This window comes from Lepeophtheirus salmonis, chromosome 8, assembly GCF_016086655.4.
Source record: "Lepeophtheirus salmonis chromosome 8, UVic_Lsal_1.4, whole genome shotgun sequence".
NCBI lineage: Eukaryota > Metazoa > Arthropoda > Copepoda > Siphonostomatoida > Caligidae > Lepeophtheirus > Lepeophtheirus salmonis.
Genome location: NC_052138.2, coordinates 8,246,261 through 8,478,513, shown reverse-complemented (window position 1 = coordinate 8,478,513; position 232,253 = coordinate 8,246,261). Strand labels below are relative to the sequence as shown.

The following is a 232,253-nucleotide window of genomic DNA, read 5'->3' as shown; positions in this document are numbered from 1 at the left end:
ATCTTTTTTATTGAGTATCATTAATTAATGTTCATTTACATACATATAATCTCAGACACATCAAATATGGCGATCAAAGGTTCGGAGTAATATATTTTGTATTGCCGTTATAGTTTAAATACCAAACGAACATAAAATATATATCAATGTATGTACAATAGTTCAATTGAACGCTGAAGTGTTGAGTTGCAACTATAGAATAATATGATATGAAGTTCCAAACTGTTTTTTGTAAAATCCACTGAATTGAGAATCTGAAGTGTTTGAAGAGAAGATTTTCTCATATTACAAAGCTCCTCTTTTCCCTATTTATCTTCATATTCCAATCCCATCTTGTCACCAAGTCATAGATAAAATTATGGTGAAACACATTTATTTGGTCATTTATTGATGACGTCTTATATAAAGAGGAACGGAGACGGGAGGGCAGGAAGGTAATATACCCTACAACGAAAAACCACTAGTAATCTTTTCTTAAAAATAATTTATTACAAAATGCAAGTCCCGAATATTCAGGTAAAATTTCCCTCGGGGAGTTCAAATTCCACACTGAAAAATACCTTATGGTAGGCTTATGCTATAAGTAGAGATGGTACTAATGATTTTAGACCGTTGTTACTAGTGATATGCTGTGACCTGAATTTTACTGTATGATTATTTTCGAATTTCTAAAAAAACCCAAAAAACACTAGACCTATAATCGTTAGTCGCTTGAATCCTCCTTACCTTCTAAACAATACTCTTTTTTACCCTTTCCCTTTCTCTAACTGGATAGAGTATGGGGGTAGATGGAGAGGAATGATTTCTATAATTTAAATTAAAACCTGGTATAAGATATGCAGGGTTGACCATTTCCCAATTTTGTAATTCAAAAATATAAACAAGGCCTTTAGAGTCACATAATTCACCTTTACTTTCCTCATCATTAAAATTCTTAATGACAAATTTATTATTATTATTATTTGTCGAATACATATTAAAATTTTGAAACACTAAATTCATTTAAAGATCTAAATACTTTTTAAACAAACAGTAACAATCATAATCTGTTTATCTAAATAGTAGTTACATCTTGAAATTAATTTATTGCTTAAAAATTTTAATATGTATTTTAAAGTTAATACCCTAATACTGAAACGCTGCAAAAGGAATGTGGATTACCTTTAAGCATAAATTACAAGGAATACACCAAACAAATTTGTAGCTAGTATAGCAATAATCAAATTTGAACAGTTGTTTAATAGAGTCCCCGCCCTCATGCATTTAGAAATATTCATTTATCTAAATTAATACTGACAATTTTGTCGTTATGTCTATTGGTCTGAGGAGGACTTTTGAGTATGTGCTTAATAATTAGTATAATTCCAAGCAATGTCGAGTACTCCCGCTAGGCTTAAAACATTCAAACAAAGATTACTTTTAAAACAAACTGGGATTAAAAGTACACCTTTCACAATAGTCAACAATATTTTGACTATTGTGAAAACATAAATTCTAAATTTAACAGGGAAGGAAGCCAGTCTAGGAAAATTGACATGTTAAAATGGGACTGAAAACGAAAACAGAGAATCCCAAGTTTAGACGAGTTTCGAGGTTTTGATGGGTTACGAGGATTTGAGGAGTTCCGATTAACACTCGGTTTTTTATGCACACAAGTCGAGTTTTTTTTGTCTTTTTTTATTTACTTTATAAAATTCGAGTACCAATTTACGAGTTTTGCTCTTGGCACATCACTAGTTGTTACTATCAGCTGCCAGTTATATGCTTGAGGGAAGGGGGAGGGCGGAATTGAATTAATTTTATAAAGAGAAGAACCTTCAACATTTAAAATAGCATTAGTGCAGTAAAATTATCATCACTATAACTAAATTAATATGTCATATCCTATCGTATATTTATTTTATTATGCATTTTTCAAAGAATTTACATCAAACATAGGTTAGAATGCTTACATCAGAGGGAAAAGCAAATAGCTTGTCAACATATTGAATAATGAACAAAAAAGAAAAACCGTTTTTTCTTTTCTAATTTCTAAACTTAGCACTTTCCTTACAAAAATGTCATCTCTACTTATAATTTGTATCGATGTTTATTTTGTTTACAAGTTGCTACTTTTATTAGCAAATGGTACACATTCCTACTAAATAATGAAATTAGGAGTACCTGTCATAAGGATATTGCCATAATTAAATATTCTTCGAATGGACTATACCTGCAATGCCGGTTTTAGACTGAGATAGGGGCTGTTGGTATTGTGAATGAAAGGCCTCATGTTTTGTCGTTGTTACTTGTACAAACAAATTGTACCAAAAAATTAGATGAATAATCAATTTTGAATGAAGAATTAAGGTACATATTTATGCAATAATTGGTTTTTTATCATTTATTCTCAGACCTGGGAATTTGATCGTATGATCTTTTTTGGAAAATAAATCCTTTAACCAATTTTTTAACTGTTTTACTATTCAAAAAATGTCTTACAAAACAATAAAATATTCACTAATACAAACATTTCTTCATATAGGGGAGGGGATGTACAACCCTTCCAGCCACCCCTGCGCACGCCCCTGATATTAAAGGTGTAATTTTAATCAATCAAAAGAATACGATAGTATTAATTGATAATATTCATAATTCAAATGGCTAATACTAAATAAGATGCTATGCAGGGACGTCCGCAGGATTATATATATATTTATTTTTTTTTTTTTTTTGGGGGCTACCACTAAAAAAGGTCATTCAATGAAAGCTTGTCTTTTATAATAATAATAAGAAGGTTATCAAAAATTTGTTTTTACATTAAAAAAAAAGATTATTTCGTCATTCAAAAAAAAAATAGTATTTTATAAGAGAATGGTCATCCCCAAAAAATTCAACTTTCCCCCAAGAAAAATCCTAGAGAAGATTTTGACTGTCTTGATTGGTGAGAAAAAGAATCAGAGAGTTAGTGAACTGTGGAACAAAAAAAAAGTTGATTGAAGGATTTGTTTATGAGCCTTATAACTTATCAAACTAAATTCGTATGATATATTTCCTCATAAGTATGCAAAAAGAGACGTACTGTGACAAGTCGTAGGCGGTATTCATATATAGAAATAAAATCAAAATAATCCTTCCAAAAATAATAGTATCACCAGTCTACTTGTAAATGCAAAAATAAGTAATCCAAGTTCCTACCATCATTTACCTACGCATTCTTGTCCATAATGTCATTAGATCTAAGGCCAATAGAATAAATTATAATTCATCAGTTTGTGCCTGCCAATACGTTATACGTTGTGTTCAAACTTTCCGTTCTTTGAGGCTAAATAAATATATTATTATATTTTTCAATAAGGAATGCCCAAACTAAAAGTATAAATACTATCCGCTAGGCGGAGTGACAGTTTGTAGCTTGTTGTATAAAAAGCTTCCGAGCATTCTCAGAAGAATTTTGATATCCCCCTCTATGCGAACAACTTAAGTACATGTTATTTTTTAATTTATATTAATAAAGCAAAGTTTGTATGTCCGAATGTATGTATATTTGACAATAAGTCACAAGGTGCACTACATATAATGATCATATATTTTGATCAAATAAAAAACAATGTTATTTTGCAGACTTGTGCATAAAGTGTCAAACTTGTTTTCAGGGTGCACTGCATATATCCCCTAACGTAAATTATACAACATCTTTGACATAAAAAATAATAAGTTAGTCGTATTAATTAAATATTGCGGGCGTGTGCATGTATATCAATTTTTTTTTTGTGATTGGTTTCGTATTCATGTGCATTTTCAGTATGTGTTAAGATTTGAATTAAATATAAATGCTGGTATTTTTAAACGAATTTTGTTTTTATTAGTGAGCGCTTTAAAGACAAAAGTACGTATCAGGCATCCAATCATTTTTTTTCTTCTTTCTAAAACTCTTATTGTTTCTTTCATTCTTGAGTATTGAGAAGTTTCGGGTGAGTGTGCTCATGAAAAGCGGAGAATAACACTGAAGATTTTTTTGGGAGTTATCTTCTATAAAGCAAAATTTGTCTTGTACCGATGCTTTATTACTCTGTCCAGGTACTATAGCTAGTAAATAATATTATCATTCGAGGAGTTGTATTATTTTTCCAAAAGACAGGGTCACTCTCTGTCACTTTGTTTAAAAACGAGAATAAGTAAACAACGCTCATGAACCTTGTCTACTTCTTTAGCGTACTTTGTTTATTTTAAAGGACTTAAGATATACAAAAGACCTTTGGTTCATTTAACTCATTTATTGAGTGAACGAATTCCTATGTATGTACATAAAAAATCCTATAAAGATTCGGATAAGAAAAGCTTGCATTGGAATTTAAAAATCTAAATTATCGCTGTATGATCTTGTCGCCATAAAGTAAAGGATCTTAATATTCATTCATCAATGAAGATTTTTGAATTGATAAGTTCCAAACTATGTACATTGAAAAATAATTCTTTCAATAGCGTGGAAAGGAATCAAATCCTACAATAATAGGTAAAACTCTCAATTCTCTCGCATATTGACCTTTTGATACCCTTGAGTTTGATAAAAATATTCACGAGTTTAGAACAAACAAGCAAGAGCACGTAGGCGAGATATCAGTGGATAATGTCTCTTGTAGATGGTAAAATATGAATTATGATGCCTCAACCATTCCAGAGGAATTTGTCAAATATATAAACTTTTAACACAATAAAAACCCGATTTAAAGATATATGCCAGATAATGATGCTTAAATAATTATAATAGCTGTAGCTCAACCCCAAATGTAGGATTTTTGCGAAAAAAATATTAATGAATAAACCGGGAAAAAATATTTTTAAGTGTTTATTTTCTACAAAAAAGGGTCATTCGATCAAATTTTGCAGCAGAGCTAAAATTTCCCAAATTATTCACCAAAATAATCAAGCCCCCTCCCCCTCCCCCCAAAAAAAATCTTCGGGACGGCCCTGCATAGTGATGTGGAGATAGGTTTCAGACTGGCGTAACCGGGATCATTGATGTTTACAGAGATGTACGATGCTTCACCTAACTCTTATGAACCAGTTTATCAATTATCATCCTTTAAATTCAACAAACCTATTGATACTTTGTAATAGTGAGTACTTTTTATTGTCTATGTGTAATGCATTCGTGTTTTCCTTCCCCCTTGTTCTTCTTCTTCTAGTCTCGTATTTTCTTGTATATATATATATATATTAAAGTACAGTGTTTTATCTAGTATAAATAGTCATGTATTTATTAGAGTAGGTTTGTGTATTATAAAGAATTCACATGTTCCTCTAAATAAGAATTGTCTTATTACTCCACGCCTTTCCTTCTCCTCATTTCTCTCGGTCGTCCTGGATCTCTCCACCTATAAATAGTTTGTGTCTCCTCTTCCTCGTCAAGACACAACACTATGGCGGTGATTCCCAAGCTTTTCTACTAACTCCAAAGCCTCCGTAGAATTTTGTAATATTTTGCGACATATAAAATATGCTCAACCATTTTTTTTTTTAATTACTTATGTCAACGCTCGTGGAGCCCTTGATAAGCAAGTAGTCTGAAGAACAAAAGATCAGAAACATCTTGTTTGGGCATCACTGATCTATATACTATGAGCCAGGAAGTTGTGGGGTAATTGCCCTTGTTCCGCATAATAAAAATTTAGGTAGGTGGGAGATGAGTGATAACTTAATAAGTTATCCGGAGAGGTTATAAAATATGTCCTAGCCAGAGGGAGCGGTTTTTTCTAGTTGGCAATTTGAATAGCCTGTTTTATTTTACAAAGCTTTTGTCCTTATTATTTACTTTTAATAAAATACGAAGAGTAACAATGAGGGTTTGCTCGGAAGTTTTAAGTGTAAGTCTTTGTTGGAGTTGGAGTAGAATTTAAGATCGACGTCATAGTAATTCCAGCCTATATGTCTTTTTTATATACGGAGTGGGATTTGTGTATAAATCCTTCATCTCATAGCTACTCACACCTAATTTAATAAAACGATGTGACGGCTCTTCTCACAAAACCTTCTTCAAATTGACAGGATTTTCGGTTTATTATATTTTTATATACATGAAGAACATCACTGGTTCTCAGTCTAATAAAACTGACTATGATAACTCAGAAGTAGAGTTGACATTTTTGTAAGGAAAAACTAAGTTTAGGAAAAAAGACAAAAACGTTTTTTGCAGCTAAAAGAGATTAGATAAAAGGTTGAGTTATAAATCAAAAAGTGGTTGGCGTCTCAAAAAAACAATTATAAGAATAACTACGTTTTCTAACTTTATCAAAATCAAAAAAGTTATGGGCAATAAATGAAATCAGTGGGAATTAAAATTTTGTTTTTCTAGGTAGAAAAAAATTAACTTACAATGAAGTATTGGATTCGTAAATAGAATAAAGTTTCTCGAAATTTTTCAAGTGATTTGTTTGCATATAAATTTGACACATAAAAATTGATATTAAACTGAAATATATCTCATTTTCTGAATAATTTTTCAATTTTGTATCATTTTTTGTCTCCTTTTTTTCATCAAACGTCAATTTTTAAGAAAAAATGCCACAAAACAATCCATTTTGGATACAAAATTTTAGACTCAAACATTAGAATCTAGTATTTTCAATAAAATATGGTACTTTCAATTTCTGTAACATTTTATTTCATAATTTTTGTAATATTTGCTAAAGTGATACCAAATAGCGCATAATATGCATAAAAATTTTGAGTATAGATGAGAAGTTCATTGTTAATTTTGTCGACAATTGCCGTATCGAAATTCGTAAATAAAATTAGTATAAAACTGTTTTGTACTAATTGGTAAGTTTATAACTCATTTTTTTTTTTTTTTTAAATTCATAACAATTCATTTTCATTTTAGTATATAATTGGGACTGGGCATCGAGCGAGTGTGTGTAAAAAGCGGGAGCGAGACATATGGCACTATTGATTAAAGTTACTGTCTTGGAGGATGGAATATCACATGATTCTACTATAGAAATGAGAATCTTCTTTCAAATTACACTAGAACAGTTAATATAAAAAGTAGTCGAAATTTTCAAATTCAGGAATACCTGATTTGCTTTGTGAAAATCATAAAAAAACTTCAAAATTTCAATATTATAGATTTATTAGTAAATATTAACAAAAGTCGCTAATATGATACGTCATACAATGAGTGGTCAAACTTATTATTATCACTTAACCGTAGCAGTAGATTACTAGTAATTTAAACATTCTGTCTCCAGCCTCTCCAGTTTTATAATGAATTCTGATATCACGGGCTGGCTAAACAATGCACCATCTCCAGAAAACCTTCAGGACGGACTGCAGTTAGATACCTAATCCGGCAAACTATTGCTAGGGCACCAAAAGTGAAAGTCATTTTTACATGTTCCGTACTATACTGATTGCATGTTTTATATTAAATGTAGCAATAAAGGTTTTTTAATTAATTACGAATTGATTCAACAAATTATTAGGAACAAATGTAAATTATAAACATACAAAAATAATGAGACTTTTTTATACAGAAAAAAATATAGTAATTATGAGTAGAAATAAAATACGTCTTTTTCCTAACATACTTCAAATTCTATGTAGAATCCTTATTTTTCGTCATCTAAGTAATTTGTAAAGCTAAGAAAAGAAAAAGTAAATTAATATGTTCAGTATTTAAAACGACTTATACTTATCTTAAATAAATATTGTACTTCAACATGTTGGAATCCATGGAGCATACCCAATTCTTAACCCGAATAAACTGATGTTAGACAAACTATTTGCACGTCATTTGAAGCTAAGACCCCCTTTGACACCATTTATGCTGTTGTTCTTCACGATATTACTATTGTTCTCTAACACCTTATCTCGGAGATTATGAACATTTAGCTATATGCTAATCCTAAATTTGAAGAAGTATTTGTTTAATTAATTTTTGAATGTTTAAATACATCAATAATAACTTACCCAAGTCTTTACACGAAACAGGTGTTTTTTGGCTATCTTGCATATGTGTTGGTGGTAGGGATTTTGGAGGGCGCAAGAAGAAGCTGCGTGATTTGATTATAAGAATTACTGACATAAAGAGGAGAACTTTCTATATATAAAATAGTATTAGTGTATGTGAAATATTATAGTTATATTTAAACATTATATATTTTTCCTTATTATGACTCTTTTTTAATACATCAAAGGTAAGCAAGAATTATTTTTACAGAAAGATTTTGTAAAACCACGACGATCTATTAAAGATTGTACTAAAAAGCATAAAACGCTTTTTTCTTTTGTAATCTTAAAACTGTTAAATTTTATCTACGTTTTGCACATTCTACATATAAACGTGATACGTAAAAAAATCAAGACTAACTTCAAATCTGAAACATGAAATAGTCTTTTTTTAACTCCCTACTCTCACTTTAGCTGTTTAGAGCTCTAGCATGTACTTATAGAGAAATTGAGAGAGTGCATACTGCATCCATAACCATGATTATAAATTCAAATTACAGGGTGTCCACGATAAATTGGAACTACTTTAAACTTCATCCAGATCCATAATGTGGATATTCGGGGTTAAATCATACTAATATAAAAGGTTGCGTGAAAAATACACTATAACTTCTACCACAATTGTTTTGACAACAAACAATAGTCATCATGGAACAAGAAAGGACAGACACCATCCTCGAATTGGCTCGCGCAGGACACAATCCCTCTGCTATCTACAAGCTTCTTAACTACCCCAAGACCATGGTGTACCGGGTCTTCAATGCCTGGGAGGTTGAGGGGAAGGTCTGCCACAAGGCTCACAACATGAGAAGTGACTGAATCCGCACTCCCCGCTTCCTTGAAGGCCTCCGAAAGTCCATCAAGGCTTCGCCGGGGACTTCCTTGTCCAGGTTGGCCAAGAACCGTGGAGTGAGCAAGCAGTTGGTCTCCAAGGCTGTGAATGAGGACCTCGGGTACAGGTCATACCGAATGGCCAAACAACACATCCTCACGGCATCCATGAAGGCCACCAGGCTCACCAACGGTAAGCGTCTCCTCAATGACCTGAAGAGCCATGGAGGAAGAATCATCTTCTTCTCCGACGAGAAGAACTGGACTGTCGACAGAAGTTACAACATCCAGAATGACAGGTTGTGTTCACTACAAAGTTCCCGGCCTCCGTGATGACCATTGGTGTCATCTACAGCACCGTTGAGGTGATGCCTCCTTTCTTCTTCAACCCCAAGGAAAGGGTTAAAGCGATAAGGTACTGCGAAGTCATGGAGGAGTTCGTCATCCCCTGGATGAAGGATACGGCCGCTGGGAGGGAGTTCATATTCCAACAAGACTCAGCACCCGCACATATCGCCATGAGGACCACTAATCTTTTCAACTCCACGACATCACTTTCTGGGATCGCCACACCTGGCCCTCCAACACACCCGACCTCAATCCGTGTGATTACGGTCGGGAGGGGAAGTTGTAGAGAGAGGTGTGCAAGGTCAGCCACAAGAGCATCACGGCCCTGAAGGGCTCCATTACGAGTGAGTGGAATGCTGTCGATTTCGCGTAAGTCATCAGGGCATGCAAATCCTTTAGGGGCAGGATGGAGAAAATGGTGGCTGCTGAGGGAGGACATGATGAATAAATTTATTGTTTAATATCATGTCTAACTTTTTCATATTAACAAATAAACTCCAAATTCCATTTTTATCAAGCAGGTTGAATTTTAAGATAGTTCCAATTTATCGTGGACACCCTGTATATGGAACGCCGTTCTGTGATAAAAAAAGGAACCGACAAATTTACGTCGTCATCATGACAATTTGAAGAATGTGTTGGAAGAGAGCAGCTTAGCTGTCATGCCCTTTCATTAAATTAGCTGTGTGTAACTATGAGATGAAGGAAATGTTGTCCGTCTCTTCTAATACTCGTAAATGAAGTTTAAATGTTTACCATAAATACGAGATATGAACAAAGCATTAGTGAGCGGAACTCAATGATAAAATCACTCAAATTTTCACTCATTTTTATAAATTTGTATTACTTTTCCGTTTCCAGAGACAATATCAAAAAATTTGAAAGTTAAAGAATAATTTTAAAGATTGCTAAAAATAAGACGGTTGAAGTTATATGTGTCTCAAGATAAGCTAGAATTTTTTTTTCTATTCGTATCTGTGGCTCTCTGCTGTGTTCGGTTGAAGAGTTTGCCTTTCATGTAGCTGGCCACTCTAAGAAGACTCCAACATCAGTTCCCTCAGAGAAAACGCCAGCTCCTTTGTTTGTGGAGATTGCGTGGGAAGTTAAATCTTTCTTTGTGTAAATTAATTTTCCTAACTGAAATACGATCTTTTTAATATTTTTATGTAGTAAATTTACATAAGAACTCAAAATCTATGTTTAATCTCAAACTAATTATCAGGCTTAACTGTAGGATATTGCACAAAAGCTCGTAATTATATGTCCTCTAAGACCCCTAAGTTTGTGGTTCCCAAACTTTTTGTACCCAAGGTACACCAAAAGACAAATAAAAGTTATTGACACACCTATTTTAATTAAACGAATTATTCGGGTTATTATGAGTTATTGTAAATATTATATGGTTGCCACAAATAGTACGGTACTCTTGAACTTGCCGCAAGACACACTGTTTGGGAACCACTACACATTGGCACATAATATTACCTGATTTTCATATGGTTATGTTAATTATATCAATTTAATAATTGTTATTAAAAGTAATTTGAATATTTGCCAGAATTTTCGTTAGATCTAATCAAGCATAAAATGTTACCTTCTGATTTATACACTGATGTCCTCAGCTACCGTTGAGAGAGTATTTTTTGAAGGTGGGCAATTATTTAAGGATAGATGTCAGAGTTTAAAAGATGTAAAGTTTGAAAAAAAAAATACTTTTGCTAATGAATCAAATATTTCATTGTTGAATCATTGTAATAATCATTTTATGGATATTTTTTTATTTTAAATATAATTTTAGATCTTAATTATTAGCCTTCTTTCCCTTCATTTTTTGAAATAAATAATGTAAGTAAATTTAATTGCAATCAAAGAGAGTTGTCAAATTCAATACTACTATAAGAGCGAAAAAATGAGCGTCGCTCATTTTAAATTGAGCGGTAGCACGCTCATTGCTTTAAAAACGGTTGGGAGCAAGAGTGCACTCATAAAATTAGTAACTGAGTGAGAGCGAGCTCAGGATTTCTTGAGTGGACTAATCCTCTAGATATGAATGATATGCATATAAGTCAGTATTTTGAAATTTTCCATAACGAATATCCAGGCTTGTGAGCGATCAGGAAAAAAATTGCGGTCTGATCAGAAATTCACTGCGATATAGCAAATTAACGATCAGAGTTATTTGCGATCAGCGATTCGATCAATTTAATTGCAATCATTTTCAAATATACCATTTCTTTAACCCTATAAATAAACCTATACATGTAATTATATCCTTTTAAATTAAATATACGATTTATATACCTTTTTCAAATTTACAATATTTTACTATAATAAAAAGTATATGTATATGTAGAAAAAGAAACTAAAATATAGTTTGTCGGCGAAAAATAAAATATCTACATAAATCGTTTCTCTTCTAGCTCTTTATGGGATATTAACAGGAGCTGCTTCTCTAAGTTGTCGTCTCACAGTCTCTGTCTAGTCCTCCTCAGGCCTTGGAGAACAAACGCTCGCTGATGGCACTACTTCAAAGCACAACATTTAAAACCCTACTTACCACATAGTTCTATTCTTTTAAATATGGTAATTTTAAGTGAATATATTACCATAAACCCTTCTCCCTCTCTTCAGTAATTGCAACCCCAAAAAAATTCATATTCATAAATATCGACCGAAATCAGTTCCTACGGCATATATAAGGATCGAGACCAAGCAAAGACCCAGTGTATTAGACCAAATACCAAGACTTTGATGTGTCGAGACCGAGACGAGACCGAGACAAGACCAAAACCATAAAAAGCAGTCTCATGACAAAGACCGGTCTCGAGAACCACAGCACTCCCACATGCTATGTAATTTTGTACAAATTGATTGGATCTGTTTCTGCGATATAGCAATATAAAGATCCAGACCGATTGCGATACTTTGATATATATGATATGATATGCCAATTGATCGCCCATCCCAAAAAAACTCAGATCAACAAGCCAGTGAATATCCCGTTGATATTACTTGAGAGGATTTGAGATGATTCTATTTTTTGACTTATGTAATGTTAAAATAATACATATATTAGATATAATTAACATATTTATACATTTATTTTTGGTATTCATGACTCTATTTCACCGTATTTAAGGAGTTATCCGAAAACCCCATGTCAGACATTTATTATAACATCATGTAACTACTCCTTCAAAAATCTATACATAAATTCATCTTATAAAATTACTTACTAAAAATCAACTTTTGCAAATTTTTTGCCATGGCATTAACCAGAAATATTTATTGAAGCTTATATGGCTAAGTTTATATGTAAGTTGAAAAAGGTTACTATTTAAGTATTACAATTTTGTTGATTTATAGAACTCATAATTCCTTTCCGATTCGCTATCTAAAGTAGTGTGACTGCTATTAACAACCGTAACATTCATTTATGACTGTGGCCCTCTATCGTTTACCAGATGTACCTTTCAATAATAAAGATAAAAAAGGATGGGGCTAAAGTGTTTGGGGGGGAGGGGGGGGGGATAAACGTGTCAGGGAATGAAATACTAGGTGGTTAAAGGTTGGAGGTTTTCGCTCCGGAGTAAAAGTGCAAAGGGTCGGTGTTTTGTTCTCCATTTTGATAAACACACGAAGTAATAAGTTTCCAAAAGAAGAAGAATACAATTTCTTGTTGATCCATTGTCGTATTACAAGTTACGATTTTGTACAAGTTGAAACAAAAAAAATTACAGCACTTGGGATGAGGATGATGTAATAATTAAATATTCTATTAAAGATCGATACTTAATTCAGTAATTTGTATTTTAATACAAATTACTCAAATATAAGGATTATATGGGACATTATAAAGTTTATATCCCCACAGTTATATTACTCATAAATAAATAATAACCATTTTATTTGAATTGATCAAAATAAATTATAGTATAATATCAATTAATAGTTGGTAATTATACTAACCAATGTTGTCGTTTAATAATGCACTTAAGACAAAGAGATTGCAACTTGTACCCAAATATATATATTAATTCTGAAAACAACAGCCCATAATATGGAGAGACGTCGTGTCGCAATTTTGGAACTTTCCGCGTGGGGAAAAACTCCCGCTGAAATTGCCAAGGTTCTGAACTGCAGCCGCACCACCGTTTACAGCGTGGTAGCCAAAGGGACTCCTGAGGCGACCACAAGATCTAAGTCAACGCCTCGAAGGTCAGACGAAATGGTTGCTGCCGTGAAAAAGTCTATCGAGGACAAGAGAGGCAAAGTCACCGTCAGCGGCCTCTCCAGGGAGTTCAACGTCAGCAGAAGTACCATGGACCGGCTAGTTAAGAAAGATCTTGGACTTAAGGCCTACAAGAGAACCCCTCGTCAAGCTCTCAAGCCTGTAGACAAGGAAAAACGCCTCGCAAGGTCGAAGATTCTTCTCAACAAGCTTAAGAAAGCTGCCTCACTCGCCTGATTGTTCGCCGCTTGACTTCGCAATGTTTGGGCGTTTAAAGGGGATGTTGTCGGGAGTATAATACAAGTCCAAGGACCAGCTGAAGTCTGCCCTCAAGAATGCCTGAGCCAACCTCGACCAGAGCTTCATCGCCAAGTCATGCAACAAGTTCCGGTCCAGGCTGGAGTTGGTAGTGGAGAACATTGGCGGCCATATTGAATAGACATGTGTTTAAGACTCTTCATCTTTCATGTTAAATAAATTAATTCGTCAACCACTTTAAAAATTACAGAATTATTTAACTATTTTTTAAAAATTCAGAGTGTTCAGTTTTAGACGCGCACACATGTATACTAGCAGTAGTACCTGGAGTAATTAGGCGTCGGGTAAAAGACAAATTTTGCTTCAGTAATATATATATAGAAGATAACTACCCAAGAAATAATAAGTCCAACTCTCCATTTTTCATGAGCACACTCACACAAAACTGCTCAATAATTATATCTATTCTCGCCGCAAGAATGAAAAAACAATAATAAGAGATTGAGAAAAAAAATATTTTGTTATGACGGGTGAGTACTTTCATCTTTAGAGCGCTCACTAACAAGAACAAACAAAATTCCTTTCACCATAAATTCGTTTATATCTTATACAAATCTTAAAATCTATATTTATAAAGCAAAAGATGTCTTTCTGTCTGAATATACGAAAACAAGTCACTCGGTGCAATATAAAAAGTACTCCATGATTTTTTAAATAAACATATTTGGATCTAAGAAATAACAATGTAGTCGTATTAATTATAAATTCCAGGCGTGTACATATAGCTAAAGAGGGGATGTGGGTAAAGAAAAAACTAAGTTATAAATAATAAAATAAATATATTCCTATACTTTATATATTATATATATTTAAATTTTCCATGCACTAATACTATTTAAATTTAAAAGATTCTCATCTTACAGAAGTAATTCATTTTCTGCCTCCAAAATCATAAAACAGGGATTTGATATTAAGAAAGTTCTTAATTAAGGTGTACCATATGTATCACACTTGCCTTTTTTCGTGTTCTTAGGGAGAAAACCATATTTACATATAGCATCGAACTTGTATACAGGATACACTGTATATAACGCTAAATGATGTAACTGATATAAATGTTTTTGAAATAAAAAATGATATTGTAGTCGTATTAATGGAATATTGGAGGTGCGTGCATTGAAGATTTCTTGGAAAGTTATCTTATATATATATTATTAAAGCAAAATGTGTCTTTTAGCCGACGCTTAATTACTCTGGGTACTACAAGTTTTTTATTATTATTGGTATCTTATGTATACCATTCATGTATTCATGAGCATTTTCAGAATATGTCAAGATTGGAATGAACTATAAACGCTGGTATGTTAAAATGAATTTTGTTTGTTTTTATTAGAAATTGCTCTAAAGATTAAAAGTACTTATCAGTCATCCCAACTTTTTTTTCCATTCTTCAGGTGAGAATACATATGAATTGATATAAGTATTGAGTATTTTCTTGTGAGTGTGCACATAAAAACGGAGAGTAACACTGAGCAAGGTTAATAGAAATACAAGGTTTACCATCATAACGTGTGTACGACTGATGTTTCAGTTCCACCACGCTTTTAATGTTGACGTCATATTAGATGAGTGGTTGCGTGTTTGGTCAAAATCTGGTTTTTTTCCCCCATTAGTATGTATGAAATATTAAATTGAAAATTCTAGCAATAGTGATGTCATAGACTATTAGTGGTTGCATATTTTGTCAAAATCCGCCTGTCTTGCCCAGCAGTCGGTACACTACATCAGATTGAAAATTCTAGCAAGCCCGATTACATGATGGTCTAACCTTGTATTTCTATTAACCTTGACACTGAAGATTTCTTCGGGAGTTATATTTTATATTATTAAAGCAAACTTTTTTCTTTTAGCTGACGTCTAATACTTCTGACAATACCTGGTACTACCGCAATTATACTGTGTATAAATTATGATATACAGAAACATAAGAGACCATTAACAAATGACAACAGTGCTCCTGTTATAAATGCACACGCATGTAATATTTCATTAAAACGACTAAATTATTATTTCTTATATCAGAAATATTGACATGATATAAAGGGTTCTTCATTAACAGCGCTCACCCTTTTTTTTTTAAATAAAACGAAAACGGTTTGAGATATCGACAATTTCTTTATTTGCCGTTAAAGTACATTCAAGTTAATTTATGAATGAAATTCGATGTTGTTTGAATGACCACCACGTGCACGTTTTACGAAGTCCAATCGTTGAACCCAATTTTCGACTACTTTTCTGCATAAATTGGCTGAAACTGCAGCAATTTCACGTTGAATATTTGTTTTGAGCTCTTCTAACGTCGACGGATTATTGGTGAAGACCAGGGATTTCACGTGACTCAAAAGAAAATAGTCTAAAGGCGTTAAATCGCACGAGCAAGGCGTCCAATTGACTGGTCCATTTCTGGAGATAAGAAGCTCACCAAACTTACTCTTCAATCAATCGATTGTAACATATCGTCCAAGTCCATATCTTTCAATTCAGGCCAAAAAAAAATCGGTTATCATGGCGCGGTAACGATTTCCATTCACAGTAACGTGGCGATTGTCATCGTCGACGAAAAAGTACGGCCCAATGACACCGCCAGCATGCAATCCACACCAAAGAGTAATTTTTTGGGGATGTAATGGCGCCTCATGAATCACGTGTGGGGGTTTCCGGCCCAATAGTGCATATTTTGCTTGTTAACAAAGCCATTGAGCCAAAAATGTGCCTCATCGCTGAAGATGATTTTACGTTGAAAATCAGGATCATTTTCGAATTTTCCTTCAGCCCATTTTACGAATTCCCGACGTTTGAAGTGGTCAAGTGGCTTCACTTCTTGTGTCAACTTGATCTTATACGGGTGTAGGCCAAGATCTTTTCGCAAAATTCGCCACAACGATGTCATAGAGATGCCCAACGATTGCGAACGGCGCGTAAGAGACAAATTTGGGTCATCTTAAATTGATGCGCTTGCGGCAGCCATATTTTTTACACTTCGTGCATTTATTTGTCTCACTGGCACAGGAACATTATTTAGTGTGTATGTGGACTCAAATTTTTTCACCAAACGTTGAATTGTTGATTTTGCAGGTCGATTACGTTGACCATAAATTGGCGTTAACGCTCTTAAAGTATTGATCAAAGACTCACCACTTTTGTAATAAATTTTAATAATTTTATAGCGTTGATCGAGTGTGTGCTCCTTGATAAAACTACAATTATTTCTGAGCACAGCTGTAAAAAAAAGACAATAACAAATATGATGTCGTTTTTGAAACCTATTAACGTAAAATGTGAGCGGTCCTATTGAAAAACCCTTTATATCAGGTATCACTATACCGTGTTGTCCATTGAAATCTGAACACTCACTCATTCAATAATTAATGAAGGTATTCTGATATATTAAAGCATAAACAATTATTTACAAAAAAAAACTGAGCTCCCTAGCTTACGTACAAGTCGAGAAAATGACACTTGAAAGTGATCGACGAATTTCCATTCGCGCACTCCAAGCCGTGGGTGTCTCCAGGACCACCTTCTACGCCTTCAACAAATCCGAAATGTTGAAGAGGAAAAAGGACTCCGTCAAAAAGACCAAAACTGGACCTGGATGACTTAAAGAAAACAGCCCAGGCAAATCCATAAAGGCCCATGCAAGAGATCTCTGGGTTTCACACCAGACTGTTGAGAGAGTAATAAAAAAAGTGGGTGGAAAGGGCCTTGTGTGTGTGGAGAGGCCTCTTTTGATACCAGAAATGAAATAAACCCATCTCATTTTGGGTCCAAGTCGAGGCAAATAGATGCAGTGTCCGTTATCCAAACACCGATGCCCTCAATGTCAATGTCTGCCAGTACTGGAACGCCATAACAAAGAACTACATCTACAGTGGGTGTCAGGCTTTCTGCCATCGCCTGGAAGCCATCATTGCCACTATGGGTGGCTACATTAATGATTAAGAGAGCTCATACACACATCTATTTATCGCATTCATTTTGTTGAAATACTATTGTTAATTAATAAATTATAGCGTATTGAAGTTTAAAATTCAAAGCGTTCGGATTTTAATGAACCACTCGGTATACAGTGCATCCTGTATATTTGTTCAATATTATATGCACACACCTGCAATATTCCATTAATACATATACATTATTACTTCTTTGATCAAAATATGTTTAGGATATACATCATGGAGGTCACCCGGAGTCTTTTCATATATTCATAGATACAGACAAACTTAGCTTCATTAATATAGATGTGAACGATTATAAAAAGAGTTTATTAGATCCTACATCGATTTCTAAATCAAATAATGATTTCTTTGGAGAACCATTAGTTATGGAGAGCACCTTTCGTAAACTTCAAAGAATTAAAATTAATTCTTCCTTCAATAATATGATGAAAGCTTGCATTTCTTCCACAATAGTTGTTTTAGAGAGGCAATATAAAATGTATTTTGAATTAGACATTGATAACTTATGTGATAGATTGAAGGAAGAAATTACGTCGGCAAGGTACCACACCATAGACGCAAAATAACTTATTGGTATGTTTTCACAAATAAAAATAAATCTTTAAGTGCTACTATGGACTATATATCTTGTCGATTAAGAGATTCAAAGAATCGTACCATACATTATTTAGAAAAGATGGATACTCCACTTAGACAAGACATTATAACAAAGAGTGTAAAATTTGCAAGACATTTTAGAAAAAAAATATAAATAGCATAAAAATGTTGGTAAGGAACTACTGAAGAGAAAGATTTTGAAGGAAACATCGAAGGAAGATAGTTTACGGAAACAAATAGAACTAAAATTAAAAAAAGGATGACTGAAACACAGCATATAATTATTTTAAAAATATCCAAGAATGGACTAAAAATGAGGTATAAATATTTTAAAAGAAAAAGTTATAGGAAAAAATGCATGCCATTTATGACTTGTAGATTCAAAACTTGAAACCTTTAATGCCAAAGTGGAAGATTTTAATTAAGAAAAAATGTGTTATAATATTTCATATTGGTCTCAAACTGAAAATTACGACACCGCAGAAGAAAGTGAAATATCAGTGTTTGCTTTAGGAGCTGATGTTCTAGTTGGAGATTTAAAATTTTTTGATTAACTTAACCTTACAATATTTTTATTATTATGATTTGCAGAACGTATATAAATATTTAATAGTTATGCAATAAATTAGTAATTACTTCTTTGTAAATAGAGATTATTACTGAATTAATAATTATTAAACTACATAAATAATATATCAAATTAATATAGATTTCTAAAATTTTAATTTTTCATTAAGTTTACTTATTATTAATAGGTATGCGTCATGTTTATTATGATTTGTGACGTCATTTTCAAATTTGCAGCGCCAACTAGTGTTCAAATAGATGAAACATACACAAGTTGTTCATAAACAATAACGAGAAAAGGTTTTAATTTTTTGCACCGAAAAATTGCATTTACTAGGGATGTATCCCACCAATTATGGTAATTTTGGTATCAATTCAGGGTGTCCTGTATAAGTTGGCCCAGTGGTCAAAAATTTAATCCGTCTTCTCCTTGAATTGCACATACTAAGAAATGGTTTCTTCAGATTGGCGTATTAAATATGATGCACGAAGTTAGTTATTAATATTATCTCACTCAAATTATGGCCTTCTACATTTAGGACTATCGTAGTTTGAATCACAAAACCTACACTTTCCTACATCTAAATTGTACAAGGTTCAATCGTAAAAGAATGAGCATAACACAAATATGACACTCCTCTCATAATTTATAAGCGCCTACAAATTTCAAATTCTCATAAAAGCTAATGCTCTCAATCAATTTTTAATTTTTTTTCACTAATGAATAGAAAAATATTCAAGATTCTTTATGTTTCAAAAAAAATTATCTATTAATTAGAAGGGTCATTTTTTGCCCAAAACTTCGGATGAATTTCAAGATAAAAAAATAGTCCTATTATTTATTAGCGACATAAAACTTCTTAATCTCATAAAAACGAATTCCGTCAATCAATTTATATATTTTTTCACTAATGAATAGATAAATATTCAAGCTTTGTTATGTGTTTTTAAAATTTTTTCTCTGTCAACTGGAAGGGGTGATTTTTTGCCCCAAACTGTCATGCACATCAGCAGTTAATTACAATCTCTATTCATTAGCGACTACAAACTATTTCATGTCATAAAAACTGATGCTCTCAATCAATTTTTATATTTCTATTAAAATTCTATTAATTAGAAGGATCATTATTGGCCCAAAACGTCGAACCCAATTCGGAGATCATTTTAAGTTATTAAATGAAGCTGTATATTGAAACTCTTTCTTGAATTTTTGCAATGCCAATATAGCTTAAACAATCTAGAAAATTATTAGTGTAAATTTTTTATTATGTCTTTAAGAAAAAGTCATCAAATTTATGATTTAAAAGATCTACATATTTATGACGTTTTATACGTCACAAAACTTGTATTCGATCAGCTGTTCGATCTACTTAATTCTTGCGGGAGAAAAAAGATTAGAGCACGTCCTCTTTTTAACATACCTACTCAATGGATTCATTGTGGTATAATAAAAAAAATGACTCATTTTAATGGAATATCCGCAAGCATTTAGAAAGTAATTATTTATTTTCATGTAAAATAATACATAGATAATAGGCATGTCGAAAAATACCCAAAATCAAACCATGTAATTTGATACTCATCTTTTAAAGTGCTCAGCACTGTGTACATAACATAATATTTGTATTAATATAGCTAATATTCAGTTATCATGATTTCTTAGACTTAGTTATAAAAAAAAAAAAAAAAAAAAAGAATGTATTGATTTAAACCAGACGTTCCCAAACTTTTCCAGCTCATAAACCACTTGTCAATTTTTTGTTTTCCATAGATCTTCTAAGGGGCGTTTTCATGTGACGTCACAATTTTTATATCGTCCATTTTGGGGACCTACAAAACAAAGTTTTATAAGAATGAAAAACTTTTTTCATTAATATTAAGGAAAATAGTGAACAATTGGATGTTAAAATGGGACCAACAAATAAAATTATTTTCTATAAAAAAATCCCTCTATTCCCTAGTTTTATTAATATCAGAGTAATATGTATTAAAAATATGTTATTACATAGTTATTCAATCTTATTTCCATTTTGTAGATATAAATTAACTATTATTATGGAAAGAATAAGATATTTTTCTCTAATTATCTTACTTTTCTTATCTGTAATCGATCCAAAATATATATATTTATACAAATCTAGCCATTTTTAGGAATTTTCATTACATATTACTTGGATGTAATTCCTCAAAAACATCCAACCACCTGTAGAACTCCTGGCTCACATCGAAGAAGAAATCACTGATTTTGCCTAATCTGATGTTATGCTTATTCATCCCACCATGAGTATTTTCCAATATGAAAAATCCATCATGTCTAAAGTGTAATGATAATTAATAATTAAGGGAATAACACTTTTTTCATTCGAATTATTTTCGTGTTTGTTTATTTTTCTTTAATCATATATTTATTCAAGGAAGGTAGGTATGAAACCTTCCTAGTATTTATTAATATTACTTATTTTGTCACTGGTTCAAACAAATTAGTCATGCGAGTAATCCGAGTACAAACATTCCCTATACAAATTTTCCGAATGCGAGCTTTCCTAGATCCAAAATTGAATTGTGTCAAACTTTTTAATATTTTTGACAGCTTACACAGTGATGAAAATTTTATATTAAAAAAAAAAAACTAATAAAAAAAGACATTTAAATAATTTTATTTAACGTTATTTATTTTTATGAATGCATATGCAGAATATTAATTCATTATTAGAATTGTGAAGTCAAAATTGTGGTTTGGAGTAATTTTGTGACCTGCTTAAATATTGTAGCCACATAATTTTTATTTTGCTACGTGACCCCTGACGGCTATATACATATATGTTGTGTACAAGTTATAACTTGTATAATAAAATTGTACAAGTTGCAACCAAAAAAATGATTTGACTAATTTTAAATGAATGATTTACAGTTCTCGAGATTAGGGAATATTCCATGAATGATCAATATATTAATCGTACAATTTTTTACTATTTTAATAAAAAATACGAAAATATAAGTACTCGGTGCACGTTATAAAGTTCTAATGCCCACAGTTATATTACTCATAAATACATAATAACCATGTAATTTGAATAGATTAAAATGAAATGATAGTATAAATTAATAATTGGTAATTAGAATAACCAATGTTGTCATTGAATAATGCATTTTAAGACGAATGTCGAATAAATTGAAACTTGTACAATCTGCTTATACAAGTTGTAACTTGTACATCTATCTCAATTATACACGACATTAATATAGATTAATGATTATAGATCGACTTTAGAAAGCAGTGATTTAAACCAAGGACTACTAGAGATCATTACTAATGAACTAGTTTAAATAGCAATAGTAATGATTCATTGAATCATTATTCATTAATCATTACTATTACTCAGCTAGTAGTCCATGTAAAATTTTAACAAAGGAACAAAAAAAAAGAAGGTTGTTTGTTAGTTGAAATAAGGTTGTCTGTTTGTTAAGTTTTAAAGGTTGTTTATTTACAATTATTTTGACCACGGGACTCCTTTGGCTTTGAATGGATATTTTATTTATTAAATTAACTATTGTCAACATTGTTTATTGATCATTGATGGATAAGTGTAGGATGAAAGAAGTGTTTGAAATAAAAAATTAATTATCAATCCAGTGCTCCGAACTAGAATGTCTTTGTCCTCTGATCCTCAGGCTGCTGCTAATGTGCAGCAATGCTTGAAGGATCTCTATAAGCTCGTACAGAATGTGGATGAAGTCAAGTGAGGCCTTGCCGCGCCACTCTGACCTTTTTTTATTTGCTAATTACTTTTGATCTTGTAGGAAAAACGATGAAACGGTTCTGAGTGCCATTAGTTTAACGCATCGTAAAATAGAGAGTGATGAGAAGTTAACAGCCGGGAATCGTAGTAAGCTTCAATCTCTATACGAAAATGGAATCTCGGATGCTGAGAAGGAGGAGGATCTCTTGCGTCAGGCACTTAGTAAAATATATCAAATTCGACAAATACGCAGTGAAATTCGTATCCAAGCCCGTAATTCAGGGAATAAAGAAACGATTCGTCGTGGAGCTCTCATGAAAATGCTGGCCATTTCTGCAGAGACAATTCCGCTCTGGGTTGGTAGAGAAGGAGAAGAGGCGCCTCCGTTATGTGGAGCTATTCCTCCAGAATCCAATTATACAGCCAATCCGGGAGACATGGCTGCAGCTCTCGTACGAAGTCCTGATGGCGATGAAAATTGGATTTTGGCTGAGGTGGTGAGTTTCAACTCCTCTACCGGAAAATACGAGGTGGATGACATTGACGAGGAGCAAAAAGACAGACACTCTCTCTCTCGGCGTAAGGTCATACCACTCCCCACACAGAGAGCTTCTCCTGAAACGAATCCTGAGGCTCTTTATCCACCGGGAACAACAGTTATGGCGATTTATCCCCAGACGACTTGTTTCTATAAAGGGGTTATCAAAGAGCAGCCCTCCGGAGGAGCTGAGGATTACCATGTTCTTTTTGAGGATCCAAGTTACGCAGATGGATACTCCCCGCCCTTGAATGTGGCTCAGAGATACATCATTCAAGTGCCTGAGAAGAAGAAAGGAAAATAATATATATCATCTCTTGTTCAGTTATTTTTTTTTTTGGAATTAATTATAATTCACCACAAATCAAATCAATGAGTACATTTTTTACGAAGTATTTTTATTAAACATTATTATTTTTTTAATCATATCCTATTTCATAGTTGACGAAGAATTAAAGAAATGAAAAAACAAAAAGAAATTGGTTAACAAATCATATCGTAATTGATAAAATTAGAAAAAGTTAAGAGTAATGATAATACTAAGGAAATAGAACACTTCTACATATTTACTTCAATTTATAATTATTCATATTTCTGAGTTTGTTTGAAAGAGTTTACATAAAGATTGAATTCAGGTCTGTTATTAAAATGATAAACAATACCATCTACTAAATGATATATAAATTCTATTATTTATAATATTAATGACTTAAATTTGTGTGATAGTTTCTATAAATGTAAGTATGTATATATCCTCCTCATAAGTGTATAAAACTTGTCTGAATGTATATCTAAATTATAACAGATTAATTCATGTTGTGTATCTTGTTATTCAATAAAGTAAGTAATGTTTATTATTTGTAAAGAAAGGGGGGGGGGGATACCCTGACCTAGTTTGATTTTAACCAACACTTGGTTCGAGAAAAAAAAAAAAAAAAGTATTAATTCTATGTAGCTTCTATAGAAAAAGGAAGTTTATTTGATAAAGACCTAATTAGAGAATTCATTTCAAAAACAAGGACAACAGGAGAAAGAAAGGGAATATAATAAGTCACCCCTCCACCCAGTAAGGTCAATGTCGAACAAAAAGTAATAATATTGCTCCAGATAATTAATTTATACTTGGAAAAATCAACACTGATAATTAATTAGTAAATCAAGAAGAAGGGAGAGGAGGAGGAGAGTAATTGCCGATTGCACCAATAAAAGCGTAATCAATTTTAAATCAAATAAGTAAAACAGAAGGTAACAATAACAATAATACAATGAACAGAAACAACAACACTATTAATTAACCATAACAAAGTAACCAATTCACATCATTATCATATAGAATCAAGATACAGTCTTTCGCTTTTGGACTTTCTTTTTCTTCTTTGCGGCTCCTCGTACTCTTTTCGTAATAGGAGGAGAGTTGACGGGATGGGAAGAGGCTGTAGGGTTATTTGGTTCCACTACCATATTTGGCGAAGGTATAAGGGATTTCTTATTATTTTTCTTGTTTCGAGTCGTTCGAGCTGATGAAGGACGTGTCGGGGAAGTTGGTCGCGAGAGTCCTGCTCCTATAGTTGACGATGATGATGATGAAGATTTCTCCGTTTTCCTTGGCATCTTCGAAGATGACTCAGAAGTTTTTGACTCACTAGATAATTTCTTTGTTCGTGGGGGTGCTGAACGTCTTCGAAGGAGCCTACCATTTGGAGAAGACTCACAATTTTTTACAGAATGTTCTTCAGAAGTTTTGATAAATCGGCGAATGGATTCCTTCACTCCTTTCATAGTTTTACAACTGGAAGTAGCAACGCGACTCCATGGATTGGAGTCAGTGAGATCCAAAACCGCTACTGCAACGGCTTTTCCAGCATCCTCATAGATAGATGGGGTGTACTTTGGTGGTCGATCATAGAAAAGAGATGGAGATCCAGCTCTGGGGGAATTTGGGACGGGTTTGATATCTCTTCCTGTATTGAAATTGGCCTCTAATGTATAGCTGTAGACTAAGCCAGTAGACTTAAAAACTGCAACACGACCACAACCCTCCCTTCCTGCTCCAGTATGTCTATCTTTTAAATACATATTCTTCTCCGTGAAATTGCAGGCTGGAAAGTCAAAATTTGGACAATTAAGGGAGACCAACTTGGGAAGAAGCATAGAGTCAATTTTGGTATCAAGATCTGTAAAATGATTCCCATACATAAATATGCCTCTTTTTGAGGCGTGGCCGTGAATGTCCAAATAAAGAAATAGATTTTGCTCCGGCCCGTCTAGAGTACATTCTAGCTTACGATTGAAGTCCTCATCCATATTTTTCTTAAATGCCTCTGAAAATGTAGTGGTTGAGCGAACATTCGAAGATGAAGCAGAAGTAGTTGGAGATAGAAAAAACGAGGTTTCCTCTTCTTCTACATCAAGTATCTTCCCTCCAGTGGTCGATGACATATTCGCCCCTCCTCCAAAATTATTAAAACTAAAATCTGCAATGGACTCATCACCTTCAGAACACCTAGAGGTCTCAGTCATTTCGTACCACGAGATATCCGACTTTGATGGCATATAAGTAGAAGGAAAAACTTCGGACTTGAGTGGCTCAATAACCTGTGTCTTACTATCTCCATCTGATATTTTCCTAGGATCAGATATTTTACCGAAATGAGCATATAATATAAGTTTTTTCGCAAAAAAAATTGATGGATGCAGCCTTGGGTCCGGGTCTCCATAGACACGGTTTAAATTAATACCACGTGCATCTGTTCGATAATGACCTCTCACAACACCATCAGGATTCAACATTGGAATGATTTTGAACACATATTTCTTCCTCAAAGCCAAAGAGATGGAGTCATTCTCCCTGAGCAACATTTTTAATAGTCCATCCATGATGAAAGAAGATTGCGTTTCCCCCGGATGAACTCGTGCACTAATGAAAACATACTTTTTAGAACGAAACATTTTCGGACTTGAACCAGATGAGAGGGGAATGGACTCTTCTTTGTCAGTTAATCCATTCATGCCTGATATAGTTAAGACATAGATGGGTCTATTCTCGTAAGAGTAAGTTCCTATCGCTTTGTGAAAGTAAATATTAGGAGAGTTTTCGTATTGTAGAGCAAAGCGATTCAGAGTCTTCTCTAATTCTAGAAAGGAGTATGGATATGTAAAGGCAAAATAATGAGTTTTATAGCGATTCTCCCTGGAGAGATTGAAGACAAAACTCATGTAGAATTGATTATCAATGGTTTTATAATAGATATTGGAAAGGCGTTTCCATTGAGTTGTTTCATCATTCTCTTCTTTATCAATGCAGACGACAGGAGAAAAGCCCTGGGAGAATAATTTGGCTTGCTTATTCAGATTTTGGAAGTTAAATCGAAGAGCCCAGTCCTCGGGAGTCTCTTCCTCTTCAGCCTCAAACCCCACTTTCATCCCAAAGTTAAACCAGGTTCGATTCCCATTTTCGAACCGAGTTCCCGCACAATCGGGCCGAGTCCAACATTTAAAGTTTCCTTTTAGATTCGGACCTCGACATTCTTCTTCAGTCTTACGACGGCGCGTCTTGGGGCATGGAGGAGCCACTGGAACATCCTCATTTTCCGAAACACGTTTTTTAAGCTCTGGAAGAACTTCATTCTCTTTCAGAGTTTCTATTCGACCCAGATTACCGGAATCAAAGTTGGAGAAGAAATGGAATCTTCCCAGCTGGAAACTCGGATTCTCTTCCTTGTCCTTGTAGATGCTGGACATCACGACCTGAGTTCAATTGAGCTGTTACCTTGTTCCTTCTTCTGCTTCGCAGCTTCTTCCTCCTCCCACTTGGATCAGTGACAGTATTACAATTATCACGATTTCATCAACGACGAGGAGCAGAGAAAATGTCAGAAGAGAAGGAAAAGGCCATATTTTATATAACGTTATTTTAATATTATTATTATATACCTAGGTAGATTAACAATTTAATTCTGACTCCAAAATTCAATCCTTTCTTCCTTTCTCTCCGCTAGCTCTCTTTTGTCTAATTTAAAGCTTGCAACTTGCAACAGCATAATCTTCTTTTCTTTTCTCCTCTCCCCCAATCAGGCTCTTTCTCTTCCTCAATACGCAATATTCTTAATATCATAGCCTGTCAACAGCACGCTGCTCCCACGTGATCAATGTAATTCACTTGCTCTATTTATTTTCACTCTACGTCACTCAGGATTACATCATTGTTATTATAGGCTAGTACTGGGAGATATAAAATGTTTTTATATTAGTAATCCCAGGCTGTGATTATAATAAAGAGGGATGAAGTACAAAATTGAAATCACACAACCTTTAATAAATAAGTCTTTGACATATATTCGATAATTGGCATGATTTGGAGACAATCCGAGGAAGAAAATGAAGTAGCTTGATATACATTGAGATTATTTTCTAGAACCACAATAAAATAATATCTATAATATAGAAAAAAATCTAAGAACATGATACAGTCTTTATAAACCAATAGATTCACATAGACTGCAAATATTTTTTTTAGTGTCTAACAGAAAAAATCTTAGTGAACTAAAAATAATATATCATCCTGAAGACATAAATAAACAAAACGAACATTTACTTTCAAAAATATTATATAGATATAATTATAATATTAAATAAAATCATTTTTTAGATTTAGACACAATCTATGAATTTAAGATACATGCGACAATTTACTCATTTTTCCAGGATCACTTTGTCCCTTGCTATTCTTATTTTCTTGCACATCAACAAAAGGAGCATAGCCTTTAACTATGAAATTAAAAAAAAAAAATTTTAGCCATTAATTCAATCAATTTAAAAATCATCATATAACTTTACTACACACATAGTAGCACTTAAAAAATAAGATCCGGCCTATATATTTATTTGTCTTCCTCTGTCTTTAATGATAGTGAAGAGAACAAAATTCATAAATTTCAACTAACTATAATACGAGATATTAGAACGAATCAATTACTCAATTTTCATAATCATCTCTTTTGGTTTCCCATTATAGTCTTCCTCCCCAAGAATTACTTTCAAATAAGCTATCATGTATCCTCAATCTTAACTTTATTTGACCACACAATATGATCAAACATTGACACTGGAAGCTTCTTATGATTTTGATCTGCTTAAAAGGTAAGCTGTGGCTCTAAAACTAATATATCTAAAAAACTGTTGAGATGATTGGAGAAGTTAAAAACGAATTTTTGTTCATTTAATAATTCCTATTATTTAGTGCGTCTTGCTTCAGAAGATATCCAATTTGTATTTGTACCTTTTGCAAGATTAAAGATTGTGTTTTAAATGTAAAAATGGAATTATATCTTTTTTAGTTTACTTCTTTTTAATAGGCTATGACATGAAAATTATGTAGTAAGGTTTATTCGAATAATTAATTATTATAAAAAATCATTCTTATGTGAATGAAACTTAGTACAAACACGAACAGAAGTTGATACTTAACTTTTTAAGGACAAATTTATCAGCTCAAATAATTTATGTAAGAAAATTCTTTAATATTAGGTCAATTTTTGATGGGGCAAGAGGCAAAGTAAAACTATACTGCATTGCCCTATGGTACCTTCCTAATTGTCCGTATCGATTGTCGTTGAGTATTTGGGGCTGTTTTTGGTGGAGTATCGATCGAAGAGATCAAGTAGAACTATTAAATCATACTCCACAAAATCCAATAACAACTGCTCAAAAATAATTTTTGGCGGGATTTCAAATATTACCTTAAAATGAAAGAGTTAATTGAGATACAACGTGCTTTTGATATAAAGTTACTATTACGACAAAATATTATTTTTATATAATTGTACAAAGTTCATATGAGTTTACCAATGTAAAGCTATGCTATATTTCTTTCTCTATATAGATAAATGATTTGTCTCCGGTTTTGAGAGACCCCTTTCGTCAGAGAGGCTCAGGCAAAATATAACAAGGTGCTTGAATCTTTGAGTCTTGTGGGACCACTTTTCTATTAAGGTCTTTGCAAACGTAAGTAGTGGATATTTCTACTTAATTAAGTCATTAACGACCTAGGTTTAGGACACCAATACAAAAACATCCTTTTCTCTACTTCTGTAAATACTAAATAATATTAATATATCAGCCTTTTTTAAATCTCGTCCTATATATTCCAAGTCCTATCACACAAACCGTACCTAAAACGGTGTAATAATGTACAATAATCAATATACCTATTATCACAGACTTCACTCTCCTACAAAGATTAAATAGCGAGCTCATTTTTTTAGGAGTTTCTTTTTTAAGTTTTAGAGTTCTCATTCCGAACATAGGTAAGAGTTATTTAAAAATTGGATCTTGTATCAAAATAAACAATTCATGTTAATAAAATTATTACTAAATATTTGTTTAATAACACAAGTGACTTCAGATCCTATCAATACTCAAAACCATTTATTAATGAAATGATGTATCCACATTATAAGCTTTAAGAATTTAAAGCATATTTTTGGATATGAGTGTTGTAAAATTTTAAATTAACTACTATAATTGAAAAGTTATATTTGAAACCATAAAGATTTATTCTTCTCTTATTAGAGAGAATTTCAAGTACGAAAAAGTTTGAGCCAAATCACATTCTTGAGAATTAAATAAAAACACAGAAAATGATAGGTTTTTTTTTAATTTAAGTACTTTATTCTTTTGTCACTATTAAAAGGAGTGCTTGACTCTCCAGATCGAAATCCAAGCAAAAATAAACTTCAGAAAAAAAAAATATTAACCAAAAAATTAACTATGGAGCTCACTTATAATTAACTCGCAAAGTTGAGTAAGGGAAGACCGTTAAAAAAAATATTTGAATTGAATTTGAGTCAAATAAGATACTTTCTAAAGAGTGCACCTAAAGAAAAAGTCTTCAAAAGCTCACCTTCCACTCAGAGGAAGAAGATCCTAAGACCTTGACTGCCTCTTAACAAATGACGATAGCTTAAAATTGAATATTGATTTATTTTTAAAGCTTAATTTGGTATTCTGAAAATTATGATTAAAATTATAAAATATTAAAAAAAGGATAATTTTATCCTTTTTCTATCAAACCCCACAGAGAAAAATAACAACAAAAAAACACAACACAGAACTGATTAGTTCAAAGTTCCAAAAATCGGTCTTGGCTTATATGCTGGTGATGGACAAATATATATAATTTTTGCAAAATATATATTCAACCAGCAAATAAAGTCCTTAAACAAATAATACCATTTTTATCTCATTTGTGGTGAATTGACATTCCATAAGCAGAAAAGACGTTTCACACCATTAATCAAAATATGTTACAAACATTATTTTGGCTTTTGAGATCAGGATAAAAGCTGGCCTCCTCATGTATGTTGGGTGGGTGAATAATGGTTCTCGTCATCTGTCGTTCATCTTATCTATGTCATAGGAGAGCTAGCAAATCATAACACATACTCTTATTTTTGCTTGATAGAAGTAGGAGGTATTAAAAAAATATATTAAAAACACAGTGGTATATCCAAATTTGGAATCTTTTTTATACCAAATCCACACAGTAAAGAAATGCAGTAACTGTTTATCGTAATCCAATTGAAATAATTGATTATCCCAGTGAGGACATGGAAGACGAATATAATGAAGTCAGATAACTCATCAGTGATGAGTATATTAAAAATATACATGATTAACATAATTAAGTATTTCATTTTGATATACCACTATTTTTAGTAGTCCTCTGTATTTAAGAATAATCCCTTCTCAGATATTCATTATTTTATAATATCATGTAAATTATGGATCCTTCAAAAATCGATCCCTAATTTCATTGTATATAGTAACCTACTAAAACACATTATTTACCAGATTTTTGGTCATGGGATTATGTAGAAATAATGCCCAGTGACATTTTTATAATACAGCCCATTATTTTAATTTTCACATCCCTAACAGAGTAAAAAATAGTTGATTATATTACTTGACAAACTCTTGACCCTTTGGCTGGAGTTCAATTCGCACTTTTGATGGCATATATCCACAAATTCCTTCGATTGATGTCTTTTGGAAAATTAAACATTTTCATGGGCGATAAACCTGGAGACTTTTTACTCGAAGTTGACATATTATTGCAATACACTGCACTCTCCGTTACCATTATGAAAAATACATTGCAATTAATAAGTATTGGCTAATTATGATAAATATTTAAATTAAGACAACAAAGAAGTACATAAATTGCCTACAAGACCTTAGGGCAGCTGACACTTTCAAGCCTTTTAGCAAAGAAAAGGGGAAAACATGCACTTCTTCAACGGAGTGTCCACTCTTTCCCTTGAGTCTAAGTATTTATTTTAATTGAAAAATGTTTTTATTTTTGTATTAAATTATTGAATTTTTGATGATTTGATGAAGAGACACATTATGCCACGTGTCTTATTAATAAAGAAAAGATAATCGTGAATTGAAAAAGAAAATAAATTGTGCATATTGACTAAGAACCACCCATTTTTATTTTTTTGCTTAAAACCTTATTAAACTCGACGAGGTTGCGAAATAGATATTGTGCCCCTCCATATATTTAAAGGACATATTGAATCAACCCACGTGGGTTATAAAATATTGTACATAAATAAAGATTTGAAATAAATAAATAAATAATAACAATATAAGAAATCTGAAATCCTCATGGAACTCTTATCGGACCAGGGACTACGGTTAGATGGTCGTAAGTCGGATGAATTACGGAGACTACGATGTCGTTTAGGGGCTTTCTCCTGGTCTGCAGATGGTTCTGCATATTTGGAAATGGGGAATTCTAAAGTTTTAGCTGCAGTATATGGCCCACGGGAGCCGCGTGGTGTGGATAACTCCTCCAAGGAAGAAGCCATTCTAAATGTTCAGTTTTCGAGTGCTGCATTCTCTACAGCAGAGCGGAAGGAGCGACGGCGTGGGGATAAAAGATCCCTCGAAATGGCTGCTCATCTTAAGGAATTAATCATAAAATAATCCTATTGCCTCTTTGGGTTATCTGATATTCTTATTATTTATCACTTTTAATTATTTTCTTAGCTCTTAATTGCAATTTTGTTAATCATTCCTTGACTAGCTCAATGAATTTTTTTTAGTTTCTAAAAAATATGATCCCAAAAGGCAATACTATTCTCACTTCCAATTTTGTCTTCCTACAAAAATAGCAAACTTTTACAGCCTGCATACAAACTGAGCTCTATCCCCGATCTCAAATAGATATATTTGTAGAAGTACTCCAGACAGACTGTGGCCACTATTGTGCCTCCGTGAATGCTGCAACTCTTGCTTTAATTCACGCAGGGATCCCACTTCGAGACTATGTGTGTGCCTGCTCTGCTTCATTGATTAAAGAAACCCCTTTAGTGGATATAAACAAGTTAGAGAGCAGTCTGGGTGGACCTGAACTCATTTTGGCGTCTCTTCCCAAGTCTGGAGAAATTGTACACCTTGAAATGTCTCAGAGATTTCATATGGATCATTTGGATAAAGTTATAGATGAGGCTTTAGAGGGTACAAGGAAGATACGAGACATTCTGGACGCAGCCGTGAGAGAACATTTATCCAAATATGCAAAAATTAATGATAATATATAAAAATGTACTTCCTTTTTGCTCATACTTGAATATAAATTATAATAATAATTAATTAATTATACCTATATAAATATTCAATCGGAGAATTGATCATAAGTTATTTCACCTTTTTGTATTAATTTAATTACGTCACTAATTGTAAGGGTTATGGCTTATAAGTGACTACATATTAAAATAGCTTTTTTTTAAACTATAATTTCCCTGATGTTATATTTGTTGAATTTTTACCCTAAGATCACTTATATGAAGTTAATTACTATACTATATGGATGATCACTATCAACGCAACCTCTGAAGCTCACCTTTTTAGTTAGTTATTCAAAGGATATTATTTATTACTGATGTGATACTTAGGACTTTTAATAAGGGCATTAATTACATGTGTGTGACTCGTGAAAAGTTAAGGAATCAGTTCCTGAATAGCAGCAAGTCCTTGGGAGTCCTTATTTCTTCCTCAAATCATGAGGTGGATAAGTATCTAATTCATTGTCCTCATATGGGATTCAAGGTGTCAAATTTTACTGTGAGACATCAAACGTATTTCATTACTTATAGTGGTAGAGGATATCTTATCCTTAGCGAAGGACTTTAATGAGAAAAGATGAAAAACACCAAACTGATCCCTCATTAATTTGGATGGTCCTTTCTGACCTTAAAATTCAACAAGGAGGGATAAAATAATCTATGTAGCTGGATACATTTCAGGATCATTAGTGCACGAGTTTTCCTAATTTACAACTGCAATGTCAACATATATGATTAAATCTTCGATATCTTAATAAATGATCAAACACGTTTAGATTTTCGACGAAAAGTTATCAGGATAAGCGTATGGAGATATATCATATTCTATGACTATTCATATATAGCCTAATAAAGTTATAGGGATTTCCGGCGGGCTGACGGGTTGGTTTCCCTTTTCATAAATGGAATAAGTCCATCTGAGTAACTTTCCTTATCCCATTCAGTCCAAACCTTACTTTCATCCTTTGGTCATGACTCCAAAACCTTATAAAATGTTACTTTCATATAGAAACTCCTTTCATCATTTCCTTTACTGTTGATCCCATCATTGACTCGGCATAAGCCTCATATCAATATATTTTATGATTCAGAATGTTTTGATTGATTATCTCCTAATGATATAAATTCGACATTTCAACGTTTTAAAATAGTACAGAATTAAAGCTTAAGGAAAAACGAAAAATCCAATGCTGAAGGTTATCAGACTATGGTATTTGTGTGCTTTTTAATTTGAAGTATTGTATTAAGATTATTATTAAATTTCAGATTTAGTGTTTCTGAAATCTTCATCTTAAATAATGGACAGGTCAATTTAAGTTCTTGTTCGAACTTCATATAGTTATTAAAAACTTACTATAACTGTGCTTCATCAATATTTCAAGAAAGTTAGATGTTAATTCAGAATCCCACTACTGTGAAATCTGGTTAAAAACGTTAACATTATATTAATTTAACTATAAATTTACATTTACATAGTCTGTTCTAAATAGTTTCTAGTTATTTGATTTTAAATCGCAAAATATAACCAAATATGGAAATTTGTTTTCAACATAGTGATGATTATTTTTTATACTTATACAATTTTTAAAAGCTGAAATATATTGTTTAAATTTCTTGTTAATTGTGTTTGATACTTTTGTATAATAAAGATGTTTTTTTATAATTGAGTTTTTAATATTATTATATAAAATAATACATAAATTATTACTTTCAATATGTTAATTAAATTTTATTAGACTTGCATAGTTTTTAATTACGAATAAAAATTGTGCATCATTTTCCACCCAAATTCCTTTAAGAACGCAATTCCAATCTCCCTTCAATTCAGATAAAAAAGAAACATTGTCATCATTCATCCAAAAAAAAAAAAAAAAAAAATCAAGACATTTGATCAATTTTATTCATTGTTTTCTTCCTTTGTGCTTCAGCACAAGAAAATTTATTGTTGTTCACGTGTTTTGCGCAATCATGTATTATGAAGATTTCATAGCGAAACTTAACGTTGTTACATATTTTGTGCAAAAATCTTCGTCTTTGAAATGAAGGGAACAAATAGGTTTCTTTTTACTATCAACTGATTTTCATCAAAAAATACTACAAAAAATTATGAGTGAGGTCTTTTAAAATGTATTTAAAAATTATTAGTAATATATGATTCTTAAATCAACTTATTTTAGCAAATAAGTTGATTCCAAGTTCAAAGTTAAATACAAATTAATCATAGATATTATGTCTCTTGAATTTTTGATGTAGTTATTTCAAGTAAATTTAGTTTTTTAAGTACATTTCGATTCTATATTTGTGTTTAATTCTATTTATTACAAAATTAAGAGAAGTATCAAAATAGAATTAATAAGCATGCTAATTTCGAGGAATGATAGTTTTCCATTTTTCTAAAAACTCTCCATTTTTTCTAGGAAATCCATCAAAATAAGCTTCTTTATGCTTTTTAAAATCTTTTCAAGCAACTTTTCCAATTTTACTAGATGGAACTACGCATGTAGACGACATTTATATTCTTCAATAAAAATACTGTTATAAAATTCAGTATAAAGTGAATTTATAAGCTTTATACGGATACTTCTGGTCAGATTTGTACATTATTTTTTAAATCCAAAATATTTCAATATAAGACTTGTAGCTCATTCCCCGTTTAAAAATTACATCTATCGTCATTCAATGTATGTATGAAAGATTTAAAGCGTTTATTTGTCCTTCGTTATTATTAATAGAAAAAGGTAAGCTTCTGAGGTTTCGTTGATTGGCACGTTAATGAATCATATTAAGGGGCTTTCGTGAGGTTAATGTATGTTTAGAGAACTCCCTCATTCTCAAAACCCTACTACAATTATCCACAAAGTCAAAAAAGGAGAGGGGCAGTGGCCTTTATAGACTTTGCAAAAGTCTTTGACTCAGTCTCACATGAGTCATTGTTGAAGGCCAGTGCGAGGTTAGGTCTGCCACCCTTGCTCCTAAAATATTTAAAGAATATCTAAGGTAACGCCTCCGTTACCCTATAGGGTAGGGAGAATATAAAGTTCAAGTCAGGCATCCTGCAAGGGGGTACTGGATTGGTGCCTGGCAGAAATGAATAAAACCCCAATGAGAGGTTTTAAGGCCTATAAACTAGGTAAAGAAACAATAAAATTTCAATCTTCGCGAAGGACGCGGCCTTAGTTGCGGATGACGCTAAAAGCCTCCAGCAAATCTGTCACGTTTTATTGGGTCAATGTAAGGAAGTAGGCCTTAACACAAGTATTTTAGATTTTAAAAGTCTTTTTCATATTTTGACGTAAATTCAAACAGGAACTATAAAAAGTGCGCGTACACTTATATTGGCCATAACTCCAAAACAAATAGCTATTTCATTGATGCAGGCACTAAAATGGTCATAAATGGCCAGAGCGTGACCCCAATGTGAGTAAATGAAACGTATAAATACCTTAAGGTGCATTACTTACCGTTGAAAGTCATATATACTAACATATTTGACCAGTTAAGGAATGGGATAAAAAACCTTAAGGCTATTAAGCTCAATGTTTTCCGCAGATACATAGGTCTAAGGGATCATCTCATCCATAGTCTAAACTGACTCACTCACCTACCCAAGATGCAGGTTTACTGATATAAAGGGGTGTGCCCTCCTGATAAGGGGATCAGTAAGAGAGTGGTTAGGGCTGTCCGACGATACTCCAAAGAGTTTTACCATGCTCGGGTGGAGAATGAAGGGTTGGGGCTGAAAGAGTTTCTTATCTCCAGCCAGACTCTAGCAAATGGTAGAGCTCGGGCGCTACGGGAAAGCAAGGACAAAACCATCATAGAAGTCTGTAGATATAAAATCCCTATGTTGGAGTTAAAGAAGGTACAGATAGGGGGTTATCATGCTCCTCCAGTGACCAGATCTCCGAGTTGTACAGAAAGGCACTTTATTCAAAAGTAGACACAAAGGGCCTAAAGTCAAGTCAGCAAGGACATCAAAACTTCTCTTACTTGCTACACGGCATATGAATGTTTCAGACAAAGAATTTGCCCCTGCTGTGCAAATAATGGCCGGGTCTGTCAGCACTAAAGCAAAGCAGTCCAGATTCAGGGCACTAGAAGTGGCAATAAATGCAACTTATGCCCAGAAAAAGTAAAAACCTGGCTCATATCCTCCAGACATGTCCAAAATTAAACAATGCGGACAGAAAGACACAATAGATGTAGATGTGTTGGGGGAAGAGAAATAACAGTACATTTTAGCACAGTTTTGTAAATAAAATTTTATAGCTAGGGGCGAGAGCCAATTATCTATACATATTTAAACACAAACTTGCCATACGGTATGGGTATGGCCCATACTCAAACGTGGGCTTTAATTTTATTTTAGCCTTACTGAATCTATGTGAATTCTCACTAACGGTCATAGGAACCAACTCACATGTTTTTATTTTTTCAACTAGATAAGTAGTATTTATTTAGTCTAAAAACATCAAGGGTTATATTCTTTTTCAGCCTGTAGCCCACTCCCAATTCATAGAGCGGATACAGTGGGTGAATGGTTAAATTTAATTAATTCATTTAAAAAAATACTTGCTCTAAATTCTATATTTACTAACCCAATATAATTAACCTCTAATTAAATACTGGGTGGCAATTGGTTTAAGGAATGGCAATATGGAAAAGTTTTTAAAATTTTAAACAATGGAGAAATGATACGTTTTCAAACATTCTTCAAGGGCTTAAATCGGATGGCCATCTGACGCTTAATAACATGATGGACAAGTCGGAGCCAATGCCGTTTTAAACTATTATTTTCAATATTAAACTATTCTAAAAATTATTTCTGATTATCCCTTTGATATATTTTACTTTAATGTACATACATTTTTTTTTTTAATTTTACATATATGTACATGTCTCAACTTTTTAAACTTTCGTATATGAATGTAAATATTTGTCCTTGTACAAAATATACAAACGGAGGCAGAGAGCAAATAACTATGGGGAACATGGTCCACAAGGGATCCCTGTTTAGGGAACCAAAAAATGATTAAAAGACCAATATAAGTCCCCGTCCCGAAAAGTACAAAAAAAAATCCAAAACAGAAACCCCCTAGCAGTCGAGGTGTGGCCCATTCCCAACAGAACAGAGTGCCGCGTTTCTGCAAGTTTCAAATCTCTGCCTTCCTTATTTAAATATATTTAATCTGATTGAAGTACAATTGTAAATTTCGAACCGATAATAGAAAAATATAAAAAGGCGGATAAATTGTCATGCGACAAAATGTCTTCGAGGAAAAATTACCAACGAAAAAAATGTACGCGGAAAAAATGCAGTGGTCAAAATGTTAGGTACAAAATTACATAGAGCCTTCAGAAAAAAATTAGAGAGAAGAGACTAGCTCGAAGAACCTAAATCATTGGCTGTCAACTCCACAGTATCAACCTTGTTCTGTGACCTCTATATTTTTTCTACGCAGTCCCTAACCAAAACTATGGCTTTATTAAAGAGATTTTGGAACAAATGACAGCTTTGGAAAATTAATAGATTTACACAGAAGTGATACCAAAGTATGAAAACCTTGGCTGGCATACAAGTTTTACAAAACTGAGGGGAAATGGTCCGGCATAACATGGTTCAAACTGCTTCACTTCATTATACCAGATAGAGCTCAAGAGGAATCGTTGTTTTTTCCTTCTTCTAAATTAGCAAGAACAGCAAAGGGAAACTTGTGACTTCATTGACCTGATTTTCAAACCAATACTACTCAGAGATATATCATGAAGACCTGTTGTAAGCAATATCCCACCTTCAGTATCCCAAAGCAATTAAATGGTTCTCTACTCATTGAAAAAATGAATCATCCATACTCGACGTGCCTCGCTCGAACATCGTAGCTGAGCTAAAGAGCTGTAAAATTGATGGAGGAGTTTCATGCATCTTGCAAAATCCCCAAATTTCTAAAATACAAATTTCTTAATAGTACACTATGACGCAATAAAAAAGTTATATTTACTCATTTTCATGATTCTTTATCTACAGTTGAGAGTTTTGGTCGCTAGTTGTTGTTTCAACGTGAAATGTAAAATTGTCTTAGATGCAGGGATATTTTTTAAAGGTTTGACAAAACTAAAGTCCTTGATTTGCAACTCCACGCTAATACATTTGAGATTATTCCTAGTAAATATCCTACTAAAAAAAATTATATTTTGCCTTTAATGAAAGAAGGAAGGGTGTGTACTTTATAGTATATACCCATTTATAGATCTGTTCAATAATTAATTTTTAATTAAATACGAATTGTATTAATATTTCCTATATGTATATTATAAAGCACTCTGTTTTTTACTTTGTATATATATTATTGTATAATAAAAGGAACGATTGACTAATTTTCTAGAGATGCTGCATTTGATTAGAATAACATAGAAAGGAACCTCCTTTTTACAATCTAAGTGAATCATAACTTCTATGAGAGTACAATATTTACGTTAATTAATTATTTATTTGGCAGTCCTATGCATTCGTCCCACAAGAGTACTTTGTCTCATAAATATAAATCAACCAAGATTGTTTACTTATGTTCAATGACGCCCATATTTCCTACATGAGTGGTATCATTAGGGGGGGGAGGCTTAGCCCCCCAAAATTTTCAACACTATTGCATAATTACTTATATAAATAAGTTTACTTTATATATAAATGATTAAAAAATTTGAGGGGCTTCAAAAACGTTTAGGGAGCTTAAGGCCCCCAAAAAAAAGGATGTAACGGCACCACTGATATACACATACATATATTGTACAGATTGATATAATATAACTCATATATGCCAATAATTTCTTAAGTCTGAGGGGATCTTTTTCGTGAACGTACCGAAATTAAATGAACATATAGTTATTGCTAAATTTTGGCTTGAAGTTTTAACGATCATTTACATATATACAAATATGAGTACGTCAATTTTGAATAAAATTTAAAGAATAGTATTTGGATCTTTTTTAATTTATTTTAAGCCAATTTCAATTAATTCTGGATATATAGCTTCAGTGCTATAACAAGAGGGGCCATTAGGTTAAATAATAGGTTGGGGAAAAAGTAATTTCGTATTTTTCTCTTAATTTCAATGCCTTATAAGAAGTGTTATAATGATCCAATTTAAGCCAAGTATGCTCCATTCTGTTCGATAACTTGTGGCCAACGAGAATCCAAATTCATAACGCCCTTCTCGTAGAAACCCTTTTTATATTGGCCCAAAACTCGGACAACAAATATTCACATACCTCTATTGAGGCCAAATTTGTTACCTCAGGCACGTTAGCTATAGACAAGAACAGGTAGTAGAGCAAAGAAATATTGCAATTTGAAGCTTTTTTCATGAAATTCAAGTCAAATATGGCTTAAAATTACCATATTTTTCGAAAAAACTCCCAATTCACTCGGTGCCAGGTCTGAACTTTAGGGTGGATGCATAAGAACTTCCCATCCGAGGAACTGGAGCTTCTGGCGCATCATCAAAGATGTGTACGGCCTGGCATTGTCTTGTTGTCTATTATTTATTAGCCGCTTCTGTTCAATCATTAGATTCAGACGATGGAATTGTTCACAGTAGAGGGCAGAATTGAGTCGGAAAATAAATCGCTCGAAACACTTTTGTACAACTCGAACTGAAAAAGTATTGGCCCCATATACATCACAAATTATCTTGGTCGCTTTCAACACGTTTTTCCCTTTCAGTATTAAATATGTAAAATATGAATAATTTCTTCCTTGGAGACGCACGATAATTCACGATTGAACCGACCAAGCGCAATACTATCCAAAAAGCGAGTGTAGTATGTACGCATACCTGTACAACGCTTTAATGTATGATCCGATGTGACCAATAATAAACAAGGTATACTTAGTTAGAAAAGGGCGGGAAATATGAAATTACTTTTTCCCCCTACCTAATATATACTTGTATAGTTCTGGTTACGGGGCTGTTGAGCATAATACATATATTTACTCAAAAATCATACCCAGTAGAATCTACGAAAATGTCATACTTTTTATTCAAAAGTGTCGGTAAATTCAACGTCAATTTGAAGGAATCTTTAATAATTTTGGAAATAATACGTAGCCATGACATGTATTGGTTTTAGCAAATCCAAAGGGATCTTAGTTTAAATGGGGTTGATCGAAATGATTAATTAATTACTTCTGAATCAAGCATCCTTTTGGGCATTCAAACAAAAGATTTCATTGCTGAAGGGCCTAAGTTATACTACATAGTGTTTATTAGTGTTATTCTTTTTTCATAGGATTAGCCTCTGACTCCAAGGACAGACTTTGAAAGGTTTTCCTCAATAAATAAATACCTATAGCATATTATATTAATGTATAACAAATATGAGAGCTTTTTTCAAAGGTATTTGTCATGTAAGTTTGAATTATGCCTTCTTCTTTCGACTTGCCTCCATTTCTATAATAAAAGACTAAAAGAAAGCACACTCGACTAATTAAACCCTTAATAATAATAGTGGAACCCTGTTATTTGTCAAGTCGAAATTAGAACAATGCAAATGTGTTTACGCTTAATATGGAGTCTCATTTATATTACGTTGCTGCCATTACAGACTATCATTAGATACTTGACTCATTAAGTAAGTAGGTATATATGAATAATGATCACTTTTGATGATAACTTTCCTTGTTTCTTTACTAGATAATTATAGACTCTAATTAAATCATTAAGAATTATTTTCTTGTATTTTTGTATAACTAGATTTGTGTAACATATACAATTTATTTCATTGAAAAAACTTTTGGTCGTAAATATACTTATATCAATGATGTGTTTACATCAATAATTATATAGGTACATACATCGCATAATAGATTTAAAATCATGGAATTCCTTACAATCGATATAGTAGGTTGTATCTACCCGCATAGTATAACTTATAAGTTATATCTAAGAGACTTGGAGAATTAACAGAGAATTTCTTTCTACTCTTAATAATCTATATAATATTTTTATTAGTCATGAATTATTATCGTTTTGAAAGCACCTCCGACATACCTCACCTTACGGAATCTTTGCATGTATTTGTGTGTACATGTATACGAGAATAAAGCGTACATAGAATGTGAAAAGGGTCTCTCTTTCTCTCCAAAATCGACTTTCCCTCTTGTATAGCGTAAAGGTATCCATGGTTACAATATATATATGTATATATAGATAGATTTTAAATATTAATTCATAATCATAGTAAATAAATACAGAGTTAAATGTAAAGTCAAGAGTGAAAGAGCTACTGGGATCCAAGAGGAGAGAGAGAGTTGTCATTGTGTAAAATGGATAGGAGACAATAATTTATCTCTCTCTCTTTGGTATCATCCATGATGATTGATCCGAACATGCAACGATATTTTCAACGAATCTACGGGGCCAAACCCTCTCCAGAAATAATTAAATCTAGACCTCAGCGGAGGCCCAAAAGACGAACTGTTTTTGTTAACCGACTTTATGAAGACTCTACAAAGAGTCCCTCTATTATCTTTGAGGATACTTTTAGAAGAGAACGAAGAAATAGTTTGGAAAGAGCTCCTCCCCCATCTTCCAGACTCTCCTCTCTGTCAGACTCTCATCGATCATCCGCACTATCTAGGAAAATTGATGATTTTTTGAACTCAGTTGTGATAAAAGAGAAAGAAAAGAGTGATGCACTTCGGGGTTCAACTCGATCCCTTTCTTCGAGTAATCGAAGTAAAAGATCTGTGTCATCACATCGACGCATGGACTATCCTCTTCCAGATCTTTCAAAAGTGAAATCCACTCTTCTGAATTCTAAACACTATCAGGTAGGTTTCTTAATTATTCCAATGTACCTCATAATTCATAAATTATGTAATTCATCCATTATAATACTAAATCCTCAGGGTCCAAGAGGACGACATCCAAGACGATCGGCCTCTTCTGAAAGACTTCACCATATTTCAACATCATCATCTCATCATCAGAATCCACTTCGAATAAATCATGTTCAACATTCAACAGACAATGAATCGAGTCAAGACTCTGCTTATGCTGGTGAAAGCAGTCGACAACACACCCCAACCAGAACACATCATCGACATAGAAGACGCCCTTCTATGGGTTTTTATGAGGGTCACCAAGCTGTGGGTGGGAATTCCTCGAAATTTGAATTATCTACCTATTTGAGATATTTAAATGAAGTCACAACGGATATTTTGGCACAGGGAGCATATTCTCCAAAGAGTTTAAATAAGTAAAGATCAAACAATCGTAGAGTTAGGCGTGCATTATCATACATATCTAGATATATAAAATCAATAGGGATATTTTACATGATTCTGTAAAAAAAAAAAAAAAAAAAAAAAAAATCGATAATTCTCATAGATGTTGCACATAAGAAACTTATGTATCACGAGATCTTAATAATTAATGAAAGTCAATCCTCCTTTTCTGATTCATATACCTATCTCTTTGTGTATACATTGGGAGATATTATGTACATGCATTTAGATTGTATCAATTACATAAATATAACATATGACTTTATATAATGATCTTAACCTTTTTTCCAAAGGATCCTAGAATCACGGTTAGCTCAATACCAAAAAGAAACATCTCGAAGAGAAGCTTTAGAAATGATGGCCAAATTAAAGAAAGATTTAGGAATTACCTCGAACAAAGGACCACCTACACCTCCCGGTCCTCCAATTTGTATTCAAAAGGATAGTGGCAGTTGTAGAGAACGTCTGAGCTCTGCTGGTAGTAGTTGCAGAAGAAAGCGAAGACCAGGACTTTCTTGTCCTTCTTCAAATTCAGGAGCCCCTCTGAATCAACTCTATCGATCTCGTTCTTGTGATGACGTTCTAGACATCTATTCTGATAAAGAACTCTTTAATTTGTTAAAAAAGGATGCAGGACTTGATAAAAAGTTTGCAAACGATGTGATACGAGTTGTACGAGGTCGCTCGGAAGAGAATTTACCTTCATTATCAAGGAGAAGGAAAAGTAAAGATGATAGAAATTTCCTTAAGGAGGGCCTTCAAAAGGAAAATAATGAAGAGGAGCAGGATTTGTATAATGATGATGAGTTCGAAAAGAGCGAATCAAAAAGTGGTAGTAGTGAAGAAGATCCGGAGGAGGTCAAAGAAGAAATAGAGTTTTCTGATGATGGTTCAAATGGTTAATGAACAACCTATGTAATACAAGAGAATGCCAATGTTTATTTTACACATTTTCCTACTAACTATTCGATTAGTTATATAAATTGTATATTTTGTACTCTAGCAAGCTTGAGACTTGATGTAAAATGAAATCCCTTCCCTTTCATCAATCTCACTTTAAATTAGTTGTTATCCCATATTTTCATGAATAAAGCCATGATCATAATATCCATATACTATATTTTTTTTTAAGTTCGTAGCATATATAGGGGAGAGTTGGGATACATGTTGCAAAAAAATCCTTTTTTTTAAACTGTCAAAAGTTTCACAATTTAAAAGATAGTTCAACACCCAGGCAACATGACCTGAGACAAATAATTTCAAACTATGTTTGATGTAGTGTAATAATTAATAGCAATTTATTGGTATTTTCGAAACTAGCCAAAAGTAGGATAAGTTGGACAATGTTCGGAATGACCAAGCTTTGTCTACTGCGATATGGAGGGGTTCAGGGTATCGAAAGATACCTTTTTGGTAGACAATGGCTAACCGGCCTTCGAACCCCAAGCCTTCCTTAAGGTCAACACTCAGTCTAAGAATTTTATGGGACCTCCAAGAGGTCATGAAATGCCTCCAAGGGAAGAATACAGAAGTACATTTCCTTGAGTTATTGCTCATTTAGGTATATTTTTGATTTTGAGACTTTAGATGAAGCAATTCAAATACTCTCAAATTTGGGGTTTAACTTCTTTTCTGATAACTTTTTCTATCTACTCACAGAAGCTAGAACTATGTTTACATAATTGTGCAATTTTAATTAAAAGTAAATCTATATTTAACTTTTTTGAATATGGTTATAAATCACAATTTTTATCTAAAGAACCTTCTTGCTCCTATGTGGGAGACAATCCTCCTTTATGCACTGAGGCTAAACAGGCAATGGATAACAAAGAGGCAGAATTTTTGTTTTCTGGAGCTTTTGAGATAGTTACTGAAAGTGATTAATCTCCTTTCTTCATTTCCGGAATATTCCCTGTTCCTAAGAAGGACAACACTCGATGAAGAGTAACAAGAAATATCAACACCTTAATAAGTTTATTCTAAATTTAAATTAGAATCAGTTGATTCATTAAGATTTTGGCTAAACCAATATTTCCTTTTTTATTTATGCTCTTTAGATCTGTTTGATCCATATAATTTTTTTAAATATTTTGTCCTGACCACCGTCGCTTTTTCAAATTTCGATGGAGAAACAATATTTAGCAATTTAACGATTTATGTTTTGGTCTGACATCAGCTTTGATAATTTTTACTAAGCTTTTGAACCAAGTGATTTCATATCTAAGGTCTCAACTTAAGATAAGTTGTAGTGTCTATTTAGATTACTTAATTTTGCAGGTCAATGCCTTTGTGGATGCCTCACTCTCCTAATGTTTAGCCTCGCTGTTATACACAATCCTTGGTTTCAAGGTCAATTTGAATAAGAGTTATTGGATTCCAAGGACAACACTTATTCATCTAGGGTTTTTATGGGACTATGTGTCCATGACTCTTACTCTTCCCGAGGAGAAAGTGCAAAAGATTCCAGATCTGGCCGCTAAACTCCGCCATAGGAGAAGGTTGTCAGTCCAAGAACTTCAACAAATAACTGCACAAAAGATCTGAGATCTTGCTTCTTAATTCCTCCTAAGGCGATGGTTGTCGGTCCGAGAACTATAACGAATAACTACGCAAAAGATCAGAGATCTTGTTACTAAATTACACTTAAAGACGAGGGTTGTTGGTCCGAGACCTCCAACAAATAACGAGGGTAAATTGGAAGTGTAAGACCGGGATTTCAGTAACCCTACTCTTTCAGAGAAACCTTCAGCTAAATTAATAAAAGGGTAACTTTGATGAACCTTTCAATCTAGAAATTCAAATTTCCTCCGAGAACGAGAAAGATATATTATGGTTGGAAAAACTATGAATAGCCTGTACGCCATTGAGAAGAAATTTAAACCAACGCTGGAAGTTTTTACGGATACCAGGTAATGGCATTTCATAATCATACGGCTCCTTTGAACAGGGTTGGGGGACATGGAATGATCGAGATCTTCATGTTAATGAGCTCGGAATGTGATCTGTAGAAAAGGCGTTATTTCGATTTCATATAACTCACAGATATTAGTTCATGTGGATGATACAACTAATCTTTTTAAAGAAGGGTGATGCGAAGGTGAGACGTCTAAATGATATCGCTGTGAGAACATGGAAACGTTTGATGAAAAGAGGAATTTTGGTAAATTTTGTCTAGATTCCTTTCAAAAGAGAACGCGCAAGCGGCCTTTTTATCAAGGGAGTCTCTTCATACTTGGGAGTTCGGATTGAAGGAAGAAGTATTCAACCAAATAACCTCCCGTTTGTTCCATGCCGAGGAGGATTTCTTCTTGTCAAGAGATTTCCACGTAAAGTCAAATAACGTATATTTGATGAGCAAAGATCAAGCGGAGGTTTAGATGCGTACTCCATCTGGTGGAAGAAGAAGGGTAACTTCTTCCCTCCAGTTCCATTGCTTCCGGGAGTTACAAGCAGATGGGAAAAACAAAATTGCTCCCCCAGCAATTCAGATAACTCTCTAATGAACAGGGACGAAATGGTTCTTACAGTTGCAGGAGGTATCAAGGGAATCACTATGATTGGGGGAAACCAGAAGAATTATTTCGTGCCTAGACACTCAGAACCTCGCAGAATTAGGGATTATGTTAGCATGGTTGATTTGGAGGGACCTTTATTAAATCAAGGTTTCGATTCTAAGGCAATTAATATAATTTTTTCTGATATTCGTTCCTCAACTAAGAGGACTGACACATCGGGATTTTAAACTTTCCTATAAGTTTTATTTAGGAGAGGTTTATTTTCCCTTTAACGTATCAGGGAATGTGGTAATTAATCACTTAGCACCGCATCCCACGTCTTCTAATAGCACCCTTGCAACAAGAAAAACGGCATTATTAAAGAATCAATTAAGGCAGGAGGTGTTATCATCAGATAAGTTGTTCACCAGATAAGGTTCATGCAATTTAAATCTTCCGTTACTTAATATCAAGATACGTGGAATGTTAAAATGATCCTTAACAAATATAGAGGTTCAGGGTGTCTGGATAGTTTTATCATATGAAATACTAATAAAAAAGACCCTTACTTTTAAAGCTTTGGCAAGTATAGCTAGAGCTAGTTATTTAACTTGATTAAGTTCGAGCTATAGATTTTCTATTTTTCTCCCCTTTTTGAATCTAGAAAAATTCAAGTTTAGGCCATATTAGAAGTGGAATTAATTTAACAACTTTTTCTCGAACGAGAGACTCGATCCAGTCAGAGACATCATTAAATATATAAATAAGACTAGAATTAAAAGATAAATTGTTTGTGACTTTGAAGGAAATTGTCACCCCTTTGCTTCTCAGACTTCTAATAAATGGTTAAGAGATCATGCAAATGACAGGTATTAATATTAAAGTTTTTAAAGCTCATAGCTTAAGAGGGATTGTTGTAGCTTTAAAAAGAGCGTATGACAGTTCAGTTGAAGAAGTTATTCAACAAGGTTTTTGGTCTGAGGAATCATGAGCCTTTCATCGGTTTTATAATGTTCATTTAAAGAAAATGGTTAATTTATAATTGATAAAATATTATTTTATTCGTTAGAAAATGGTTAATTTATAATTGATAAAATATTATTTTATTCGTTACAGGGCCGTATTAAGATTCGAAGTTTACGACGTATCGCAAATGGATAATTTGTAAAGGTGATAATAATTGTGTTTTAATTTGTGGTCCTTCTTTCCAACAGGTTTGGAGTCAAACAACTTTGTAGGATTACAAATATATATCTACGCTATGACATAAACTAAGTATTAATGTCATATTTTATTAAAAGCGTAGCTATACATTTTTCAATAATCCCTCCCGCACAAGGTTAATAGAAATACAAGGTTAAACCATCATGTAATCGGGCTTGCTATAATTTTCAATCTGATGTATTGTACCGACTGCTGTCCAAGATAGAACGATTTTGACAAAACACATAACCACTCATAGTCTATGACGTCACTATTGCTCGAATTTTCAATTTGATAGATAGTATCGACTGCTGGGGAAGAAAAACAGATTTTGAGAAAACAAGGAACCACTCCTCTACTATGACGTTAAAATTAAAAGCGTGGTGGAAGTCAAACATCAGTCGTACACAGGTTATGGTATAACCTTGTATTTCTATTAACCTTGCTCCCGCCATCCCTTTTCATAATTGAAGTTACGGCTATCAGCAGAAAGAGGGTGATGTAAGAGAATGAACACATGTCATAGAGGGGTGAGATTCATTGTGACCAGATTCTTATTGTAATGTTTTGGTGTCTGTTTCTAAAATAGCTTGGGTAGAACAAAATTATAAATGTATAGCTACGCTTTTAATACAATATGACATTAATTCAGTATACTTAGTTAATGTCTACTATTTAACTTCTGAGAAAGGAACTTCGTTTCCTACTACATTCGGAGAGTAATATTGAGGATTTGTCGCGGAATTATAATTGTAAGTTCTTGTTAGACTCAGAGTATAATTGAGGATGGACATAAGAATAACTCTTGCCAATGTCCTTGTTTCTTTTCTCCTTTCCCTCCTCCGTTGTCACTGCTGATTGTAGTTGATCTAATGATACGTCATGACAGCTAAGCTGCTCTCCTCCAAAACATTCTTCAAATTATCAAGATTACCATGTTGATCAATAATTGTTGTCTTTACAAAATATTTAACTCTGCAACTAAGTTAAACAGAGGTTATGTTTGTTTGTTAGTCACCAGGATTACAGCAAATGTAACGGATTGATTTTGATCAAACTTGGTACGAAGATTACATATACTAACAGTAAGAGACCATTAAATTTTGAGAAGGGGGTTTTGCACTCTACTGAGTGCCCGTTCTAGTTTCTTTATTGGGTTTCTTATTTAAATAAAATTGTTGATAATATTAATTATTCTATGAATATAATGAATTATAAAACCTCGAGATGAAAAATTGCCAATGACGTTAAAAACTATGTTTTCAAATGAATAAAAAAATTCTTAAATCTGAGTTAATTTAACTATGGGTTTACCAAAATGGGTTCATTCATGACCCCAACATATATTCTGTACAATAATTAACTCCACTAGGTTTGCCCACCCTTGCTCAAGACATTAATAAATTAAAATTATTTAAGAACTCTTCTGCTTTATATAAAACAAAAAATAAAGATGATAAAATTTATTGTCATGTTGGTTTTATGAGCATGAGTATACTAATATCTAGCCATTATATAAAAACTCTTCTTTCACGTGATGAGGAAGTGGTTGCTTTGTTCTGGGTTAGACACCAAACTCACAGTCTAGCAGCCGCCGCTTCCCTGAACATAAAGGAACTCCTTCTAATATCCGAAAATACATCTTCGGTGGGCTTCTAGGGCCTGAGGCAGGTTAAATTCTTCCACTACCACTTCCCTGAGCATCAAAGAAACCCTTTCATATTCAAAATACATCCTGTCTTCAGGTTGTTCAGGTTGTACAGGTGAAGTGCTTAAAAATGTTATTTAAAGGCTGTCATGGCCGTGGAGACCAAAAAATTTGGTGATTTTTGGTGAGCTGGCTTTTCTATATAAAATAAGAGAGTGTGTGAAATATTAGGATTCTGTGACTCGCCTGGGCCGTTAGGGTCATTAGGCCCAACTTTGAGCGGGCCTAGAACGTCCCCTGTGAGTCACAGAACCCTAATATATAACACATTCTCTTATTTTATATAGAAAAGCCAGCTCACCAAAAATTATCAAAATCGGAGATGGTCATTCCGTAAATTGTAAAAAAAGTGGGTACACTTGACGTGGAATGACCCATATATGACCCTAAAATGTATTACAGATATGTTACCACTTATTACATCGTTAATTTCTTGCTGTAGGTAAAACTTAACTGCCAAAATGGAAAGAATAATATATTTTTCTCTAACTATCCTAATTTTTTCGACCTAATCGAAAAAAAAATGAACTAATCTAGAAATGATTAGGGTTTAACAGTAGATATTACTTTGATTTAATTCAAACATAACTGTTTATCGTAGACAAAAAATAATATTCAATGCAGTTGTTTTGTCCTTTTTTAATATTAAAGCCATTTGATAGAGTTTGATCAAGATATATGGGAAATTTATACATTTTTTGTATTAAAATAACAATTTTGAGCCCTTACAATGGCGTCTCCTTGAGGTAATCTATGACGTCAGTAAAAATACACTATAGGCTATTTCATTTCGTAGGTTAAACGCTAAATTGTCGTAATTTGAAAATTATAAATATACATGTCTTCATTGAAGTTTAATGACAATATTTAAAAACAGAAAAATTCAACCAGTATATTCAGATATATAGGATAAAATTTTGACAAAATAGGAGAAGGCCATTATTTATAATTAATGATTGGATTTTACTAGCTCCGACATTTTGCTATAAATTATAATAATAGTACGTAAGTATTTGAGTTACTACAAATTGGCTCATGAAATAATAAATAACTTCGGTCTTCCCTACCTACAAAACAGTAACTAAACCTCTCACATTTAAGCTGAGGCTAACCAGGCTAGCACAGCAAGTTTTGATTTTTCAATGACGTCATTGGATTGCCCCTTCCATAACGTGTTTATGCTCTACGGAATCAATCGACAATCATAAATTAATATGAATAAATTCTAATTTGTATGGTACTTTCAACATCAACTTTCTCATCTGGTTTGTGTAGTGAAAGCGGAATCCTCATTTAAGTCAAAGTTAAGCAACGAGCCTCATTAGATTTAACTTTTTGGTCATCTCTTTCATCCCGAAGTTACGGGGATCGTTCAATGCACTGATTGAATTTTGGTAAAGGTAAATTTGAAATATGAGTCAAAAGGAAAGGAAACGAAGGAGTCGAGATGATGATGATGGCGGCTCTAGAATGGAGGGTTGTGCAAGCAAGAGATCCAGAACTATCCAGAGTACTCCTTCTCTGGATAGAAATCTTGACTACCTCATTCCACTCTTTACTTGCGCTAAAGCCTCCACTGACCTCGACTCCGCCTCTGAGGACATTTATAAATACTATAAGAAGGAAATCCCTTCTGCGGGCGAATACAGGACCAAGTTCCGCATTTGGTCTCAATTAGTGACCACATTCACTTTCAACTCTAAGGATCCAAGGACGCTGGTTATGATATTCGGCTCTTCACTCAACGGTCTAGCGCGTAAAGGAAGTGATTTGGATATTTCTATATACTGTCCTAGTTTTAATAACCAACTCAATCTCCTTTCCACACTTCGTAAGTGGTTGAGAGTGAATTGGGCCAAGGAGAGCGTACGAGATGTTCAACTTATTCCGGCTAAAGTCCCCATTTTAAAGTTTACCAATGTTTCGCATTCTGGAGAACGTACAGAGGTGGATATCAGCTGCAATGACCCCACGGGGATCCGTAATTCCCACCTCCTTTTTTCATACAACAAATTAGACTATCGTGTTAAACCACTCTACTTCGTAATCAAAGCCTGGGCTGCCAATTATGGAATCAATGATGCTAAAGACATGACTCTTTCTAGTTTTACCCTCTTACTCATGCTCATCCACTACCTCCAGATAGGAGTATCCCCACCCGTGCTCCCTGTGATTCAAGATATTGGCCCTTCCTACTATAGAGATAAGTTATCCGTCGTGGATATATTCAATCTACCCTACAAAACTGAGCCAGATGTAAATTTTACCTCAAGCAATTCCATGAGTCTTCGAAAGTTGCTGAAAGAATTCTTTATCTACTATACCGACTGTTTTGACTTTACACGAGACGTCGGCTCTATACGCACAGGAAAAAGACTTGATAGTCGTCAATGCCAAGAATGGGCGCGACATTCCCGCGGTATTCCACGTCAATGGGAAGCCTATGTACTCATGGAAGAACCCTTTAATCGCTCTAATAGTGCCCGCTCTACAGTCAATAGAGAAAAGTTTGATTCTATTTTAGTGGCCCTCAAGGAGGGTTACAGACTATTAGTTAGGGAAAACGCATCATTAGCTAAATTCTTATCCTCGAATTAACATAATATTAGCTGTTATTCTAGTACTTTTATCCAAGTTGTTATGTAACACATTTCATGTTTTAATATAATCATATACATATTTGTTGAAATAATAGTAATTAATTCTTTTGATAACAATATTCCATATTAAACGCATATATTGTAGGTAATTAATATCAAACCGTAATAATATACTTGAGTTTTGTTATTAAACGATTGATAGCGACATGGTCATCATAATTATAATAATACAATTATAGGGATATACAATTTAAGAAAGGAAAAATGGGTAAAAGCATGGAAAGATCGGCTTCAAACAGATGTTGCTTTGATGACAAAATTTTATAAAAAACCATAAGGAAATTTATCTAAGGAAAAAAAAAAAATAATGGGAGGAAGCAGCCTCTAATTGACTTTACATCATTTGACACAAAAACAGGCATTTTAAAAAATATAATATATATTATATAATATAATATGTTTGTATGTGAATACTAGTTACATAAATATGATTAACAGCATTCATAATAATAAATGATCAATGCATCTAAGAGGCAAAAAATTTGTGAAAAAAAGTATTTGAGTCATTTTTTTCCCTTTCTAGCTATCAAAAGTTAACAGGAGTTTGAACACTATCACAAAGAGTAGTAGTAGTAAAAGTAGCAGAATTAACAAAGACAATAATAATATGGCCACCTATCCAAAGGAAAAACGAATCACCCACCCTCGCCTCCTCACGCATTACTAGTTAAAAAGTAATTACAATGTACAACAGCACCCGTTTCTTTAATAATTTTTGACTTTAGAAACGAAGTAATGTCTGATGATGTTTTGGATAATATATTAATTATTATAATCACTTAAAGAGGGACTTGCAAAAGAAAGGCAAGTACATTTACACGTGAAAGGGGGGGAGGGGGCGCTAAGATGATTGATTCTTCGTATTAAAAAAAATATATAATATTTGGAAGTTTATCGTTCAAAGAAGGAAAAAAAAAAGTAGTTTATCATCATGATTACAAATTCTAATTAAATGGGATATGGGTCATCGAACATTTCATATATATTAATATAAGAAGAAGGAACAAATCCTTCAGGCAAGGAATCCATCTGGGTTAAATTGGTCCTTCGTACACGAGTCCACCCATCCCCTTGATCTTGTTCGATAACTAGGAAATCCTCATTCTCTTCCATAGGAATACTCCCTTCACTTGTAACTAGAATATCAAAAACAAAAATTTATAATTATAAGCAACATTAATAGAAATTATATACAACAATAAAGTAGGATGACATCATGTGCCCAGATCAGGGTCGGTTTTAAATTAATAAATGTTTGATTCTTTTTTATTATATTGTGTGTTTAATGATCCAAAAATTATATTTTGGTCTATCTATATTTTAAATTAATTGTATGTTTATGTTCTATTTGAACCTATAAACAAGTCAAATATTTCATGAATTTAAAAAAAATAAAAATCTCCCTTCAGAATGTAAAAAGTGGACATGTTCGGTCAAAAGTGAACGATTGGTCACCCTAAATAAATTAAAAGATTACAAGAGGCAGTACATACCAACAAAGGCATATACGGCTCTACATCTTCCAATGGGTGGAAGTGGCTCCGGATCCAGGAATTCACTATCATCATCATCGTCGTCGTCATCGTCGACACGTGCAGTTGAAGATCCTTGATCGCTGCTAGGTAGGCTCATCGAAGACATACCAGATTCTGGACTGTTCGAGGAACTAAGTAAATAATAAAATTGTTATTAGTAATCGATTTCTAAAGGGGGAATATCGCCCAAATGCCATGCTTATTATAGGTACATTTATGCATATAAGGGGCAGAGTGGGACTAGTTGACGAGAAAATCAGTTCTCGGTATTTTACTATTTTTTATTGGGCCACACCTAAATTACCTAAGTCCCAAGTTGCCCCAACTACCATGTGTTAACATTCCTCCTTGTAAGTCTGTGATTTCAAACACTAATATCTCACTGAATACTAAACCGATTAACTACTAAATTTACCCCAATTAAGTATATTTTCATAAAATTAAAAAGGGCTTAAGAATATATACTTGAATTTTAGAAGAACATTTACAATTTCGGAGTAAACTTTCTCAAGTTGAGAAAGTTTACTCGGAGATTGTAAATTCAAAAAATGTGGCAGAGCTCAGGCTTGGGTCATGTAGATAATACAGCTAATGCAACAATTAAAATACTTATGTGTAGGATATGATGATTTCAATTTTGTCCAAATATGAATGTCTTATTTATTACTAATTTGGGACTAGGATTTTTGTATAAAATACATATTATATTGACTTTTTTTTTTAAATAAAAGAACATTCCCTAAAATAAAATAATTTCCCAAATTTGGTTGGGTAATTACGCCCCATCTCCCTTACTCGTAGAAACTTAAAAATGAGTTGAAATGCGCAAACTAACCCGTTTGTCAACTAGCCTCATTCTTTTCCCTATATTTTACTTGTATATATAGCCCAATCAGACATCTTGTTATTAAATAAGGCAATAAATGAACGCCATATTATTATGTACAAAATAAATACTAATAAATATAATGAGAAATAACTATGTACAATCAACATTTAATAGGTACTATGCTGATTTGAGGGGAAGGATGTTAAGGAGTTTGAATATTGATGAGTCATATTAGGAATGTGAAAATTGTCTAAATCATGGACGACATATCTGCTGACAGGTAAAAGCACAATCAGACTATAAAAACTATAGCTTTTATAGTGTTCTCCTTACTCATTAAAGCGTTTGAATGTTCAAAATAGGGAGGCATAATTAATAAGAGATCTCATATCTTGCAGGTTACCAAAATATGCTTTTATCTAAAGTGCATGCTCAAAAAGATACAATTATCACATTCCTAGTCATAATACTAGTTGTTGAATGTAGGGTGGTTGTGTGTGTGTGTGTGAATGTTTGGTTGAGGAGGAAGAGTCGGATAATTGTACTTAGGAGGAGATAATTGGAATATTTCATCAAGGAATGCATTTTTCCCGTAAAAGATCAAGCACAATTTGCATAATATGATGTAGGGCGTAGGAATATAAGTATTTAAGCAAATCATGCGTAAGCAATTTCAGAATGTAATATAGAATTTCAAAAGACCATCATCATCTTGATCACTTAAAATATATCAAACATAACAATTATTATGATGACAATAAACTTATACTGTACATACAGTCAGTTGACATAAAAAACATTCTTTTACTTTTGATCTACGTTGTAAAAAAATCATCTTGCTTTTTACCCTGAAGTTGCTGTTAGTTTTATGAGACATAATACATTTAGATTTAACTTTAAATGTATGTAGATACTTACAAATAAATATTAATTATTTTATGATCTGTTTGTAGGTGTTTTCTTTGTTCAAATGCTGTATAGAGTACAATGGTTCTGAAACTATTTATACAGTGTGTATATACTATAAAGAAAACATATCAATTCTCCAAGAGTACCACCATGTTTTTTGGAGACTTTATTAAAAATATATGCCGTATACACGAGGTAACTTGTACATAGGAATTGCAACAAACAAATGATAAGAGGAATTTACAGGCTACTTGTAATGAGAATAATACTATAATTTATCAATAGTTTGATAATAATTACTAATTGATTAGACATATTATGTGGAACATTATAAAGTTCAAATGCCAACAGTAATTATAGTACTTGTAAATACATAATAATCTAATAATTTTAATAGATCAAAATGAAATGATAGTATCAATGAATATAATAGGGCATGATCGTTGTTTACTTATTTTAGTTTGTAAACAAAGCAAGGGAGAGTCTTGCGACTAAAGAATAAAACTCTCTGAATGATAATATTATTTAATAGTGCCCGAATAATTTGATAATTATTCTGCTGCAAGTTATGATTCCATTCATGTTACACCAATTTTAAAAGATAAAATAAAGAAAGTATTTGTCACAAACTCCAATGATTAAATGTTGATTAATTAATAGTTAATTCATTTCGTCATAAGAATGCTTCAACAGTTGCCTCAAACCGCAATTAGAACAAAAATCATGACTACTGTCCAATAATGAATGAAATAAATAAATAAATTAGTATGAGAAAAAATGATTCATGAAAAGAATAAGTCAATCAATGATTGAGATTCAATAGACAATACCAATAAATCAATCGTTTATATCGAATGTTTTGGGGCTCTTATGTATCTGGTTAAGTCCTGATTGACACACAGGTTGTCTCTGACCTTATAATTATCTAGATGTGTTAGTCATTGGAGTAATCTAATAGATAATTATATATTATTTTTTTCGGCAAAGTGTTCTAGAACCTAATTTAATAAATAATATTATATAAATATAGGTGTATGCAAGGTTAATAGAAATAGTAACCTTGTGTGTATGTTACTCACTCACATAGAGGGCACTGTGAAAATTATTCTCATGATACACCATTTTTTTTAAATAACCGTAAGCTACAGACCGTCACACCGCGTTACGGATAGTTTATTTCTTTTAGTTTGATCATGCCCTATTGACAATTAAAATGACCGTAAGGCGTTATGAGACCTAAAAATTGTAACTTGTATAAGTAGATGGTACAAGTTACAACTTGTGCACAACATATTTATAAAAGACATGGTATTACTTATTTCTTTGACAACATTAATTTCATCCACATGTCTACCTCCACGTACCCCTAATACTCAAAGAGAACCACCGTTTGAGAACCACTGCTCTAGCTGTACCTACCTACATACATATATAGTCTAAGCCAAGTACAAATGAACTTGTAAGTATTCTTAGTATATGATACCATTACAAATGATATTGTTATTTACTACGCAAGAGATATGATAAAGCTAAGAATGCTTACAAATTCAAAGCTGTGCTTTAATTAACAATAAAAAGAGAGTAGTTGACGACGACAAGGCTCTTAGGGAATACATGAATCAAAAGTAAAAACAACTAGCAAACATGAGTTAATTAAATAAAGCAGATTAAGGCAACTAAAACATAAGGAATATAATATGATTTAAATAATTATCGTATGTATTTATGATATTTAAAAATAAATAAAAGGGAATGACGAGCATTTGAATTAAATATCAATTAGCAATGGGGATGATAAATTTGCAGCTTGATTGATTTCTCTGTTGTTGTTTTTTTTTACCTGATCTTACTACTTTCCTCCTTTTTAGCCAATGGACTCAGGATTCGACAAGTCACTTTCCTGATGGGTTCAGACCTTTAATTTGTAAAGACACAATAGGGGAATTGGTCAAAAATTGTATTATACATTGTACTAATAGTTAAAACAATATAGGTAATGAGTTCTTAGTGCAGCAGGATGTTCAATATTAGTTGAGGTTTCAAACATGAATAATGGATATGTATATAGTTTGTGCAACGGGGTTCAATAGCAGCTTATGAAAACCACACCCAGAACTCATTCAAACAGTCGTGTACACATAATATTGGAATGTTAGTATTAGTTGTTTATGATAGAAAAATAAAGAAACAAATCAAAAAAGAACAAAGCTTAACTAAAAAAAGAATTGGTAATCAAAGTTTTAATAAGTTGCCAATAAGATTAATCCTTTTCAATTAAAGCAACATTGTTTTTTAATGTATTACTCTCAAGACTCATTTATAGAAATTGATATTATTCACAAAGAGAGAGTTTCCCGTGATGGGGGAATAAAATATCCTCAGTCCTTACCCATGTGAATGAAGTGGAGTGGTTAAATTAGAGTTTTTATTATGGTTTTGAGTTGGATTAGTAACGGATGAGTCTGATGCGGAACGACTAAGGGACTCTGTTTCATCCGAAATGGAACTTCGGCGAGGAACAACTCCTCCTGTGGATGTGGGAGTACTTGTGTTGATAGCAGGAGAGCCAAGACTATTATTATTATTACTAGTGTTCGAATTTCGTACAGCAGTGAGTGTAGTTCCCGCTGGGGAGTTTGGGATCCGAGTAATTGTTAATTCATCTAAAAAGGTCTGCAAAAAAATAATATATTAAAATAAATATATATGTGTATAACTAAGGAACTTCATTTATAATAAAATTACTTGATATTTCTTAAGTTCAGCTCGAAGTTTATCTAACCGATGACCGTTTTCAGTTAACTGTCCTTGAATTGACATTGGATCACCAAGGGCTGGATTGCCCTCATATACTTGCTTCATCTTCATGAGTCCATCTCTAGCTGCTGTTTCCTGACAGACCTGAGGATAATAATAATCATATTAATAAAATAAGCATTTTTGATCAGATCCTTTGAAAGCTCAATCATACTTTTGTTGTAATATCATCAATTTTAGCTTGAAGTTTTTTCCTTCTTTGATTCGGTGGATACTCTGAGAAGTCCTCCTTTTCAGATAAATTGTTTAATGAGCCCTAATATGTAATAATAAAAAACAAGTTATTAGAGAATATGTCAAATAGTTGTTTCTTCTAAGAGAGAGAGAGAGCCAAGCCCTAAGCTTACGTAGAAAGAAATAATTAGGCTTGATAACAAAGTCGTAAATATGTCTTCAAATATAAGTGTACATTCTTAAACATGCAAAAAGAAAGAGAGAGAGAAAAGGTTGTCTTTTATTTAAAGCGTGAAGCAAATTCATTATTTGTAGCGTCATAAATAGTCGTCGAGACATACAACAAAACAATTATAATGTAAGCACAATATTACCAAGGTATTATACTGCCCCGTTTTTGGATTAATATTTGTTTTCCCTGCACAAAGACCTTTTCTGCTGGGGTGATAATAAAAAAACTGACTCTGATAAAGTTTGAGACCTCTCAAACCGTTTCAAGCCTCTTGTATTGTCTCAAATATGAACCAAAATTGCACTTGACATATTTTTGGTATTTGCCATTTGGTGTATCAGTTAAAAGTATTGTTCACTCTATTTTTAATAACTTAAGGGGTACCAGATGTTCTCAAGGATTTCCCTATTTTATCAAAGATAATATTCGTTCTTTTTAATCAATAATCATTAATCACTTCCAGTAGTTTTAAATTTTGATATGTTATCTTTGACAGAAGATGGATAATCTCACATCATTGAACACATCTTAAACCTCTTAAATTAATAGAAAAAGGTGCAAAATATTTTTTTTAAATAAATAAATATTAAGAGTACTAGTTTTTTCTCATATCATGATATTTGGGACGATGCAATAGGTTTAAAAATCCCTTTTTTTTTTAAAGTGAAAATGGCCTGAGAGGTCTCAAATTTTGCCAGTCAGATTCTTTATTGTCCCCAACAAAGTATATTTTTATACCGTGAAAATAAATTTTAATCCAAATAGGGGACAGACTATTGTACAATATATACATACTCTGAGAAAACAAGATACCAAACAAAATAATAAAATAATATAATCAGAAAAAACAACCATGATGTAACCTTTGATCTGGATATTTTATTGTATGTATATATAAAAAGAGATTAGGTACATGATGAAGTAATATATTTAGTAGCGTAGAATTTCATGCAAATGAATTGATGAGTCTAATAGCACACCTTTTAGAAAAAAACAAATGATATATGTACTATATATTATATAATTGCCTGGACTAGTCATTTTAACGATATAACAACTTGATTCAAGTCATCAAAGGGGCTTACAGTAAGGGAGTGTATATAGGTTGTAAATTTAGTTATGACAAACGTATTTAAATGATTTTTTAAAGTATTGTAATCCAAAAGTTTTGTTAATAATAAGTTCATTCTCCAACTATTGATCTGCGTGAACAAAAAAAAATCAAAATCAAATAACTCAACGCGTTTTGTGTATACCAAACAAAACCCGTAATCAGATCTCAGCCATACTCTGCGCATCAATGCTACAATAAGCAAGCCCTTGGTCTGTCCATACTGCTAAAAACCACCAATAAATTTTAGAATGAAAATGCTTTTTATTGACATCCATCCTCGTCTGAATCCAACGCCCTTAATTACTGCACATTGAGACTAGGTCCTATACTAAACGTGCATCAAGTTTGAATGTTCTTAAAAAGGACGAAAGATGAGATGTTTAGTAGTAAATGTTTAAGATATAATGGTAAAAATGTTTCATTTATCTAAAGTGAGCCATAATTAAATTTATACCTGGTATATTGTGCATACCTATATAAGATTTATGTAGAATGTCCAACAAGACAAAATATTGTGTAGGGTTGTAAATTTTAAGTACTTTTAGCATGTGAGGTGTGTTTTTTTTTTGTTATTTGCAACCTGGACAGTGTTTTGTATTTTTTAAAGCTGTTATAATTATGCTTTGAGTCTTGAAGAGAAAAGTTTTAAGTATAACCACGAGTGTGTGTACTGATGAATGACTGAGAGTAACGCTCATGATTTTAGTGGGATAATAAGCAGTGAATTTTATTTTCCTTAGCTGTTATAATAATTATTTAAGTACTGAGAATTCAATTTATTTTTCTACTAAAGTTGTCTCAACTCAATTATATTCTATTACTTGATTAAAATATTAGTATGAGCTCATAAAAGATGATTTGTAGTGGAGTTATTATTGTAAGTCCCTGTTGGGCTCAAAGTAGAATTGAGGATCGACATTGGAGTAATTCTTGCCTATGTCCTCCTCGCCCCTCGCTGCAACTGTTTGTAGCTGATCTAATCAAACGTTATGACAGCTAAGCTCGCAGATAAGTATAGCTAAATTGCTTGAGGGGGCTAGTGTCACGTAAGATCACGTTAAATGCTGTATCCCCGCCCCCCATTATATAATTATACTTATGTATATTTTTTCTTAAATCAAGACACAGAAAAAAATCAGCAGATAGGTGCAGTCACATTTAAATGTTTCATTCTTGTGAAGTAATATTTTACTGATGGAATTGTGTGTGTCTTTTGGACCTTAGAAACTCTTATATTGTTGTTCTTACACTAAAATGTAGGATACACTTACAATCATGCAAAGGAGGGATTCAAAAAGTCAAATTTAACTCCCAGGCATGAAAATCAATTCATTTCATGGGTGGAGGATCCCATTCAAGAGGGAATACCCTCTTATATTCATATGGCGCTATTTTAGGCAAGACATTTCATTGCATCAAATGTATCCCTCATTCAGTCATTTATTTTGAAGAAACAGCGACAGGATTCGGGATCCCTGTCTAAGTTTTCATACGACTTAAGTAACAACACAAGTGGATATCTAGTTATTTTTAATCAATATCTACACTGATTCCATCGGAATCATACCATCGAAGCCTCTAACCACACCATTTAAAAAATATCATGTTTAGCAGGATTTATTGAATAACTCCTCTGTATGACTACACCACTGAAGAATCCCATTCTCATTTCAAGTTTAAATTAAGATAGAGGAGTCGACTAAGCTTTCCGGTCTTCGTATGAGTAATACATTACTTCTGTCACTCTATAAATTATCTATAGCTAAGCTGTTGTCATCCGAAACATTCATCAAATTGTCAGGGTTACCATGCTGATTTTCGGTTTAAAAAACAAAAACATACACAAAATGATAGCGATTAGTATCATTGCTAATAAGTGTAAGTCCTTGTTGGACTCCGAGAAGAATTGAGAATCGACAAAGGAATAATTTCAGCCTATGTTCTTGGTCAATACGAAATGGGATTTGTGTTTATTTCCATTATCTCATATCGCAGCTAATGTAATCAGACGTCATGACAACATAGCCGCTCTCCTCTCAAACATTCTTCAAACTGTCGGGGTGACCAGTTAATTTTTATTTGTACATACCAAAAATGCTTAGGATTTACAACCCTGAGTTTTTTTGTTAGGAACATGCAATTATTTTTTCTAAATATTAAGATGTGAAGAAGAAATTTCACAGCCAAGCAATTATAAAAAGAAGAGAAAAGCGATTTTTGTTTTTGAAGTTTATTTACTTACATGTGAAATAAGAAGAAGGAATTGGAATTCAAAAGATAATTTGGAAAATGAGGTTTGTTGGGATGGGTAAAATATGTATGAAGAGATAGGAGGGAAAAACAAGTGGGAAATAGCGGAATTAGAGTGAATATCATTAAGAGATAGTTCCCCAAATATTATTGGTGATGAAATGAGTTGTATAATGAGAAAAAGAAAGAGATAAAAAAGAGACAAAAAGAACCTCTAAAGATCAAACTGTTATGAATAATATGCAATGACAAAATATAAAACCAAAAGTGTTTAAAGACAATTATAGTAATAACAATAATAATAATCTGAATTCCTTCGTACCTTATTATTTGTAAAAAGTCCTAAAATACCAGAGCGTTTTTTGACACGACCACCCGTAATTGTACCCAGGATGGTTCTTTTCTCTGACTGATTTTGAATGGACGTATTGGATCCGTTGACAGATGAACTATCATGAGAATTATTATGTGAGGAAGAAGATGTGGAGGAGTTGGAGCTCAAATCCTCAAAGGGATGATCTCCCGGAGGTGAAAATCCGGATTTATAGCGCTCTATCACAAGACAAGAGTCTTCTTTTTCATTAATGGAGTCTGCACATTTCAACATTTCCTCTAGGCACTGAGAAATGATGGGAATCACATCTTGCTCCGTATGAACGGTTTTATTAATAAAATTCTGAATGCACTTGATCCGTCTCTCGTCTAAATCTTGAAGATTTTGAAACACGGCTGGGAGTAACTGATTGTAATATTTGTTCTGTAATTATAAATGATTAAGAAAATTAATAAGTGAGTACATATAAATATATATATATATAATGTATAAAAGTCGCAACCCAAAAATTAGAAGAATAATTTTAAATGAAGGACTTTAATTATTTAGGAATTGGGATGAGGATAATGCAATAATTGAATATTCCATTGATGATCGAAATGGTGTAATTTTTGGCTATTTTAATACAAATTACTTAAATATAAATATTATGCGGCACATTATATAGTTCAAATACCCACAGTTATATTGCTCATAAAAACATAATAACCATGTAATTTTAATAGATCAAAATGAAATGATAGACTCAATCAATAATTGTTAGTTGACCAATGTTGTAATTAAATAATTTTTTTTACGACGAAGAAATTGGAATTTGTACAATGTGGTTACAGAGTGAGGAATCAAAGTTCAGAATCCTCTTCGAGGCAGTTTAGGCTCATTTATAAAAGTCTGAAAATTTTGTACTTCGAAAGAACTGACAAAAAGCTAGAATTTGATATTGGTTTTATTTTTGCTACCATCAAAAAGTGTCGGAGCAACAAGCAAAATGGCAGAGGGTATGCGATCTCCTCCACGCACAAGTCGATCTCCAACAAGAAGATCTTCACAGTGGACGCTGTTCTGAACAGGAAAAATAGTCACTTCTTGGCTAATTCAAGAACTCAGGCCGAGGGGAACTTTCAGGACAAAACTTACTTGAAGGTTATTCGTTTTCTGCAATTGATTTGCATACTCATTCTTGGCCTCTTCACACTGTTGATTCTTTGTGGTGGCGGCAATGCGATGCTTCTCAACCTCTGCTCTTGATAGAGTCAAATCATTGTCAATCTTCCGATACGTTTCTAATGCCCGCTCTGAGGCACCAAAAGCCTTTTCATACTTTTCTTTTGTCTTGGCCAAGAGAGCAAGGGAGGACTGAAGCTGAGCACCAATACGAGCTCCTTCCACCAAATACTAAAAATAAATAAAAATAATTCAAGGTAAAGAATACTTTGTTAATATGTCGGGGAGGCACGGGGTACATAGACCTGGAATGAATACTTAATAGGACACCAAAAGTTAGTGGGGCAAATTAATTTTTCTAAAATTTTCTAAAAAAATCAATTGCCTAGGGGTGCTAAAAAATATTCTGAGGGGAGGTCCATAAATTTATTTTATAAATAAAATCCAAAATTATTTGTAATGTGATCCCCAGTGCATTGTCAAGGGCTCCGCGAGAGATTACATAAATAATAAATGAATCATTTGGTTGATCATAAATGTTGTAAAGTTTGGGAATCACAGGCGTAGGGATACTAAAATCTATATATGACCTCACTGTGAAAGTCGTGCCACTGCCCTCATTCAATATTATATTTAATTACCTTTCTTCTATCATCCTTGAGTTGCTTGACTAGTGTGATGAGCTCTTGAGCCACTGAAGAACTCAGATTCTCAGCAATAAGTTCATGTTGTCCTGCCTGGTCTCCCAATTCATTGAGTAGTTTCTTATAAGCTTTGGTACATGTAAATCTAGAGGGATGGAAATAAGTACTTATTAGTTAGATAATGATAACAAATTAACAAGTAGCTACGGAGCAGGTGTAGTAGGAACACTATCAAATGAACCAACCACAGTCAATAGTGGTTTTACTAATATATTATAATATAATAGCAAAACCACATCGTCTATTCTGACGGGGTTAACGATCATATTATTTAGAAATGCAATATATATATAAAATTGGATAACCATAAGAAAGAAAGAAAAATATTAAGAGTTCTACTTTTTCTAAGCGTGGTTAAGTCGCATACCATGATCTATGGTTTCTTTTAAATAATAATAATTGAGAAAATTTATGTATACAGGAAATAAACTAAAATGACTTTAATGCTAATTTCAGGGGCGCAGGATTATATATATATTGTATATATTTATTTATTATTTTTTTCTTTGTGTGTGTGTCTTGGTTTTTGGAATTTTCTTTAAAAAAGTTGAAATTAATTTTTTTTGGAAAAAAACTTCTAAAATGAAATTTCCAATAATACATTTTTTTGATAAAAGTTTCAAATATTAATTGCAAGTTCTTAAAGCCATTTGATAAAGTTTCATAAATATTTATTGGAAATTTGTCCATTTTATGTAGTTCAACTATGAACTTTGAGCTCCCACAAAAGTGTCTTCCTCAATTATGATGCAATGCACGTCAGTAAATTTGCTCTATAATAGTTTGTAATTAAAATGATGAATACGTTGTAATAAAATTTGATAGTTTAAGACACATAAATTTCAATTTTTAGAACCTGCTTCTGATAACAAGTAACAAATTCTACAATAGATTTTGTATAAAAAGAAACTAATTCCTCCTCAGAGTGAGTGAAAGTAGATTTAATCATCGTTAAATGTATAAAAAATAATATTAAGTGGGTTCCTATCAGTAGAAAAACCTTCAAATGACCAGCCCCCTCCTTTGTACCCCCGCCCCTTATTCTTTTTAATAAAGATAAATATATCATCAAAAGTATGTTAGGAAAGCGTGTGTCTAGAGGATATATTATGTACTTTTCAAATAAAAAAAGTATATATATATTTTAAAGAAATGATAGAAAATAACGAACCCTGACAGACTCATGTCTCATGGAGAGACGACACAAAGGAATGAAGTTATTTTTAATATATTAATTAAATCAATATATATATATATACTCGTATGTACAGATTGACATTCCCCATCATCCCAATAGGTGAACCAAGGACTAAATAACGCATACATACAAACTAAGGTTGGTCTACATACTCCTATATCGGTCTGAGAACGTTATAATAATTGTTCAATCTAACTAATTCCACCATTTAAAGAATTTTGGTTAAGATCAGGCACATTTTACAATCGTTCTTGATCGGTCGCATTTAAAAATACGGTCTAGACAGATTTTTAACATGAATTGTGGATATGTTTTCAAATTTTAAATATTGTAGAGTTACATTATACGAAGTCTTAAAACAATGCAAACATTAATTATGTTTGAAAAATTCATCTGACTACTTTAATTAAATTTTACAGGAGACCCTAAAGCGTTTTTGAAGTTTGCCACCCATATTCAATAAGCGATAAAGGATTATGAAAGGGTGGTTTCATGACTAGAATTTTGTGCTTTGTCAATGGACTAACTTGTAATTCAAAGTTATATAAATATAAATGACCTTTTAGAGTAGATGACGTTGTAGGATTATCAATTAGTTCAGGAGGCTCAAAAAGAGCTCTTAGAGATGTAAAACATCTAAGTAAGCAGAGGCATTCTTTAAAAGACTAAATATTACTTTTTAGATTCAAAGTTATTTACATGTTATTCACACAAGAAATAATAGCCTACCCAAATTTCCCAACACACAAATTACTTCCCTTTGATTGGATTAGTTGGTTCTAATACCTGAGGAAATGTATTTTTGCCAAGCCAAGGTTCTAGAATATACTATCTAAGTCATTATTATGATATTACAGCTAATTAAGAAGATTAATAAGTCAAATCTGTGTTATATTCCTTAGATATATTGTTTTTCCGGACAATCATTTAGACCAGGGATTATGAACAAGTCCGCGAGTAAATTTCATAGGGCCCGTAAAAATTATTTAATAACAATAATAAAATGAAAAAGCTAAAAAAATGACAAAATAATTTGATCAAATATTTTAAAACCTAGATAATTGCGATGGTGTATTTAAAATAGTTAAGTACCCATTTTCATAACTTCCTAATGCCGTATGGAACAGGCAGGTTAATCAATTATTTAAATAAAATAAATGTTGTTGGATTACAACTCGAGTTGTTTGACCTGCAATCAAATGATGAATTGAAGAATGAGTTCAAATCACCATCTACAAGAAAAATCCTGTATTGGGTTGCCAACAGGATTTGAGCTTCTGAAACAATTGGTTCCTCGTGTTTGTGGAATATTAAGAGGAACATAGTTGTGCGAGTCTGTTTCCTCTTCAATGAATGTGGTGGAAAATAAATATCCTATTAAACTCACTCATGATTACATAGGATCAAATAATGAGGATTGCCACAACGAGTCTGGATTCTCAGGATTCACAAGCAAATTAAAAATCTTTAGTATTAAAATATATGTATATGAATAAAGATATTCAAACATATTTTATCATGTTTATATGATTTACTGCCCAATTAAAATTAAAGCAAATGTTTCATTAGTGTGGCCCGCGAGATGATCTCTTAATCTCATTATGACTAACACCTACAAAATGTTGAGAACCCCTGATTTTGAAATTATATTTCATGTTTTTCTCCAAAATCCAATTATTTTTACTGCAAAATATTTATTCAAAATGATTAACCTCCCAAGAGTATCTAATTCTTTTCCAGTCAAGAAGCTGTGTCAAATTAAAATACGAAATTGTTTTTGATCCATTGTTTGGAAGTTACAAAAGTAGACTATCACAAAGCACAATGACTCACAAACTATACAATAAATATAAATTGTGATGAAATTTTAACGGCTGTCGTTTTTTATTAGTTGGTACTAACTATAAATGAGGCAAATTAAAAAAAACAAAAACATTCTATTTGTGAAGCCCGGGACTTTTCAACCCCTCTGTTAACAAACTGTCTTTGGGCCTTTTTCTAAATATAGGTCCAAATACATTTATGTAAAAATATATTTTTAAGACCGAAAAGAATCGGTCTCGGACCGAGTATCAACACTAATATGTCCCTATGAGCTTCGCTATGCTATGTATACAAACACATGTTCTACTAGTCAAACCCTTTCAACTATAGCGGAAATAGTCTTATCGTATTTAAATAAATACACATAAAAGTGAAAACAGACTTTAATCCCAATCATTAAATTGTCTTCTTCCTCAGTGCCTTTAATTACAGAAGAAAAAAAAGGAAAAACTAAAGAGTAAAGATACTCCGTGATTACTTCTTCGTTGTATTCTTGTGCAAAAGAAAAGAGAGAGAGGGAGAGGGGGAGAATGAATTAGAGAATTAAAACCAATCAAGGCATGTTGATTACGTTATGTATATAAAAATGTAAATTGTCAAAAAATTCATTTCGTGATCTACAGAGTTAAAAAGAGTTGCGTCATGGTTATTTTCTTTTATTATATTATAATAAATAAATATTATGTCTTGAGGTAAGGAGGGGGGGGTGAAAATGCAAAATGAATTCATTTTAATTAATTTTGTTGTGAAGATATATGTATAGAAATTGGTTCACTGTAAAATAACTGTGGTAAAAAGGTTGCAGACAAAATAGTGTTGCACTGTAAAATCGTCGTGTACATAATCATGCACATGTAGGTATTATCATCGTGATGCTATTTAATTGCAACAACGCAATATGATGGTGCGCAATTTAATTGCAAATATATCATATTCGGAAAATCAAACTATTGAATGATTTAAATAAATCCACCGCAGATGCTTCATTGAACCTTTCTAATATATCAAAAGCCATTCCAACCCTCAGATTGTACATGGTGGGCTTCAACCACCACCACCACCGGCGCGTTTATAAACATCAAGGACCACTTCTAATATACTATAATACACTCCGGCCCAAGGGTTTTGCAATACACAACGATTTTACGACAACTACTTTGCTACAATCTTTTTACCGGACACCACAAATAAGATCATAGTTTCCATTATTTGTCCGGGAATTCACGTGACGTTAACATCAGCAATTTTGGGGCGCCTTAACAAATAAGTTTTAAAACAATGAAACCCTTTTTTCATTAATATTAAGAAACATTTGGACGTCCAAATGGGGCCAACAACCAAAAGGACTTACCTTACTATTTATCAAAAATATATCCCTCTAATACCTTGTTTTATTTTATATATTTTTATGACCCTAAAGTGTATAAAAATATGTTACTACATGACAATTCCATCTCATGTCTGTGTTGTAGATAAAAATTAACCATTATAATGGAAAAAATTAGATATTTTTCCCTAATTATCACACTTTTCTCGTCCCTAATCGATCCATTAAAAAAAAGGTATAAATTTAGACATTTTATAAGGATTTTTTGTTTGATTTAATGCAAATATCACTGTTTATAATTGGCATTAAGTAGCCTTCAATCTAATTGCTTAATTTTTTTATGATCATAAACCCATTTAATGGAGTTTAGTCAAGATGTATTGTTCATTTTATATAGTAAAAGTATCAAATTTGAGCCCCAAAGATGGCGTCTCTTTTAATGATGATGCAATTTATGACGTCCGTGAAAACGCTCAATACTACATCTTCTAATAAAGCGTCTTCACTCACATCACAAAATTCCATCCTAATTGAGGAGGCTCAGTGTTGATATATTCCCATTTAATCTTGAATAAACTTTATCAAATGATTTTAATGACGAAAAAAGACTAAAGACCAGTATTGAATACAACTAGATGCTATTTTAATTAAATCAAATTAATAGGTACTGAAAATCCCTATGAAACGACCTAATTTTGTTTTGGAACGATTAAAGTAGGATAATCATAGGACTAAAATATCTTATTCTTGCAAAAGTGACAGTTTATGTATGGTCTACAATATGTGAATCATAATATTTGACCTTCCTTAAAAAAAGGCGATGAAGAAAAGTCCTAATATTCATGCAAACAACGCCTACGTCTCTGATATATGCATAATAAAGCTAGACGTTTGAGAGATAGATTGATACTTGTGTTATGTCGGTCCATATTTATGACTACGGTCCGGCCCAGTCCAGTCCTTACAGAAAGTAAAATCGATCTCTCGGACGTCAATGCCGGTGTTTTTCCTTCTTTTAAATTATTCCGTTATATCATTGAATAAATAATATAACTAACTAATAATAAAATATGTTCGTATTATAATGAAAAAAAAAAAAAATGCAAGATATGTGCAATAATCTTAAATACATATTTCATATATCTTATTTGGATTAATAAACCATCAAAATTTTTATGAAAAATTCCAAGGACTGACTGTCTTAAGTACCGATCCTAAGACTGGAATGGCCCGAATAAATAATGACCGACACAACACTAATTGATACAAGATAAATATTTCAGTCCTTCTATTTATAAGTCCCATTTTGATATCCAAACATATTCCAGTGGTTTACCATTTTCCAAGTCATCTTAATGCAATATAAGGTATTTCATTCCATGTAACCTGATTGTTTAGGCTCCCAAAAATGAGTACGTCATAGAGTGAAAACACTCTAAAACAGAACTGGTCAAAATATGTACATACTTTATGGTGTGTTCAAAACAAGCACCATTGAAGTATATGTTTTTGAAAATTGCCAATTAAATTAAAACCTATCGCTATTTTTTATTTCTGACGGAAACTCATTTATATATAAGAGTATTTTTTTAGTAAACAATATATGTGAGTTTGGGTGGTTTGTTTTTCGACTTTTTTCGGATTTCGATTACGGCTATTACTGAAAAGTTGAGATATGCTAAGAAAAATACCCTTGCAAAATTTCATTTTTCTACAATGTCATCTATAGGTATCACCACTAATTTAATATTAGAAAGGAGAAAAGTTATTTATTTCGTCGATAAAGATTAAAATACATCATTCATCATAATTTTCCTTTTATTAATTATGATGGACATCATTCAAAACTATAAAAAAACATTAATAAAGTTGTTTTTTTTCTGAAGCTACCCTATGGAGCAATAAGAAAGAATAACCATAAGAAAATTTTATCTGTCTTTTTTGAAAATGTAAAAAAAGAATGAACGCAATACATGGATCAACAAATTTTTCCAACTTTTTCTTTTTTCCCTCTCACAGGACAATTTTAGACAAAAAACTTTTTAAAGGTTAAAAAATGTCTTATCAAAATTATTTTATGAAAAATAACTAAAAAATTTCCCCTTAGTATCTATAAGTTTGGTTTTGCCTAAATATGAGCTCGAAGGACATTGCAATTTTGCATAGGTAATTTTCACGCCCTATGAAATTTTTTTCACTTTATCCGTAATCAAAATTCGTAAAAAGTTGAAAATTAATCCGCTCTAATGGATATATGGAGAATGAGTCAACTAACTCTACGATAAATGCCAAATATTACATTTTACTCTAAATGCCAAATAAATGTATATATATATATATATGATTATACATGGATATAAAAAGAATAATCGAAGAAAATTCTTTTTGCTTTAAATAAAATTACATATCCACCATTTCACGAAAAAAAACAAAAAAAAAAACTATTCAGCCTTCATTATGTATTTACAAATATAGAACAAGTCGTTTTTGCTTTGTTTTTAAAAGGAGAACCTCTTCTAATCAGGGAAGGGATGACTAATATTAATCATAAATGAGTAATTACGTATATTACCCTTATACAGGTAAATATATAATCATTTATCATTAATGCGGACAAACGGCAAGTTAAATGGGAATAACAATAATGTAAAAAAAATAAAAAATACAGATATCCCTCCCATTGATAACAATTAGTGTTGGGTTTCGCACTGAGACCGTTTATGAATTTTAGAGGACCGAATTAATTCGGTCCTCTAAAGAAGTTCGGTCTGGACTGGCCCTAAATAAAAATGAGAAAGCGCTCAGTAAAAATTGTTCTCTTGAACTCAATGTGCGTAGGTTCGATATTCAGTCGCTCAGAGAAAAGGAAATATACTTTATGTATATGGACTTCAAAGACAATTATTCCTAGGTCAAATGGAGTAATTGAAATACTATAATCATTGCTTGTACTTTATGAGTGCAACTCCATCTGTCCAATTAAAGGAACATTAAAATAAATAAAAAAGATTGTTCTAGATCAGCGACAAAGAAAAATACCTTCTGGATCGCTCTTACAAAAAAATTGGATTAGACCCATTCTATACAGGATACGGGAGCAACATTTTCAAATCGTTTGTATCGCATGTTAGTACATTTTTAGAGTTAGATATTTCTTACTTTTTTTGTCATGTGATTGCGTAATAAGTAAGCTTTGTTTTGATACATTTTTTGTTTTGAATCAGCCACCAAATGAGTGAATAGGGGTCAAAAGTGTATCAGACTTGCTTGACATACATAAAGCCCTAAAAACATCACTGCCATTGTCGGGGTCAATGTGATGATCGTCCGCAATATCCAGAATGGCAAGAACGTTGGCCAATGGACGTTGAGACCTCCAGAACGTGAAGTTCTGCGTCCAAAACTTTGCTGATTTCTGTCCCAAGGACATGTGGCCTCCGTTATCCGCCGACTTGAATCCCCCTTAACTACTTTTGGTGGGGGTGCCGTCGAAGGCATTACGGATGCAACACCACACCAGAATATGGATGACCTGAAGTCAACTATCTCCAAGTTCTGGGCCAACTACCCTGAGGACATAATTGTCAAATCCTGTACCAGCTTCAGCCACCGTACACTTTTAAATAAGCTAATAAAATTTTGGGTTTTTGAACCAAAAAGTTTATTATTAGCTGACTCTAAAAATCTGCTTCCGCACCCTGTAGATGAATGGTTAATTAGGTCAGTTGGGTTTTAAAATGATGCACATTGCCCCCCTAATAGCGTCATATGAAGTTAAATCATATTTGTACAACTCGGTCAATGATTTGAAAATGACCGAAATATCGTTCAAAATCGGACTTGGACCGAATCCCAACACTAATAATAATTTTGATAATGATGATTTGACTTTTATATTTTGTATTTATATATAATATTTAAAAAAAAAGGTAGGGAGAATTGCAAGGTAGACTGCTCTGTGTGTCTCTCTCTCTAATATGTTGATGATCATGAAAAAGCCAAAAGCCAAGCAAACAACCATTGAATGAATGTCTTGCCTTCTCCTCCTATTACTAGGTCAATATCAACAAGTATTTGTGCAGACAATACACACTGTATATTGTATTCTTAACGCTTGTACACACACACACACACAAATCCAAAAACAAATATCTAATTGAGGGTTACTCAAGGCCCTCTTCTTTTTTACTTCTTCCACCTACTACAAGCTTTTTATAATAAATATTGTAATGAATTTGACTTACTGATAGTCTTCCTCTTCTTTCTTCTTGGGTAAATAGGTTTTGATGAGGCGTCTGTAAAAAAATAGAAAATAGTTTAGAATGAGAAACTTATATATCATATATACAAACAGGGGTTGGGCTGGAGGGGCTGTAGCCCAACCACCAAACTAAGGAATTTATCCTTTTACTAATTTTATTAGTAAACAATTTCTTTTGTTAAAAAAAAATATAATAATGTTTGAATTTTTTTAACAAAAATTTTATTTTATGTGAATAGCCACTATCCCCCAAAAAAAAACCCCCAACAATAACCTAATATTATAAGCGAAAAATAAAAAATATTGGATTTTTAAATATACATAGATTTTATATCAATTTTACTTAATATAAAAAAACCACAAAAATAAATATTCTAAAAATTAATTAAGCCTTGCTATTAGATCAAATTTCAAAGGCACAACATATTTACATAATGAATTTTGTTTTATTTCTTTATTCTATATTTACTCAATTGATGCATTTCTGCCTACATACGGGTTTTAGTATCAAAATTAGCACATCAATACGTCAATACTTTTACGACTAAAAATATAAAACAAAACTGTCGTCAAGGAAAATTCACATGCTCGACTTTTGTTTGGGATGGGGGGAAGAGAAAAGAAAGATATAATTTTCTAGCTTTTTTTAATCATTAATTACACATAGTAGGACCTTCGTCACTATATTTTAATTCTAATGAATATTAAAGTAACAAACTGAAGACCCAAAACTTTCAGTAACATGACTAAATTACGAAAAACGGAATTTTTATGGAATCGAGAAAAGACAACAAAAACCAATTTGTGATATATTTAAATGCTATATTTATCTATATTTTCCTTCAATAATTCCTCTTTCCAAAGCAATAACAGCCTACGCACGCTGGCGAACAGATTGGCCATGCCCATGGCGTACCTGATGGTAGCTCGGAGCGAATCCAAATTTGGATTAAAGAAGTGGCAGACTTTCTTCTCCACGACACCCGTAACTGCTAAGTACAGGAGGTTGAGGTCAGGGCCACATGGAAGCAGACCAGAAGTCAGCTGTATTTTAGCAGCTGAAGTTTTGAATTTTTCTTGGTTGTATGAGGCTGTAATTGACTTATTGATATTGCAGGGAGTTCGGATGAAGATGCCAACAGTCTATAAAGCCTTCTCGTACTGACACCGCCACGGAGGAGATCGACCTTGTATTTAAATTTATGAAATGAGTTGAAATACCCAGGAATCATGTTAATTATAGTTTAGAACCTTCATTTGGTTTATCAGACTTAACCCATTACTGCCCAATACTCCTAAAAATTATTTGAAATGATAAATAATTCAATATGAGATTCTTTTGATCTCGAATAAGACTTTTAATCGATTTTGCCCTTGCATATGGGTCCTATGGGCATGTACTTTGAGTTTTCATGCTTGAACCATCATTACATTTAGCAACCAATTGAATAGTATATGGTCCAGTACCATCTCTTTATTTTTCTTAATACTAAGTAGTTTGCCACATCATTATGCAACATGTGAACTGAATAATTGATTATAGAGTTCGAGCATGGAATACTTGATTACTTCTTTTGGTCTTCCAACTGGGTAAGGCTCTAAAAAGTTGAACCCAACAAATACACCGACAGAGCCCTTCTATGCGGTTACTTCTAAATAATGGTGTATATAGATGGTTTTCATATATCACTTCTACATTTTGGACAGTGCTGATTTGCTAGGTAGATCCAGACCTTGAAGTATGTTCCTTTTCATAGTTCCAAGGAGACCGACCAATGCCTTTATTTGCTAGTTTATTCTTCAAGTCCAAGGAAGTCAATAAATTAGAATACTATACTGAATTTCTTATTGTCACTACCCACACGTACTTCGAGGAACATAAAAAATGTTACATACTTTTTGAGGGAGAAAAATAATTCATATAGACATTAGTATCAGTTAATAGAACGTAGATCCGTTTTTGAACATAATATTAGAACCATGTTTATAAATATCAAATCCATTTTACTAATCAGGATTTGTAAGCCAACAATGATTGGACATTATACATTATTTACATTTATAGACATTATTTTATTAACGAGTTAAGATTATCTTAAACATTGTAAATGATTTAGGAGAAAAACAGTAGCCACTTAAAATGTATTGTTTTACTTTTCTCAAGGTACGTCGGGCAGTAATGGGTTAATCTGGGGGGCCTCTCAAATAGAATCCATCAATGTATAATTAATTCTTTCATAACTTTTTTCCTCGTATATGTGTAACAAAAAAGACGGGCAGGTTAAGTAGTATTAATTAAATGAATCGATATACCATAATAGGAGCAGAAAAAGAGTGGGAAGGGGGAACAACTCTCGTTCTCTCTGTTCAACAATCGTGTTGCCTTGGTAGCAGCAGCAATAAAAACAACAGACAACATAATACAGAAACTAAGTAACACAAATATTCCTGATTCCACAACAATATCAGAAAGAAGAAATAAAAGAAATTGAACAAAACTGGAGATCGAACCATGGATATACGCATCCATCTTTATCTTTACAACCCTTTCCGTGAGTATCTTTTTCATATAAATGTTGTGTACAAGCTGCGATTTCTGAACAAGTTACAATTTGAATTAGCAACTATATGACATTGATGCTGTCATTTCATTTATATATATTTAAAATAAGCATTTCATGAGTAATATAACTATGGACATTGGAACTTTAATTTGTGCCACAGAACATGTCGGAGTAATTATTAAGTAAAAAAGTGAAACTGTATCATTAATATATTGCCCATCTATGACAGTGATTCCCAAACGCGGCTACGCAAGATTATCAATAATCAATAAATATCTTTTGTAAAATAAACGTCAAAATTTTTTTTATAGACATCATTATTCGTGTGCAAAATTATACAACTACAGTGAATTTTACCGATTTCCCCCGTAAATCAACAAAAAAATATTGACAAAAGAAATCGTGTATTAGAGCTTCTTGACTTGGGAATGAGTCATGGCGAGATCTGTGACATTGTCCCCTGCTCCAAGGGTCTCAAGTCCAAGGTTAAAAAGATGAAGGACGATAGCAAGGGCCTTAAGAGGAAGCCTCAAAGTAGTGGGTGAAACTGAAAAAGGACAACATACTTCCTGTTTTCCAAAAGGTCTCAAGATCGGCGCAGAGGTGTACCTTGACGTTATAGAGGCAGTGGTATTTCTCTAGTTGAAGTCCAACTACTCCAAGGGCACTTATGTTTTTGAGTAAGACTCTGCTCCAGGCCACAAGGACTCTTTAAGTGGTGTGAAGACAACTTGGTGAATGTGGCCTCTGTTCTCAACAGACTCCATCTCTATTGACTATAGTATCTGAGGCCTGCACCACCTCTCATGTGAATTTCCTAAAGGCTGACATCTCGGATGAATACGTCAAGAAGACCTGAAGAACTAGGATTGAGGCCAATGGGTTCCACTTTGATACATAATTGTAAAAAGGGGCTTTACAGTGATGAAAAGGTTGAGAATCACAGATATATAAAAATATTCAATTTATCACAAGTAATACTGCAAAATCTTCAATTTTTTTGTTGTTGTTGTTGGTTCCAATTTGATTAGGTATTCAAGTTAAAACTTGTAAAAAAACCGCAACTTATACACTACATAAATAAAACTAGTATTCCTAGTTTTTGTTAAGTCAATGTGAGTCATTCTATACCTATGTATGTATTCGCATTATAGATACTCTTACTCGTTGGACTATATTTCCTGTATCCTGGATGTTATCATCCCTGGCCACAACCCCACAATACTCTACAACATCTATACTCCTACTTAACTTCCCTATGCCGTGTTCATCATAAAAATTGGGTCAACTCTTCCTCCTCCACTACTGTTGGAGTTCTTCCGGAATCCAAGAGTCGCATTGCTTTTGAATAATTAAGCAGGAAACTCTTTTATATATAAATATATATAATACTGTTCACAAAATGTATAAATAAAATCATAAGATGACAACATTTTTGGTTCATTATACTTGGAATATGAATTTTTATAACTTTTCATTTAGTTCCACAGAGAGTAATTCATCCAGACATTTTAAATAGCATATAGTAGGCATTATGAAAGTAGATAGCAGCACAATGCCGGAATTATGAGCTAGCATACTTGCACATCGTTTTGAAAGAATTATACCGATGTTATTTAGCCATTAGTTTATTCTTATATGGCACGGTTAGTGCAAAAGTGACGCAACTAGGCATTTTCTCAATCTGAGATATGTTAACTACATGTTTTTAAATGTATATTTAATCATTTTTGACGGTTTTTTCCTTCTCCATACGTCAATATACGTAATAATGGACTAGGTAATTTTGACTCAAGCCATTTGGCCTTAATAGTATATAAATAAATGAGATTTATAGGTTATTTTTGGTTAAAATTGATGTTTCTTTGGAATTTTTAATCAAAATATGGAATGCATATTACTGTTAAAAGCTTTAAATGATTGTTTTCTGTTGGAAAAAATGATGGAATCATGCCCCAAAATTTAAATGCATACAGCAACAAAATCTCACTTTGTAATGAATTCGAATAAGGATGGTATAAGTATAAGACCGAATTGAAAAAAAAAAAAAAAAAAAAAAAAATCGAAATTGGACCGAATCTCAACAGTAGTTATCATCTTTTATAGGTAGATACTTATCTCTTGAGATATCTAGATCCTGTTTCCTCAGGGTTTTACACCTACGATAAATTATCAAGAAAGAAAATATTTCCCTGGAAATCTTGGATTTAATTATTTTATAATGAAATTAAATATATATTGATAAACTTTTTAACTATTTATTTTGCAGTATAAACGTTGTGTACTTACACAAACAGTGATGCCTAATGAATCACCTATAACAAAACATTATCACACAAATGAATAATTAACTATCACTTCTCCTTCTAAAGTAGGAAATATGAATAATTTTTGTATCTCTACAGATAGTATAGCTAAGACTAGCTAGCCTACTATTTAAAATAAATTGTAACAAATCTCATAGAATATAATATGTACTATCTCAAAGCAGAATTGACCGGGAAATGTTTAACTCTAGTATACACAGATATATTAAGGGCATCTTTTACTTAACACATCTAGAGATGATTTCTATAAAAATCTCCTATAAAAAATAGTTCGAACGAACTAGACCTCATTTAAAAGGGAGAGAAAGACTTGAGCCCAATGTTTTTTCTGTTATCCTTGACCCATATTAGTAATTCCTAATAAAAAAATAACTAAAAAACATAGGACTATAAAATAAGTGCAGACTTGACCATGAATTTTTTATCATTGTTTTTTAACAATAATAATGGCTTCTTTTGCCTCATATCTGCATTTTTTCCCCTCCCTCACTCTCTGCAAAATACAATGCAGAACCAGTTTTGCACCTTCTTACATGATAATTATTGTTATGCATGTGTTCAAATAAATAAAAATAAATTATGATAAGTTCAAGGGCAAAAAGAAATCACTTTTTTTTCTTTTATTATACACACAAAAGATTCATAAATGACGATTATGAATAAAGAGGTTGAGGAAATCTATAGTAGATACCTAGTGCTTACAATCTATATGCCTACCTAGTTATGTATAGATACACACCCCATGAGAAGAAAAAAATCCAGCTTACCTTTAATCAATACATACATATTATATACGTGAAGAAAAGAAAAAAAGGCACTGGGAGGGCTATGAGAAATGAGAACATCTGGTGCCTTGAACAATAATCATAATAGTCTTAGCAATAACAATAACAATAAAAGGATCGACCACAATTGGTTGATGAGGACATCAGAAAGGACGACTTTGGGTGAATGATAGTATAATGATTGAACACACACAAAAAGAAGAGTTTTGACCACACCATATACTAAATTATATACCTCTACTAATAATAACTGAATATTAATGACATCCTTGATCAATAGCCATGGGGGTATTGAATGCCTTTATGTACTTGTGCATGAGGAGCAGTGTTAGGAAGCAAATTGTGTGAAAATTAATATAAAGGTTATTAGTGAGAGTAATTAAAATGTTTGAAAGAATTACTTTCTTCAGGAGTTATCTAACACATGGGCTGGAAAGTACGAGGATTCTCATAGACCGTGCTACATATATATTTTTTAAATTCACCTCATTTTCAGTGTGTACCAAACAGCTGTCTAAATTTCATGACAATCTGTTCTTAATTTTGTGAGATATTGTGCTAAGTGATACGCTACTTTAATTATTTCTATAACAATGGATCAAAAACAATTTGTTGTTTTAATTTGAGACTGCCTCTTGATGGGGAAAAATACTGTTCAAACTGTTCCCCCATAAATGAAATAAAAAAGCCAATTTCGAAAAAAAAGTGTTTTCTTGGTTAGACCCGGAACTTTTCATCCCAGGTGTTGGAAATATAAATTAACAACTATTGTAAAAAAAAAAATGCAATAATTCCACCAGCCATTTCCTAGTATAAGTAACCCATAGGGACTACGTCATCTAGGGCACCGTCGAGAAGTATGCCTGTACTACTCCGCACGTAAGTGTTGAAAATTTGAAGGCTTCTGTGAAAAGGAATGCCCATGGACTTGGTTAAAACACGCGTAAGACGTTCAGGTCCCGGATTGAGCTATTATTGGCACCAAGAGCCGGTTTGAATAATAATTATATATTTCATAAATGTTAAATGTTTCAAAGCGTAACTCTGTGTACTTTTTGAGAAGCTTCAAGAGGTTTATCACCGATCAAAATTTTCACGATTTACTTCCCACACAACACTGCCTATACTAGTATTGATCGACAAATTATGTTTAAGTGAGACCCCGGAATGAAATAATAAATACTAGCGTTGGATTTGAGCTTTAGAAACTCGGAAAAAAACAAAACAGCAACATCACATTACTAAAGTTAACAATTTTCGGATCATTACTTGTCAGAAATGTTATTTTGGGAAAGTTCTATTTAACTTGAACTCGAATTATACTCAGAACAAATCGAAAAATTCGATCAGTTAGTCAAATTTCTAGTATCCCTCAAAAGGACAGTAATAAAATACGAACAGACACCCTCATTACTTATTAAAAGAAGAGTTGACAAATATATCAAAAAGAAGAAACAATTACATTATTAACATATTATGAGTAAATTCTCAAAACTCGAAAATTAAACCAAACACTACTTCAACTCAACTCAAAAAATCTCGAACTCGAAATTGTTATCTCGAATTTAACCCATAAAAATGATTGAATTGATGAAACCCTTCAAAAACACCCAAGAAACTCTAGTATACATACATTTCGTGGGCTTTACACCATTTATTGACGATTGTATTTTTTTTTTAATAATCATAAAAGGGTTAATATTTTCTAAATTTGTAATACATAATCACCTATTAAATATTCAACGTGTTCACACGTGGAAATCCCCTTTCTTATTCCCTCCCACATACATATTTAGGTTACAAATGCGTATTGCCAGGTGTCTTACCTATGGATCATGAGTTCACGACAGACAGTAGCAAATAATTACAGGATTTTCATTATGTTTTGTTTTTTTCAATTTCTTTCCAAAAAAATGGAAGGAAAACTGCTGATAATAAGTTATCAGACCCTTGGGCTCCAAACTTTTAGGAAAGGATGACAGGTATCAAAAGTTTGTGAACCGCTATTTCATATATTAACATGTCTTCTGTAAAAAACAACCACAACAATGGTTACTGTGAAGAAGTAATTCCAATCTTTCTCAATATAAACTCGATTAATCCTGAGCTAGTGGTGATGTGGTTCACGAGATCAATTTTTGAAGATTAGCCCATATCTAGATCAGTGGTTCTTAACCTGGATTCGGCGAGTCAGTCTCAGGGGTTCGTCGGAGGTGGAAACACACATGATTTGTGATGACACACTCCACTCTACCAATTAAGAAGGGTTTGGGAATAGTTAAATGAAACTGGTGGGGCTCAGTACCGCCAACAGGATTAAGAAACAGTTATCTAGACTCTTTCAATGTCTTGGATAAGGCGGTCAAGACCACAACACTATGTACACTATTGTACTCCAGGGTATTTATTAAACTCCTGCTTCCTTATATAAAAAGGATGCATCATTAAGGAAGTTTGGGCATTTCATTATGTGACAACGAGATTCAATTTAAATATTCAGTTAGTTGATACAATTTGACTTAATTGAGTGAAACATCTGTTCTTGTGCAAATAATCTTGCTAATTGTCGTGAAAGTCAATTGCTTACTGATTCAATTTAGTATAACGAAAAATAAGGGAGTACAATATACATGGAGCACTGTATAAAAAGAAGGAAATCTCGCAGGCGTTTAGCTCAACTCATAATAAAAAAGAAAAAAAAAAGAAAAGCGGGAAGTACTTTATATAGAATTTAAAAATAAATAAATGTTACTTTAAATGAGCTTTAGCGACGGGATAAAATACCATATTAAATTTTTTTTCTCAACCTATTACTATTATTTCTTATTCTTGAGGAGAGAACATCTAAGTATTGAGTGACTAGCTACGTTTGAGTGTTTACTAATTATTTTATACATAAAGTTATCTCACGATCTAAAAAGTTGACCCTAGTGACCTTCTTTATAGGAATGTTCCTTCTCCATAGATTACACCATGCAACAGCATTTTTACCTGCAGGCTGAAACTTACATTTAATATTGTTATTTAAGCCGTAGAACACGAAAATGACCCTTAAAATTTTCAATATCTACAGGTTTGGCCTTTAAAAATTTGGTTTTTAATACTTATTAATAATAGGAATATTATTGTAATCTATATTCAAAACCTAACCTGCTTATTTTATTACATTTCTAAATAAAAAAAACTAAATATGGGGTTCAGCCTGCGGGCGCTCCAAGATCATAATTTTTTTGCATAATGTTATCTTTATTCAACATATCTTTCTTATTTTTCTTAAGGTAATGTGTTGTGGTAGTCATTATTTATTCGGTTCAATCCAGTCTTAGAAACAACTATTTCCTCAGACTCTTAGTACTATTATAACTGACAGTTTTTGGGCCTAGACTAAACTGCAGTTTTCAGGACCAACGAAACACATTTAATGATGATTAAATTCCGTCTCTTACCTCAGTTTGGAAGCGTATTCAACTTCGATTTTGCATCTTTGATCGATAAAATGCCCGTATTTTTCCAGGAAATCGATTCCTTTTTGAGTATGCGATGCTATGTTCTCATATTGGTCCTGCATGGAATTAAAAAGAGCAAATTATTTAATTGTTTTTGTAAATATGTATGTGAAAGTGTGATTTTAGCCATATGATGAATACTATGAGTGAAGGGGATTTTTTTACACAAACACAAAACAAAAGAAGGAAGCAACCTGCTCAGAAATCGTATTAGAGTGTGTATGTACTGTACATATAATATTCAAGGAACTAGTAGTAAGAATAAATATAATATTATAATAACTACATATAATGAATGAAATAACAGAAATTTTGATTTTCTTGCCTCGTCATACTTTCCAACTAAACAATAAAAAAAATATACTTTTTTTTTTTTTTACATTTATAATAACGACTATAAAAGTGAGTTTAAAAAAGTAACTTTTTCCCAAGGACGAGTATGCACGTATAACCATAGATTTTGGACATTAGGAAGGAGAAGGGATAAAGAAAGAGAGAAGAGGACCAGGGCTAATAGGGAGTGGATGAATGAGTTAACAAATAATTATATAATTTTAATTTTTTTGTCAATTCCCTTAGAGAAACTTATCTATGGAAGAACCCCACGTGTATATACATAGGTTATTATCATGAAAACCAGGGATTTAGATTGCTTAAGTTTTTTGTTTTTTGAATAAATCTTTAAAAATTACAATTTTATGCTAATTTAAAGTAGATAGGGGTCGGATTTCGTTGTTATAATATATATATATATAGTCATATGTCACGAGCAACACTCGTACATTGCTACTCAAGTTGTATGAAGCAAACAAAAAAGACTCTGCTCGTGTGTCTAAAATGCGAGTATTTACTTGTAACTCGTCAAAAAATTAAGTTTACTCCCTTCTTCTTTTTTGAGAATATAAAGCATGTATTTTTTTAAATTGGATTTAAAAAGTTTCGAGTCCACAAGAGGAAGAACGCCGCATCATCAGAGCCAGTTAAGGATGTGAATCTCATTATTAGTAATCAAAGAAGTGAAAAACAATTTTTAAATGACAAACTTTCAGATATTCTTGTTTAAAATTTGATTTTTGACTGACGAATTTGTTAGTGTACAAAAAGTGTTAGGTAGTGTCAGGAGCATCCACAGAAGGTGGAGTGGAGGGGCTGTAGTCCCCCTAAATCAATGAATATTTGTCTTTATCACACACAATAATTATCAATTACGGAAAATTTGCAAGTTTCATACCAATTAGATTATCGAGTAACAACGATGGCTCGTAATTCATCTAGTGATTTTTTATAAATTCAAAAATACTCTAGCAGCAAAATTCAGCTCACGACACATCACTATTTATATATATTAGTGTTGTGTTTTGACCGCTCTGAGACTATTATAATTTTGGTTGTAGGCCTCTTAAACCCCCGATCAATTACTTCCTTTTACCCCCCAGTATTTCACCCACTATTACAATAAATAGCACCTATACATCCAAATATTCCAGCTTTTAACAACTATACAAGCGTAATTATTAATTTAATCAATGAGTCCTTGATTTAACTTAATGATGTGAATATTAGTGATACATATTATTATTCATTAATATATCTCATCAAATATGATATAACAATTATATACATCTAAGTCAGTATTTTGAGTCTTTCCATTACAAATATACCGTTGATATTACTTGAGAAGATTTTGGATTTGATTTTTGTGATGTTGAAACACATATATTAAAAATTAGATATAATTAACCTATTTATTTTGGATATGCATGACTCTATTTCACCGTATTTAAGGAGGTATCCAAAAATCCTTCTCAGATATTAATTATAATATAATGTGTATACTCGTTCAATATCATCAATCCATAAATTCATCGTATAAATAACCTACTAAAACTCAATGTTTTACCAACTTTTTGTCATGGGATTAAGGAAATTAAATTATGCATTATTATAAATACATATTTGTTGTATCTTATATATCATGCCTATCAGCCTAAGTATCTATTTTAATTGAAATCTGTATTTATTTTAGTATTCAAATTTAAATGGTTTATAGAGCTCATAATATCTTTCCAATTCGAACTGGGAAGTTTCATTGCTCAACAACCGCTCCAAACAACCATAACATTCATTTATTACTTTGGCCCTCTATCATTTACTAACTGTACTTCTTAATAATAATGATGGGGGATAAAGGTTACAGGGGGTAGTGGTCAGGGATAATTTGTTGGGGGGAGGGTAGGTGGCCTCTTCCCATAATTTTAAGTGGACCAAACTAATTGGGTCTTTTAAAAAACTTCGCTCTGGATCACTCATTTAAAATTCGATATAGATGATTTGTTGAAAAACTCAGTTGTATTTCAAAATTGTGAACATGGACCAACAATAATGTCATATGAAGTTAAATGAGTTGCAGTAATTATATTTGTACCGACCAATAAACAGGAATTGGTTCATAAATGGAGATCGAAAAAAATCGGTACTTGTTTTGAAAACAATTAAATTTCGGTCTGAGATTGTGGTCTGGACCAAAATATCGGAGACCAGAATGAATTTTTTTTTTGTCTCGAATAGAGTTTCAAGACTAATGTATATGTTATAACTTGTACAAGCAGATTGTTTAAGTTGGAACTAATACGTATCATAACATCATATTTAATTACACTACCAGTCATTTTTAAAATTAATATGTAAATTTCAAAAAGTACACTAATAAAATATCTACCATCCATGAAATATTCAAGTATTACCTTGTCACTGTAAATTCTTCATCTAACTTTTTGATAGTAACTTTTACAATCTGCTTATACAGGTTACAACTTGTACAATACATATATTTAAAAAAAGGCATTTTTCTATGAAAAATATATTAGATGATAAGACTAACAACGAAAGAACCTTGAACGACTTAAAATTTTCCATCAAGGAAACAAGAAAAAAAATGAATGTAGAGACGACCAAAATATAAAAATATATATATAATCCTCCACAACTAATGAGGATGCCTTAAAAACCCACCATTTCAAGAGGGTTTAATTAGAGGCATCTATAAGCAAGTTCACATATATGTGGTACATCCACATAAAAATAAGCTTGATCAAACATAAAAAAATAAATCAAAGAAAAATCTTAATTTAATTAAATTAATACATACATACACAGGGGCGTCCCAGGGGATGGGCTGGAGGGACTGTAGCTCCTTTCGCCAAATTATGGAATTTTAGCTTTTGACTATACTGTGGACTTTTGAATTTTTTTCCATAAAATTATATTTATTTGTCTATAGCAGTGGATTTTTGATTTGATTTTTTTTTTTTTGACAAATTTAATATGTGAATTTTTTTTATGAATTTCCCCCAATTTATATATATAATCCTACGGAGGCTTCTGATACAAACCAATCTTTATTAGATCTAAGAGACTTTTCAAATAAAACCTATCAATGTCTCACTCTTTGATTACGACAAATAGTTTTGCCCACTTTCAGTGCAATTTGCAGCGTGCCCAAAGGGTTAATAAAAATACTTTATTGATAGAAATGAAGGATGATTCGTCGAAGAATACAAATATAATCCACCCTCAATTTTGGGAAAAATGATTTCAGCTTGCTTTTGTGTTGACAGCCACATATCTAATTAAATGTTTTTTAGAATCTATTTGGACACAACCAACGTAATATCATATAGTGTTTTTTTTTAAATAGTTATTTATAGAATAATAAAAAAGGACAATGCCGCTGTACAATGTATGTGCTAAATAATACCTAAGGAATTGCATAACAGAATCTACAAGTCATACTTGCATATGGTGCATCAAACATTTTTTCCCCCATTATTAATTTATTATATAATCATATCATGACATCATCTAATTCATAATTTCTCAACTCATCCTGCCCACTGAGACCCACATTTATTTTTGATAAATTATTAATGCGCAGGCCATTTTACTTCATTTCCAGATTGAAGCAAATATTGTATTGTTAAGAAATTTCATGTCTACTCCAAACACCTTTTCAATAACAAAATATCATGGCGTTATCCAACTAACATAATAATTTAAGAAGGATACATCAGTCTTTAATATGGGACATAAAACCGATTTGGAAAAAAGTCTTAAATTTTTAGAAAGCATAATTTTCATCCGTATTATTGTTAGTGATCAAAATGGAGCGTATTTTTGGAGATGTTAAAAAAACCAAAAATCGACATGGTAACCCTGACTTAAAAAAAAGCTGTTTTATAGAAGAGCAGCTCAGCTGTCATGACGTTTCATTAGATTAGTTATAGTCTGTTGTGCCAAGGGAGGAGAAGGAGAAATAAATATAGAGGAATACGAATACCAATCCTCAATTCTACTCTGAGTCCAACAAGGATTTATAGAAATTATAACTCCGTAACACTTCCACAATGTTACTCTGCGTCTTTTATTAGGAGACAAGAATGTTAAATCGGCTTTTTCAAATTATTGAATGTAGTAGAAAAAGATGTTTACTACTCAGGAGTTAAATAATAATGACAATAGCTGCTGAGGAATGGAAAATTCATTCTTAAGATTACCAGTTAAAAAAAAAAAAAAAAATGAGAAAAGCTATAAAATACACACAATTTACATCACTAATTAAAGTAAAGTTCTTAATTTTATCAATGAAATTAGTTTAGTAAAACTTTAAAGTATCTTTTGACACAATAATAATTTGACTTTTTTCTTAATTAGCCCTAATTAATATATATATATCTTGTATAGAAGTTGCAATTTGGTACGAGTTACAAACTAAAAATGAGATTAATAACTTTATATCAAGGATTTAAATAATGGGATGAGGACCATGCAATTATTGAATACTCCATGGATGATCTATATATTTATCGTGTTATTTTTGACTATTTTACTACCAATTACTAAAATGCATGTTTTGTGTCATCTATTTTATTAAGGTCGCCTGATGAGAATTAAGGATTTAATTGATACAAAAAATAATTCAATAAATAAAGCACACAATGAATATAAAACCCCCTTTATGCAAGTAACAATAAATTCTTTCATTAATATCTCAGTTCGTAAAATGTGGGTCAATCCTCTTTTCAACTCAATAACTGCCTAAAAGAAGGCCACTACTTATATTATAGGTTGTAATATATATTTACTTGCCATCATCAAAGTACTTGACTGAGTGTTTATTACTGCTTTATAAATAATTTATTTCGATAGAAGAACCCTTTATTCGAATATATACAGGGTGCACAATTTATCTATGCTTCCACTTTGGAGCGCTCTTTTGGGTGAACGCAGGGACTTATGCCGCTGATTTGTATATATGGATAGTCTGTTTAAATCTGCACAAGTTTGAAAAAAAAAAGAATCAATTGACGGATTCGTTGTCCCAAATATTTGGGAAAGGCGCAGAGCCCTCCATGAAATCCGCGCTGGGAGTGATGAAATAACAATTGCTCAAACTCTACGACTCAGTGAGACGTTCTTTCGCAAGGATAAGAGGGAATTTGAGTCCTATATAGGAGATTTTGAGGTAACATCAATGAGGGCTGAGGTGAAATGTCTCCAAGACAATTTTGGTGGAACACCAAAGACGAACTTATCAGTCTGATAAAAAAAGGAATTCTAGGATTTGACAAGGGACCAAGTGGCGAATACCTACTCGCGCTTTTGGGCTCGTATAGAGACTGTAATTGAGGCTGGAGATGATTTTATGAATAAAGTAAAACCATCAAGCTTTCGGAATCTGGTTGTATTTTGTTATACTGATAACTGATGGGAAAGAAAATTGTGTTTGAAAAAAAATCCTTTCCGCAAAAAAACAGATAGTATTGCACACCTTGTATATATAGAGAGAAGGCAAAATAAGAGACCATATAAAGGTAGAATTGCATCATGTTTCCCCCCTCTATGCACTAGTAAATTTTTAACTATATATACATATAGTAGGACAAAGTTATTTTTCATTTCCTAAAAAAATGTATTAACAAAATTAAACAATAATTAATTTATATTTGAAGAGTAATTTAATTCAATATTTGTAATTAATTTATGTTATTTTCTTAAAAGTTCTAAGAAAGAAATAGGTAATATATTTTCCCACGAATACTTTTAAAAAACTATTAAGGGCCGAATAATAGGTAATTGTAGGCAAGACAAGGACGGAGAGAGAGAAATGACTAATAGTCATATCTTATAAATGAGCTGTTTGATTGTATCCTTCTTTGATCAATTATGGTAATCATAATTATATTTATTGAAGAGATTCTTCTCATTCTATAATATGAATTTACGAAGAAGACTGACCATCAAAGTGAGAAAGAAATAAAGAGTGACTAACAAAGGGGATATGAATCAGTCCACATGAATCATAATATTACTTAATAGTTAAATGAAATTAGTGCTGTGTCGATGAGAGTCAAATCGATGAAGGTTACAATGAATTAGAAAGGAATCGATTAACCTTCAAATATGAGTATTGAGTATTGTATGAGCTCCAAAGTTTTGACTTTCCTAACATAAAGGCAGCAAGTTGGGAAATATATTGATCTACATTTCAGCTGTTAACAAACATAGATGTAAAAGAGAAGAGCTGGGCAAGAGAAGACAGTTATGAGTTAATCATCCCAATAGGGAGTTCATTTTGTCTTCCTTTTGGGCAATGATATAATCAATTCAATTAACTCAGTTGATGTAAAAAAAAAAAAAAACAATGAGTAGGTTTAATGTTGAATAGTCAAAAATTATGGTATTCTTTTAATCAAGGACATTAGTGTTTCTCGGTCCTTATTTATTTGGTCCAGTCCAGTCTTAAAACCGGTCCTTGGAATTTTCCCTAAAAAAGTTACGGTTTATTAAGCTAAATAAGATATGTAAGTTATATACCATTGCACATATCTTCCAAAAAATATTTATGTTTACATTAGAATGTAATATACCATGAACCTTTTCTTATTTTTTTACCTAGTTATATAATTTGTTCTATATATAACATAATAATTTAAAAAGGAAAATATCCCGCAATGGCGTCACAACGAATGGGTTTTTACTTTCTTTAAAAATCGGCAACTCGGACTGGAAAGAACTGGACTGTGTTCCTAAATAAAGACAAGACATAACAATAAAGGAAATCACAACTCAATCTCTTTTTATAGCAGCTGAATTCTTCTACCAGAGCTTTATATTCAACAATACATCTGCCACAATGCCAATCTGCCATAAAAAATAACTTGTCTCCTTAAATTAATTTATCTATGGTGTTTTTAAGAACGCGTACGAATCGGACGCCAAAGGCGGGACATGGAACAATCTTTGCTTAATAGGGACTGTTTGATGTACAAAAATAGCCACTAGGGCGCCCTCTATCTAGTCAAAGCCTAACCGAATCTCAAATTTTAAACACTAAGAGGACTATATAAGAATAATGGCCCACTATCATCGTGCATTAAAGATATTTGAAGTTTAAGTATTGAACGAGTTGGTACACTGATTAAATAGTTTAATTTAATATTTGTGATAATGTTACCACCATATATAGGAGGCACTTTAAAATGTAGGACGTATTTCAAAGGCTGATAACAGCTGATGTAGGCAAATATTCGTAATTCTAATATTTAGTGTTGATTCGAGTCGAGTTGATACACCACTAAAATAAATACGGAAATCCAAGAATAGGAAGAGAAAGAAAGAATTTAAATAAATATTGTACCCATTATTTGATATACGGAAGAGATGAGATGGGGAAATTGAGGCATGACTGGTCGAATGAATAATATAAATAAATAAAAATACTAAGACCTGACCCCTACAATGAACTATAACCACTACTGTTTTCTTCTTCCTTATCAAAAAAGAATCTTACTAGCATATCATAAAACAATGGGATGTTAGAAAATGACATAAGAGATTATTATTCCCCTTCAAATTGCTTCTGTTTATTCCTCTCTCTCTATATATACGAGATTGGGATCAGAAACTCTCCATGGAGAAGTAAATAACAATAATAAAATATAATGATACTATGTAAAAAGGATCCTTGATGGTAAAGATACGAGATTTCATCACCATAGATCTTTTTTGTATTTTTTTTTTAGAAGAATCATTTATAACCGTTAAGAAAGAGAAGTTAAAATAAAATCAATCATTTGATCTTTTGTAATATATAATAACACGGCTAATACTCAGTCTAAACACAGAAAAAGAAAAGATGAATTTAATTCAATAATAAATGTTCATAGGTAAATGAAATTCATACGTTAATTATGAAATTATGAGATTTTTTTTAATTCCTCGTAGGGTAAATACTCAACTACCGCAAACGTATCATAATACTGTCAAATAAAAATATAATGTTTAATGTTTTAAAAAAATCCAATAATTCCTTAATTGGGGAGGGGAAAAATCCCCTCCAGCCCTGCGGACACCCGAGTGGCATGATGTTTATTTATTTAACAATATCAAGTATAAGTCCTCCTCTATGGCATGGAAATTATATCAATTCCCATTACCACCAAGGCTTATTAAATTGCCCCAATTGGGGTGATTATCCCCAGTTCTCCGACCACTGTTCTAGGACTATACAGTATAAATGGAGTTGTACAAAATATGACTTAGATCTATGATTTATAATTAATGATGTATTTTTGACAACATAATTACTAATCAAGAGTTAGTAGTCATTGTCACATTAAAAGGTCCTCAACTGGACCAATTATCAGTTTGTATAATACGATCCTGATACTTATTGTGTAAATTAAATGATGCATCCTATTTTCAGTAGCTATTATTATTATTTTTGAAGAGAAAATATCCAAGTATGAAGTAATAACTAGTGCGTGTGCTCATGAATGACGGAGTGTAACAATGAGGGTTTGATCGGGAGTGATAAGTATAAATCCTGGTTGGAATTAGGCAGGAATTACTCAGATTTCAATCTTCAATCCTACTCTATGTCCCTACAAGATTCGGAGATTCTCAATTTCCTTATTTTTATCATTAACACTAATTGTGTGCAGGGTGAATTTTTTAGAACCAGGCTTTTTTGAATTCATTGACCCCATCCAACCCGCAAAAAAAGAAGAAGCTATTCTTATATGGACTATTTATTATTAAATTAAACTTATATTATAAAATAATTATGTGGGATTTACTTAGTGATGTGTCGATCTTTACTTATTTGGTCCAGTCCTAGAACTGATTTAAATATATATCTAGAACTTTATAAGTTTTTAAGACTGAATTGGACCAGGAAGTTCAGTAATTTTCCGTCCTAAATAAGGACAAACACAACCCTATACATTGGCAAAATAAAAAATTGTTTTTCTATGAGCAACTATCAAATGTATGTATATTTCAACATATGTATGTAAATACAATAATACATCATCAACAACAAAAACAAAGTCGAACCAGAGCAGCCCTCTATCTCTTACTTATTCATTCAAATGCCTTCCTTCCCCCCTCCCCTTTCACAGAACTAAAGAGAATGTATTTCAAGGTCCACTTCCAATAATAACTTTGACGATAACAAGAGTATATTAATAGTCAAGTAGAAGACTAAAAAAAGAGAGATATGAGTAAGAAAAAGGCTGTAGAACGACGCCTGGTCACTGTTGTCCACCCACGACGACGAACCAATCATTCCTTCAATCAAACTATGTACAAAAAAAAAAACTGGTCAGACTTTTGTTGTTCTTGTTTTGATATATAATAATTATACGTAGTATACTTATTATTCATCGAGGCATTCTCCATTCTCCTTCCCTAAAAGACATCTCACTATTAGTGTTGGGCTTCGGTTCGAAAATCCTAGACCGGTCTGACACATTTATGATTTTTAGAGGACCGAACTAATTGGATCCTTTAAAGAAGTTCGATCTGAACCGTTTTCATTTACAATTCGTTGTAGATGACGTTAATTGTGTTCCAAAACTGCTAACATTGACCTAAATATGGTCATATTTAGTCAAATGTGTTGCATAAATCATATTTGTACTGCTCAAATATCAGGAATGGGGGGGAAAATTGGTACATGAACACAAACCGAAAAAATCGGTCTACGGTATGAGATGGCAATCTAGACCAAAATATCTAGTGATGCTAATTGGGAGCGTTATGGGCAAGCTATAAAACAGAGCAAAAATCAACAAGGTAATCTTGACAGTTAGAAAACTGTTTAATAGGAGAGCAGCTTAGCTGTCATGACGTTTCCTCCTCGGTAGTATTGTGTTGGTCCTAAGGACGGGTCTCAATGGTCGAGATTTTGAAGGACTGAGCATTGACCGGTCCCCTGACTAGACTGGACCGACACAACACTACTCTTGAGGTATTAAATAATAATAACTAGTGTTTGTCAGTCCGTATTTATTCGGTCTAGTCTATTCCAGTCTTAGGAACAGTCCATAGACTGTCAGTACTAGAACTGATTTAAAAATATGTTTAGTGACGTCATCAAGGAATGAATTGGACGGGACTAAAAGCATTAAACCAAGTAGTGCATTGACGGCTAATGTCATTATTAGCGAAAAATTTATCTTGGTCAAAATTTACATTTTTTCCGCTAGAAGTATTATTATTTCAGGTATTTAGGAGAATCATTTCCTGTTCTCTCGAGAATGAGTCAAGTACTGTAATATTTCTACTTTTATTTACTTAATTATTTCATAATTCATATACTATTTGATTTAACAATTATGGAGAAGGAATTATGATTCAAAATGATTTTCACATAAAGAATGGTATGTAGGTTTCAAATTAAGAAGATATTTATGATTTGATATCCATTTTTTTCTTCTAGAGACTTCTTTTGGATTTTTGAGAATAGGAAATTAAAAAAAAAGCGAACGGTTTCTTGAAGCTTTTGGAAATTTGACTCAGTTCTATTTTTGCATCCTCGAACGTTACTCGAATGACCCATTATTTTGGAGTGATTTGTTTCAAATTTGCTTAATAATAGTATGAAAATATTTAAGACTAGAATAAATAATATAGTATCATTACTTATTCAAACTTGTTAATACTACGTCGTACGTGCACTAAATAAATGAGTGACGTCATAGAAAATTGACATCTTACGAAAATATTGTGACAAATATTGACCATACTATTTCCTCAGGCTAACGGTCCTCGATGCGCTACTTGGCTTAATGCTTTAGACGGGATTGCAGTTTTCAGTCCTAAATAATGACTGACACAACCCTGATAATGGGACACCTAGTAAAAGAAAAATGACTCTCCAGTTTGCCAACTCTAAAACAAACGGGGGAGCTCAAAAAATGCACCCGATAACTAGAAATATCTGTCCAAAATCAGTCTAGACAACATAATCGAACCGGAAACAATTTGGCTCAGCACTAATTTACTACATATGATGTATTACTAAGAAATATACCTGTATCCGTAGTTATACATGGTGTACACTAGAGTACATGCCTACATTTCATGACTCAATACACTTTTAAAGAGCAAATAAATGTGTCATTGCATATTTCAAACGGATTGTAGTACTTACATATGTGTCTATCGTGCATGTATACTATATACAAACGTTTTCAAAGTAAAAAATAAAACAATTAACAAAGGATATGCAAGTTCCAATTAATCTCTGTCCCTTTCAATGATTATTATAAGATAATTAATTGGTGAAACATACATTGCCCTTACCCACTTTTTAAGACTGTAAGTGTAATATTTCTACTACTAAATGGTAAAATTGCATGACTATGATATCAATAATATACAGTTTACAATTCAATGAGTTGAGTCAGCTTAATATCATTCAAACAAAAACATAACCTCCGTTCATTTTTCGTTGGCGGAGGTAATAAGTTCTACCTTCCATCCATTACACAGATGACTATAACATAACTAATTGGTCAAACCCATGTCTTACAAATAGTAGAATTCTTCAAATCGTCTTTCCACTGTATGTATTCGAACATTTTCTAAAATAGAAAACGTGTTAGAATATTATGACTATCAGTTCAGTAAGCTCAACATCATTCCTTTATCATATATACCGTAGGGAAATCATTAACAGTTGAAACAACACTTCTTCACGATTTGTTCAAGCTTGGATTAGAGATACCAAATTTGGTTTCCCTAAATTTACGTCTTTCTACTAAGAGACAAATTAATGAAAATATGATGAATACTTTTTTTGTACTCATTTGCATTTGAATACAAAATGTCCACCCTAAGTTCAACTCATATTTAAAGATTAAGCTCAAGTCGGCACCTGTTAAACATGTTCTAAAGACGAAGAAAAAATCATCGATGTGTAGTAGAGATCTAATAGAAAAAATAGTAGTGCATTCTTTTTTCATATTAAATACTTAAATAATTTTTTGGGACAATAAACTAACATTGTATTTTGTTAGTTCAACTGCCGATGTTTTTGCTTCTTTTCCCCTAATCAGTGTTCAGAACGTTGTTTGGTTGAATTAGAGTTAGCTCCGCTTAAGATATTAACAATTACTGTATAATAATATCATACTTGTAAAGAATTGGCTAACTACCACTTGATTTTGGGTCTTTCAGTCATTTTCTTTTGGGAGAGGTTGTGTGATACTATAAAGGTAATTATATGTCTTATGGATAATACCTAGGTCGTAAGTAGAGGATAAGAAATTTTCACACGTCTTAATGCAAGTATGATATTTCTGAAATTATAAGACAAAAGAGCAACAGACTCATGATAAATAATTGGATATTGCTTGTATGTGAAAGAGGAGGGAAATAAAGAAAGATAAGTCCTTGAGAAGCAATTAGCACTTGTGGAAAGGAAGAAAGATAAAAAAGGACCTCAATGTCATTTTATGAGAAGGTGTCCCCCTTTTTAAGTCTTAAAATAATATTATATGTAGAACGGGTCTGATTCTTTATATATGTTTTTTTTTTTGAAGAAACAAAGTAAACGTTTTCAATAGACTGACTTGGTCTGAGACCGATATTTTCAGGTTTGATCCTTTTCTAGACCGATTGGAATCGATATGTCGATGACAGAGACCGCAATGTCAGACCGTGGATCGAAATTTAATCGTTTTCAAATTATGGGCCGTTTTTCTCCCCTCAAGTTGTTATCGTTAATGCATTTTGGAATTTTTCTCCAAAAAGACAGGGAAAAATGCACAAAATCATGGTTGCAGTTAGCCAATTATTTTTGTTAAATGTGGAATCATTATTTACATGAGAATTGTTCACAGGTTAACAAGAGCGGTAAGGGGGCCAAAAGTGTCAAAAAAAGAGTTCAAAAGAATTTAAAATCCTCAATTAAAAGAGTTTTTCAACGGAAGAGATGGGTTTTTCATAACTGGTCTCAAAAGTGGCCTCTCCACCCTCACAAGGCTCTTTCCAACCACATCTGATGTGAAACTCCGAGATCCCTTCCATGGTCCCTAATGGAATTGGCTTGAGGTGTTTTCTTTAGCTCTTCAGGCTCCAATTTGGAGTTTTTGATAGATCCCTTCTTCCTTTCTAACGTTTTGGACTTGCTAACGGCGTAGAAAGTGGGCCTGGAGGCACTTCACTGCTTGAAGTGTGCGAATGGAAATTCGTCGATCACGCTCAAGTACCATCTTTGTTTTGTAACTAATTGTTTATGCTTGAATATATCGAAATATGAATTAATTTCCATCACTTAAGCTAAATTAATTAATGACTAAGTGTTCGGATTTCAGTATACCCCTACTGGGTAGAGCACTGGTAAGAGTAAAATAACTAGAAAGATCCATAGCTGAATACAAAATACACTTTATATTTTTAGTGTTTGGAAACTCACGCATGACTTCAACCATGATTAATCTACACAAACAATCCATGTGCAGACGAAGTTTTAAAAAGTAGACCGATCAGGATCGATTTTATATAAGGGATTGATCAAATAGTCGTAACATCTTTAGAGGACCGAATTACATATTTTAGTGCAATACAAATCCTACCGGTCTAGGATTTTCAGACCGAAACCCAACACTACTTTGTACACGGAAAAAGAAGAACATGAGAAATCCATTACTAGCCTACATATATAATATGCTTCAAACGCACAGCAAAGACCCAGAGAGAGAGAGATCTAGCCACACCCAAATATATATACATATAGATTAGGAGAAGAAGAAAAAAAAACCATCTCAATAACCAAGGAGCAACGCAACGACGACTTCACATTTTTTCCTATATTCCAAGTCTCTCTTCCTCATTTCCTTACACCTCAAGATAAATCACGACAAAAATTTGCTCTCCTCTCCCTCTAACGTTCTTCGAATGCATATCCTTGAACTTGGGTCCTAATATGTCTATGTGCATTGTAATTAAGGAGTATAGAAGTGAAAATATGAGAGATAAATATAAAAAGAGTCACTCTTAAAAGCAACAACGCCTCAAATGATTTACTTTGAGCAAAAAAGTAATATTATATTACTCATCAAAATAAAATGAAATAAAAAGCTTTCTCTACGACCTTGAAGAAGGTATGAAGCAATTATTATTATTAGTATCTACATAAATACATATATCTGTTGAAATATATAAAGTGAATTGCATTAATTGTTACTCAATGTTATGAAAGAAGGAGTGCGGGGTGTGCTTCTTTTGTATAGTACGAGTATGCTATACTATAGCAGAGGTAGTCCCATCCCCTTCCTTCCGTATTTTGCATACATACAGAGTGGGGACACAAAACTTGCAGTTGCATTTGATAACCCAATTTTATACCCCGTTATTTTTAATTAGAAAGAATTTTATCTGACAAACGATACAACTTCTGTTATCTGAGTATAAAGTAATCATTAAAGCGTGAAAGAGGAAGAGTACCACTGGGTATCATTTGCAGAGTTTTAAATATAAGTCCTTGTTGTACTTGGACTAGAATCAGGGATCAATATCGGAGTAATTCTGACCTTTATCATTGATAAATATGGAGTGGGATTTGTGAGTATTTCCTAAGTTAAAACATTATTCAAATTGCCCGGATTACCAAGAATATTTTCGGTTTCTTTTATTTGTACATACCGGCAGAGCATATTTTATACAAGTCTACTAATATGTAGGTACCCACATATTTTTTCCCCCTTTTTACTCATGACTATGAGGATGGGTCATATCGCATATGAGAGCAGAACAAAGGAAGTATTAGAATATGAACCTAATATATATTTTGAAAACCATGAAGACATCTTCAATTGACCCAAATTTCCTTCTTTGTGAAATTATATTCCATATATAATGTACATTATACATATAACAGAAGACAAAAATAATTATTCTAATAACTCTCCTTATTCCTCATATTTTAAAGGCTAAATATTTCTTCTTCTTATTTTTAAGAAATTGTTTTATGTACTCACACTGAAAAATACATCTAGAAGGCTTTATTCATAATATCTACATATCCATGACGTAGATAGCATATTGTTAGTGCTGTGTTGGTCCTAGTGTCTTCGGTCTAGCCCAGTCTAGGACCTGTCTTTTACATAATACAAGTTAATAATATCTTATATATTAATAAAGCCAAGTTTGTTAGTCTGTCTGTGAAGGACTCATTTTTGAGTGTGCACTTAATATCTTAGATCCGCTGTTATTACTTGATTTAAGAAATAACAGCACAGCAATGAGCCTGTGTAGCTAAAGCACAGCGCGTGATATTTAAAAATATTTATAGTTTTTAATCAGAACAAGATTTTTTATTTTCTATAGCTGTTGTAAATTCGTGAATAATAAACCATCTAAGTATAAAGTAATAACTAGTGTGAATTGCTCATGAAAGATGATGAGTAACACTAAAGTTCTTCCGTTTCCTCCCGTAATGTATTAAACAATTCGTACAACCCACCCATAAATACAGTAAAAGCTTAGCCCTACAATGGTTTAAACACACATGTAAACAACCTAACCAAATAGACCCATATACTATATTTTATATACAAAACTCCCATTATGAGTCGGTTTTGAAGTTTTGTTCAAGCTCAGGGGTAAAATTTTATTGCTACTTTGCGTGTAAATCCAAATATGTTGAGTACTACAAAGGAAGTCGAGTTCCAGGATTCTACTGTACTACATTTTCATAATATTTACTATTTCATCCCCAGATCTTGCTGGGGGACAATTTCCGGGGAAACCAATTAGTGGCACACTGTCATAAGTATAGTAAAAATTAATAATTTATTTTGAATGATATTTTTTTTCATTAATGATTGGAAAAAACTTGTCATTAAAACAGTGTTTACATGACAGTCTGACTCGATAATGTCCATTATTTTATCCACATTTTCGACAGTTGGCCTTCCAGAGCATGGTACATCTTTGACATCAAAATTATTGGAACGCATGATTGGTTGTTACAATATCAGGACCAACAAGACTCTTCACATTTTCAGCCGCCTGGCTAGAGTTTTTGCCTTGTTCGGAGAAAAACTGTAAAATATAGCGTATTGTCCACCTTTGACCACCGCTCAAACAATACTAAGTCAAACAATCCCAAAACTGTCTTAAATATATTTTTAGTTCGAAATGTTATCTTTCGAACGACATCTAGCGTAAACTGTTTGCAGCTATACAAAACTAGATACACATTACTCAAGATATCTAGTGGAAAAATAATGGACTTCTTTTTAAAACACCTATTATTTTGAATAGAAAAACTTCCTATAACAAGAGAACACACATTATATTCCTCCAAATAAGTAGCAGATTGTACATAGTATATGTAATATAAATCCAACTTCTATGAGGATAGAAGTCTGCTCCCTCCAAAGGCCTTGATTCTTGTTTCTCCCCCCTCCCACCCTTATTTAATGTATATAGGTATTTATTAAAATAAACCCTACCTAATTTTAAGTACAGTAACAATATTAATACATAGAGTAATGAAGAATTTAAAAAAAACTAAAATAACTTAAAATAATTGAATACATATATATAATTCCCAATAAATAATAAATAATGAGAAATCTTTTTAGGTAATGACAATCACACAAGGACGAATTAAGATTATTAAACAAGTGATTATACCTGTCTATCTATGAACATTTTAAGTACATCTTACCCTGCCTGAGTTTATACAAAAACAATATTGAATAAAAATATTAAGCAAAATTATAAATGTCCAATATTTTCTTACGTCAGATAAATTTCACTCAATTATGGGATTTGTATTCCAATTTACAGAATAAGTTTAGATACATAAAAACCTGAACCGCAGTGTGTGTTGCTGTTAAACAAAGAACTTTGATTGAAAGTACAGGTTGTTTGTTGTTTTGGCAGCTAGCCAGAAGTGTTTGGCGTCAGTTAAAAAAAAAAAAAAGCATCGATCACTGAAGTAATTATTCCACAATCGTGGAAAAGGCAGTGTACTTCTTCTTCCGATCTGTACGGGACGAGACAATGTTAGGATTGCAAACTTCTTAAACTTGGAGATATCCTTTGTCTGGAGAGTAAGAAAAGAACTGGAAGAGTCTGGAGGGGATTATGAATCAACAGAAAGGTGTGCTGATCACAAGACATTTTCTTATGTTGACCCCGTGTTTGGTCTCAAATCTCAACCCCATGGTGTGGGGCGTAGTTCCTCCTGCAACACAAAAAAAAATTGGGGGATGTCCAGGATACGGGAGGAATTCCAAAATCGGCCTACAGAGACTGTCATAAGATCTTGTCCAGTTTCCAAGTTCGAGTAGAGGTCGTTATTGACAGCAAAGGCGATTATGTTGAATAATAATGGTTTTTTAAAATTTTAAATTCAACTTTCGTTTGGCATTTGTTTTTATTTAAATCGGATGATTATTTTCGGAGAAAATCCATTTAAAAAAAAAATCGTGTTGGTTTTTAAATAGAGGTCGCACCATGTATATCTTAGAAACATCCTTTGATTGATGATACATTACTTGGCCCAGTTCAAATAAAATATATTAATTGAGCATTTCAAAGGATTCATCAGAATATTTTATTTAAAGAAATTAACGATTATAACTATTCGTCGATCCAGACTCATTTTTGAGAAAAATAAATTCTAGCTTGCTTTTGTGTTGACGGGTATGTAGGTGCAAAAAAAAAAATAATAATAATAATTTATAAAATAAGAAAAGAAATTTTCTTTTAAATCATGATTATATGTAATAATGATGATATTCGTTCATCTCTCCTTACGCATAATTGAATCATAATTTAAAGAGACATTGCGTCAGGAGTATTGTATTTTATTCTATTTTCTTTCTCCCTTAGTATGTATAATGCTAAATTAAACATCAATCAGCATGAAAAATAAAATACTGAAAAAAGTAGATATTTCTCCATTTTTATACATTCATTAATAGATTGAACCACTATTTAAGATCACTACTCGAAAATAATTTCAAGTAGCATCCACTGCTATCCTCATTTCCTCTTCTGCCTCGTAGGATAACAATAATTACATCCTTTTATACATATATATAAATACGAAGGAGGATATTTTCGGGAGTAATGGTGATGGTTGCATGCGCCTCGTATATCAAGGCCCTATTACGCAATTTCCTACGCCACATCTGCTTATAGCAATAACATTAAGACTATTATCATTAATAATATTGCTGTCGTAGAAATTGAAGGAGTTGAATGATAAATAAATAGAAACTATAGAACGTTTTCAATGACGTCATAAATTGCATCATAGTGGAAGAAGATGCCATTTTGGGGGTTCCAAGAAGATATTTTTAATACATAAATGAACTAATTTCAAATAAACCTTCGTAAAACTCCATCAAATGGATTTATGTACATATATAAAAAATGCTTAATAATTCCGTTGAATACCATTTGATGCCAATGATATTTGAATTAATAATATGAACTGAAAATCGCTACAAATGGCTTGATTTGTACTTCTTTTTTTTGATCGATTAGGGTCAAGAAAAGTACGATAGTTAGAGAAAAATATATTATTCTTTTCCATAATAATAGTTAATTTGTATCTACAAAATGGAAATAAGATTGTGATGCCATATCATATTTTTAATACATTAAGGTTTAAGTCCTTCTATTTGTTGTTCCCATTTTGACATCCAATAGTTCACTATTTTCCTTAATATTAATGAAAATAGGGTTGTTTAGTCCCCCAAAATGGACGACATCAAAATTGTGACGTAACGTGAAAACGTTCAATTTCTTCTTATAGGTAAGTTTAATCCCAATCATGGCTTTGTAGTCTTGGAACATTTTACGTACAAATGAATCTACAAAAATTTGATTTTATGTGTGACGCTATAAAACAAGTGGTTCAACCTCCCTCGTTAGCTTGAAAAAATTCTTTGGCTATCTTAAATCTACCCCCTACCTCATTGCAAGATGTAGCTTTTAAAGTACTACAGATGACACGTTACTTTATCCTTTTTTTCCTCATGACGTATGTAATTTTTTCTTCCCTCTATTCAAATTCACATTGTTAATTCATTTAAAAGGGAGAATTTATGGAGGGTGTGACCATGGAGAAAGAAAAATATGAAGATGACAAGGGTTTTTACTTGGTTGCATGCCTTCTGTATACTACTATGTATAAGTTTAATGCAGCTGTTGCGTTTGGTATACTATCCGGAGGCAAAAAAATCATCTTATTAAATTGATTGATGTTTCGGTGAAATACTATCCTTTAAGTATACCTATGTTAAAACCCAAAGGGAATGGAACATACTTTCCTATGCCTTACAATTTTATCCCGTTATTTTTAATAACAATGTGTGGTTACACAAACGAACGAGGACTGAAATAAATAATGACACTTTTTGTTTTATTCCATGCCTCTATCTGTAAAATGTGTGAGCATCAACAAAGAAAGCAACCCATGTGCGATCTCCTCCGCTCCAGTGTATATGCCCCGAAGGCTGCAAATACCGTTGGCATTTCCATCTGGACTGCCTACATTATTAAGAATTCCATTACAATTATATACAAACAAGAAGAACCAAAGAGTTAGCAGGAATAATATGGCTGACATATTGTCTGCCTTCATGTGGCCCTCCTCCAGCTCCGACCTCAACCACCTGGATTTGGCTATTTGGGACAACTTATATGAATAATGTCGGCCGTCCCTCTCATAAATAATTTGGATTTGCTCCGAGCTGCCATCATGAAAGCGTGGTACACCATGGACACGGCCTTCAAGAGATGGCAATCTCTTCGCCGGAGTGTCAAGCTTGTTATTGATTGTGAAGGAGTATATATTTAATAAAAAATAACCAAAACTTCTGCAGCAACCGCATTTGCTCCTCCTCAAGCTATTACCTCAACCCCTTGGGCTTTGCTGTTTAGGGCGACTGGTAGAAAAATGTCTACCCACTCTGAATAAATAATCGAGTTGCATATTTTACATGAATAAGTAAGTGTCCTTGGATATCTTTACGCCTTTCTTATCTCATTAGCGGTAGTCTAATGGACAATAACAGGATTTTGATTATTGATTAAATTTGTGCGTGTTTAACAATGTATCCTTGTTTGTCATTATTGACCAACAATATCTATTTGTCTATATGTTATGTATAAAATAACAATGAGATGAAGTAGCAAACGAAGATGGTAGAGAGAGAGAGAGAGATCATATCTCCTCCTGTGCCTCTTCTCTCATGTGTTTGTATAACGAAGGCATTGTGTTATTACATACGTATTAGTATCCACCACTAGGTACCCAGTTACATAAAATGTAAATATAATATACACAAATTGATGCTTATCTTTTCCATAGTTAACACACACACATGCACACATTAACTGTAGTATGTATAAGAGGACTTGTAACTTCAACGTCACCCCATGATACACTTCAAGTTCCTTAACCTTGTTGAATAAAATGGTGATACCAGGAATAAAACTGCAAACAAAAAGTTTGAGTGCACGAAATATGTGGAGAAAAAGGGAAGAAGAAGCTATGATGTAACTTTCTTCATTCATTTAACTGCAGTACAGTGCATTTAGTCCCAGATTGGGAGAGGAGAATATTCATTTTGTTCTCCTTTTTTGGGGTTTCATCATGAGTAGGAATGGGATTTTTGTAGAGTGTAAGGAGAAGGCAGGACTGAAACTTTTATGTACCCTGATTTAAGACCCTTGTTGACATCAGCTGCATGTTATATGCATAGAGATAAAAATATTAAGTTATGACGTGAAGAAGAAGTTGAACAAACCATTTAAATTGTAGTAGTAATAAATAGGTATGTTAACAAAAAAGAGGCCACTTCAAATATTTTAATATTTGATGTTAAATGTATTTTACATTTGATTATATTTGGCTTGATGGTACTCTTCTGTTTTCATAGAAAAAAAAAAACATTAGTGTAGGGAAAATATTATAGTTATACAATTATTTTATAATATATATTTTCTTTTTATATATACACCAAAGGTCAGAGGGAATTCTACTTTCAGAGAAAGAATTATATGTTTTAACACCACGGTGATTCATTACAGAAGGAACAATAAAGAAGAAAGAACGATAGGTCCTTTTTCCTTTTCTAATCACAAAATATATTTTTCCTCCACAAAAATCCCATTCCTAATAATAAGGAATATAATATGAAACATGTCTTGAGTTAATACAAAAACAATCTTGGAACAAAAATCAATATTTCATAGATAAGTATATTTGATTCAAATTTTGGCTTACTATTAAAATTTGTGGGATGAGTATAGATATCAAAGAATTGTAGCTATAGTTTAAAAACTTTTTTTAATTTAGGAGACTTATAGACCCTTTCGAATAAGGCCTCTCCATTCCTCATCATTTATTGTGACGATCAATTTCGGCTTTTTTATGTGAGATTTGCAGCGCAGTTAATAAGAATAACTTGTTGACAGAAAATGACGATAATTCCTTAAAGAATACAAGTGTAATACACCTTCAATTTTGAGAAAAATCCTTCTTGCTTGCTTTTGCACTGATAGGCCATATATATAGGTTGTACCGAAGTTGCAGTTTTAAGTATGAGGAACTCTGAAATGGTGTTCTATGATTTTGGTACAATGTCTAATCGTGGAACTCGTATAAGCAGATCGTATTGTTTATTATATATTTATAATGTATTTACGAGTAATAAACTGTGTACATTTGAAGTCAATTAATAATTTTTATTAAATAATTCAAAAATTAGACAACTCTAAAAAATATTGAATCATTGCATTATACTTCTATACTCCTCACAAATACAACTCGATATTCTTCATTTGATTGTATGGTTGCAACTTGTACAATTTGACGTCGTTGACGCGTTCGAATGATTAATCAAAATAATTTACTTGTAGAAATAGAAGATAATTAATAGTTGAAGAATACTTATGTAATTCAGACTCACATTTGTGGGGGGAGAGAATCATCTAATCAATATTTGCGATGGGCCTCATATGAACATTATTAATGATGGAAATCGTGTGTATTTTGTGCATGTTAAAAAAAAAAGAAGAGAAACCAAAAATAAAAAATTCCCATCCTCACAATAGAGGTAGAATGATTTGAAGTAGGACAGCTTAGCTACCACTCCTTTTAATCATATCAAGTGTGACAAAGGAGAAGGGGAAGAAGGAAATAAACAAGGATATTGGTAAGAATGACTCCAATGTCGATCCTCAATTCTACTCTGAGTCCAACTAGGACTTACAGTAATAACTCCGCAACAAATACTCAATGTTACTCTCGTGTCTTTCATGAGTTTTTATGACACGAATGTTCAGCCAAGTTTTGAATGTAGTAAAAAGGAATTTATTAATAATGTAAACATCTGAGGAAAATAAAATTCAATCGTCAGATTACCAATTCCCAAAAAAAGGGGACCAGCTAAAAATATACATACAATTTACATCACTATACATACTACTGATAAATCTTGATATTTTGTCTCTAAAAAGGATGAGAAGCATCTGTTTTTTATTTCTCCAAGAGGGAAATAACGAATAAGATTTGATATAATTATGACTATTAGGTGATTTTGATTTTAAAGAGGCCCTTTCACATTCTAAAAAGATGAGCATGTGAAAATGTATTTACTTTACTTATACCTATGAAACATAAGAGCAAAGGCAATTAACTTTCTTACAAGCTACCTAAAATAAAGAGTTAAAAAAAACTACGACGTTAAAAAAAAAAAAACACTAATTCCTTTCCTTCAATATTCACATAAAATAAGGAACGGAAATGCATTAAAAAAAACTTTTGTATATATAATACATGAACGAACATACAAGAGGTAAATAATTTATAATGAAGAGAGAAATTTTGCTTTACATATATAAATACGTTTCTGCAAAAAAAAAAAAAAAAAAACTTTCTGTATCATAATGAAAATACATTCTACATTCCGCCCCTTAAATATATCCTAGAAATAAATAATTATAGAAAGATTATTATTCTCCGTACTAATAATAAATATCAAATTATTTAATTATGAACATCTGTTTGACTTTATTTATCTATAAATAAAGAAAAAAAACCCAATGATTTCACCTTCTTCCTCAAAAAAAAATTAGGTGTAAATATCCCATTAACTAACTTGAACAAACATCTGTAAAGATAGATAGACAGTAACCCCTTTCTCTCACTCCACTGTTAATAATACACCCTTTTATAAATAACTGATCTTCATTTGCATCTACATACATACGAGGGGCGTCTGAAAAGTTTCCGACCGAACAAAGATATACAAGACAATTTTTCTGAATTTTTTATTTTATTTTGCAAAATTTGAACACAAAATATCCTTTATATATCTACTATTCTTTGAATCTATTTAAGGGTTCCACTTTCAAAAACAAATATTTAATGACAGCTTGAACCTCGATTTGGTCCATTTTCACAAAAACACTCACAACAACCCACTCAAACGACTGTTACATAACAATCGTGTGTCCAAAATGCATTAAACTTTGGTGAGTAACTGTCAACTGATGCTAAATAGATGTGGCTAGGTTTTATTTAAGAGTACTGCCATATTCACATTAAGGTCGAATACTTGTCAGACAACCCTCGTATATACTTTAAGATGCACCCAAAAAAGCATATTTTTATTTGATATAGTTACAACATTATGATTTTTTCCCTTGCTCTCTCTAAAACAGTGCTTCCCATCCAGGGCTTACACGAATAACTACAGAGCAAATCCTCATTGTTCCTCTCCGTCTTTCATGAGCACACGCACTAGTTATTACTTCAAACTTAGATGTGCCCAACTCAAGAATATAATAATAATGGAAACAGCTTCGGAAAATAAAAAAGCCTTTTCAAATTACCAACTAGAAAAAACCAGTCCCGATTACATTAAATATTTTAAACCCCTCCGTCAGGGGTTGATTGTAAAAATTGGTCGAGTATATTTTACATGGCACAAGATCCTATTTAAAGTTAAAGCTCAAGTTAACAACTGTTAGTTAATCATGTTCTAAAGAAAAAGAAATCATATTTGTGAAGCTGAGATCAAATAGAAAAAATTGGTGGTATTCATTTAATTTTTAAGTTAAAATCGGTTATGCTTGTTCTAGAGCAGGATCAACAACCCGGGGCTCATTAACGCTGATGCTGCGGCTACGGCATACTGTTCAGTATACAGTAAAATTTCAGTTAAGTGAATTATTTTTTCAAGGCATAGATGCACGTTTCAAAACGCCCAAAAGATGACTAGGACGATAGCTAATATATATATATATATTTGCTAAATGTATAATTCCAATATAAGTGCAACTTTTTCATTTGTTTTAAACATATCTTTAACTTGGCGTTTTTTAGGAGTTTTAAGATTAAATCGTAAAGTTAAAATAAAAGAATAATTGAAACAATATATGGAGTGTTAGCTTTATTTTAGACATCAATAAGTATTTGCAGCTCTGTGTTTCTTTTTCTGTGGTAAACGGGTCTAAATACCTCTTTGAGTCTAAAAGATGGTCCATAGATGGAGACCGAAAAATATTGGTCCAAATTAACTTAAAAAAATCACATAAGACTAGAGTTGGATCGGTCAAATAAAACTAAAAAGACAGCAATCACCTCAGTTCGGTTCTAAATAAATTCGTCAGCCATAGGACAACTCCTTATCGGTCTTTTATGGTAGCTACAACAGCTGAAATGACGCAGTTACTAAGTCTTTCCAGCTGTTCAACATAACCTTTTTCAAGGAAACAAGATACCTGAAGTTCATAGTAGGTAGTGTATGGCTAGAACTTATTATTATAGGTTCTAGCTATCATTTATTATTTACTACATTTTTATATTATTTTATTCCACCTAGGACTGAAGGATCGACTTATTGGTCCTTAAGGTCGTTGAATGGTAAAAATGATCGTACCTATTTATAAAAAAAGAGACTGAAAGTGGGTGGGGGAGACTGATTAAGAAATCAGTCCTAAGACCGATCCAACACTACTTCAGACTGAGCAGAAAAAAAGTTTCGGTCATAGACAGAATCTTAATAATTATATGTAGTTACAAGTAACTCCTTCTACTCATACAACAAATTTAACCTCTCTACATATAAAAACAGTTAAGAAAATAAATTGCAAAAATAAGAAGCATGATGAAGGTGGAACACTATTGACGAAAAGTCGTATTTTTTTCTCTAATTTTTCTATGAACATGTAATGTAACTAACTAACTGTAATATTCGTGATGAGATAGATAAATAAACTACCTTGAACAAAACAAGAAGAAATAATAATTGTTGGAGTATACATATTTTTTTATGCTTCTTACTCTAGTGGGTATTAGCAAAAAATAATAATAGATACATTCTAGTTATGAAAATTATTATTTTTATTATTAAGAAGCTAGGAATGAATCACGATCTCTCTCTATTAAAATTGAAACATTTTTTAAAGTCAAATGACTGAAATAAACAAAAAACCAAAAAAACTTCCGTCAGCTAGTTGAACTCCTTGCCAAGATGATTTATTTATTATTTTGATTAATATGACTATAAGAGAATGGTTCCCATTCGGGGATAAATACTCAATTACCATTAATTAAAAATATAATGCTTAATGTGCATGGATAAAATAAATTTATGTGAAAGCAGGATACACTTGGGTATTTAGCAATGATCAGGGATTATTATTATGACGAGAGATCAGTTTATATTAATTTTTAATAACATTATCTTTTAGTTGACAGTATTATCATAGAAAGGCAGTAATTGAGTATTTACTTTAATAGATTAGTACATTCTAAACATTTTATAGCTTGCGAGTTATTTTTTAAAATATATAGTTGGCAATCTGAGCAGTGTTTTTTTCGTCTTCTTCCTAAGCTGTTGTCCTTCATATTAAAGATTAATAAGTATAAACTTCGTGTACTCATGAAAGACTGAAATATTTGTTGGAAATGTTAAGTAGTGTTGTGCCAGTTTTTATTTAAGACAGATGAACGCAGTCCAGTACCACTTGACGGTCCTTGAAGAAGGTAAAATAGATATCTCGTGACGTCATTGAAGGTTTATTATTATTATGCTTTATAATGAAAACATTTACATTTTTAGCAAGATATACGTGCAATGCTCTCAATACATATATGATATTTATAATTTGACTTAAAATAACAATCAACATATTTAGGGATCTTAATGACCAGTTCTAAGAATGTACCGTGCCGAACAAATTGATAATGAAACAACACTATTCATAAGTCTGAGTTAGACTTCAGATTAATGATTGACATCGTAATAATTCCTGCTGCCTACATATGTCCTTGCTCGATACGGAGTGGAATTTGAGTTTATTTTTTCTTTCTCCCTTAGCTGCTTGCAGGCTAATCGAATGAAACGTCATGAGAGCTAAGCTGTCACAATCCTCAAACACTCTTCAGATTGTCAGGATTACCATATCAATTTCCGGAGTTTTTTAAACATATCGAAAGTACTTAGAATTTACAACTCTTCGCAGCTTTGGAAAAGGCTAAAATCACTGCTTATAAAAGACTGAAGAGGAATTAATCAAAGGTACATATATTTAAATATACATTAAGAGAGTTCTTAGGTATAACAAAAAAAAAAAAAAAGCAAGTAAATAGGAATAATATGTATTTGACTCTCTTTTAAGATACAAAAAAACCAAGGGGGAGGAGGAGAAGATGGATAAATAAGTTGGTAGAAAGAGAGAGAGAGAGAGGGGGGGGAAAGAAGAGAGAAAAATCTACTCATATTGACTAAGAACAAGGGTCAAGGTCGGATGGATTCTCCTCTTACTTCTTCAACAACCATAAGATCTATCTTTAACATACTATGTATAGTAGAACGATCATGGAACATTCATTGACTCTTTGAAAATGACACTCCACTTGCATGTAGTACACAAAGGAACCTCTCTACGCGTCATTTTACCTACCTACTAGTGTTGAGAATCGGTTTGAAGCATATTTTTTTATAAGTTCGGTCTTTATAAGTGATTTTATAGAACGATATTTCGGACAAAACACCGGTCTCAGACCGTTGATCAAAACTTAATAGTTTTCAAATCATGGACCATTTTTTCTTCCGTCCCACGCTTCCCAGTTGTACGAGTTGTTGTATAGTCGATATATGAAACACTTTACATTCAGAAATAAAGTAATAGGGACTGTTTAACGCAAAGCACGACTTTTGTGAAGATACACGGCGCTAGTATCGGAGCAAAACTCAATAGGATTTTAAACGATAATTATGACTGAAAACAGTATGAAATGTAAAAAATCTAATCTTAAAGCAAAGTTTATTTCACAAAAAAAAAAAAAAAAAAAAAAAAAAAAATGATGCCAAGGAGTATGTTATTTGAATTTTTCTACAAAAATTCCGACTTCCTCTTAGTGTTTAAAATTTGAGATCCTGTCAAGTTTTGATTGCATCGAGGGTAACGTAGTGACTGGTCTTATCCATCAAAAGGCCCTTATATATAGATAAGAAACTCCATAAATTACGGCAGCATGGTCTGAGCGCGTCAAACGTAATTATTATTTTCGAACATGAGAGATTGAGTCTGCTGTATGATAATGGCAAAATACTGGATGACATATCTATTTTTTTTTTTTTTTTTTTTGAGAAAACTGGGATTCAATGACCTTAAACTTGAATAATTAAGGTGAAATTATTATATCAAGGCATTTTCATTAAACAAACGAGTATAATGATGCACAGTCATTAATTATTTTTTGTGTAAATTTATTTGTTATTTGTTACTTAGATTGTAATCCAACGGAGTTGCAATACAAAAAAACAACGTGTTGAACTCCTTTTTTCCTACTCCAGTTCGTGTCTAAATGTCACCTTTATAGTGAACATATATTGATCTATTATTAAATTATCTTCATGAATTATAGGAGAGTGCACTCATCTCTCACTTTTTTCATGACTGTGTCCGATCTATTTATTACTTTATCTCTGTTTAAACAAACAGATTATGTCACAATTTGGAAATACACATGAAGGCATCAACACGCCATCCATAAGATCGCTCTAGATCGATTTTTTCTGAGAATCTGATACAGAGCAAACTTATTAAAATGACAGATTTGTTTGATAATTCGGTCCAACAAAAATTATAACGGTCTGAGACCGGTCTAGAAGATTTCTAGACGGAAGCTTAACCCTAATATTCACTACCTACATAATAATATATCAGTATTATATACCTATGTACTATAATACGTAATAAGAAAGTGTTTTTCTTAAAGAGTAATATGTAATACAGGCACATTTATTTCATATGTATGTATAAATGTACATATACGGGAAGTGAGTGGAAACATTGCGTAAATAGGTATTTATTTATTTATATAAATATATAGGTATATATATAAATAAATATCCTATAGCTACGTTCAATTGTAACATTAGTTAGTATGTATGTACTTTAGAGAGTTTTAAATGAATACAGAGTCGTCATTTGGTAGATGGATTGCATCATTTGAGGAAGGGGATCCCATACTTTAATAAATATTAATAAAAAAATAAAACACTCAATTATTATTGCAAAGTATTCTTATCTTCTAACCGCCTTTTTGATACCTTTATCATTAAGTCATATGTAGAGCAAACATACTAAAAAATAACTGATTATATAGTTATGTATAATATGCGATATATATGACTGTACTTATTAGTGTTGATACTCGGTCCAAGACGGATCTGTTTTTCTGATTCGGTCTTAAGGAACTTTTATAGACCGATTTGGACTAATATTTTTGGCAAGATTACGTTTTCAGACCAAGGGCCGATATTTAATCTTTAAAATCCTTGACGAAATTATTCAGTCTCACTGAACTGACATATTTTTGGGGATTTAACTCTACGGGTGTATTTTTCTTTACCAAAATGTTTACATGGATGTCCAGGAAACGGTTTTTGTATCCTAGATAAATACTGTGGCTGCTGGCAGGCCTTACACATTCCAGCAACACAATGACCAATGTATATCCCTTTTGAGGACCTGAGTTATGGCTTCCAAACTCCCAGATTTAAATCCATGACATTACTATCTTTAAGGAAGGTTTGAAGGGAGTGCCTGCAGGACTCGCCATAATAGTATTGAAACAGTCTGTACTCCAAACTGCATTGTACAATATTCACAATTTGGAAACATACATGTCCTTATCATCAAATATACTGAATTTTAAATGAGACCGATCTAGAGCTAATTTTTCTGAGAGACCAGTCAAAAGGGAACTTTTTTAACAAAAATTATGACTGTCACCGATCTAAGATTTGCAGACGTATACTCAAGATTAATTATTACTTATTATGTAGTTATACGGATATTGAGTTCATATTATCATAACTTATTAAAGAAAAGAATCAATATTGATACTATTAATAAATAACGAATCTAATATAATATGTATTTAGTCAACGACAAGTCAAATACATAATATAATAAATATTCAAATACATTTGGAAGAATCTTCATCAAATGACAGATGTTTATTTTTTTCCCCCTAATATATAGTGCTCATCAAAAGTTTTGTTAATAGAATATTCTATACTTAGCTAACTAATCAACATAATCTTTTAGATAGCACATCATCTTCATAACAACAATGAAATAGAAATAATAAAGAAAGGAATGTGAGCTATCACAATATGTACACTTTTATATGAGAACGAAAGACCACTCTACCTTATAATTTCAACCTCAATTTGAGCCATTGAACCTCGAGAAGGAAAAAGGGATTTTTACATCAATGTTTGAAACTATATCTATATATAGTCTATGAAAGAAAGAAAAAAATACAACAAGTAGATATTATTATTGTGGACAAAAGAATTGGACATCCTAAAAATAAATATGACGTAGTTACATATTCATCCATAATTATGTTAAACCCCCACAGTTTTTTTCTCTTCATTTTAACTAATAAAAAGAACCCAAAAATAACAGTGTGTTGTTCATTACTGTTGGTTATTTTTGCACAGGTAAAAGAAACCGGTTGTTCTAAGACAGTTGGATTTGAAGGCGAGCTACTACTACTTGTTTCACGAGGAGAAGAGCAACAGAACACAACAAATATCATCTATGGTCGCACTTAGTTTTAAAAACGAACTACAACATGAAAAATTCCTCCAAGGTATATATGATAGTTATTTGAAGAAGAATAAGAAGTTGCACTTGACCGTGACGGGGCTCTAGATATGTGTGTGTGTTTTAACCTGATCTCTCATGAAATACTTAATCATATTATGTATGTAGCTGAGCCAAGCGTTTAATACATATATGATAGATAAATGCTTTTAAGATGGCCTTGTCTTGGTCGGTCATTATTATATCATTCGCAAATTGCTTCCTAAGGTATTATTTATATACCATAAGAAGTCGCAAACACAACATTGTGTTATGAATATTTGAAGAAACATGGTTGACGACTCAGTGATTACTGATTATAAAATGCAACTCCCCTCTCCCCTCGTTTCTTCTTCCTTCTTAGAGGGGAAGAAAACTATTGATTTTTGTATACATATACTATATACATTGTAGGAATAGAAAACAGGGTAGAAGGTTGATGTGTGTCCAAAGGGTGGGGCAGGCAACAGTGTTTCGTGTTCTTTCTTTTCACATAATATTCTAAATTATAAAGAAAATGACTCGTAGGTGTGCTGATGCTTTGGGTTGACACGGGCTCAACATCACTTTTATATATACAAAGAAATAACTTATTTATTCCTGTGGTCATCATCCCACTATTTTTCAAGAATGAATGTTGTTGTCCAGGTATATATTCAATATTATTATGGTGCGTAGAGCAACTTTTATTTAAAAAAAAGGGACGGACAACAGCATTTTACTTAAACTTATTGATATACGAATCAAGGCTCAATTCTGGTTATCTATTTAGGACGTACATCTAAGTATTCAACTAAGTTTTATAGGTCATTCACTACTAGAAGAGACACAAAAATCAATAAAACGCCTCATCAACACTTGATGGGAGTGTTCCTAAGGAAGAAATATATAGACTAAATAAGGGGGGGGGGGAGGGAAAAGGTACCAAAAGAAGAAGACAGCATTTCAACTGTATTGATCTCCTCCATTTTTATTTCTCTTTCTTTCTCTCTCTCTCTCTCCTTAATATTCTCTGCTCCTTTTTCCTTTTTTCCCTTATTCCTCTATTTCTCTCTCTCTCTCTATTTTGCTATTATTTCTCCCCCCTCTCATTTGACAGAAAAAGAAAGCTTTTAAGAAACATAAGAGAGCCAAACCACTTTTTATAAGAAAAGGGCGGATAATCTTATCTTTCCTTCATAGTCTTAACATTAACATCCTTCCCACCAATCCTCACTTACCCAAAGTTCCGTGCCCCAATTCATGCTGATGACTCTTTAGGAATAATTATTATAGATATTATAGCGATGAGCAGATAGCAATTGAAAAATATCCAATCCGTCTTCTTCTTCTTCTCAAACCTTTAATGACACACAATAACAGACGACAACTGCACAACACGGCTCATACATAAGGAGATATTATTCTTACGAAATAATATATATTTATTTTACGAATATGTATGTATGTAGAGAATCACTTATAAAAACACACACTACGAGGCACACACCACCACGCGCACCGCAAACAACGACGGCCAACGTACGACTGAATGAACCTTCGATTCTTTTTTTTCTATCTGTTCTTGTTTTTTTTCTCCCTCTCTCTCTCTCTCCAGCTATGTAAAGGTTGATTCTACACGCCCGGATTTCTTCCTAGCTCTCGGCCGGCCTACTTCATCACTGAAAGAAGTAGTTTCGCGTGCGCGCGCAATCACTCACTACTACTAACTATTATTATTGATTCAGCGGGAATTTTTTACTTTTTTCGAACATGGTTCGAACTTCTTTATCTCTATTTGACAACTACCTAGCTGCCACAATCCCTAGCTAGTCTATGTATGTACTTATAGCAATCTATTTTAAGTAAAGTACACTTCAAAAAATACCCATTTAAAAATGGGTGGTACAATCTAGGTACATAATAGGAATATCATTTATTATGCGATATATATATATAGGTAATATCTGAAGAGGGAAGTAGTTTCAAGATGGTGTGTGTTTATTATAGACAATTGTATTCTTCTTTTTTTATTTTCTTTTCTTTTACTAAAAAATTTGAAATAACCGCCATTTTTTTCCTTCTAAAAAAATAAAATAAAAAGACTCAATAAAATAACTTCGTTCTCAAATACTACATGATTACCACACTTATGTGGGAGTTTGATTCAATTTATTTAGTACTTTTATTATTTACGGAGTCTTCTCTCTGTAGTCAAACGTACTGTATACTATCAATGTAAGGATTCCTCCCTGATTAATCATTCATTGTCAATCCCTTTGGAGATCCTTAAAACATAGTGCTTGAGGAAGAGAATATTGAACGACAACGTCTTGAGTTCATTATAATAAATTCTAAACGTTTCTGACTTCCTACTACGCTACACTTAAATATGTATATAATTGCAAATTTTTCAACAATATACAACACTACTCTTGTAGTTAGTTATAATAATACTACTAAATATATGTAACATGTCTGCCTAGTATAATGGGCTTGTATGAAAGGATTCAATACAATTTATATGTGAATCTACAAATTATTATTATTATGAACTACATTTTAATGTTTTTTTTTTTTATAATTCAATTTTTCCAATAGGGGAGAAGGGGAATAGTTGCTACACTTTTTGTTTTTGCCTCAATTACTCAAAGTTGGTTCGACTCGAACTCGCCAAAATTTTAACATAAGATTAAATATTATACTAAAAATTCAATTTTACTGAAATTAAATTTGAATGCAACACGTTAAATGTTGCAAATATCCCCGTAGCAAGGGAAGATTGCAACTAGGGATGGGAAGATTAATCGAAATCGGAGAATTGGGTGATTTTTCTGGAATCGGGATCGCCATCAGGAAAATAATATTTAATTTGCGATTCTTATTTATTACTGGTATTAAACTATTTATTTTTGAAATTTTTCTCCAAAAAATTTAATATTTGAATATTTTTTTTATGGAAAAATGCTTATATTATAAATGTAATTTTTCAAATTCTTTTCCAAAAAATTTAATTTTTTGTAAATTGCTGTGGTTTTTTGAGAGTAGTCATGGGTTTTTGAATTTAAAAAATGTTATTTTTTGGTGAATCGTTGGGGATTTTTGAAAAATTGTATATTTGAATTTTTTTCCCCAAAAAAATTAATGTTTCAATTTTTTTTCAGAAAAGTTCCAAAATCTAAGCACCCCCTCCCCTTCCTCAAAAAATATACTAATAGTCAGATGAGTGATCCAAATTATAGATAAGATAAACTCACTTTCAAACACCTCTTCAGGGCCTTGCACGGGATAACAAAATCAAGCTTGATTCTACGAGTGAGTTTTGAACTTTGATAAAATTATATCGACTGATAGCAAAAAAGTCAATAATTTAATTCATTGATTAAATACAACAACATCCATGAAAATTACTTTTACCCCTCAAAATCAGTAACTGAATTCAATATCTCAAAGAAAAGTTGACAAATAATATGGATTTTATCTTTCACAATAATATTATTTTATACAATTAGGGAAAGTACCCTGCATTTCTAGGAGTTTTTTGCCTCTACGAACAAAAAATCTTTGCTTTAAATGTATAAATGATAACTCCCTAACAAATCATCAGTGTTGCTCTCCTTTTTTCAGGAGCACACTCAGACGTAGTTACTCAATACTTAATTCTTCTCTACTCAAGAGTTTTTAAGAATAATAATAATAGCGGGGTCATATTTTTTTTAATATGAATTGATTTACCAAGGGCTATTTTAGCTCGTTGCAAAACCTAATCTAAAGACACATTCATTTTCTTATATTTATAAAGTACTTCTCATTTTTTTCTTAATAATATTAATATATATAAATTAGGGTAATAGGTAACTTCGTATAAAAAACATATTCGTATTAGGACAATTCGTATAAAAACAATTTGGTATAAATTTATGAGAAAACGGGACTTTTGTCATTGTCATTTTATACCCCGAATGTTGGGGTGTTTTTGGGTACTGGCGATACTTAGTAACTACTAAGAGCCCTTACAGCCCCCAATTGTACCTGAATGTTGGGGCTATTTTCGGGTACCGCTAGACCCCAAAACGGGATTCAACCCACCACCGATACTTGAAGAATTATTAAGAGCCCCCACCATCTCCCAAAAACACCCCAAATGTTGGGGTGTTTTTGGGTACCGCCGGATCCCAAAACGGTACACAACCCGCTGCCAATACTTGAAGAAACTATTAAGAGCCCCCTACCATTCCCCAATTGTTCCTGAAATGTTAGGGATGTTTTAAAGTAGCACTGGATCCCAAAACGGGATGCAACCCACTGCCGATACTTGAAGGAACTACTAAGAGTACACACTCCCCCAATTGTACCCCGAATGTTAGGGGTGTTTTTGGGTACCACCCAGTTCCCAAAATGGGATGGAACTCACAGTTAATACTTGAGGGGACTTCTAATAGCGCTTCACAACCCCCTAATTGTATTCTGATTGTTGGGGTGTTTTCAGTTAACCCTGGGTCCAAAACGGGATACAACCCACTGCCAATACTTGAAGAAACTACTAAGAACCCTTCACAGCCCCCTCCTCCCAATTTTACCCCGAACATATAGTAGACTATAATTTTAAGTCAATAAAACCGGAAAACCCCACTAAACATTCGGGGTATAATTGGGGGGTGGTGTTTGCGAGGGGTTCTTAATTATTTTTTCAAGTTTTGGCGGTAAGTTGCATCCCGTTTCTTAACCCAGCGGCGCCCAAAAACACCCCCAACATTCTGGGTACAATTGGGGGCTTTAAGAGGCTCTTAGTAGTTACTTAAGTATCGCCGGAACTCGAAAATACCCCCAACATTCGCAGTATGTACTGACAATACTTAAAGTCTATGCCCCGTTGCCTCATAAATTTATAGGAAATGGTTTTATACAAAATTGTTTTTATATGAAAATGTGTTATACGAAGTCCCCTTACACCATATTGACCTATACAAATAATCTTCTTTTTTTGTAATGTGCACGTTCGATGCTATTGTCATTTCTTTAATTAAATATCTACACTCAAAAGTGACATACTTTCAAAATAAATACATTCTTAGCTTTATTAATATAGACTAGCGGTAGTACCCGGTTTTGCCCAGAGTAATTAGGTGTCACCAAATATACATATTTCACTTTAATAATATACATACATGAATACTCCACAAAAAATCCTCAGTGTTAATCTCGACTCTTCATTAGCACATTCACACGTAGCTATCAAGAAAGGCTACATGTAGCCTTTCTTGGTAGCTACTTAAAATTGATATCAAAGTTAGAAAAGGAAAAACCGGTTGTTGCGTGTGCTCTTTCTTCCTTTTTTTAAATTATTGACTCGGTAACTTCTCCCTCTGAAGTATGAACTATTGCCTATCCTTGCAGTAAATTGTTTTAAAAATGTATACAAGATTACACGTATATGAATATTTTCCCTGCACAGATGCTATTTGAAATTTTGAAAGTTATCCTCTTTATATCAATAGTTTATTTTCTCCCACCAAAATCTTTTTACAAAAAGTCTTAATTCAAGTGTTTTATATGTATCACTCACGCCTTCTCATCGCGCTCTTTTTTAATTACAAACTGCTCAACTCTAATTAGGATATACATCAGAGAGCAATTACAAGAACAAACAGAAACAGGTCTCCTTGTATAAATGCACACGCTGCAAATTGAATTAGTAATACTGCCTTGTTATTTCTTATAACAAAATATGTTTATGACATATATAGGAGAGCACTGTCAGGGGCGTCCACAGGGAACAAATAAATGTATATATTTTTTTTAGGGGGCGGTGGTTTTTAGAATTTTTGAGAAAAAAAAATCGAACATTAAAATTTTTTGTAAAAAAATTTCAAAAACCCATTGCTATTCACAAAAAACTACAAAATCCATAGCTACTTACAAAAAAGAATGTTTTATAGAAAACTAATTTCAAATATTAAATTTTTTTTGGAAAAAGAATACTCGACTTTTGAAAAGATATATACCACTATATATAGAGTGATCTCTGCTTTATATCATAAACAATAATCATAAACTCTGTCAATCTTTTCCATACAGACACCAAACCTTGTTATATTAATATAGATTGTGATGCAAATTTTATGAATGTAGCTTTTTTGATATTGGAGAAGGGTAAAAATGTTTCGGGTCTACCCTACTTAAAATATGCATAAATATAAAAAAATATACTCAGAGTTGCCTCGTTCAAAATCTCACGCATGACAAAAATTATCTTTTCTTCAGACTCCCTATTCATGTTTTACTTTTTGTATCCCCATTATGTATGAATTAGCTATTTTAAGTAGGAACTTTGAGTATATATACATTCATTTAAATATATGTATCTTTTTTTTATATATAGGAAGTGATTTTCTTTTGAGGAAAAAATGTTTAAACATCTTAAAGACGGAAGACTGGAAAGATTAAGTAATTAACACATATTTAAAATAAAATAAAATGCTTCTACAAAGGTGGCCAGTTTAGAGAAAAATAATCTAGAACAAAAATCAAAAAAAGGTCCCATTTAGTCTTTTTCATATACACATTACTGTTGAGACTTGGTCCTAGAGCTAATTTTTATTTTGATTCGGTTTATTTCTAGATCGATTTGAGCTGATATTTCGGTTCAAACTGTATTTTTGTGACGTATATCAAATGTTAATCGTTTTGAAATCGTGGATCAATTTTTTTTGTTATAAATATATGGACCGATTTTCTCCACAATTCTGATATATGAGTTGTAAAAATAAAATGTATGCAAAACAATTCACTTCATATGACATTATTGTGTTAATGTTCACAGTTTTGAACATAGCTGACGTCATCAACAATTCAACTATAGAATCGTTATATGGCTAATTTTAAATGATAATGATCCAGCCTAATTTTTTCCGTAGGACTGATCTAGCACGAACTTTTCTTTGAGACCGGTCTATACCAATCTTCATTAAAGGAATGAATTAGTTCGGTCCATATATAATCAGAATGGTATTATATTTTCAGACCAAATTCAACACTAATAGAAGCAAGTGGGCTGAGAAGTCTGTAGGCTAACATAGGAAAACACATTTATTGGCAAAATTGGATTTATTTAGTCAATTTAGTTACCTTCGAGCACGATACAACGATATTAAAGGTGGCCATACAATTTTCCAATGCCATTTTTAAAGTACGATTTCTCTGTAGTATCAATATGGGCTTCAGTTTTGGCGATTACCACTACATTACCTATGGATACCTGGGGAAGCAATTTGTAGCCTCATTCATACAATTTTTCATTTTTTTTCCAGTGATTGGTGACTCCGTGCATTGTTTTGATGCAACATTACTTTTTCCCCTTCAAATGGGTCCGTTTTCTTCAAACGGCTCCAACAACGCTACTTGTTAGTCACTGCTGAGGATATGGCATTTATCGAGGTAGTCAATAAATATTATACTATGTGAATTCCAGAATACTGATACCATAACTTTTTTGAGCCATAACCTTGACAGCCGACTGTTACGTATTCCAAACTTTGGATTAAGTTCATCGCGTGCAGTCCACTCTTTTGATGTTTTTGTAAGTAACCCCCTCTTTAGTACGTCAAGTGCATGGATCGTCTGTGACCAGGACCGTCTACAAGATTATATTTTGGGTGAGGGGCTTAGTTCTTTAAATATTAAAATTTTTGTAAAAAATTTTGTTCACAAAAAATTATTTTTTTGGAAAAAAGTTCAAATATTGAATTTTTTTAAAAAAAAAGTTATTTTCGTAAATTGTTATTTTTTTTGAATTTTTTTTTAAAAAATCGACAGCTATTCACAAAAAATTAATTTATTTTTGTAAAAAAATTTCAAAAATCGAATTTTGATGAAAAAAAAATCGTAAAGGTTAATTTCTAATTATGTTATTATAACTGTGCATTTTAACTACTTGAAGTTCAATTACCGGCGTTGGATGAATCCGAATAGTTTTTGAGTAGAAATGAAGGATAATGATTGATTGGTTGAAGAATATAAATGTATCACAGACTAAATTGTGTTAAAAAAATGGAGCTTGCTTTTGTGTTGCCGGCCACCATTGGAACATGATGCACTTTACGTCATGATGATATTTATGAGATGGATGTAATTATTTTATGGGACAAATGATAAGCTCGCCGTTTAGTAATTTAATAATGTAACATTGTTATGGATATATGTACAGTGTACATGAATGATATAATAAGTCACACCGGAATCATATTACACTTCCATGATTTTGTGCTTATTATTTCAAATACCGTACATATTTGTAGATTATTCCAACTCTACTCCTACATAAGCATGTAAATAGGCTTTGATGTCCCAAAAGACATAACTCAAATCCGTTCTGATCCCATAATCATTCCTAAAAATCAAATGTTGAGAATCAGCTTCCATGAATAGACAATCCATCCAATTCCAACTCTTAAATGAGCCTTGATAATATCTATTAGTGTTGGAGGGTACATTCTATAAGTTTTTTCTGCACGTCATACTTTATTTTTCTATCTCGAAATTGAAGACACAGACAGCAGAAATTTTAAATTTAATTTTCACAACCTTTTAATGCTAAGGAAATAACTTTGTTAAGTGAAGCAAAGAATATATATTTGCCGTTGGTGTAGGAGGAGAGAGGCCTGGACTTTTTCCAGATATTTGGACAATTAGGATTTTGGAGGATCATGAAAGTAGATGGAAGGTATCATTATGTGGAGTAGTTGTGATTTTCTCTCTTATGAATTATCGGGTGAGTAGAAGGCCTCCGTCCACAGATCGACTCATAGCACCTCTCATCCGACTCCAATAATATATTTTTCTAGTCGTTTCTCCAATTTCTTTATTGTCAAAAGGTTGTGATTAATGAATTTCAACTTTCTGCTGTCGCTGTTTCCGGTTTCGAGATAGAAAGAGATAGTATGACGTTCTGACAAACTTATACAGTGTACCCATGATGAATTCCAGTAAAAAATCGACTTCAATAAACTCCATAATTTTGTATGAATTACTCGAATTCAACGTAACATTTTTTTTGAGGGAAATTCGGCTTTACTTGAAGAACTTGTCATTAACTTCAATGACGTCATTATCAATCCATTTTCACTGATTTTTGTAAGAATAAGAAATATTTTAATTAGGCCTGAATTAAGTATAATGGCTAACTATTAAAGCACATAAAATATTCTTACAGTTTCACAAAACTAATTCAATTTGTAATCTTTGGTACTTTAATATGGTATTAGTGAAGAGGATGTTTTCCAGAGGGCGCTCAGGACGATTTTCAAAACTCCATATCATGGATCGATATGAAGTCCCATTTTAAGGACAACTACAACTCTATCACAAAGTTACCTTTCTAACACAAAAATATACAGAGTGCTTTGGGTCTAGCTGACTATTTTTCAGCTTCTTTTCTCCTAATCAGTGTTCTGAACATTGATTTGTTGAATTAGAATTAGGGTTTTTTAACTGTTGAATCATTCTCAACAGTTATGAAAGAATTATTCTGTAGTTGAATTGGCTAACTACCAACCTATTTTTGGCCTTAAGTTTCTGTTTCTTTTCAAAAGGAAGGGTTGCGTGATACAATAAAGGTAACTACGTCCTAATACACTATGATTTAATCATGGATTAGAAAAAGTATATATGTTTTCTTCTAAAATATAAAATAATATACCTACTTGAATAGTCGAATAGTAACAATTTTAAACATTCGATTCAGATTTTTTGAGCATCACAAATGGCTTTACATTCATTTTTTTCCCTACTCTTTCATACAAGACAGGTTATAAATATTGTTTACCAAAAAAGCAACTGCCCTACTGTTTGAAAAGTACTGCTTTACACATGTGGGGAGTTATAAGCAGGAAATAATGGGTGTCGATTTAAATTTGTTAAACAACAAAAAAACAAAAACAGAATCCAATGGTTACAAACGATAATATAACTGGGATCACAAGTCAAAACTAACTTAATTTTGATGAATTTGGCACACCTGTTCGTTTAGGCAGTATATACACAGTATTGACTTGCCTGACATAAACAATTGCCTGTCTCGGGTGGTTGGACAACTGCTAATTTAAAACCCCGTATCACTGAAAAGGACAGTAAAAAACTAAAGACTCTACTTTCTAATTAAAATAAAAGTTGACGTAATAAAAATGAGAAACTCGAACTCCTTACTCGAATTTGACTTGAGGCAGAATTAAAAAAATCAATTTCGACCAAACTCGAACTTTGTGTCGGCAATCCAACACTAATATGTACCTACTTAATATAATATATAACTTATAAGTTAAAATAATATTTTATGAAGCGTATAAGATTATAATTGTACTCTATATATAAAGTCATTCAATGGGTTTGATACAATAATAGGAAGAACCACATGAATTATAGTTGCAAATTTTTCATGGATCACTAAAAACATTTTGGATATGTATGTAGACACGTGGGAGTAAGCTGTAATGCCAATTGGATATGGCAAATCATTCGTACATAATGTTAAGTCCATATGCGTGTCTTTTCAAGATTGAGTTAATATCTAGGTATATACGATATAGGTATCAGGGCTTCAGAGTCGGAGTCAGTACCTTTTTTGGTGGACTCGGTATCAGGAGTCCGACAATTTGTACCAACTTTTACTCCGGATACAATATTTTCATTTGAATTAGTCTTTTAAACTCTTTTTTGACACTTTTAGCTCCACCTACAGCCCCGATTAATAAAAGAGAGCTCAAACAAAAATCTTTTCGTAATATTAATTTTGTTGAAATTCTATTGTTATTTAATAAATTATATCTTGTTGAAGTTTAAAATTCAGAGTGTTCAGATTTTAATGGACCACTCGGTATGTAACACATGGCCTGAAAATTACCTGACTTGACACATTGATGGAGCTATTTTTTTTTTTTTTTTAAATACTTCATTTTTCAACCTTCAAACGAAAACTGTCAAAATTTTATGACAATCTATTCTTGAGTTTGTGAGTTATTGTGCTAAGTAATACACTCACTACTTTTGTTATTTACATAACAATGGATAAAAAAAATAGATGTTATGTTTTAATTTTGCACTGCTTCTTGATGAGGAAAAATACCTTTTAAGCTTATCAATGGCTAGAAAAGTGAATAAAGGAAATAATAATATATATATTTTTTTAAAAGCCAATTTTGAACAAATAGAACTTGTTTTCTTTCTTAAGCCTGGAACTTTACAGCCCATGTTTTAGATAGTAGATATATTTGTAAGCAATTTATAGGACGACATTTGGAAAAACAATATCCTCCAAAAATTAATAACTAATTCAGAAAGTAATCAATCCTTATTTGCTGCTGCCACTACTGAGCAAATGGAGGTGGAAGACTTACTAAAGAATAATAGTTTCCGTAACAAAGCAAGTACAAGTGCTAAAAAAAACTCTCTCTGTATTCAAGAGACACTTTGTTACAGATAAGAGGCATCAGTATCTGCAAAAATATACAACAAAAAAACTTTGATAAGAAAGATTGTACGACTAATCAAAAAAGATATCAAAATGGATTGATACATTGTAAATAAATTGTACATATATACATACAAATAAGCCTAATATTATTATTAAGTAATATATTTTCTATTAATGTTTCGTATAAAGGGGGCCTCAGCTAAAAATTATTATTGTTGAGGGGTCTTGCCATAGTAAAGTTTAGAAACCCTTGCTTAAGAAATATGATAGTTATCCTTTTTAGGGCCCCGACATGCTTACTAGCGGACCAGGATCCATAATCTACCCATTTGGTGCCTAAAACCACTTATCCAGATCCATAAGAAGACCTTAGCTATTTTGAACTCAGATACAACTGTATCACCCTGGCAACATAAAACAAAATCATTGGAAAACGTTGAAATTCCACACAAGAAACTCATAAAATTGACTTGTTGAATAAAGCTAATTTATTTTTCATAATATATGTAGATTGTATTTTCTTTATATATTCTATACAGGAACAAAAGCACAAGAACTGAGACCGATAAGCCATATATTGCGGTCTCGGTTCGACTTTGTACGTGTTCCTGTTCTACCGGTTCAATAACTGGAAGCGCTTGAACCGCTAGACCTATAAGGGCACAACCTTGACCATATGTCTCACTCTCGCCTTCTCCTTGTGCTATTTTTTTATATTACAAACTACTCAACTCTACAGTTATGGTAAATACAAATAGTATATACAAGTTACAGCTTGTACACCGCATATTAATAAATAACTATACAATTCACATGGTTTGGTTAATAATATAAATATGAATTACTTCTTCTGCTTGAAAGAACAAAAGAATGTGTGTGTTTTTTCTTCTTAGCTTAGCTCAAGTAATACGTAATTATGATATTATTAACACTGCTGATGTACATAGAATCACACTGTATATATTCAATTTAATTTTGTAGGCATCAGCTAAGAATTAAATTACGTACATACTTCATATTATATAATTTATAATGCATGGGAATTTACAAAAAAAAGTAGAGAAAAATATATGTATTTACGTATTGAGTCTTCCTAAGAAAAAATGTAGGGATGTACTTATGATTGGTTTCGGTCTGAAAATCTTAGACCGGTCTGAGATTGTAAAAAAAATCGTCTAGATTGGTGTCAAAGAATAATTCGACATTATAAACTCCACCGTCGCTTCCCGGAACACCAAGGAATCGGCTGAGATGTATTTTGGGATATTACAAGAGGTCTTTAATCACAAGGAAAGGGCGGTAGATAAATTTAACCTACCTCCAGATCCAGTTGTTCATCTATACAATCCGTAGGGTGGGATGTATTATAGAATATTATAAGGGTCATTGATGCATAGAAACGCAACGAAGGTGGAGTTTAAACAGCACTTAAACCTGTACAACCTGAGGGCATTTTTGGAAATTAGAAGAGGTCCATGATGTTCAGGGAAGCAAGTTTTTTAGCATTCATTAGTTTAATTGCCTGAATACAATATAAATGCAATGAAATTGCACACGATAATATCGTCTTACAATGAAATTAAGAACAATTATATTGCTTACAATGAAATTGCTTCACGATGATATTGCCGGCCGGATATATTCTTGGATATTACAAGGGGCCCTTGATGCTCAAAGAAGTGGTGACGGATAAATTTAACCTACCTCAAATCCCATTAGTTCAACTGCACAATCTTTTGGCTTGGGTGTATTATAATATTTAAAAAGGGGTCCTTCATGCCTAGAAACGCAGCGGAGGTTGAGTTTAAACTTTCTTGGGGTCGAATACTTCACCTGTACATTGTACGACCTTAGCACAATTTTGAATATTAGAAGGGATCCAAGATACTCAGAAAAGCGGCAGCAACGAAATTTTTTAACATTCCACAATTAGATAGAGTAAATATTATATAATTGCAATGAAATTGCACACGATAATATTGCCTTGCAATGCAATTACGTACAGTGATATTGTTTACAATGATGTAGCTTCACGATGATTTACCCATAACAATTTTGTCTGACAATGATAATGTACACCAAGTTTTTACCAGGCAACGATATTACTCCAACAATTTTGTCCACAACCTTTTTACAACAATCACTTTACCAGACATACATCATATTTGCACAAATCCTTAATAAAGGAGAAAATTAGTCAATAATTTGAGACCTAAGAAAGTCGGTCCGCGTTTTGAAAACGATTACATTTGTGTCTACCATCTGACATCTGAACCTGGACCGAAATATCCGTACAAATCAGTCATAATTAAATAACTTAAGACCGAAACTGAAAAAAAAGTTCGGTCTTGAACCGAGTCTCAACCCTAGTATGTACCTACACAATATGAGAACGAATTAAATAAATGCTTTTATTATGTAAGTATGTAAATCTTGTTTTATTAGTTTTGAACGTCCTGTATATTAGAATATATGTACATATTAAAAAGGGTGTAAATTCTTAGAGATGACTTCCCTTACAAAGAAATCCAGGGTTGATATGAAGAAGTCATTCCTCGTAATCGAGGGTTCTAAATAGAACTGATGTTAAACAATCCTCCGCAAAAGGAAAAAATAGATTATCAAAAAAATTTCAAGTTTTGTCTAACGATAATTAATGAAACAAAAGTAGAGTTCTTTCATGGGCCGCTCACAGAGAGTTGAGACTAGGGACGAGGCTGCGGAGTTGGAGTGAGCGTCCTGGAATTGGAATCGGAGTTATATACTTTTTTGGTGGAGTCGGACTCCGAGTCAGGAGTCGGAAAATTTGTACTGACTCCCACTCCGGCTACAAACATTATTAAATTCATGTAAATGAAACTTATTTATAATGTAAGCCTTACATTGAGTGTTTGTACAGTTCTTTTTCTGAAGTGTTATAAATTATAGGTGTTAATTACTTTTAATTTATGAAACTTTAAGCTAATTTCTAAGTTTACTTACTTAAAAATGTGTTCTATAGTCAGTACAATCACAATTCCCAAACACTCTAAAGTTTAAATTATTATGTTGTGTAGAGCCTAGTTCTTTACGTCGTAATATTGATAATAGTCAATGTCATCACGGTAACATTGTAAAATTACAGTAAGTGGTTGTGTGTATTGCCGTTCCTTGGTTATGAGTGCATAAATTATCTTAGAAACGAATTATATAATTCATTTATTGTTCTTCATATCAAATGATGATTTTTTTTGCATAAAATACTTTTTTTTTTTTTTTACAAATGATTTTTTTAGAAGAAATATAAAATTCCTACATCCAATCGAACAAAATTAGTAAGACCAGTAAAATAAGAATAATCTTTGTTTGATTAACATCTCTAGTATTTAATGCTGTCGAAGAAACGTGGATACCTCATGTACGTTAATTGTGGTGTTGTTTTTAATATCCTGGTATTTCATATTATTTGAATCTCTGGACATATGGTACTACTGAATTAAGATCCTTGTTAACATCAGTTCTCTGTTATATGATTTTAGAGGGAAATAATCCAGGAAAAATACTGTAAAATTTACTCAAACATATATAAAGTATTATTTTATTATGAATTTAAAGCAAAAATTGTCCCAACACGCAAGAATAGTTATTTTTCTCTAACTTTTCCTATCCATAGCATTGGTGGATCACTGAGGGAAGTTTACTTCGTTGTTTGTTAACTAGACTAAATTATTTTGCAACATCTTTCTGCAATGTATGTTTTGTTAGTTTAACTACATATGTCCTAATATTGCACATTGATGCAAGGTGGTCTCTATAGGTCACAGTAGGGAGCCAGAAGGTCAAACCCTATGACAGGAAAAGGGATTTATATTGCATTTCTGAATGGGCATAAATAACATAACATTTTAACTTTTGACCTTGAAAAGAAGGCATATGAATTCATTATGAGATTGGAAATCCTCCCTATTTTATGAGCTCCGTATAGTTTATAATCTTTTTTGTGGTCAACAAACATCAGCCGAGACCAAAATGACTCTAGAGAACAAAATCATTAGTTTATGGTTACTCTTCAACTCCTCTGTTCCTGACTGAGGAGGACTCATTCCCAGGGATGCATAAAACATCATAAATGTCGCCAGTATTTAAAATAAAAGAAACCTAAAACTAACGTAGTAATCCTAACAATTTGAAAAGTATTTGGGAGGATAGCAGCTGAGATGTCAAAACGTTTTATTGGATCAGCTGCGATGAGAGGAACAGAGGCGTCCGCAGGTGGTGGGCTAGAGGAGATGTTGCCCCCCACCAAATTAAGGAGCTTTTGCTTCTTACAAGAAAATATAATATTTAAATTTAAATTATTTTTCATGTTTTTTTTTCCAAAAAATCTATTTTCAAAATTATTTCCGAAAAATCTATTTTCAAATTTATTTCCAAAAACTCTATTTTCAAATTTATTTCCAAAAAATTTAATTTTCTGTGAATAGCTATGGATTTTTGAAATTTTTCTCCCAATATTTTGTATTTGATTTTTTTTGAATAGCAGAAAATTTTTTTCCTATAATTGAAATCAAAAATCTATCGATTTTTGATTTTTTTTTCCTAAAAATTTCATTTTTTGTGAATAACTGTTTTTTTCTGAAAAAATTTAATATTTAAAACTTAATTTTTGAGTTTGATTGCCAAAAAATTTTTAGCTTTTGGATGTATTTTTCAACAAAATTCCAAAACCAAGCCCTCCACCTCCCCCCCAAAAAAAAAAATAAATTAATTAAAAAACACAAACCTATATATATATAAAGTCATGTGGACGCCCTGAGGAAGGATATAAACACAAATCCCACTTCAAATAAAGGAAAGATATATAGGCTGGAATAGCAAACCCTCATCGTTACTCTCCGTCTTTCATGAGCACCACGTACTCATTCATAAGGAGAAAAAAAAATCATATTTTCTTTAATTAGTTTTTGAGGGCTAAGATATTTAAAAAAAAGTTATACTCGAAAGGTGTAGGAGTTAAAAAAATTGAGAGCCCCTATTCTAACTGATTTTATACTACATAAAATCGCATTCCTCATCAGTTTTTTTTCTAATCGGTCCAATCTTTTTCACCATTCATCAGTCGTACGAACCGATTAGTCCGTCCTTCAGTCCTAGATATATATTAATTTTCTTCACTCCTTGTTAGAAGAAAAAGAAATTTAATAAATGCTCGAACCATATTCAAACTGTAGTATTATTCATTAGAGCCACACACCTCATACTTGTAACTAAAGATATTTCGTCTCTTTGGAAGATATAATTATCAAACTTTAATAACTTAAATGACTTAATTAGTAAATATGTCATTTAAGCTGTTGTAATTACCATAAAAGACTCAGACTACCAAAATTAATCAGTACGGGACTGGTAGGACCGATCCAACACTACACATAAATCTTTCAAGGACTTCTTCTACAAACATATGGAATGAATTTCATTGACAAAGGACGTAATACTTTCATGGGTCTTATATGATAATATTTTCTTAATGTGTAGATCATTTATAAGTTTTCTTTATTCCTATTCTCTACTTTAATAATCAGTGGTAGTTCGTCAGGATAAATGCAAGCTACAATTATTTTTCCTCTTAATTGAGTCTGATTACATAATATATTTTACTCTTGAACTAATTATCGTTGACTTATATATATATATATATATAAAAGGGATCCTTTTGCTGTGCTGCAAATTGCACTCAAAGTAGCTATACAATAATTATAAATTGATGGACTTGATTTAATTGGGATCACATCGGATTCAAATGTGATCAAATGAAGATTCAAAATTAAAGGTTAATATTCCGAAATAACTAGCAACATTACACAGAGTAATTAAGTGTGGGTGAAAAGATAAATTTTTTCTTTAATAATATAGAAGATAACTCCCTAAGAAATCTTTTTTATTATTTTCCGTTTTTCATGAGAACAATCACACGTAACTACTCAATACTTATTACATCAATTCCTATGACGTGTTCTTTCTTCGAGAATGAAAGAAGAAGAATTATTTTTCTTTCAAATCTTATTATAATAAGAGTTTGAGAAACAAAATTGAATATGTTGGGATGACTGATGACTGTACATAAGTCTTTTGAGCCCTCACTAATAAAAACAACAAAGTTAATTTGATCAGTTCTAGTACAATTGACCGAAAATATTTTTACCGAAAGGAAATTTGCTGAACAGAAATTTCACCAAAGGACAATTTTGGACATTTGGCCGAAAAAAATATATTAAATTTATTGATATACACGATTGCATATTTTAATTCCATTTAAAATGATAGTATGATAAATAGGTTTTGTTCATATACTTATGGCATATAGGTAAATTAATGAGTGTTCTTTTGCATAAAAATATGTTTATATTAATTAATAATCATTTTATAAACAGAGCGCAGTAGTATGTGGTTTGAATATAGTTCGAGTCTACTGCCGGCACGTATCTAAGCATTAAGGACCCCTTTTAATATGCTATAATACATCCCAACCCACAGGCTGTGTAGATGAGCTGCTGTGTCCTGAGACGGGTTAAATTCTTCCACCGCCGCTACGTTTATAAGGACCAAGGACCTCTTCTAATATGCTATGATACACTCAGGCCCAAAGGTTGTGCACAATCCATCCTTAAAATTGGATATGTATAATACTTCATTAGTCAAATAAATGATAAGGAATACAAGTATAATACATATCCAATATATTTCTAAGTACATAAATTTCTATTTAACAGCATACATCGCACAAAAAAAGAACAAAGTACTTGCTTAGAAGTAGATCGTGCACAACCTGTGGGCTGGGGTTCAGATATAGCATATTAGAAGAGGTTCTTGGTGCTTAGAAACGGGACGTTGGTAATTAAATTACCTTGGGGTCCAGCACTTCACCTGTATAACCTACGGCCAGAGTGTACTTTTTGATATTATAAGAGTTTGTGAATGCTCAGAGAAGCGACAGCTGAATAATTTAACCTACTTTGGACCCAGGATCTCTATTATACAACCTGTATAGCATATTACAAAAGGGTTATAAATGCTTAAAACGCGGCTGCAGTGGAGCTTAAACTGCTTTGGGTCCAGTGCTTCATTTGTACAACTTGGGGGTATTATATGGTGTATTTCATGGCAAGTTTCTTCGTCGTACAATAATTTATAGTATATAACATAAATTGCAACGAAATTCCATACGATAATATTGTCTTGCAATGAAATTACTCGTGCAATCATATTGCAGGGTACGTAGACAAAATCTGCCACATTTTAAAGACAACATTTCTCCATCAGCTGATGTCTGATCCGTCTGTTTTTGGTGTTAAAATATTTCCCGGGTCATAGGCTTCAGTTATTGCTCATCCCTTGTAGCAATAGCATCATTTTAAGTGCCCAAGAAAAGTCATTATGTTCAATGAGAGAGATCGTAGGTGCGCTGCTATTCAGATTATGCTTTGTGATCACATGAAATTAAGCAATGCTGACATCCATAGCCTTCTGTCAATGCCAGTTAGAAAGATAAGAAGTCTCAGGAAGGAGCTGGAGGAGTCATCGGACCCGATGGACGTTGTTGATAGGAAGAAGAAGGAGGAGAAGAGCACCAGGATTGTCCGGGACGTCCCCAAGGTCATGAAGACAAAGTTTTCGGCCACTGTCATGGTCTTTGGGGTCTTGTCAAGTGAGGGTGATGTCATACCACCCCCACATCTTCGAGATAGGCCGTGGATGTGGCAGCAGGACTCGGCTCCGGACTACGAAACTAAGCGGACGCAAGAATGGCTGAAAAGCAATACTTTTGCGTTCGTATCCTTCTCCTCTTGGCCTCCCTCATCACCGGATTTGAACCCGTTGGACTACTTTGTCTGGTCCTACGTGGAAAACATGACCAACAGCTCCTCTCATAACACCAAGCAGTCTCTCATCACCTGCATCAAGGAGAAATTCAGTGACATAGAAGCAGCGCAGATCCAAAATGCCTGTTCTCGGTTTCATGGCCGCATTGAGCGGGTTTTGGCCGCAGATGGCGGCTACATTGAATAAATAGCTGCTCTATATACTAATAAAGACATTCGTTTTTATTTTATCAATAAATATTATAAAATAAACTTGTAGTTGTTGTTTTTTGAAGCAGCAGATTTTGTCCACGCACCCTGTATACGTACCAGTGATATTGTGTCACGATTATATTACTCACAACATTTTTGTTTCACATTGATAATGTACACGATAATTTTATCAGACAACTATTTTGTCTGCAGCCTTTTTACCACAATCATTATACAATGAACTTCTACCGTGTTGTCTTATATAATGGTCATTAATGAATATCAAATATTTTTTCTGTTAAAGAACATTTAATTATTTACCTAAACATAGGACAAGTATAGCATATGAACGATACCTATTTATCATAATATCATTTTAGATTGATTTAAAATATCCTCTTGTATATATCAATAAATTTAATATCCTTTTTCGGCCAAATGCGCGTTCGGCAAATTGTTTTTCGGCAAAATATCATTTGAAAAATTGTCCTTTAGCAAAAATGTTTCGGCCAAAAGTCCTCTCACGCATTTGAACATACCAGAGCTTGTATTTCATTCGAATCTTAACCCTATAACACAACAACATAGTTATTTTTTAGATCAAAATATGTTTATGATATAGTTCAAGGAGCACTATAAATAGTGCACCCTTTATACACGTTTGATGCTAACGCATATGTCTGCAATATTTCACTCATATTACTACATTATTATCTGGTGACTCGTTTTTTTAATATTCCTTTAATTGGTCAGATGGAGTTGCATTGATTAAGTTTAAGTAAACATTATAGTATTACAATTACTCCATCTAACCTAGGAATCTTTTATGAAGTCCATATACATTTATAATATTTACTGTTCTAAGAAAGACCGGGCGCGAACCTACGCACAATAAGTTCAAGAGAATAATTTCTCCGAAGCGCATTGTCCATTAAGCCACGACTCGTTTTCATATATTCATACAGACAGACAAACCTTGCTTTATTAATAAGATTTCAATCCATCAGAGAAGTTTGAAAAAAGAGCATCATTCACTATTAAGTCTATACATATTGATGAGCTGTATGAAAGACTATATAAATAATAAAAAAGTCCCATTTTTTACATCAACTTATCACATCTGTCCTATAAAAAAGGTGTCTATTACATAAACCAAAAAATTCGTGTTAGTTAGTGAAAGACACGAGAGGGGGGAATACATAAAAAATAATACAGAAGTTCATTTAATCGGTTGTTTATGACCGGACGTTGATGTGAATCACGTAGTTGTAATAATAGTCTATTATGTAGATAAGAATTGATATGTAACTACTCTGACTCAAGGATGCTGACAACTCTTTTAGTCTCTGTGAATCGTATTTGAATCTAAGACACACATAAAATATGTACATATATATAGAGTAGTATTTATAAATGAAAAATAAAATAAAAACTCAGCAAGTCTCATATTATATTTTTTCCTAATTAATCAAATGAAATTCGAATGGAATGCAAATTTGATGCTTTGTGCCTACTAAATAGATATATGTATAGTGTACATATTTATAGTTATTCATGGATGAAAATGAATACGTACATATTTAGTGCAGACATTAGGGTGTTTTTATTTTACTAATGTAAATTGTAAACATTTTGGGTATGATGAAAGCCCCCTAAATTAAGGAATTTTGGCTTTCTACAAGAAAATTTAATATTTGTAAGTAAATAATTTAATTTTTTTTTCTAAAAATTTAATTTTCTATGAATTTTGGGATTTTTTTCTCAAAAAACCAAGCCTTCCTAAAAATATAATCCAGTGGACGGCACTGGTAAATTCTGCCAATTTGAAGAATGTTTGAGAGGAGATAAATTTAGCAATCATCCCCATAGATGAAAATTTATTATGCACCGATATGTAAAAAAAAAATAAAAAGTAACAGAAAATGAACTTGGTAATCCTGACCATTAGAAGAATGTTTTTTGAGAAGAACAGCTTAGCTTTCATGATGTTTCATTAAATTAGCTGCGACCAGTTATGGGATTCTCCACTCCGTATCTAATAATGATATGTGCAACAATTACACCAATATATATCTTGAATTCCAATCCTAGTCCAACAAGGACTTAAACTTATAACTCCTCAGGGTTACTCTCCCACATTCAGGAGCAAATACATTCGTGGTTACACTTTATAGTTTATACGTATAATATGTTCTCTCGTCTAAAATGAAATAATAATAAGAACAATTTAGGAAAATAAAAAGTCATATATTCTGGTAATAACAATAAAAAGCTGTCTTCCATGATATTTTTATTTTCATCCATGGTCATGGCACTTTAATTAACTTTTTGAAAGCTTATTCTAAAATATTCATTAAAAGAAATCCAAAATTTGATAAAACTTATTGTAAATGTAGATTTTTACGTTTCAAACTTAATTTTTTCCATCAGATGACTAGTTGGCGAGATTTAGAGTTCATTTTTTTTAGAATTTCATCATTTATTTTATTATTTTTACACGAAATGTTCTTCTTTAAATGATGTACATATAATTTTAAGAAACAATGTGTTTCTGAAAAGAAAATTATATATGAAAAAAAACAAACAGATATTCCAAACTTGTTTTTATATTAGGTCGTTCTGGGGCCATGACCTTCTATTATCACATTTGACCTAGTGGATCTAATTTTATAAAGTTCAAATTGAATTTATTTGTTAGCTCTTAGTGTCATCTACAAGATACATACCAGTTGGTCCATTGAAATCTGAGCATTACTAATTCAAGAATTAATTAAGGTTGAGTGATTGAAATTAATTCATAAGTCGATACATTGAAGCATCAACAATTAGTTACCACACATAATTAACATGAGCCCTCAAAGCCACTTTCAACTAGCACTAGGACGCCATGACAGAGTACTATATCTGCAATGGGTGCCAGGGCTTCTGCCCCCCCTAGAAGCCATAATTGCCGCCAAGGGTGGTTACATTAATGATTTAAAGAGTTCAGACACACATCTATTTATAGTATTAATTTTGTTCAAATACTATTGTTAATTTTTGTGAATCATATGTTGTTGACGTTTAAAATTCAAAGTGTTCAGATTTTAATGGACCACTCGGTAGATATTAAGATGTTTATTTTGTAGATATTTCGATTTGAAATAGAAATGAAATACGGGTTATTATATCATAACACAATCATTTAGAATACTAACGGGAGTACCTTATGTTGCTCAGAGTTATTAAGCGTTGATTAACTTTGCATTAATAATATAGATGTGCTCTCCGTCTTCCGTTTCTTTTTAATATGACATGTTCAGCAGTTTTTGAATAATTATATATTTATTTTTTTAATCTTATTTTTTAAAACATTTCATTATTATTAAAAGGAACTTTAAGCATTAGCTGCACACACTCGTTGCTGTATTGATATTTCTTAGTTCAAAAATGACTTTATTACAAACATCCATCCATACAGACAAACTTTGCTAAATTGATATTGATAAATATTTATTGCAACATATTGTAAAAAAGGTTAATTTAAAATGTAATAGACCGTATTTTATTGATAATTCAAACCGAAATATCCCAAAAACAAAACTTTATCCTCTATAAACCTATTTATTTGTATATACCCAGGTTAATAGTAATACAAGGTCAGACCTAAAGCTGGGCTGTTTGGTAAAATAAATTAATGTTTTAATGTTAGAAAAGGAAAACAGTTGGTAGAATGTCTTTTTTTTCTTATTTATTCATTCTTTCTCGAATTACTGTTGTGCTAACATCTCCTCAAAGAATCTATCGTTCGCCAAGTACTTTTGAGTTTGTAAAATAAAATGAGTGAAATGCCGAAAAAAAATTCCTCCTCCGCCTGGATTGAAATTAATGGAGGACATGAAATTTGGAGTTACTTACTGGACGACAACAAATTATTTTTCGAAAATGCCGATGTAATTACTCTTACAGCCCCCCATCCAGAGTCAAACGACACTAAATGTCCTCGTCCCACATCAAGAATATGTATGCATACGAAGAACATTTCACTCATGATGCTTTTGACAACTTTAACACCGACCTCTTAAAGATGCTAATTTCCTGTAATATACTTTTTTTTCACCGTGGAGAATCACATTTTCTCAAAGTTTATGAAGAAATATGCCGATAGAACCGTCCCTAGTAGATGGACTCTACATAGATTAATGGAGGCTGTCAGCAAGGATGTAATCTCCAAAATTAAAGGGAAAATTGGAGATAAGGATATTTTCATAGCTGTTGATGAGACTAAAGACATCTGGGAACGATCAATGACAGCTATATTGATGGGTCCTTTGAATGGCCGTTTCTTGGGTCGTCCTTGTCTAATCTTCATGATAGACATAAAAGTTTTTAATGCCGTTAATGTTGCCAATTTTGTCGTTCAGAGTATTCAACTAACTCTTGGTTTGGACTTTGATGAAAATAAGTTAAAATTTTTCATCATGGATGGAACGTCCTACTGTAAAAAAGGGGCCAAAGACCTTAAGAGAAGCATATTATTTGTGTAGCTCATGGACTTCATAACGTGGGTGAACTTGCACGTAAATAATTCCCAAAGACAAACGAGCTCATTTCAGAAATAAAAAAAATATTTTTGAATGCCGGGCTAAGAAAACGGAACTTTACTGCTTCTTACCAAATTCACTTACTTCGAGCACCTATTGTACCACGCTAGGGAACTTATTTGAATGCAGTTGATTATTATTTCAATAACTTCGAAGTAATCAGGAGATATTTAAACAACCTTAATGAAAAAACACCAACGGTCGTTAAAGCTAAGGAGATTATAAAGGATGACTTTATTTATGAAGAATTGTCAATTATTAATCATAATCTCATCCCAATTACTGAGGTCATTACCACGTTAGAAGGAAGACTCCCTTTACTTGTTAGCTTGACTATTTTCGAACATTTACGCGTAGATATCAAGCTACAGCCATTCAAAACAAAATTAAATACATTTTTAGATGAAAATCCATCGTACAACGATTTGCGAGACCTAGCAAATTCTGAGGAGACAATTTACAGAAACACACCTATTGTAAATTGTGACTTAAAGAGGATTTTCAGCATATTGCGAGCGATTCATACAAAAATAAGATCCTGTTTATCAGTAAAAAGTGTCAGGAACAAGCTAATTATAAAATGAAATATTGAAATATTAGATTCGTAAGAGTAAGTATTTATCAAATAACTTTTTTAGGAATAAATTACATTTATTCCTAAATACAGTAACAAGGTCAAGAACAATAGCATAAATGGTGTCAAAGGGGGTCTTAGCTTCAAATGGCGTGCAAATAGTTTGTCTAACATCAGTTTCTTCGTGTAAAGACTTGGGCAATCCTACTGTAGTCCGTCTAGAAGGTGTTCTAAGGATGGTGCATTGTTTAGCCAGCCCCGATATCAGAATTCATTAAAAAACTGGAGAGGCTGGAGACGGAATGTCTAAATTTACTAGTAATCTACTGCTACGGGTGAAGCGATAAAAATAAGTTTTGACTACTCATTGTATGACGTATCATATTAGTGACTTTTATTGATATTTGTTAATAAATCTATAATATTGAAATTTTGAAGTTTTTCATGATTTTCACGAAGTAAATCAAATTTTCCTGAATTTGAAAATTTCAACTACCTTTCATATTCACTCTTCTAGTGTAATATGAAATATAAAAGATTTTCATTTTTATACCAGCATCACGTGATATTCTATCCTCCAAAACCGTAACTTTTCATCAATAGTACCATATGTCTCGCTCTCGGTTTTACATACACTCGCTGGATGCCCAGCCCTAGTTGTACCATAACGCATCTACAACTGATGTTGACTTCTACCACACTTTTTAATATTATGATTGGTTGTGTATGTTTTTAAAATCTTTTTTTCTTGCCAAGCAGTTGGTACAATACATCAAATCAAAAATTCTAGCAAGCCCGACTACATGATGATTGATGGTCTAACCTTGTATTTCTATTAACATAGGTATATACTATTGGTAAATTTAGATATATTTTAAAACCTGTCGTTTTTTTGTTGCTTCTTGTTTATAGGAAAGTTGTAAAATAAATGACTTTCAACCTCTCAAAATTTGCATAATGGAAATAAGTAAATAATAATGGTTGGCCCGGTATATCTTACCTAATGTCCTTTTTTTGGAGATCAAAAGATAGTCACCCTAACATCTAATCTATATATTGTTATTGAATCCAACTATGTAGATACTTATTTAAGCAATGAGATATTGATTAAATAAAAGAAGAGAATTATAAGGATTTATAGAATAATTATAATTATTGCTGACATGAAAATATTAGTCAGTCTATAATGTTAAAAGCTTTTTTCCTCTCACATTACATTGCTGTAAAATGCTAATTAGCAATCTAAAACAAGTTCATTTGACCGTCCTTGACACTTTAAAACCATTCAAATATATTATATGTGTATATAGTTAAAAGGCCCTGGTGCCTGAATAACATTTTTAAAGTATATATATAAACCCTTTTTTTCTCCCCAAATTGGAAGGTTTTCGAAGAGAAAATAAAAATCAATGAATAGATTTAGGAAGAAGCAATGTCATGTACATTCATTGTAGGTAAATAATGAAATATAAGGAATTCCCCCTCTCCCCGCCGTCATGTTTAACACAAATTAACATAAGCTTTTGGAAAAAGTGTGGTTATTGATTGTTTACATGTTTACTCCTCAATGGAGACTCTTGGGGAGAAGAGTGATAGGGAGGGGGGAGGGGGAAGAGAACACATTATCATTTTCAAATAAGTGATATTTCAATTTGTTTATTTAGTTATAAATGACTCAGGGGCGTTCGCAGTATTATATGAATATATATTAGCTTTTGGAATTTTTTAGAAAAAAAATTCCAAAATTATAATTTTTTGAATTTTTTTTCGAAAATCCTTAGCTATTCAAAAAAAATTTCAAAAATTAACTTGGCCAAAAATTTCAATTAATAAATTATTTGGAAAAAAATTTCATAAACCAAAATTTTTGGAAAAAAATGTCAAAAATCCATAGTTATTATCAGAATATTTTTTTATAATTTTATAGGAAAAAAATTTCAGAAATTAAATATTAACTTTTTTGCTCTCCTGCATAATTTTCCCGAATGACCTTTTAAAAAAAAAACCTCATAAATCTTACAAAAAAAATATTTTTACCACGGTTTTAATGTAAATTTTTTTCATCCTGACTAAAAAAAAAAAATATTAAAAAGTCAACATTCCTTAATCCTAAATTATCATCCAGGCCACACCCTGTTGATGCCTCTGTGACTCTACGAGGTTTGTTTAATCTATTAATTTTTATTCAAATATGCATTCCATAGTACTGCGCATTGATTACACAAGAGGAAATATTATTCTGTGTACTATGCCCTACCTCGACCAAACGACCCATGTGACATTTTGGTTGTTCTGAGTTATTAAGGGAAAAATAATTCTTTATAAGCCTTTACAAGTGTTTTTTCCATATAATTATCATGTTAGGAGATTTCAGTAAGTCTATATTCAAATTTAAGCATATGCTACAAAAATTGTCCTTTTGTCATCATGGTCTTTTGCAATTAACCATGGAGTTGATTCCTTTTTATATTCTAATTACTCAGTAATTAGAGGTTTCTGAGCATTGATTTTATGTTTAATAGGTATATTAAACAATGTTCACTTTATTTACCCCACTATAAAACTAAATTTCACCAAAAAATATTACATGAGTCCTTTTCTCGCGGTTGGGTAATACTGCACAGGGTATAAATATCAAATCAGTGCATTTTTAGACCATTTTTAAATTGTCTCTGAGGCCACATTTTTCGGCGGGATTACTTAAAAATTGGTTTGAATTGTACATATGAAGGATGAAAAAGAGCCCATTTGATATATGTGCCTCCATCATGAATAACACCCTGGATCCGATCCCAGAAGGAGGAGCAGATGTTGACGAGGTATTTCCTTGGCATATTGGCCATTGTCTCCGTAATGTAAGTCAATATCGGTCAAAATAGAGCAATTTATAATCAATAGTTATTTTGGATGAATAAAAAAACATTCATAGGTTATTCCAAATAATTACTTTTTACTAAAATAACGATTGAGGAAATATTGATTTACCACGTGGAATGCACACTTTTTTGTCCTTTATGGGTGTATAACAGAAGATCTTGATTTATTTTGAATTTTTTTTTTCCAAAAAACAATAAATAATTAAAATTAATAAAGTACAAAGATGGACGCTCGCTGGAAAATGTTCGTTTCACATATTATCTAAAGTTTATTATTTATATATCTATTTCATCAAATAAAGAACAATTATGCATTGTAAAGGAAATTATGAAATTGGCTAATTACTTTTTCTTTTCTTTTTTCAAATTGTCATTTAATATAGATCAATTTTAATAGTAGATTGATTCATTTAAGTTTAAAAAATAGTTCAAAATGACATTTCGAAGAAAAATCGTCATTTTGAGAGGGGTGTTAGAGGGGGTAATTAAAAAAAAGTGGGGTTAGGGGTGGTTGGCTAAAGAAAATAATTATGTAGGTCCATATGGGAGAGGGGGTAACAATTATTATTATTTTATTTTTTTTGGGGAGGGGGGCTCTAATTTTTCCCCCAGAGCATATCTAAATCCAATGACCTTTTTTTTCATGATAACATTTAGTTTTTTTAGAAAAGAAATCGTAATTTTTTTTTTTTTTCTCCAATGCTCTTTTTTTATAAAAGAATTCATATTTTTTTTTAATAACCCTTTTTTAGAAAAGAAATCTTTTAACTGATTTTGGGGGAGGTGCTAATTTTTCAATTGGTGGGGGTGGGGGTACAGCCTTGCAGACGGCCTGGGCTCATTAATGACCTTTAATACTCGGTTATTCGAGTCTCCTTTTAAAAATATTTCCTACTTATTGTCTGGATTAAATTTTTTTTCACAAAAACCTATAATTTTAGGTAATACTCGCAAAAATTTCTGGATTTGAGGGGGAGGGATAACAGCAGATTCTCAAGTCGTTCCCTGGCATCCCTATAGTACTCCTAGACTATCATTGTAATATTATTTCTACACAACTTTTCAAGTGAATAACTTTTACAGTCAAATTTGGATACCGGTAACTACTCTTTTTCAGATTAAAAGTTGACTATAACAGAATTTTTCTTAGATCTGAAGTATATAAAGAACCAAAATTGTCGGATACTTATTTAAATAAGTATTTCTTAATATCATATTCCTTTCTCAACCCATTTCGACGCAACCAGGGTTTGATTAGATCCTATTTTAACAGATCATCAATGATTTTTTGCTTTAGCTTTCAGCGAAAGTTTTTTTGTGGGTACACATAAAATATACCTGTATTGATAGAAAATCAAAATAAAATGAATTTAAAAAGAAACATACAGAACAAAATTGTTGTGTCATCTAACAATTTGCAGCTACGAAAAGGAATAATTCTTCATTCTCATGAATTCCTTTAAAGTTGATCCCAATAAAGATGGAAGAAAAGTTGACCTTATGTGGATTTTTTACTTTGTGTTTCTTTTATGCAAAGTATTTTAGTTAGTAAGAAATTGTTCTCTGAGAGAATGTTGACTATTAGTGTATTTTTTTTTATATCCGGATATATATATTTCATAATACTAAAATCCTACATAGTACTTTATTCGATACTGTAATATAATATTGCTAAGTAATATTTTATTAAAGCTTATCTGTACATTTGTATTTTTGTATGATTGCCAAAATTTCTACATAAAAATAATAAAGGGGGCCAATATGTATAAATACGAGGAGGGATCAACAAGAAATTGTATTCATAGCCTTTTGAAAACGGTGCATAGAGATTGGATTTGTGTAAGAACGCGAGGAGAAGGCAGGAGTGAGACATGTGGTATTACTGATTATTGAATTCATACAACTATTAATATATGTTCCCTGTTATATGATTTTAGGGGGAGAACATGAATTACTGCTATAAGAGGAGAGCCTTCTACATCTAAATTAGCATTTTTGCTGGGAAAATATTTTAGCAATATCTAAATTTATTTTATTATATATTTAAAAAACAATTGACACCAAAGATGGGCAATAATACATACTTCAGAAGGCCAAGTTAACACCACCGCGACCTATTAAATAATGAACAAAAAGGAAGAAAGATCACACAAAAGAACCGTTTTTCTTTTCCAATTTTTAAAGGTAATTTTGCATTACAAGTTAATCAACTCTAATCATAACTTATTACTTTGTTTATTTGTCAAATGGAATAAATATTGAAATAGACATGACGCATCAAGTGAGTCGAAGGAATGGAGAGCTGACAACAAAATAAATGGGTACTTTTGTATTATCGAGGTAACACCATAACTGCACCTGTCGTTTCTCACATATTTCATGGCTGAGTTTCATCTTCTTCTGAAACTTTTGTCTCTATTCACATCTAAGTAAATGCTTAATTCGCAATTCCACTAATCTACGTTCATAATACTACTATAAGTAGAAACATAGACAGCTGATGGCAAAACATAACGTAAGTTTCAAATTTGAGAGGAATTTGGGCATATTAAAAAGAGGTTTTGAACAATATTTTTTTAAATTCACTTTCTCTGGGAAAGGTTGTGATATATAATACACATAACATTGTCTTAACAGGAGCGTTACCCGGATTATATTTTTAAGGGGGGAGGAAGTGTTTGTTTTTGGATTTTTTTTAAAAATTGATCCCAATAGTAAAATAAAAATTGAAAAATAAATCAAAAATTAAATTTAATATATTAAATTTTTTTCCAAAAAATTTCAAAAATTCACAGCTCTTGACAAAAATTAAATATTTTGAATTTTTGAAAAAATTTCAAAAATAAAATTCGGTATACCGGGTGTAGAAAAAAGTACAGAGACTTGCCCTTGAAGTACTCATTAAATAACTAATAATTCATCAGGATGATGTTGTATATAGAAATGTTTAATTTAAAATATTTTTTATTATAACAATGCACATTAATTATTAATCTGGCCAACATCAGCCTCAATGACAGCCTCCAACCGCCTCTGGAACTCCTTGCATACATTGGCAACGTAGTCCTTTTTGATGATCCTCTTCTGTTCGTTAACAGAAGTCTCCAGGACATCAATATTCGGGTGGTGGACTTTGCAGGCCTTCTTCTCCCACATATCGCGACATATACAGAATTTTGTTTACAACATCTACATCAATCAAACGCTTAGAATCTAAGCTATTCAAAAGTAGTAAAATTAAGAATTAATTGTTAGAATGTCTCATTACTTTTTCTAGACCCAGTATTAAATTTTTTGAAAAAATAGAAGAAAATACTAAATTTTTTCAAAATAAATTTCAAATATTGAATTTTTTGGGCAAAAAAATAATTAAAAATCAATAGCCATTCACAAAAAATTAAATCTTTTGAAAAAAAAAATTCCAAAATTGATTTCCATAAATTCAATTTTTTGAAAAAAAAAATCAATTATTAATTTTTTTTTAAATCTTCAGCTATTGAGAAAAAATTTGATTTTTTGAAAAAAAAAAAATCAAAAAATTAAATTTCAAATACTAAATTTTTTTGAAAATAATTTCAAAAATTTCCAAGTTATTCACAAAAGTTAATTAAAAAAATTAATCTAAGAAATTTTATAATAAAAAGCAAAAATTACTTAATTTGGGCAGGCCTACAGACTCTCCAGCTACCCATTGCGAACGCCCCTGCTTAACATAATAGTATGTGTGACTGATGAATTAGGTTAATTACTCCCATTTTTTTAAATTAAAGTATCAATCAAAATATTAGTTAATGTATAAATACTTTTTTTCCCATCATAATTTATACAAATAAATGATTATACGAGGTTAAGTGAATGCTTAATTGTATTTCCTTAGCATAATAATGAGATGGATGACGTATTGGTGAATCGACTTGCATATAACATACTGTTACTTCACTATCCTACAAATTTACAGTGCATTTTTTCGTCAGCTGGGATTTTTCTTTCTTTTAATACTTTCTGAATGTTGATTGGTTAAGCTCAACTTAGCTCATGTTAAGCAGTAAACCATTCCTAACAATTATGCTTAAATAATAATTCCATTATTCTGAAGAATAAAGTAAGTGCAACTAATTTTGGGCCTTTTTCCTCTCTGTCTGTTTGAAGGAAAGGTTAAGAAGTGATAAATTATGATTTATATGATAGGGTGGCAATAGTAGATAATATAAAAAAAAAAATTTTTACATGACAGGGGCTTGGTTTTTGCAATTTGTAGGAAAATATCCAAAATTTCAAAAATCAAAAAGTATTCACATTAATAGAAATTTATATTTTTTCAAAACAAAAATTTGAAAATTAAATTTTTTTTGAAAAAAATTTCAAAAATCCATGGCTACTTAGAGAAAGTTAATTTTTTTTGGAAAAAAATTTCGAAAATGACATATTAAATATTATTTTTTTTTTTTTAATTTCAAAAGTCTACAGTAATTCACAAAAAGTTTAATTTCCTTTGAAAAAAAATTCAAAAATCCACAGTTATTCACACAAAATTTGAATATTAAATTTTTGTCTAGAAAATTTCAAAAATCCATTGCAATTTACAAAAAATTAAATTTTTTTCCTTCTGCTGTATAATTTTATCAAAAGACAAAATAATCTAGTAAAAGGCAAAAATTGCTTAATCTGGAGGGGCTACAACCCCTAGAGCCCCTTTTTGAGTTCAAGGAATTAAGTATCTCATTTTGATTGACAAAGGAAGGAAATTAAGATATTTATTTGGTACTTCTTTAAATATCAATCAAATTATTATATAAAATATTATTTTTCTTTGTTCTTTTTCTTTAAAAAACCCTGCCAAAGGTCTCGGACAACAAACTATAAGGGACGTATAAAGAAGTATTTAATCCAAGGTGAAATAAAATTCAATTCTTTTAGTAGAAGGAGAGCTGCTGCTGGATGGATGGATAATGATGACCCATTCCATTGTTAACTTGAAAACCTTTTTATATTTGTATTTTGTGCTGATGAATCATTTCATAATTATTCTTGGAATTTTAATCATTTTGTATGATTTTTGTGTTATGAGTTAGAGTGCTGAATGATGGATGCTCTTTGATTATATGTATTGATCAGTCACCTGCTGCTGGCGAAAAAAATATGTATATCATTATTTTGATTTTTTTTTGCATAACATTATGTAGGGACGCATATATTTTTATCTTAATCGATTCTCATATTTTTTGTTCAAGATGAATTTAAGTACTTACCTTCATATTTGTATATTTATGAGATTCGTTCTATACAAAAAGCATGCGGGAATGATTTTTCCGAAAATTGAGTCTAGATTACTAACATTTGTATTCCTCCACTAATAATTATTATTATTGAGGGGAGGATTCCAAAAAAACCCAACCTAATACCGATTCCGATGCGATTTCAGTAAAAAATCAATATGCTGGTTCCTATTCAAGGGCGTCCACGAAATTATTAATTTCAAAAACCCATGGCTTTTCTCAAAATATTCTTTTTTTAAAAAGAAAAAAAAATCCGATTCTGATTAATCGTACAATCAGTAAAAAATATTCTATTTAAAATTTCTATTTAATTAATTATCCTCTGTATATATATAAAAGAGAGATTAGAGATTGTGTGTATGTAGATATCCTTTATATGTTTCCACACCCTTGAACCTAGGAGGCTCAAATTTTTGCATGAATCTCTCTTTTCATGTAAGAGAGGCTAAGACGGATGTGTCAATTTTTTGGGAGGTCATATAAGGGGTCTTATGCTATACCCAAAACTTTTTTTTGTAGTTCAAGGAGACTAAACAGGGGGTTGAGTTATTTATCAATACCGGGCCGTGTAAAATTATTTACCATGATGTAAATATACTTTTTAAAAGGTTTTGTGGCAACCAATCTGATTGTTTCGTATTTTTACTGTTAAAATAAACAAAAATCGTTCCTGTGAGAGCGTAACAACTTCCACACGTGAGACCATGTCCAATCAGGAAACAAAGAGGATCGAAATTGCAGCCCTCCTCCGAGCGGGAGTGCCTCATAACAACATTAAGGAACAGGTTGGGGCCTCGTTGAAGACAATTTACAACGTTTCCAAGCGCTTGGAGGCTGGGGGTGATCTCAAGCATTCCCCTGGGACTGGCAGGAAGCCCACTGTCTCAACAAGGCAAGTAAAGGCAGTGTTCAAGAGGACTCCCAACAGGTCCATTGCCGACATGGCCAGAAAGATGGGAACGTCGAGATCAACTGTTTCAAGGGCATTGAAAAGGGCTGGAGGAAAGTCCCTGAGGCGTACTGAACGCCCTCTACTAACTGAACGTCAGCGAGAAGTCAGACTTGAGCGTACCAAGAAAATCTTGAATGATATCAAGAGTTCATCTGGACGCATCATCATTTTTTCAGATGAGAAAACTTTTACGGTCGATCCTGTTTTCAACAGGCAAAATGACCGTGTTGTGAGCTTTGGAGATGTGGAAGATAAGCACTGCTATGTGGCAACAACAAAGCACCCTGCTTCGGTGATGATGTTGGGTCTCGTGGCCTCCAACGGGAAGGCCATGAAGCCGGTATGGTTCCCCACTGGCTACAGATTAAGAGCGGAGGATTATGTGAAGATTCAGGCGTCCAAGGTCCTTCCGTGGATCAAATCCATAGTCGGCAACTCTCCTTGGGGGTTTTCAACAAGATGGAGCACCCGCCCACGCTTCCAAGAAAGCTCAGGAGTTGCTCAAGGACAACATGAACTTTTGGCCCAAGGACTACTGGCCCAAAGCCCAGATCTGAACCCACTAGACTTCTCTATCTAGGCGCACGTGGAGACCAAAGCCTGCAAAAAACGACACAAGAACATAAATGCCTTAAAGGCTGCTGTCAACAAGGCCTGGGCCTCCATGGACGCCGATTACATCCAGCAAGTCTGTGGCAGCTTCAGACGTCGCCTGACCAGTGTCATTGAGTCAAATGGTGGTTACATTGATTAAATTTGATCACAAACTATTTTATTATTCTAAAAATGTATGAATAAATTGTTTCTCAAATCATTCGAAATGTCATTATTGTCCGCAATATGTTCTGAAAAAAAAATCGGTAAGTAATTCTGCACGGCCCGGTAAGTGATTGGCGTTTTGAAAGCAACTATACGAATTTTTACGTTTTTTAAATTTATTCAAAATCAAAAAAGTTATGGGCTAAAAAAAGAAATCGGTGAAAATTGAAATTTTGTTTTTTTCAGGTGCAAAAAAAAAATGAGCTTCCAATGGAGTATGGGATTTGTAAATAGAATAAAGTTTGTAGATATTTGTTTGGAGATTCGTTTGCATATAAATTTACCGAATAAAAATTGTTGTTTAACTGAAATATCTGTCATTTTCTGAATAATTTTTCATTTAAAAAAAAAAAAAATTATCCTTTTTTTCCATTTTTATCCAACGTCAATTTTCAGTTTTTTAAGAAAAAATGACACAAGAAGATGTTTTTGACGCAACAAAATGCCGACGCAGTAAATATGATTAAGTATTTTCAATTTTATTTGGAACATTTTATTACATGATTTTTGCAATATTGAAAAAATGAACCAGTTATCGAGTGTTATTTTTTCGACAACATTATTCTTCATAACTTTTTGTTTTTGGTAGTACGTAAAAAATATTGGTAGGTTTGTCTTTCTTTTACAATTCCAATAAATGCTATTAACAATTTTTTTTTAGAAAATTAGTGCAAAAAAGTTTTTTGAAATTTTCTTCTCAAATTTCCGTTTGGAAATTTTTTGAAGTAAATAAAGAATGTAGTTTCTCATCTATACAATATTTTAGATGAATATATTTTGGTATGTTATTTCAAGTTAGAACACATTAATTTTTTTTATATTCATAATAATACTACTTAGGTTACAAAAGGCAATAAGAGAGGTTGCGATGAGGAGACATTGTAGATTACCTTACTTAACCGGATTGATATAGTGTGAAGAATCCAAGAGAATTAGAATTAGAAATATCAGGATCTTTTTAGACAAGAACAAAACATTCATTTATTATAATTATATGCAAGTATTTTCTGAATATTTTTTTAATTTTCCCAATTAATTTGACCATTTTCAATGTGATTTCCCTCTCCCTCCTTAGCCTGAGAACGCGGGGTAATCCTTAGATAGTTATCTTATATATTTATAATTATAAGTCTGTTTTATATTTCGTTTCCTTCACGGAATCCAAAACTGTTCAACAAATCAGTTTTAAATTTCGCAAGTAGACGTATAACATAACCAAGCATATTGTTTTGATTTTTTGTGGCCTCCGAGATAATTGAGAGCCTGTTTTTGACCAAAAATGATGGAAAACACCTCTTTCCCCTTCTTTCTTTCTATTTACCTTTCCTTCTCTTTGCCTCTTCATCTGTCTCTTTCTACATCCCTCTCTCTGTCTCTTTTCTTCTTAACTTATTCTTTGTTTTTGTCTCCTTTATCTAGTTCTACACCACGGAAAAATTCTAGTTGTCGTTTATATTTATATAAATCGTGTACCTAAATGTGAGTATTTACTCGTAAGTAGTCAAAACTTGGGATTCTCCAATTTACACTGAATTTTGCTGCTCGAGTATTTTCGAGCTTCTAAAAACAACTCGAGCAGTTACAAGCTATACTGGTTACTCGTCATAATACTCGTTAGTCACCTGAATACTCTATACTCGCCACAACACTTATTGCATGCTAAAAACTCATCCGAAAAAAACATACATATTGTTTTTAAAGAATTATTGAAAACTTGTCATTCAAAAATTGTGTTTCCCATTCCTAATAAGAAAAGATGTCCTTTTTTGTAATGAAAAAACTAAGTTTATTAATTGGGAAAGGGAAAAAGGTTGTAGCTTGGATTTTTTCCCCGTTTCATTACTTAATAAATCGTCGTGATGTTAACTTCTACATCTGTAGGAAGAACTTTTGTTTTTCTTTATTGTAAATTGTATTCAAAATGTATAATAGAATATATATGAAATTATAATATTTCCCTACAGTAATGCAATTTTATAGCAGTAATTCATTTTAATGTATCGTACCCATTGTTAGCAAGAAAAACTATTTTGAAAAACACGCCACCACTCATACACTATGACATCAATATTAAAAAGCGTGGTGGAAGTCCAACCTCAGTCGTACACGTGTTATGGTATAACCTTGTATTACCATTAACCTTGCATTATATATTGTGCTCGAAAAGTTAAAGGGTGAATCCCAAGTTTTGACGAGTTACGAATAAATACTCGCATTTGAGGTACACAAGCCGAGTTTTTGGTGTTTTTTTGTTTACTTCATAATCTTGAGTATCAGTTAACTCAAAAACAATCTTGAACAAGAGTCATACAGTTGTATTTAGGGGAAAACATACTGCACTAACGGATTTAAAAATTGCGAAAATTGAAGTATTTGTTCCGAATTTAAAGATCTTATGTGTAAATCAAATTTGTTGTTTTGGGTACTATCTTTCACTGATTAAAATATAATAAATAAATAATAAGTAATTTTTGAGATATTTGTGATTAACTTATTTTTTTTTTATACTTTGCGTGTAATCAATAGTAACACATATGATAAATCTTTGATCAGTATGTAAGTTAGAAGAGGGTTGTTAGGATAGATTACGAGTTACTATAATCTTTTAAGAAATATTAAATGGTTCTTTAATTCAAGCACTCCATAATCATGATATATTTTAGAACATTTGGTTCTTTTCTCCCTCTATATAAAATATCCTAATTTTCAACATTAATATTAGTATTGTAACATCATTTCATCAAGTCATGGCCAATCATTGGGAAAGAACACCAAAAACTCCTTTTGATTAAAATCTAACATACAAACAACAGTTTTCAATTAAAATAAATTTGTAATTGTAGAAAACCTTCCAAAGCCAGGAGGAGAGCACACCATTTCATTCAAGTTTGAGATCATGATATTTAGAAAGGTCAAAGATCAACCCAAAGGTGACAAAAACGGACCTCATTGAAGATTTGGAGAAGGTAGATATCCATGTTTCAAGGGCAACTGATTGTAGAGTTTTGCATTGTTCCATGATAGATGTCGTACAAAGCCATATTTTCACAAGAAAAAAAAAATGTCTCAAATTGTTTGGAGTTTGCCAGAGAACATCTCAATAAAGGTGACTCCTATAAGAGCTCAATTTTGTGGTCTGATGAGACAAAAATCGAACTTTTTGATAGGAAAGTTATGTTTTTTTATGGGAAAATAAGGAATACAATCGAAAGGATACTGTTCTAAATGTGAAACATGGCGAAGGGAATATCAATCTATGGGGTTGTTTTTCATCTAGAGGCATTGGTACATTCGTCCATGTATTTAACATCAATAAAATAACATATAATATTGAGATATTGGATGCTAATATTAAGCAATCTAGCAAAATTACATAAAATCGACGTTACAAAAAGCGAAGGACTCAGATCCACAGAACAATGTCATAACAATTCTCAAGCGAAAAAAAGATTCGAGTAACAAAATCCAGATCTAAATCCGATTGAAAATCACTTGTGTTAATCAAAGTCTAAAATTCATTGCAGAAATCCCTCTAATGAAAATGAATTAATTGAAATTTGCAAAGAAGAATGGAAGAATATTCAATTGAATATTTGTCAAGATTTGATAACAGGATTTAGAAAACAACTTATAGCAATTATCAATCCCAAAAGTCATGCTACATAGTATTAACTCAATCGTAGTTTTACTGCTGTTGTTGATATTTATGTTTGATTTTTGGAAAGAGTTAATTCATTCAAGGACATAATTTTTTTTTCCTTGTTTCTAGTTTTCTTATGATCTTATTAGCAATTTACTTAATATACATTAAATAATTAGTTTGCATTGAAATTGAAATATCTTAGTTTAAAAAGCTTTAAGGGGGACGGATTTTTTCTCTCGAACTCAATTATATATAGTCCAATATTTTGTAAACATATTTCAGTCAATTAATTCCAGCTTTGTGTTCAAATTTCTGGAATACCCAAGAATAGTTTAGAGTCTTTCTTTTATTATGAAATGTAATTTGGCACCGATCATTTAAATTTTTTCTACTTTAAGTAGTGCAATTTGTGGTGCCTCCAAAGGATTAATCCGAACAATCCTTGTTCATAGTAATTGACAATAATTTATTTTTCGAGGAATATAATAGGTCTAGTATTTTTCCAATAGATGGCTTTAATAATGTGTATCTCGCGTTGTATATATATGATGGATTTACTCTATATGGCGTTAAAAAAGTAAGACTTCGTATTAAAAAAAACTATTTTTACTGTTTTGTGATTGTTTAACACAGATTGGCGACCAGCAAAGAGAAAACACGCCATATTTTACAGTTTTTCTTCGAACAAGGAGTAAACGCAAGGCAGGTGGCTGACAATGTAAATAGTTTATATGGTTCTGACATTGAAACAGCTAATTACTTGCCATTTTGGTCTATTTGATTCTGTTGAGGTAATTTTGATGTCAAAGATGGACGACACTCTGGAAGGCCAATTGTCAAAAATGTGAATAAAATAATGGAAATCGTTGAGTCCAACCGTCATTTAAGCACTGTTTTGATTGCTAAGGAGATAAACACAAATGGAGAAAGAAAACTTTAAAAATAATGGATTTCTTATAGATTTATTTTATAACGTAATCCAGACTCAATTTTCAGAATCATTCAACCTTGCTTTTCTTCTGATTGGCTACATAAATTAGACATTTCTCCTTGTCATGAGTTTTGAACATGATTTTTTTATGTTAACTCACAGCATATGGATCCACATACCTATATAAAAAATCGACAGCATCCCGAACAAATTATAAATATTACCCACTGAATGAATTATATGACAGAAAAATTCAATGGATGAATAAGAAGTGTTCAAATACATGATGACAAATCCCCAGAGATGTCCATACAACATTATATGTGAAGAGACCTTCACCATGATGGATTTATAATTACATAAAATTTCACAATAATAAACTTCCCGGAAATGACTTTTTCAATTGAAGAAAACTGATATCCGTTTTATCTTTGGATAAAAATAATACTTATGCAGGGGGAACCCGCATAACGAGGTTCAAAAACAGCACAAATTTTGCATAACGCAGTATTTGGAATTATTCTGACAGTGCCATATTTTCCACTCATACCGCGTTTTTTTATAATATGATAATAAATTATAAAAACTATATATTGAAGAAAACAAAACAAATTTTTGTTGCAGGGACGTCCACAGTAGCTCCCCTCCCCTCCCTCCCACACAAAAAAGGAATAATTGCTTTGAACTAGAATTTTTTGGTCAGAATTAAAAAATTTTACGCTAAATTAGTATTAAAAATTTTTTTAAGATTTATTTTATTTAAAAAGGTCATTTGAGAAAATTATGCAGCAGAGCAACAAATAATATTTGAAATTTTTTCCAAAAAAATAATTTTTGTGAGCAGCTGTAGATTTTTGAATTTTTTTCCGAAATATTTAATATTCTAAATTTAATCTTATAAATTTTTGTCCTAAAAAAAGAATTTTTTGTCTACAGAATTTTGGAATTTTTTTCAATTTTTTTTTAATAGCTTTAGATTTTAGAAAAAAATTAAGGATTAGTGGACGTAAGTATTTGATTTGATACCTAGACTTTAAACTTTGGTTATTACTTGTTATACAGGTGTGTTATAAATATTGCTTAATTTCTTATATATAACCAATTACAGTAATGATTGGTCAATTTAAAAATCAAGTAAATTCCAAATTAATATTTAATTACAATTATATTACAAATATTATGTTCATTATATAATCGATTATTTTATATAATTTATAATGAATAAAATGTTTTTACCGGCCTAATCATACTAAAAAGAGGGGGGGGGTGGAAAGTGAACTTCTTAAAATAATTTATCCCATTTCACGTGGTTATAGTACTAATTTCACCTGCAGCCCTCATTAAGGAATTTTTGCTGATTACTAGAAAATTCAATTTAATTTTCTATTTTTTCGAAAAAAAATAATTTTTCGAAAAAATTTAATATTTGAATTTTTTTTACAATAAATTTTATAATTAAAAATAATTTTTCCCATGTAGTTGTGGAGTTTTGTATATTTTTTTTCGAAAAATTTATTATCGACAGCTGTGAATTTTTGAAATTTTTTTCCCAAAATTTAAATTTTTTGTGAAGAAGTGTGGATTTTTGAATCATTTTTCAAAAAATGTTATTTTTTGAAAATAGTTATGGATTTTTGTAATTTTATGTCAATTACTGTGGATTTTAACTGTAAAAATTTAATATTTGAATTTTTATACTTGAAATATAATTTTTGAACTTTTTCCAATAAATTTAATTTTGTGTGAACAGTTGAGGATTTTTCAACTTTTTTTCCAAAAAATTTAATTTCTTATGAACAACTGATCATTTTTCAATTTAAAAAAATCCAAAAACTAAGGCCCTGCCAAAATATAATCCTGTGAATGCCCCTTTTTGATCTATTGTTTTGAAAGTAGGAAAGGTAGTGTTACACTTGGCACAATAACTCACATCGAGCAGATTGACCAAAATATTGGGCACTAAAAAAGACGTCAAACATTTTTATCTGTCAAAAATACAATAGTTAAGCAAAATAGCTCATATGTTCAACATACGTTGTTGTCATGTATGCCAACATAATACAAAAATACATTTGAGAATCGAATGAGAATTGCATTGGGAATAAACAAATAATTGTTTATTTTTCGTCAAAGTAGTAGGATTGAGTGTATTGTACAAAAATAACAAATACACACGTCATTATCAGTGCATACCTCAATTAATAAGCACTTCAAATATATATATTTAAAAATGCAGAGACAATTAATCAAATAAACAGTTGTATCTTATTTTAAAAAATATGTTACAAATTCATTTGTAATATGATGAGGAATTAGTACATATTATGTACTTATAAAAGGTAATCAGAGACTGATATAATACGATCAAACACAATTTGGCAAAAGTCCAGTCTTTTTTCATAATTATGAGCATGCCTACATATTATCTACAATATTGCAAATTTAATGCAATAGTACCTATATCCATTTATAAGCATAAATTGTAATTCTACGCATCTAAACTAATACATACATACATAACAATAATGTCTATCGTGATGATGTGAACATGAAACTTTGCCTACGTATAAAAGTTCTTTTGGGTAATATTTTGGCAGTGGTATGCTCTCCTATATATATAATGGCTAAGAGCAGTGCTTCTCAGACTTTAGATGATAAAATATCAAGGTTTCAATCTACATCTATTATAATGAAACTGAATATAGGAACATCAAGGTAATTCTATCAAATTGTGGTCTTCGGTATGACGATATTACTCCTTAATGAGTGGTGTTGTATATACAGGAAGTGCAAGATGTATAAGCCGCTACTCTTGGAGAAACGAGGGTACTAAGGCAGCTGATTTTTTTTTGTTACATAGCTTGTTCAAACTTGGACCAGTTGAAAAAAAAAAGGAATCAATTGACGAATTCGTGAATTTGTTGACCCAAATATTTGGAAAAGGCAGGGAGCCTTCCTTGAAATCTGTGCCGAGAGCGACAATATAATTACTCTAACTCTGGGACTCAGTGACTTGTTCGTCCGCAAGGTTATTAAGGAATTGGAGGCCTCTAAGGTTATTTTGAGGCAACAGCAATGCGGGCTGAGGTCCAAATGGCTCCAAGATAAATTTGACGACTTCATCTCGTCAGTTTTTTGGTCCCCAAGCTCGTAGATCTGAATACGATTGTTTTTTTGTATGGGGTGCGATCGAATGACAAACCAACCGAACCTCCTGCAACACCAAAGACGAATTTATTAGTTGGATCAGGAAGGAATTCCGGGATTTGCCAAGGGACCAAGTAGCGAAGGGCTACTCGCGCTTTCAGCCTCGTATAAAAACTATAATTGAGGCTGGAGGCGATTTTATTGAATAAAATAAATCAGAATCGATAAAGCTTTCAGAATCTGTTTTTTTTTTTTTTTATAACTGGTTGAAGAGAAAATTGCGTTGAAAATAAGATATTTTCGCGGCACATATAGTTTGCGCACCCTGTATAATATTAGGGTAGTCTGAATAACATTCATAAACAAAGTTATCTTCAGTCCTATTTCTTTTCTATTAGCCTGGTGAGGACAGAGGTCACATTGACCAGAGCCAGAAATTCGCCAAATTGTTGTCACACCACTTTTGAGTTTTTTGGGGTTGCAGCTTCCAGGGTTCCTCTCAAGGCTCTTGCTATCGTCCTTCAGCTTTTTAACCTTGGCAATCATAGCTTTGAAGCAAGGAAAAATGCAGGAGATGTCATTGTAACTCATTTCCGTGACCAGTAGAGCTGATACTCGATTTGTTTTCGACTCCATCTCGGTTGCTCTAGGTCGGATGAAGAAATTTGTTTCATAAGAAATGTTTGTTATATTACTCTACCAGTTGAAATAGCGGGAAAAAATCGGTAGATTATTTATTAAGTCAATAACGCCTATTCAAAATTTTATTCATGATTTGCTGGGACAGGCTGTACTTCCAATAATCTTCAAATATCGATATATTATTATAAACATTAACAGGAATAATTTATGCTAAAAAGTTGATAAGGAAATTTTTTATTTATGACGTTTATCTACGTACCACGAAAGGAAACTTTAGAACCATTAGGGGTACTTAGCATTCCACAGTTTAAGAACCACTGTATGCTGATATGAAAAGAACAATGATTTGATTATTTTTTATCACAGCAGGTATGATATGGAAATTAGTTTTCATATTACGTAAAATTTACATAAATCCTTCATATATACAATAAAATATCAAATTTTGTAAGCTTAAATAAATAGATATATGAATGAATAACAAAAATAATTAATATTTGCAAAATAAATACCTATTGCATACATCAAGAAAGACAAAATTTCTGAAGAATTGATGTCAATTCATATAAATATATCATGTTTATACGGGGTGGGAATTTTGAATCCAGAACGTTTAAGGATATTGTATATTTTTATATTTTATACTTATACATTATGCAATTCAAAAATCCTTTGCTCTAAAATAAGGAGTCCATTATAATTAAGTAAATCACTCAAACCAACCACCTCCAGCTTCAACCATAGTCTCCAACCTGGCCTTGGCACATACATTGATGAGAAACTCCTAGTCCATGTTGACCATTTCCTCGAAAATGGAACCCTGCAAGTAGTCAGGGGTGTCCACAGGATTATATATGTAATAAATATGAAATAATATGAAGAAAAAAAATTCATAAATTAAACTTTCAGAAAAAAGTTTCAAAAATCCACAGCTGCTCACAAAAAATTTCAAATATTAAATTTTAAGGAGAAAAATTTAAAAAATCCATAGGCTTTCAATGGAAATTATTTTTTTTTTGAAAAATTAAGTTAAATTTTCTAGTAAAAATCATTTTTTTTTTTTTTTTTTTTGGGGGCTAAAGCCGACCCACTGCGGACACCCCTGGTATTCAACAGTATTATTTGACCGTTTATAAAACTCTCTCTTCAAGACACCAGACATATAGTAGTCCAAGGGGTTCCTACTTGGAGAGACCACGCAAATCGTAAAGATCTTAAAAATGTTAGTTTTCTTGAAACAAATCCAGTTCCAGTTACCCGATTTGGATAATCTGTACCTTTTTAAAATCTTAGAATGAAATTGGATCTTTTACATCATTTTAAGATATCTAGCCCTATTAGTTATGGATTTACTTACGTTTTTGGACGTGTGCCATCTAGAGAGGCACACTGTGTTCATATTCGTAGGACATCTCAAGGATTTGTTATATTTTCAACTATAATTTTGTCAGTGTAATCTTATGAGTACACTTCATAAATAATATTAATGTTGAAGTCTTAAATTATTCCAGATTTAAAATCCTCACCCTGTATATCTATATTCTAATTTTCTAATTCCATGCCTTTTCATCAAATTTATTCACATATTTTTTTGCAAAAAATGGAAAAAGAGGAGCCCTTAAAAGATGGGACATCAATATTTATTGGGCGTGAAAGATTATTATAATGGATAGTATACATAGTTAAGTAGTAATATAATATTGGGAGCTTTACAAGCATGTAGATTGTAAACGGATTGATCATCAACTGATTCAAAAATATCCTGAGGGATTGTATCTCTTTTTCTCTTACTATACCATTGAGCTTTCTCCATTAGTTAGTAATAGTGTTGAAACTAGGTCCGAGATCGATTTGATTTCGGCTCAGTCTTAAAAAGAGGTTTTTTTCAAGACAAATTTGAATTATTTACGTGACAGCATAGAATGTGTGTACTGTCCTTAATTTCTACAAAAATAAGCAAATATAAGAAAAACACAAATTTAAATGCGTAATCTTTATACTTTTAGGAACCAATTCTATTTTATGCTATAGATTCTAAAACGAATAAATTTCTTAAATATTTAGTTTGTGATAATCTGCCGGGTCTTTATTTTGGGTAAAGAAGAGATGAGTGTTAAGAAAAAACTAAGTATAGAGGTTAGAAAAGGAAAAACAGATGATGCGTGTGCTCTTTCTTCTTTTTTGTTTATTATTTAATGAAGTTGTTTGTATATGTTTACATCTCCCTCTAAAAAAAAGAATCCTCGCCTTTCCATGGTGTAAATTGATTTAAAAATGAATATAATTATAATATTTTCCTTGCACTTTTATAAATGTACAAGGCTCTCTTCTATATAGCAGTAATTCATTTTCTCTCTCCAAAATCAGCTGATATTAACGAGCGTCTTTATTCAGTATTACCATATGTCTCGCTCCCGCCTTCTCTTAGCGCTCTTATAAAAAAAATCATCACTAGTTATTGGGTTAGTATCCAGATGAATACAGTTCCATAAAATAGGTCCGACAAGAATGTTAAAAAAAATTCTCTTGGTAGCTACTGTTATATCAGTCCTGATTTATTTGGTCCAGTTCAGTCTTAGGACCATTCCTATCATACTTGGGATCTGTCATTAAGAGCGTGAGTCCTATCAGTCTTTGGGATCGGTCATTAAGAGCATGTCAGTTCTAGAACTGATAAAAAAATTGAGTGACGTAATGCAGAACTGAACTGGACCGTACCTAGACAGGACTGAGTACTTCAGTACTCAGTCCTAAATAAGGAACGACATAACAATCTTTATATAACAAGGACATAATATATGCTGGAATGATCCTGATGACAATCCTCAATACTACTCTAAGTCCAACAAGGTCATACATTAATAACTCCAGAGTAAACCCTCATGATAAAAGCTTTAGAAAATAAAAAATCCTGTTTAGGTTGCAACTAGAAAAAAACATCCCATGTGTTCCAGGTCATATTTTATACAACTCTACCTATGAAACACTTTACATTTCGTATGACGTCAATGTAAAGATGTTCACAATTTGGAAAAAAGTATGATGGTGTGAACAAGACATCTATTTAAAATCGGACTAGACTGATTTTTTCTATATCACCGATCTAGATCGAATATTTTTTAAAGGTTTAAATTAGTTTGATTAAAATTAATTTATTAGTTAACAATAGAATTTCAACAAAATTAATACTTTAAATAGATGTGTGTCTGAGCTCTCTTAATCATTAGTATAGTCGCCCGTAGTGGCAATCATGGCTTCCAAGGCGGTGGGGGAAGGCCTTGCACCAATTGCAGTTGAGGTCCTCTGTCATGTCGTCCCCGTGCTGGCTGACAGTTGCTTTGATGACCTTAGTCTTTAGGTGATGGACACAACAAGTTTTTCCCTTGACATGGATCCCAAAGGTATCGTAGAAGGGGCTAACATCAGGGCTTTAGGGGGACCAAAAGGGTCAAAGAGGAGTTCAAAAGACTCATTAAAAAGAGTTTTGCAACGGAGGAGATGGGTTTCTTTAATTGCTGGTGTCAAAGTGGCATCTTCACCCTCACAGGACTTTTCCACACACTGATTTGATAGCTCTCTGAAAAATCTTGTGTGAAATTTCGAGATCTCTTGCATAGGCCCTCTTGGACTTGAGAGGATTGCTCTGGAGTGTTTTCTTTAGGTACACCGTATAAGTTTGTCCACACGTTATATTTTTCTTTCTATCTCGAAATTGGAGGCAGGGCCAGAGGACCTACATTAATGATTTTTAATTTTTTAATATGTTCTAAGTTTTTTTAAATTTATTAATATACTCAATTTTTTAAATTTATCATAGTATAAATTATTTTCTTTATTTAAGTAGCCCTTCCACACAATGAGACCTTCCATCTCCGTAACCCTTCAAACTGCTAATTAACCGAACACCTCGGAAAAGTCGAGATCCTTCTGCTTCACTTCGCGTCTTCTCTTCCTCAGCCAATAATATTCTTCCTTCTCTTCGTGGTCCTATGCTTGACGTACCGAAGTTATTTCCTTATTATTGAAAGGTTGCGAGAATTGAATTTCAATTATCCTCTGTCGCTGTCTCCAATTTTGAGATAGAAAGAGAAAGTATGACGTGTGGGTAAACTTATACAGTGTACCCTTTTCTTTAACTCTTCCAGGTCCAGCTTGGCCTTTTTGATAGAGCCCTTCCTCCTCTCCAACATTTCGGACTTGCTGACGGTGTAGACTGTACTACTGGAGACGTCCAACTTCTTGAAGTGCTCGAATGGAAATTCGTCGATCAATTTCAAGTGCCATTTTCTCAGCTTGTATTTCAGCTAGAGAGCTCTGCCTTGTTTTATTTTGTAACTAATTATTTATTCTTTTATATCGAAATATGAATTAATTTCAATCCCTCAGCCTTCATTAATTATTGAATTAGTAAGTATTCAGATTTCAATGGACCACCTGTTAAATCTATCTTGGTTATATTGGAAGTATAACACATCGTTACCTTTATTATGTCACGCAACCCTTCCTCTAAAAAGAAAGAAAAGAAAGTGCACAAAATCAGTTGATATTTACCCTACTCTGGGCTAATTCTTACCTACTATTGAATTATAGGGACTGTTTGATATACAATAATAGCTTCTGGGCTGCCTTCTATCTAGGCAAAACGTGACAGGATTTCCAATTTTAAACACTAAGAGGAATTCGAATTTCTGTCGAAAAAATCAATTTATTCTGTAGCACCATTATCTTGTGATATACAAGTTGCTTTGAATATAAATTTTTCCTGTCATAACTATCATTTCAAATCATATTGAGTTTTACCACGATACTAGGGCTGTGCATATTCAACAAGACGTGCTGGACGTTGAACAGTTCTTATTATTCAAACAAGACTCATTCTAATTCATCCAATCAATCCTCCGAATAATGATAGGCAGAAAAAAAGTATATTTTTGTTCTAGCGAGGTAACGCTGTGATAAACATCCAATGCTTATAATAAAATAGAAACTACTTTTTGTTTAAACCTTAGTTATATAAGAAGACTGGCAAAGTAAATACACAAGTATTACTAAACGAGTTCAATAGAGGATAAACATAACCACAAAACATTCATATCCACCAGATGGTGTAGATATCCTGAGTTAAAGAGAACAAACTATTTTTAAATAAGCAATGCTCATAGTCTTTCGTAAACTTGAGTAATTTACTATCTATAATATTGGAAAAAGGATGCCATGTTAAGAGGGACTAAAAATTTAGTACGTATTGAAGAACCAATAATTGCAAAGGAATAAAAATAATTTTAAATCCCATATTATAGACTAATACAATCTTTATTTTTAATTTTTGCAGAAAAGGAACGAGACTACCTTGGACTTCCCACGACAGGTTTCCTTAAAAAATGATTAATGACGAAGGAAAATAACTCACTTCTTCCTATGAAATTTAAATTAGTATGGCAAGATTTAATCATGAATCACACATTAAGAATGGGCATGGATGAAATCGTAGTAAGTTCTTATAACCTATGGCTATATTAAATATTAAAAAAACAACCCTTTTTAATTCTTAATCCTGGAAGAGAGGGGGAGGAATGATTTTTATATACCAGGACTACTCAACTATAATGAACAAAGGCCAATTATACGAATTTATGTATATATTGTATATGTCTGAAAATTTGCCAAAGGGACATCCATATTATTTAACAATTTCTTCTCCTCTTGGGTCCTAGGGTCCAACAAGAGACACACACAAAAAAAAAAAGAAGAAGATGAGACTCAGCCACGGCATAAATAAAAAACGACAGCTGCACTTCTATAATCGTAAGAAAATAATAAATATGCACTAAAAATAAAATATTCATGTAAGTATGTCATTACGAACTGGAGTAGATTTTTTTGTTGTAATGAATGGATGTCAGGATATAAAAATTAATGAAGCATAATTATTCCATTTTAAGGCCTTTTAATTACGTTTTCTATTTTATCCACTCTTTTTATCAGTGGATAGTGTCACCTAGTTAGTTTAATAGCAGACTCAATTTCTCACTTCACATAACGGATAACGACTATGCAGGGAGAGTCCGATCAAACTATGTATTTCTTTATCTCTGGGTCTAACTACAACACTCAAAAGTTCCAGATTTGGACCATAGGCTACGGCTTTATTATATTTCATATCCATCTGTTAGAACCCTAATGGATACATCCAATCAATCCTCAGGAATGACCTTAACGGTCGGTACTTTGATTTTTTCAAATATATATATAGATGATTTATGAACCATAAAATAAGATATATATTAAGAACATTGCACATGTCATTAGAATACAATATAAAAAGAACATATTATATTTTTACTTAGTAATATAATTTATTCTATTATTAAAGGGGGATATGTCTGAAGAAAAAACTAAACATATCGATTAAAAAAAGGAAAACGGTGGATGTGTGAGCACTTTGTTCTTTATTTAATAAGTAGTGGTGTGTGTTAACATCTCCTCCTAAAAGAAAAACTCAGTTGGTGTAAGTTGATTTAAAAATGCATAATAAAATAAATTTAAATGTAATTATGATATTTTCCCTGCACAAAAGCTACTTTAAATGTGGAAGGTTCTTCTCTTTATAGTAATTATGCATTTCTGTCTCAAAAATCATAAAACAGGCGGCTGATATTAAAAAGGTTCTTAATTCTGGTGTGCCATAATTCTAATTATTTCCTTCTGCTCGCGCTCTTACAAAAGAAGAAAAAAAAATCTTTATCTATTATATAACAAAAAAAAAAAAAAGGAACCTCAATGACATTTACATTCTTTTAGGACCAAAAATTGAGACTGCACACGATGGGACCGAACAAGGCAGGACTGAAATGAAGACTGCCACAACACTACCCCCACCATTATCTCGTATCTAATCCCTGGCTTTTTGTCTATTTTCTGTACCAATGTATATGTATATATATATTGCAAATCTTGACCTTAAATATGTAAAAATTATGAATTTGGATTGATAACTGTTTTTAAAATCTATGATAAAACTCTATATCAAATTAAAAATTACGAGGATATTTTTATCTGCAAAATCTTTGCTCAATTTTCTCAAATTGTCAATTATTTGTTTTTGCTTTTCATCTCTCCAAAATTGGAAAGAATTAGTAATTTTTAACCCTTCCTTAGTGAACTGGGATTTTCTGCACCCCAATCTTGATAAAATTGTTTTAAATCTGCTTAAAATAGATTTTAATGCTGGAAATATCATTAATATGCACCTGAAATATCTTTCAGAATAAATGCAAATTTTTTTTTGTTAGAAAATATATTTTCTTGGAATTATTCGCAATTTTTGCAATTTTTAATGAAGGTTTGGTAAATTTGAATAATATTGTTACTTTTAAGTCGTTCTTTTGGTTTGTTTTTTGAGGTATACGCGTTACTACATATATATTATCAGCTGTTATACCATAAATCAAATTCAATGAATACATTTTAGTATCAAAACATCGTTAAAAGTAAATAATGTTTCATGGTAGTTTTTATTGAAAATGAAATTAGAACATTCTTACAATAATAATCACATGTTATATCTTGTTGCTACGAGTCCATGTCAACTGTGTATCAAGAAATAAAATTCGTCTAATATGTGGGTTAACGTTTAACCCAAGTTGATTAACTACGTTAAAAAAGGATGTTCACTAACCGAGGTTTAATAACAGCAAACCTATTAAATATACATGTAAACTCCTCCCTTTTTTATAATAACGGCTCAAAAAGATTGGGTAAAAGATACTTATTTTGTGCAATTTAACTTTTTTGTATGAAAAAGAGTTTGAGTACTCATTTTGTCGGGGGCCTTGAAGGTAATCAGTAAAGAGCTTATGTTAGAAAGAATCTTTTTTGAATAGAGAACAAAAAAGGGATTAACAATTTAATAGTATGAATCTATGTATGAATGCTGTTGAGAGTATGAATAATAATATTCGTACAATATACTAATAGACTACCTTGTTTTGGGTTATTTTCGATTTGCAAAAACCCCTTGTCTGCTGTGGGAAATAAAAAAACTGACTTTTTTCTTAGTTTGAGTATTTTCAAGCCATTTTAGTTTAGAAAAATTGTATTTTTGGGGAAAAATGTGCTTTTTTAGGCCTATTGTACTAATGCCCCAAAAGTGTTACTAAAAGTAAAAAATTACTTTCTATATTTCTTCGTCTTCGTATTGTCTACCTTAAAATAAAAGTGCTCAGTGATTGACGGTTTCAAGTTAAACTTCCTACTTTTTTTTCTACAAATAACATTGCAAATAGGATTAAGTTTTAATATGACATCGAAATTAATAAAACAAATTTTTACTACTGGTTATCTATAATAACATCAACTCTTGCTTCCTTCTATCTATAAGGATGTTCCATTCATAAAATTAGGGCGTTTTATTATGTAACCATGAAATATTTTTTGAGTTTTCAGTGAGTTGATACAATTTGACGGAATGAAATGAAAAATCTGTTTGTTTGATTTTTTGCAAAAAAATCTTGCTATTTTGTCATGAAAAGTCATTAAAAAGTAATATTGATTCAATTTAAGAGCCCTCTAGCGAGTAAAAAATATTATGAGCACTGTCAATAGTGCTCCTTGATGTATATAATATAGATATTTTTCTTCTATGAAATACCAATGTAGTCACATATAATCTTGCAGGCAATTTGCATGTAGCATTAAGCATATATACAAAACACAGCGTATTGAGTGTTCCCCGATCTATACCATATACATATTTTTAATCTAAGAAATAACAATTTAGCCATATTAATGAAATTTCCCAACGTTTTGCATGTAGCATGGAGCGTGTGTAGCTAAGGCTAAGCCAAATAACGCTCTAGGGTCTGAAGTAGTATCTGGTTCATCAGTCATAAAATCACATTAATTTTTTTTCTCAAAATGGTATTATTGTTCTTTCCTTCTTGAGGAGACAGCATTTATGTAGTATTGAGTAACTACGTGTGAGTGTTCTCATGAAAAACTGTGGATTTCTTGGGTAGTTATCATTTATATTATTAAAGAAAATTGTGTTGTTTGTTGACGAATAATAACTCCACACAATGACAGGTACTCTGCTAATATTTCATAATTGCAAAATGTAAAAGAGAATCACTGTGTACTTCTGATCAAAAAATGTGTAGATATATTGTCATTAACTTTTAAAATATAAGAAAAAAAAGTTTGTCTGTTCGACGACGTCTAATAACTCCGGGCAATCCCGTGTACTACCACTTGTATTTGATAAAATAGGGAAACTGCAAATCATTGCAAAAATGGTATGAGAGCACTCAAACTTTTCTTAAGTCAACCTTTTTATTGTCCCCAGCTGAAAATGTATTTGTTAAAGGGGAGATAAATACTCACTTGAAAATAGTACATGTTCTAAATTATGTAGACTACAGAATTACCCCACCATTACGTTTGAAGTTACATTTCCATCTGCAGTTGTAGATAGATAGGACAAAAAAAAACAATGAAAACGAAAACAAATGTCCCACTTATCTATGTAGAATAATTAGTCATAGATCCTTTCCAGATGTGCTATAGACAGTATATTCCAACATTCTGAATAATAATATTTTGTAGAACAGTAGTTGGTTAATGTATTCATACCTTAATTAGTTATTATATACATATTGTGTAGTAATTAAGATGCATTATCTAAAGTTCAATAATATATTATTGTACATTAGGGTATCTCAAAAAACTTAAAATATATTTTTGTAGAGTGTATAAGGGATCTCAGAAATAAAAAATAAAAAGTTATTTCTCTATGACAGTAATAATTAGTGTTGTGTCTGTCTTTATTTATTCTGTCCAGTTAATTCTAAGGACTAGTGCTTGGAATAGTTCCTGAAAATGTCGATGTTAAAGTTATTCAGCCAAATATATGTATTAAAAACATTGGACATATCTTGGAAAAAATATTTATGGTTCCCTTATAATGCAAAATAAAATCTATGTTTGATGATTTTTCTAATTTTTTTGAAAAACCCTGAGCATTAATATGTATTTTTAGAACGCAGTCATTATAGAGGTGAAATTTTCCACTCTTCCCTTTATGCCACTTAAAGTTAAGAGTTTTGCTGGGATGTTCACAAGGGATGTAGCCCCCCCCAAAAAAAAAAAAAAAGATTTTTTTGTTTCTCTACTAGAAAGTTTAATATTTGAAATGTACGTTAATTTCTCAAAAAAAAAAAATAATTTTTCACAAAAAAATTAATTTTTTGTTTATAGCTATGAATTTTTGAAACTTTCCTCCAAAAAAATAAAATCTGAAAAAAATTTATATTTGAAATTTAATTTGTGAATTTCTTTTCTGAAAAATTTAACTTTTTGAGAAAAGCTATGGAATTTTGAAAAAAAATTCAAAAAAAAAAAAATCCTTCTTTTGCATAGCTGTAGATTTAATTATTTTTTAAATGATATATTTTATATTTTTTGATTTTCCGCTAAAGAAATTCCAAGAACCAAGCCCCTCCCAAAATACAATCCTGCAGATTTTGTCAGTCCTTATTCATTTGGTTCAATCCATTCAAGTCTTAGAATTGGTCCTATCAGTCTTTGATACCGGTCCTTAAGACCGTCGGCCCTTTGTACCGTCAGTACCAAAACTTATATAATAAAAGGTTTTGTTTTTAATTGAGTCAAAACTTTACATAAGTCTTGAGTCACAAAACCTATCTTTCACTGAGTTTTCAGACAACCAAAGAATAAATTCCCGATTTATTAAAATTTAAATTAAGCGTACAGCTAGATAAAATCAACCCTGTACATTATACTTAAATTATCTCAATTTAAAATCTCTACCCTGTATATTTGTATGTCTTAGAAGGGCGGGTCTACATGCATATTACAATTATTACATATATGTATAAATTAGGATAAACTGTGTCATTTAATTGAAGACTGAGCGTTCTCTAAATGGTGAATAATATATTGCCTACAATAAAAATGATATACAAATTTGTAATAGAGGTAGTACCTATATAAATATATATTTTTTGTATCAAAATTATGTTCATTTTTTTTATACTTCTTTTGCTGCAAGCAGTTTACCTTGGTAATATATATTAATCAAATGCATAGTAGTTAAGATATATATACATAATATTATTATACCTATTTGTTATACACTATAGAGAGTATAGACCAATGAATACAAGTCAACAATGGATTGTAACCTCGGTCATTCACGAAAAGGATTTTTATGCGAGGGTCTCGTCTTCAACTCTGGTAAATTCACAAAAAAAATCTTGTACAGTAGTCAAGAAAAGTGTCTAAAGGGTAGTTCTTTTATACGTTCCCAATTTTTATGTCCTCATCCCATCCTCCTCCAAACCTGTTTTAATACAAACACTCACTAATAGAGAGTAAGTCCGGAACAAATGTTACTCCATCACTTCAGTTGTTCATTATGCTTCCTTACAACAATATACCCTCGTAATTTTTTAATTAGGAACAAAAACGTTTTGTACTTTTGTGTATTCAGAACAATCTAAATGGTAAAATAGACAACACGTTTTTGGCTAAAGCGGTAGGGTGCACTACTTGATTCGTCAAAAAATTCAGAAAATGTGACGAGTCCTCAACATCTGTGAGGACTCACTAACGATGATTTCTTGCAAGCATTATGACCCGGAAGCAACCAAAATCGTCCGAAGTCCTGCTTTGTTGAGGAAAATAAACAAAAAAAATCAGAAGAATCCCGGCCAATCGACCTTCCATCGTGTTATCAATGAAGACTTATATAGCCACGGCTATTCACGTTGCAAGGGACAGGTTCTAACTCCGTCAAACAGGGAGAAAAGGGTCACCCGCACCAAGATTTTCATCAAGCTAAAGCAGAAGCCTCCAGACCTAGATATTGTCTGGTTCTTCTCAGATGAGAAAAATTCTATCAAACCTAGAAGCGTAACTCGAGAAACAATAGAGATTTGGCAAAAAGTTCTTATAACGTCTCTAGGATCATTAAACGGATACTCAGTCACACCACCAAAAGAATACTTGATTTTCTTCATTTCGAGAATGTGATGAACATCTCACCGATTTCTTGGCCTCCTAACTCGTCGAAGTTGAACTTTTTGTCTCTTCTAATAAAAATTGTTTGCCAAATTTGGCATTCATTAAAAAAACATTAGGATGCCTTTGATGACGTCATCATTCTAAAATTTGGCCCACTCCACTTGAAAATACATTTCAGTGCCTATGCCAACAATTCCTTTTTTATACCTTTCGGGTCAGTTAAAAATAGACAGATAAGGAGGTAACTACAAGGTGAGGGGAAAACAAGTATCAAACGGTTGTACATGTTAGGTCTCCCGAGGTTTGACATCAATTTAAAAATAACTCTAAGCAAAAAGGGCTTCGTCATAGAATCCCTACCCTATCCATTTATATTAATAAGTTGAATCATCAAGATGTGAGTCTAAATTGCACATTCTGTAGCGAGAAACTTGAAACGTCTGTACAGATTATCTAAGATTGTGTTAAGATTTATCCTTTAATAAGAATGTGTAAACAAAAAATAAAAGACAATCTTCAAATCAGGATCTCAAAAAACAGTGTAGCCACGGATCCGAACCTTCGTAGGGCTCTTAAAGTAGAGGCCATCATCAGCAAAATACAGAAAATAAATGTATTCAAGCAGATTCAACAGGAAATATATTCCAATGAATTTGGAGTGTATCCTCATTAAAGAACTCGCCGTTTTGGCTAATTTCTCTGATAATGCTTGTTAACTCGGACTTTTAATTATTTGAATTATAATTAGTAGAGTTAGAATTTTGAGCGATTTTTTGGCCAAAATGAGCACCCAAAATATCAAAATTGAGCTACTTGTATTTAAAGAAAATATAGTTTTATAAGAATAGCTTAAAGTAACTAATGTTGTTTTATATTTATGATAATTTATTGATTAATTACGCTTTGTTATATCGACAAATCAATATTTTAGAACATAGAAAAAGATCCAACTAGTACCCAAACTTTCTATATTTATTTCATACCAGTTTAGAAAAATGAACCATTTCTATACAAAAATGGGCAGAATGAACAATTTTCCCACAAGACAAATATTAAAATATAAAAGACAAATCTTAAAAAAACGTGACAGTGGAGAAGAAAAAAAAACAAAAACAAGTGTCACACCAAAAAAGAATATACTAAAAATCACTTTAGATCACCCTCACTTCCTTGGCGAAAGCAAAAAGGTATTTTGTTCTAAAGAATAATAGATTCGTAATGGAAGCTATGTTTAAAAATGTCAATCTTGGGTTTTGGTAGGTAGATGGTGTTTTAGTGGAGAGCCTCGTTTTGTGGAACAGATAAGCTTTATTTAGTATAAAGGTTGGGGAGATAGATTAATCTTTTTGCTTAAAATTCGGTATAGTGTAATCATAGCTATAATTTCACGTCTATGAGACAAAGCGATGATGCCAAGTTTTTTGATTTTGCATTCGTAGTTCTCGTTATCTCCCTATGAAAGAAAAAACGGCACAAACCTGGCTTGCATCGTTTCTAAGGAATCAGTCAAGTAGTTTCTTGAAGGATTCCAAATTTCAAATCCATACACTAAAATCGGGAGGACGTAAAGTTTATAAAGTTTGACCTTAAACCAAGGGTCACGAGTTTTGAAGCTTCTTTTAATAATTCGCAAGTTTCGATTGGCCTTCCTTATAAAGTAGTTTAAATGCCTCTTAAATTTCATATCTCGAGAAATGTAAATTCCTCAGTCTAAGAAATCATCTACCACCTTAAGACTTGGGTGGATGAACTCTTTTTTCGGAGGAAGAAAGCAGGCCACATTTATTTACATTTATAGCCTGTCTCCAAGTTACACTCTAGTTAATAAATTATACGCGGATGATACGAAAATCATATGTTCTGATTTAAACTCTGATGATTTTCGTACCATCCGCGTATAATTTATTAACTAGAGTGTAACTTGGAGACGTATCATCCGCGTATAAGAATGTCTTCTGAAAAATTATCTACTAAGTCGTTAATATAAATGTTAAAGAGCGTGGGTTTAAGTTCACTACCTTGTGGAACAGATGGAGTAACGTTGCTAGGCTCAGAAACAGTGGAATTGATGTGGCTTTGTATTTAAATTTCTGTTGTGAGTTGAAATACCCAAGAAGAATATAACTATAGTTTAGGAGCATTATTTTATGTATGGTTTTCATTTGGCCTCGATATTATGGCCCCTTTCAAATACAAAAATCTATGAATTTCTAAATTGATCATTATGACGATGAATGCTTGCTCATTCAACTGTAAATTATGGGATCTCCAAAGGATTAATCAGAATAGTTTGCTCATATAAGTTGACGATAACTATTAATTGAAGAATACAAATGTAATTGAGAGTCATAATTCTAGCTTGCTTTTGAGTTGACAGGCCATAAATACCCAATTTCTTTAAACATGATATACAATATACATACATACAGCCCAGTATTTCCTTGACTTATTTCATTCAATTATAGGCCTTGTATTCAAACTTATAGAATGAGTTGACATACATATATGCAAGAATGTTTACTATAGTTTAAAACCTTCATTTTATTTAAGAGACTGTATTTGGCCCCGATATGGCCTTTCAAATAAAATCCAACAATTGTTAATTATTTCGTTAAGGTTTCATAAAAGATTCATTACAACAATTTGTTTATAGAAATCGACGATAAATATTGATTGAAGAATACAAAAATAATTAATTGAGACTCCATTTGGAGAAAAATCATTCTAGTTTGTTTTTGTGTTGACGGACCACGATTATGAAGTATGGAAATAGATATATGACACATATTTGTAATGATCCCAATCGTTTTATTTATCAAATTCCATATCAGTGTACGCCATATATCCCTATAGTAGATACATAAATTCTTTTACAATTATTTAAAAGCAGAATTTGAAATTCAATCTTTTGACAAATTATAATTACGATAAACCACAAGAGTCCATCACCTGCCTCTACAATATATATAATATGTACTAATCCCACATTTCCCGACTGAGATATCTATAATTAATGATGATGATAGATAATAACACCGGATTACTTTGGATTCTAATCAGTATATAAATCAATAAACTCATTTTTATAAATTTTTTATTCTATGAGATCCATATAATAATATATGTCAATATTAGTGTTGAGAATCGGTCCAAGACCGAATTTTTTGTTCGGTTCAGTCATAAATGATTTTATCTAGACTAACGTGGATTGATATTTATGTCCAGACCATGATCTTAGATGGTAGACTGAAATTTAATCGTTTTTTATATTGTGGATCGATTTATTCGGATTTATATCGACAAATTTTTATACAACACATATACAACCTCATATAACGTTATTGTAACTACAAATAAAGGAATTTTTTTGTAATGGCTAATTAAAAAGTTATCGGTTTCTAAGGAAAAAAAAATATTTTTTTACGCCCCTGATGCTAACAATTTTGAAAAACAGCTGACTCATCAACAATTCATCTATAGAATCGGTCTAGAGCTCATAATCCATGGACAACTAACACGTACGTCCTTTTATCTCCTAGCATGCAACCCCGTTCTTTTACCTCCTATAAGTACACCCCTTCAACCGTCCACCCCTTCCCATCATTTACCCACTATTACGATAAATAGCAACCATACAACCAAACATTCAATTTTTTAACAACCATAAAAAGTAACTATTAATTTGAATTGATGAATTAGCTATTTGTGATGTATCGGACTTCTCTTGACGTCAATTAGAATAGTATTTGTCTATCCCGAATTTTAAGTGAGACGGATCCAGACCAAATTTTTCTTTGAGACCAGTCCACACCGAATAGGTTTAAAGGACCTAATTAGTTGGGTCAACAAAAAATCATAAAGGAATCAGACGGGTCTAGGATTTTGAGACATAAACCCACCACTAATGCATATACGTACAATATATAAGTAATATATAATTGGCTAATAAAAGAATCACCTGCCCTTGACATTTGGATATTTTTATATGTTTTCTAACAAATCAAGAGACAACTTTAATTGTAAAACATACATACAATGGAACACAATACTATAATCATGGGCTTTAAATCTTCGTGTATTGTATTGGAATATTCGCAATTTCCTTTAGAGCCGGGGCTCATAAACTCTTTACATCCCTATTACACAATTTGAGGAGCTCAAAAGATACTTTTTAAAGCTTATATAATAGCCTTTTTTGTTGGAAAAGTAAATTTTTTCATTCTTTTATGTATGTCGTGTTTTTCTACAAGCTGTAAATTGTATAAACAATTGGTACAAGTCACAACCACAAAATAATGTGATGAATACTAAAACTGAAAGACGTACAGTCGCCATCCGTAGATAGTCTATGGCTAGTGATGAAAATCGTGTGCAATTTGAAGAATGTTTTAGAGGAGAGCAGCTTAACTGTCATGACGTTTCATTAGATCAATTACAAGCAGCTGCAACAAAGGAGCTGTATAAGAACTGTATGTAAAAAAATGAATGAAATCTTGCAGGCAGTTAGATCAACTCATATTTAATAAAACTCTTGGCTATAAAATATGAATGGAGGACCCATCTTTAACAATAAGCGTAAATCTTATAATAAATAATGTATATTATATAACATAAAAAATGATACAAATGACTTAGATGCTGTTTAGCAACGAACGTGTGTAGCCTGTAATCAAGGTGTTATTAGTATTTATTCATTCTTGAAGAGAGAATGTCTAAGTATTGAGTTATTGTGTTTGAGTGTGCTCATGATAAATTGAGGGTAACAGTATATTGTATCTTATTATAGCAAAGATTGTCTGTTTGCCAACCCCTAATAACTCAGAGTAATGACGGGTACTACAGTTGATAAGAACAATCATATTTTGCCAATATTTACATCCCTAAATAATTTTGGGTTCCAGTGATAATGTTCTGGAATTGTATTTTGATTTAGAAATTGGATTTTTTTTATCTTTCTGATTGTATTTAACTGCATTTCAGGCATTTTAATCTACTTTGGGGCCCAGCAGTTCACCTGCACAATCTGTGGAGCAAAGGAAAGGAGCTAATTATAATGAAACAAATCAACGTTCAGAACACTGATTAGGATAAAATAGGAAGAAACAAAGTATTATAGGATATTAGAAAAGGTCTTTTTATGCTCAAAGAAGCTGCAACGGTGAAATATGACCTACTTTGGTGCCAATCAGTTCACTTGCTCAATCTGCGGATCGTAATAAAGGATATTAAGTGGGGTATTTCATGGCATGTTTCTATATCATACAACAGCTTTATTGTCCGAATATAATATAATTTAAGACATGCTTGAAGATTTTGATCCTGGTTTAAAATATTTAAGGTCGAAAATAATATTAATAATTATTAAATAAGTATTTTCTACGGTAAAAATGTCTGTAGATTATGGTTTTTCTAATTTCAGTCCTGTATTTTGTGTCGTTTAGCCACTAAATTTGAATTTGTGACTAATTTTGGCCAAAAATTACTGTTTTTGAGTGACAAATTTTTTGAAATCCCAATTTCATAGCCGTATAGAATCTACAATGTAGACTTAAAAGACCATCATTTATGTTAAAATGATAGATAGAATGCCAGGACTTTAAAATTGAACTGTCTGTTTAGTTGTTTCTTCCTTAACTTTTGTGCATTGCTCATTTAAAAAATATGTCTCAAGCGGGAAACGAGAATAAACAATTCATCCTTTTTGATAAACACGTAGCTTTAGGTAGCCATATCTACTACTAATAGGAAAGGCTTATAGGCTTGATTTACCTATAATTTTATTAGTAATTTAATTACCTTTAAATTGATATCTAATTAATACTATTTCTTGTACAGGAACATTTAAAAAAAAAAAATATATTAGACCTACTCCCTAATTTTATGGACGTGTAAAAAAATACTCTCCGTCATTAAAAGGGATACTACATAAAAACATTTGGAGCTATTCACTCAAAAATTTAATCATTTTTACCTGAAATAGTATCCTTTAGACTAATGTGTTTAATTTTTTTTTTTACATGTGTCCTATTTTCGATTTTTTTTATGATTTATGCAAAATTTCCCATTACAAGAAGCCGCGATAAAAATACGGAATGAGTGATATTCTTGAAAAGTTCATCGATTATGCCCAGGATATACTTTCTTATGAAAATGATACACAATTTGCATAAATTACTTAATATTTCTTTATTTTATTTTTTTTACGAAGCAACAGAAACTTGATTTTTGATTAAAATATCCATGTATCTGAACGTGTGATATTGCACAATCACATGACCAAAAGCTACTTGATATTGAATAAATCAATGTCAAATTTGTCACAAAACAACTACAAATTCTCAAAACCGCAGTTGTTTGACTTATTGATTCATTTTAGAACTTGAAAATGCTGAATATATATTTTCATTTCCGTCAGATTAGACATACCTTTACAAAAATGAGTATATCTAAAAAAACAACATGGCATATTTTGTATTTCTGACTTCGGATTTGAATACTACGTGATTTTTTTGTTTATGAAACATTTATTACTTATGAGAATTCGAAACTTGATATTTTCCCAATTTTGGTAGTGAAACCAGGGTCGAATCTCAAACCACGTCTTGAATCAAATTGCACACGGTAATATTGTATTGCAATGAAATTACTTCCAATCATATTTCTTATAACGATGTTGCGCACAACAATTTTGTCTCACTATGATAATGTACGACAGGATTGTACCAGGCATTGATATTCCTCCAACAATTTTTTTTGAACCTTTTTACAACAATAATTTTACACTGAAGTGAAAATTGGAGTACTGCTTGCAATTCTCCCCTTTGTACTCTGACTGCTACAATATCTTAATTTTCTCATCAATCAGTGAGTTTTGTTATTTTGATCAAATCATATACCTAAATAATATAAAAATTAATCAATAATTCAAATGGTTTCAAAACAAGAACAAAAACAGTCTACATTTTTACAAAAATAATACTCCTAAAAAACTAATTTTACACCTCAAAAACCGTTTTCATCTAGCATCATAAAAACAGTTACCAAAAAATAATCGATTTATTTTAGTACAATAATCTGTATTATAGTATACAATTGCGATGTAAATTGTATTACCGTAGGTTTTTTGATGCTCTTCTCCCCTATGGATGTGTAGTTAGTAGATACTGATGGAATAGTATTAGCTTTTTGTCTGCGGTTCAACTATAAGTTACTACTTAACGGTGTATTATTTATTTGGTTTTTAATTTTTTTGTAATATTTGGCTACATAAGTTCTGGACATTAATTATTATTATGACAATAAACAAGTTCATAAAAATAAAAACGTAGACCGAAACATCATTATTTCCCTTAGAGGCAATTAAGAAATACATCATTTCCATTCACCTCATAAATAAAGAAGAGAGAAGAAGAAGTCATTAAGTCAAGTCCCAATAGACGCTTTATTTCATATTAATCTATCATTCCATCTTTAACAGCCATTGTTTCTAGTTCTTTCTTTCTGAAACATAAAAATCAATAATCATGTATTATCTTATTAACTAGTTGAGTTAAATTTAATTATTATTTTATATTTGAATAAGTAGTCGAGTTAAAGTTAATTTCGATTTCTATAAAAATTAACTAGTTAAGTTAAAGTTAATTTTGAGTTTTTTTTTTAAAACTAATTAAGTTTAAGTTAATTTACTTTAGAGTAATTTAAGTTAAATTAACTTACCAAACCTTGGTTAAGTTAATGTTAATTTTGATGTTAAAAATAACTATTTAAGTTCAAGTCAATTCAGAAATTTATGTAGGTTACATAATAAAAATTATTCTGTCGGTCTGTCTGGCTGGGATTTTCTCCACTTCCAATTGAACGATCAAGAAAAAAATACAAATCCAAACTATCAACAACTTCTGTTAGGAAGAGAAAAAGTAATGCAAGGGAAGCTTGCTTCGTATGATAACTGCTGGAGGAGGCTAATGTGTAATTAAAGACGTTCAAAGACGTGTCTGCTGATTTTCACTTAAACTTAAGGATCAAGTTAAGTTACATTAACTTGACCAACTCTGATCATAATCCCTCTTTGTTAAAACAAGGGTTCATCATTTCATGAAAAATGTCCATCCTTTCTTTTAAAATAATATAATTTCAGAAAGATTTATTCAATGGTGTTAGTACTGCTACTAATTGTAAGTAATATTACAGTGGTTCTCAAAAAATTTAGACTGTGGACCACCGGAGAAAATATCTACAGGTACAAGTACAGGGGCGTACGCAGAGAGTGGGTTTGAGGGGGTGTATCCCCTCCTAATATAGGATTTTTTTGCTTTTTACTAGAATAATTTTGGTGAGGTCGAAAAATTTTACGCAAAAAAAGGGGTAAAATTTATTTTTTGAAAGATTTTTTATTAAAAAAAAATGTAATAATTTAATTTTTTGTGAATCTCAACACTATTAACTACTGCCTATCTCCTTACTTGATACAAAGTGGGATTTGTATATATATCCTTCCTCTTATAGATATTTGTAGGTAATCAACGTGAACACTATTTTTAACTGATAAACTGAATACTAAAAAGAAAAGAAATGTCAATTTCTTACTCATAGATCTAAATAGAATGTAATGTTTGTTTCTTTGAACATCCCATTTTTTGTCGTAGAAGATTCAAATTTTACTAGCTTTATGGATAAATATACTGGAATATAGTTGCCAAAAATATGACTTTAGAAAAAAGTGAGACGTTTTGTAGTTGCAACTTGAGCAGTGGATTTTTTAATTTTTCGAAGCTGTTATCATTATTATTAACTCTTCGTTTATAAAATGGTTTTATATCTGTTTAAAATAGTTTTTAATGCTGGAAACAGCATTAATATGCTCCTGAAACATCTTTCGGAATAAATTCAACTTGTTAATGTACAAAAAAGGATATTCTTGGAACATTTCACAAATTTTTCATTTTTAATCAAGTTTTTCTGAATTTGATTCAAGTATTCATTTTTTAGGCGTTCTTTTGCTTTATTTATTTCATTTTTTTCAATTTAAGGTGTAAGCGTTGCTACAATTGTAATATCAGCTGTTATCATATATATCATATTCAATCTCATCAAAGTTAATGAGGCTATTTTTAGTACCAAAAGTTTGTTAAAAGTAATTGATATTTCATATAATTATTAATTTGAATATGAAATTATAATATTTCAAGTATAATAATCAGAAATTATTTCTTGTTGAGGCTTAAATCTAGTGATGTTATGATTAATTAGCGTCATTTTGAGTCCATGTAAACTGTGTACCAAGAAATACAATTTGGGTTAAGGTTTTCTCAAGTCATTAACTACGTCAGAAAAAAAAAATATTCACTAAGGAAGGGTTAAAGAGAAAATATACAAGTATCCAGTAATCATTCGCGTATGAAAGATGAAGAGTACGACTGATGATTGGTTGTGGAGTTATGAGTGTAAGTCTTTGTTGTACTCGGAGTCATTCATGCCTATATCATTGCTAAAGTTGATAAGACTGTATTTCAAAATATATTTGAAGTTCCAAGTTTAAAAAGAAGGCTGAAATTAAACATAATCTACCTACTAAAAAATAAACCATCATACATTTATATTAAATATACAAAATTAAACAATTTGAAACCATATAACTAATAATAACAATAAATTATAAATACAGAATATTGAAATAATAGATTGATCCAAATAATATTTTCTTGTTCTGACATGAATTCAGTTAAATATGTCATAACTTTAAGTTGCTAAACACAAGCCAGACGTGGAGTTTAATCAAAAAGATCTTCGCCCTTTTTTCTTAATGTGGAAGTTGCTATATACAATTGTGCACATGATAGATATATTTCAACGGATGATATCTAAATAATTATTAATAATAAAGTAAATGTCAAAATCATAAAATTGGACAATAAATATATTAATAAAAAAATGTTAGAATTAAATCCATCGTAAAGATTTAGTGCAAAAGCTAATTATGTAGTAATGTCCGGCGATATTACTCCTTATTAAGGGCTTAAAAAAAGAACTATTTTCCAAATTCCTGGGCCTCCATTTTCAGAAATCTAGACAGAAGGCGACGTTATTTAAGGCATTTTATTCAATTCTCTATCGACTATCAGCATCTAATATTATATTAATATTGAATAATAAAGGCGGGAATGATAAAGTTCTTGATTGATAGAAGAAGATGTATATTATTTAATCAATGATGCCATATGTATTTCTTCTCTTCTCCTCGCACGCTTTTCTATTCTTACCAAAATTATCACCCTTAATCATTGCTAGAGAAAGAGTTGGATTGTTGTTTATTTTCTTTTTTCATTGCTGTTTGCAGCTAATTTAATGAAATATCATAGCAGCTGAATTATGTTTTAAATATAGAAGGTTCTCCTCTTTATAGTAGTAATTCATTTTCTCCCCCCCCCCAAAAAAAAAACCCACCACATAGCATACACCTGTTATTAACAAGGGTGTAATACAGTGATAGCACATGTCTCGCTTCCACCTTATCCTGGTGCTCTTTTTGTGAAAAATGATATCGGGAGGAATATCAACCATGTTGATCCTCAATTCTATTATGAGTCCACAACAAAAACTTATAGTTACTCTTTGTCTTTTACACACTCACAACTATTTTATACTTATTGTTCTCTCTTCTAGAATAAAATAGCTTTGTTAAAAAAAAAATGCCCTAGTAGCAATTAAAAAAAAGGTGTTATCTTTTATATTGCAAATCTGTTATTATTATGATCAAAGATAGAACATTTAAGATCGAAAACGAAGTAATTGTTGCTTATATCATTGCTAGAGACGGAGTGGGATTTGTGAATACATCCTTCTTTTCATAGCTGGTAGCAGCTAATTTAATGAAACGTCATTCATGATAGATAAGCTCCTCTTCTCCCAAAACATTCTTCAACATGTCTGGATTACTACTTTCCTTTTCGGTTTCTTTTATTTTTACATACCTAGGGGACATATTTTATATACCATTGGCTAATAAAATGTCTTTTTTTATATGTATATATACAATAATGATACATAAATAAGTAAGTAAAAACCATAAAATTACACTTTTAGACTACACTAGACATACATTCATATGTATCTACTCACAAAAATAAACGAATATATATATATATTTTTGCTGAGTAATAAAAAAAAAAAAATTAATATCTTTGAAGGCTAAACCATGCCTTATGTAGTATGGATATAATAATCTTATAAACCATAGTTCTAACGGTTAGTAGAACTATATATATATGTATGTATGTATATATGATTAAAAATATTTTATTTTTCATGAAATCATGTCGAGGTTATTTCGATACTATTGTAATATTCGAAAGAATGAAAAAAATATATATACCCCAGGAGACGATCGTGGTTTTAATTCAAAATTCACGGCATTTTACCAATTTGTATTTTACTTTTTATTTTTATTATTTTCTCCTTCTTTAATTGAAATCAACCAAACACACACACGGAGTGGTTGGTAATCCTCAACTTCTGCTATGTATGTCTATAGAGCATTCTCCTGTGACGTCAACAAGTCGACTATCTCGTATCGTTGAGTCAGTTCAGTTGGTCCACTCCAGTCTTAGGACCGACCCTTAAGACAGTCAATCCATCGAACTGCAAGTACTTGAACTGATTAAAGAAAAGAGAAATAAAGTTGATTGACGTCATAAAGGACCGAACTTTATAAGTTTTAGGACTGATTTACATTATTGAACTGGACTGTGCCGAGTCAGATCTGGACTACAATTTTGAGTCTTAAATAAGGACTGAACAACACTACTAAGTGACCTAAGCAATCAAATTAGAATAAAAACCCTTTTCTTGTATTATAATTAAAGAAAATGGCGATTCACTACTGTGTAATTGGATTTCAAAATAAGACGGATAAATAAAAACTTTAACATCTGTCAAAATGTATCTCTCTGACGTATAATTTTAGTAAGGGTTCTTATGTTCCACCTTTCAACATTGTATGTATATGGGGGTAGGCATTTTTTGCCCTAAATTGCCATTTTTTTGTATGAATAAAAATCCCTTTTGAATAGACAAAGTAAATAAAACATGTTTTGGATAAAAATAAACGCAATTATGGGCTAAGGCATGATTTGTATAGATCTTCTGCCTCAACTAATGCAAAAACAACAATAAAAATCATGAATCAGGAATAGTTGACCTCAAAAAAGGAACCGACAATAGCGAAGAAAAATAAATTATTTTGTCAACTGTTTAGTTGGAAGACGTAATCAGAGTAATAAGGAATATAAAAGCATCTGAAAAGTTAGCCAGAGAAAAGTAATTGGCCTAAAAAGAAAAAGAATTTGAGCTAATTATGAATGAATTAGAGATATGTAAATCTAAGGCTGAACGTGTTCTACGTAAGAAAAATGGTGATGTTGTCGTCACGATTCTTACTGTTCTCATCAAGTACTTAAGAGTCGAGTATTTGCGAGTTCAAGTCCGAAAGAAAAATTGTGATGGTCATTATGTCACCTTTTTTCTCTCCAAACCGTCACATTTAATTTATAAGATAATTATTAATTGAGATAATTAACGAACTCCTTTTTTTATTGAGTATTAAAAAAAACATTTTTATTGAAATTAATGAACGATTGCCGTGTCTTTGGATACCAAAATGGGACTAAGAAATAAAAGATCATTAACCTTTACTCTTAATTAAAAATATATTTCTAAATTTGCGTCGAGTTTTATCATACATCATACCCTAATATGTACTAAAAATTTGTAATTATATGATTATAGGTGCATTCTTATTTATATAATGTTGATAATTATTTGGCTATTATATTTGCAAGGATCAAATATTGATTTTCAATTAATTATCCGACTTTTTTCGTCTCTAATCTATTCAAAACAAGAATAGAGTGTAAAATTCTAACCATTTCAATGAGATTTATAGTACATATGAATTTGATTTACAATTCAAATATCACTGTTTTTCTTTGAGATTAAGTAATATATAATACAAGCCTTTTTTTCATAATTAAAGCCATTGATCAAGTTTCTTCTATATTTTAAAACAGAAATTTTTCCATTTTATTTAATAAATATATTCATTCTAGGTCCCTAAAATAATAACATTTCGGTTAAAGATACAATATATGACCTTAGTAAAAATACTCTATTAAAAAATGTTGTGATAAAGACCAAATTATCCAATACCGATACTTTGAAGAATAAAATTGCTTTGGTCTTGACATCGAGATCGTAGGAGGGGGGAAGGGTGCATTTGCCCTCACAATAGAGGATTTTCATTGATGTGATAAACTGCATCATAATTGAAGGAGGCATTATCTTGGGAGCTCAATTTTGATATTTAGTAAATAAAATATACATTTTTCCAACTAATCTTGATGAAATTCCATCAAATGGCTTTCAAAACAAAACAAAAATACGTAAAAACTGCATTTAATACAACTTAATGGTAAAGATTAGCAGTTATGTTATAATTAAATCAAAATAATATGTATTAAAATCCATATTTAATAAAACTAGCAATAGAGGGATGAAATTTAGATGGAGAGTCCTTTCAATGGTTGGTCTCATTTTGACCTCCAATAGTTCACTATTTCCTTTATGTTAATTAAAAAAGTTTTTCATTGTTACCCAAACTTGGTTGTTTAGGACCTCAAAACCGCCAAAATCGACAATACTGACGTCACGTAAAAATGCTCTAACTGCAGACATAGGACCAGACCTTAAGAACGTCAGTCTATGGATTTTCTTATAAAAATGTCGATGGTTTATTAAGACAAATAGGATATATCAGATATGTATTGAGAGCATTGCATATATCTAGGGAAAAATATTCATACTGAGTGAGGACTTAAAAATTAGAATCCTATTTGAGGCCGTCTTCTAAGTTCTAAAAGTCTGACAATTTTGTACTTGACAACATTTGAAAGAGCTGACAAAAAGCTACAATTTGATGTTTGTTTTGTTTTTGTACGATCGCTAATTTAAGAGTAACAAGCAAAATGGCAAAAGGTGTGCGATCTCTTTCCCGCACAAGTCGATCTCCGACAAGAAGATCTTTATAGTAGAGACTGTTCTGAACAGGAGAAATGATCGCTTCTTTGCTTAATCAAGAGGCCAGGTCGAGGGAACTTTCAGTTCAGGTCATGATCGTCATCGTCGTGGCGTCCGACGGCAGTAAGATGCCTCCCTACTTGTTCAAGGCCAACGAGAAAGTCAACACCAACGTTTACTACAAGGTGTTGAGGTACCATTGTTGAAGAGCAAGTTCCCCAGGGACAACTATGTGTTTACCCAAGACGGGGCTCCACTCACGCTTCCAAGAAGGTGCCGGATTTCTGTAAGGAGAACATGACCTCATTTCTGGTAGGCAGACTTCTTGCCTTTGTCCTCATCCGGTGTGAACCCCCCTGGACTTTGCTATTTGTTGCATCTTAGAGGGCAAGATAAACAAGACCTTTCATCCGTATGCCGATGCCCTGAAGGCCGTAATCACGGATGAGTGGAACAACTTGTTCTAAGACTTGATCAAGGTCAGCTGTGCTTCTGTTCGTCCCCGTATTAAAGCCATCATTCAGAATGGAGGGGGACATATTGAAGAAAAAGTGTAGAAAATTGTTGAATTAACACCTTTGCTTCAAAAGCTTGCTATAAAAATGGCACAAAATAAAAATATGTGGAAGAGAAAACGGGTTTTAAAATTTTCTAATTTTTGAGTCGACACCCTGTATTTTCATTATAATGCAATATAATACAAAATATAATTAATACTACTTAGTTATTTAATTTATTAAACATTTATTAAATAATTAAAAAAAGAAAAAAAATGATTGATGAAGTCACAAGGGATTAATTTTACTGACTTTAAGGACTGACAAGTGGGGTTGGGTTAGATGGTATCGGATTGAACTGGACCGCGGTCCTTGTTCCTAAATAAGGATTGACAACCCTAAAGATGGATTTGAAGCTATTTTTTTTGATGAATGATTTGATTGGACAATTCGTGGGAGAGCAACAGCATCTAACGGCATATACTAGTATGATGCAATATACATTTTCATCGACCATTTGTTGGCTCCTTCTATTGATCCCCCAGAGTATTTTTGAATACTTTATATATTTTTCTTCATATCCAATAAACGGAGATATAATAATATGCATGTAAGGCCTATCGTGATTCTCTTTGTTATGTGTAATAATGTATAGTATTGAGGGTCTTTTGATCATACCTATGAACTAGTGTGCATGATATATAATATGCGTATTAAATAATATAAGTGTCTCCTTCATATATGCTATATTTTGCTAAGGGAATTATTTATGTAAGACCCCAATGCATTTTCAATAAGGCATTATGCACACACTAACCGCAATACGATTATGATCAGCATTCCTCCTTTTCATAGATAGGGGATCTTGTCTCGAGATAATAATATATTATATCTGGCTATTATATTTAGGGGGGGACTGAGGCACGTTGTGCAGGTTTTGCTCAATCCTCATGATTTTTGTTTTTTCACAAATTCACTAAAACATTTTTGCACTATATATTATCTCCGTGCTGATATGAAAAGGCTCAACTTGCCCCATGACTGAGGTAAGTTGATCACCATGGTGGGCAAGATAATAATTCTTAAAAAAACACATATAGCCAGTAACAAAGTAAAAAATAAATAATTTAAAATGATAAATGCATATGTTATTTTATTCCCCAACTATTGGACGGTATATATATATATGTTGTGTACAAGTTGCGATTTGTAAAATTGTCAAATTAAAACCAAAAAATGAAATGAGTATTTTTAAATGAATGCTTTACAGTACTTAGGATGAGGAGAATTCAATAATTGAATATTCAATGGATGATCAATATATTAATGGTGTCATTTTTAGCTATTTTAATAAAATTACTAGAATAAAAGTATTATGTGGCACAATATAATGTTCAAGTACCCACAGTTATAATACTCAAAAATACATAATAACTAAGTAATTTAAATGGATCAAAATGAGATGAATGTATAAATGAATATTTAGTAATTAGATTAATCAATATTGTATTAAATAATGTATTTATGACGAAGAAATATGAACTTGTACGATGTGTTTATACAAGTTGCAACTCTTTCAGTCATCGCAACTTGTGCACAAAATATATATAAAGTGGATTTATCCGTTAATGTTCCATTGTTCCAAGTAACACGAAATTGTGAGCTGGTTTTCACCTCTAGCTGATCCGCCAACAACACAAGGGAAATGAAGTTTTGATTAATGTGTCATATTTCTCAAACGTAGCCTCGTTCTTATTGTCAAGGATAAAATATGGGTTGTCAGCTTAATTTTAGGTGATCAACCTACCCCACACATACCATCTTTAAAGTCTGCCTATGGTGTGATAAAATTCCACATTTTCGATGCAAATTAATGAAATAAAACTATGAAAGGAAATGGATATAGTACTCTAAAATGTATTTCAATTCCATATAAACACAAACTCATAAAAATAAAAGTACCTTCCCTGATGCTCACTGATTTCTCTTCTAACTTTTGCGTTCAGTTTCATTTGAATAATTTGTAAAATGAAAAAGGGAGACGGAAATAAAACCAAATGATACTAGAATGAGCTCTTGATAGAGCGGAAAACCTTCGCCTAAAATGAAATTGAGTTATGTATCTCAATTTGTTACAAAGTTATAGTCTATGATGCATTTTTTACGTTATATGTTGACCTCTAAAGATTTATTACCCCTTACTGTCACCCTTTAAAGGGGCGTCTGCCCGATTATATTTGAGGGGGGGGGGGCATGATATTTATAATTTTTTTGAAAAAAATATCCAAAAATTAAAATTTTTTGGGAAAAAAATTGAAAAATGAAAGCTTAAAAATATTAATTTTCTTGAAAAAAAATATCAAAAATTAGATTATAATTATAAAATTAAAAAAAAAATGTCAAATATTAAACTTATACCTTTGAAAATTATAAAAATTCAAAGGTATTCACCGGAATTTGAAATTTTCAAGTAAAAAAACAAAATTCCTTAATTGGGGGTAAGCTACAGGCCCTCCAGTCCACCTACTGTTGACACCCCTGCTATCTAATCTTCATACTAAGTTTGAACAAAATCGATTCGTAACTTTTGTCGTAATCTTAATGACTAACAAATAAAAAGGGGGAAACACATGACCTCCCTTCAACTAACTTTGTTGGTGGAGGTATATATAAAAAAAAAAATATTTTAAAGAAGCAAAGGATATGCAAAAATTTAATTTTTGGCAAAAGCTATAGATTTTTGGATTTTTTTTGTTGAAATTTTGGTTTAAAAAAATTTAATATTTCGATTTTTTTTCCACAAAATTTAATTTTTGGCATAAGTTATGGATTTTTAAAATTTTTCCCCACAAAATCTAATTTTTGGCAAAAGTTATGAATTTTTGAAATGTTTTTTCTCAAAATTTAATTTTTGGCAAAAGTTATGAATTTTGAAATTTTTTTTATAAAATTTAATTTTTGTCAAAAACTATGGATATTAGATTTTTTTTCAAATAAAATTTTAATTTTTGGATTTTTTTTGTTGAAATTTTTATTTTAAAAAAATTTAATAATTTGATTTTTTTCCCACAAAATTTAATTTTTGGCATAAGTTATGGATTTTTTAAATTTTTCCCCACAAAATTTAATTTTTGGCAAAAGTTATGAATTTTTGAAATGTTTTTTTAGAAAATTTAATTTTTGTCAAAAACTATGAATTTTGGATTTTTTTTTAAAATAAAATTTTGATTTTTGGATTTTTTTTTGTTGAAATTTTTGTTTTAAAAAAATTTAATAATTCAATTTTTTTTCCCGCAAAATTTAGTTTTCTGTTAATAGTTCTGGATTTTTTTTTTTGAAAAATTTATGTTTTAAAATGTATGTTTTGAAATCTCATTTTGAAACAAGAAGTAATTTTTCAATTTTTTTTCCTCAAAATTTAATATTCTATAAATATAATATATAAATATAAAATATTTATGAATTTTTTCCCAAAAATTTTAATTTTTTGAGTTATTTTCAAAAAAAAATCCAAAAACGAAGCCTCCTCCAAAATAGAATCCTACGGATGCACCTATTATACCCTTACTCACTCCTCAACTTAGCCAAGTCTTCCCTATGTACTATGTAAGCTGCTTGTACAAAAAATAATAATAATATGATTATTAGTCCCTTGTCTTTTGTATCCTACATGTACAAATCTTAATCCTCGTTGTAAGTACTACTACTCTGATTAGTATAATTTAAATAATAACAATAATGAAATCCTCTCAAAGAGTCCCAGAGGAGCAACAACAACTTATGTAACGAACTTATTCAATTACAGGATTCATCCAAAATTAAGGACCCTTTCCTTTGTGTTCTCATAATCTTTGTATGTTGTACCGATACTTTAATATACTAGTAACATGTAGAATGATTCAAGGCTCTGTAAAGACAAAAATTTACATTTTCATATCGAATTTCTTTCTTTTCAAGCTTCTTGAGTCAGTCATGCATGAACTCGAGTAATTTCAAGCTCAATGAGTCACAATGTACCTACTATGTTTGCTATGTAGTAGTATAAATCAATTTCAAGCTCAACTTCTCTTAAAATGGTGATCATTTCTAAAGAAAAGGAATGACACTCCTTGTCGACTCATTTCAGAGTGATAACTCTAAACCCTATGGTGAATCAATGAATATGCACTAAATGTTTTTCTAAAGTCTTAGACCCGGATCAAAAATTCCCCGGATACCGTGTGAATAAACTTGTATTATCCGATAAGTTCTAGGATCCGATCGTGCTTTGGGTATTCGAACTTCTACGGATCTTAAAAAAGATCCGAGGGATTTTCTTTATTACTTAATAATTAAAAGACGGATCTGGATCCAAAATACTCTGGTATAGTTAAGGTAATTTTGTTCTATCCGGGATCGGGACCCCAAAAGCTTCGCGTAATTGAACTTTAACATATCTTAAAAAAACTAAAAAGTATTGCTAAATACTTAATCCTTGATAAAAAAATAATATTATTTATATCGAACGTAGCATCTCTATTTATCTAACTTGATTAGTGTTTTGAGCGATATCTACACAAACAGTTGTATCGTGTTGTTATTCCAAGGTTATTATAACAACAGTTCTAATAATTTTTTTCGAATACTAATTCATTGGGTTATTCATAGTTTCGACATCAGTAGTCAGGGAAAAAAAGCAACCTAAATCTGTGTACTATTTTATTTAGGTCCGAACTTTGTTTAAAATGCTCATAAAATTCGAGATAGTTCCCCGTCTAATTTTTTTTTTTTTTTTTTTTTTTGATCTGGATCCAAAAGTTCGGGTAGCCGTAATTTACTCGAGTATTTATTTATATCTAAAGATACGAATTTTCTCAAATCTGAGAAAATATGGATCTGTCTTCTATTTAACTAATAAGAAACCTGCATGAATCAGCCCTTTCAATTGAATTAGCAAGGTGAATTCTGATAAGTAAAGAAAAAGTTGTATACGTCACAAGGGAAAATGAATAAATATCACCATCTATAATATCTCAAAAGCTACATCTTGTGGGTTTTTTCAAAAACCAAGGAAATATATTCAATCTAACAGGGTCTAAGGTTGCGAGAGTGTATAAAGATCCCATCATGATTCATTATAAAAAAAATTAATACCAAGTATTTAATGATTTAAACATAAAAAATACATATATAAGTAGGGAAAAAATGACCGATATGCGATTGATTTGTTTCATTTATGAATATAATTGAAACCTCTGTGTTTAGTTTGAGGGGAAATTTTGTGGTATGGCCTCAAAATATATTTTAAATCTATGTGCAATGCATATTTCTCAATAACTTATAGAAAAGTAGGACATTAATTAAATAGTTTAAAATGTAGGAGTGTTTTTATAATTAGTGTCCGGGGCTCTCTTTAACTCTCACGACCTACAAACTAAAGAATATTTATAATATGTAAATATATAACAATATATTCATATAATTAGAGTCTACTTTCTTAAGTCCGAATAAGGGGGTTGACACGCAATGGGGATAAGTAAACTAAAAAATTATATATTATCCACAAGGTGGTGTGACTCTGTGTAGTTTGGGAGTGCAAATTAATTAAATTAAAAAGGTTATTTCTTTCCAAATTATTTTTTTCAACAACAAATACAATTTTCAATTTAAATTTACAAATGTCTATATTTATAAAGGAAATTTTGTCTGTCTATCTGTATGAATGTATGAAAACAAGTCACCGATTGCACAGTATAAAGTCTCCATGACGTATATCATAAACATATTTTGGTATAAGAAATTACAATGTAGTCATATTAATATAAATATTCCAGGGGCGTGCATATAATATCGAACGTGTATACAGGGTGCAATAATTGCAGTGATCCCTGATATAAATGATACAAATATTTTTGATTTAGAAATAATAATGCAGTCGTATAGGCTCATTCCACGTCAAGAATACAATCCCTCACGGCATGATCATCACCGATTTTGATAATTTTTGTTGAGCTGGCTTTTCTATATGAAAGAAGAGAGTGTGTGAAATATTAGGGTTCTGTGACTCACCTGGGTCGTTCTGGCTCGCTCAAAGTTGGGACTGATGTGTTGTACCAGTGTTGTTCAGAAGACCATTATTCCTTTCATAGTTGCTTTATTTTAACAAAAAATACTAAAAAAATGCACAAGAACACAAACTATAATTTATATTATATCCTAATTTTATTTGAATCAACAATAAAAGTTTGAGGGTCTGGTGCGGTCTTCAAAATGGCGCCCCTGCCAAGCAACCCAACCAATTTTGTTTTAATTTTGGTAGAACATGTCTCAATTTATATTTTCAAATGTATCCAAAATTGGGAGTGGGATCTCAATGGGATCACTTCCAATAAGATAATTAACTAGAGTATGTAGAGCCGCTTTTAAAGCATATTGGTATTCTTCTTCTTATTTTATATAATATATATGTATATATTTCCTGTTGATTAATGAAATAAATTAGGATTATTAATAGGTAAGTATGCTATAATTGAAAATTTAGATATTTTATTAAATAACAATAAAATGATACTGTAAATAACTTATGATAATAGGATCGAGAATAAGCCGAAATAACAACTTATCAAACGTACCGTCATGTTATTGCATCTATTGTATGCAACACTGCATTACCTTTGTGCTATTTTGTACATGCATTGCCTTCAAACTTAGTGGTAATCATGAAAATACATTACTCGACAAATTTGAAAACAACAGCATTAAAAATATACTATTCATGAAAAAAAAAAAAAAATCAATAGAAAAGCCAGCTCACCAAAAATCATCAAAATCGGTGATGATCATGCCGAAAATTGAAAAAAAAAGTGTGTACACTTGACGTGGAATGATGACCCATTAATTAAATTTGCAGGCGTGTGCATTTATAGAAAGAAAACTAAATCATAAATAATTCATGTACATTTACAGTATATGTTAAGATTTGAATTAAATATAAACACTGGTACATGTTGAAATGAATTCCGTTTGTTTTTGTTAGTGAGCCATCTAAAAATTAAAGTACTCATCGACCATCCCAACTTATTGATTTAACAGATAGTTATGCCATTCATAAAGATTTAAGGTTATAAATGATTATCTTATTTAATAGTATAGATATTCAAACAGCTCAGTAACAAATAATTCAAGTCTAGTAGATTAACGTGCAGATAACTGAAACAAGGATTAGTTAGTGAGTAATCTTGATGCAATCAGAGTCGGGAATTACAGTTTTACTTTTTTTATAACTGAATTACATATTTTGATTACTTATAAAGTCGTTACATACCAAAAAAAAAAAAATCTTTACTCTGTTATTTATAAAACTTTTAATTTTGTATTTCCATCAGAGATCAAATCTGACTAGTTTAATTATTATAAAAATTGTATAAATGTAAAGTATTTTGCCGGATTGAATAGTGCAGTGTTTATGCGAAATAGGTAGTTAGTGAAATGGAGATTTCATACTACATAGAGTACTTTTTTGAAATTGGTGATAAATAGCTTTAGGATTTTTTTGGCCGAAATGAGCAAAAAAAGAGTGCTAAAATTGTAATAAATAAGTATTCAAAATATCAAAATTGAGCAATTTAAATTGAAAGAAAAATACAATTTTATAAGGACAATTTAAGATAATTAGTGTTGTTTTATATTTATTATAATTGTTTCATAAATTTTCCTCTATTTTATCGACAAATCAAGGGTTTAGAAATATTTTCCTCCGTTAGGGTTTGCCTTCCATTATTATTTGTAGTTTTACTCATACTGAAAGACCGTTTAACGTAAACATTAGTAGTTGGAGCAAAGTTGAAGATTTTGAGATCTTCAGGAGTATTGGTAGAAGAAGGCATATCCTCATCATGACAACTGATTATACGAGCAACCTTATGCATAAATGGAAGATAAGAATTTCGTAATTTTGTGCCGAAACAAAGGAGAAATTACAAGATTCAAGGAGGATTATTCAACAGTCAATTTTGGGCCAAATTTCCCATTCCTCTAATTGGCTGGTGTCAGAATTTTACTCCCACACAAATCCAATCATGTAATCACAACCATGATTGCATCATATACTTAGTTTTACTTCCAAAAAGAACGACTAATGAACGAAGGTTTTTGCAGGTGGATTTTCCTTCGAAAAATATACCCAAAAAATACTTTAAGTTAACTAGAATCCAAATTTTCTATATACATTTTATACCAATTGAGAAAAATTACTAGTTTTCACACTAAAAAAAGGCAATTTGAGCATTTTTTGCGAAAAATGTCAAAGTGATCACTTTTTTGAGCTATTAAGCAACCGTTTACAAATCCAGAGTCTAGTAATCAAAAATATATAGAGATTTTTGGATAAATATCTAAGTGCTAATTTCATTGATAAGCCGTGTACACTCCAACGTCCAATCTTGTAAATAAACTCTGAGGTCTACGTTGAAAGAGTGGAGCCTGAACTGTAGGGCAAGGGCTTCATTCACTTCTTACTGTTGCAGAATTTTTCATAAAAAAAAAAAAAAAAAAAAAAAAAAAAAAAAAAAATGTCTTTCCTAAAAAATTTTTAATGTCAAATTTTTAAAATAGTCATACTTTTTTTATTTATTCATAGGTTTTTATTATTTACCAAATCGTATACCAAACATACATAAAATCATGAAAAAAAAAAAAGATGGAATGCAAAAATAAATGTTATAAACATACATTCTATATATTTTGAAATTCTCCCACTCAACAATAGCCCACCATCCCAGATGTGGTGGCCTTTAAAACATATAACATTTAAAAACAATTTTCAAAAACAATTTTTAAAAATATATGTGTAAACATCGAGAGAATTAAAATATACGCGAAAAGGTTATAATAATCATTTTCTAAAAAAAAAAAAAAAAAGAAATGGAATTAAAATTTTCTCACTTCCAAAAAAATTTTAACGATCAAAATTTTCAAAAAAATTCTTCTTAAGAATAAGTCCTAAAGATACTATAAAAAAATTCAAAGAACCCCCCATTTAAAAAAAACCCCTTTTTACGCCCTTAATGACGTCACCATTATATCCCCCCCTTTACAAATGCATTGCAAGGTGGTGGTTCATATTCAATAGGAGTATGAATAATGTCGAGTGATGAAGATGTTAAATTTAATTTTTGTATTAAATACTTTGTCTATTATTGAGTAAAAAAATTAATCAACATACTAAAGTAACATTACCGTAATCACGGTTTTGTTATTTGAAGGGGGAAGGGCTTGTTAGAGTAACTAGGGAAGACTCACCACTAATATACTGATAAAAATAGCCCCCTTCTGTGATTACAGCTCTGAGTAATTAAAATCCGTCACTTTAATGAGTAATGCTATGCAATAAAATTCAGATCTTGTAAAGCTTGTTGGCTAAAACGCACATTTATTATAGTTATTCAAGCCTTAGAACACAAAAATCACCATTAAAACATTCAAGCGCAATAGGTTTAGTTTCTAAAGCCTTTTTTAATAAATCCTGTGTTTAGGTTATAATTTAGGTTTAATGCTATATTTCAAAGTATTACTCACAAAATAACATTTGTTAAAAAACAATCCAGCATTCAGAAAATAGAATATTTATTATGCTGTCTTGAGTAAATATCGTACAAAATGTGTGTAATCATTCAAAAATCAAGTAAAAGTAAGGATCATATTTGGAAGCCAAAAATGTTTTCCTATTTTTTCAACTGTTTTTTCCTATAAAAATTAATCCAAAACAAGCTTTTTGACGGCAATTTAAAAAATTATATATAATAATATAAGGTGTATTCTTTAGTTTTAGCAATAATATAATGCAATCACAGGAAAAATATTAGCTTCCAAATAAAATACTTCATTTTATTACATTTTTTTATGATTAGACACATTTTGTAGGAAGTGTATTCATGATAACTTAATAAATATTTTATTTTTTGAATGCTGGAAGGTTTTTTAAGCTCATCAGTCATAACGCCATATTTTTTTTTTCTCAACCTGTCATTATTATTTTTTCATTCTTGAGGAGCGAACATCTATGTATTAAGTAATTAATTGTGAGTGTGCTCATGAAAAACTATATTTTTTTGAGCAAAGTTTGTCTGCTCGACGATGCATAGTAACTCCGCGCAATGTTGGGTACCAGGGGTGTCCACAGGATTATATGAACTTTTTTTTTTTTTTGAAAAAAACAACCAAAAATACAATTTAAAAAAAAATTGAAAAAGCCAAAAATTAGAATTGTTTGAAAAAAATTTGAAAAATTAAATTTCAAATATTATTTTTTTGGAAAAAAAATTCTAAGATTATATAAATAAACATTTTTTGAAAAAAAAATTTAAGTATTATTTTTTTCGAAAAAAATCTAAAATGCACAGCTATTCAGGAAAAAAGTAAATTTTTTGGAAAAAAAATTCAAAAATCCATGACTATTGTCAAAAAATTATTATTTTTAAATTCATATACATATTAGGATTTTTTTTTTTCGTATAGAAGCTTTTTATATTTCTTGCAACATTGTCAGATACTTGCTCTAAGAGTGAATGTTCGCATTGTGCATATAAGTTGAGAACTAATAAGGACCCACTCGTTCTCATTCTTGTATTAAAAAGACTGCAATTATAATTTTTTTTTCTCATTCCACTGTTTATTGATTTCGAGCTAAAGAGTTTTACAGATAAAAAGATTTCAAACATTATATATATTGCAAAAAGCAAGAAATGGAAGACATTTTTAATCATTCAGCTTGTTTAGTTTCGTTTTTTCATCATACACATGAACCTGTCTTAAGCAGGAGTCCCTCTTGGGGTTTCTTTGCCACTTGAGCAGGTCCTCCATCTTGTTTAAAAAGAGAAAAGGGCCGAAATTCACGAGTATTTAATAAATTATGTAATTTATCTTAACTGTCGATTTATAACTTATTCATATTTAAATTTAACAAATTATCATAAGTAATGAATAATTAAAGTAGGTAGACGAGTCAAGAGATGTTGAAAGTCAGTTTTTATGCTTGTCGAATAATAAAGATGTGCAAATTATATCATTTCTTTGCAAAAATTGAATACATAATATTTTTTTACGTTGATTATAATCTTTTTGTATTACAGTAGACACCTTCATTTTGATGTATTATAAATGATAATCTGAAAAGATAATCCTCATTTTGTCTAATTATAGATAGAGTACCTAGAAATTACCCATTTTATCTTACGTTTAATATAATCAACAATTTACATATATATATATATAGCTGTTAGCAATGCTATAACCCTTGTAAGTGGTATTATTAATGTGATCCCTTTCAAAAGGACTTCTTATATGAATAGAACGCTCTTAATAACGTCCTAAATTGCATTATTATTGTAGGCGAGTCTCTTAAGAGCTCATCTACATATATCAATAAAGCAAAGTTTGTCTAGATTGATGTTTAAATATATTTGATATGTTTGTATTCCAATTTCCATACAATCATTTTTGAGTTTATCTGAGGACGGTGTAGATACTTGTTCAAAGAAATATCAATGCAATCGAACGTGTACGTTATATTAAAAAAGGGAGTATACCGAGTGGTCCTTTAAAATATGAACACTTAAAGTTTTAAACTACAATAAGATATAATTTATTAATTAAAAATAGAATTTGAACAAAATTAATACTATAGATAGATGGGTATCAGAGCTCTCTTAATCATTAGTTTAGCCATCCTAAAAGGCAAAGATGGCTATCAGGCGGTGGCAGAAGGTCTGACACCCGCTGCCGATGTAGTCCTCTGACATGGGTCGCAGTGCTTTGAGGACCTCGTTGTTTGGATGACGGAGACTGCAGGCCTTCCACTCGAGATGCACCCAAAAGGTTTATTCAAGGGGATTGGTATCAGGGCTGTATTGGGGCCAAAGAGTTGAAAAGAACTCAAAAGAGTTGCAACGGGGGAGATGGAGTTCTTACATTGCTGGCCTCAAAAATAGCCTCTCCACCCTCACAAGGCTCTTTCCACCCACATTTTACGTAAAAATAAATGAAATCTTGCCGGCGTTTAAGTTCACTCATATTTAATATATGTTGATGACTTATTTTAACAACGAACGTGTGTGGCTAAAGCTTATATTTAAAAAAAAGATAAGGGTACATTATATAAATAAAAAATTATTGAATGTGGCTTTAGATGAGGTGTAGCAACAAGGGTGTAAAACTATAACTCAACGTCTCATATTAAAAAAAGAAAAGTGGAGTACATTTATATTTGGTTGTAACTCCAAAACATTTTGTAGCGTGCGAGTTTTTTGTTGTTGACAATCAGAACAAAGTGTATTCTTATTTTTTAGTGTCGTATCATTATTATTTTATTCTTGAGGAGAGAACATCCAAGTACTGAGTAATGAAGTGTGAGTATTTAAAAAAAGTAGATTAACCCTGAGGACTTCATCTTCAATATTAATGAAGCAAATCTATATTATTAAAGTAAAGTGTGACTGTTCGTCAACGCCCAATAACTCCGAGCAATGCCAGGAACTCCCAAAAGTAGTTTATATTTTAACTACGAAAAATGGACAAATTTCCAAAAATCTTAAACTTCATCAAATGGTTTTAAAAATAATGCCGATAAAAAACAATGATATTTGAATGAAATCAAATTAATAAATAGTAAAAATCTCTATAAAATTGATATATTTTAGCAATTAATGTTGTTTTGGAAAGATTAGAGACGGAAAAAAAGTATTATATCTTAAACTTGCTAATATAATAGTTAATTTATAATCTACATATGTAAATAGGAATATACGTATACTAATATAATCACATATTAGGTTCATATTTGATAAAGTAGATGTTACAAAGATAGATTGCAGGACACTTTATCAGCACCATTTTGACACACAAATAATACACGATGAGTGTTCAGAATTTTCATTAATTTTAATAAAAATTACGGTTTTTTTATTTTTGTGCATTTTATAAATTTATTTTCAAAGTAATAAGAAGAAATTTGCAAATGTCGTGATCATTAAAGCATTTTTATGCTTAAAAGAATAGTTATATAACATTTTAAGATATAAAGTACAGATTTAAGGTCATATAAAAGGTCAAGGTCACAAAAAAGGTCAACTTCTTATAATTATTTATTTTAGCTTGTGTACTAGGTGTCCAATTTTTAGGATGATCAATACTTCGATTTCTTGTTGTATCTTAATGAAAAAGTTATGTTTGTAAAATTTCAATCTTCAAAGAGCTTTTTTGACCTCTATAGCCATTTGAAAATGATATTTTTTTAAATAATATTCTCTATTTGTAGTGGGATTCATAAGTTTGAATTTTAAATTTAAGTAGCTGAATTTCAGAAGTTTGAATTTTAAAGTTATATTGTTGAATTTCAAAAGTTTGATTGAAGTTCCTTTTCTCAATTGATACATAAGAATATAATCCTTATTTTTAAATTTGAGGGAAAAAAATTGATTCCGAACGAAATACTTCAGATAATCAAACGATCAAAACAACTCTACTTTATCTTTTTTTTTTTTGGTCAGGAGTTATTATTATTATTTTTTTTTTTTCATAGTGCTTAAAAAATGCTCTTGCATCTGAAAAATTTACCACAATTTCATTTTCTCATTTTCATGAATTAACACCCTAAATATAGAAATATTGCATTTAGTCTACAAAACTGAAGAGTCAATGGCCCCACGGCCACCGCCGGCGAAATGTATTATCTAAAGAGGGACAAATGAGGAGAAGGGTAATGACTAGGTAAGGGCGTCCACTTGGGGTGTCATGTAGCACACCTCGAAATCAAGGATTAATTGTCTTAACCAAATTAAAGAAAGAACTTTTTTTTAGAAGAGACAATTGACTTTTTATTTTTGAACAGACTATTTGAACGAATAGCTTTCTTTTTTAAAACAATACATTTGAATTACATTTTTCCTAAAATTATGACATTTAAATAATTTTTTTGCCCAAGACGTCTTTTTTTATTGTGATAACTCTGAAAAATTCTTCAAAAGTGGGTTGGGGTTTACCTCTATGGTTCAGACGTTACTGTCCATGATCCTATGCCTCCTTTATCACTGCTATTATATCCCAAATATAATCTTATTTGTCGTTCATGAGAAAAAGTGACCTTCTATGATAATATTTATTTATTTATACGGTTCGAAGACTTTTGATTCCTGATAACACCATGTTTTTCTCTAGCCTTTCTACATCATATAGCATAGATAGGTATAAATAATATCTGATCCGGAATAAGTAATTTATCTTTACCCAAGAATGACAACCGTGTCTCCCTTAGTCCTCATAAATTATCAAACCTAACAAAAAAAAACCATTTTCTTTCTTGTCAGACGTGACATATAAACATTTTATTACGTTAGATGTTACAAAATGAAATATGAGAAGTAACCATTCTGTTACTTTCCTTCAAATCCTAACGCCAGTTCTTCCCCTTAAAATTGATATTTTACCCATATAAAACTTAAATAAATAATTCATGTACATTTACAGTATATGTTAAGATTTGAATTAAATATAAACAATGGTACATGTTGAAATGAATTTTGTTTGTTTTTGTTAGTGAGCCCTCTAAAAATTAAAGTTCTCATCAATCCTCTCAACATATTATTTTTTTTTTCCGCAAAATCTTATTATTATCCTTTCATTCTTGGGGAAGGAATATAGTTATTATATGAATTGATATAAATATTGAGTAGTTTCGTGTGAGTGTCCTCATGAAAAACAAAGAGTAACGAGTAACGCTGAGGATTTCTTGGGGAAATGCTATTTATATTAATAAAGCAAAGTGTGTCGGTTAGTTGACGCTTAAAAACTCCGGGTTATACCGGTTACTACCTCTAGTATATGATATATTAAGAATTTAAATATTTATAATACCCACAAGATGATATTACAATGAAGTAGATTGCAGACTTTGAGATAACTAACGGAGGATTAATAGAATGGTTCACTTGTATAATTATTATGATGAATTAAATGTATCTTAGAGTACACAAGAGAAGGGATTCTTGAATTGTGTTTAAAATCATTGTATGCATATGTGTTAGAATTTTTTGGCAGTGGATAATGAGAGTTTTATCGAAACTCCTTTTTTTTTAACATAAATTCTGTAAATACCCACTTATTCTGTATTAATGAATTATATATAACATACATTTTCCTCTCCCTTCGTTGAATTGGAAATGTTAAATACGGTTTGAATGTACGAGTATTTAACATTTAGATTCATTAATCATAAACATTTACTTAGTATACTATTCTCTTGTTTGAATAATAGCACCGATAAAAACAAAAAAAAAAAAAACTTAATTCAAGTTTTATGGATTAGGCATTTGGTGTAAATTTAAAATGTTAAATTTCTTTTGTTTGTTGATTTTTACTTATATTATTATATTTCATCATACCAAATTATATGTGTGTAATATAACTTGTTGTAAGTAAAAGTATGTAGTATAAATGGAGATGGGATTTATGGAGAGAGAGGAGAAAGGCGGAGCGAAACATATGGTGTTACTGAATTGATATCCATATTAACATCAGATGTCTCAAAATTAATAGAAATACAAGGTTAGACCATCATATAATCAGCCTTGCTAGAATTTTTAATTGGATGTACCGTACCGACTGATGGACAAGACAGACAGATTTTGAGGTCATAGAGAATAATAACGATATATCAATACCATATAATACTAGAAATTATATTACATATTAATAGTAATAGTATACTCTTTGACGTGACTATTCAAAAGCGTGGTGGAAGTCAAACATCAGTTGGAAAAGCGTTTTGGTATAATCTTGTATTTTTATTAACCTTTAGATGTCTGTTATGGAAGGGAAAAAATGAATTATTGCTATACTGAGGAGAACCTTCTACTTTTAAAATAGCATTAGTGCAATGAAAATATTTAGGTATATTTAAATTTGTATTTATACAGAGTGGGGACTCAAAACTTGCCAAAACCATTTTTGATATATTTAAATAATATACTTAGCTGTTTTTTTTAATTAAATATTTCCTCCAACAGAGCTGATAACTGCCTTGACACGCCGGCGAACAGATTGGTAGCTCTTGACGATGAAGGACGTTTTCATAGAGTACACTGCTGTCATGATGGCAGCTTGCAGCAAATCCAAATTTGGATGAGAATTGGGATAGTGATTATTCTACAAGACGCCCCAAACTAAAAAACCCAAGGGGTTGAGGTCAGGACTAGACGAGAGCCGCACAGATGCAGGAGAGAAGTCAGCAGAATTTTTGGTTCTTCTGGGCTGTATGGCGCTGTAATTGAATTTTTTGACGTTGTATACAGTCTGGAGGGATATGTTAACGGTCTCTACAGCCTTCTTAGTACTGACACCGGCGCAGAAGAGACCTCATACTTACATCCTTTTTTCTGTTGCTCCAAAAATTTTACATTTGGTGACATGGGATAAAAAATAAACTTGTATATTTTTGTTTCAGCCGTCGTTTGTTCGCTTAATGACACATCGTAATAAAAATGACGGAAATATAATTGAAATTAAACGATACTTCAAGTTTTGGGTTCCACACTGTATATACTTATTTTTTGTGATAATACCAGATCGTTGTATTGCCCTAGGATGCAACACAAATAATCCAGGTTATGAAAAAACTGAGGATATATTATGCTCATATAAGTTCCCATTGAATCTCAAGGAGAGAGATTAATAGATAAAGGTCATCAAAAAAGTTATGGCCGATTAGATTTATCCCTGAAATACCAAGAGACTTCGAATGCAGAATTAATTAAAATTTGTAATAAAGATGGCGTCCCTCCCTGATCAAAACTGTTGTATATATTAGTTATTTTATAAAAAATTATATGAATAAATTTGGAAAAACAATATCCTCTGAAAACTTGTTCAGAAAACAATCAATTTTTATTTATTGCTGGCACTACTCAGCAAATGAAGGTGGAAGACTTAATATATTGTATTAAAAAAAATGGATATTTTGTGATAGTTTCTGTAACAAAGCAAACATCAGTGCTAGCAAAATGCTCTCTGTAATCATGAGGAATTTGGCTACGGAAAAGAGAGATATATTTTAACAAAAGTAATAAGTGGAAAAACTTTGATAAGAAAAGTTAAACTACGGATCAAAGAAACGTATCAAAATTGATTAATTCGTTGTAAATACATTTTATATTGAAGATAAGCTTAATATTATTATTTAATAAAATATTTCCTATCAATGTTGTTTCCCTAGTTATTTTCAGTCATTTATGTTTGTTTATCTGTTACAAATCATTATTGATCTTATTTCTCAAAAAAGTTATCAAAATATTTAAATTTCAAAAGGATTTCAACGTTTTATTTAGTGCTCATTTCTATGTTTGTTATGAACACTAATGTATTTGTTTATTTTTGCTATTGCTATTTGTGTATCTTGGCCAAAAAAATAAATAATATAAAGAACTAAAAGAGCAATGCAGACAGAACAAATGTATCGGCAACCTTCTTTTAATTGCACTAAACAACTGAAATATCACTTCAACAACTGTATATAAATATTTAAAAAAATATCTACTTAAATTTCGTGTTTATTATAGACTACAAATAATCATTTCCATTTTAATTAATAAAAATATATATGTATAGTAACACTATTTCATAAATTATACCGAATCACAAAAAGTTCTAAAAGATAAATTTCAACACATTACAATTGCATTATTCTTATTTTATATTGAGCCTTTCATTTGGCAAACGCGTTGTTCTTCTACTACTTTGTATATTTTATTTAATTCTGGTCCATGGCTAAAACCAGAGATTTGTAAAATATATCCTAAAAAGTGGGAACGGGCTTTTTCTAGTAGGGTATCTCTCAGAATTTTTTATTTTCCAAAACCTGATATCCTTATTATTTAATTTTTTAGAAGAGAACTTTTAAGTATAAAGTAATAACTCGTACGTGTTCTTTTGAAAGACGGAGAGTAATAATGAGGGGTTTCTCGGGAGTAATAAGTGTAAAGGCGGATTCGATCTAGGCCTGATCCCAACAGCCTGCCGTACAAACCTCATTTTGCCCAAGCCAAAAAGCCTATTGCCCGAACCTTTATCCCGACATTTATTTCTAATGTAAAGTAATTCCTTTACAGGTAATCAATGATGCCTTTCTCGATTTGGTTCCTTATGAGAAATAGGCTGAGGATGACGTTATTGATGATTTGTAAGTGTTATACTTACAAATATAAAGGATAATTGATAATATATATTCATTATTGGCCTCCAGAAATAACAAAAAGTTATGAAGAGATAAAACGGTTATGAGGTAATTTCATTTTTTATTCCAATAAAATGGATCTTGAAGACTCTTATTCTCTCCTGGACGACACGAACTATCAAGAATTTTCATCTAATAGTAAAAATTCGGAGAATTCTAATTTGGCCCAAAAGCCCCGGACTGTCCCAAACCCCAATACCTCATAGTCCAACTTAGCCCGAACCCTCATATTTCTTAGCCCGATCCACCTCTAGTTAACACATATATTGTGCGTGTAAACGTATACGTGTATATCTATGTATGATATCAGGGGAAGAGTTGCAAGGAGACTTCCTTTAATCAACTAACAAAAGTTAATAATAAATACATATTTATCTATACGCATAGATGTGGGTAACCTGCCTTAAGCCCTTGTTGGACTCGGAGTAGAATTGAGGATCGTCATTGGAGTAATTTTAGTCAATATGTCTTTCCTATAAACGGAGTAGAATTTTTGTTTATTTCCTTCCTCTCACAGCTGCTTGCAGCTGTTCTTATACAACGTCACACCAGCTGCTCTCCTATTAAACATTCTTCAAATGATCAGGATTACCACGTTCATTTTCGGTCTCTTTTGTTTTTACAAACTAGTAAGACTTGATTTATTCATCACTGGATAAAATACAGAACACAATAAATCGTCAACCTCCCTCAAGAAACTTATTCCTCCTTCAACTAATATAAGGATATATAAAACAGAAATATGTACTCCCATAATATGAACTTAGGTACTCACAAAATGGACAACTACATAACATCTTCTCACTTTTTCATAATGATGCATTATAGTTTATATAACTGAATTTTAAGGAAGGGACCTTATCTAATCATCATCATCAATCAATCTATATATATTAAATGCGAATGTATGTGTGTCTATTTGTTTGCTTGTGAGTCCTGAAATCATGGGCAAACCAAAGAATGGGGTTTCTTGAAATTTTTCATGTAGGTTCTTAAGGCTCAAGAGATGGTTCCAGTAGCCATTTTTTGGCCTTCAAGGCTATGGCAGCCTTAAAATAACATTGATCTAAAAACGCATTTTTTTGTACAATAAACGATTATTTCATTTAAAACAAATATAAAGACAGTAAAATTTTAAGAATGATTCTCGCTGCATGTTGATATATATCTTTGCACACTTTTTTAAAGGAGATTATCAGATTTAGAGAAGAAAGAAAGAAGAAGAGAGAATAAGACAAAGGATTTTTGACAATAATATTAAAGATTAACGTTCCATATTCAAATTGAATATTTTTTCTTCTTTGAAACTTATAATCTCCTTCAAAAAAAGACGGAAGAGTTCCGAATTAATTTTGATATCTTAATGCCCCGGACAACCCTAGTTTAGTTCTTATAATGTATCAATGTAATTAAAATTTGTTACAGTTACATTTACTGTGAGACTCGCCTTAGTCTCCCTCCATATGTTGTGCGTCAACAAGCAAAATGATTTATCTCAAAATCAAGTCAGGATTACATTTGTATTCTTGGCGAATTATGGAACTTTATGTTTATATAATGTTGGAATGGCTCGAGAGTTGGAATTCCTTATTTCTCCAAAATGTTTAGAGCACAATCGAGAATTATATTTTGGTTTCCAAAGATTTCCTTTCATTTTCATAACCCATTACCTTCCGAGAAATTTGGCCCTTGGAATTGAAAAAAGTGTCATCCCTTCAGCTCAAGAACGATTCTTGCAATCCACGGTGTACGACAAGAGGGCATACTTGGGGTATTTTAACAAAATATATCACCTTTGTAGAGTTTTTCACATAAAATATAATGTTAATATCAAATTTTGAATGTTTTGGGCCGTGACTCAAACACATGAGAAAGTCAGCAATCGTCAAAGTGGATAGCCCGGTGACGTAACTCTACTTATAAGGCTCTACTTTAAACATCTTAAAACAAAATTAAAGATAATCGGTCAGAAAACAAGGATGGAGGTGGCCAAAAGGAAAATGATAGTGGATCTTGACCACCCTCAAGTGAGCAAAAATAGGATTGAAGTACATAGTGAAGCTTTAGATTGATCCCAATTATAATGTTATCTCCTATATGTGGCAAAAGGGATCATGCCCCTTGCCAAAAGAGCAAGGATACCCAAAAGTGGCTAGCGGAGAATCTCCAAGATTACTGGCCACTCTCAATGTGGCTTCTATCCTCACCAGATTGTCCACCATTTGACTATTGAATATGGGACTTAATGGAGGGCAAGGTATGTGCTACACCTAACAGAAATGTGGACGACCTCAAAGCTGCAGTGGAGAGGGAGTGGACCAACATACGAGAGGACTAAATTGTTAATGTTTGCAAGGTCTTCAGGTGTGGAGGCTATTGTTGCTGCTGGAGTATCCCATTTTAAATAGAAAATATAGTAAATAGTTTGGTTAATACATTTAAAAAATATAAGAGTTGTCAAAATTATTTTTCTGAAATTATATGCTCTACTGTAACAATTTAGCTCGTGTATATGAACTAAAAAAATACAATAGGGATTTTCTTGATTTTTGTTCAAAATTGATTTTATGCTGACTCACTACATATGTGCAATGTACTACTTAGGCAGGGAGTACTCTTATAGTACTCCCTGACTTACATATAATAAATAGGTATTATAATATTGTATAATATGTTCTATATATTGGAAGATATTACCCCTTTTGTGTTCGCGTCGAGAAAAAATGATTACATTTGTTTCAAGAAATACATAATATGATCCAAGGACAGGAGGAAGGAATACTTACTTCACCACTTTACTTTTTAAATATTATAATACATAATATAAACAACAAAAGATAATAATAATAATATGTGGATCCATATATATACATAGGTGAATGAATATTAGGTACATATGTGTATAGCTAGGAATACCCCATTCCATAAAAAAGGGGTTATAATTAAGCAATATATGAATGAACAATCAAATAATATGGTAACAAAGTATTCAGTACCCGGCCATAAATTGTTGTAATGTGGGTTCAATCCAGGTGTATATATATACCACCACCCTTTACACTTTTTCCGTTCATCGGTTCTTTTCATAAAAATTACATCTGATCAGATGCTCATTCCATTTTTATATGCAACAACGACCATATGATTAGTTTTGTGTCAGTCCTTATATATTCGGTCAAGTCCTGTCTTAGTCCTTGGAGCCGGTCCTTCGGACTGTCAGCAATAAAACTGATAAGAAAGGAAGAAACAAAGTTGAGTAATTAAGTCATTAAGGACCAATCTTATAAGTTTTAGAACTGATATGGAGGACTGAACTGGACCAGACCGAGACATAACTGGACTGCAGTCTTCAGTTCCTATATAAGGATCCACACAAAAGTACATGGGATTCATTTTTGTTCAAATTTAATTAGCTACAAAAAACTTTTTCCGCCTCGAGATCACACATTCAATGACTTCCCTTAATCCTTTTCTCTTGAGACGTATGCAAACCTTTCTCTTTGCCGAATTCACCTTGTGAATTTAATTCATGAAGTTTGCGTGTAAGGTACTGTTTGATGTACAAGAAAAGCTACTAGAGCGCCCTCCATCCAGTCAAAATCTGGATTTAAAAAATTCAAATGACTCTGTGGCATCATTTTCTTGGGATGTTCACTTTGCTTTGAGCTTCGATTTTACACATTTCGTAATATTTTCAGTAATAAGTATCGTATAAAATTATATTGATACTACCGCTGTGCATCTGCAGACACGTCCTTGACACACCTAAGGGACACAATTGGGTAAAAATTGATCCCGCGTCGTAATCGTTTGCCACTTGATTTTAAAAGATGTCTTTGGGCTGGGGAACAATAAAAAAGGAGCGAAAAATGATCGGCGTTCAAGGATATTTTACATTAAATCCTTCGATTTTCCCCATTTATACGCTCAATTGCAAAATCGGGTTTGTATATATACTTATCCCTCATCCTTGATTGTAGAAAATTGAACCGCAAAAATAAAATGCTATTTGTTTTGCATAGATCTATGGTGCATCCTTACTTAGGCATGCCCCCCCCCACTACACACTTTATATTGCATCACTATATATACTTATATTATATTTATATAATGTATTTTTACTACTCATGATTCATGTCTACGTTACATTACATTGTTAAAAAAGAAGGGCTTTATAGAATTTTTTAAAGTCGTGTCTGACGCACATATTATATATTTTTTGTGCAAGGATTCGAAGGGATTCTCTTAATACTTCAATGGACGCTATGCTATCTCTTTAGTTTATGTTATCATACATACAAAAAGGCCGTGGCTAACTCCTCCTTCTTTTTCAGTGAATTTATAAGTATAACTTAGGTCAATAACCCCCAAACACAATTGCATGGTCTATATACTTCTCCACAAGGATATTAAAGGTCGAACTCCATGATCTTTAGGTATTTATTATGTTACGTCATATTTATAAATATATACAATATTTGGCTACAGAACCTCATGATTACATATTATTCGTCTAAATTAATCATGAGTCCATATAACTATTAAAAAAAAGAAACAAGGTCCTAATAATAAGGCCACTATGACTTAGTCCGTTCATAATATGCTGTTTGAAATAGTACACAGAGTTACACTTAAATACTACTACTTTGCTCTAGGTAGTACTTCTTGTTCTATCCTTTTACGTACCCACAGCTAACTATGTTAAAAGTTACCAGGTTATTTACGTAGGTGGCAGCACTTGTCAAACTCCCGCGCAGTAAAAATTGCAAAAATAAACTCACCATATTAGCCCTTCTTTATTTTAGGCCATAAAATAGTAATAATTATCAACACAACGTGGCGACTCTATTTTTCCTTCTTCTTCTTAAATTGTATTTGAGCAGAGTCATGTGACTGCGCTGTAAGTTTGTACAAAAAGAGTGCGAGGAGTGAATGGAAATTTGTACAATTACGTATTTTCCTTTCCTCAAGGATACTGAATGAAGAAGAAAAAAGAAAGAAAAAGAAGAGAAGAATCAATGTAAAGAAAAAGGAATAAATAAAATATTAAAGTTCGTGAATTAGTGTGCTATTCCTTGGGGGGGTCATCTCATTATCCTTGTTTATCGTTGAGTTCTGTTTGAATCATTGGAAGATAAGTCTTAGGTGTCCACTTTTTAGCGGAAGGGATATTAGTTAGTGCGTGTGTGGTCCTAGCCAAGATTTCCTGGACAACTCCTTGGTGATTCCTTTTCCTTCTTGGCTCCTCTGAAGAATGAACTAAAGTTGTGCTCCGTCCTAGATTAACTGTTAGAATGGAAAACGGACACGAGAGCCAAAATTCTTTGAGCACCTTCGGCACTCCCATTGCCAATTCAACGCGAAGTTTGTTGAGCCCCAGACCTGGTTCCAGCTCCTCGAACCACTCGACGGGCTCCTCCTCCGTCTCATCCACGCATCGTCCCTTGATGCAAAGACTTAAAGGACAGGATCTCTATGGAGGTAATGTCTTGCCTACCTTCTCTTTGTCCCACCCCACATTTATTTCATGTCCACTTTCAGGTACTGTCAAGTTCGGTGGAGGCAATGCTTCCACATTCTTTCGTCAAAGGCGAGAACGTCTCATGGCTGCCAGTCCCTATGCATCCAAGAAAAGAATGAACGACTCCCTGTCTCGTAAAGCCTCTTCTCCAGCCAATGAGGAAATGCCAGACTCGCAAAAGAAGAGTAATTCCATAGCTCCTGCTGATGCTATGTCATCCACAGCCAAACTTATTCTCGACACGTTAGAACGCATGTCCACTCCTTTGAGAGATGCTCGAAAGATCCCTGTTATACCTTCTGACATTTCTAGAGCTGAAAAGAGACGTTTAATTGCTCAAGAACTTGATAGTTCTTTACTCGGTGGAGGATTAAGAAGAAAGAGACCGAATCTGAGTTCTAATGGCTCATCTCTTAACGGCCCTCCTGTTAGGACTATTTTCTCACCAGTACTCAATCGTACAAAAAAATCGGAAAGGGCTACTATTTCTGAAAATAGTAACGCTAAATTAGAGTTAAACAAAAACGAAGTTAAAAAAACGGAAGCACCAAAAGAATCCATTCAAAATGGCTTTAAACCTAACAATGACGCGGATTCTGTAGTATCAAGTATTGAAGCCTTTAAAAAAACTGTCGATCACTCTATAGGCTATGGAACCTCATCGGCTGGTGGAAAGCTTAGAATGAAAGACACAGCGGGTCCTCGATCTGGACGGATACTTCAACAACCTGCAATCCCTGTTAAAACTCCTGTTTATGAATCTAAATATTTACCTCCAAACGGCTGTACCAAGACTCCTCCCTTGGTAAAGAGTTCATTTGTTGTTCCATCAACTGTTGCACCTCCTACTAAACCTCTAAATATCCCTGCACCTTCTCCTCAGGTTGAGGAAAAGAAGAAATCTACTCCTACTTATGATTCTCCGTCATTGGATTTAGAATCAACAAGGTTATTTACTTTTTCGGAACCCAAGACAAGTTCATTCGTAGTCGATCATGTAAATGATGAAAAAATAATACAATATACATTTTCGAATCCAAGAATTCTTACTGAGGAATCTACATCTAATTCAGTCAAATCTCCGTTATTAATTAATGGTCATGAGCCAAATAGAAAATTACCGGATGTTACATCTTTTCCTTCCGCAACTTCTTTGAAGTCAGGATCTGTTCTCGACGTTTTAGTTGGTTCTAAAGGTATATCAGTTTAAAGTCCTGAACGACTTAAATTCATTCAATGCTCAGTGCTTTTATAAAATTTAATGAGATGTTTTATTTTTTCCTATTCCTTTAACTTTGAAACTCATTTTAATGTTTACTGAGCTTGGACAGAATAATTTTCTCTATCTTCAATATTTTTGAGTACATCATTTTCCTTTTTTTATTTTGCAGGAATGCTACCAGACATTACGACAACCCCTGGCCAATTGAAGAAGGGCGGTGTTTTGTCTGCACTTAGTAAAATGCACAGCACATCAAATTCTAAAAACGCAAGATTATAAAATCATTAATTATAAAGAAGAATAAAAACAGTTTCTGTTTAACTTATAAATAACATATTAGTAAATTTTTTGACCCGTCTATTATTATTATTATTTCAATACAATGAATTTAATGTCAAATATTATACTTTTTCGTCTTGTATTCATTTATATTATTATATATTTTTGCCATTTACGGTTTCCCGGTTTTTCTTTTCTTTAAATTTTATGTCAAAAATACGCTTATTTCTTATTGGTAGTTTACAAATATTTATATAAAAATCTGGGAATCGAAAATGACAAATAAAAAATAACCTTATCATAATTATTATCATTATTAAAAATAAAATTTTGTGAATGTATGGACGATGTCGAACGGGTGGAAAGAAAATACATTTTTCAAAATGGATTTACTTCAATAATTATCAATTTGATGTTGTTTAAGAGAAGAAAGTAAAACCAGAAATTAGGAGTTTCTATGACAAAATAAAGTCTAATTTTTTTATGCTATAAATACTGATCGAATCATCCATTAATTATTTTTAGGAATCCGTCATAGTAGGTTTTGTTGAATCATTATCAAATTTATTTACCTTTGGGACGTGAATGAAGAGATGTTACTTAATTTCTCAATATAGCGATAAGCAAGAAAAAGTTTATTTACCTATCCACGAAACTGCAAAGGCAGACCCTATTTCTAATTTATTTTATGATGGTGATAAATTATACAGCCAATAGATTTATATAACACCTACTTGTAATTATAAAGGGTAAAAAGTATATTTTTAAAATAAAATACTTCAATTATTGAGTAAAAAAATATAAATAAATAAAGTGTTAAACATTAGTAATGGAATGGTTGTAAATATAACCATGATTATTCTAGAGTTTCTTTTTTAATAACATAGTTTGAATTTTTGCAATTCAGTCTTTGCAACTCTCTTCAATTCAATCACTTCAATTTGTTTCTTCTTAACTTTATTAGGAAATTTGAGCAATTAAATCCTTCATTATAATCGATTTGAAACCTTTTAATTATATTTAAAAAAAAAATTGAATGTCTGCGAATATGGGGTAATTAAAAGAACACCTTCGTAATTTTGAATTAGTCAGCGAAACCTCCAAACACTTCCTTCATTTATTTATGTAATTAAAGAATACTAAAAACACAACAAATATGATATTTATTTGTTTTGGTTGGTTCTTAATACAATATTTGTACAATGGTTACGACTCTCCAGTTCCAAGGTCATAACGATGAGTACAAGCTACAAACTTTGTCCTCTATATACGATCAAGATATCAACAATGTTTATTATTACTGTGTGGCCAAGTATTTGAATATAAGCATTTGTTATGTCAGCTATTAATTATCACAAGTTATTTGTAATATTTCATAACATGAGAATGGATGAGAAATGGTCAAAATCCTCGGGAGTGTAAATCAAAAAGAAAATATAGTAGCAAGTTCGATATACGGTATATAATCATATGATGACTAATACTCGAGTTTTATTAAGAAATTAAAAAAGGCACAAAAACTCGACTCGTGCCCATAAAAACAAAGTATTACTCGGAACTCGGCAAAACTTGGGATTCTTTCTTTTCTTTTTCGAGCCCATTATAACATTTAAATTACTTACTTCCTTTCTTTGCAAAAATTTATAATTTACACAGGTAGAAATGTGATAATATTTCTTTGACTTTTTTTAAAGACTAGCGGGAGGACTAGACATTGCTTGGAATTACTTAGCCGCCTAAAAACTTTAACTTTTATATCTATTATCATTAATATGGATTCATATTAATAAGCATCAATGCTACTAAAACATATTTGTTATAAGTTATAACCAGAATATAGTAAAATGTTGATGTGTTGACTATATAAACTGTTGAATTACGCTTATGACCACGGTTCAAATAAGTTAAGCTAATTTTTAGATTAATCTGTGGAACATAAATTACGAACACTATATTGTGAGGTCATCAGTACCTCATACAGTATGAGGTAATACTAAATGTGTTATACTCCTTCTAGTATACTAGTATCATTGTTATTATAAGATCCTTTTATATGTACATATACATATAATATATTCAATTACAAATACAGAGTCCTGTAAAGAACTAAACAAATTTTTAAATGACAAATTTCAATAATTCATTAAAAAATATGATTATTTTGACTTACGAGTTATATTGGGAGCACAAAGTGTTAAGGTGAGTATCGAATATTCAGGCGAGTAAAAGTATTCAAGGGAGTAACGAGCAAAGCTCATAATTTCTCGAGTATTTTTCTAGAACCTTGAAAATACTAATGGAGGAAAATTCAGATCGCGGCACATCACTAATAATAATAACTACGATTGCAAAGAAAGAATTTTAATTATGAAGTTCTTTCTCGACAACAACGAAACATTTATATTACAATTATTAGTATAATAGAATAATTCTGTATATAGAATTATTTTCTGAATAATTTTGACCATTGTCGATGTGATGTTCCGCTCCCTCCTTAGCCGAGCAACGCCGGGCAAGCCTTTACTTTTGCTAGTATGTATATTTAATTATATGTTTGTTTTTTATTTCAACGTTGTAGATAATAAAAATTAACTATTACAATGGAAACAATAGGATATATTTTTTAATTATTCTACTTTTCTCATCCGAAAAAAAAGTAATGTACAAATCTAGCCCTTTTTAGTTTTTTTTTACATATTACATCGATTTAATCCAAGTATCAGTGTTTATCATTTATATCATGTAGTATTGAATGAAAATATTAAGTCTTTTTTTTATTCTTAAAGCCCTTTGGTGAAGTTTTATCAAGATTTATCGGAAATTTGTCTGCTTTATATAGTAAGAATATCAACTTTGAGCTCCCAAGATGACGTCTCCTTCACTTAGGACGATCGTTTTTCCTTTTTTAACTTTTAAACTTGGTTGCAAGCAGCTGTGGGATGAAGGACATAAACACAAATCCCATTCTGTATATTGCAGACGTATAGTCTGGATTGACTCCGATGTCCATCCCTCATTCTACTCCTAGTCCAACAAAGACTTAAACTCAAAACTTCCGAGCAAACTCTCATTGTTACTCTTCGTCTTTCATGAGCACACGCAAAAAAACCACAAAAAACGCTGGCTCCCCCTGCCAGATTTTTGCACATCCCCTAACACGACGTTGCTTCTTACTTGCCCACCAATGAATATATTATATTTTAGTTAAAAGTTAGAGTACCACCAAATTAAGGAAATAATTAAGAAATTAAATTTGATTGAAAAAGTTCTTTAAGAATAATAAAAAAAAAATGAAAATTCATTGCTTTGAAAAAAGTTTTTCCATTAATTTATGTATACAAAATATTCTAAATTTCCTTACAAAAATATTCTGAAACTTATTTTCTAAAAGAAATGCGAGATCCAATATACCACTAATAAAGAGCTAATTAATCTGGGCTGGGTAATTTATACCGTTCTACTCAAAAAATGGGATATTAGTCAGAAAATTTGATGTAATGTAAGCAAAGTTTGTAGTATTTTTTGTAGGTTGAAGTCAAAAATTAAATTATGTTGTTAAAATATATAATATTTTATAACAAAAAATAAAGAAATGTCTTTTGAGTATCCTCCTCATGTTTGAGAGCTAATAATTATTGTAAAACAAAATTATGTAAACTGAACCTTGATCTGAGTAAAATCATACTATTAAAACCAATCAGCCATCGGGCAAATAAATTACGACACAAATTAAAATATACATATATATACAGGGTAGCGCAGCAAAACGTGGACTCTTAATTAATGTTTATTTATTTTCTCAAAAGGTTCAGTGATTATTTTTTGATATTCTCTTTCCGTCGTCCTTTTTACATAAACAAACTCCCTAATCATTTAGTCATTTCATTATCTGGAACGTGCAACAAGTAAAAAGGCAGCACATCTCAGATCTCCTAGATGCCAGAGATGATGTGTTGAAGGTTACAGACAAAGTTAAGTGATCTAGGAGCCTGGTTTTTAAGTTGGCCAATATTAAAAAAATTAAAGACCTCTCAAGGATGTCAGGAAGTGGAGGGCATAATTTAAAGAAGGATAGGAAGTTCTTGTTAAGTTTGGAGAAGAATATAAATTTAAAGATCCCACGAAGTCGATTAATTGCCTCGCCAAGACTTCTCTGTGGATCCTAGGACCATCAGTAGGGGTATAAAGTACAACTTGGTAGTAATTTCGTTCACAAAGACCCCACACCACCTTCTGAGAGAGTGCATAAAAGCCAGGATGCCTAATATAAGTTGCTTAGGTACAACATCTTGCCATGGCTGAAGACCACGCAGATAACATGGCTCGATTCTGGTCCAAAGAGATATGACCCCTTTCCTCACCTGATTTGACCTTCTGGACTTCTCTATATGGGGCACTTTGGAGAGGGAAAACAACAGGATCTCACAATCAAATGTGGACTCACTGAAGTCCTTCATGGTGGCTGCATGGGACAACATGTCCAAGCTTAAAATAAAAAAAAAATATAACGATAAATTATGAATCTAATTTTGAGTGTACAGTTATTAATGACTGTTTAATTTAATTACTTTCCATAAAATGTCTCAAAGTATAATACCATTTGCAAATCACTGGACTTGGGAATGGTCGTGTATGAAATAGTTATTCTAAGCTAGATTAGAGTGCCATTTTCTACATATCCGTTCGTTTCTTATTTTTATTGCTAAATAGTGACAAGATGGTGAATGAAGTGTAAAATCAAACACATTCATGAGGATGTTTGTAAATGTATAAGGTAGCAATTTTTTGGATCTTAGATTATGTATCACATGGGGAGTGAGGATGTTAGGACTAAGTAGGGCGGAATAAATAAGGTCTCGAATTTTTTAAACAATTTTATAGATTATTTTTGATTCTTTCACTTCCGAAAAACAAATTTTTTTTTCTTCTTCTACTGATTCTTCACTCTTTCCCTTGAGTCCTTAAGTGAGAAATATTTGACACTCCGCCTCAAGTTCCTTTATTGTCCCTTTTTTTATGTTTAAAAATATCATTCAGCAAAGATTAATGGTAATTATCCACATTATTATATACTAACATATATAGAATTAAAAAAATAAGATATTGGCAGAATTTTCTCCTTTTCATAAGTAATTTTTATCTTTTTCGTCTATTTTCGCACTAAATCCGGGGGGGGGCGGGGGGCGAAACGTCAAGTAAGACATACACTTATAACGAGGAAATACAATGAGGGAACCCACATTATTATTCTTCGTCATTTATGAGCTGAGTCACAACTTATTAATTTATACTTAGATGTTCTGTCTTCAAGAAATAAATAAAAACGACAACAGCTTTGGAAAATAAAATAATCCTGTTCAGATTACCAACTAGAAAAAACCGCTACCACTTTCTTTTTATAACTTTTGAACAATATACCTACTTGTAGCACATTGTTACTTTTATAATTTATCTCAAACTTTCTTCTTCTTCTTCAAAAAAAAAAAGTTAGTAGTAAGACATTTCCACCAAACGCTGACAACAAAATATAGTTTAATTTTTTAATGGTTTTTAGGTAAATACAAAATAAATATCTTTTCAACTAGGTGACAATATCTTAATTCCTTACAAGTACGAAGACCAAAATTTAGAGAAGTTAGGAACAGAATAAAAAGAGAATGTGATTTGAGATCTTTTAAATATTTTGTTATTCACCAAAAAATAATAACAAAAAATAAATATCTAGAGTTTAAAAACAATTTCCCCACCGACTTTTCTGTTATTCGATATAAACACATTACCATTAAAAGTGGGGCCTTTTATAATTGTAACTTTTTAATTTTCGTGATTTTTTTATATTGATCAGATTAGGCGATAGATATTCCTAGTTATGTATTAATTTAAAATCAAAATATTGTAGAAAAAGAGAAAATTATCTTTCTAAACTTATTGAACAATTAAGTTTTTCTTCACGCTCTTTCAAGTTTATTTCTTTGTTGTCTTGAGTAAACTTTTAAATTTGATTAGTATTTATTTTTTTTCTTTTCATCTTATCCAAAATTATAATAGAATTTATACATCATATGATAGTTAAACTATAAGTTGAAGCATAGACCTTGAATCAAGGAAATTAAAAATTCAGACTCATTTTCAAAAGGAAAAAAAAAAAAACACGTTATGAAAAAATGAACAAATAATAAAAATTATAGAAAAAAAATTATATATATTTTTCTAAAGTTGAAAAAATTAATTATACCTATGTAAGTAATTTTGAGGAAAAAATTTTATTTTTCTCTAGAGCTTATATTTTCCTAATTTTAAACGAAACAGATTTGAAGCTCGAAACATACACGTTTTTTTTTAAGGAACCCATTCAAAAACTTTTGAATTAAATTGTTTCGCGGAAATGTAATTCAATTTCAATCTGTGGCAGATATTTTGTATTTGATGATGAATAAATATGTATTTTTAATAACTAATACGAGGTTATGAAGGAACAAAATGGAGCCAGGTTTGCGATAAATCATAATTTTATATGTTTGAACTTTGATTTCCCAACAAATAAGTTTGAGAACCCCTGATATATAACTTTTCACTGTAAAATGATTGTGGTAAAAAGGTTGTGGACAAAATTGTTGCTGTATATAATCAAGATGCAATTTCATTGTAAACTTTATGAATATGAGTAATTTAATTATCTTGTGCAATTACATTACAATTATATAATTATGTAAACGCAAGCAGACAATTGAATAATTAAAATAAATCCGCCGCAGCCGATTTCCTGAGCATTAGGAACCCCTTCTAATATCCAAAATATAAACCCAAACCCTCAGGCTATACAGGTGAAGTGCTAGGACACAAGGAAGTTATCACTCCAACGCCACCGCGTTTCTAAGTATCAAACACCTCTTCTAATATGCTATAATACACCCTGGCCCACAATTTTGGAAGGGAAACTTATGGGCCCGGAGACAGGATAAACTTCCTCACCTCCGCGTTTCTAAGCATCAACACCCCCCTTCTAATATGTTATTATACATTGGCCCACGGGTTGTTCAGGTCAATTACTGAACCCCAAAGCAGGTTTAACTCCACTACCAACGCTTCTTTGAGCATCAATACCCCTTCTAATATCCTATAATACACACCAGCCCACGGGTTGTGCAGGTGAAGTGGTGGGCAGCAATACCTCCACTGTCACTTCTTTAAGCATCAATGTCCCTTAAATTATAAACATAAGCCCAGCAGATTCCTTGATGCTCTAAGAGGTGGTGGCTGATAAAATTAACCTGCCCCGTGGCTCAGAAGTTGACCTGCCTCAACCTTGAGCCGATGTTTATTGTAGAATATTACAAGGGGTCCTTGATTCTTAGAAATGCGGTGGCGGTGGAGTTTATACTGTATTGGGACCACGCACTTCACTTGTACAATCTGAGGTCCTGGGGTTTATTTTTGCATATTAGAAGGAGTCCTCTCAGAGAAGCTGAATTAGCATTTTCCAAAAAATAATGATTTTTTTATTTGATGATGATTCATGCTCTCCATTCATGTAAATCCAATTTTAAAAGATAAAATGTTTAATTATACGCTGCATTTAGGAATGATTAAGTGTCATTAATGAATTGTGGTCTCTGACTCCATGTTTCTCATGATGATATTTTCATTGGACGAGAAACAACTTACACTACAAAAGGAACGCTGGTACCTGCAAAAAGCAATACACAAAATATTCAACCAAGAAATCCAAAACATCGACAACGGACAATAAAATACACTCTATATTTTTGTATTAACGAGGTAGCACCGTGATTTAATGGGTAATGGCCATGGGTTCTAATGGTGGTTGGAGCTAACTATTAAAGCGTCCTCATAATGAAATGATTTAATTAACTATTAGTTAATTAACACTTTACAAGGGCGGCCTCAGGATTATATATTAGGGGAGGGGTCATTAGACTAGCTTCTTGTTGCTAGTACCTATAATGAAAAGTCATGACATCTAAGCTCCAAAACATTCTTCAAATTGTCATTTTTTCTTTTGTTAGCACACTGTCTGGTCATATTTTCTACAACTCTATCCATGAGCGATGATGTAGTATATGAAAAATCCCTGTGTATGTCACTATAAAATAGGTGATTGGTATTTCTCAATATATTTTTAGAGGGAAAAAGGATGAGCTAATATATATTATTATAAATTGTCATGTTGGATTTGACATCTTTGAAATGCTATTTTCTGAATACAATTATATATTCTATACTCAAGTAATTGTAAAATCTTCCTCAACCAATTTTAACAAAGGTTATTAGAAACTTACTTACTAACGAAACAAAACAGACGTCTGCAGGATTATATATATATAGATTTTTATTCTTCTTAGGGGGGTGGGGGCGGGCACAGTTTTTTACTAAAATTTGAATTATTTGGAAAAAAAAAAAAAATCAAAAGCTATTCACAAAAAAATATATTTTTGGATTTGTTTTCAAAAATCAACAGCTGTTCACAAAAAAACAAAAAACATATATTATTTGGAAACCAAATTTCAAATATTATTTTTTTTTGGAAATAAAATCCCAAATATGAAATATTTTGGAAATAAATTTCAAAAATTTCATAGCTATTCACAGAAAATTAAAGTTTTTGTAAAATTAGTTTTTTTGGAAAAATGATGATTTAAGATACAAAATTTATTATAAGTATATCTAATCGTTGTAGATCTTAAGTTAATTAGATAATTAATTATTATGTCAAATGCAAGTAAAAAAAGAGAAAATTTAATAGATTCTTCAGTATCACTACGACCAAGGTGAAAAGGCAAAAAAAAAAAAAAAAAAAGAAGAGAATTGTAAACCTAACACAGTATCGAACGCAACAGCAAATCGGTGGTTGTAATGATTCTGCTCTGGTAATATGGACGTCGGAAATGTTGATAAATAAAAGAAATCGTCGAGTGAATCGGCACGTGAACACTTATTCCATTCCAATGAACTGAAAATTAGTCCTAAAACAGTTTGGAACCATCTACATTGGATAATCCTAACTACCTTAATTTTATTGACAATATTAAGCGAAAAAACGCTCATAACTTTTTACTTCACCTATTATATAGCATTAGAAATTAAGCATATGCCAAAAAATAGTCCATAATGAAATATTGTAGAAAAAGGGTAGTAGAGCTCATTCCATATCCAGACTACCAAAGGATAATTAACATGACATCATGTACACTGACTGATATTCTAAAAGTAAATTATTTTTTATTAATTAATGACGATACATGTAACTACATACCTAAATATTTCAAAACATGACGAAATTCAATATTGAATAAACTGGTTGCAGTTTTTACAATTACACTGTATCTATTTATTATTCGGACAAGAACGTTTGGAATTCCAGGCCCACCTTTTAAACTAGATTGTAAAAAGTTTTCTTTCATAAATCAAGATTAAAAGTGTGTCTTTTTTAAAAAGAAAAAAAATATCCTAGTTATTTTTTCCTAATCAAAATTTGTTTAAGTTTTTGCAATAATTGATGGAGATTGTATAATTTTATATTCGAGCAAAGATTCTAGAAAAATTAGGTTTTCGTTAAAATTCTTTTCCTTTTTCAAACTTTGAAAAAAGTTTTTTTTTGTCTCTTGTAAAAAAATAGTTCCAAATTTGTCATTTATATATATTTTAGGAAAAAATGGCAAGATTAAAAAAAGGAAAAGTGTTTCAATGGGAAAAATGGCAAGATTATTTTAAATTGATATAAATATCTATCATCAATATAATATATAATAAGAGAAAAAAAAAATTAACAAACACAACAGTAGTTCCAATGGAAGGAGGGTTGATCACTTAATTCTCCGTTATTAATTACAATATCATTACACATGATGGACTATTCATATTGGACAAGACTCTTGGATTGACGGACAATCATTTGCAAAATACTAGGCAAGAGCAGCGATTTCCACTTTGTTATGATCCAAGATGTGTCAGAAGAAGAGGTGGTTGGCTGTGGACCGACAAACCACTAAGAGGAGTCGGGCATGTAGTCAAAGGTCGAGTCGTTGGAGAGAGCGAAAAAAAATATCTACGAAATCCAAGATAAGGTGGAGATGTGTCCGTCGGATATCTTGGTGCAAGGGGTTGTTGACTACAAAGTTTCGAAATGGTTGATCCCGAGAACAGCCCCCCTCATAATCCCAGTTCTCGTAGAAATTGAAATTCAAGTATCTCCTGTTGCGGATAAAGTATCTTGGATCCCTTCTTTTGTAGTATTCTTAGAGAATATGGAAGGATTTTTGTCTTTAATTAATGAAGATCAATCTAAGCATATGAAAAACACTCCTAAATTTAAAATGTGTCGCTTCATTTATCCAACTGTTTGTGTGTATTATGTTTGATATGTTTCAACATTAAAATAATAACTAATATATCATATTCACGCTGTGAGAATCCTTAGTAAACATATTTATTTTATCACAAATTTAATTTTTTCCCATGGAATAAGATCTAAATTACTTGAAAGTTACGAATTTTTTAAACATCCATAAGCCGAAAATAACGATTGAAATGACTAATTTGGTGATATATATTTTATTCATAAAACTAATTCTTTAAATGTCCTTTGAAAAAATATTAGTGTATTTATGATCGATCACCAGAAGTGGAATAATAACCACCATCATCAAAAGAAATAAAAAGGATTGTATTTCTCTGTAATTGAAAGGTAAACCTGAGTTAAGTAGACACAACATTTTCACAAATGCCAAACTTTTAAAATACAATATAGTTGAGAGAAATATAAGGCACCTGAAATCTTTGAGGGCCTGAAACCTTCCTATAGAGTTGGCTCTAACTGTACGTACCTAAATTAACCAAATTAGATAATTACATGAGTTGCGAATAAATTTTTTAGAGCCTTTTCATCGTCATAAGATATGTATTTACATTTATTCAATAAATAAATTAATTGATGGAAGCAACATTGACAAAGAAATTTAAATTAATATTTGTTTTAAAAGTTAAAGAAGTTGGAGCTGTATTCTCATTCCAAATTGAAATGAATAAATATATAGAGTTATAATATTCATATTCTTTGATAAATGTCACTGAAGACCATTATTATTTATTACAAACCTAGTTACATATTCAAATATCGTAGTGTCATACTAGAAAATTACACTTAAAAATTCGTTGAAAGAGCCTATAAGTCCCTTTTATGGTTCTCATACTTGGCTTGATACATTGGAAGTATGAACTCACAGTCTTAGATAAACAACTTTGAGAATTCGAGTCCTTTAGATAACTACGTAATGAGGCTTGTTTCGTTTTCTTTGGACAAGAAGTTAGGTTTATGAAGAGACGAACCCCATCGTTCTATTGCAATTTCAGATTTCTCCAACTGTACTGAGCTTTACAGTTTTCCTCCCACTCTCCAACGACTCGACTTTTGACTACCTGTCCCAATCCTCTTAGTGGTTTGTCGCTCCACAGCCAACCACCTCTTCTTCTGACACATCCTGGATCATAACAAAGAGGAAATTGCTACTCTTGCCCAGTATTTTGCAAATGCTTGCCCGTCAATCCAAGAGTCTTGTCCAATATGAATAGTCTAATGATATTGTAACTAATCACGGATAATTAAGTGATTAACACTCCTTCCATTGGAACCACTGTCGTGTTTGTTTATTTTTCTTTTATCTTATTATATATTATATTGGTGATAGATATTATATCAGTTTAAAAGAATCTTGCCATTTTTTCTGTTGCCATTTTTTCCCTTGACATTTTTTCCTGACACCATATATATATAAGGTAAGGTAGCAAAACGTGGACTTTTCTCATTACTATGAAAAGTTTAGTGATTATTTTTTGATGTTCTGTTTCCACCGTCCTTTTTACATAAACAAACTACACTAATCATTTAGTCATTTTATTAGCATGAGCGAGCAACTACTAATTTAGTGACCTCTCTACTTACAAAAAACATTTCGCTGCCGGTGTTTTTGTGGCAAGTTCCCCTCAATGTTTTCTGAAGTTTCCTCTTCCTTCTTTTTTTACGTATTATGTAACACTCCATCAGCTTACACTATATCTCAAAGTAGATATTCAAATTTCACTTCATAAAAAGTTAGTCAAACTTAATCAAAACTAGAATAAATAATATTGTAATTATGCCCTAGATATCCTATTTATTCAATTGAAATTAGAGACCTATAATATTTATTAATTCACGTAGCCTTTCATTATAATACTAGCAATAGGTGATACATAGTGTGATAGGATCCTATGGTTTGTAAAACATATACTATATTATGATATATACATCCTAAAAATATTTTATACACAAATAATGTAGATTACGTAATGTTTCATGATACATTTATAAGGTGACGTGGGAGCTATACATACAAATACTTGCCTAATTCAAGATCCATCACTGAATTTTATACGGCTTTGGCTCATAAATATAATATAGTCCTTGAATTTAGGTATTATTTGATACATCCTGTTATTTTATGTTTATTTTCTCATTGCTATGAAAAGGTTTAGTGACTATTTTTTAATATTGTGTTTCCACCGTTGTTTTTACATAAACAAACTATACTAATCATTTAGTCATTTCGTCATCATGAGCGAGTAATAAGCAAAAAGACAGTGCATGTCAGATCTTCTAGATGCTGAAGTTGATGTGATGAAGATTATGGACATTGTTAAGTATTCTTTATATACTATATATTTATAAGTAATATTGAGTGGAAAAAAGTTTTGCAAAACCTTGTCCATATGTTTTGTTAACATTATTTTTTTGCATATTATTGAAAATATAAAATTATTGATGCATTTCTAAATCTATCTCTCGAGTCCACATTTTGCTGGCCTATCCTGTATATTCTCCACAAGGTAGTATGGAAATCTGTAAATTGTTGTTACCTCCTCAACGAAGTTGAACGGAGGTTATGTTTTTGTCTCTATCTATTTGTTTGTTTGTTAGTTAGTTTTTTGTTTTTTTTGTTTGTTAGTCACCCGGATTATGACAAAAGTTAAGAATCGATTTTGATGACCTGTACCATTGAGAACGTGCTCCCTTTACCCTCTTCCAACGAACCACTGAATTATAATCATCAACTGAACTATAAGAATGAATTCCTTAACCCTTCGTTAGTGAACTGGGATTGTTCAAATTGCTTCTAGTCTGTTTAAAATAAATTTTATTAACGGAACTTTTAGTTTGTTCCTAAATGATACTTTAAAAATCTATTTTAATTGAAGGAAAATAATTTTTCATTGATTTATTCGTAAAATTTGCAGCTTTAATAAAGATTTCGTGAATTTTATTAATTTTTCGCATTTAAGTTGTTCTTTTCTTGTTCATCTTTTTTTCCTTTAAGATATCCGCATTTCTACCATTGTAATATGAGGTGTAATTCTATATATCACACTCAACTTCAACAAAAATAATTAATAGGTTTTTGGTACCTAAATTCGTTAAACTATAAAAATCAATAATTATATTTTTCTGGTACCCTAAACAAATATTATATTAGGATTAATTTTTAACAATATTTTCGAGTCAAAATGAATGAAATAGTTAGCAAAAATATTACAAATTAAATAAATTAATTTTAAGTCTATGTCGACTGTGTATCAACTAATAAAATTCTCTTAATATCTGGGGTTGTACTTGGGTTTTACTCCAGTTCACGAAATACGTAAAAAAGAATGTTTAGTAATAGAGGTTTAAAAATGAAGGCATTACTTCTGCAGGTCAATATGTATCAGACGTGTTGAATAACTTCTTTCTATCCCATAGAACACTCAGATATGAGTGTAACAAAGATTTCAAAAGTAATTATCTCGGTCACAAACAAAATGATTAAGCAAGCTTCCAGTATTAGTATTGGTCGTGAAGAAGAGGATCATCAAATATCGTGAGGCGAAGGTTTGACCGACTTGGTCCTATAGATGGGATGGAGCATGCGTATCCAAACGTCATTTTGAAGAGTCTTATTCACTTATTCACGTCAAAAATGGTTAAAGTACAGACTAGGAACATCTGGTATTTTTACCATTAAGTCCAGGTCGACCATAATGAGAAAAATGGTTATTTTTGTCACCTTTTTTACAAAGGTGCAAGGATTACCCCCATCCTTAAGATGGTGGAGGAAGAGATCTGGATAAACTTTAATATGAGACTGAATCCCTCGAATTGCCTCATTATAAAGTTCCTGGCGGTATAAGGATAGTTAGAAGATTGAGTGGCTTATCTTTAAAGTATAATATACAAAGTGAAGAACCAGAACCAAGAGCTCCCTTTGTGGCTCAATGATTACGTTTTTAAAGCAACTATGATCCTCAACTCCTTCTCAATTGATGGGGAAATACTAACTTACAATATAGAATGTTTGCTAACTCGAGATTCTCTTATCAGATCTTAGAATTTGCCAATTTTTCTTCTTACTTTTTTCATTGTGTTTGTTAACCTTATAATATCGTTTCGTTTTTTTTTAACAGAACATGATATTAATTGTATCTAATTAAGTTAAATGTTTCTATTTATTTAGAAAGGTATTAGTTAGAATAAAGATATGCCTTTCAGCTTACAAAAAAAAAAAAAAAAAAAAAAAAAAAATGATCAAACATGGTATGAAGATTTCATGTCATCAAAGTATGAGGCCATCAAAGGTCAAGATAACAAAAATCGTCAAAAATGCATAATCGACATAACTTTGGAACAAATTGAGATACATAACTCAATTTGATTTTAGGAGGAGGTTTTGCGCTCTATCTAAACTGTTCTAGTTTAAACTAGTCGTTTAAAAAAATGACGTATGTTAAGAAGAATTGAATTCAGTAAAGCACAAAACCTCCATCTAAAGTCAAATTCAGTTATGTATTTCAGCTTGTTCGAAAGTTATAATCGATTATGTATTTTTAACGATTTGGGATATCTTGATCTCTCAAAATTTAATACCCTCATACTGTGACCATATAAAATCTTCATATTGAAAAAAAAAAAAAAAAAAAAAAAGAATCCAAGAAATTGAAGGGAAAAACCAAATGATCGACTTTTAAGCTAAATATTTAGTTAATTTAATTCATAGCATAGAAAATTGCAAAATATACGAAGCAATTCTATACAAGGCACTGTCAAGATAAATAAAGGATTGAATATAGTCTTATTTAATGTTTTAGGAGCATACTTAAAAGTAATGGCGATATAATATAAATTCAAAGGAATAGAAGCATTTTTATAAACCTTGGGGTTTATTATATCCCAGTTCAGTAATGGAAGGTTAAAAACTTTCAAGATTTTTTTTTTTTGAAAATATGGTAACTGCGATATTATTTCCCACATTTAATTTTTTTGCAGAAAAATACTTTTTTTTCTCAATTATTTCGTGTAAAGAACCATATATTTTTATGATCTTTAATAGTCATATGTCAATAATACCTTTATGGTTGTAGACTCTAGAGGGGAAATAATACCTTGGTATCTTTGTGTTGTTAAGAGGAAGATTAAATGAGTTATTTAATTATGGAATTAATGATCAATATACGTTCAAAGCAGGCATTGACATATTTTCCTCTGATTCCTTTGGATTTTCAGTCCATCAACGATTTTTCAAATTCACCTCGTATTCTTTGAAATCCAAAACTGATCTACCTTTCAATAAAAAAAAAAAAAACAGAAAAAGGCCCAAAATCAGTTGGTATTATTTAGCCAATTTATCCTCCCAATTATATAATTATTTCTTTATTAATTTTTGTTGTAAAATGTTTGTTCACTACTTAACAAGACCTTATTCTTATTCAACCAATCAACGTTCAGAAAAACAATAAGTGCTAAAGAAACAGAAAAATCTACAGCTAACAATAAAATGCAGTGAATTTTTTTATGTAAGTGCCACAACATTGTGCTGAAGAGCTCTAGAGAAATGAAAGAGTTGACATGAGTATCATAGAAGACTCATCATTTTTATCTCTTCCGTAATTGGCTTAAAATTGTCAACTGTATGTTGCTTCCAATTTTGAACTGTTTCAAATTGCATATACAATTCAATCCTTTTACCAATTTTGAAAAAAAATAAAAATAAAATATTGATATATAGATTTAAAGAATACAGAATATTACAGATTTATTTAATGTTATGTTCCAAATTATTAAATAAATCTCAATAAGAATAATTTTTTTCAAATATTTTATTTACTATCTTTTAATTTAAAAAAAGTTAATATATTAATATGATTCAACTTCGTTGAGAGCGCTATTTACCATATATCTATTCCCAAAGACATCTGTTAAAAAGATAAAAGATTTCTTTGATCTATTCTAAAGACTACGAGAAGAAATGGACTAGAGACAGAAAAATATCACCAGACAGGTGCAGTCCCTTTAAATGTTTGATTCTTGTGAAGTTATATTTTTATTGACGGCACTGTGTATGTCGTTTGGACCTTGGAAATTCTTATACTGTTGTTCTTACCCTAAAATGCAGGAGAAGATTGCACGTACGAAGACCGGAAAGCTTAGCAGAGTCCTCTATCTTAATTCCATCTTGTATGAGTCCTCATACAAAGGAGGGATTCAATCAGTCAAATTTAACTCCCAGGCATCAAAGGCAATTCATTTCATGGGTAGAGGATCCCATTCAAGAGGAGGACTCTCTTATCTTCATATGACAGGATTATATGAAAGACTCTCCATTGTATCAAATGTATCCCTCATTCGGTCCTTTATTTTGTAGAGACAGCGACAGGATTTGTCTAAGTCTTCATACGACTTAGTTAACTACCAATGTGGATTCAACGAAAAGTATTGAGTTATTTTTTGTAGTGTACTACGAACACTACCAACAGACGGAAGTAACGGACCAGAGCAAAGCCAATAAGAATACCTTTAGATTGGGGTACAATCATACACTAATATATATATTCTTTAAGGGATTAAAACTAAAAGGATGTTCATAGACATAATTACTAAACTGTATAAACACGTAAAATCTATTTAATAAAAAGTTACACTACTATCTATTTAAAACAAATCCCTACGTCATGAGATAAAAGTAAATAAAAGACAATACATAACATTTTTTAGCAGTATCTAGTCAAAATCTGACAGAATCCTCATATTTTAATCAATAATAGGAAGTCGAATTTCTGTCAAAATATTCAAATTACTACGTTGCGTCGTTTTCTTCTAATATAAACTTTGTTTTGAATTTGGATTTGTCACATTTCATAATGTTTCCAGTCATATTTATCGTTTAAAATTCTACTAAGTTTTTCTACGATACCAAGTCAAGTCGTGCTGGGCGTTAAACAGTCTTTGTTACACCCCAGAGATTAAGTAATACATATATTCGAATCCCTCAAAATCATGGAAGAATTGGCCTCACTCATCGTACTCCATTATGTTTTAGTAAAAAAATTATTCAATGGTAAGCAACTAGAGGATGCACAACTGAAAAAAGAGAGTGAATAGAGTGACTGCGTGATTAAAAGGTACACAAATAGAAAAACTAACGCTTAATTAATTATTATATCCTGACATTTAAATAACATAATTATTTTTTACTCGGATTTGCATCTATATACATTGTACATAACTACAGAAATATCATCTTTCTGGATCATCATTCATTAGTATTAATTCCTTGCACTAAACAGAGCAGCTGTCGTTTCTCACTTATTTCACGACTGAGTCTTGTCTTCTAATATCGTTTTATCTCGACACAGGTAGCTCAACTCCGACGCTCCCTCTCTACCATAAATAAATACCATGCCCTCTAAAAGGCAAGATTTGCAAATTGTTTTGGGACTTTCCAACCTTGATCGACAAATATTTCCTCGCAAACATAGTGAACCTTCCATACTGCCATTACTTTTAAATTTTTATGTTGTTAGTTAAATAAATAGAGACGATTCAATGAGACCTATGTACTATTACAACGTAATAGTTATTTGTCAATATGATGAACAAATCATATAGTAGTGACAGCAGTGATGATAACAATGAGTGCAATAAGTCCGACATAATTGACAATACAGGAGCCTGCTCCAATGAAATAAATATCCAACAAAATAATGCTCCTGTTCACGTTGTGCCCTCTGGAAATGTTATACTCAACTTAAGCATGTACATCAATGGGGACATGGCGACTAAGAACGAGGAGGAGTACAATAGAGTCGTTAAAACGACATTAAGAAATATAGTTAGTTCCTTTAAAATGGAGGTAAAGTGCAAGTCCAGGATTTTCCAATCATGATCCCTTTATCATTCTTCTATTTTTTTATATACTCCTCAGCCGCAAATACAAAAAGATGGTCCTCAATGCTCCCATTCTTCTGATTTCATCTCCTCTGCATCCTTAAATCTGGGATCTTCACCTTGTATCCAACGCTCTCCATTCTTCTCTATGAATGATCCATCGAATATCAATAGCTCCAATGTCACAAATCAAACCCTTATTCAAGTACGCGTTCCTAACTTAAAAAATGCAAATTCTAACCGGCCAATGCTTCGAGGTACGTAATTACTCACAAACAATATTTTTTCTTCTCCCACAGAAACTCTATTATCTTAATTTCAGTGTTTTCCAAGAAAATCTACCATACGATTTTTCGAGTCATTGTAACCATCCTGGCTTTTGCTCTCGTCATTGGTCTAATGTACTATATGATCATGGTAAATGACTAATAAGTAATCCATAAAGCATATCAAAAATTTTCCTTATATCTTGCAGTGTAGTGACATAGAAAATGGAAGTTCCAGACCTCTTTAGAATTACAAGGTCTTTAGATAAACCATTTTAAAAGAAGATGGACCATCCAGTCTTTCTGACAGATTATTTCTTCGTCTCTTCAAAAATCAAGTCAAATAATATTATAATCAAAATAATTAGTGTGATCTCTCTTATTAAGGAACTAAAAGGTTGTGTGATATCTAATAATGCATATTTTCCGAACATATTAACCTTTGTGGTTGAAAATGGAAGGTTATTTTTCAATTTTTTCATCGATATAAATTGTACTTTTTAACTCTCAAAATGTTTATTAAATTATATGGTACATATATTAATATAAGTGTTAAAATAATTAATTTTTTTCTTCAAGATATAAAATGTCTACCCCCTCCTATCTTTTTTTTATTTGATTTCAGGAACAGAAATATGATTTTTTTTAAAGGGACATTTCATACTTAAATGCTAATAACAAACAAAAACATATCACTCATAATATTTTGTTAATTGAGCTTTTAGTAAATATTATAAAATTTGTTGTGTAAAAATTTGTTATGTCTGGTCGGAATCCTCTCGGAGTAATTCAACAAAACTTGAAGAGTTTCATCTGTTTATGTCTCCTCTATGTATTAGTTAATGGAACTGTAAAATTTTACATAGAATATCTCTTTCAAATTTTCCCTTAAGCTCTGTAATAATTCCATTAATTTAAGAAATATTTAAAGCTGTAGTACTTGAACATGAAGTTACGGTCTTTTATTATAAGATTGTCTTCCAAATGACTGTTGATTACACAAGATAAAATATTTTTCTTCTTGCCATACATTAGTCGTCATAATATTGCTTCTTTTCTATAAACTATAAACTTACTCCCTTGAATATACTTTGAAGGGATAAGCTATTATTTTGGTTTATTTTTACAGTTTCATCCCTTGTTAGTGAAGTCCACTGATGTCTTATGTTATGTTCTATTAAAAAAAATTATAGTTCAGAGAAAATAAAAAGAAAGAAAATTCTTTATATTAAAAGTTTGAATATATAATATATCGTATATACTACGAGCAGTGTCCTATTTAAATATACATAATATGAACTCTTTCAATCTGTCTCATTACATCCGAAGTCACTTTCATTTTTTCTTTCATTAGGTGAGGAAAATAAATTAAAGCATTTGCAACAATTATAAATTTTTATTCACTTTGATTATAATGGAGCTCTCTAGATAATTCTATATATATAAAAATTATCTTTGAAAATCCAAATGAGTCTTTAGGGAAGTTATTTTGTGCAAAAATTATATTCCGCTTGGATTTTTCACATTCAATTATGTTTTCATTCATATTTATCATTTCAAATTTTATGAGGTTTTGCCGTGCATCTGAAGACAAGTCGTGCCAGACGTTAAACAGTCCCTACTGGCTATAGTTATCTATGGACAATGCTGTATCTCATCCAAAATATAAATCACGAGTACTATTTTTTTATAGAATTATAATTCAAAACAGAAAGAAGTTGTTGTCTGTCTTCATCAGGCTTGTAAGCTTTCCCCTATTTTGGCGTTCCATTCAGCGTTTCGTTCAATTTTTTTTTATATTCAGTGTTCAGCCATTATTTCCGTTCCGTTCCGCGGTCCAATAATAAGATAATACCATAAACACTGTACGAGAGCAAATTCTGACTTCCACTTTAATAGTATCAGGGAATCATTCCTAATTTGTGAACTAAGTCTCAAGATTTTTAACCCAATAATCTAGTGAGCATTAGCATTCAAATGATCTACAATGGACTAAAATCGATTCATTCATTGTCGAGATGGATGCCAAAAGGCAAAGTATAACCGATTTGATTGGCGACCAGCACAACAACAAGGCAAGAGAAACTGGACCGCGAACTCTGGGAACTACCACTACTTCGCCAACGTGGTAGATGAGGTTCCTCCGGTCAACCAGAATAAGTTATTTGCCTCCGCGATGATACTGGGAATCGTGGCATTAGAAGGGAAGAGGATATCCCCGTATTGGTTCCCGAAAAGCCTGAAAATTGTGACCAAGAAGTACCAGGACGTCCTCGAGGAGGCTGTCTTGCTCTGGGCGAAGTTCAACTACACAGAGGGAAACTATTTTCTTTCATATGAAAGAAACAATCATATTGAGCTCCCTTTTATGGAAATAATTTCGAGAGACATAGCTATTATAAACACTAATTAGCAGGAAACTATAAAACAGCCCCGCAATACACGGAAGCAGAATTTATTAGTTTTAGAGCCCCTTCTCTTACATTCATGGCCAAATGATGAGCCTCAGCCACATGATTCGTTATTAATCAAATGGTCAATTTTACATATTTGAGTTAAGGTAGAGTAATAGAAACTTTCATATTCGATAAGAGCCTTCAAAAGGTGCCTCCTCAGCCCCTCCTGTTACACTGCAACAAAATAGGTCTCCCAAGCGTTCGTCTTTGTTTTATGAGCCCTTTATATCATATTTAAAAAAGAAAAAAATAAATATATAAGCTTTGATTTCTTTCATTTTTTGTAAGTACTATTGGAACGGAACGCTAAAATCTCATTTTTAGCGTTAAAAAAAACAAAGAAAAAAACACCGAGTTCCGTTCAGCATTCCATTCATTGAACGCACGTTCCATGGGAAGCCGTTCCATTTTGTGTTTCGTTCACAAGCCTGGGTTCATAAATAATTGGTAATTACAATAGGTAAAACTTTGTCGACTGGATTGTACCGGTTGATTTGATATGTGTCTTCAAATTTAAAGTCAACCAAGAAACAATAAGTTCCGACTTTTAAGATAATTAATTAACTGATGTAACATCAATGTCCATAATTCATACTAACCTTTTTTCGTGCGTATTCAAACATTTTTTTTAGTATTTAATACTTGTTGGAATACCATCGCAATGAATAAAATAAAATAAACTCAACATCTGTTCTTTATAATATTGTACGTGGGACACGAACACTTGGTAAAGTTGAACCATTGGTTTTGCGTAAGAAATAAATTTTAACAATATCCATTTATGAGACTGAATATTATCAAAGTGAATTGCTTTAAAATCACAAGATTTCTTTAGCTTGATAAGCATTAGAAACATTTAACCAAACTTTCCATGAACCCTTTACGTACCTATCAACTAATTTTTAAAGCCTATTTTTGATCAAATTAATCAAGAACAGGAGCTCAAAAGTCAGAGTAGGATTAAGTTACAGATCTAAAATTTCTTATTTGATATGTAACTGTTATACATTTCGTTTTGATCCAATAAAGTTATTTATTTATTATGAATCTACAAGTGATAGTACCATGAACCCTTGTATGTATAACTATCTAATGTGTTACAGAATACTTGTCATTCAGTTATCATCTAAGTCTTCAAAACTATTTTTGACCAAATTTTTTTAAGAAAAGGAGCTCAGAAGTCAGATTTGGATTAAGTTACGGATCTAAAATTTCTTTCAAATCGGTCTATTTCTTTCTGGTTGGCATTCGTTTTAATCTAGGAACTGGAGGGATTTTAAAAAAATGAACAAATATTTTTTCGTGTATTGATTAAACATTACTTTATGAAAGGTAAAACACCTCGAAAGACTAAAAAGAAGCTTGATAAACAATATGGCGACTCTGTACCCTCAATTACAGCAGTTTATAAATGGTTTCAAAATTTTCGGAGTGGCCATATGTGCACAAGTGACGCTGAACGTTATGGACGCCCATTGAGGCTACTACTCCAGAAATCATTCATAAAATCCCTGGTATGGGGATGGATGACAGAAGAGTGAGGGGGCAAGATATTGCTAGTACCTTGGCCATCTCGAGTTGGAACCCTATTTCCATTAATTTTGCGACCAAATCTGCTGAGGTGTGAGCTGTCGTGCTGGAAAATGACTTTTTTGTGGGTAAATTGTGTGCGTTATTATTGTACGCCCGGGTTTCAATAATGTCCAATAACGATGAATAATATGAACTTGTAATAGTTTTACCCTTTTTCAGAAAGTCGATAAGGGTTATTCCTTGGGAATCCAAAAAATAGTCGCCATAATCTTTTCGGCCGATTCCTCGATTTAAATGAATGTCAAACAGAAAGAAATAGACCGATCTGACTAAAAATTGGTGTGTGTTCTTCCAAGAGATGCTACTAACTAAGCATAATCTTGATACGTGCTGTAGTGCCATCTTTTGGAATTTGCAAACGATCTTTGTATATACAGTCATATCCGGATGAAGAGTTGGCTATATCCAAATTTTTCTTTTATCCAAAGTATATAAAAACCACAATTTTTAAATACTTATGCAAATTACTAATTTTGAAAGTCACCATTTCGAGGAGGCAACCAGGATTTAATTAGATTCTGTTTATAATTTTTTTTTCAAATCCGTATTTGACTGTATATATACTATAGACTGTGAGTGACAATTTTTTTTTAGACTTTTTCATCCTACAAAAAACAATAAATGCTTAAAGACATGAACACTCTATTATTAATAATAATTCGCATTATATCTCGTAGTTTTCAAGTTAATATTTTTCTCTCCCTATACAAATACCTTTTTCTGCTAGGGACAATACAAAAAACTGACTATGTCAAAGTTTGAGGCTTCTCAGGCCGTTTTTTGGCGCGATACAAGAATTTTTTTGCACCGTCACAAATAGGATACTACCGTTTTGGATCATCCTTTTTTATTGCGTTTCGGGAGATTTTGGTTAGTTTTATGCAAAAACTGCGTTTAGAAAATAGAACAGTTGATTATTTACCTTTTGAATGTCTTATTTATCAAGTCTCTAGGATAAATATTAACGAAAATGTAGCAAAAAGGGGAAGAAGTCGCTCGTTTAGTCCGCGCTGGATTTAGCAATACTGATATTATAAAGACCCTTAATGTCTGGAGAACCACCAATTAGAGGGTCAAGAGTAAGGTCAACAATGGGGAAGACATCAGTGATCGTCAGAGAAGTGGAAGGCCGATCCCATTAAAGCCTGAAACGGCAAAAAAAAAAAAGTTTTTTTCATAAATCCAAAGATGACGATGACAGACTTAGAGAAGAAGCGGTCGGCGAGACGTCCCACAGTGTCCAATGCCGTAGAAAAAGCTAGTGACAAGTCTCTCAGTCACATTGAACGACCCTTGCTCATTCAATAATAATTACGATTTGATAGCTGCAAAAAGCTTTAAAATTTTGTTCTTCTCGGACGAGAAGATATTTAAAGTGGATCCCGTGTACAATAGGCAAAATGATCGGGTTGTATGCTTTGGAGAAGTCAACTGCAACCTCCTTGAAGTGTCCGCCACCAAACATCTGCCCTCAGTTATGATGTTCGCCATTGTTTCATCTAAAGGTAACAAAATAAAGCCAATTTGGTTCCCCGTTGGGTACAGATTGACTACCAAGGATTAATTGATGATTTTGGAAACAAAAGTGCTTCCCTAGGTTTGCAAGATCAAAAACTATTAAAGAAAGCCGATTATTGTTTTCAACAGAATGGGGCTCCTGCAAATACGGCAAAAATCGTGCAGGATTGGATAAAAAAAAAGGAATTTCTTCCAGAAGGACTTCTGGCCACCGCAGAGCCCTGACCTGCAAAACATCTAGACAACGCCACAGCAGTATTGAGTCCCTAAAGTAATCGGTTTAGAAAGAGTGGTGATCACTACGTTGTTAACTTGTGCAAAGCGTTCCATTGTCGCGCGGAGCGTGTGATTGAGGTCAGAGGTGCTCAAATTCATAAATAATATTCTCTAATGAATAATAAATACGTTCCAATTTAAAAAAAAAAGTCTCTAGAATTTTATTTAAAGCCGCTAGGTGTAATTAATTGTTCAACGTTCATTATGTTCCAAGACTTTCTAAAGGCCCGGTATGAGTAAAAAATTGTATTTTATATATTTTTTTAGTATTTGGTTTATCCGTTAAAAATATTGTGCACCTTATTTTTAATAAGGGGCTTAGATGTGCTCAATGATTGGCGGTTTCCTTTGTTATCCAACTATACATATTAAAAGTTGAACAAAAAGGAGGAACATTATCTTAATTGAATTATTTTAGTAAATAGGTAAGATATAAGCTGTTAATGTTTACATTTACTAGTGTTGATTCCCGGGAATTATAGGTACTTCATTAATCAATTCCCGATAATTTTTTGGCAATTCCCGAGTAATTTATCGACTATAACATTTATCTCTCATATTGTAGTTATCCTGAATTTATAGTAATTAATAAGTAGACTTAGGATTTTT

General features: G+C 31.7%; 8 protein-coding genes and 3 long non-coding RNA genes across 18 annotated transcripts; 8 read left to right on the top strand and 3 right to left on the bottom strand.

Annotated features, from left to right (window-relative positions):
* Positions 1 to 20,209: 20,209 nt before the first annotated feature.
* LOC139906251 (uncharacterized) lies at positions 20,210 to 21,207 on the top strand. Its single transcript, XR_011781626.1, has 2 exons — positions 20,210 to 20,335; positions 20,992 to 21,207. It is a non-coding gene; the product is annotated as an uncharacterized lncRNA (long non-coding RNA).
* Positions 21,208 to 22,319: 1,112 nt separating this feature from the next.
* Sgf29 (SAGA-associated factor 29) lies at positions 22,320 to 23,972 on the top strand. Its single transcript, XM_040718788.2, has 2 exons — positions 22,320 to 22,580; positions 22,642 to 23,972. The coding sequence occupies exons 1-2, from the start codon at positions 22,489 to 22,491 to the stop codon at positions 23,420 to 23,422; spliced, it is 873 nt and encodes a 290-aa protein (XP_040574722.1). The 5' UTR covers positions 22,320 to 22,488; the 3' UTR covers positions 23,423 to 23,972.
* LOC121123652 (cytosolic carboxypeptidase-like protein 5) lies at positions 23,710 to 31,363 on the bottom strand. Of its 6 annotated transcripts, none has more exons than XM_071890689.1 (4): positions 31,082 to 31,363; positions 27,811 to 27,885; positions 27,428 to 27,551; positions 23,710 to 27,339 (listed from the first exon to the last, which is right to left on the bottom strand). In XM_071890689.1, exon 4 carries the CDS (start codon positions 26,857 to 26,859, stop codon positions 24,454 to 24,456), a length of 2,406 nt encoding a protein of 801 aa, XP_071746790.1. In that variant the 5' UTR covers positions 26,860 to 27,339; positions 27,428 to 27,551; positions 27,811 to 27,885; positions 31,082 to 31,363; the 3' UTR covers positions 23,710 to 24,453. The 6 variants fall into 6 exon arrangements, with proteins under 6 accessions (XP_071746790.1, XP_071746791.1, XP_040574719.1 ...); XM_071890690.1 differs by having other exon boundaries at positions 27,428 to 27,528; XM_040718785.2 differs by lacking the exon at positions 27,811 to 27,885.
* Positions 31,364 to 31,730: 367 nt separating this feature from the next.
* LOC121123654 (exosome complex component RRP41) lies at positions 31,731 to 32,804 on the top strand. The gene is made up of 2 exons (XM_071890693.1): positions 31,731 to 32,089; positions 32,296 to 32,804. The coding sequence occupies exons 1-2, from the start codon at positions 31,789 to 31,791 to the stop codon at positions 32,724 to 32,726; spliced, it is 732 nt and encodes a 243-aa protein (XP_071746794.1). The 5' UTR covers positions 31,731 to 31,788; the 3' UTR covers positions 32,727 to 32,804.
* Positions 32,805 to 41,908: 9,104 nt separating this feature from the next.
* On the top strand, positions 41,909 to 44,142 carry LOC121123429 (uncharacterized). Its single transcript, XM_040718550.2, has 3 exons — positions 41,909 to 42,579; positions 42,658 to 43,007; positions 43,329 to 44,142. Exons 1-3 carry the CDS (start codon positions 42,118 to 42,120, stop codon positions 43,936 to 43,938), a joined length of 1,422 nt encoding a protein of 473 aa, XP_040574484.1. The 5' UTR covers positions 41,909 to 42,117; the 3' UTR covers positions 43,939 to 44,142.
* Positions 44,143 to 50,853: 6,711 nt separating this feature from the next.
* Positions 50,854 to 52,232, top strand: LOC121123314 (poly(A) RNA polymerase gld-2 homolog A). The gene has a single exon (XM_040718437.2). It carries the CDS (start codon positions 50,854 to 50,856, stop codon positions 52,036 to 52,038), a length of 1,185 nt encoding a protein of 394 aa, XP_040574371.1. The 3' UTR covers positions 52,039 to 52,232.
* On the bottom strand, positions 52,160 to 113,991 carry Cip4 (formin-binding protein 1-like Cip4). Of its 2 annotated transcripts, XM_040718434.1 has the most exons (12): positions 113,676 to 113,991; positions 81,895 to 82,010; positions 72,756 to 72,806; positions 64,100 to 64,247; positions 63,432 to 63,689; positions 62,283 to 62,717; positions 58,345 to 58,446; positions 58,119 to 58,274; positions 57,763 to 58,046; positions 57,214 to 57,288; positions 53,594 to 53,766; positions 52,160 to 53,236 (listed from the first exon to the last, which is right to left on the bottom strand). In XM_040718434.1, exons 1-12 carry the CDS (start codon positions 113,697 to 113,699, stop codon positions 53,049 to 53,051), a joined length of 2,010 nt encoding a protein of 669 aa, XP_040574368.1. In that variant the 5' UTR covers positions 113,700 to 113,991; the 3' UTR covers positions 52,160 to 53,048. The 2 variants fall into 2 exon arrangements, with proteins under 2 accessions (XP_040574368.1, XP_040574370.1); XM_040718436.1 differs by lacking the exon at positions 57,214 to 57,288.
* On the top strand, positions 75,026 to 76,768 carry LOC121123315 (uncharacterized). Its single transcript, XR_005865973.1, has 2 exons — positions 75,026 to 75,324; positions 76,491 to 76,768. It is a non-coding gene; the product is annotated as an uncharacterized lncRNA (long non-coding RNA).
* Positions 113,992 to 205,045: 91,054 nt separating the features above from the next.
* LOC121122680 (uncharacterized) lies at positions 205,046 to 207,778 on the top strand. Its single transcript, XM_040717709.2, has 3 exons — positions 205,046 to 205,744; positions 205,805 to 206,980; positions 207,176 to 207,778. Exons 1-3 carry the CDS (start codon positions 205,558 to 205,560, stop codon positions 207,283 to 207,285), a joined length of 1,473 nt encoding a protein of 490 aa, XP_040573643.1. The 5' UTR covers positions 205,046 to 205,557; the 3' UTR covers positions 207,286 to 207,778.
* Positions 207,779 to 224,171: 16,393 nt separating this feature from the next.
* On the bottom strand, positions 224,172 to 224,966 carry LOC139906136 (uncharacterized). The gene is made up of 2 exons (XR_011781448.1): positions 224,792 to 224,966; positions 224,172 to 224,728 (listed from the first exon to the last, which is right to left on the bottom strand). It is a non-coding gene; the product is annotated as an uncharacterized lncRNA (long non-coding RNA).
* LOC121123344 (uncharacterized) lies at positions 224,635 to 227,109 on the top strand. 2 transcript variants are annotated; one of them, XM_071890475.1, is made up of 5 exons: positions 224,635 to 224,769; positions 225,004 to 225,500; positions 225,573 to 225,792; positions 225,858 to 225,952; positions 226,011 to 227,109. In XM_071890475.1, exons 2-5 carry the CDS (start codon positions 225,237 to 225,239, stop codon positions 226,047 to 226,049), a joined length of 618 nt encoding a protein of 205 aa, XP_071746576.1. In that variant the 5' UTR covers positions 224,635 to 224,769; positions 225,004 to 225,236; the 3' UTR covers positions 226,050 to 227,109. The 2 variants fall into 2 exon arrangements, with proteins under 2 accessions (XP_071746576.1, XP_040574393.1); XM_040718459.2 differs by lacking the exon at positions 224,635 to 224,769 and having other exon boundaries at positions 224,880 to 225,500.
* The last annotated feature ends 5,144 nt before the right edge of the window (positions 227,110 to 232,253 follow it).

Coding starts and splice junctions, on each gene's coding strand:
- Sgf29 (XM_040718788.2), top strand. CDS start 22,489: ATGTCTTTGTCCTCTGATCCTCAGGCTGCTGCTAATGTGCAGCAATGC. Junction 22,581..22,641: donor CAGAATGTGGATGAAGTCAA/GTGAGGCCTTGC, acceptor TTGATCTTGTAG/GAAAAACGATGAAACGGTTC.
- LOC121122680 (XM_040717709.2), top strand. CDS start 205,558: ATGGAAAACGGACACGAGAGCCAAAATTCTTTGAGCACCTTCGGCACT. Junction 205,745..205,804: donor AGGACAGGATCTCTATGGAG/GTAATGTCTTGC, acceptor GTCCACTTTCAG/GTACTGTCAAGTTCGGTGGA. Junction 206,981..207,175: donor CGTTTTAGTTGGTTCTAAAG/GTATATCAGTTT, acceptor TTTATTTTGCAG/GAATGCTACCAGACATTACG.
- Cip4 (XM_040718434.1), bottom strand. CDS start 113,699: ATGAATTGGGGCACGGAACTTTGG. Junction 64,248..72,755: donor AAAGAAGAGGAAGACTATCA/GTAAGTCAAATT, acceptor CCATCCCTCTAG/ATTTACATGTACCAAAGCTT. Junction 63,690..64,099: donor TCAAGGATGATAGAAGAAAG/GTAATTAAATAT, acceptor ATTTATTTTTAG/TATTTGGTGGAAGGAGCTCG.
- LOC121123652 (XM_071890689.1), bottom strand. CDS start 26,859: ATGTCCAGCATCTACAAGGACAAGGAAGAGAATCCGAGTTTCCAGCTG.
- LOC121123654 (XM_071890693.1), top strand. CDS start 31,789: ATGGAACTCTTATCGGACCAGGGACTACGGTTAGATGGTCGTAAGTCG. Junction 32,090..32,295: donor CGAAATGGCTGCTCATCTTA/AGGAATTAATCA, acceptor TCCTACAAAAAT/AGCAAACTTTTACAGCCTGC.
- LOC121123429 (XM_040718550.2), top strand. CDS start 42,118: ATGATGATTGATCCGAACATGCAACGATATTTTCAACGAATCTACGGG. Junction 42,580..42,657: donor TGAATTCTAAACACTATCAG/GTAGGTTTCTTA, acceptor CTAAATCCTCAG/GGTCCAAGAGGACGACATCC. Junction 43,008..43,328: donor TCTCCAAAGAGTTTAAATAA/GTAAAGATCAAA, acceptor TTTTTTCCAAAG/GATCCTAGAATCACGGTTAG.
- LOC121123344 (XM_071890475.1), top strand. CDS start 225,237: ATGATGAACAAATCATATAGTAGTGACAGCAGTGATGATAACAATGAG. Junction 225,793..225,857: donor TAACCGGCCAATGCTTCGAG/GTACGTAATTAC, acceptor TCTTAATTTCAG/TGTTTTCCAAGAAAATCTAC. Junction 225,953..226,010: donor TAATGTACTATATGATCATG/GTAAATGACTAA, acceptor TATATCTTGCAG/TGTAGTGACATAGAAAATGG.
- LOC121123314 (XM_040718437.2), top strand. CDS start 50,854: ATGAGTCAAAAGGAAAGGAAACGAAGGAGTCGAGATGATGATGATGGC.